Source organism: Mustela erminea, chromosome 3 (assembly GCF_009829155.1).
Source record: "Mustela erminea isolate mMusErm1 chromosome 3, mMusErm1.Pri, whole genome shotgun sequence".
In the NCBI taxonomy this organism is placed as follows: domain Eukaryota; kingdom Metazoa; phylum Chordata; class Mammalia; order Carnivora; family Mustelidae; genus Mustela; species Mustela erminea.
In genome coordinates, this window is record NC_045616.1 from 122308406 (window position 1) to 122532585 (window position 224180).

The following is a 224180-nucleotide window of genomic DNA, read 5'->3' on the forward strand; positions in this document are numbered from 1 at the left end:
ATCACTTCATACCCTCTCCACAATTACTGTCCTGGGCCAAATCACCAAAGTAGACTTACAGACCTACTGCAGTAGCATCCAAACGGTCTGGAAACCACCCTTCAATCAGTGTTCAACACAGCAGCCAGAATGAATAAAGCATTTTTCCACTTAGGCTTTTTAGCTTGCTGAAGAGCAAAGCAAATACAACTCCTTACAATGGCTGATGAGATCCTACATGATACGAAACCCACCCAACCACTGCCTCCCTGAGTTCATCTGTTACTTCCCCGTGCTCCATAAATCCCAGCCCCATGGGTCCCTGCTATTCTCGAGTCACCCCAGCAGGCGTCTTCTCAGGGCCTTTGCACTAGTTGTCCATCTGCTTAGAAAACTTCTCCCAGATACGTGTATAACTCACACCCTCATCGCAATCAAGCATTTGCCCAAACATTTCTTAGTGAGGCTTTCCCTGACCACCGTATTTAATGGTGTAAAAACGGCCATCCCCTAAACACATTCCCTGTTCTCCTTGGCTGTGTTTTTTTCTGTAGCACTAAACACCAGCATCACAAACACCTTATATTCTGACACATCACATGAGAACATAAGCTCTAGAGTGCAGGGATTTTATCTTTTTTTTTTTTTTTTAAGTTGCTGTATCTGCAGAGGCCAGAACACCTGACAAATGGTAGGCACGCGATAGTTTTTGAATAAATTAGTATCACCCTTTTCCTTACGTATGTAGCTGTTGATTTTTTAGCTTTTTTTTTCAAAGATTTTATTTATTTATTTATTTGACAGAGATCAGAGAGAGAGGAGGAAGCAGGCCCCCTGCCGAGCAGAAAGGCCGAAGCGGGGCTTGGGGCTTGATCCCAGGACCCTTGGATCATGACCTGAGGTGAAGGCAGAGGCTTTAACGTACTGAGCCACCCAGGCACCCCTAGCTTTATTTTTTTTTTTTTAAGGATTTTTTTTTTTTTTAATTTGAGAGAGAGAAAGCATAAGTAGGGTGAGGAGCAGAAGAAGCAGACTACCCTCTGAGGGAGGCTGATGTGGGGCTTGATCCTGGGACTCCCTGGCTCTCATGAACTGAGCCAAAGGCACATGCTTAACGAAGCCACCCAGGCACCTTTTTTCTTTCTTTCTTTCTTTCTTTTTTTAAATACACAGTCTCTTTTTGTCATAAGCCAAATATCCCACTTGCCTTGAGCTTTTTTGTTGCGGTGTTTCCTCTACCTAGAATATGCTTCATTCTTTGTGCACCTTCTCCAGAATTACTTTCCTGCTCTCCCTTCCTCCCATCTAGACATGACCTTGATTCACAGCCCTGTATCTCTTCAGTGCATTTACCCCTTCCTTCTTTGTGGGCCTTTGTATGTGTGTAGCCCAGTTACTGGATTGCAGACTTTCAGAGACAAATTCAGGCCCTTTGTCATCCGTCTGCCCTTTATTCCATTGAAAAAGCAGTCTGGACAAAGAAAAAAACCTCAGAGCTGAGTTGCTTCCTCAGTGGCAATACTTAACTTGTTTATCCTCATTTTTTGGCGATCAGGAACATACATAGTGAAATATATTTCACAGTGTGAGACATCTACACAAGATAATGACTTTAAGTATTAAATGAAAGTAACATTAAATAATACAGAATTAGCCAGTGAAAATACTTTCCTCATGCTTTTTAGCTGTTTCTGTTTAAGAAGGCATCAACACTCATGTTTGTAACATCTAACACTTCTTTTTCAACCTAGACGTCTAGTTCAGAGCCTTCCACAGACAAAAGAGTAGCTACTTACTAAAATACTGTTTCATTTTCACTGTACTTGTTTTTAAAGGGTATATCTGAACATGTGGTATTATTTTCCATTCCATTCCATTTCCATTCCATTCCATGAGGTCACTCAGGAGCTCTACTTCTGCCTGTGGTATAGGTATCTGGAAGGAGTGTCACGTCCCTCTCAAAAAGAAAAGGTGGATAGATGATAAAATCATACCTTTTACTGCATCTGTCAGCTAATGTGGCAGAGCAGCCGAATAGCCTGAATTTCAAGGAGGGACAGAGCCTTCCAAAGAGAGATCAGTCTTGTAGACTGGCTCACCTGTAGCCCAGCGTGAGTGGAAGAAGTGTTGACCATCATATGGCAAGTAAGAGGAAATCAATGTTAAAAAGGCCAAACTTGGACTAACATGACAGTATAAAATCCCTGGGAGCCCAAGACACCAAGGGAGCTGGCATGTACTCACAAGCTTTTCCCAAAACCTCTACCACTTATTCACGGGAAAGACCGCAGGGAGGGGAGGGTGCGGGAGCTCTAAAGAGCATCCTGGGTTTGGAGGTAGGTAGGAGAGATCTGCTGCTACTGTGGGAAAGGCAGGAGCGCTTGCCTCCTCCTGCCCAGGCTCTTCCCTCATAAGGAGCGAAAAAGACCCAAGCCACTCAGGGAGGAACAGAAAAGCTTGTCTTCCCAGGGCACAGGTAAAGACCCATTGGTAAGAATGGTAAGAAAAAAACTTCTCTTGGAGGCAGGGGACAAGATTCAGTCCTGAGCCCCTGGATTCCCTACCAACCAATACTATTAAAATTCTACTACTGCGGGAAGGACCGGAAACACTCCCCCACAAGGCCAGCTCCAAACACGAGTCATAGTTTTGATGCCACAGACAGAAGGGGCAAGAATGTGGAGAAAAACCATTCCTGAGGCCTGGCCACAAAGGACCTACTAAAGAGGCTGAACCAAAGCAAGGAACCCCCAACTCATTCCCAACTACCAACCTAGCAAGGAGCTAGTAACAACAGCTGGTGAGGGACAGGCAAGGCTGTAGAGACAACCACTGTGGTTCAGGTGTGCAGGACAGCTGACAGCTGAGGGTGACATATGAGGGCTTGAGAAAAGTACTTCAGCCCCATCCTAGAGCATAAAATAATGCTAGAGGATATGAAATCTGTAATGCACTGGAGGCAACCACAGCAACAACAAAATGCAAACCCAGCTCAGTTTCTGACTGGATTGATGAAATCCCACACAAATAGCCTGACAGAACAGATCTACCCATTTCCAGGTAATACTCGTCTACCTCAGTGTGTTACATAACAAGTGACTGTCATTCAGTAAAAAGTTTGAGTTACACAAGCAAGAAAAAACTCATTTTTCATAGACAAAACAAAAAGGCCATATACAGATATGACCGGATGTTGGAATCATCAGAGAGGGACTTGAATGGATTAATATGTTGAAAAATCTAGTCAAAAATATGATAAGTATGAACATTTCAGCAGAGAGGCAGAAACTATAAGAAAGGGACAAATTGAAATAAAAAAAACCACAGGATCAGAGATGAATATCCTCTGTGGTCTCATCGGTAGACTCATCATAGTTGAGGAAATAATCAGGAAACTTAGAGCTATGTCAATAGGAATAACCCAATCTGAGTCCCCCTCAGAAAGAGTGAAATCACACAGTATTCAAAACCTATGGAACGGGGGCGCCTGGGTGGCTCAGTGGGTTAAAGCCTCTGCCTTTGGCTCGGGTCCTGATCCCGGGGTCCTGGGATGGAGCCCCGCATTGGGCTCTCTGCTTGGCGGGCAGCCTGCTTCCCCATCTCTGTCTGCCTGCTGCTCTGCCTACTTGCGATCTCTGTCTGTCAAATAAATAAAAATTAAAAACAAAACCCCCCAAAAAACCTATGGAACGATATCTGACATGTATAATTGGAGTCCCAAATGGAGAAGAAACTACGCAGAAGAATAAAGAAATGATGTCTAAGAGTTTGCAAAATGAGTGCCTGGCTGGCTCAGTTGGAAGAGCATGCACCTCTTGATTTCGGGGTCGTGAGTTTGAGCTTCATGTAGAAGGTGGAGATTACTTAAATGAAAATTTTAAAAACTTAAAAGAATTTGTAAAACATAACAAAAGATAAATCGAAGGGTCACCTGGCTGTCTCGGTCAGTAGAGCACTTGACTCTTGATCTTGGGGTCCTGGGTTCGAGCCCCAGGCTGGACATAAAGTTTACTTAAAAATAAAAAATAAAAAAGGGGTGGCTGGGTGGCTCAGCTGGTTGAGCAACTGACTCTTCACTTCAGATCAGGTCTGGATCTCGGGATTGTGAGACAGAGCCCTGTGTCTGGCTTTGCGCTGGGCATGGAGCTTGCTTAAGATTCTCTCTTCCTCTACCCCTACCCCACCCCAACTAGGAAAAAATAAAATAAAAAAATTTTTAAAAAGACAACAAACTTTAGATTCAAGCTTAGGTAACTCCAAGAACTTTCTCACATGGGAAAATATATACTTACCATTTGATCAAGTAATTACATTCCTTTGTATTTACAAATGAAAACGTATGTCCGTACAACATATATGTAATGTTTATAATGGTTTTATTTATATTCACTGAAATTCGTAACAACTCAAATGCCTATCAACTGACATATGGATTTTTTTAAAAATCCCCCGATACATTTATATATTAGAATTCTCAGCAATAGAAAGGAACAAATTACTGATATTATGTAACTATGGATTTGTGGTTTCATCATTTATTAGCTACAGGACCATAAGAAGTAAGTTACCTAATTCTAAATTCTAAACTTCAGCTTCCTTTTCTATTTAAAAAAAAAAAAAAAAAAAAAAAAAAAGGACAACCATACCTGCCTAGAGAGTAGTGGTTGCCAGATAAAATACAGAACATCCAGCTAAACTGGACTTTCAGATAAACGAATCACTTTTTAGAATAAATACGTCCCAAACATATTTATACTAAAATATGGTTTGTTGTTTATAACTTCAACTTTAACTAGACGTTCTGTGTTTTTGCTTGCTAAAGCTGGCAACCTTACAAAGAAATTGTGATTATTAAGATAGTGTCACAGCCCAGCTCGCCCAGCATTAGGCATAATAAGCGCTCCATGGGAGCTAAGGCGGTTTTAGTCCCAACCCCTCTTTCCTTGCTTGTTCCCTTATTTTTTCGCTCCATTTTAGAAATAAATCAACTGTACTCGTGGCCCTTCTTCCAACCAGTGACCAACTCCAAGAGAGCACCGGATTGCAAGCCCCTAGCACTCCAATTGTTAAGCGAAGACACCCTGGGTGACGTCATGACGCACAAGGGCCGCCCCCAAGGGCGCCCAAGACGCATAAATAAGACGTCAACGGGCCGGGAGCCAGCCTCAGGGCCTGACGGGATTGTGGCGGTCCTCTTTCCCAACTAGGAAGCCTCCGCTACCTCCAGACGCTCTCAAGATGGCGACCTCTCTGGGTTCCAACACCTACAACAGGCAGAACTGGGAGGATGCGGTGAGTATGCCTGCCGGAGGAGGACAGAGAGAGGCGGCGGAGCCGGGCCTCTTTCGGGCAGGCAGGGCCGTCGCGGTGGAGCGGCCGAGGGAATTCCGGGCAGGAGCCAGCGCTGCGGCCTAGCTCGGCCAGAGCGGGAGACTGGAGGGCGGCCCTCCTCCTCGGGGCTTAGAAGGAGCGCGCTTAGCCAGGGTCCTGGACCAGCCCGCTTCACACCCTTGCCCTCTCCACGCACTTCGCGCTGGTCTTTTCTCCCGCCACCTGCCGGAAGTGCAGACAGCGCCCCCTCCCGCGACCTGGCCCGTGCTAGACCTGGGGTTCCTGCCCCACCGTGTCCCCCACCCTCGCTTCTCGCCTCCCCTCCCCCCGTCCCCGTGAGTGTGGCTGAGATGGTAGGGTCTTCGGAGCCTGGCTCTCAACCAGATTTCCCATTTTCACCAGGACTTCCCCATTCTGTGCCAGACGTGTCTCGGAGAAAATCCGTATATCCGAATGGTGAGTGATCGCGTGTGAAACGGAAGTTATTCAGGTTCTGCCAGTGTTGTGGTGTTCGCACGCTGTCCATGAAATGCTTCTCTTAGCCACGCCAGAGAACTGATGCTCCCTTACTCACCCAAAGCATAGGACGATTTGCAAAGGACTGTCATGCTTGTTCTGTCTTTGGAACTCAGTAGCAGTCCTGAGGTTTAGGAGTGATAACATAACAGCTAATATTTGTTGAGCGTTTATTTACCTAGCAGTTAGGTCTGTTAACCCGAGGCAGAGACAGTTATGTCTTTTCAATATGGCAGGTAAGGTGTGGAGCTTGGATTTAAATTCAGATATGTTGACTCCAGGAACCTTAGCAAGGTAGAAGGAGAATCAGGACTAGATAGTAGGTGTCCTGACTCCTAATCACATACCTTTTGGCCACTGCCCCTTGTAGTTTCTTTAGTGTAAGGTAACCCCATCCTTATAAATGAGGGTAAAATAATCAGTAATTAACATTTAATGATTAGAATAACACTGTGTTGTGATCAATCTCAGAGATCTTGATTGACTGTATGTATACAGAGTATCTGCACAGCGTGGGTCTATACGAGTTACCCCTGACTAACCTTTATAAAATGGACTGGCCAAAGCTATGTCCTCTGTGATTTGGGGACTGTGGGAACTGTTAGGAATTTTAATACTTAGGAGAGAACTTGGGAGTCAGAAATGAGCCTAAGAATTGTGTCAGTGGAAAGATACATAATTGCCTTAGATTCTAAGATTCTTAAGAGATTGTGATTCATAGTAGCTGGTTAGAGTACCTCTGCTCTCCCACACCTCCAGTAGGTGGTCCCTCACCACCACCTTTTAGGAGGCCAGGGATCTCCAGACACATTTCTTAGGTTGTCTTCAGGGAAGGAGCAGACATCTAATTTTTGTCTTTCTGTAAACTTGCTCTTTTCTATTTTTTTCTGTTTCAGACCAAAGAGAAGTATGGGAAGGAATGTAAAGTAAGTATGTCTGTTTAAGAATAATGATTTAATTTTATTTTCCTTTTCTTTCCAACTTGCTGGGCTTCTCCAGTAAAAGCCAGTGCTACATAGACTTTCATATTATCATTTATATACTCATTGACTGTTAACTGTTTTGTGTGAGAGGTAGGAAAGTGAGCCCTTTAATGTAAAGGTTCTTTTTTTTTTTTTTTAAGATTTTATTTATTTGACAGAGAGAGAGACCACAAGTAGGCAGAGAAGCAGGCAGAGAGAGGGAGGAGGAAGCAGACTCCCCACTGAGCAGAGAACTTGATGCGGGGCTGATCCCAGGATCCTGGGATCAGAACCTGAGCTGAAGGCAGAGGCTTTAAGCCACTCAGACACCCAGGCTCCCCTAATGTAAAGGTTCTTAACCTGGTATCTGTGGATGGGCTCTGAACCCTCTGAGATGATATACTGAGTGTTGTCTGACAATACGCATAAGGGTTTTAGCAGAGGAGGAAGGTCATAGCTGTCATAAGATTCTTAAAGGAGTGTATAGCACTCCCCATTGCCCTGCCCAAAAGGATTAATGGTCCTGTTATTAGTAGTGGTTATCTCTGGTGTGGGGAGGACTTTGACTTTTGCATATTTCATTTCTGTACTATGTGAATTTTTTCACTCCTGGGGAAGGGTGTTGTAACTGGGATTGAAACATCAGATGGTATTTAGACTACATGGTTGCTAGGGTCTCCTTTAAACCATAGAGTCAAAGATCTTTCCTTTCAGTCTCCCATTGTTATTAAGTCTCATGGCCTTATTGTCCAGATCAGCACCATTAGCACTCTGGCTCTCATTTTGCTTTTCAGATCTGTGCCAGGCCATTCACAGTGTTTCGCTGGTGCCCCGGGGTCCGCATGCGTTTCAAGAAAACTGAAGTGTGCCAGACCTGCAGTAAATTGAAGAATGTCTGTCAGACCTGCCTCTTGGATCTGGAATATGGTATGTCTGCGCAGTGTAACAGATCTGAAAGCATGTAGATGCAGGTGTCCTAGAGGACAAAACGATCTTTTTGTTTCCCATTTCTCACCCCCCTCTCTGCTTCTGACCCCACTTTGATGTGCCCGCTGTGCTCTACTTTTCCTAGAAGAGGAGAGTCATACTAGGCCGTTCTAGAGCCCTTCTGAACAATAGGAGGAATTTAAGGAAAAGTTGGGAATTGATCAGAATTGGCCCAAATCTCTCTCATGTACATCTGTATAGCCAAAGTGAAAGGAAGACATCTTTCCTGTGCTTTGTATTTTCTTTGCCTTGGGCTTCTTTGAAGATTCAAAGCTCTTTCCCACAATCCTTACCAGAAGCAATGGCTAATTGTGCTTTAGGTTTTTGTCTCAACTGTGTTTTTAGGACTGATAGATTGTGACTGCTTCTATTTTAAGAGTAACTGCTTTTGAGGGTTGTTTTTTTGTTTGTTTGTTTGTTTTACCTACAGGTGACTTTTTGTTCATGGAAAAAATACTTTTTTTTTTTTAAAGATTTTATTTATTTGACAGAGAGAGATCACAAGTAGGCAGAGAGGCAGGCAGAGAGAGAGAGAGGAGGAAGCAGGCTCCCCGCTGAGCAGAGAGCCTGATGCGGGACTCGATCCCAGGACCCCGAGATCATGACCTGAGCCGAAGGCAGCGGCTTAACCCACTGAGCCACCCAGGCGCCCGAAAAAATACTTTTTCAATAAGAGTTGCTAGTATACAATAAAATAAAATGGAAAAATAGGTTTATATATATGTTAAGTTCAGAAAGATAGCTGCTAATCGAAGTCCTGGTCACATACTGTTTAATATTATTTATATATTTGTTAAAAGTGTTCTGGTTCTGGGATACTGTGATACTTACATGCGTGTGACTATCTAGAGGATCTGTAAGACAGGCTTAAAAGTCACTCACTTTGGGGGCACCTGGGTGGCTCAGTTGGTTAAGCTTCTGCCTTTGCCTCAGGTCATGAACCCAGGGTCTTGGGATTGAGCTTCCATGGAGCTGCTTCTCCCTCTCCCTCTGCCTTCCTCCCCCGCTGCCTGTGCACGGGTGTATGCGCGCACTTCCTCTCTCTGTCAAATAAATAGATAAATCGTAAAAAACAACAACAACAACAATGTACTTTTTACATTTATTTTAAACACTGTTGTAATAAAAGCTATTGTTTATTATATAAGCTATTACTTATTCACTACAGGTCAAGTCTGACCGTAACCAAATATTACTCATCTAAAATATGTTCTAAAACATTGATTTCAAATTTCATGACAGCTCAGGAATTTGGACATTTTCATAGAATGCTCTGTGGTAGTTTTGGCCTGATAGCAATAAAGATTTTGAATAAAAATAAAGCCTGTGATACCTAGGAAGCTGGAGAGGAGAGTAATGACGTTTTATTCCATGAGCAGTTGAGTATGGATTTGTTTTTAAATGTATCTTGAGGGTTTTTCCTCTTTTCCTTTGTGCTAGGCCTGCCCATCCAGGTCCGTGACGCGGGATTATCTTTTAAGGATGACATGCCAAAGTCAGATGTTAACAAAGAGTACTACACGCAGAATATGGAGAGAGAAGTATGCTGCCACTTTCTTCATGTAAATTTATATTTGGTAGAATCCTAGTGGTTTGACACAGTCTATACAATTTATCTTTTGAACTTGTCATCCCTCTATAGATTTCTAACTCTGATGGAACGCGGCCAGTTGGCATGTTGGGGAAAGCCACCTCCACCAGTGATATGTTGCTCAAGCTGGCCCGGACCACACCCTACTACAAGAGGAATCGACCCCACATTTGCTCCTTCTGGGTAAAAGGAGAATGTAAAAGAGGAGAGGAGTGCCCATACAGGCAAGAGCTGAATTGCACTTTCATTATTGGCTTGCAGATACTTAGTCATTTAAGAAATGACTATTTCTGATTTAAAATCTATAGGTTTATACAACTAGTATGATAAATGTCACATCTTAGGGCTATTACATTTAGAAGAGCTTGTTGAAATTACTGTTTTTATTTGTAATGGGACTTCTACTCATAACCAGGCCTTGGGAAGCTAAGTTGTTATGCCATATGTTGACTCTAAAAGTTTCTACCTAAGAGCTAGGTCATCACTGTCATGGGGTACGTGTGTAGTTGATAATCCAGTGAAGGCCAGGCCTCTCAAAGGTATGTGAGTATGTTTCAGTCAAGCCTGCCAAGCATCTGGCCTAGGAATTCTTGATTTGGGGTTGGTTCACCTTATACCCATGAAAATAATTATCTGTACTTTTTTCTGGGCCTGGTCCATAGCTTGAATGAGACTGTCAGTGGTATGCAAGACCTCAGGTACATTAAGAACCACTGATCTAGAGAAGGGTAACCATATTTTAGTTACTTTTTGTTTTGAAGTGGATTGTGCCAATTTCTTAATTAACTCTGTTAACTTAGATGGCCATTTAAATGGCTTTTAGGAGGCTGGCAAGTCTTTGTGTAATACAGTAATTCCTTTGGTATTAGCTCTGTCGTAGTAATTATGTTTTGGGATGACTGTAGTTTCTAGTTCAAAAGACATTTCTGGGTATGTGTATGTAGCTACTATTGGGTGATACCTGTAAATTCTTTTCCTTTGTTTCACCTTAATGCATTGTTCTTTACTGAACCATAGACATGAGAAGCCAACAGATCCAGATGACCCCCTTGCTGATCAGAACATTAAAGACCGATATTATGGAATCAATGATCCTGTGGCAGATAAGCTTCTAAAGAGGGCTTCAACAATGCCTCGCCTGGACCCACCAGAGGACAAGACTATCACCACGTTATATGTTGGTGGCCTGGGCGATACCATTACTGAGACTGATCTAAGGTTTGTAGATAAAATTTCATGAGCTCTTTCTGCTTTTAACTGCCCTGGAATACTTTTTTGGCAAAAACACAGGCAAGCATGATAATTTGGTACGAAGTACATTTTTCTAATTTAGCCACTCTATAGTTAGTATCATGCTGACTAGAATCTTTATAAAATTATCCTTTCTGATGTCAGAGTAGTAATGTTCATCAGCTAACAGTGCTTACTTGATCCTTGATCCTTGCATATAGTAATGATTACATGAGATTTTTTTTTTTTTTTTTTTTTTTTTGAGAGCCTGTGAGCGGTAACCAGGGGAATGAGGAGCAGAGAGGGAGAGAGAGAGAGAAACTTATCCACATGCAGCATGTCGCTGACATGGGGCTTGATCTTACAACCTAGAGATCATGACTTGATCCTAAATCAAGAGTCGGATACTTAACTGACTGAGCCACCCAGGTGCCCCTCCATGATATTCTGTTTGACCTAATAGCCAGTTAGAATTTCTAAACTACAGCACGTATCCAAGTGTGATTAATTATGTCAAGGAGGGAGAACTTGGCAATTACAAAACTCGTACAGTTTAAATTGTTAACTTTTTAGAGAGATTTGTATTTGATGTATTTGTATTATCCTTGGCTTGTATTTTGATTGGCTGGATGGGACTTCTGGATAGATAGTGATGGAAATTACCTCTTGCAAAGAGATAAATGAGGAAGAATCTCCTATAAGTGTGTAACACGCCCTCTGTGGCCTTCTCCATTAAACCTGGTCTGTGTGAGCTAGGCCATCCCTGCAGTGGCAGACATTTCCCTGCTCCTCCTCCCTGTTGTTTCATTGTCATCATCATTGTCACTGTCGTTATTTTACAACCTTAATATAACTTTTAAATGTTCCTGGTTCATGAGCCATGGGGGCTGTAGTTTGCCAGACCCTTACGTCGGGTTTAGGTCCCTAAGGAACCCACTGGGGCCCTTTTTCCTCCAGGCAAAAAACCTCTGAGATATTAGTAAACCATGTCTTACTCATTTTTTTTTTTTTAAACTCTCAGTGAGTAGCACCCACAGTAGGGTAGGGTACTGGGGGGACTGCCTGCAGGTGGTTAGACAGATAACCATGGGGCCACCTGCTTCATGAGTCAGCGGAAGAGTGAAAAATCCATCACCACCACCTGGGAGTACATCCATTAACTCTCCTGTTTCTCTGCCTGTGTCCCTTCAGAAATCACTTCTACCAGTTTGGGGAAATCCGGACGATCACTGTCGTGCAGAGACAGCAGTGTGCGTTCATCCAGTTTGCCACGAGGCAGGCTGCAGAGGTGGCTGCCGAGAAGTCCTTTAATAAGTTGATTGTCAATGGCCGCAGACTCAACGTGAAATGGGGAAGGTGAGAGTTAGACTCCTTTAAAGTATCTTTGTTGAGATTTTCAAGAAAGTGTTCCATTATCTGGAGACTAGTATGTTTCTGGTGAATAGATTTAAGTCAGTAGGACTGTTAAAAAGAATTTTTCATTTTCTAACACCTCAATCTTGTGACATTGGGAAAGTCCTGCTTTGGAAATTCATTCAGGGTTTTGATGTAGTAATCTACTCCTTTGAAGGTTCATGTTTTTTATGACCAGCTATTACAGTTCTAATGTGATGCCAGGATATGAAAAGTGGATTTGAGGGTTTACAGATGCATTAGACCTAGAGTCCGCCCTCCAGAGGCCAGTTGTCCAGTGGAGAAGAAAAGCTAATTCCAGTTTGAAAGTGATGATTGTGAAAGAGAGACTCCGGTGAAAGGCCCTGGAGGTTCAGAGGGAGGACAGGTTTCTGACTTTGAAGCAGAAAGGGGATCTCGAAGAGCAGCAGCACCCCCAGACCAAGTGCTTCCGGTGTGCTAAGTCAGCACTGTGCCAAGCACACAGAGGTCGCCTCTTCTCATCCATACGTTCCCTGCAGATTTTGAGTCCAGGTCTTTCTGGCATTAAAACAGTTGCTTTTACCACTCTGCACTGTGGCCTTTATGGGGAAGGAGTGTTTGCCGAAGAGGAGGCAAGGATGAAGGATCTCTGCTTGACCAAGAAACCTGAGAAGCAGAGGTATGAGAGAAGGTGGGACCTAGTGCTGACGTTGTGTGTCTTCCAGGTCCCAAGCAGCCAGAGGAAAAGAAAAAGAGAAGGACGGAACCACAGACTCTGGAATCAAGCTTGAGCCTGTTCCAGGACTGCCAGGAGGTGAGTGCAGACTTTGTGCCCGCCCCATGGCTTGCTCACGTCAGGTGCTCACACTGCCCTCACGTTCCTCAGTGCAAGGAGAGGCCTGCGGGCTGGTTTCTGGCTCTTGCAGCCGCCCTTTTCTCCCAGCAGCAGCCCAGGATTTTACAGGAGTGGGAAATGATGTTGCACAATCATCTTCTCTCTGACTGTTGCCTCTTTTCTGTTCTGCAGCTCTTCCTCCTCCTCCTGCAGCAGAAGAAGAAGCTTCTGCCAACTACTTCAACCTCCCCCCCAGTGGACCTCCAGCTGTAGTGAACATCGCACTGCCCCCGCCTCCTGGTATTGCCCCACCCCCTCCCCCAGGTAATGTCCACAGTCCTTGTCAGTAAGTAGGTCTAACTTAGCCTAGGAAAATCCTTGTGAGAGTCTGTCTTCACACCTCACTATCATGTCTAAATACTTTGAGTTTGCCCCATAGAAATCTGCAAGTAAACCTGATTTGTTAGGGTCCCTGATCTTTGATTTCTGTTTTCCTGGCCTGCCAACGAGGGGAAAGTTGCCAGTGTTCTAAAGATCTCAGTGTATGTATATCAGAGTGGGAGTTACTAGATTACACTGATCTATCATCAGTGTGTCCCCTGTTTTAAACTAAATCCTAACTGATGTCCTAGAGTGCCATTGCCTAGAGTGGATGTATGTGTCATTGTATAAAGCATTCATTACCTGTCTCTAAGATAGAGAGCTTGTGCCAGGATATAAATTCAGTAAGTCTTTACAAAAAATGTGTCACATGAACTAAACAGTGTCCTTGGTCTTGTAATTAAGTTAAATTTTGGATCGTTACATATGGCTTTATCTTTAGCGGGTGGGGAGGGGACAGTAATAAATGGTTCCAGTATCGCGCTGCTCTAGAAGCTGCCAGTGACCATGTGAAGGGTGTAAGTAAATCATAAGTGCCTGGTTCTCCTGTGGCAGAGTCGCCATCCTCTTTAATGAAGTCCTGCTTTCTGAATACCCTCCATTTGAGGATAAAGCATTGTTGGTGGTGGTGACAGGGTCTTGCCTCCACCTGATTTCTTCCTCCTCTCCCAAATCCTGATTGGATCCTGTCCAGTAGGGGTGGCATGTTCGATAGATACCAAAGGTTCAGATGACATATTAGCAGATACCTTGAGTCCTGTGGAGTTTTCTTTTGACCTGGTGTGAGGGAGCAGGTTTTCTAAAACCAGGGAGGTATTACAGATATACATACGTTCCTAAGCAGTTCTGTGACTGACATGTTCTGAAGCCCTTTGTCAGTATGGTTTCTGTGTAGGTGGTTTTGACCTTAGAAGGATTCAGAGGTTTGAAAGGTTGTTAAGGAAACTGCAAGCCTAACAAATTTGTCCTCTCCCATCTGCAGGTTTTGGGCCACACATGTTCCACCCAATGGGACCACCCCCTCCTTTCATGAGGGCTCCAGGACCAATCCACTATCCTTCTCAGGACCCTCAGAGGATGGGAGCTCATGCCGGGAAACACAGCAGTCCCTAGCACATTATCACCACTCGGGCTTTATAGAAGAAAGGGCGCTGAAAAAATCCCAGTACATGAATCTTGGAATAAATATATTTTTCCTTCCTTTGTAGTTTCCATGGTAGCTGAATGTGTTCAGATGTGGGCAGTCAGAGAACGACAGCCATGCTTCCCTACACGTATTCCAAGGATTGATGGACCTCAAATAAGCTGCCATTAACACATCTGGTTACTGCTATAACATTACTAATCAAACTTACTTCTATGGCAAACAAGCAACTGGGTGAATTGGAATGTCTAACGGAGTTACCATCCCAACTAGATGTTCATTTTGTATCTTCTTTGGGGGGAGAAAAATTGACCTGCAGTAAAATCTTTTTGACCATTTTTATGTCCATTGGGTATTTTTCCTTTTTATCATCTGCAAAAAGATTACTATTACTAATCATTGTAGTGGCATGAGTGTGATTTAACACTTCAGAAGTCAACATGAAAGAGACAAGTAGAAACCAGCACCCAGCACAGCCCAGATCTTTTCTTACCTCTCCTTTCCTCATTTATTACTAAAGGAATCTGGCGGATAGTTTTACCTCTGTGCGCTACCAAAACAAGACAAAAACAAAAATTGCTTTTTATTCCCGTCAATTGGATGGAAACACAAATGTGGAGCTGTGTATCATTGAAGAAATCTGGTGTCTGGGATGAAATTGAAAGAGCTTCCTGTAAAACACGTGAACAAACTGTGAGCCAAAAGGCGCCTGTGCGTGTTGGAAGACCTGTGACCTGCAGCTGGGACTCACCTCTAGCCTTCACCTTTGTGTGTCTTCAGCGTCTCGTCCTCAGCCCCTGCTTCTGGCCAGGGGACTCTGTTTGGTCTTAGAATGTTTGGATATAACTGAATTGTAGATGGTAAAAATAATTGGATGTTGTGTTGTGGTTTTTTTGTTTTTAAAAAATTAAAACGGGTCAATTTTCCAAACGTTGTCATAGGCTTATTTCTAGATTTTTGTTTTCCTTATCCTTTGGTAGCTCACCTTGAGGTCAGTAGAAGAAAACCGGTAAATTTTTGGCTTGAGACTGTTTTGATTTTTATTCCTGTATCCATTTTATGATGGGAAAAGGCCCTGGCCTTTTTAGTAAGTACTTACGGGTATGAGGTTGAAATAAGATAATGCATAGAGGGCACTCAGCACAGAACCTGCCATGTGGTGGTAGCTTTAAAAAGTCATTGCCATATTATACCAGTCATTTTAAAGGGAAACAAAAGTTATCTGAAATTCCATCTTTCTGGAAGTCAATTGCATGTCGTTTACCTAAAATAAATACTTAATGGGATGGATATAACCCATACAATACCCATTTTTAGGTTCTCTGGAGAATTTTTTTTTTCCTCTAGAGGGATTCATCTTGGCTTTTTTTTCTTGCTTTTTATTAAGTTTTTTTTTTAAGTTTAAAAATCTGGAAGGACTTAGAAAATTTGATTTACTTTCTAGTAATACTGATTGTGAATCAATGAGGGTACTTCCAACTATTTTGACACCATTTTGGATGGGGTTGGGTTTGTTTTTGTTTTTAGTCTACTTTCTAACATGTAAAAGATTTTAAGCCAACTTGTGAATAAGATGTGGATTACATATAGTGTTTTAATAATTGCCAAGTTTATTTATATCTGTACATATATACACATATATATGACTCCTTATTGTATATTCTTGACTTTTTGAGAAAGAGGAGGTTCTAAATTTTGTGCAATGTCTGGCTATGGATAGATATGTTTTGAAAAGCATAATATGCCAGCATAAATTGAAGTATAGAAATGATGCTCAATCTTCCTTGAGTAAATCAGAATTAAGAGCAATTAGATTTTGACAAAAACTCTTAGGTACTTAACCAACTCCATTTCCTTTTCCTCTAGGGCACACAGCTGGGGGCACACTTGGTGAAAAGTAACCTTTGCCATTCCCAGAACAGGTCTGTAAAAACATCTTACACTTAATCCTATGAGCTCTTTCCCTGTCTGACTAGACACACCAGAGTGTGCTGAAGATGGGAGAGCCTGGGTTCTCTATCACTGCCTTGAGAGAGAACATTGGGATGGGAGGAATTTTTGTTACAGTGAGCTGTCGAGACCTGGGGATTTATCTGTTACAGCAGCTAGTGTTAACTCTAGTAACAGAAACGTAGTTGACTCTCAACACACGAAAAGAAAAACCCCATTTTTGTTTACAGCAGGTAATGGTTTCAACAGACTCTGGAGCCAGATTATTGTGTTCAGATTCTCACTTGAGCACCTCCCAGCTGTGTACCCTGGGGCACAGTACTTAACCTCTGCCTACTAGTCATAATGCTTCAGCCTCTAACCCTTCTCACTGCCTGTAGTATTTTGAGGTCCTCCCCTCCTGGAGAAGGCTCAAAAGGTAGCATCATGACAGCTGAACTAAGGCAGCTCATAGGGCAAAGAGTGATGTGACAGATGTTTTAGAAGCCAAGTCAGTGACCCACTGTATTGTCACCTGAAATAAATGGAAGGGAAAGAGGGGTCTAGGATGACCACCCCCTGGCCCACCAGCTCTCTGGTTTGCTCACATGGGTGGAAGTTCCCTGACAGAATGTTGGATAGGGTTGGAGAGTGAGATTGGAAAGTAGGGATAGGAAAATGAGTCCAACGTGGGGTTTGGTAAGTTTAAGTCACCTGTGAGACCAGTGGCAGTTCCCTGCCCAAGAGGAATTGGAGCTTAAGAAAGATCAAGATTGGGAGTTGGTGATGAAGTAGCATTTGAAGCTCTGGGTGTGGAGTGAAATCCTGCAGGATAGGGATCTAGAACATTAGTTCTTAAACGTCAGTAGGTTAGGTCCTTCCATGGGTCTAAGTAAGTGGGTGAGGCAAAGACCACCCTCTGAGAAACACTGATATAGTACAAAACAGCTTTAGAAAAAGTTACCCTCCATAGAGATCCTCTAGTCTTTGAATTCTTTGAACATTTTATTATGAAAATTTTCGAACATACAGGAAGGTTGAATGAATTTTAATGGGAGCAATCCTATATCTACTCACTAGATCCACAATTAACATTTGGCCATATTTGCTTCACCATAGATCTGTATTCCTTTATGCACCCCTCAATCTATTTTTTTGCATTTCAGAGTAAATTGAAGACAGCAGTATACTTCACCTGAAGCACTTAAGCATTTATATAATTAACCAGAGTTCAATATTTGTGGATTTTCTAGGTAAAATTTACATATATTGAAATGCACAGATCCTGAATATGTTATTCAGGAATTTTAACATTGTATCCATCTATGTGACCCAAATCCCTGGCAAGATGTTGAACGTCACCATCATTCCAGAAAAATTTCCCCTGTTCTCCCCAGTCAACACCTACCCCTCAGCAATCTCCAATACCATCTAGTCGCATTAACATCAGACAAGGGGACTTCCTGGCAAAAAGTATTATTTTGATAAAGAGGATCCTTACATAATGATAAACCCATAGTCATAGTGTTTCCACATCTGATTGAAATCTTATGGTATTTGTCTTTCTCTGATACACTGATTGATTTCTAAATGTCAAAACAACGTTGCAGTTCTGGGATAAGCCTAACTTAGTCATAATTTAATTTTCTTAGATTTTTTAATTTTATTTTTTCCACTCTTATTGAGATGTAAATGGCACATAACATTGTATCAGCTTACGGTGTACCATGTAATTTGATACTTGTACATATAGCAAAACAATTACCAAAATAAGTCTAGTTCCCATCCATCACCTCACATAGTTACATTTTTTCTTGTGTTGAGAACTTTTAAGATCTATTCTCTTAACAACTTTCAAATATGCCCTATGGTATTATTAACTACAGTCACCATGCTGTCCATTACATCCCTAGAACTTACTTGTCTTACAACAAGAAAGTTGTGCCTTTTGACTACCTTCACCTTCATCTGAAGCCCTATGACTGTCACAATGTATTTTATATATGTATTTATATATCATATATCTCTATATTTATGAATTACATATATAGATATATATTACACATATATATAAATATATAAATATATAAACACATATATATGTAATATATAAATGTATACAATTATGTATATATAATATACATATGCACACATATATATCACTTGATTTTTCTGTGTTTATGTTCGTGAGAAATTCTGATCTTGAATTTTCTGTAATGTCTTTGTCAGGTTCCTTCTGGCTTTATCAAATACCTTTGGAAATGTTACCTCTTCCTCTATATTCTGAAAGAGTTTATGTAACATTGCTATTATTTTTTCCTTAAAAATTTGATGCAATTCACCTGTGAAGCCCTCTGGCCCTGGAGATTTCTTTGTGGGGATATTTTTTTCTTTAGTTTTAAAAATTTATTTTGGAATAACTTGAGATTCACAGAAAAGTTGCAAAGGTGTGCAGAGAGTTGTTACTGTTCACCCAGCTTCCCCGGATGTGAACGACTAACATAGCCATAGTATTTTTGTCAAAATTAGGAAGTTAACATTCATATAATACTATTAATTAAATAGTCTTTATTTGAATTTCACCATTTTTCCCCCTCTAATATCCCTTTTCTGTTCCAGAATCCAACGTAGTCTACCACATTACCCAAGAGTACTGGTGAGCTATTTTATAGATTGTCTCTCAGCTTGGATTTATCTGAGGTTTTCTCATGATTAGCGTGGGATTATGGATTTGAGGGATAATATCTCAAGGGGAAGTGCCCTTCTTACCATGTTATATCAGGGATTTCAATAGCATCAGTGATGTTAACTTGATCACTGGGTTAAGGTGATGTCTTCCGGCTTTTTCCTTCATAAATTTACCGTTTTTCCTTTCCTATGTTCTATTTTTTTAAAGCAAGTCGGTAAGGCCAATCTATAATCAGTAGGATGGGAATTACATTTCATCTTCTGAAGAGGAAGTTTCTACATACATTATTTGGAAGTCTTTTGTGAGGAAGAAAGAAGGTTTGTCTCTTCTCCCCTGTTTGTTTATTTATTCAATAATTTATTTATATCACTGTGAATTCATGGATATTTACTTTATTCTTTGAGTTATAATCTTTTATTCTGTGGATTATCTTTTCACTGTCTTGATCTTACACTGTTGGTAGGAAGGCAAGCTGGTACAGCCACTGTGGAAAAGCAGTATGGCCATTCCTCAAGACTTTAAAAATAGAGCTACCCTATGACCCAGCAACTGCACTACTGGGTATTTACCCCAAAGCTACAAACATAGTGAAAAGAAGGGGCACCTGCACCCCAATGTTCATAGCAGCAATGTCCACAATAGCCAAACTGTGGAAGGAGCCAAGATGCCCTTCAACAGATGAATGGATAAAGAAGATGTGGTTCATATATACAATGGAGTATTATTCAGCCATCAGAAAGGATGAATACCCACCATTTACATCGATATGGATGGAACTGGAGGGGATTATGCTGAGTGAAATAAGTTAAGCAGAGAAAGACCATTATTGTATGGTTTCACTCATATGTGGAACATAAGGAATAGCGTGGAGGACCACAGGGGAAGGGGGGAAAACTGAAGGGGAAGAAATGAGAGAGGGAGACAAACCATGAGACTCTGGACTCCAGGAAACAAACAGGGGTGGGAGGAGGGGTAACAGGGTGATGGGTATTAAGAAGGACATGTGTGGTGAGGAGCACTGGGTGTTATACGCAACTTGTGAATTGTTGAACACTACATCAAAAACTAATGATGTTGGCTAGTTGAACATTAAAAAAAAAAAGGATCCTTTGATGCACAAAAGTTTTAAATTTTGTATGTTCATTTTATGAAGTGTTTCATAGTAGTTGAAAATAATGAATATTCTCTAATTTGGTGGTGCGGATTCCGTATTTTCATCTTATTGTACAAATTTCCTATATCCTTAATCTGTCTCATCAATTATTGAAAGAACTGTGTTAAATCTTCCGCTATGACTATGGGCTTTTCATTATGTAAGGATCCTCTTTATCACAATAAAGTCCCCTTGGAAGGAAGTCCCTTTGCCAGGAAGTACCCTTGTCTGATGTTAATGCGACTAGATTATATTTCTTCGGGACAACATCTAACTCTTTATCTTTTTCCATTTCTTTAGTTTACCTCGATGTCGTATTTTTAGGAGTGCTATTTGTGAAAAAGCAGAGAGCTGAAATTACTTTTTATCCAAATTGGAGAGTCTTTAAATTGCTGAGTTGTATACATTTACATTTTTTATGATAACTGAGATATTTAAATGTACTTATACTTTAATTTGTGTCCCTTTAATTGCTTCTTGTTCCATCATTCCTGCTGTCTATAGAATTGATCTCTGTGCTCACCATTGCTTCTTAGATTCTACACTTTTTTTCTGGATCCTTCCTAAAGCATGTTCTTTTGTTCTTTCAGCAGTTAGTGGAAAATTCTCACACTATTTATTTGTCTGAAAATGAATTTATTTTTCTCTCACCTCTTGAAGATATTTTGAAGATATTTTTCTATTATTGCTGTCATTTGAAATGTCGTTCTTTTGTAGGTGATCTAGCTTCTTCATCTGGGTAATTTGTAGGTAATTTCAACGTTCTTGAAATTTCTCTGTGACTTTGGAGTTCTGCAATTTCAATACAGTGGGTTTTTTTTGTTTTTTGTTTTTTTTTTAAGATAGTATTTGAGAGAAAGAGAAAGAGAACATGAGGACTAACACAAGTGGGGAAGTGGGAGAGGGAGAGGGAGACGCAGACTCCCCACTGAGCAGGGAGCCCTTGGGGTTTGATCCCAGGCCCCTGAGATCAGAACCCGAGCTGAAGGCCGAGGCGCATCTGCTCAATGAACTGAGTCATCCAGGCGTTCCTCAAAAAAGTGGTTCTTAAGTGTGGATTTAATATCCCTTTTCATGACAAGGTGGGGATGGTGTGAATTTGTGCCTTTTACCAAATCTGGAGAAAACGCAGTCATCCTAAAGCATCTTCTGGAATTCCTGTCAGTACTGTCAGACGCTTTCATTTTATTCTCCACGTCTTTTGATTTCTCTCTCATACTCTTAGTTTCCTCACCTCTCCGTGAAACATTGTAGGCACTTCTAGTTCACTAATTCTTTTATCAGATACATCTGATCTATTACTGATTTGTCCATTCACTTTTTAAAAGGTGGGATTGTTTTGGTAAAATATAACACCTGTATAGAATAAGCGCATAAAATACAGATGCACAACTAAATTTAATACTCTAGAGTGAACACCCATGTAACTATCACCCGAATCCAGCAACAGAAATTGTCCAGCTTTCCCCAGGAACACTTTATCCCTTCACAATCACCCCCCTTTCTTTCCTCCCAAAGTTAACCCCATCCTGACTTTTATGTGAACACTTCCCTGCAACACACACATACGTGTTTGTATCCACCTTCCCGTGTATGCCAATTTGTGCCTGCGCTGCGCCTGCGCTGTTACACGAAACCCAGCTCCCCTCCACTCGTCGCTGCCGTAGTGCGTGTCCGCTTTCTCAACATCCTTACTGGTTCAGTCCTTTACACTTCCGTATCACCATACAACTTCATTTAGGTAAGGAACAGATTAGGCAAAAGCATAGAATTTTATATGAACAGGCAAAGAACAGGATTTTATATGAAGGGCTCGCTAGGCCCACAAATTACATGAAAGGTTAATGCTCTGCTTTTTCAGGACCCATGTTTCACTTGTTGTTGAATAAAGATGCGAAATACAGAATGGTACAAAAGGTATGATCTCATTAAACAAAGAAGTAGTTTTGCACCTCTGCACCTTTACGCACTACATATTTAATCGAGGCTTCTTAGAAGTCTAGAAGCTCCAAACTATCACCCTTGGTTACCTCCAGTATATGGAGACCAGGTTGAATGCAGAAGGCTGGGAAAGTCTATGAACACAGGAGAAGCTATGTGGTCCAATCCTTCCACGTTTTACTTATTTGTTTATTTAGATAATAAGCATTCCCTTTTTTTTTTTTTTTTTCCTTTAAGCAACTTCAGCAAAAGTCACATTATCAGAAGAAATAATGTGGATTTGCTTTCAGGTGCAGCAGGCTCTCCTATCCTGTAGCTGGTGGTGGCCATCACCGTCCAGAACACAGCATAGCCAGTCCAAGGGGGTCCAGATCCTCTCTTCTATGGGTCAGACCCTTTCACAGTTGGTTTTCAGCTCATGCGGATTTGGCTTTCAACAGTACCCCCGCCCCCAATTCAAGACAACACATCAATGGCAGGCAAGTCTAATAGGCTGCTGGGCCCTGGAGATGGTGTGGGGTGCAGTGAAAGTCCAGAACCAAAGGAAAATGTAACCACTACCCCAGGCATTCTAGAACTAGCTGAATTTCTCACCACCTCATCTCCCCAAGAGAGGGAGCCAGGGAGAAAGCAGAGGGAGGTAATTCCACGTCCACGTCCACAGGGAGCCCAACAGTAATCAGAGGCTTTCCTTCTGGCTTAAGCTTTGCTGACCCCACTGACATCTTGCAGCCAGCTTTTAAGAACAGGAACATCTTTCCCAGGCAAGAGCAGGAGCTGCATGAAACCTAATAACGACTGATGGCTTCTTAGGTATGCGTCCATCATTGTGCTCACCACTGCCCTATCCAGAGGCTTCTGGCCTTGTCCTCATCTTACAGGTAGAGGGATGGACGCCTCCCAATGAGAAATGACTTGCTCAAGCTCACATGGCTAGCAGTAGAAGTTAGAGCCCACCCCATCCAGCCTAACTTCCCAACCTGCACTTTCACTTCAAAGCCCCGAGGCAAAACACTTTGCTTAGATGGTTCCAGAGTGTATGGACATTGGCCTGGCCACCCATTGTGGTGAAAAGGGAGAGCCACTGGAACTAGACATTCCCATGTTGTCTCTGGCCCTGAACAAGCCACTTCTTTTGAGCCCAGATATGCACGTCCTGTAAAATGGGACAATAACTTTCCCTCAGGGTTGAACTGAAAATAAGAAATAGGATATGTGGGACCCTACTACCAGCCCAAGCACTGAGGCACCCAATAAAAAGCAGCCACCACTGCCAGCATTGTTATTGTCCTCTTCCTCATCAGCTGAACTAAGAGGCATTCCTTTCTCTCCTTTCCTAGTAACCGGATCTAGTCCTGAACTAGCCCCGGCAGAGACCAGGATGAGATTTACCCTGAGGCTTGCACAAGATGGTGAGTGGAAGAGGAAAAGAAATAAGGGGGCCTTACATGTACCCCACATTGCAGCTGACCGATAAGGTGCCCAGAGGGATGAGGGGTGCCCCTTCTTTCCATCCCCACGGCCATCACCCAAATCTAGACCTTGTTTCCTGCAGACTTCCTGGCCTCTGGTCTTAGTCCTGCCCAATCTTGCCACATAGCAAGACCCATCACTCCCCAGCTTAAAACCTGCCCCCATCTCCTTAGTAAAGAAACCCCAAAGCTGGCCCTCACTGACCCTCTAACACAGCCCCTCCTTTCTCCAGAACATAACCTCCTCCTCCTGGGCGCAATTCCACACTTTGCACATGCTAGTCCACTGGGCACGAATGCCCTCCCCGTGACCCCCTTTGCCCTCAGTGGCTCTCACTCCTCTGGGGTCCTACTCAAAGTCTCTGAGAAGGTTCCAGGAATCCTATCCCATCCCCAGGGGGCACATCCCCCCGACCATGGCACTTTCTTCCTCTGTTGGCAGCGTGCTGTCAGGGAAACGAACACTAACTACTGCTTACGAATCTGCCTTCCTGACTGCCCTCTCTCCTCTAGGTCAGGCCCAGGCGTACTCACCACACACTCCCCCGGGCTGGCAGGGTGTCCAGCACACAGTAGGTACTTAGCAAATGTTTAGACCTGCATCTCAATGCAAGGGAATCTTTCTGATTATCAGAGTTCTGCATAGGTTAACCAGCCACTAGCAAGCTGCCTGTCGGGGGAGTATAAGCTGGTGTCCATGGCAGGAAGGAGGGGAGGCGTGGATGTGAATTCACTGGTGGCTCGGATGCCGAAAGACACAGACCATGAACAAGTTTCACTGGAATCATCTGGGAGTGTGGTTACTAATAGAAACTCCCCAGCTCAGGAGATTTGAATGCTGCAAGTCTAGGGCAGGCCAGAAATCTGTACGCAAACCATCATCTCCAGGAAATTCTGAAACACACCCCATCTGGGGACTACTAAACTTCGTGGCCGCGGAGGCCATTTGTAATAAGGTTTTGTGTGTGAAGAGCCCCTTCATAAACTGGGAAGTGCCATCCAGAAGTCTTGACTCCAAGATGTTACCCAAACACCAAGACAGGGGCATTGAATTTTTGGGCTGGGGCTACAGCTCCTCGGACTCAGGGAGGCTGCGGACCCAGCCCTGGGCCACTCTGTTGAAGCTGGGTCTGAGGCGAAGGAGTTCCAAGCCACTGATGAGCTCCGGGGCAAAGGGGGTGCCTGCTCTGGGAATAGTCTCCCCCACCAGGGGTCCTCCAAAGGGCACCGGGGTCCTGGGGAGAGAAAAGCAGCAGGGGAAGTAGGCTGTGTGGGAGAGCACTGGAGAGCAGACTGCTGACATGCAGGTCACCATGTGGGGGCCCCTCCCTACCTCCCTCCAGGTCTCAGTTCCCCACCTATATACGGCAAGACTTTGTATTATCTTTAACAGGTTTCTGCAGCTCCGCCCGTTCCTTAGCCTGTCTCTAGTGGGGATGGCTTGATGCTTGGGAATAGGCATGAAATTTTCAAAGATAGAATTGGCTAGTCCCAGGCAAAACTCTAGTTTCCCCTTAAGTAAGTTCTGGAAGGCAGTAGAGCTGGAATGGGGTTTTCCTTCCTCCGCTCATCTCCCCTCAGGACAATATACACCCAGGCCAGAGAGGGAAGAGAGGGTTAGAAAGAGCACTGAGAATCCAGAGATGGACATGATAACAGACACACTATTCTCACCTGCAAGACTAGTGAGAAGAAATAATTTGATAATGCGGCAAATTTGGTGAGATGGTGGGCAAAGTTTCACTCAGATACCGCTGGTTAGAGGGTAAATTAGTGCTCCTACCTTGGACAACTTGCAGGATCTTTTCAATCTAAAAAATGTGCGAACTCTGTTAACCAGCAATTGTACCTGTAGGCACAGGGCCTAGGGAAGCACGTGCACACACAGCAAAAAGAAACGGGCACGAGCAGCGCGTGGCTGAAAACCAGAAACCGCCCGGATGTCCACAGGCAGAACACTGACAAGATAGACGTGTGTTCGCATGGCGGAATACCATACAGACACTTAAAGGGAATGAAAAGATCTGTGCGTGTTGAGTAGGATAGATTTCAAAATATCAAAAAAGCAAGCAAGTTACAGAATGAGATACAAAGTATTAAAACGCACACATTCACATAAAACAATGCCATTCACTATAGGACTGAAACTGCTGGGAGAAAATGACCTGAAAACAGATGCAGCAACCTGACCACAGTGTTACCTTTGGGAATTTGGGAAGGGAACTGGGACTGGAGGATGGTGAACAGAGGACCCTCTCTTTATTTGTAGTTGCCTGTGTGTGCGCGTTCGTGTGTGTGTGCGCGCGCGCGGGTGTGTGTGTGTGTGTAAGAGAATATAAGGATGTTATTTTTAAACTATTTTGTCATCTTAAAAAAACTTAAAAAGCATTGCTCATGTAGTGTTTTCCTTGAAGCCTGGGAGCAGTGGGAATGGAGGAGTGCTTGCCCCTGGGGTAGAAAGGCAGGCCTCAGGCCAGGGCCTGGGCTCCAGCCAGGAGAGTGGGGCTGCCCGGACCACCCCGGCTGTGGCGGCAACAGCCAGGCCCTTCGAGAACAGGCTGGGCAGTTTCCAAGCTGCACAGGCCTCACGATCCAGCCCTTGTCTGGAAGCCCAGAGCCCTGGATCCTTAACGCAGCTTGGCCACTTACACTATTGCTTACCCCCGTCTTGGCCTCAGTTGGCTCTTCTGTCTCAAAGGGGGCCTGAGCTGAGGACATTCTAAAGCCCTCTTCCTGCTGATGGGAATGTGTTTCCTCTTGTCCTAGTTGCAGCCTGAGAAGCATGGGGCCAGCCCGGAACCCAGCACCCAGGACTCAATGTCTTTTGAGGGTACATAGCCTCACAGGTAGGGGCTGAGGGCCCCAGGGGGAAAGAGAACACAGTTTGGCCTGGCAGAACCCCAGAATGCATGCCAATGGCTCGTGGCTCTCATGGTGCCTGTTGGGCACAGTTCTTCCCATGGGGGCCCTCCCTGGCTACCAGCTGTTTGAGGGGATCCCCTCCCTTCTGAGCAGTCTCTTCTCAGGGCTGATCACCCCCGGGTGTCCGACAGTCTCACATGTGGTCTGAGCAGGTGCCAGAAAAGCTGGACCACGGCCGCCTCCTGCGGGCCCTCCTCTTTCTCATTTAATGCCACCCAGACCAGAGAACATTTCTCAGAAATAGCATCAGCTCAAGAATGACAACTGCAGGTGAAATGCATCCCCCAGCCCAAAGCCTTCCTCCAGTGCCAGGCTCCTGTCTTGACTCCTAGGATTTCTTTTTGGGCCTCTGGGGCAGAACACCAAATTTATCCCTTTCTAGTTCTCCCTATTAGCTTTTCTTTTCTTTCTTTTCTTTTCTTTTTTTTAAGATTTTATTTATTTATTTGACAGAGAGAGATCACAAGTAGGCAGAGAGGCAGGCAGAGAGAGAGGGGGAAGCAGGCTCCCTGCTGAGCACAGAGCCTGATGCGGGACTCGATCCCAGGACCCTGAGATCATCACCTGAGCCAAAGGCAGAGGCTTAACCCACTGAGCCACCCAGGCACCCACTCCCTATTAGCTTTTCCAACCATTATTTCAGCCTGTAACTAATACCAATACTAATACTAATAGCTACTGTTTATTGAGAGCTCATTACTTGGTAAAAACTTTGCCTATGGCTTCTCATGCCATCCTCATGACAGTCTTACAAAGTAGATACTGTAACGGTCTCCTGTTACAGATGGGGAAGTAGAGGCTCAGAGCGGTTAAGTCACTTGCTCAAGGTCACACAGTGAGGCGAGGAGTCCTCGCCTGTAAGCATGTAAGCCCACATGAGATAAGCATGTAATGCATGTAAGCCCACATTGAGACCCCCTGCTCTAAATAGTACAGCTGCTCCTCTGCGGCTCTCACATCTGGCGGCCAAAGTTTCACCACTGCCCCACTTTGATACACTTCAAAGCCATCTCTAGACCTTTGAGGAAAGTGAGGAGAAGGCTGAGCTGATCGAGGACTGGTGAGATAGGGGCACCACGCAGAGGAACATGCACCAAAGAGAGGGCACACAACAGGGAGGAAATAAGAAACTGGGCTCTGGAGTCAGACAAAGACAGACTTGGACCCCGCACCTGCCACCTCCTTGTTTCGTGACTTTGGGCAGGTTGCTGTTGGTCCTGAGTGGGTCCCTTCACTGGCAGAATGGGAAAAAAACTGCAGCATTTCCCTGCCCTGCTGTGTGGAGAAACCAACAAGATGTGTGGCACATTCACCCATTCATTGCCTGTACATTTCTTGAGCACCTACTATGTTCTGAGGTAAGCATTCGATTGAGTTCTAGCAAGTGCTCAATCCATGCGAAAGTGTTCCAATAGAGCTTGGCATGTGAAAGGGCTCAGGAAATGCAGCCCCTGCCATGCTGTGATGGGTACCTGCACAGCCTAGCCATTTATCCCCAAGCTGCACCCCTCGCCTTACTTGTTGAAATTTCGATACTGGGCAAGGCTGGGGGTGTGACTTCTGCCATCGCTCTGGTAGTCCCTGTAGCTGATGAACTCCTGCCAAGGACAGCGGTAGCCCTTGGGGATGGCCGTGTGGTTGAACTTCTCTGGCGGGACACCCTTCAGTGGCTCAGCATAGCCTGGAAATGGAGCAGGGCTCATGGGGGGCAGGTGGCGGCGGGGGGAGGGGGCTGAGTTCTTTTTTCCCCTCATCCCCCACTCCTGTCCACCCCACGGATACGGTTGGGGGAGGGAAGCCTGGAGCTGGGATGCGGGCAGGGGGAATAAAACACCAAAGTTGCTCCGGCAAAGTGCACCAATCCTTCCCCATCCCTAGAAGCAAGGAGGACTGGAGCAGGGGAATTTCAAGTTGGGGTGTAGACTCTGGCCTGTGTGTGACCTTGGGCACATTGCTGCGCCTCTCCGGGCTTGTGTTAGGTCTGCGGAGGGGTGTGGGGGTCCATGCGGGAGGTACTAGATGCTCTTTGGGCACTGGTTCCTGCCCCATGGTGGAGCACTGCCGGGATCGGGATCTGGTCCCGCAGCCCCCGTCCCAGGACTGGGGGAGGCCCTCACCTGGTGCCAGGGCGCTGGGACTGCAGGCGCGCTCCGTGGGAAAAGCTGCGGACTGGGTATCCTCGGGGCCCTGGGATGAGGCTGGGAAGATGTGGAGCTCAGAGCGGCAGTTCTGCCCCTCAGGGCCGTTGGCAACCTGGGCACAGGGGCGGGTGCTCAGAAGCCAAGGTCTGCTGCACAGAGCTGCCTGGTCCCTTCCCCCAACTTCCCCTCTTATGGGGGCTCCCCTCCCTGTATACTCACCGTCCCCAGCTCCGCTGATCCTGTCACCTTCGACCCCATCATCTTCCCCTTGGCACTTCCGTCCACGATCTGTGGGGGCAAATAGACCGCAGGGAGGCTCAGTGAGGGAAAGAACCACCAAAAAAGGCGGGGGAGGTGCATCATCTCAGTGCCCACATCTCGGGGATGGCGAGGGGATGAATTAATAACATAGGGTGCTAATCCCAGTGCCTGGAACAGAGAAATGCTCTCTGTATGTTAGTTGCTATACTAATATTGACCTTGGGCACATAAACTTCTTGAGTGTCAGTTTCCTTATCTATGAAATGGGATTAGTATTGATACTATCTAGCTTATAGGGCTGTATGAGCCTTAAAGGCGATGATACATGATACACACGAATTGCGTGGCTTGCAAGTAGGTGTTTTATTGTCTTTACTGTTCTGCATTCTGCCACATCGTCCTTTCTCAGGCACCCTCTGTTGAGTCCAAAAACTGAGTGGAGTGTGAATTCATTCCAAGTAACTGAAACAGCCCGCTGACTTTTTGAAGCCAGAGGATAAGCCATTCTTGTCACTACTGGCAGACGGTTTTCTGGCCTTTTCCTTCTGCTAGGGTCATGAAGAGAAAGAGTTTTGTGTTTTCTCCCTAAGGGCAAGCTCAAGTCTCATCTAAATCCTGCTCACTGCAAATTCAGCCCAGAGCTCTTTTGATAGGAGCCAGAATCCCTTCCTTCCCACAGCATGCCCTGCCCCTTCCACTTCATGTTTTGTATCTGGGGGGTGATACTGCTTTTCTAGAATCACACAGCAAGTCAGGGGCTCAATCTGATAGGAACATCACAGCCTTTCCAGCTGGAGCTGGAGCTGGAGGGACTCCCCAGGGGCCAGATGTCCTCATCTGGCTCCTTGATTGGCTTTAGGCTAACCACTGGCCCTCTTTGGGCCTTAGTTCCCTTAGAAGCCCAATGGGATGAACTCACCATCCTTGGGCTGGCTGCAAACTCAAAGGTGAATCTCTGTACCCGGCGCTGTCTCTTCTGGAAGAGGAGGGATCCTTTGTTGTTGCATAGTGAGAGCTCTTCCATCATCAAGTCCTGGGGCACGCTCAGCTTCTTGCCCAGGTCCAGCAGAGGGGCTGCCAGAGAGGCCAGAGTGAGCTCTTACCGCCAATCCCTCAGGGCCCTCGGGGCTGCCTGCCTCTGAGGGCATCGGCCTCCGAGCGCTTGCTAGAGTGTATGAGAATGCCGGTTCCTCCCCACATTTGCTGACACTGGGAGTCACCGTTCTGGGGACTCTGCCTACCTGGTGGGCAGAAATGACACCTCAGAGCTTCATTTGCATGCGTTTGACACTCAGTGAAACTGAGCTCCATTTCAGATAGACGTTCTTTGGCCATTTGTATTTATTCCATGAATTTCCTCTGCAGTTCTTTGCCCACAGTGATTGGAGTCGTGGGAAATGGTCAGATTTTAGAGACTTTTCTAAAGGTAAGCCAGGGGAGCGAGCTCTGCTGCGGAAGGGGGCCGGGGGTTTCTGGCCTGATCCAGTCTGTCCTCATCTTGGGGGCAGCCACTCCCTAAGATGGGGAGGGCCGGAGGAGGTTGAGATGGGGAAAGAGCAGGAGCTCATGGTTCCACGTGTGTTCTTTCCATTTTAAAATAGCCTTTTATTATTATAAAAATAACATGTGTGTGTATATATATATATATACACATTGAAGGAAGTTAGAAAATACAGATATAAGGGGAAAAGAGAAAAATACCATTTCTATCTCCCAGAGGTTGCTACTTTTAACACCTTAGTGTATATCCATTCATATCTTTTTCAAAGACTATATATTCATATGTGAGGGGCGCCTGCGTGTCTGGGTGTCTGATGCTTGATTTCAGTTCAGATCATGATCTCAGGGTCCTGGGATAGAGCCCCACCTGAGATCCATGCCCAGCTGGGAGTCTGCTTAAGGATTCTCTCTCCTTCTATCCCTCCCCCTCACATGCTTTCTCTCTCGCTCGCTCTCAAATAAAATAAATAATTTTTAAATCAAATTAAATTTATTTATTTGAGAGAGAGAGCATGAGAGGGGAGAAGGCCAGAGGGAAAAGCAGACTCCCCACTGAGCAGGGAGCCGACGCGGGACTCGATCCCAGGACTCCAGAATCATGACCCGAGCTGAAGGCAGTTGCCGAACCGACTGAGCCACCCAGGCGCTCCAAAATAAATAAGTTTTATCAGAAAAAGACTATATAGCCATGTATGAGTTTTCAGCCAAAATGAAGTCATAGTTATACATGCTTTATAACTTGCTTTTATCAGTTAAAGATATCCACCTGGGCAAGTAGACACATTTTTTTTTGTTTCATTTTATACAATGCCTAATCCATATTCAGATTCCCTCATCGCCTGCAGAATTGGGCATAGAAGGTTTGAAGAGCCTCGCAGATGCCGAAGCAGAGAAGCAGAGACAGAGGGAGCCCGATATGGGAGCCTCGTGCTCACGGGAGAGACTGACCTGAGGTAAAAACTGGGGCATGGTGAGCTTACAAATGGTATTTGTTGTTGTTGTTTAATGAAGACCATTACATTTCTTTCTTTTCTCAGAGTGAGGACTCATTATGATAACCACATAGAGGGTTTCCAGGACTGATGGCTGTTCTTAGTAGGTTTGGAACCCATCCATATCCTTTGTGTCCGCCCCCCGCTGTCAATACACCCACTTTGACACACTTCCCAACAAGGGGAGGCTCTGGGAGGAAAGGGGTGACAGAGGGTGAGGATACCGGTAGGAAAAGGATACGTGTGGACAGCATGGCCAGAGCTGTCCACCTCTAAAATCGGAAACACTGAGGTTGGTGTTCCAGCTCTATAAATGGTGTTTAGGGTCGGGAGCCTGGATGAGATCACCGGGGATGTGAGGGAGAAAGAGATCTGAAGCCTGAGCCCTGGGGCTCCGGTGCCCAGACCCAGGAGGTGAGGAACCAGCCATGGAGCCTGGGAAGGGGCACCCAGTGAGGCAGGAGTAAAGCCAGAGTGTGGTGCCCTGGAAACCAAGTGATAAAAGCATTTCGGGGAAGATGGGGGGCTCACAGAGTCAGAAAACTAACCGTCCTCCGTAGTGTCAGGACCTTATTATGGGTCATCTTCGCAAAAGTAGTTTCTATGGAGTATTTGGGTGTGAAAATCTTCTTGGAAAGTGTTAAGAGAAAATGGACAGAAGGACATTCTAACCACACCTCGAGAAAGCAGTGAACCAAATCTAGAATGTGAAGTATTTTGTAGGGTAGCTGGCCTGGGTTCTTTAAAGGAATAAATGACCTGGGAAAAAAAAGAAAAAAAAAGTGGGGGGCGGGCGGGTTGGGGGCATGTATGGGACTTACAGATTCAAGGAGATTGAAGAGACCCGGCCACCAGATCAACAGTGGTCCTTCTTGGAGTCTCATTAACACAAACTAGAAAATTGGAGAAAGTTGACTGTGGGACTGGTCATTAGCTGGTATTAAATCGAAATTGCTACTTTTGTTCAGTGTGCTAACATCTTCGAGGTATGTAAGGAAACGTCCTCTTCATTATTCTCGGTGCCTCCTGAAGTGTCGAGGGGATGAAACGACAAGCTCTTTGGGTTTCGCTTTGGGCTCCAGGAGCGAAAGGAGGACCATGGGGATTTGCAGTCTCTATTTTTGTGTGTTTGGAAGTGAGCTTAAAAAAATGTTAGGGAGAGAGAGGAGGCGAGAAAGCGTAGACAACAGTTTTGAGGAGTTGCGCTCCATGGGACCGAGGCAGCGGGAGAATCAAGAGGTGTTTGTTTTTAAGAGGGAGAAATAAAAGCATGTTTTTTAGCTGATGGGAAATTTTGACAATGCAATAGAGAGAGGGCAGACTCCAGGACTGGAAGACTGTCCTGGAGCGGGACAGAGGCGAAGAAAGGGGAGGGGAGGGTGTGGACCGGGAGAGGTCATCCTCCTCACGGGGAAGGGGATGAGAAAGCCAGGCGGGGAGGAGGGAGCTTGCACGGGACTCTTTTGGTCCCTTCACTCTTCTCAGTGCAATAGGAAACAAGGTCATCTGCTGAGAAGGAGGACGGGGGAGGAGGCATCGGGAGTTTGGGGACAGAGATCGCCACCATCCTCTAAGCAAGTCATATGGGACAAGGAGATGGACGGGGCTGCCAGGCAGCATTGCGGGGAGGGGGGGTCATGCTAGTCCTGTGGTTCAGTCCAGTCAATGGAATCCAAACAGGCTTTTAAAAAAGGAGGCTGATGAATGTTTTATTCTTTCAGCAAATAGAGAGGACCTCCTGCACGGTAGGGACAGGAGGAGACCCATTGTAGGTTAAGAGGGGAAAAAAGTTAAGTTTCAGAGAATCTGTATTCTAAGATCCCACCCATTTATTTAGAAAAACAAGTACTATATGTTTATGCATGCTTTGAAAAATCTGCACAGAGATATGCTGAATATCAGTAATGACTATTTACGGGACGTAGGAAGAGGAGGGCTGGAAATTGCACTTTTTTTTTTTAACAATGAAAGATACTGCCTACTAAAAGCATGAAAGACTATATTTAAATACATAATAAAAAGTCCCCTAGCATCATATTGTCAGATACTACCAGATGAATTGAGCTCAATAAAAAAAAAAAAATGTTATAGATAAAATCTATCTGATAAAACAGTTCTATTTCTAGGCATTTATTCTTAGGGAGAAAAGTCGAATAAACATGCCTGAAGATAGAGACAGTTGTTGATAGCCCTGAGGGTTCAGCTTGTGAAAACCACACCACCGTGTTGTGGGGATGCTGCCCAGATGCCCTTCATCCGCAGCTCAGGGTCCCAAGTGCCCCCTTCTGTGAGCACTGCCCCACTGAGCAGAAGGGCTTACCGTTGCTCAGGACGGGATGAATTCTGCAGAGCCACTCAGGCTCTGGAGCCCCTGCGGGATCAGGCCGAACCTGGGCCAGCAGCTGAGCCCACATCCTTGCTGAGCCATTTCCCCTGCCCTATCCTGCTTCCATCATTTCCCTCTTCCTGAGGGCGTGACCTCAGTAAGTCACTCGTGTGAGAATGCTCAGCTCTGTTCCTCTGGGTCCAACCCGAGATGAGCCTGCGTGACCGCCAGGAGGGGGTGTGTATCAGTATATTTAACAGGATGCATGCTGCGGGGGGCAGGGGTGGGAGAGAGACAGCATACCAGCATGGGAGGGAGTCCCTACTAGGCTGCTAAGTGAAGGAAAAGGTGAGCTGCAGAGCACGCGTATAGTAGTCAGCCCACGTGCACATGCATTTGTATAAATGCGTTTATATATGATCGGAAGACGGAGTTACACAGATGTACTAACCGTGGTTATCTCCAGATGGTCCCGTTATGAGGGACTTTCACTTTCAAAGTCATTCACATCTGTTTTGTCTGAATATCTTATGAAAGGGATGTATTATTTTGCACCACCGTGCAGTCAAGAAGCCACTCTGGAGACAGAGATCTAGAATCCAATCTCAGCTCTAGCAACTGTTAGATATGGGATGGCCCAGCTACCCTGAACCTTGGCATTCTCGTCATCAAAATCGGGACAACAATAGCTAACGTACAGCGTTGTTGTGAGGGTTATATAACAGGAAGCAGGGAAGCTCTTAGCACAGGATCTGACCCAGAGGAAGTACATAATCACGGTGTCTGTGTTATTTTTTTTTTTTTTTTTTTTTTTAAAGATTTTATTTATTTATTTGACAGAGAGAGATCACAAGTAGGCAGAGAGAGAGAGAGGAGGAAACAGGCTCCCCGCTGAGCAGAGAGCCCGATGTGGGACTCGATCCCAACACCCTGAGATCATGACCTGAGCCGAAGGCAGCGGCTTAACCCACTGAGCCACCCAGGCGCCCGGTGTCTGTGTTATTATTACCTTACAGAGGCTGTCTTGTCATGGTACTTTAGTTTCAAAATTGTCTTGAGTTAATACCCTAGCAACAGCCAACAATGGATGCATTTCCAGTCTGGCATAGATGATATGTGTCCACACTTGGGGGAATGTAATTAATTAGTTACTTAGCCAAGGGAAAAGAGAACACATTGCCTGCTTCTTCTAGTTAGAGCATCAATACCTCACAAAATTGGCTTATGTTAGCACCCAAAATCATGAAATTTAAAAAAAGGAAACTTGATGCCCACAAAAGGAGGCAAGAACACGTGAAATAGGTTAGGACCACTCCCATATGAAGTCATACAAGAGGATGAAATACTTAGAAGCTGCATGGGGCAGAACAGCAGTGGTGTCCTTACAGCACAGTCTGTCGGAGCTCGGGGCATGGTCCATGTGCTCCAGAACCCCCCTGGGCACTTGTCTCAAAGGCACATGTCCCGCCCCCTCCCCAGGTCCACTGAATCGGGATCCTGGGGGTAGATGCTGGAAATCTGCATTTTTAGCCAACAGCAGCGTTCACTATCATTTGCACTGTAGGGTGAGAGCTCTGACCTAGTTGAATTTATTTTTAAAATACTTGAAATCCCCATTTCAAGCCTGCGTGGCTCAGGCAGTAAAGCGTCTGCCTTCCACTCAGGTCAGGTCCCGGGATCGAGCCCCCGGTCAGTCTCCCTGTTCTGCTTCTCCCTCGCCCTCTGTGTGCACACTCACTCTATCACCCTCCCAAATAAATAAGTAAAATCTTCTAAACAATTCTTTGAAAATAAGATACTTGCAATGCTCTGAAGTAGGCCAAATCAACGGACTCCAAAATTATGCTGGGAGTTGCAGAGGGGGTCTCATATGGTGATAAACATGTATTTTAACTGATTTCTTCATTGGGTGAGCCAACTTTCAAGTGAAATGGTCTGAGTCACACTGGGGAACCTGCTTTGGCCAGCCTGTCCCCATTCTCCCTCGACAATTATCTCCTGCCACGGGGGCTCCCGGAGACCCACAGTGACAGGAAGCAGGGGCACTTGTGGTGGTGGGGAGCGGGGGGGCTTGGGACCACAGTTAGGGCTGGAACTGGGACCAGAGCCCTCATGCTCAATTTGGGGCGGAGGTAAGGACTTTGTTAGGCCCAGGGCCCAGTGTAAGGCATTCAGTTTCAGCCTCTGGGTGTGTGGGCATCAGGCAAGGCCCCTCCCAATACTTTGGGAAGCTTCCCAACCCAAGTGGCAGATTCCACAACACTCTCTCGGGGCTGACCTGGAACTCACACCTGTTTGCCCAGGCCTCAGGCCAACAGGCCCGAGTGGCTACACTTTGAGACCAGGAAAGGGTGGGGTCTGAAGAACGCACAAGGGCAGAGTCCGCCTTACCTGGTCCAGCGAGGTCCCCCATGGCAGCCATCACAGGGCCCTTCTGCTCCTTAGGGATCATCCTGTGGAAGAGAGATGCTTGCGAATGGGCGAGCCCTTCTCCACCCCTCCCCGGATGTCCTCCCAGTCCCTGGGACACGCAGCCTCAGCTCTGAACTGCCTTGCACCCCTACCCCCAGTCTTGAGGAAGGGCTGTCTGAGCTGGACAGGGCTTTGGGGGTCTCTGTGTACAGAAGAGGAGACTGAGGTCCAGGGAAGGCAAGAGGAGGTGCCAGAGGCCACACAAATCTGCTTCCCATGTTGCCAGGGAGGCACTCTTTCTTCAGGGGGCAATCTCAGGGGAGATGAGGGGTAGGGGAGATGGGGGGTCTCAGACAACTGTCACCCGCTGAGGCAGATGAGCTCTAATCAGAGGCTGAGGTTGAAATCAGGGAGGGAAAGAAAGGATGGGGTTGTTAGGCTGGGGCTGTGCTAGGGTCTACAAGACTGGTCCTGTCCTTCTGTCCCCATTACTTGGCTCTGAGGCGTGAGGGCATAGATTGGTCCAAGAAAGCCAAGAGACCCATCACCCCTTTCCCTACGCCCCATCCCTCAGCTGACCTACAGGGTGCTCTCACTCACCTCTACTCTGTCTCCTCCTCCATCTCCCCTCCCCCATTTGTACCTCATGACACTTTCCAGAGACCTTGGAGGAGATTTACAAACAGAATGAGGTCCAGAGCCCCAGAGAACCCCTGCAGGTCCCAAATCCAGATTCCCTAACTTGCCCCAAGGAGAGAAGCCAGAGCTCTTGAGTCTCCCGACAGACTACCCCTGTGCTTTGCTTCCAGGTTTTTCTACATTCCTTCCTTTAGAAAGAAACAGTCTGTCTCCATCCGTGTGTGTCACCCACACATGGCCCCAGGGCAGCAGGCACTCAGTTGGGCAACCTGGAGTCTAATCCGTGTCCCTGACCTCCTCTGCGACTATGAGGAAGCCGCTCCCCAGGTTTGTGCCTCAATTCCTCACGTGTCTCTGTAGCATAAGAAGTTTGGCCTAGATCATGGGATCCACAGATGGGCTTCAGGGCACCCACAATCCCCCACCCCGCAAACCATATCGGATCTGAGCAGGTCTGCAGGCATCTGGGGTGAGGGCCATGAACTGAACTCCGACTGTGACCACTCAGGAGGCCAGAGTGCACGGGTCTGTTTCTTGATAAACACTCCCCTTACAGACATGCGCAGACCCTGGGAAGGGCCCTTATCCCACTGTCAGGGGCCCCGCTTCCCTCTGCAGCCTTAAGACCTTGAAGTCCCACCCAGAGCAATTACCTCTGCCCACCTTGAATCCAAGCCATCCCTTCCCATTTAATCTAGAACGACCTAGAGCTTAAATCCCGCCGCTCCCAAACCAGGCACCGGGCTTCCTGGAGGCCCCAAGCTCCCAGACCCTTGGCAGGGCCCTTCCTCTGCTTGGGGGCTGGGGCTCTGACAGCTGGCTCATCACCTCTGCCCACACCCCATAGCTCCTCGAGCTCCCCTAGGATCCTGGTACCTGAGTGGCGGGACCACAGTGTGCAGGAGGGAATGTCAGGCACTCAAGATTAACACCTCTGTCGGGAAGCTGAGAGCTGAGTGGTCGTGTAGGTGCTGGTGGTCCTTGGTCCAGTCTGAGTGGGGCACGCCTTTGCAGCCAGCTCTGGCCTCAGCAGACGAGAATCAAGAATCGGTCCTTTCTTGTTGTGGCTCACAGCCTTATTTCGGGCTGCAACAGGATCCAGGGACAGATGCTAAAAGCACCAAGCCCTGGGGAAGACAGGTGCCCCGGCAGCAGGCCCTTGCAGACGGAAGGGCTTGCACACACGCACGCACACACACACGCACACACCAGAGTCACCTGGGAATGGTGAGTCAGTTGCCAGTCACTTGAGCTTGCTAATTGTATCCTTAATACCTAGAATGGGGCCTGATAGGAATTCAACCGCTATTTGTTGAATGAATGAATGGATGGATGCATGAATCAATGAATTTCCCCCTGATAGCCTTGCTTGACTTGTTCATTTCTTCTTTCCTGTTTTCTTTCCTGCCTTTCTTTCTTCCTTCCACTCCCTCCTTTTCTCTCTCCCTCCACCTTCTTGCACTGAGTCCCGATGGACGGAAGATAAATAAGGCAGGGCTCTGTCCTCAAGGAGCTCCACCAGGCCCAAGTCAGACCCAAAAATAAGCCTTTGCGATGCATGATGGGAAATGCTCTAGGAGTACCCAGGGGAGGGTGCCACCAGCTCTGCCTTTGGGGGTGGGGGGATGGGGAAGGTGCTTCCCAGAGGAGATATTTGATCTGGGCCTGGGAGGCTAGTTAGTGGGAGGGAGTTCAGTGGGCAGAGGGGCCCAGGCCTTGTGGGCAGAGGCCGTGTTGTGTGGAATAATGTCAGGGGTCCACAAGCAGAGCCAGAACTTGCCCCAGAGCTGAGACATGGGTCAGAGCTGAGAGTTGAGGCCGGACAGGTGGGCCAGAATCACAGCAGGCTTTGCCAAAGGCAAGTGTGCTTTAGAAAGGACTGCTGACGAGTTTAAAGCAGTGGAACGGAGCAGTCAGGCTGGCATTTTCTGAATATATCTCTGGGCTTCCAGGTGAAAAATGAGTTGGAGGGGGCCAGTCTGGAGGCAGGAAGATGTGACTGTGGTCAGGTGGGAGAAGGGGAGGCTGCAGGGGACAGGGACAGAGGCCATGGAGAAGAGGAGGAGGACCTGAGGGGTAGCTGGGGAATCAGCAGGTCCTGCTCCGAGATGAGATGTAGGGACTGAGGGAAAGGCCAGGCTAGCTTGAGTGACCGAGGAAGGTGAGGGGGCACAGCTTGGGCTGGTGGTGGCTTCTCAGTTCAGTTTGGGATGAACTTGATTTGAGGTGTCAGGGTTGGGAATCGCCAGTAGGCAGGGCGGTGTTGTGCTCGGGGAGGGGATGGTTCTGGCTGAAGATAAAGACTGGGTCACTTGCAGGGAAGCGTGGGCTGGCAAGGGTGCGCTCAGTCCCAGACGGGCAGCACCTGTCCCCGTGTGCCAGGACTGACTGTCCAAGGCTGTATTTCTGACATGCCCTTAGGAAGAACCCGGGGCTCTGAGGACTCCAGGAGCTCCACGCTCTGCCCCTTCGGTTCCTGTGTCCCGCCTCTGCTGGGCCTGAGCTTTTAGAGAGGAAGGCGAGGGATGTTCCCAGGGCAGGCTTGGCCTCACAGTGGAGTCACAGTCCCCTTCTCGGGACAAAGGACACCCCCATCAGGTGAGGAGCATTCCAGATAGTCTGGGTTCCGGCCTTACTTTGGTTACCTGGACTCAGGTGGGACCTCTTGTAGGGACTTCTCCTCCTGCATGGAGCCCCAACCTGCCAGAAGGAACCTGCCGCACAGCATTGGACCCTGACCCAGCTTGGCCCTGCCTGCTCCAGTGACAGTGGCTTGTAGGGAGGACCAGGGCAATACCACCTCACCCAGCTCACCCTGCACAGATAGGGAAGCTGAGGCTGGCTACACAGCGGGCTTGCTCAGGGTCACCCAATTAGTAGAAGACAGGATCAGGATTTCAACCCCGGGAACCCATCTACAGCCTGGCGCCCATTCGCCCTGTGTCAAACATTCCCATCCCTGCAGAATCCTTCAGACAATCCCATGGGGAGAAGGAGGGGTTTTAGACGCAGCTGAAAATGACACAAGAGGCGGAAAGATGCAGGAAGCATTTATTGAGGGCCAGAGATGAATTCTACAGGAGGCAAGAGACAGAACACAGGCAGTCTCTAGTGGGCTAGAGGGGAGGATGGGGGTGGGGGTGGGGGGTTGGGGTGGGGAAGGCGATGACAGGGAAACCAGCCAGGCAGAACTGCAGCTTTCCAGGGCTGCCTCCTGCTGGCTCTTTAGGGAAATGCAGGCAGAAGTGGATTTTCTATGCCCCTCTATTAACCAGTGGCCTGATAGGGTCTCTTCTGTTAAAGCGGCCCTTAGTCCCAGTCTCCCGTGCTACTAGGAACCCTGAAGCAGATGGGGACTTCAATATGGTCACTCATCATCAACCAAGCGGGAACACTCTCTTATCTTCCCACTGTCAGGATCTGTGTTCCCAAGCCTTAGGCCCTAGGCACCCTCTGGGATCACTCCTTAATTCTAAAGACCCCCCACCCAACTTTCTCCCACCCTGAAGCCAACTTTCCCTAGTCTTACATAGGAGCTCTAGGACTAGCATCACCTGATAGGTGGGTAAGTCTACCCCTATACCCAAATCTCACTTGGTCCCTCACTGTTAGCAACATCCTGGTATCCTTTCTCCCACATCTCTTTGATCCTCAGCCAAGTCCAGTGGCCCACCCCCACCCTCCTCTGCACTTAGTACCCTGAAGCTGATATTCTGAACCTCTAGAGGGCACCACCAGCCAACTCTGGAAACTATAGAATTTAGCCGCATTCCTCCCATGTCCCTCCTGGGGACTGGAACGAGAACCACCCAGGTCTAACGGACAGACCAGTCTGCAGCCAGGCTCCTCAGGGTCGCTGGGCCCGAGGCACAAGCTAGGCCAGAGTGTAACAGGAAAGAGATGGGACAGAACAGTGTCCAGCCATCTGGGCATGGTATGGATACTGGAGCCTAACTTGAGCATGGGGTATTTCCTAAGAAACAAAAAACACAGGTAGACCCTAGTCTAACCCCTCACTCACCCACCCCTGCCCATCTGCCCCCAAATTCTGCCCAACCAATCCTCCACCACCATCTGCCTCCCTCCCTAATATCATGCAATGCATTTCAAGACTGGAAGAACCCTCAGAGGTCATCTGAGCCAATCCATTTCCTACTAGAATCTCCTCTATGCATCCTGGCTCCTGCTTGAATATCTCCCGTAAGAAGGAACTTTTGCCTCCCCCTTTCCAAGTGGGCAACCTCAAACTCAGGGCCACCGGTTAAAGTCATAGGAGAGCAGATAGCTCCCTATCAACTCTTCTCTCCCCAGCTCAGCGTTGAGCCTGGAATCTGCCATGAAAGGGCCCAGGAGAGATAGGTAGGTTGGAGGCACCTATAGCATTCCTGGAGGCCCAAGTCCTGGGCCCAGGGATGTCAGCCATTACCTTCCTGCTCTCCCCCTCTGGCGGCACATAAGAGGCCCCAACAGTCTGAGCTGGGGGCTGAAAAAGCACGAGAAGGATCTGGGAAGAGGAATCTTTCCACCTCTTATCTCCCAAGGGGCCACCAGGGCACCTTGAGCTGGCCTGGAAGACCTCTCTAAAGGTCATCATGGTAAAAATAGAGCTTGTCTGGGAACGGGTGGAAAACAGCTGCTCCTGCCTGGGACTTGGTGCCAGGCAGGCGGATGGTCAAGCCAGGGCCTGGATAGGGAACTTAGGCTTAGGATCTTGTGAGCACCCCTCATTTGCCAGACTCAGGACAGCAGAGCCAGGAAGGGAGGGAGGAGTATGGAACCCTGAACTGCAGCGAGTCTAGGGGTCCATATATACCACACCCTGACTCTTTAGAGGCAGGTGTGTGTGCGTGTCTGTATGTGTATTGATGGGAGGGGAGGGGGAATTTAGACCTGTGCAGATGGTTTTGGCCAAAGTTCCATTAAACAGATAGGAAAGCTGAGGGTCGGACAGAGGAGAGGTCTTACCCAGGGTCATACAATGCCTGAATGACAGAATAAGGGCTACACCCAAGTTTGGATCACTACCCCAGCCCCAAGCCCGGAGCACTCCTTCCCTGACCCCTCGTCCAAAGCGGCCAGACCTTACCCTCCATCCTCCCCCTACGCCCACCGCCCCCCCAACCCGCCCCTCGCACGGGATGCTGGAATCTACCAAGCCCCACAACTCTTCTTCTGGCCCAGCCCTCCCGGGATGCGGATGGAACCGGAGCGGGGGAGGCTTTAGGTGGTGCAGGAGGCCTCGGTGGGGAGGCTGCCACGCTTGAGCCTCAGGCTGCCGTTCCACCCGCGAGGACAGATGTTGTAGCCAAGGATGCCGGGCGACTTAGCCCCGGAGTCCTCGGAGTCGAGGGACAGGTCGGAGTCCGTGGGCGAGCGGCGGTAGGGGAAAGGCCGGGGCGTCGCGGGCAGCGGGCTCCGGGGGCTGGCGCAGGGCGAGGGCCCGGCGGGCAGCGGGCTCCGCGGGATTGGGGAGAACGTGGCCCCGGGGGCGGCGGCGACGGGGGGACCGGGCCGGGTGGGCTGCGGCGAGCGCAGGCGCGGCGGTGGCGGCGGCGGCGGCCGCGGTGGCTGCGCCTGCGCCCCGGGCGGCGAGAAGGGCCGCAGGCTCTCGGCGCCCGCCGGCCGCGGGGAGGCGCTCTTGCGCCGGGCGGCGTTGATGATGTTTCGCGCCAGGAGGGCCTGCAGCTGGCGGCTGGGAGGCCGCGCCTCTGCCTCGGGTCGCAGCGGGGATACCGAGCGCTCGCTCCACGAGGGCGACATGGGCGGCGGCGGCGGGAGCGGCGGGGGGCTGCTCATGCTGCTCCCCCGGCCGGGTTCCCACGGCCCCGGGCTCACCCAGCCGTCCAGGCTGCTGGGGGGCCGGGAGGCGCCCGGCGTCCAGGGCGGGGAGGTGGGCAGGCTCTCCCGGCGGTCCTGGGGAGAGAGCAGAGGGCGGGGCAGGCGTTAGTGCTGGGCTCCTCCAGACCCGGGATTCGGGAGCGACTGCGTCTACTTTGTTACTGTAGAGTCGGGAGGGCAGCGACCCAAGCCAGGAAAGAAGTGCCTGCAGTAAAACGCGGGGTGCCGCAGCTGTCAGCACCTGCTCCTGCGCTTAACCCGGAGGCAGGGGACGCGTGGTTAAGAACGTTGACTTCCGAGACAGGCCCTTCTGCTTGCGGAATGAACGCGGGCAGGTTGTTACAGCAGCAGAAGCAATTGGAAGCCTCTGGGCTTCAGTTTCCTCCTCTGTGAAATGGGGGTATAATATCAGCACCTACACTTTGGGGGCTGTTGTGAGGATTAAATGGCATAATTCATGTAGAAGAATATGATATGTCTTGAAAGATTCCATGGAGGAGAGTCAGTGCTCTCAGTAGATGTTAGTTACCGTAAAGAAACACTGGACGGCTACACATGAAACTAACCAGTGGGCCTCTGTTAGGACATGGGGCCAACAGGGCAAGGTATGCAGCCACAGGAGTGGGAATAAAGGTTTCATGTATTACTTTTTATATTAGTTTAGGTTCTTGAAAGCTATGGATGTATTATCTATTCTAAAATTTTTAAACGAGGGGCACCTCGGTGGCTCCCTCCGTTAAGCATCTGTCTTCCGCTCAGGTCATGATCCCGGGGTCCTGGGATCCAGCCCCCATCCCCACCCCTCAGGTCTCCCTGCTCAGGAGGGAACCTACTTCTCCCTGTCCCTCTGCCACTCCCCCTGCTTGTGCTCTCTTTCTCTCAAATACATAAATGAAATCTTTAAAAATAAATACGAATTTAAAGCGAAAATATTGACCATTATTACTAAGGACTTAGGGAAAGGCCCTCTTTGCCCCAACCCCCTTGCCATGTTGCCATGGTCACCTCCTAATTTTTCCTTGTAGGCCTTGAGCAGAGAGGAAGTTCCCACTGACAGATGGGAACAAAAAAGGAAGTTGGGTCCTCGAGCGCTAGGCAGCACGCTCTCCTGACTGGACTTCTTGCCAGCATGGGGTAGAGAGTGAGGAGTCGGTGAAGCCGAGTTGGTGAACATCTTCGAGGAGATAAAGCACTACTCTGCTATACACGACTGCACCTGTTTCCTACCTCTTTAGGGACTTTCCAGTCTACAAGTTTCCATGTCATCCTTTCTCCCCCATTAGATCCTCACAGCATGCTGATGTGGTGGCTGGCATTATTACACCCATTTTACAAGGATGAAAATGAAGTTCAGAGGTGTAAATAACAGTCTGGTGTGTTTTGCCCCATGAGGATGTGTGCATGTGTGTGTGTGACTGTGTGACTACCTTCTGCTCAAAGGCCACACCATGCTAAAGCAGTTTGAAGAACTGGTTTGAAAGTGCAGGGCTTGGGAATCATGTCCAGCTTGTATCTGCTAAACCTTCCAACTCTTAATCCAATCAGATTACAGCAGTAAACCAGTCCACTCAGCCTTCGATCCAATCCAGATTCACCAGCAGTCATTTCTCCGAGTCCAGACCTAGACAGTCCCTTCAATGTCTTCTGCCCAATCAAAATCTAGAACCATTCATGGATCCATTCTTTCATCCAATCAGTAATCAGCCACAGTCAAGCCTGTCAGTCTCTCATCCAATCAGAATCTGATTTCTCCCAATCAAAAGAAAGTAGTGAAGTATGTTTTCTCCCTACAATGCAGCAACTACTAGATGACCTGACTCAGAATGGGGTCCCTTAAACAGCAGTTCCTATAGGAGATTTTTCATGGGATAGTAATGCTGGAGGGACCTTTAGGGACCTCCTGGGGACAACCAAGACCCCAATCATCAATTTGAAAAGGTAAAAAGCTCAGCATAGGATCCACCCCTTTCATTCCCAGGATCAAAGCTGTGTCTGTGTGAGCCAGAGACACTGGGACCTTCTCTGTCTGTGACACATCCCAGGAAGCTTTCAATCAGCCCAGCTATGGGAAATGCGGCCAAGAGTAATTGATCCCAGCCTGTCCACAAGTCTGGGGGTACAAGGACCAGGGCTCTGCAGCTAGAAAAAGGGCAGGCTGGGGCAGGAAGAGTTATACCTGTCTGAAATCTCTAAGTGTTATCTCTGCCTTCGGTGGCCACGAGGGGATGGCTAGGCCAGGCAGTGGAAGGAAGAAGCAGCAGAACTGACTTCCCAAGCCTGGGGTGGACTATTGGACAATGGTAAGCAGTTCCGCATCATTTGGAGGTGGGCCAGAGCCTGACCTCATCGGAACTGCCATGTCTGGGTACTGACTGTGTGTGTGCAGCGCAGGAGGTGGGGTGCACAGTACAGAAAAGCTGTGAGAAATCAGGACTGTTCACTTTCTGACAAAGCCCTCAATGTCTTATATAAGCCAAAACTCCCTGGAAATGCACATGGGTGAAAACTCAGAAACAGCGCCCACTTAACCCAGCACCAGCCCCACTGCAGGACATGTGTGTGGGGCGAAAGCTTAGGCAGAGCAGTCAGACAGGAACTATCAAAGACCAAATGGAACTAGCTCCCAGATTGCCTTCTGCAGCCCCTTTCCTTGGAGGGAAGGGAAACTGAGGCCCAGGGTTGAGAAGGGGTTGTCTAAGGACAACCCCTTGTGTCCCCACCTGACACAAGGAGTCAGGTGGGGACTACAACCCTCTTCTGACTCTTGATGCCAGCTTGCTCCTCTCCACCAGGGGCAGAAACCGTTTTCAGGAGCTCAGAGGTGATGAATATGGGAAACTGCCAGATTAAGATAACACGGAGACGGGGGAGGGGGCATGAGGGAACCAGAAAGTATATGCTCTGGCTAAAGGCATTTACATTCCACTTTCAAAGAATTCAAACAAACCTGGGCTGTAAAGGGCTGTGGGTTTTCCCCCATGCTCTATAAGCTTTTTGGCCAAACTCTGGAGGAAGGAGAAAACAAAAGAATTTCCACAGGATTATGGTTCCCTACGTCCTGACCCAGGGAAGAGAGAGGGCAGCCCTGGCTTCCAAGCCACCACACATCCATACCCACAGCAGAACCAGAGTCACAAACAGCCCATGGAGACACGCCACATGCTCACACACAGGAACGGAGTCGTCCAACTCCCCCTTCCCAGGCCAGAATCAGGGAGGAACGGGGGAGAACCCAGACCACCAGCCAGGGAGCGCGGAAAAAAGAAAGAAGCAAGACAGATTTGAGGCTGAGTGTATTGAGAACAGGAGAGAAAACAAAGTTAGGGGAAGAGCTCGGCCAGCCTGGCCGCGGGAGCTGCAGGATGGAGGGTGGGCTCTTCCACTGCTGGCCCTCAGGGGTAGAAAGGATCAGGGGTCTGGGGTAGGGGCTTCACTCTGTCCTGGGAGGGTGCTGGTATGAAGAAGCTGAGCTCACTTACGACTCCCCCACGCATGCCCCCCAGTTCCAGGCAGAATGAACTCACTAGGAAGTCACCCCCCTGTTCCCATGGAGACGAGCCCAGAGCTCACGAAAACTGCAGGCTCGGCCCAGCACGGGCACCGCCTCCACCACCCTTCGCCCCGCTGGGGAGCCCAGAAATAGGGCCGGGGAAGAGGGAGTGGGTGGTGCTCGGCCCCCAGCCTTGGGAGGCTTCCATCTGAATTCTGCCTCTTTCGTCTGTATTCTCACACCATCCCCCCCACCCCGCCCCGCCAACAGAGTCTGGTTTCAGGGCTGGCTCACCTCAAACATGTCAGAGGTGGTGAAGCTCTCACCCTGCCTGACTCAGTATCCTCACTCTATGGGGAAACTGAGACTCAAGGATACACATGGAATTAATCTGGTAGAATCCAGATCTCTTAAATCCCAGCCTTTTCCTCAAAACCTTAAGGTCTCCCCCTCGGTCCCACCACGAGGCTGTGCTCCTGCCCTGGCTTCCTATGCTTCTACTGTCTCCAGGCTGTCCCAGCCTGGGCTTCTGGTTCCCTGGCCTCCTGCAGCGGCTTCCTCCAGCAGTACCCTCCCCGGGACGCCCTCACAGACCTCTCATCTCCAGCCCTTCTACGGCCAACAGCCCATTGCCTCCTCCTCTTTTCCCCAGAGGACTGTCTTATCACTTACAAGCCCTTTCTCCCAAAGCACCAGCCTATTCTCTCAATCCTCACAGACAATCACAGCCGGAAGGGCACAGACTGGGTAAATAAGAAAACTGAGGCCCAGAAAGGGAAAGTGACTTGGCTGGACTCACAGAGCAAAGGGGAGGCTAGGATGGGACCAGACCCTCCCCTCCAGCCTCTCTCCGCGGCGCCCACCACTACGCAGAGATAGTAGCTTTTAGTGGGCCAGATCTCGGCTGAGGTTGAAGCCCGACTAGCCAATGAGTACGCTGCCAGGGGCCGCTCTCACTGCACGCCCACACCTGCACGTCCTTCTCTGGGGGACTCCCTGGGACCTCGCACACCCCAGCACACAGAGGGCCAGCCAGGTGGCACCGGGACCAAGGTCTCATCCCCAGCGCAGAGCCGGGTGTCTGGAGAGGACAGGGAGGCAGGGGAGCAGAGGGTCGGGACGGAAAGCATCAGACAGCAGTGGCAGGCTAAGTCCTCATCCAGCAGAAGAACCCCCGAGAGGAGAAAACGTGGCGGCCAGGACAGAGCTCTCTGAAGCAGCGGAGAGGAAACGGCGTCCAGAAGGCAGAGGTGGAGGAGACAGGCCAGTGCAGGTAAGAAGCCAGCGACAGGCAGAAGGATGCCAGGAGCTGGGGCAGCTGAGGAGGCGGACCCATGGCTGGCTGGCTGCACGGAGGTACTGGCCGGCTGTTTGTTCCGGAAGCCCACAGGAGGGTCCCCTTCTAGGCCATTCCCCAGCAAGACGCTGGCATCCCCACAGCTCACAAAGGCCTGAGGGAGCCCCCAGCCTCACTGCGGCCTGCCAGGGGAGCTCCCTCTTCGTTGCCCTCCCCCCGACCCGGTATGGGACGGCGGGTCCCTCAGACATGGAGTCTAATGACCCTTGCGGCAGCTGCAGCCCAGAGAGTAGAGGCGACCTGCCCAGAGTCACAAAGCTAGCTGGTGGCAGCATCGACCTTTGAGCCCCGAGGCCCCATACTCTTGACCCTCAGCTCAGTGCCACTTTCAGCCACATCTGCTCTCCATCCAGCCCTCTGAGAGGGGGTCCTGCCAGGCAGTGGGATCCCTGTGGGGTCCTCTACTTGAAGCAGAAGGAAGGCTTCCACACCTGAGCCTCGATCCCAGCATTCCGGGTGGAGAAGGAGGGCCTGGGGGCCTGCTTGGCGCGGGGAGACCACGCCCTGGAGGGCGACACGGGGGAGATATCACTGCTGTAGGTCGGGCTCACGGCTGTGGGCTGGAGGCCGTCCTGGCCGGGGGAGCTGTAGAGGCCCGGTGAGGAGCGGGAGGCCCGAGGCAAGGCTGGGGACGCCGGGAGGGCGCCCTTGGGGAGGCTGGGCACCAGGTCCAGGGAGCTCGGCTTGGCAGGAGAGGTGGCTCTCGGCGAGGCCTTGACAGGCTCCTTGATGGGCGAGAGGACGAAGAGCGAGGGCCGCAGCTGGTAGGCTGGCTGCTTAGTGGGCTCGGGGCGCAGGACCCCATTCTCGGGCAGGTAGCCATGGTAGAGGGAGGCGGGCGGGGTCCGAGCTGGGCTCCGGGATGCCACTCGGAAGCCGCCAGGAGCATTGGTGGAATATTTCCAGGATGAAGGCAGGGACATGGTGGGCGAAGGGCAGCGGGCCAGTTCGGTGTGGCCCGAGGACTCGATGACGTACTTCTCCATCCGGGACTGGCGGCGGGCGTAGAGCTCAGCCCCCTTCCCGGAGGCCTCGGACAGGTTCTGGTTGGGTTTGGGCTTCGGCTTGGCCTGGATGCGCGGGGACTTGAGGCATGAGGCCCACTCGGGGAGGACCTCCTCGGCCGCCGCAGGGCTAGCTCTGTCCCGGGGCGCTGACTCCTGCTGAAAGTTGGAGGCCTCGGCCCCCAGTGCAAAGGGCTCCTCCTCCACGCCTGCCTCCCCCTGGTCCCTCTGCCTCCGCTTCTCATCAGCCGTCTGTACAAGATCCAGCAGGTCCGGGTTCGGGGTCACCTTGGGCTTCTCCACGAAGGTGAACATGGATTTCCGGCTGCCCCTGCGGGCCATTGACTCCTCCAATATGCCTGTCTTGCTGGCAGGAACGGCCTGGCCCTTCAGAGGAGAAGGCTTGGGGTCAGAGCTGGGGTAAAGGGCAGAGTAGGAAGGGGGAGACCTAACCCGGGAAGCCGGGGGGGCCGTGGACAAGGTCTCAGCATAGGTTGGGGGTGGGGTGAAGTTCCCCAAAGGGCGTCTCTCCAAGGCTGGGCTTCGCTGTGCCACAGACCTCCTTTCCACCATGGGGCTATGGGACATCATGTGTCTCTGTGGCCGAGGGCTCCTGTCTGCCATGCTGGGGGGCTGGGGAGTCAGGACCTTCTCTCCGAGATGTCGTCTCTCTACCATGGGGCTCCGCTCTATCTGGCTGGTGCTTCCTGAACCCTGGATCCCGAAGGGTCTGGCGGTCCTGTTGACCACTGATGGGGGCTTGGCCAGCGTGAAGTGGACCTCACTGTAGAGCTTGGCGGGAGTGGCCGTGGCTGCCCACACAGACGTCTCTTGTTCCACTGACGCTGCTGGGGCACTGGGCCGTAAATCGATGAGCAGGGAGCTGGACATGAAATCTGGGGCCGGGGTCCCGGAGCTGGAGAGGGGAGTTGTTTGTCTGGAGAAGGTGTTGGTGGTGGTAGGTGGCACTGACACCTTATCAATCAGGAGTGTGCTAGGTCTCACCTCCACAGCCGGCTCTGGCGGCTGCCCGCCGGAACACAGGGTGCCGGGTTTGGAATCGGACACTGTGCCATTGGGAGGGAGCTGAGACTCCGAGGGCTGTGGGCTGCTTGAGAGCGGCGGGCTCTGTGGGGTGACAGGGCCCGGCGGGTTCTGGTTGATGTCTGCAGCCGGCAGGCTGTGGTTGCTGTTCGAGGTCGGTGTGATAAGGGTGCCACTGAGTGAGGACAGGTTCTGGTTGACGTCTGCAGCCGGGCTGTGGACCTCCGCCGTCGGCGGGCTTGCTGGGCTCTGCTGGGCTTCTCGGTTCTGGGACAGGTGCAGCCCATTGGCCGTCAGCAGGGCGGCATTCTCCTTCAAATAAACCACCAGCGGTACCTCCTCCTCCTCGCTGGCCACCTTCTCCAGGTGCCGCAGCAAATTGGCCTTCTCCGAGCATCCCTCCATGCTATGAACAGGGACCCCTACGTCGGGGCTCTGGCTGCTGGTGTTCCTTGGAGGGCCTGGTTCAGGCAGTGAGGTGGGACTCAAGCTGAGCCCTGAGGCATAGCCTGCGGGGCTGTCAGGGGGCGCTTGGAGGGACTCCTGGCTGGGCTTCTGTCCCCTCCGGCTGTGGTTCTCCAAGGTGAACTCGTTCACCCTCTGCCGGCGCCTGTTGAAGAGCTGGACGCCACGGGAGTTGGAGCTGGGAGGGGTGGTGAGCTGGGCTGCGATCTGCTGGCTGCGGGCCTTGGCCTCTTTCAGATCTCTCTCAGTGAGGCTAGTGCTCAGGCCCAGTGCTGCAGAGAGAGACAGAGGTCCAGTTAGCACATGGGAATGCGAGCCACTGGGGTACAGAGACAGACAGATGGCCACCGTGTCCCTCCTACTGATGATCTTTTCCTCTGGAATCTGATCTTTACTCACTGTTTTCTGGAATCCCCTCTCCTCATGACGATCCCTGCCCCAATAATCATGGCCCAACTCAAACACTAACACCTGTGTAAAACCTCCCCTGATTACCCCTTCAGCATGACCCGGCCCCTCATTTGGCTTTCCCCTGAAGGCTGTTGATACTGCACTTTATCAGACTCAGCAAGAACACATCACCCTCACAGTAGAGGCCCACTCCATCCCTGACTCATCCCCTACCACCCTTTGCTCACTAGGCTCTTTCAATTCCTTGAAAATGTCAAGTTTGCTCCTGCCCCAGGACCTTTGCACTTGCTCTTTTCTCTGCTTGGAATGATCTTTTCCCAGGTGGCATTCTATGTTGGTTTCTTCTTGCCACACAGGATTTGCTTGAATGTTCCCTCTCTGGAGGATTCTTGCTCTATAATCAGTCCTCTCCCCTCCTATCCCATCTCTTTATTTTCTTCAAGGCATTCACCATCATTTGGAATCACTGTTTCCTTGTTTATCATCAGACACCTTACCTAGAATATAAGCTCTAACAGGGCAATGACCTTGTTATCATCGTTTGGTCCCCTGCCCTTAGAATACTGCCTGGCATAAAGGGGGCCCTTAGTAGGCATTACCAAATGCATGAATGAACCCCCAGAACATTTTCTATGTGCCTGTCTTAGGGTCCTTTTCACTTTCAAACTCATAGTATAATCATTTGCAAACACTAACAGTAATACATTCCCTTTTTAGAGTAGGGAATGCATTCACATGGTCTAAAAATTCAAAAATTTAAAAAACCAAAAAGTCTCCTCCACCCCTGAGTACCCCCACCACAAATCAGTAAAAACTGTGACCAGTTCCTTCTTACAGAGTTTCTTCTTTTATTTAAATAGTTGTTTTAAAATTCTCATATTTTAATATCACGAGAGTAGGGTATTTGGCTAATTTCAGCAGCAACTATACTAGAACACTGCATTACTTGATTTTGTCCACACAAGAACACTGGAAGACAAACGTTACCTGCCCTTGTTTTACAGAAGCAGAAAATGAGGTCCCGATGCTTTGTAAGTAACTCACCCATGGTCACATGGCAAAGAGCAGCAAGGCTGGGCTCAAAACCAGTTCTTACTGGGTTCACAACCCATGCTCGAGTTGCCCATTTGTCCCAATAGGTCCCTTTGGGATATACAGCAGGCAGAGTCAGTGGTTGGGGACGGGCTCAGTCTAGGGCTGTGGAGTCTGGGGCCTGAGGTTGGTGATCAGGCTATCAGGCTGGGGTCCCCTGTTAATCCGTAAGCTCACTGCAGGCAACCACTTCTCTCTATATCCCCAGTGCCCAGCTGGCACACCGTTGGTGCTCAATTTATGCTTATGGAACAATGAATGAACAAAAGGACCAGTGGACAGATGGACGAGATAGCCTGTGGCCATGGTCAACAGCTGTCAGTGGCTGGGAAAACTCCTCCCTCTGTCATCCTCCCCCTCCCCCTCCTTACTGTGGGAAGCTAATTAGTTCTTGAGGAATCTGACCCTGCCCTCCCTCCTACCATGCCCTCATTAGCACTGGCCGTGACATGCTGAATGGGTCTCCAGGGACAGTCTTTCTAGGCATCCTGCCAGTGAGGCTCAGAATTCATGGGCTCCCAGAGCTGGAAGGGCCCTTACAGAGGAGCTATTTGACCACTACCCCCATTACATAGATGAGAAAACTGAGGCCCAGAGCGTCACACTAGGGTCACAGGGAAGCCCACACAGAAGAGAGGCTCTCTGGTCCCTACCTCCTTCTCCCCTCCTCCCATCAGGATCTGGCTCCCCACCCACACATTCCTGTGCCCACTTGTCCAGAAAAGCCTACCCTGTGCACCCCGACACCTGCTCCCTCCTGGTAGGACTCCTCTCCTGCCTGGGTTGCCCCATCTCTAAAAGATGAAGGATTTGCGGGTTTGGCCAGGCTGCCGCCCGGGGGTGGGGTCTTGAGTGGGGGCACACAGGCCACACAGGAGGGCCCTGAGCGGTTGCTGGGTTCAAGCAGTGTTCACCTCCTCTGCTCTGCCGAGAAACCAGGACTCCTGGCCCGAATCCGGGCTCCGCTGTTTGCTACTTGTGCGACCTTGGCAAGTCCCCACACCTCTCAGAGCCAGTTTCCTTAACTGAGGAGCAGTGATAAAAGCTCTGACGTTAGGGTTGCAAGGCTGCAATGAGTTCATGAATGCCAGCAGTACTCATTGTCATCAAGCCTGGGGGGACAGGGCAGAGGGTGCATGCTACCCCCGGAGAAGCTGCTCTGTGGTGACCATACTCTACTCCCTGGAAGGGGTCAGAAATTTTTCTGGTAAAGGAGGTTCATCCCTAAGATCAGGATCCTGAGAAGGGATGTGACTCTCTTAAGGTCACACCTGCAGGGGATTTCAGCATTATGGAGAGGCAGGGATTACTGCCCCAAACCACGGAGCCTCAGGGTCTTGGGAATGGCCACCACTGGGTCTAACTACCCTCATAATTCCTGTGTCCCTAAGACCACACCCCTGAGTTACAAGTCTCTGTTTACACACTCCACTGATGGGGAGCTCACTACCCTAAAGAGCTGCCTTCTACTAATGCGTACACATTTGCTATAAAGTCACTCTTTATGTGAACTCCCAACCTCTACTGCCACATAGATGAAAAGCTTTTTCTTTCCAACCTGAGAGCCCTGTAGAGATTCAGAGACACAATTCCCCTCCCCATGGGGCATGGTCAGGATACACATCCGTCGTCATCCCGCTAGTGTTTCCTATGACACAACTACTAACATTGATTATACATATTATCTTATTTAATTCACACAACAATGCTATGAAGCATTAACTATTATTATCCACTTTGTAGTAATGAGAAAACCAAGGCTTGGAGAGGTAAAGTGAGTTGCCTGAGGTCACAGAGCCAGAAAGTAGCGGAGCTGGCTCACCTCGGCTCTGTGTGACTCCGGAGAGCACCAGGCCTTCTGGCTAACTCGTTCCCACAGCCTGAGGCTCCTAGAAAGTGCTTCAGGGTTTGAATAATCCAGACCTCCCAATATGCCCGCACTTGCCTGTTTTTCTCCTTGCTTCTCTGCTTCCATCCTGTCCCCAGACTTGTTCTAAAGGCCATGGGTTTCGAAAATGCTCAAAATGTCAGAGCATGAAGGGCCCTTGGGGGCTAAGCAGGCCTGGGAGGCTGAGAGAGGGAAAGGGTGGCAGAGTAGGCCTCGGGCCAGGACCCTGTCTGCTGACCCCCAGCTGGGCTTGGAACTCCGCCCAGTCCCCCTGCTGCTGTTCTGGGACAAGAGGAGGGCAGCAGAAAAGGCCAAGGGGTGAGAGAGCCCTGCCTCCAAGAGAGCTCCCGGGCCCCCACCCCAGCCTGCGGTGACTCCACGGAAAAGGAATCCGGCAGGAGGCTTGGGCAAGACCCTGCCAGCGATCCAGCCGATTTCTGCCACCCTGCACAAAGCTGAGAGAAGCGGGGCTGGGCTAGCCACAGGCACCCCAGAGTCCCACACTTCAGGGCACCAGGGGAGGGGGGCCCCTAAGTCCCCCAGAGCAGGAACTGGTGCCCCTGGCCATGCCCCAGCCAGCCAGGACCTAGATGGGGCTCCCCAAAGCTGGAGAAGCAGGAGGCGGCCAAGGACCATGGGGGGATATGTATCTCGACTGAGCCCCCATTTGCACAGCTGCGGCCTGTGCCTGTGTCAGCCACGACGCCCCCTCTTCTCAGGACGGGGTGCTGGCCCTTGAAAGACCCATTCTGGACAGTGGATCAGGAGTTCTGAAGACAGGCCTTCGGGAGAGGAAGGGGTGAGGGCAGACACAAGGAAGAGCTGCCCAGGGTAAGGACACCTGGGTCCCACAAGGGTAACTCCCTAAGTGTAGGGGAGACAAGAAGCCCCAAGGACAGTTGTCAGAATGAGGACCACAATGGCCATCATGCAGCCCCTGCCACTGACCAGGGGCCGCACTGCATACTTTACACCCATCCTCCTTCTCAATTCTTGCCCCAAACTCGAGAGGCCAGCCCTCTCATTCTCCCGAGTTGGCAGATGAACCTGCAGCTCAGAAAGACCTATCCAAGTCCATACAACTTGCAAGTAGCTGAGCTGACTTTCAAAATTCTAAGTCTGGTTGCTGAGTCTCATTCCTTAACCGTTCAGCCTTCTAGACCCAGACTTTGGAGGGAAGGACACCAAGAGAGGCTCCAGAGCGCTTGGACAAGGCTCTGCAGGACGGCCTGTTTCTCCGCCTCACGGTCCGTGTCCCCAGCAGTGCCCTCTCCCCTCTCAGCTGCCTAGAACAAGCCATGCTCTCTCCCTTTTTTCTCGCAGGAGAAGAGCTGATAGAACTCATTCTTACTAAGGTAGAAATGACTGCTAGGAAATGAGAGACCAGTAGAGTGGAGAGAGCATAGTATCGGGAGTCAGGAGACCTGAGTTCCAGTTGTGCTTAGGCAGAGATAAGCCCTTTCTCCGAGCCTGATCACCCCTGTAGGCAGTTGCCTGGTCTGCTGACCATCAGGCCTGTCTGGAGGGAGGATCTGAAGGAAGGAGGTGGGGCAGGGGAAGGGAGGCCAGAGCAGATGGTCAGGACAGGGAGAGAATTCAAGGAAATGCTTCTTCACACGGCTACAGTCAATGGGAGTACCCAGGCCCCAAAGAGGGTGGAGTGGGACAGGGAGCCAGAGGAGGGAATAGAGACTGGCTGGAGGCAGCCCATTGTGGTCGCCTGGGAGTCTTGGCAATGGGACAGGTGAGCAGGCTGGGTAAACCGCCCCCCTGCCGGGGTCAGGAAGGAACCAATGGCTGGCCGCTACACAACCTCTGGCTCAGCTAGGGGCAGGAAGATGAACTGGGCCTGAGTAATGGCCTGGCCACCTTGCCAGCCCCTACCCCATCTTCTCCCGGCCACAGGAGGAAATGACACAGCCTCTGTTCCCTAGGGAGTGCTCCAACCATGCCAAAGTCCCAGGGAGTGCAACCTGACTGAATCTCAGCAGGCTGCCAGCCATCCTCTCAGGAGGAGAGTAATTCATACTAAGGTTAGGAGGACTGCCAGGCATGGGAGATGCGTAAGAACAGAAACAGGGAGCCCCAGACCCAGCTCCAGCCTTGCCACTAACAGGCTGGCAGAAGTCATCCATACCTCTTTTCTTGATGCCCAGAGGGGAGCTGAGACCAGAGAGGGAGGCCAGAGGCCCTAAGTCACACACCCCAAACCACAAAGGCACTGCCGTGTGCTCCTCTTACTCACTCCAGCTGGGTCCTCCCTGCAGCCCAGCTTCCCCCTGGATGCTGAGCCGGCCTCGGTTCTCAAAGCCTCCGGGAAAGGCAGCCAATTGCCCCGCTGACAAAGAGAGGAAAATCCCACTTCGAAGGCAGTGCGGGAGCTGGATGTGACTTCTCTCCTCCACAGATGACTCAGCCCAGCTCTTTATCAGGAAAACCGATTTTGCAACAGCTTTTTAAATGGCCTCTCCGCCCCCCCAGTCTCTCCTCCGCCAATCTACCCGCCCTGTGATGCCAGATTCATCTTCCTCTGCCTGGCTTCGCTCATTTCTCTCTCCTGCCTCCCCAGGATGTGGAGGATCAAACAGCAAGTCCTCATCACAGCATTCAGGGCCCCGGCAGCCAGAGCCTGCCTAAGGGCTTACTAACCTGCTCTCTGTGCCCTCCCAGCGGCCACAGAGAACCCAAGGGCTCCCATGCGCCCCCTGGCAGTTCCCGCCTCCCCTGTGTGGTCTGCACCTGATCAGGGGTCCCAAAGTCTTCCCTTCTGTATTCTCCCCTGTCCCCCCCCCCCACCTTCTAGGTGTGCTCGCAGAACAACAATAAAGCCAATGAAGACAACAATAACCATCATGCGAGGAGCACCAGCCGCTGCTAAGCAAAGGGGTGAGCCTGTATTTTCTCAATGAAACCTCACACCAACTCATAGGGGAGGCTTCCCAACCTGTGTTGTGGAAAAAGAGACCCACAGAATTAGAGAGCTCACCCCGGGTCCCACAGCCAGCAAGGGGCAGGCAGAGCAGAGTTGGAGCTGGGAGTCCGGTGCCAACCAAGCCTGGGCCCCCTCGTTCTGAAGAGCTCATTTTCCCCATCCCCCATCCAGGCTCAGCCCAGCTGCTGCTGCTTCCAGGAAGCCCTCATGGATCCATCCAGACTCCTGAGATCAGTGCTCCACCCCTAGCTCAAGCCGGCCCCAGGGCCTCAGAGCAGGCTGAGAAAGTTTAGGAGCCAAGGCCTGAGGGGAAGCAGGCCTAGCCCAACTCCTGGCATCTCTAGCTGGAAGTGGGTTGGGATCAGGCAGGAAGAATGGGTGGGTTGGGGGGAAACTAAGAAGAAGGTTGTCAGGTGGGTGTGGGCCTTAGCTGGCAGCAATCCCTTTAGGCCACAAGCATTGCTCATTGCTGGGCCTGTGCTGTAGGGTCCTTTTCTGCCAAGGACCAGGAGCCACAACCCCTCTCCTATCTGCTCTACTGGCCTAAACATCAATCTACAATTACATTTTCAGGGACTTGAACATGGTGACCTAGAGAGAGGCAGGCTTAGCCCCAGGTGCACAGCAAACTGGAAAGGACTGGTTCACAGAGATCCAAGCTCAGACTCGGGCCCCCAGTTCCTACTCGAGCCCAGGTAAGCCAGGCCTGTCCAGCCAAGTCCTCTCCTGTTGCACCAGCCTCCATCACCCCAGCCCTGGGAGCCTCCAGAATACGGAAAGAACTGCCACACCCTGCCCTTCCAGACAGAATGTTTCATCCAGGAGACAAAAAGGCAGTGAGCCAGTCTGGGGAGAGATGACTTCCCCCAAACTGCCTCTGCCAGGGGTGTGGTGGGCCTAGTCCATCTCTGGGTCTCCAGCACCCAGCCCAGGGCCTGGCACACTGGGCCCTCCACAAAGATGCAGCCCTTTCTCTTGGCCTGTAGCATCCTGGGGCCAGAGTAGGTCTTCATCTGTTCTCAATGCCCCCACACTCAGCAGAGGCTGGCACTCATTCAGGTGTGGAGGAAATTAATGACTGAAGGATGAGCCCTCCCCAAATCCAAATCCACCTTCACAGTTTGCCCCACCAATGGGAGCCAATCTCTAGAAACCTCTAGATCTCAGATTCATCTAGATTCTAGATCAGAGCTCTAGAGGGTACTTCCTGGAAGAAGTGGGGAGAAGGAAGGAGAGAGGGAGCAACATGTCTATGGGAGGAGAGGGAGACGAAACCTCAAATCACAGGGTTTGACCTAAGAGGTAGAATAGTCCATTAAGTACTGAGAGAATTAATTAGGAAGAAGGAATCCCAGAAGGCTTCCTGGAGGCGGAGGCATATATATATGCTCTAGGTCTTGAAAGATGGTGCTGTGGAGGCTTTCCAAGCAATAGTGCCAGCCCAGCGGAAGCTGGAAGGCTCAAGGAAATCCCCACCCTACTCCCCTCCACCACGCCTACCCCAAATCAAGACCAGCTGGAGAGGAAGGCACCTTTGAGAGGAACACAGCCCGACGTTGGGCTTGCCCGTAGTCTGAGAGTGAATGGGGTATTCCAGGGGGAGTTCCACCGAAGCTGTGTACATTACATGGCACATTCCCCCAGGGGACCAGCGGCACCGTGGTACCTGGGCCTCCAGGTGGGTTACACAACTGCCTACCGTCCAGGCCGCAGATTCAGCCTGACCCTGCTCTGCGTCCGCCTCGGCCTCCTCAGCCATCTGTCTGGGCCGCTTCCCTCTTACAGAAGAGGCTGCTGCAGCGAAAGTGAAGGCCAGCACCCTGTGGTAAATTCCCCACATTCCTTCCTCACAGAAAAATAAATAGCCCGGGAGAAAGAACGCGGGAGGAATGATAATGACGGCCTGGCCCCGGCTTAGAGGAGTCCTGGCAGCAGGGTAAAGAGCGCAGGGAGCCTGAGCGCCTGGAGGAGCCCCCGGCCACAGTGGACCCGGTGCCTGTCCCCTGGAGGCTGCCGGGCCCCGGGCTCCTGGAGGCTCCCTAGGCCATGCCAAATCTCTGAGGTCTCAAGCTTGCTCACATCTGCCCAAGAAGGCTCTGGGAATCCCTTGGTCAGGGCAGGTGACTGCGGAGGGCAAACTTGTCGGGGCGGGACACACTTGACTTTTATCACTCAAGCTGCTGTTTGCTGGGAATTTCTTAAGTTCCAGACATTCGGTTTAAGTAGTATCATTAGGTTATTATGTTGTTTCATTTTCTCTTTGCAGGCTATGGCCTGGGGATGCCATTATACCCATTTGAGAGAGGAGAAAACAGGCTCAGAAAGGTTTTTGGGCTTTGCTAAGGTTATCTGGCCGGTTAGTGGTATGCGGTCTCCACTCCCGCCTCTCTCTCCCACGTCTGTTCAGCCTGCCTGCCCTTTCCAGAAAGCCTTCCTCGACCACGTCCAGCCGGAGGCGCGGCCTGTTCTCCTCCTATGCCCTGTTCAAGCAGGCGTCCTGTAACACTCGCAGGCTGCCTTCCGTAGATTGCCTCACCTCTCTGGGTCTCGACTCCCTCAACAGTGAAACAGAGATCATAATATCTGCTTTGCAGAGTCGCTGCTGCGTAAAGGAGATGCAGAAATGCTTCCTGTGGTATGAAATTTTGTACTCGCCTGAGGGGGACCGAACTCAGCTGTTTGCACAAAGCCCCCTCTGCATAACTCTGCAAGGCCCAGGCTCTGTCTGTCTGTCTCTCTTCCTCCCTTCTCGGGCCCTCTCTGGGTCTGGTCTTGCTCTTCTGCTCACAGTCAGGCACAGCCCAACTGCCCCGCACTCTCAGATCCCTCCCTCCCCCAGCATCCTCTCGGCAAAGGCACACCAGCATCCATCTCGAGCCAACATGTTGTAGCAGAGAGAACCAGGTTTGAATCCCAGGTATGCCCCTTGCTAGACGTGAGTGCCCAGGCCCTTTGGGAGTGCCCCAGCTACAAGAGTCCCAGGAGGGAAGGCGCAGCCATGGCTGGCTTCCACCTCCCAGTGCACTGCCCTACAGCCTGGAGGGCACCGTGGCCCAGGGCATGCGGGAGGCTGCCGACCCTGCCATGCGCTCATGCCATCCCTCAGTGACCAGGCCTGTCTGGCTCACCTCCAGCAGGAGGAGTCCGCTGCCAGAGGACAGGCTGGACCACCCAGCCCTTGCCTGCTCCTTGTCCCTCAAACTGCAAAAAAAAACAGAAGACTAGAGGCCAAGAGATTTGGCCCCAGGATCTGTCCTGTCACAGTTTGGGTGAGACACTGGACTATTTCCTGACCATCTTTGGGCTTCAGTTTGTCCATGTGTCCAAAGAGAGGATCAGACTGGAACAATGATTCCTAGAGTATGGTGTCCCACGCCTCTAGCGGAAGCCAAAGGATCTAAGTGGGACCCCGAGACCTGAAATCATACTAGGTAGGTAGGTTTCACGTGGGTAGTGACAGAGGAGTGTAACGAACACGTCAAACCTGTGAAGGGCATATTCCTGCTTGGGGAAAAGTAGGTATTTCGGTAATGAAAGTTAGACACTTTAAAGGAAAAAAGGAAGTAGAGGTGGTGAGGGACTCATTCCCTCCCCCGATATTTACTGTACCCCAGCCAAGGGCATGGCACTGTTCACAGCCATGAAGAGTGACGGACAAAGGTCCCTGCTTGCATTCTGGTAGGGGAGCAAGATGACACCTACACGAGTTAACGACACCAGTAGGTCAGAAGGCAAATGTTACAGAAAGAGATAAAGCAGGGACGAGACATATACTGACTGCATGGGGGAGGGGGAGGGTCTGCAAAGAGAAATACAGTAGCTGAAGCCCCTGAGAAGTCACACCTGCGTGAAGAAGTAAGCAGGTGAGGGAGTGAGGCCTGCGTGTGTAGGAAAAGAGAGAGATCAGGCGGAGGGAACAGGGAGTGTTAAGGTCCTGAGGCAGGCTCGCACCTGGCAGGTCTGAGGATGGGGCCCGTAAGGTGGATGTGGGGATGGATGCGGGGACGGGGTGCCTGGGTGGCTCGGAGGGTTAAGCCTCTGCCTTCAGCCAGGGTCATGATCTCGAGGTCCTGGGATCGAGCTCTGCATTGGGCTCTCTGCTCGGTGGGGAGCCTGCTTCCCCCGCTCTCTCTCTGCCTGCCTCTCTGCCTACTTGTGATCTCTTTCTCTCTCTCTGTCAAATAAATAAATAAAATTTTAAAAAAAGAAAAAAGAGAAGAAAAGAAACCAAGTTCTCTAATGGTTCATCAGGATCTGAGGGATCCCCCTGCTTGGCAGCCATTTGTGCACGCACGCGTGCATGTACACACACACGCGTGCGGGCACACACGCATGCACGCACACACCCTGCAACATGCATTCTCGGTAGCTTCTCAGTTCTGGCGACAGCCTACCCTGCAGCAGCACCTCCGCCTCTGCGCTCTCGCCAACACGCACAGGCGCTGCCTGTTTCACGCCTGCAGTACACGGAGGCCTGCCGGCACCCCCTCAGAGGGGGCAGAACCTACACGCGAGTGTGTATGCACTGAGCACCTGCACGTGTGCCAGCAAGACACACGGCTCCCCGGGTGGCCGACTGGCCCAGATGCACCTGCCGCAGGCGGAGGGCCCATGCAGCCCTCTCCCGCCAGCTTGCCCAGTCCACCCATGGGGAGCTGAGCTGCCACACGGCCCCTGCCTGGAGGGCACACGCTACTGTAAAAGGTTAAGTGCACGGCGAGTGTGACTTCAAATTCTCCTCTCCAGCCTCTCTGCCCTTCGGTCCTGGTCTCCACTTTCCAGCAATACGTAAGAATCTACCCCCGATACTCAAATGTGCCAGTGGGTTTTGTCCTTGCGGAAAGTGTCCCCTTTTCTACCCATGCTGCAATTAAACAGAAAAGCCATGTAAAATGCCTCGCAGGGCACTGTAAATGTTACCAGCTGCCACCAGCATTACCACATGTCACCATCCCCGTCCCTGGCTTTGTGCCTTCAGGTTGTGGGGTTGGGGGGTGCGGGTATACAGAGCAGCTGATGAGCAGAGAGGCTGTTCCCTCTCTGGCCCAGAGCAGAAACCTGCAGGTGCTCAAGGATCCCTCAGGAAGTATGTCCCAAAGGCACATTCCTGGGATCCACCCCAGCCCTGGACCACAGATTGTCCACCTTAACAGTCCCCCTGAGGGGTTCTGAAACACTGCCAAGTTGGGGACCCACTCGGCTTTACAACGCATGCTTTTATTAACGTGTTTATAAGTGAATTAACATACGAGGAAATGGCTGGAACATAGTTTGATACATAGGGAGACCCCATAATGTTAACGAAAAATACACTTAAGAAAATACATGTATTTACGTAATATGCCATCCCTTGGCTGTGCGCCCTTTTCTCGTTTTACCAGCCCCTTCGCATCTGTCAGAGACAGAAGCTGAGCAGGGATTGTTACACTATTTTCTAGACCAAACGACTGAGGCAGAGAGCGACCAAGGGGCCTGGCCAGAATCTCCCAGAATGCAGCTCTCCCTCGGCTCAACATCATGAGGCCCCAGGGCCTTATCGCCCCATCCCCAATCGCTCTGACTTTTGGCCCAGTGTACCTGTCCTTTCCCTACGGGCTTGCGAAGCCTCCAGACACACATGACTTCTCCAGTAACTCCAGGTTCGCCAAGAACAGGACAACCACAAACAGGTCGGTTCCTTCTAGCCATAATGTCCCTCTCGCCGGGCAGTGCAGGGGCTCCCCCAATTCCCTCAATGGTACCTTACATGCTACCATTTGATCCCAAGTGGTCCTTCTGTTCCCAGCACCCCCAGTTCAAATGCCAGCTGAGCAGATCACTACCTTGAGCGCGTCCTATAAATGCTACGCCCAGCTTTCCCCCTTGTAAAGGGCTCCCCTCATCCCTACCCCGCAGCGTGGTTGTGCGGACTAGATCTCAGATGTGCCAAGCACCTAGCATCAGGCCTAGCACGGGTACTCCTGGGAGGACACAGCCCCGTGGACTCACAGGCTCAAGCGGAAGCTTCTGGAAGGCAGGGATTCTGTTTCATTCACCTGTGTACCCACACCTACCGAGTATAATGTGTGCTCAATAAACATGTGTTGAATGAACACAGAAATAAAATGATATCTCCAAACAACTCTGTCCTAGTCCTTGCTTCCCCTTCTATTTCATGACCCATTTCCCAGCTTAGGGGCTGGAGGCTCCGAGCAGGAATGGTCAGGGCCAAGAAGGGATGGGTGACGGGTTCATGGGAAGTGACAATGACGGCCATCCGGGGAGGGTGGTGTTCTTCGAGCTCTGAATGTAATCCTGTTGACTCAGAGGCATAAATAATGCACTAGCATGTTCTCTCCTCACTATCCTGTCATGCTAAGAATAGCACCGGCTACCCTTTCAGGAATTCCACAGGGAAGAGAACAGGACACCAAGATGGAGACAGGCAGGGAAGAAGGTCTTGCCAGGCTGTGGATGGTCAAGCGCCCTCCCTCCAAGCCCAGCTTTCCAAGCCCGTGAAGACAAAGGACCCTGCACATCAGAACTGAAAGGGCTCTTCCAGGCACCTGGTCAGGGGCTCTCCAGGGGAAAGGAAGAAGCCAGAGAAGATGGGACACCACCCCACCCTCTTCCTGTTATCTTCTCCTCCTCGCTTCCGATGCCCCTCCTAGATGCCCCTCCTAATACGCCCAGGCCTCAACTACCCCACCACACTCCTCCCCGTCCCTGTTCGTGCGATGCATAAATACAGAGTGGGTGGTTCCCCTCTTATGTGTTTCATATGTAAAACTTCAGAAAGACAGGAAGATTCTGTAGCTTTCAATTAAAAAAAAAAATGTTTAAGTTTAAAAACGACCCACCTAGAACAGGGCCTCTCAAACTCCAATGTACACTCAATGTAATTGTTCAGGGATGTTGTTAAAATGCAGATTCGGAATCAGGAGGCGGAGGGTGAGGCCTGAGAGTCTCTTTCTAAGAAGTTCCAGGTGATGCTGATCGTGTATCCATAGGCCATATACTGAACACAGGAAACAGTATTTGCCTACGATACAGACGGAGAGGGCACCTGGGTGGCTCAGTAGGTTAAGTCTCTGCCTTAGGTCATGAGCCTCAGGCTCAGATCATGATCTCAGGGTCCTGGGATCTAGACGGCATCGGGCTCTCTGCTCAGCAGGGAGCCTGCTTCCCCCGGCTCTCTACCTGCCTCTCTGCCTACTTGTGATCTCTCTCTCTCTCTGTCAAATAAATAAATAAAGTCTTAAAAAACACACAAACAATACAGATGGAGAGGCTTAGGCCCAGAGAGCAGAAGGGAGGTACCCAAGAGCACACAGCAGACCTAGGCTCAGAACACAGTCCCCCAACTCCTCCTAGGATTTGCCGGGACAGACTTTGGAGTTGAATAGTGCTGCTTGGAGTGGGGCAGGGGACAGGAGGCAATGACAGGCAGTGGCCAGAGATCCAGGGGCAGGCCTTCATTCAGCCACGCCAAACCTCCTTGTGGCCACAGGCTCTCACAGGAATAAAAGAAAGTAAGAATTCTCCTGAACAGAGGCACTCAGCCGAGTAGGTAGCTAAGAACATGCCCTCACCAGCCTGCATTTGAGGCCTGATAGACCACCAGAACCTCCTGGAAGGCAGGTGCGTCTGATGGCCATGAGGCTGCAAAGAAGATCTGGACATTGGGTAAGGAGCCTAGGGAAATGTGGAAGGACCCTGGGACAGCTCTCTCAGGGTGCAGCTCCAAGGGAAAGGAGAGAGAAGGCAGGACCAGCCTCCCACACCAGCGCTGGCAGTCACTCCTCCTTCCCAGGATGGGCCTCAAACCCCTTCCCAGGCTCTAGGCCCTGCATAACCAGCCCCGCTGCCCGTGAGCCCCCTGTTGCAGCCTCCCCCCAAAAGGAGCGTATCTTCCTGTCATACTGCCCCTCCTTCAAGCGCTCAGAGAGGGCCCAAGCACCTCCTCACCCCAGAGCCTTGGCATCAGCTGCTACTTAGAAAGCCTAGAATGCTTTCTTCCTTACCCCCTGGGTTGTCCCTTTCTGACCACACTTCTCACCCTTCAGGTCTGTTTCTGGGTCTCAGGGAGGGCTGCCTGCCCTCAGAGGTCACATTCCTCTGCCTCTCCTCCAAACTCTCATTAGATCTGTAATTCCATCATATTTTTCTGAGCGTCAGTCTGCCCTGACTGACGACAGTTAGCAGCCCTGAAGGGCAGGGGCCTTGGCTGTCCTTCCTCTGCTCTGCCCCTGCATTGCTGGGGCTCCGTAAACTTTTGTCAACTGAGGGAAGGAAACGATGGATAAAAACATGGCTCACATCACTACTGCAAAAACCTCCGTGGTTTCTGGCCCTGCTCACCCTGAAGAAGTTTTACAAGACTGGGGTTCGCAAGATTCCCTCGGTCCAGTCCTCTGCTCTGCTGGTCTCCAGCCCAGTGGGCTTCACAGGGCACCTCGCTCCCTGAGATGGGTCTCTAGCATGGTCTGCTGGGTTGAAATGAGAGATGGAGTCTGGCAAAGACTTGGGAAGCTGTCAAGAGCTTTCACTGCTAGCACCACTCTGGTGTGTCTGAGGCCCAGAGAGGGAAAGAGCCCCAGTCAAGGCCACACAGCCAGCAGGTGCTGACGAGAGATCCCAGGCGCACAGCTTAAGCCTACGGCTGAGCTTCAGACCCACCCAGGCTCAGTGAGAGCGCCATCTGCCTGGAGGCTGGGCAGGGCTAGGGGAGGGAGAGCATTCAGCCTCAGGCCCAGAGCCAGGGTGGGGTGGGCGGAGCCCCCAGCGGGAGCCCTGAGTGGGGCCTGGCAGCTGGGCCTGGGGGAGCCAACTGGCGCCCGCTGGGTGATGGCATGCTGACTCCCCATGCGCGTGACAGTCTATTTTTTAATCAGCGCCCTCCCCCCAACTCCATGTACCCTCCCAAAGGGCCCAGTATCAGGAATCATGTCCTGGCTGAGACCAGAGCCACCTTGGAGACTAGGAGGAGGATCCCCAAGTCCCATCGCTTCAGGGAGCCCACGAGTACTAAACATCAGGGCAGGAGGGTTGGCAAGGAAGAGCACCTCCCACCTGTGTGACCTTGGGTGGGTCCCTGGACCCTCTGACCTCAGTTTCCCCATCCGTATAGTGAGGGAAGGCATGCCAGACTCCACAGGAGGTCACTTCAACTCAAATTCTTGGGATCATGACACTAATGACACCCACTCGCCAGGCCCTGGCAGAGCCTCTGGGCCCACAGCCCTCCCAGGGTACACTTGATCCTCTCTGACCTACTCCCAGGGGACAAGGGGGTTGGGGAGAAAAGAGGCTGAGCTGCCTCAAGGGCCAACCCCAGAACCCCAGATCCCAGACCTCAGGTTCCTCTTTCCAGGACCTGAGGGACAGAGATGAGGAGGATCAAAAGGAATGCTGTGTGTTCTTAAGCAGGTGGCCTGGCCTCTCTGAGCCTCTGGCACACCATCTAGTAGAAGAGTTTGTACAGAAGCTATCTTCTGTACAGAAGCAAAACTGCCTGGGTTAGAATCTGGCCGCTTACCAGCTGTGTGACTTTGGGAAGTTCACTTAACCTCTCTGTGCTTCAGTTTCCCATCTGTAAAACACTGATAATAACAGCACTTACTTCATGAAGCTGATGACATGTAAAGACCTTAGGATGCCCTTGGCACACAGTTAAGTAACCATAAACATTAACTTCTTTTTTTCAAGAACTTTGGTTTTTATCTATCGAACACTCTTAGTCTCCAAGAGATTTTATTCCAGAAGATTAGATGTGTGAGTCTCCGGTCAGCCTCCTCTCTGTCTGTGGGACTCATTCAGCCCGCCCTTCCTAGCCTCTCCTGCTGGCTCCATGTTCTTAATGTCCGCCGAGCTCTTTCTCGCCCATGATCCCCTCACATCTTTTCTACCCCATTTCATCACAGCTCAGAACCGGAGCCTGAGCCCCAGAGGAAACGAATGATTTGCCCAAGACCACCAACCAGTTAGCTAAGACCAGAGGTTCAAGTATTTGTTCCCGAAGTGCAGTCCAGGCTCTTTTCCACTGCACTGTACCCATCCTCTGGCCATCAAAACCTGTTTCTGGCTAAACATCAAAAAGCCACTTATCCCAAGGGCGCATGGGTGGCTCAGTGGGTTAAAGCCTCTGCTTTTGGCTCAGGTCATGATCCAGGGGTCCTAGGATGGAGCCCTGCATTAGGCTCTCTGCTCAGCAGGGAGCCTGCTTCCCTTCCTCTCTCTCTCTCTCTGCCTACCTATGATCTCTGTCTGTCAAATAAATAAATAAAATCTTTAAAAAAAAAGCCACTTATCCTGATATGAATCTTGAGCTAGTATCCATCTCCTCAAAGGCTTGCTATTTTCACAGAGATCAAAACATGACAATACTATCTAAGAAGGAATAGTTATCTTTTTTAGCATTTATCATCATTTAATTTCAAGACAACAGTAAAGATAGGGTTTATTATTATTTCTATTTATAGATGAGGAAATGCAAGCCCAGAAAGGTTATAGAATGTGCTTCCGATCTCCCAGCTAGCCAGGAGGAGAACCCAGGGGTCCAGCCACCGAATCTGCATGTTAGCCATACAGGAAACTGGTCACACAGGAGTAAGGCTGAATTTTGCTTCACCTGCAGTGGCCCTGGGAGGCTGGGCAGGGGAGGAGAGGGTTGCTACAGCTCTACACTATACCGCCTCAACTAGTGGAAAAGATGAAGCCAGGATGGTGGAATTTCAGGCAGTGGCCAGTTGGTAAAGATTTCATTCTGGAGAGAGAGGGCTTTTGTAAGCCTCTGGAATTACAGGGCCTGGAGGCTGTCCCCACATTGATTCCTCTGGCCACACTGGGTAGCGACTGAGCCCCAGGGTCCAGGGACAGTTCACAAAGAACTATGAGCTCACACATACACAGGCCTAACTCAAAAGAGCCCAGCCACCCCTCTGACCAGATCACAGGCCAGGGGCTCCTTTGGGTCTGCAGCCTGAAGCCATGAGGGATGAAGGCATTTTCATAATCTGCAGCCAATGGTTGCCCCCAGCCGTACCCCAACCCCAGCTTCTGGTTTAAACCATTTATTGTCCTTTGAAATGCCCTTCCTCCCAACCAAATCCCTCCCCTTCTTCTAGATCCAGGTCCTGGACATGTCTCCTCCATGAAGCCAGCCATGACCACTCCTCCAGATAATAGTCAGGTCTCCACTCCAGTGGAGTGAGAGAGGCCTTCCCTAACCACCAACACAAAGTAGCCCCTTCAAACTGTCCTCCATCTCAGTAGCATGGCTTTTATACATATATATATCTTTTTATCAGATAGATAAATTATATATGTATATAATTATATATATGTATATATAATGTATATATATAATTATATATAATTATATATATAATTTATCTATCTGAAATATAGAAATATCTGAAATATAATCATAATTATATACATATATAATTTATCTGTCTGAAAATGTCTTATTTCTTTGCCATCCATTTTCTGGTCTATCTCTCTGATCAAAATGTGAGCTCTTTGAGGACGGGGACCCATCTGTCTTGTTCACCACTGTAACCCTAGTGCCTAAGGACCCACCTCATCCTGTAGCTAGCCAGGGACACTGAAGTCCATAAAAAGAAAGGGATTCATCCAAGGTCACACAGCAAGCAAGCACAGATATCGGCTTAATACCCAGCTCCCTGATCTGCAGCCTAGGGCACTTGGCCATCCCCCCCCGCCGCCCCCCCGTGACCCTCTGCTGGCCTATCTAGTCCCTGCCTCCACACAACACTGGGGGCCAGAGCCTAAAAACCCTCCACAATGGAGGCACCCAACCCAAGCTGGGCAGCCCTGCCTGCTTCCCCCCTCGGTCCCGCCCTTCCTGGCATCAACAGCTCTGATGAGCTCATGTCTGGAAGGCTGGGAGCTGCCCTGAAGGAAAAGGTGCCTCTCAGGCCAGGCCCCTAGACCTGCAGGTGTGTAGAGCCCATGCAACGTCAGCACCGGCAGGTGGAAGGAGTGTGCTGACCCCGGTCTACCTTCTAGGCTCAGGGTGACATGTGACAACCATGGCGAGAGGGCACGACCAGGGGGAAAAGAACATTCAGAGAAGTTTCTTCCTGTGCTTCTCCCATCTCTATAGATCTTCCTGTGTCACTTGCCCGCCTCCCTTATCAAGGAGCTGCTGTCCTAAGGAAAGTGGCTCTGCTGCCTTCTACTCACAGAACTGCCCTGGGCCGATCTCATCCCATCCCCAGACTCAGTCTCCCCAACTCTAGAATGGGGAGCTTAGATAAAATGCTGACCGAAGAGGCTGAGGATTCTCTATGAAGTGGGCACCTGAATACTACAGGGTTTTGTCCTTTTTCTCACCTTAGGGGAAGGGCAACAGCCAACAAGAGAGGGAAGGGGGTAAAGGTTTTATTTTAACCATAAATGATGATTCCAACCACAGCTTAATTTGGGTGCTAGTTTGGGATGTGGGGGGAGCTAGTCCACAACCTGCAAAGTGGGGGCCACCCTGAAAAAAGTGGGAGCTGGGGGCAGCACGGCAGCAAAATCTTGTCTTTCAGAAGTTCTCTGAATATCAAACTACCGTGATTCTGGGGCATTCCCCTTGTACAGATGGGGAAACTGAAGACCAGAGAGAAGAGCCAAACCAAGGTTTCATATAGAGACAGAGGCCGGGGACCCCACTCCAAATGGCATTTTCAACTCTCTGGAGGAGCCCCATCCCACTGCCTGAGGTAATACAGAGGTTGGTCTGTGGCTCTGTCCCCCAGCACAGGATGGGGTCAGGCGTGGGGGTGGTGACAGGCTGGTGGGCACCACGACTTCCAGTCCCTCCCAGCATACCCTAGTCCCTCTGATCAGCATCTGATCTCATCCCACCCTTGCAACATGACAGGGGTGGGGCACCCTGGAACTGCCCTTTCACCCATCTGGTCCCTGCTGTCTCCAAGGCAGTTGTCCCCTCAGGGGTCACTCTACTCACTCTCTCATGGGGAGCCAGAGAGGACAGGGCTTGTCTCCAGATCGCACAGCAAGTTGGTTTATTCCAGAGCCACTTGTCACTCAGGATAGAGTGGGAGTGGGGTGTCTGGCTCTTCCCTGCTCACTCTTGCTCCTTGTAGACAACCCAGACGCGGAATACAGGGGGTCCCTGTCCCAATCCAGGGTAAGCCCATAACTGGGGGTGGGGGGAGGGAGAAAGGGAGACCCTTTCCCCAGAGCCCTCAGAGAAGCCTTCTCAGGGGCTCTTTGGAGCCGCTGATTCCCCGTTGTAGGCGCTCGGTAGGAGCCCCACCCTCCCCTCACTTCACCTCCATGGCCCCTCACCTCGGAGTAGTGGTCCGGGAGTTGTGCGAATCTGAGATAGAGCCCTTAAGACAGTTCCTTCTCTGCCCCCTAGGCGCTCAGGAAGGGCCTCGATTTCCCCAGAGCGCTCGGCCGGTGGTCCCCGCGGTCGCAAGGTCCCGCGTCCTGCAAGCCTCGCCCTCGCCCTCGCCCTCGCCGCCGGAGCCCGGCGCCGCCGCCCCGCCCGCGGGAAAGGGGACCCGAGGCCAGCACACGCCGTTCTGCTACCCCACGGGCGCCCATGTTGGTCAACCCGGCGCGAGCCCGGCCGGCCTTTCCCGGAGCCGGCTAGGGGCCGCAGACCCCTCCGACCGGTGCCCACCCGTCAGCCCTGGCTGTCCCGGTCCCCGAGGTGCTTGCGGGTTGGGACTCGAGGGCCGGAGCCCCCGCGCAGCCCCGAGAAGTAGCTTCCCCGCGTCGGGGCGTCTTTCCGCTCCGGGGCTGCTCCAGAGATTCCCGATTTTTCAGACTACCCCCCCCACGCCCCGGCCCCCCGCCACGGTACAGATGGGAAAACTGAGGTCCACAGTGTAGCAGCGACTCGGCCAAGGTCACCCTGCGCGCGGGCACTGGAGCCCAGATGTGCCACCTCCACCTGCGCGGCGCGGGGAACAGCACAGGTGGGAAGGGGCGAGGCTCGCCGGGCGCCGGCACCCCTGCCCCGCCAGCGCCCCTCACTCACCTCCTGCCGCCGCGCGCTGTCCCCGGGCTTACCGGCGCCGCCGCCGCCACCGCGCACCTGGCCGCGTCCGTCAGTGCGCCCCGCCCCCGAGACCCCCGCCGTCTCCGCTCCGCCCCGGGCGCCCCCTCCGCGTCGTTGCCGCCGCCGCCGCCGCCGCCACCACCTAGCGGGCTGCTCCGGGACCCGGAGCCGGGAGCCGGGAGGGCTGGGCGGGCGGGCGAGACGCGCTCCTGCCTCTCGCTCCCCGGGGCCCTAGCGCCGCCCCGCCCGCCGCCCCGCCCAGCCCCCCCCCCCCCCGGAGGGGCGACTCCCTCAACCCCACCCGCGGGCTCGGCCCGGGGATCCCGGCTCCTTTCCTCCCGCTTTCCTCCCTTGTGCCACACGCGAATGTCTCTCCGTTGCCTCCTCCTTTTTTGTTTCTCCAGGTCGGTCCCTAAATCTTCTGCTTTCATTTCACCCAGTTCTTCCTGTCTCCCCATCTTTTCTCAATCCCACCAACCACCCCTCTCTTAAATGGGTCTTTGTGATTCTTTCCCCATAACTGAACCACCCCCACCTCCCCAGACCCTTTCCTTTCATACCCAGATGCTGTACCCCTCAGGGCCATCTTCCCTCCCCCTTCTCAGCCCTGGTGACTAGAATAACTGTCTACCTCGGTAGGACTCAGGCAAATGGGGACTGAGGAAGGTTGCCACCTCCCCTCTGGCCTGGGGCCATTCCAGGGCTTAACGGGTAGGTCAGCAACAGTAGGGGGTAGGGAGGCTGTGTGGCTCCTGCGTTTCAGTTCCCCATCTTTTCGTTGAACTAAACACCACTCAGATTGAGCTCAGCAGAGCCCCAGGACAGTGGTCAGTGTGCATCAGAATCAAGGGGATGCTGTTACAAGTCAAGACGCCCACCTTCTATCACACCCTCCCAGTGGTGAGGAGGCCGTGGGCTCGGAACAGTTCTGATAACAAGCACCCTTTACACTCCCACCAATTTTGAAACAAAACTACGCTTGGAAGAATGTTGACCTGGGTTTTCACCAGTTTCCCTAGGTCCCAAGTACCCCACCTCTCCAACCAGGGTGGTTCCACTTTCATTTGTCTTTCATATCAAGGTTCTGTGTTTAGATTTCTGCTAGAGGAAGTTAGAAGTGTGCTGACAGGAGCCCACCCTACCAGAGGTCCTGTGAAACCCAGAGCTGCAGGTGGCCTGGGTTTGGGGGACATCCCCTCTCCCCAGTGGGGACAGCATGCAGGAGGTCAGGTGACAGAGGGGCAAACCCTCCCTGGCTGCTCCCATCCCTCCGGTGGGCCTCAGGGTCTGCAGAGAATTCTTCTGGCCCCGTGGCAGCCTTAGCGCTGGGGCTGTCCCAAGTGGAGGTGGGAAGCATGGAGGGGGTCCTGGGGATTGGCACCGGGTAAGCTACTTCCTGCCTGATGAGTACATGTGCTAGAAAAGTGGCTATAGCCCAGCCTGTGGGAAACCAGGAAACAAACTGTGTGGGTGAGAGAGAGAGAGAGAGAGAGAGAGAGAGGGAGAGGGGAGAAGCTAGAATTACTGTGTGGGTGGGTATGAAAGAGACAGGGATGGGGAAGAGGAAGGAGGACAGAAAGTGGTTCAGTCTGTACGTAGGTGTGTGACAGTGGGTGTGCAAGAGTGGATATGCCTGTAGGAGAGAATGTGTGCATTCAGGAGAGATTTTAAAGTATAGGTATGTGAGCAAAAGAAAATGGAGAGAAGAACATTCTTTTAACCTGTATGTAAGGAAGGGAATATATGTGCTTGGATATTTCCAGGTGGGACTGTAGTTCTGTGTACAAATCTGTGTATTCTGTGTGCACATGTATCCACATGTGAAAGGTAGGCATGCCTGAGTGAGGGATGTGTGTGTGTGTACTAGTGTATGCCTCATGCATGGGTATGTAGGTGTCTGAGGGCATGCACATGTGTACACGTCTGTGCAGATGTGTAATTATATGTGTGTGCCTATTGGCATAAGAACTGCATAGATGCACCTGTTGGGCGGGGGTGTGAGCGTGTGAGCATATGCAAGGTACATGTGAGCCTGTGCGCCTTGCTCCCACACCATTGCCCTTCTCCTCTGGTCACTGTGGAATGTGGAAGTGAGAGGGGGCATGGATGGTATCCTGCCCGGTCTCTGCTCCGTCCTCTCTCCCACAGACCTAAAGAGCAGGGGCCTTGTCTTTGGCCCAATGATCAAGGTCGGCTCTTATCATGGCCAGGGGCTCCTCTGCCCCAACAGTATAGACACGGCCAGGGGCAGGGGGTATCTGACAAGCCAGATCCACACCCTCATCCCCGCCTTAGAGGCTCAGAGCAGTGTCCGGTAAGAGTTGGAAAGGCCACCGAGTCCTTAGATAGATACTCTGGGTCCCCAATAATGAATGGCCTAGAAAAGAGGGAAGGTGGCTCTCCCCAAGCCATAGATACAGGAGGGCTGCATCAGCAGTGGGTCCCAGGTTTCCCTAAGTGTATTCGGTGTGTGTCGGGGGGGTGAGGGTGAACCATGGCTTGGCAGAATCTTCCACCATCCTCCAGAGCTTGAACAACCTTTTTCCAGCCCTAGGTGGGTGGAAGAACACAGCCTGCTGCCTCGTTTCCATGGAGACAAGGCAGCACAGAAGGTGGTTGAAAGCAGGGGCCCAGACCTCCTGGGGTTCAAATCTCTGCTCCTCCACCCACAGGCCTGAGACTGGGACAAGTCACTTAAATTCACTGTGCCTTAGTTTCCTCATCTGTGTAGCAGGGATAAGAAAAATATGAACTTCATCCAACTTGTTTAGAGGATGAAATGAAGTAACCTATACAAAGCATTTAGGATGGCGTGTGGCAACAGAACTGGGGCGGGGGGGGGGGGGAGGTGGGGGAGATGGCAAAAGCCCTGGGTTCTAGCTTTAGCTTGGCACCAACGTACTGTATGACCTTGGACAGGCTGCTTGCCATCTCTGGGCTTCAGGGTCGCCACAAGATTATTTCCAGAATGATGTCAACCAGCCCTGCCCAGTAATGAGCAGCTGAGATGTTGCAGTGAGGGCAGCAGCTCTGGGCTCTCTTGATGAGCTGTGGACCAGCGACTGCTGGCGGAGGCCCAGCCGTGAGCCCTACCCAACACATTCCTGCCCCTATATATTCTCTCCTGATGGCAGGAAACTTAAGCTGCGGGCTGCTACCCACCTCATCTCACTGAACTCTTTGCCCCTTGAGCCTTCAAGGACCCAGTTCTGCCCCACTCAGCTAGTACTCAGGCTCTAGAGAAATGGCACCAGTACCCACCCACCCCAGGTGGTGGGTGCCCAAGGCAGAAGATGCCATGACCCATCCTGCAAACTGCCAGGGGGCACTCAAGAGAGGCAGGTATAATTGCGGTAGGACGGGTGTAATTGTCTGAAGATGCTTATAATCCCTTGGCGGTACTGGGAGGAAGCTTTAAAAGGAAGCCCTAATCCGCTAATAACCTGGCAGCCGCACAGGCCTCTTCCCTCCGGATCTCCAGGCAGAGAGAAGGGACTCTGGCCGCTCCCTTTCCCGAGGGAGCAGAAAGGCCAGAGTGGGCTCTGACCCAAGACCACCCGGATTTCTACTCTCCCGTAAGACCTAGCTTCCTTCCAGTCTCCGCCTCCAAGAAGACTTCCCTGAGACACATCGTCCTAAGGTCACTCCTGTCTCCTCCACCCCTAGAATTGTTCAGGACAGAACTGGAGGCCATCTGGCTGGACATTAAAGGAAGAAATGAACCAGACTTCGAGGAAGAAGAACATGATCATAGTCTCAGCTCCCACACTATGTGACTTGGGCAAGGGACTTAGGTATCTGAGCCTCAGCCGTGTCTCCTGTAAAATGCGGAGATTTTGCTTTAGAAGGCTGCCTTAGAAGACTGTATAGTGAGAGGGTTGAGAATGGGATACTACAAAATGACCAAGCTCTGTGTAAGGAGCCAATAGGAACATGAAAGGTGGCCCCTCTCCACCCTTCATCCATGGTCTCTTCCACTCCAGGAGGTCACAGACAACACTCTCCCCCTGTAACTCCGGGATATGGTGGTGGCTAAGAACAAAGTCCCGTACTCAAAAAGCCATGGTTGAATCATGGCATAGAGGTTTACTAGTCAGGAGTCTTAGACAAGTCACTTATGTTCTTTGAGCCTCAGTCTTCTCATCCATGTAATGGACATAATCATAGTATGTCCCTCATGGAGATTGCTCTGAGGTTCAGTGAAATGATATATGTAAAGCACAGTGGGCTTACTTAACGAATAATAGCTTTCGTACTGTTGAGTCGGTGATGATCATTTTAATTATTATTAATGTCCATCATGTGATCACTCTAAAATTTCCAAAACACTACCCCAATCTAAGATCACTGCAACCTCACAATGGCTCTGTGAGGTAGAGGGGGCTCATATTTAATTTTGTTTTCACGAATGAGGAAACCAAGGGAAACTCACCAGAGGAATACAATTTGCTGGGGTTTGGCCAGTTGGTATCAGGTCTAGAACCAGCACCCATGGCTCCCCACACTCGGCCAGTGTCTATGAGGGGAAAGGGAGCAGGTACTGGGGCTTGCAGGCTCTTGGGGACTTGAGTTTGGGCTGACTCTGGTATGAGGGCCCATCTCCAAGTTCAAGGCTGCAGAGCCCTCCTGGGTCCTCCTTCTTCTTGCCCTTGATGCATCGAAGGCATCTGCTGGATCCTGCCCAGCCTCCTGTGTGACCCAAGCGTAGGGGAGTGGGGAGATGGGTGGGGGCGATGGTGGCCATGGGTGGTGGTCAGAGCCTGGCAGGAATTATTTCGGAAAAGAGAGTGGGCGGGATGGTCGATGGGCTGTCAGCCAGGGGATCAGCCATGCCTGCAGAGAAACGACGTGTTCCTCCAGTTTTCTGACACATTAACCCTCCCAGGCCTGGGTCCCTCACATGCCCAGTGCCCCCAGCATCTGCTGGCTGTGGCTCCTGCTTCAGCAAGCATGGCTGGGCTCATGTCCTCTCCATCTGGGCCCACGTCAGGGTTTCCATGGACCCAGGCAATGAAGGTGATTCAGTGTGGGTTTCCCTGTCCCGCCCTGCTCTGCTGTCTCCTTAGCCTGCGGGGGTAGGGGGGCAGTGAGGGGAGTTGGGGGGGAAATGCTCTCTCTCCCTCCTTTCCTCCCTCCTTCCTTTCCTCCATTTCCCCCTCCCTCCCTGACTCCCTTCCTTCCAGGCAGTGCACTGTGAGCTCTTCCCTATACACTGTCTTTGGGTCTTCGCCCAGGCGATACGGATGGATCGGACCATGCCTCTGTCCTCTCTAACAGATGGGAAACTGGGGTGGGGAGAATGTGGCCCAGCTCAGCCACCAATAGGCCACCCAGAGCAGTGTCTTCCTCACTCCGGGCCCGTTTTTCCACCTGTAAAATCAGGAGGTCCAATCGGATCAGAGATTTCAGCCTCGACCTCGAAAACTGCACGAGGGCAACAGCCTCATGGGCTTTGCCCAGTGCTGCGTCCCCAGCACCCTCGGGCAGCCGGCACACGATGTGTTCAGTGAGGCGGTCCTGCCCTGTCATGGCCTGGAATCCAAGGCCATTTGTTGCCATGGATGATTAAGGGGGGGACGAGAGTGAGGGATGGACTTCTGTTGGCCAAGCCCGATCACAGGGCTTTCTCTCGTGGACTTCTCACGTGCCCTCTTTGACAGAGGAAAGAGTGGGCATAGATGGGGCCCAGCTGGATCTGCACAGAACTCCCAGCCCCCCATCTCCTCACAGCTATTAATTGGGGTGTGTCCAGGGGACTGTGAGGGACCCCGGTGGGCTCTGGCAGCCTAGGAGAAAAGGTCATGAGCTTACCTGGTTTCTGGGCAATCCTGGGTCCCGTGCTGGGGCGGGGGGTGGCTATCACCACCTGCTGAGCCTTCACCGTGTCCCAGTCCTTGCTGGCACTGTTATCATGCTGGGGACACCCTTGGGCTTCCCTGGAGCAGCTGGGTGGCTGGATGCCCAGGGCATTGGGCAGGTCTGGTGCCCCTTGGGTGGCTCTGCAGGTCAAGTTGTCCCCATTCCTGCTGGCCACCCTGTCCTCCTCTAAGTTCATGAGCCCTGCCTCTCCCTGCAGGCCCTCCTCGCCACCGCTGTTCTCCTCAGCCTCCAAGGCCAGACACCTGTAGCTGCCATCAGGGATCCGGAAGGTGGAGGGGGTAGAGCTGTCTTCGCTGAGTCCATGGGGTGGAGGTGGGAGGTGGGGACCCAGCATGGTACGGCTTCTCCTCAGGGAGGCGGAGAAGCCAGGGCCAGGCTGGCCGCCTGGGTGAGCACCGGTCCTTTCTCCTCTTGGTGTCTCCTCTCTGGCTCGCTGAAGCTTTGTCTTCCTCAGCCAAGTCCCAGAGCTGGGGCAAGGTCCAACTGTGGGGCCCTCCTGGGCTGGGTGGGGTGGTAGGCCCTCAAGCCTTCCTCTCAGCCTGTGTCTGGACTGTGAGGCCCTCCTTCAAGGTGATCTACCTGCCCAGAGAGAAAAGAAGCAGCACGTGAGACAGTCTGCTGGGTGTTTTGGGCTGAGTTTCTGAGACCTGTCCATCTTAACGGGGCCGTGAGAATGGGCTGGGGTTTGGGGTACAGGTCTCACACACCCATGGGAAAAATCCCAAGCTTCAGCCACTCAGCATCCCAAATTTTCACCATCTCCTTATGCCACATGACCCCTTGTTTGCTTACTATTTTGCCATAAATCAACTTTAAATAACTTACTTCTATTACTTCAGACTTATCTTAAGTACGAATGGCAGGAAAACCACAAGTATGTTGTGCTAAGTCGTTTCCCCCCTAATACACGTTAAATAAATATCTAGTTATTTAAAGATACTTAACTGGGCACCGCCTAGAAAGAATTCTCTCACATGCCAGCAAAGGTACATACACCACAGGAATCCTGGGGACAATGGGGCGGAGGACATAAGGCGGGGCCCAGGGACTCCTTGAGGAGGCTGTGCACCAGGCCGGGGACAGTGGCAGTGATGTGTTTTTGTGCCAGGCTTTGAGCTAGACCCCCAGCCCTGCCACCTGTGGAGCTGGCAGCAAGTCCCATGGCCTCTCTGCACCTCAGCTTCCCCATCTGTAAAATAGGAATGTTAATATCTCCAATGTGGTGTTGCATGGAGGATTAAGTGAGAAAAGGCATGCAGAGGACTCCGTTTGGGTTCTGAGATGTAATCGAATACACGTTGGCTGTTCTTTTATTGCACAAAAATGTCTTGAGCTTTTATTGCATGGCAGACTCCGTACAAGCCAGAGTACAATGGTGGAAAAAAGAAGATATGGTACTCTAGCTTCACGAAGCCTTAAAATCTGGTCGGGGGAGCTGTGAATGATCACAAGAACCATAATAATAACAGTGTGATTATTTATAAATGTTAACAATGAAGATGATCTCAGAGAGCGGGGACAAGTCTTCCCATAGGGTGTACGGGATGCGGGGAGGGATGCGTGGGAGAGGAGCTTGGGCGGAAGAGCCGGCTGGGCTGGGCGGCAGATGGAGAGTGGGTGTAGAGGAAGAGGGAGGAGCCCAGGCTGCAGGCAGGTTTGTCGCTCTGGTGACAGGGAGACTTTGTTCACAGAGATCAGGAGTACATGGGAAGGAGCAGGTGTCCAGAGGAGTCGGGAGATGAGTTTGATTTGGCTTCCGCAGGAGGGGAGTGTGTGTCAGCTCCATGCAGGGGGCTGGAGAGCGGAGGAGAGCTCCAGGCTGGAGAGAAAGGCTTGAAAATCATTTGTGGAGGCACAGGGAGGGGGTAGACAAGATGCCCCGGACAGGCAAATAGAGCTTAAGACAGGGCCAGTGGCCATGGACACTGGCCGGAAACCCTGGCATTTACAGATCTTGGCTAGCAGAGTCCATCACTGCTTAGCTGTGTAATGCAGGCAAGTGTGCACCCTCTGAATCTCATCCTATCGGGAAATGGAGAGAGAAGAACCACCCCCCCCCCCCCCCACACACACACAGGCTGGCCATGAACTGTGAGAATCCTGAGATGTGACGCAAGTCCGGGGACACTGGCAACCTCAGGGCTTACGCTGACCTCATCTGCTGTGGTACTTGAACTGGAGGTCACTCCTCCGCACCGCCCCCGCCCCCACCAGGTGGGGTCAGGCCTCCCCACCCCCAACCCCAGCAAGCTGGCCCAAGGCCTCAGCCTCCGGTTGGCTGGCGCTGGGCCAGTGTTTTGTGGTAGGCAAGAGGAAAGATAAGGGCATTACCAGGCCCTGGGGCAAATCAGTGCCAACCAGGGAAAGGCAAACAAGCGTCAGGATCAGAAAGATAACAGGCACCTGTTACAGCAGCCTCGGCGGCAGTGAAATGAGCACAAAGGAGCCAACCTTCTCCCGGAGAAGAACTGAACACCTGTTCCACGCCGGGTTATTCATGGAGGGTGTTGAAATAAATCACCAAGAAACGCTTTGAGAGAAGTACTGCTGTTAGACCATTTCAGAAGTGAGGAAACTGAGGCTCAGACAGGTGAAGTGACTTGGGCCTACGTCACACAGCTAGTAAGCGGCAGGGCGCCATCTGGACACAGCTCTGGCACCTTGACCGTGAGGATGGGGTGGATACACAGAGACATGGGAGGGATGGCTCCTGAACCTCTCTCCTCTCTGGACTTTTTCTCACTCCCCAGCTGCTGCCAGATTTCCACACTAGAGTGTCACACAGAATCTTAGACTCTCATGAAGAGCCAGTAGAATTCTGGAAAAAACCTAACTGGCCATGTGACCTTGGGCAGGTGCCTTCTGTACTCCTAGTCCGTTTGCCCCAAGGCACGATGGCGGGGTTGAGCCAGATGGGGGCAGGTCTCATTGCAGGATGCCATGATTCTAAGCCCTTGGAGCACCGCTCCCCGCCCTCAGCCACTGCCACGGCCACCCACGCCATGACAGAGCCAGATGGCAAGAGGCAGAAGTGGGCGTGTGGGGGCAGGGCTCCCTCTGATACCCCACGGGAGCCTCGCCTCCCTCTATCTCTGCTTCTGTTTTGCTGTATTTGACGGTGGCCACGGTTTCCAGGAAAGAAGAGAGAGGCGGAAGAGTTAACTTTCCGCCACCCACACAAATATTTTTGGCCGGCTTTGTCTTTGGGCTGCCAAGCCAGGAGGGAGGGGTTGGCAGGAGCACTCCAATGCAAGTCTGCCTCCCAAAGAGGGAGGACTCCCAAGCCAGCTGGGGGGCCTGGGCAGGCCCCTCAAGGCCCGAGTTCTGGAACACCCACTGAGCTCGGGAGCCCCGTGCAGGGACAGGTGGTCAGGACCCACAACAGGAATGACAGCTGCCCCTTACTGAGCATCCCCTAGTGCGTGGCCACACCTTGCACCCAACACTCCTGGATGGCAGGTGTGCAGGTGCTGTCTACAGATGAGGAAACTGAGGCAAGCAGAGATAAATTCCAAATCCAGAAGCACACCATGGCTGAGTGGTAGAGCGGGACATGTGTCCAGATGCTGGGCTCTGTGCTCTTATCCTCTGCTCTCAGTGACTGCAGACTAACTCCAGGACCCCCCACAGAGGGCCTGCCTGTGTGGAAACATCTCCAAGGTGGACAGGAGAGAGCCTGCTCTAGTCTCAGCAGAAACGGGTGGGGAGGGGTCTTCTAATTTTGGCTCCCTCAGACCCACATCCCTCGTCATGACCACAGGCACCAAGGGCATGGAGCCTCAGCAGGCAGGGGTGACACAGAAGGCCCAAATCTGTTGTCCTCTTATCAGGGAGGTCAACTCTCAGCCCAGAGCCACGGAGATCTCCCCCAGGTTGTCCAGCAAGTCAGATGCCAGGTCGGCACTAGGACCCAGGCGCCCAGGCACCTGCCTCCAGCTAAGCCCAGCTCCACCCTAAGGGAGCTTTCCCTGCTCCCTCCCCTGACCTCAGGGAGCCCAAACAGGGTACCCAGCTGAGCTGATGGTCAGATGCTCTACAGTCCCTGTCCAGGAAGTCTGAGGGCCTGCCCAGATCTCCCGAGGGTAGGCCCAGGGAAGATGGCCTTGGCAGCCTCATGTTCTTTCTGCTGTTCACTTTGTGATGGGAGGGAAAGGGCACTGCCTTTGGAATCAGATCTGGGTTCCAATTCTGACTCTACTATTCAGTGGCTGCCTGACCCTGGGCAAGTCTCTTCATGTATTCGAGCTTCAGCTTCCCCAGCTGCAAAATGGGTTAAAGTAGGGCCGACTTCAAAGGGTTGATGCAGGGATTTATTGAAAAAACACAGGCTCATTCCTTTCCTCCGCAGGAAATGAGGGAGCACCGTTGTGTGCAGCTCAGCAGCTGGGCGCTGGGGGTGAACGTTAGCACAGTCTGGCCTCCCCAGGTTCCCCATCCACAGTGCCCACAGCCTGCTGCAGGGGAAGGTGGAGGGAGTGAGGAATGGTGAGGGTTGGGCTTAAGTGGGTACATTGCAGGGGTCAGGGCACGGGGTCCCAGTTTTGAGTCTCCCACTGACTTGGTGAGTCATGTTGGGGGAAAATCACAGGCTCTGATTCCACAGTGCAGAGACGGAACTAGGTAGGAGGGGGGAAGCAGTCCAGAAAGATGAGACCCTCTTTCCTCTGAAGGCCCTTTTGCCCCAGAAGTCTTCATACCTGGCCTCCCCACCTGCAGTCTTCCTGTCTCCACCCTCTCCTGGGTCTACTCCATTCTTCTAAAGTGCAGCCTTGAAATGTGCTCACTTGCTCTAGGACACTCCATGGCTCCTTGTTTCCCACAGAATAAAAGAAAACAAACAAAACAAAACCAAAAAACCCCAGTTGCCAACAAAGGGAAATGCAGATTCAAAGGCAGATCTCATGATTCTTGGCTGAAGGCAAGGAAGGGGGGCTTCCTGGGGGTGATGTTTCAGTTGGATTTGAAGGACCTTGACAGGAAGTGCTCGGCATTCTGATGGATGGAAGGTACTCCATCCACCAAGGCCCAGTGAAGGCAAAAAGGCAGGACCGTTTGGGGAGGAATCTGGAGAAATGTGATGGCCTGGATAGGCTGAGGCTAGGTCATGTGTGGCAGGGCTGCAGGAGGTAAGGCTGGAAGACAAAATCCCCAGGCTTCCGCTGCCTGGACGCTCGTTCCTGCTGGCTCGAGAGGTGATGCAGGGGCAGCCCGATGGGATGTGGGGAGCCACTGCAAGGCCCAGTTCTTGGGGGGTTGGGCTGGGAGGAAAAGGTGGGAGCCTGAAACCAGGGCTGGCGTGCAGGGATTCCTGCCAGAGGAACGCCTCAACGCCTGGCTCAGCGCCAGGCACATAATAACAAAAACAATGATAATAGCTGATGTTTATGAAGTGTTTACTATGTCAGGTGCTGTTCCAGACACTTAGTGTGCAGTAACCCATCCTATCTTCATCACAACCCTATAAGGAAGGTACTATTATTATCCCATTTTGCAGATGAGGAAGTTGTCACTCAACTAGTAAGTGGCTGAGTCAGGGTTCATATCCTGATGGTCTAGCTCCAAATAGCACTCTTATCCATAAGACTATACTGCCTCAGTAGTATGATTGTTACTGAATGAATGAATGAATGAATGAATGGGAAGGAAGGATAGGAGGAGGGAAAGTTGGAAGGGAGAGAGGCAGGAGATTATTTCCAACACCTGGTACATTGCCTGGCACATAGTAATCACTCAATAAATATTTATCAAGTAGAGTAATGAGGGCAGGGGACTGAGGCATTAACTGTGTGCATAGCCTAGGGGCAAAAATGGAGTTCCCATGGGGAAAGGAGTCGGTCAGAACTCGTCCAGATGGCTCAGGGTACCTCTGCTCACCCCACCCTTGCCTGACAGCCCCTCAGCATCAGGAGTGGGTGGGGGGTATAGTGTCCAGCCTGTCTGGAGCCGAGTTCCTCCTGTCACTGGAAAGAGAGCTTCTATTGTCCTCAAGAATCTGAGCTGAGAGTACGTGTCTGCCTTAGCATTTCTCTCCCAATGAAGTGATGGGAACCAAGGTCGGGGGGTCCAAAGGGGAAATCCCAAGCACCCCCAACCTCTGGAATAGGTGAGCATGAGAAAGCCCAGCATTCACAATTACCCTGCTGTATGTTCTCAGAAGAGTCACTTCCTTACAGTGGGCCTCAGTTTCCCCAGCTGAAAAAGGCCTTGGGCAGAATGGTTGGTGGGGGTAGGAGCTGCCAAGATCGAAACTATCCCCGAATCCTCCCTGAACTGGCCCTGTGCCTGCATTTTCTGGTGAGTGAAGTCAGTTCTAGAAGGATATGCAAGCGTGACCACACATTACTGACCCTTCCCTTCAGTGCTGCAGGACAGATGGACCAATCCTGCCTTCCTTTCTTCCTTCCCCAGCCTCCAGCCATCACTGCCTCGCTGCACAGCCTGCTCTGACCTCTCCTCCTGCCTCCCTACTTCCCTCCATTCCTCCGTTCCCGTCTACCTCCTGGCACGGAAGGAGCCAGTGGCGATGGGGAGGGGGTATCCTGTGAAGGTGGGGAGCTCTGGAGGCATCAGGAAACCATCCCTTGGTGAGAAGGAAGAAGGGGCTGGGAAGAGCCCCCCAAGCTGGGCACGCTGGGTGGTCCCAGGAGGGATGAGTGTCAGCCAGACCTCAGTTCAGCCTTCCTATAGCTGGGTAACAGCACCAGTCACATCATCTCACCGGATTTCAGTTGGTTTTTTTTGCTAGAATGGCGACTCAGTCATTCATTTGTTCCTTCATTCATTCAACACGTACTCACGAATGCCAGCTATGTACCACTGGCTATTTTAAGCACTGGTGGTACACAGTGAACAGAAAAGAGAAAAGCTCTGCCCACGGGACGCTCACATGTTAGTTGGGGTGGATGGGTAACAAGTAAATAAGAAAGCATGTCAGATGGTGATAAGTACAATGGAAAAATAATTAAGCAGGAAAGGGAAGCAGGGACTGCTCTGTATTAGGAGGACAGAGAAAACAGTGATACTAATATGAAAAACCTTGACAGATGCCATTCTGTGTTTTTATGGCATATGTATTTCAAGTTCACAATTATGTTAAATTCTCATATGCAATTATAAATACATAAAATCAACATTAGGTGGCAAACTCAGGAACAGAAGCCTTGCAAACCTCTGGGAGATTTATTTCTTATGCTAATATTTTGATTATGCAATTGTTCATTTCATCTTCCACTACGAACAAACCTACCGTTTAGGATTGAGTATTTTTATAATCCTGGATATAAAAATATGACTTTGCGTATTAGCATTATCTCTTTGAAAACATTCTTTTCCAAGTTCATTAAATTGAGAGTGTCTCCTCCATGTAAAACACGAACTTGAGGATAACAATATTGATGTCACAGTGTTGTGAAGATTTAATCAGGTAATGTGTGTAAGTACTTGATAAGATGCAACTATTGGAATCATTATTATTTCTGTTGGGGGGTGACTGCGGACATAATCAGAACAAAAAAGCTACCATTTATTGCGTATTGACTATGTACTGGGCACTGAATTCATACATTATATCAATTATGATCTTATTTATTCCCCCCAATAACTTTATGAGGCAGGTACCTACTATTATCCCCATTTAACAGAGGAGGGTAATGGAGGCCAGGAAGATGAGTCTGCCGGTGGTCCCAGAGCAGAAAAACCACTAGCCAGGACTTGAGGCTGCCTGGGACCTGAGCTGGCCACTGGGGGGCTCCCTGAGGGTCAGTGAAAAGAACCCCTCATTCTGCCTCCTGCCACGCCCTGTGTGACCTGGGCCACATCCCTCCACTCCGGGGCCTCGGTGACCCCCTCCAACCACACAGTTGCAGGGCTGAGCTTGGGGGCTCCAAGTGGCTCTCCTGCTGCAGACTGCCCATGGGTCCCAGCACCCAGGATGCTGGAGGACTCAAACCCGTTCCAAATGGATGCCTCAAATCCAGCCTGCTCACAAAATCAGCCAAATCCCATGCACGTCACATCTATTTCTGCCCTGCTGGGTTTATAAATATGTGGGCCAGGGAACCAGCTTGGGCAGAACCAGAGGGACTGAAGTCATGGCTATAAATACAGGGCCAAGGCTGGCTGGGGTCAGGAGGGGGATGCCGCAAGGTCAAGGCCGGCCTGGAAAACCACACCCCGGGGTGTCCTGTGTGCAATCCAGTGTCCTGGAAATGCAAGAGAACAGAGGCCCCAGGGATAGGGACTTGCCCAAGGCCACATGGACAGTGAGGGTCTGAGGTGGGTGGGCTTGGAGTACAAGGCTCCAGGCTCTGAGTAGAGCGCCACCTACTGTCCTCACTCGTAAATACCCCTCACCCCGCCCTGCAACTCTCCCCGGTTCAATAAACCCCTTATATTAAGATTTAAGCTTCCGTTTAAAATAAGCAGAAAATAAAATAAAATAAGCTTCTGCTAATAACATACTTCTTTTTATGTATGATATATTGGGGTTCTCAAAAATTTCAGTTGAGAAAGAGTTCTGTGACTAAAAACTCAGGAAATGACTAACCGTAGCTACCTCCCTTTCCATCCGACTCTTCCCACGCAGCGTGGCCTAGTCCTGCACTGAAGCAGGCCATACCGACCCAACAGCCAACCTGTAATTTCCTCCCTAGTCTGCACTTGGCGACATAACTTTGATAATTCGAAAATGGCTGCGGGGTGAGTTGTCACACCATAGAGATAGGCAGATGCTACAGATCAGGCTTTTTTTTTCCCCCTGGAGAGCCAGTTGTCAACATTTATCAGTCCACCACTGCTTACAACCATGACTAGTGAATCCCTGCTCTGCCTGTTTCCTGGCTGGCTGACCTCGGGCCAGTTCTCCATCGGAACTCTGCCAGCCTCCATTTTTTCCATCTGCAAAGTGGGAACAATAACCACACCGACAGCATAGCGACTGTCAGGCTAAATAAGCTTGTACCCCTAAGGGTCAGCACAGCGGTTTCCAAACCTGTCTGCATGTTCGAATCCCCGGAGGACTTTTTACACACGCCAAAGCCCCGGTCATCCCCCGAGCCAACTCAGTTACAGCCTAGAGAGGTAGGATGGGGGCACCCATGTATTTGGAAATTCCCTGGGTGATTCCAACATGCAGATGAGGTTGGGAACTGCTGGCTCACATTGCCTGCCTCTTGGCAAGCACTCAGCAGCTGTCCAGGAACTAGGAAAGAGAAGGGGGCAGTAGTGGGGAGTCTTGCTTGTTTGTTTGTTCTATTTCAAGTCTGCCTAAAATATGCAGGAGATGCTGCCTCCAGGGACCACGGAAGGAGGGTCTTGGCCCTCTCCTTTCCAGATGTGCTCTTGGACACCCCTCCACGCTCCAGAGCAGATGGGCACAAGCCTATAGACCCCAAGGAGGCCTCACTCCATGTGTTACTCAGCTGGCCAGCTGGGAGATGAACAGGCCTCAGCCAGGCCTCTCCCTCCCCTCCTAGAGAGGATGAGCCTAGCTCTTCTCAACCCACAAGCCAAGGATCCATGAAGTTTGGCTTAGCCTGGGAGACAGCGAGCTGCCGATTTGGAAGACTCAAATTAAGAATAGAGATATTCAGCTTATGCCAAGGGCTTGGGGCCTCAGCCCAGCTTTGCCCTGGACCACTGAAAATGAAAGCAGTAGTAAAATGAAAATCAGTAGTAAAAATATCCTGGTCAGTATGTACTGGATTCGTCCTATGCACTAGGACGTACCGCATCAGGTCCTTGACAGACAGTCTGGTATGGAGCTATGCTCTCCGATCCCGTGGCCATGCGCCGCCTGCGTTACCGAGCCCTTGGGATGCGGTGAGTTTACCCTGAGTTGTACTGTCAAGGAAGGATACCGCAAAGGTTTTGTGTACCCAAGGAAGAATGTAAGATGTCTCACTGATAACTTTCTAAGGATTTATTACATGATGAAATGATGCTATCGTGGACTTCAATAAATGTGTATTATTAAAATAAATCCCCTGAGTTCTTTTTTCCCCACCTGTTGCTTTTTACTTGGGTAGCGTGGCTGCTAGAAAATTTACAGTTACATAAGTACTTGCATTATTTCAATAAACAGTGCTGGCATGGAGGTCAGGAGGACATACTCTCCAATGCCATGGTCCTGGGCTTTGAGTCCTATCCTGTACTCTGACACTTACCAGCTGGGAGGCCTTGAGCAAGTTATATAACTGTGCCTCGGTTTCCTTATCTGTCAAATGAGGATAATAATCGTAATTACCTCTTGTGACTTTGGTGTGGATTTAGCGTCCTGGCGCGGACAAGGAATCCATTAAAAATCAGCAATCAGGGGACCATCTGGCACTTGGCTAAGTGACTTCCTTGGATTATCATGCCTCATTAGATGCCGAGCTCCCTGTCACTGGCGGTGACCAAGCAGAAGCTGGGAAACTCCTTGGCAGGCTGCTCTAGAAGTGGCCAGAAAATTGAATGTGGGTGGGGGAGGCACTGTGAGATGATCTTTGAAGATGACTCCCGGCTCTGACGCTGCCTCGCTCCACCATATCCTTCCCTTTCCCAAATTTTCATTCAACCCCACTAAATATAATAGACTTACAGGTGCCTCTGGGGGCCAGAGTCCTGCAGGACACTATGGGGGAAAAAGAAGGTAAAACAGACATGGTTTTGCCTACAAGCAGTCCAGTGTGGACAGATGGCCTGAGGCAGCCGGGCTATCACAAGGGCTTCCACAAAAGTTGTCAGTTTTGCTCACCGTTTGTTCATTCATTCATTCACTCACTCATTCATTCAGCAAGCCAGCAATTTTGGAGCACGTGCTGGAAGCCAGGGCTGCTCTGTGAGTGGTGAGCACAGCCAAGACAAGTCACTCCCCTGGACATGGAAATGTTGAGAGCAGGGAGGACAGGGAAGACAAATGATACACGAGGAGACAATTAAATAAGCCAGGTAATCACAGATTGTGAGGGGCGCTCTGTAAACGATAGAAGAAAGAGCACCGCTTCTGCTCTAATGTGGCAGCTATCGTCCCCAGGGCCACAGGCCTGGCACCCAGTAGGGGCTCCCGCAATGCCTGCTGCGCAGATCTCAAACAAGAGACACTGTGGGGTGTGGAAAAGGGATGGATTGGTTCCGCCTGGAAACTTTCTCTGACACGGGGAATCAGACTGTCAGTCCATCAGTGGCCTGACGAGGCAGGGAAGCAGGTACCTGGGTCTGGAGACCCGGGTACAAGCCAGAGTTATGATCTGCCATCTCCTAGGAGCCACTGACCTCAGGCAAGCTCTTTCTCCTCTCTTGCCTCGGTTTATCCCTCCCCAAAGTGAGGAGGCTGGACAAGATGCTTGCCAAGAGTTCTTTCAACTCTGGTAAGTCTGTGGGTCTTCCTTATCCAAGATTTTGTGCCTTGATCCCAGAGGGCAGTGGGTCGGGGAGGGTGGGGGCTGTGTGGCATGGACACAGCTGGCTGCGGGAACATACCCAACCCCCTCTGGGGACCCCTCAGCTTCAGCATCCCCTGTGGGAGGAGCCAAAGTCATGAGACACTGGTGCACAGTGGCCAAATATTGCGACTGGAAAGAGCTAAAGCCCCCATCTGATTCTTGGATTCCCTTTCCTTCAGGGCCCTCAGCCTCGGCTTGTTCACCTCCAGGGTCAGGGGCCTTGCTTTCCCTAGGGGAAGTTCATTCATTCCATCCCGAGTGCCCCTTTTCTGTTGAGGCGAAATCTCTCTTCCGGCAGTCCCTTTCAGCCCACCCCACTGATCATAATCCCATCGTCTGAGCGTGATGGAACCACTTCGGCCCTCTTTTCTAAACTTCCTTCAAGCTAAACCTCAGTCCCGTCAAACACTCCACCAGGAACGAGTTTTCTGAGCCCTTCCCATCCCGTTCACCCTCCTCTACCATCAGCCCAGTCTATCAGATTCTCAGAAGTGAACTGACCCCAGTATTCCAGGAAAACCAAACCGGTACAGACCATCACCACCTTTACTTCGGGCATTCCATCATCACCAACGCGGCCGAGCACATTAGCCTTTTTTCCCTTTCTTTCCATAGCCGTATCTCTACTGCATCACATTGTCCCCATAGATCACAAAGATCTCACTCTACAACTGCTACTTTCATGCCACATCGCCCATAGCGTGGACCTGCGCTGGGCCATTGCGAGCCTAGTGGCGGATTCTGATCTGTATTTTGGCAAGTTTGACCATCCGTGGAAAGGTTTCTCTGTGAGTGGTGGAGTCAAGTTAAAAGAAAATAATAATCACCACCAACAACCCACCCCACCCCCCAGCCGCCAGCACATACATGCACATACAGGATAAAATAAAATAATGGAAGGGAAACATGTTTTGTCAACAGTTATCCAAAACTGTTATTAAGGAAACTCAGAACACGCTTATCGAGGCAATGGCTGGCTGGCTGAACAAGCGGGAGGTGTGGGGGCCCCGGACGTATAGATCTAGGGCAATAGGGTGACAGTCTCAGGGGTCGGGGTAGGTGGCAGAAAGGGAGCTGTGACAGACGATGCGGAAGGAGGAGGCCGGAGGTGCTGAGTCTGACTTCTGCAGATGCGGTGGTCTGTCCCTCCCTGAACCCCCGCTTCTCCTGGCCCCTGAAGCCTCTGCTCAGCTCACACCAAGTCATCCAGCCCCGCACCTTCCACTCTCTGTGACCAAGGGCAGGGCCCTTCCCTTCCCTGGGCCTGAGAAAACGGGCCACCTCTGCTTGCTGCTTCACATGGCGAGGGCAGAGGGGGCCAAAGTATTGAACACAGTGCCTGGCCCAGAGCCACAGCCTAGCACCTCCCAGAGACAGTGGGGGGTAGCGCTCAGCCAACGGGCCCCATGTGCTGGGGGTCTGCTTTGTGGGGGCTGGGGGTCGCTGGAAAAACTGCGCAACGTTGTCTGAATCAGTTTGCCTCTCGCATCTGTTTTCCCATAGGCAAACCAGGACTAATTACAGTGCCCCCACCTCAATGGGCTGCTGTGAGGATTGAAACCAGTTCGTATAAGTAAAGGGCTTCGAGCTCACCAGTAAGTACACGGTATGTGTTATTGCGGCTGCCGCGAAGGGCTGAGTCAGAGGTTCCAGAAACTCTCTATCTCAGCACCTGCCCTCCAGCTCAGAGCTGCCGCACCACGTGTGCGTGTGTGCGTGGATCTGTCTCGTGTGCATGTGTGCATGTCTCTCCAAGTGACTATATGCAGGGGTGAGTCTCCATGTGTCTCTCTGTGCATGCCTGGTCTGCATGCCTGTGTGCAGCTGTGTATGTGTCTGTCTGCGTGTGTGTGTGCATGTGTGTGCATGTGTGTGGGGCGGCTGGGGAGACCGTGTGCAATGCTGCTGGGAGTGGCCTAGGAGGTAGCTCCGCCAGACCAAACAACCCCAGTGCTCCAAGCTCCAGGTTTTTCTCCGACTCTATTTGCTTTCTCTCTCTCCTTTCCGGTTCCCTTTAGCCGGTTCCTGCTTCCAGGGAGCAGAGCTGGAGGGAGGCCCTGGCAGGGTAGGTACAGGGCGCTCCCCTCTCCCTCCTCACAAGGTTTTCTAGCCCCTGCTTTGCTGCTACAACCCCGCACAGGCCCCTTCCCTCTCTGAAGGGGTTCTCAGTCTTCCTGTTCCCTCCTGGAGGAGGGCACCCCACGATCCTGCTGGCCATGCTACGGAAGAGCACGGCTAGCCCTGCCACTGCCCCGGATGGGACACAGCGTTTCCCCAGGAGGGGTTTTTGGTAGTGTCTGTGGCTAGATCCAAGGCCAGTCCCCAAGCAGAAGCCATCCTCGGGCCTCCCCAAGCTTCCGGCCACCCACTATACTACCTGTAAAGGCTGTGGCCCCGCCCCGGGACCAGAGGGACTGTTTGGGGGCATTCTGAGGGGCAAGGGCCCCTGAGACCAGCCAGGCCCCAGCCCCAGGGCTCCAGGTCGGATTCAGCCAGGGCGGTAGTTGCTGAGCCCTTACTACCTGCTGGGTTGGCTCGCTGAACCCCCACAGACATCCGGCAAGGCAGGTGCTGTCACTGCCCCAATTTTACAGATGAGGAAACTCAGACTCAGAGAGGTCAGGAGGCTGCTTGAAGTTACAGAGTGGGTACAGACAGGGCTGGGCCTGGAGCCCAAGGCTCCGAAAGAGTGAGTACTCTCTCCTCTCCTCCCAGGGGAATCACTCCCGGTCCCGTTCTCCCCTTCCTGAGGTGGTGGTGACGCCCTCTTGGAGTCATTGATGGGCCCGACGACCCTGGCTTCTGCATCGTCAGCTCAGGTTCCTGACAACCCATTTCACAGATCAGGAAAGCAGAGCTGAGAAAGGAGCAGCGACCCGGCCAGGTCCCTCAGCCACAGCAGGAGCAGAGCGCAGGCCCCCCTGACCGCTTTTCTTCCTTCGCTTTTCTCCTAACCGCACAGCAAATGCTTGCTTTTCCCTCTGCCTGAAGCTGTGTCATCACCGGTTGACCTGGGCGCAACTCTGCTGGGAAGGAGCCTTGCTGTCACACAAACTCTGCCCCCAGAAATCAAGATGAAGTCTAAGGAAGTGGAGTGCTCAGGGCCTCCCTGTGGCTCGGCAAGGGTTATGTGTCTGACTGGACGATGGTCGCATGAACAGTTTCGTCTTCTAAATGGCAATGTTACTTTAGGAAGTGTTGTTGAAAGCCCATTGCTCCCAACGCAGCAGGCCCCACCTCCCGCTCCCTGGCCAGGCAGATCTCTATAACGACGCACAGAAAGCTGCCCAGTGCCTCATAAAGTAGGCTTCTGTTTGTCCTTGGCCTTGGGTGTAGCTGTTGGTAGTTCCGCAGGACCCACAAGGCCACTGAAGGCCGCCTGGGAAATGTGATAAGTTCTGAAAGCAAGGTCTGTGCCCCTGACCCTGGCCGGCTGCTTGTCCAGGATTTGAAACAGCTGGTCCAGGCCCCAAGCAAACCTGGTCCAAAGGAATGCGGACAACTCCATGTGGCCCACCCCTGCTCCAGGGAGCCCAGCCCTAAACCTCCCAACCTTCCAAAGAAACAAGAACCCCCTAGAAGTAGATGGAGGTCGCCCCATACTCAGGCAGAGCTAGGGAACGACTGCAGCCTTGCTGGGAGCAATGTCTCCGGAGGCTGGTGTGGATACTGGGGCCCTGGGAGTGCAAGGAACTTGCCCTGGGCTCCTTCCTCTGCACCTGCTGTCTCCCCAAGAAGGGCTCCTGAATCCATCCCCACCCACAGATGCTGTCCACGTCCTGGAGCCAATCTGTGGGGCCCTCTGCCTGTTGCAGGATGAGACCAGAAAGGACAGTCTCAGAAGCTGTGCCTCCTGCAGCCAGGCAGGGTCATGCTTGCCTAGAGTTACTGCTGAGACCCATCACCAGTGAAGCTCCATGGACAGATAGTCTTTGCCATGAGTAACAGTGAGAGCATCAGCCAGCCACACAGAAAGGAGGGGATATGCAGGGGCACATCCTTACTGGCACTAGCTCTAAGCACCCCAGCCTGGAGAAGTGATCAGGGGCTCCACCCACAGGCTCCCCATGTGCCCTGCATCCTCCCAGGGCACCTCCCCCCTCCCAGGGCAGTCCTGGATTGGCACATAAAACACAGCTAAGTAGCCAGGGTGTCAAGGCTGAATAGCAGGAAGGCTAAAGCCAGGGTGGCCCCTCGCCTACCCGCCCAACCCTATGATTCAAAGCAAGGCTGAGGCCAGATAAAGCCCTTGAAAATGTCAGTCAGGGAACAATCTCTTTCCCAAACTCTCCGCCTTTGACCTTGGGCACCCAGCCCTGACCTTGGGATGGGCTGATCTTTTTCCCAGGTCTGGCGTTCCATCCCCTGTCCCTTCTCACACACACACACACACACACACACACACACACAGTATGTGACAATTGGGCTTTTCACTCTTATCACAGAATTATAAAACTGCTAGTTTGTGGGGGCCAAAGAATGGTTTATAAACAGATCACACTGGGTCCTAGACACCCTGACCAAACATTCTTCTGGGGATTTAAAATGAAAGAAGCACCAAGAGAGCTGTTGCCAAAATGAACAGGACCCCAGGAACCTTCCCCTGTCTTCGTTCACCTGAGTAGTTCATACTTTCATCTACTATGTTTTTATGTATTTTTCCCTCGTGTAGGTGGGAAATAACACACAAGCCTTGTGAAAACCAAAATTAGCGGTCCACGTGGCACTATCCACATTCCACACTTGGGGAAATACTGTCTTGGCCCAAATCCGCCATTGTAAGGACGGGGAAACTGAGGCCCAAGGAAGGGAGGAGACCTGTCCAGCCTCCACAGCAAGGTTGTGCGGGGCCACTACCAGAATCTGGAGCCCTGCTTCCAGCAAGTCTCACTCTTTAGGGAGAGAGGATCCAGGACTCAGGTCCCTGGTGCCCCCAGTGCCCTTGTTTGCCACAGCATCTGAGGGCAGCCCCCAGCCTCTTCCCCGAGGCCTGGCCCTTGTCCCGGTTTTTTTCCTCTGACCCCTTCTGGAGCTGCCAGCCTCCACTACTCTCTCCCTGATGCTGCTGGAAAGCTGTCCCCTCTCTTGGACTGGATTTCCTCACCTTCCTTGGCTACAGGGAGGATGCCACGTGGCTGGAACGGAGCCCTCTGGAAAAGAGGACCACAGACGTGGGCGAAGAGGCCGTTATCAGCCCCTTGCTCTGTGCCTCAGTCTTTGTCTCTGGCAAACAGGCAGAGGTTTGCGGGTGTGAGGAAGGCCGAACTGGGTAGGAGGAAAAGAAAAGAAGGAAGATGGCAGTCACGGGGTGCCCACCCCCCCAGAAGGACCAGCACCAACTCAGCTGGAGGGTCTCCTCACCCCGGGGCACCCCTCCAGGGGGCAGCGAGCAGGCTCCCCAGTGCTGGGAGATAGGTAGGAGTCTGCCCAGGACTCTGGCCACAGCAGGCCAAGAGGGAGGCCAGTCTGGCCCTGTGAACAGGGCCGCACTGACCTACAGACATGCTCGCACACACATACTCAGCCATGCAACAGGCACACACACACAGAACTCAGACATTCACACACATTTCTTGCCATGCCCTCATTTGTACAGATGCAAATGACCCCAACCCTTCCTACCCCACCGCCCACCCTGGGCACACAGCGGGGCCAGTCTGCCTCTTTCCTCCCGCCCCCAGTCCCCAGCCCCAGGCTTGGCGGCGTCTCTGTCCCGCTGCCTGGGAGACACATGTGGTTTCAGTTAGCAGCAGAGCGGGCATTTCCGTCCCAGACAGCCGGGCCCTGCCAGGGCCCCGGCCCCACAGGCGCCCACAAGAAGGGCCCACCTCGGCCCCCGCTCCTCCACTGGCCATCCCGGGGACCCCAGAGGGCCCTTTTCCCTGGAAGACCCCTGATCTCCTCTCCCACAGTCTCCCCCTCACCTGGAGCCAGAATCTGCACCCACTCGCGCAGGCACTAGCTGTGCCCGGGGCCTCCGGCCACGACTGCCCGCCTGCCTCTTCGCTCTCGCTCTGTCTCGGAGCAGGCTGAGCGGGATGGAAGGAGGGCAGGGTGTCAGGGGGGCGGGCGGGAGGGAGGGGAGGGGGCGTGTGGAAATGAAACTTTAATAACAGAGCCCCTTTTGTTTCCGAGCATATGGGATATTTCATACATACTGAAGACATTAGCCGTCTATATTTTTAAGGGCTCCCGCTAAAGGATGAATAAATACAGCCCATATTCCACTCGGCAAACATGCACATGCCAAGTGCCGACTTCTGGAGCATTTCAAAACCCAAAGAGAAAGCCCCCAGTGACACCGGACACTTAAAAGTAAATATGTTTCCAAAACCTCAGGCTCGCCTTGCCCTTCTTATAACCACCTGGAGGCCTTGAGGCTCCTTTTCTCCCCCGACCCTCCCTGCATCCCGCTACCTTCCACTTCAGAGCAGGGAAACAAGCCGCTGGAATCCAGCCTCCATCCCAGTTCTCTTTCCCAGGAAGCTCCCGCCCCCCTCCCCCCACTTCCCTCAACTCCCAGCAAGACCCCAGAGTGTCCAAGTTCCAAAAAACCTTAGAAATCTTTGCCTTGTCATTTCTGAGAAAGGGCACCAAGGCCCAGAAAGGGGCAGGGACTTGCCTGAGGTCACACAGCAAATCAGGATCTTGAGCACAGGGGCAGTGCCTTCTTCTTTCGAGAGAAGGGACCCCCCACTTCCCTACCTCGGGTTGGGGGTGGGGAGACCCCAGGACCCCAGAAGGAGGGCCAAGGTATGGGCTGGGAGCGTGCCCGCCTGCCTTTCCCACTGGAGCGCTGCTCTGGGCAACCCCCCCAACTCTGGGCATGCATCCAGTGGAGACGTCAGCAGGGCTGGGAACTGGGCCGGCCCCAGGAAATCCCCTTCAGGTCGGCAGATCCCAACAGGCCTGGAGACCTCAGGTGAGGGAGACTCCCTCCCTGACAGCTCAGCTCTCAGTCCCTTGTGCCCTCCATCTGTTCTCCCCGAGGGAAAAACGGAGGCCTCGTGAGGGCTGGGCCTTGGCCAGAGTCACATGGCAAGATGACAGCCGAGTGGGAAATTGAACGGGCCTTGAACGGGGCTTTCAGACCCTGTGCTTGCTGGCATGCTTTGCTGCTGGGCTGTTCCCCAGCTCCTTCAAGTCAGGGGCCCCTTCCTCCTGTTTTGCAGTCACCCTGACTGATGTTTCTTCGCCCCCAGCGGTGGCCTCTGCTCCCCGCTCCTGTTATGCTCAGTCCCTTCTCACCAATGGTCTCACCAGCCATTTAACTGAATACTTTACACAGAGCAAGTGCCCATAACAAACGTGAATGATCCATTATGATGACATTGACTGGGTTTCTATGGGGCTCCGAGCCCCCTGCCAGGTGTGGGGGCTATGACATTTACTGAGAGACGGGTCCACTCCCTCCCAGGGCCCATGGAAGAGAAAGAGCAGCTCTGGACCGAAGGGAAGCTGCGGTCCAGAGAGGTTCAGATGTTTCTCCAGGCCACACAGCCAGTAAGTAACGGGGCTGAGCCTCCAGCCAGGATTCCCTGGTTCCAGAGTTAGTGCCTGTAACCCTCTAGGGCCTCGCTCATCACCCAGACCCCACCCTGGTCCCAAGACTGCAGAGCTCAGCTGTTCTCGAAAGCCTCTACATTTAATAAGCTTAGGCAGACAGAGCTCCCTCGAACCGTCCATGAGAAAGGGGCATTGACGCAGGAGCTAGAGGCCTGGGTTCTTGGCCTCACTGCACCACTAACACCTAGACAAAGTCCCTTCTCTAGGGACATGACTTTTCTCCTCTGCAAAGTGAAGAGAACCATTTCGCTGAATTATGAAGATCACAGGATATAAAGGATGGGGTGGGGGGGGCTTTGCCAAGTACGTGGTGATTTTCCTGTCTGGAATTTCATGCTGTGGATGGATCCTGGCATTAAATCCTGTCTGGGTTCCAACGGGCCCTGACTGGCTTCTTTGTCAGCCAGTGCCCCCTCTCCGTACCCTGCGTTAGCCCCCAGAGTCAGCTTCCTGAAGAAGGCCTTGCGTCTTGCCACCCCCCACAGTGACCCCTCAGCAGTTCCCACTGGCCCAGGGCAGCCAATGAGTTAAGACTCCTGGGAACCTGGTCCTCACCTCTGCCTCCTGACTCTTTCCCAACCCAGACCCATGTCAGCCTGGCACCCTCAGGCCTCGGGAAGCTTTCCTGCCCCAAGTGAACTGAACTAGTACCGCCCTCACTTCCACCATCACTTACTGGGGAGAAAGGCCCCTGGGCTTTGGTGCAAATACTTGCTACTCTACTGGCAACAGCTCAGTGAACTTTTTTTTTTTTTTTTTTTAAGATTTTATTTATTTGGGAGAGAGAGAGAACACAAACAGGGGGAGGGACAGAGGGAGAAGCAGACTCCCCACTGAGCCAGGAACCCAATGTGGGACTCGATCCCAGGACCCCGGGATCATGACCTGAGCCAAAGGCAGATGCTTAACCAACTGAGCCACCCAGGCACCCCTCAGAGGCCTTTTTAGAAAGGAAGCTTTCTATGGGTTCTTGGCTGGGCTCTGGGAAGTAGGAGGGTTTCCAGGTAAGTGAGAGGTACTTGTCGAAATGCTAATTGTTTCATCGGGTGATAATAAAGTGGCCATGCATGGAGCACTTTACTCTGGGTCAGGTACCACGCTGGGGCTTACCATGCATTGCCTGCTTGTTCCTGACAATCAGACAACAGTTTGAGGCTGGTAGGGAGGCTGAGCTGTTTGCCTGAAGCCCTCCTCACGGCCCCCAACCCCGGCCGTGGCAGAGCTGGTATTCAAGCCTGGCCTGCCCGGCTCCAGCTTCTGTTCATAACTGGCTCTCAAGTCAATGTTTTCTATCCCCATCAACGGTGGAAGCTCCTGGGGGAGGGATATTTGGCCTCAGACAGCAGAGCTGAGCACAGGGCTATGTTCTTAACGGACATTAGTGATATTTGCTTTCTTGAACACTGGAGCGGTCCTGGTGAGATTCAGTGATGCATGGAGGTGGGGCGTGGATGTGTGCACGTGTATGTACTCCCCCCTGAGCCTGGCAAGCCCAGCCCAGCTCATGCGGAGCCCATGACCATGGTAGGTCACCTGGAGCGCAGGAGGCACTCATAGGCGCGATTCCGCTGCTGATACTCGTGACTCGCTCTGTTTCCAATCCTTCGGGCAATCTGGTGGCCCCCAACTCGCGGCTGTTACTAAACTGATAGGTGTAGCTCATTTCATCCCAGAACTCTAGGGCTCAGTGACCCCTCTGTGTACGTGGATGGTGAGGGCTGGGGAGGTTTGATGTCCAGGAACACAGTTCACTAGCAAGGGGATCAGCACAGGAGGTTTTAAATGCAGACTTGAAGAAAGAGGAAACCCCAAAGCCCATTGCTTCCCACTTGCCAGCTTAGCAGAAGCTGCAGGAAGACAGCAGGGATCACCTGAATTTCCCAAGGTGGGCATCCTGGGACACAGCACTCCATCCCTGACCCTCACTGCCACAGCCTCACAAGTAAACACCAGCCTTTACCATCCAGGCTCCCTGCTAGGGATGGGAACGTGAGGAGAAGCCATATGGGTTAACACACTCGCGGATTCCACAGCTGCACACGGAGCCAGACCAATTGGTCTAAAATTCAAACCCCATCTTCCTTCACCTTCCAGCCTCTATGTGCTGACTCACGTCTTGAATGGACAGGGGGCCTGATCCAGAGCGGGACGTGGCAGCCCCTTCTATGTCCCCAACGCCCTGTTCAGCAGGACACTGCTCCCTAGGCCCTGTCCTCCTATGGGCCCAGGCGGGCACCCCAGCTGTGAGAAGGGTGGGCCACAGGTCCAGGAGCCCTCATTTCTGGCAGACCAACCTTCACCAGGGCCCCCTCTGACACATGAGACGTCCTGATCAGATCTCCGGTAATTGAGTTGCTTTGGGGGGTAAATTCCATCCAGATGTGGAGGGCGGGGTGGACTTCCTGAGCAAAGCAGGGGCGGGGTACTGAGACATGGGGGCCATGCAGCCAACTTGCCAAGCACCCAGGGGGCCTGGGCTAGAACATTGTTTTATGATAAAGCCAGAAGGAGAATTTCAGTGCCAGGACACGAATCTAACCCCCTCCCTTAGTGGGTAGATGGGGAAACTGAGGTGTGAAGATCCTAGAGAGGAGAAGAGACTGGTCCAACATTGGCTGGTTGGTCTCACATCTCCTATCTAGCCAGATTTCTTAAGTCTGGGAGTTTTTATGGATGGAAGGAGGCAGAGTTGCCTCTTCCCCAGAGTTTCCCATCGGCCCTTGGATTAGAAGGTCAGGAACTGGGGTCATGGAGTAGGGAATCTGCAGGTGGGGGAAACTCTAATCACCTCCAGCTTAAATCCCCAACCAGAAAGTTCTGTGTTTCATTTGCAGGGATTGGGGGGAGGGGAGGGCAGGAAGGGAGAAGGCTCCAAGGACAAGCCTGTAAACAACATGTCCCCTGCACCCCACCTGGCCCTTACTGGTGGTGGGAGAGCCTGGGCCTCTTTTCCCAGGGGAAGCCCCTCCGTACTTCTGTCCTTTCCTCCGGGCCACATACCTTCCTGGCTCCTTTGGGCTGGCTTACTGGAAAGCAGGAAGAGGCCAGCCAGGCGGGTGGGTTGGGTTGGGGGGGGCATGAGAACTTGCAGAGAATGAGAGGAAACAAGGGGGGGGTTAATGGGCTGGGGGAGGACAGATTAAGAAGGGAATTTTTTTCCTCCTGCCTCATGTTTTGGCTGCCTTAGTGTGAACATGTCTAGGCGCCTTATCACAAAGGCCGGCATGGTCTGCACGAGAAAGAAAATAGCGTACAGTGGGAAAAATGACATCTTGATAAAATATCCCTGTGGAATGGCATTGTGGGTCTCTTATCAGCAGGCGGCTGGACCCCAAATACCTCTTGTCTGACGGTCCCCAGGCCCCTAGACCCCTCTTCTTCTTCCCCTTCCCTGGCCCTCTACCCCACTGGCTCTCCAGAGTGGCCTGTGCTGAAACTGGGACAAGTCAGGAGACCTGAGTTCTATTCCCGTCTCTGCCACTGAGGCTGGGTGAGCTGGGCCAAATCCCTTCCTCTTCCTGGGCCTTGGTGTCCCTTCAGTAAAGTGTAGGGAGGCATGGATGGACCAGATAGTTTCTGAATATTCTTCCACCATGAATGCTTCCTGATACTACCACCTTCACACTTTGCCGTTCTATGCGTTGTGACAATGCCCAATTCCCACCCAAACACCGTCACACATTAAATGTTTCTGATGAAACAAAAACAAAAACAAAAACCGCAGGGAAGTGGGTGGGGGGACGGGGTAACTGGGTGATGGGCATTTGGGGGCACTTGATGGAAGGAGAACTGGGTGTTCTATGCGACTGATGAATCTCCGAATTCTACCTCTGAAACTAGTCCTACACTAGATGTTCATTTAATTGGATTAAACTAAAAAGTTTTTTAAAAGTGCAAATCCCCTTCATTTCCATTAGACCTGGGAAGCTCTTGCCTGAACCCCAAGTAAAGCTATGCAGCTGAGAAAGAGGGTTCTTTTCAATTCTCACCCCGAGGAGTCCAAGGAGAGCATAAGGCTTTCATTTCTCTTTGGATGCAAATATTGTCCCCACAAAGTACTTCCTACATAAAAGTCCTTGTAGAAAACAGGTAAGGGAAACGATGGATGGATCGTGTCTTCTCGGACCCATGCCCTCATCCTCATCCCCCCTCCCCCCACACCAGGAGTGTGCAAAACTCCAGGGTGGTAGCTGGAGGTCTGGATGCAGCCACGGGAGCCTGGCTCACCACTACCTCCTGGTGTGAACTTGGAGGACCCCTTCCTCTCTGCAAGCCTCCGCCTCCGTTTTGTCATCTGAAAAAAATTGGAGGGGGAGCGCCTACCACGCCCACCTCACTAGCCACAGGCTATTGGGAGGTAAACTAAGCAGGAAATAGGAAAGTGCTCTGCCTGCCAACTGTAAGAGCTTCTTATCAATGTGGGACCTGGAGGACTCAGAGGGACCATCTAGCCAGGTCCTTCCTCACGCGGCTGGAGAAACAGAGGCCCAGAGAGATGCGCAGGGACAAAGTCACACAGCGAGATAGCAGCAGAAACAGGGGCCAGAGGAGAGAGCCGGGGAGGTGGCAGGACCCTCTTCTCTGACCATCTGCCCTCTCTGAGGATGGCCTGTCCCAAGGCCAGGGGGCGGACTTGTGGGTTTTTGGAGACCCTGCCTGGCTTGAAGATTCAATATGAGCCCTCTGAGCTTTCCCTTCACACAGCCTCCCAGCCCTGAAGGGACTGGGAGAAAGCCCCTTTGTGTAGCCGCTGGGCCCCAGCTCTGACCGTGGTTTTGTTTCCTGAAGACCTTCCCCACCACCCCCCTTCACAGAGAAGCCCCATCTGCACCCCAGCTCCGCCCAGCCAGTCCCCCTCCCCCGCTGCCTTCTACAGCAGCCTCTGGCCTGTGAGTCTTGGCCTGCGCACAGCACTCCACAGAGCACCTCTGTCCTCTGGCTGTCTGGGTGGCAGGGTGTGGGCCAACACCCTGTGCAAGTGTGCAGGCTGGACCAACGCGGGCCGGGGCCAGCTTACCCGCACAGGGTGCCTCCTTGCTCCCAGCAGGGACAGCCCCTCCCCCATATCTGACTTCACAGATCACCTTGTTTTGTCCTGCTTTGTGACTCCAGAGCAGAGTCCCAAACAATCTGAACAGCCACAAGCGTTTTCACCTATAAGAATAGATCTAGCGGCTCCAGGTGCATAGAGCAGAGGAAAGGCCCAGAAAGGAGAGGAGGCTGGCCTGAAGCCACACAGTGAACTAGAGGCTGAGCAGAGACAGACCCCAGGTGTCCAGGGATGGCAAGCTGGGCCTCTGCAGGGAAGACACTTCCCTCCCTTCCGGGTTCTGTCCCCACCTCTGCTCCCAGCATTGCCCACGGGCAACCTCTTCCCTGATCCCTGACTATAGATAGTGTACAAGTCAGGGCCACCCCAGGCAGTGTCCCCATCCCAGGTCCTAAGCCCTGCCCTGCAAATGAGGAAGCCAAAAATCAAGCTGTCAGATGTAGAGTTCAAAGAAATGGGAAAAGGGTCTGAACAGACTCGGAGGGCTTACCCTCATGACTGACAGATCTCTGAAGGACTGTCCTGGCCAAGAGCGGAGCACTTTGTTCAGAGGGCAAAGGTGAATCTACAGAAACCCAGCAGAAGGTCAGATTTCTGTTCAGGCTAAAGAAGGGCTTTCTGCCACCAACACTGCCCAAAGATGGAAAGAGATGTCTTAGGAGGTAGTGAGCATCCCGTCACTGGAGAAGTGCAAGTGAGTTTCAGATTCCCACATGGGGCAGGCAGGGGCTAGGGGAGGTATTGGAGAAGACTCCCTCAAAAGCCCTTTTGTGTCCTGAGATGGTGTGATTTGAGCAAACACATACAGTCACTCATGCTCACAAGCCACAACTACTCAAACACATGCCTGTTTGTGGGCTACAAGCAGGGTTAAGACTGCACCCCTGTGGAGTGTCCTCTGTCCTCCCAGCCCTGGGGGTCACGGGGGATGGGGGTGCAGAACTGCATTCACTGGTCCCTGGCTAGGACCCAGGCACCACACCCTCTCGCTCAAGGAACCTTCCAGAATTTCCCCCAAGGGCATTACTCTTCCCCACCTCCAAATCCCCATGCCGGTATGCTTGTTGCTTGCCCTCATTCCACCTGGAATCAGGACAGCTTTTCTCAAGATTATTTTTGGTGGCGTGGGGACACTGCATGGAAACAGCTAATCTCCCAGCAGTGAGAAAATTATTCCTTCAAAAGCTGTCTTTCATTCATCAAGGAGAGGGTTGCCAAATTTAGCAAATAAAAATACAGGATTCCCCGGGCGCCTGGGTGGCTCAGTGGGTTAAGCCGCTGCCTTCGGCTCAGGTCATGATCTCGGGGTCCTGGGATCGAGTCCCGCATCGGGCTCTCTGCTCAGCAGAGGGCCTGCTTCCCTCTCTCTCTCTCTCTCTGCCTGCCTCTCTGTCTACTTGTGATCTCCCTCTGTCAAATAAATAAAAATAAAATCTTTAAAAAAAAAAATACAGGATTCCCCATTAAACTTGAATTTCAGATCAAAACCAAATTTCTTTAAGTATGACTATAGTCTATGCAACATTTAGGATATACTTATATGAAAATATTATTTCACTGTTTATCTGCAATTTAATTTTAACTGGACACTTTGTATTTCTTCTGACAGCTCTAATCAAGGAGGCAGTCTTAGCTGGGTGCTAGCCTGTCTTTCTCTCACATTGGCTCATCTCGTTTGTTTTTATCAAAGAGAGAGCAAGTCTCAGGCTAACTAGAATTGAACAAGATTGTTTTGCTTTTATTTTATTCGACCTTGTCACTCTGAGGGGCAAGGGACGGGAGTTTTGCCTTTGCAACAGCAGGACAAAGTTCTTTTCTAAAGAAATGTATTCAGATTTTTAAAAGGAGACGATTTAAAGAAAAATGTTAGATAATTGGAATCACAGGCTAAACACAGATATGACAAAAACCAGGAAGGCAGAGCCCAAGGGACTAGCTAAGAAGATGTTGACCCTCTTCCCCATCTGTGAGCTCCTAGGCAGGGTCCCTTCCTCCCTGCCTTGGTCCCCTGTGCCCTATGCCCTGTGCCCTAGAAGTCTCCAGCCCCCGGGGCAGGCCCTCAGGAGACATAGAGGCTCAGTGGCCTGGGCCATGTGTTGCAATTCTTGGGGCGAGCCTTCAGCCTGTCCTCCATCGCTGAGGTCCCCCGAGCCCCTTTATATAAAACAGCCTCCCCAGCCTGGGCTCGACTTCAGAGAGGCTGTTTCTGAGGAGGCAGCCGCCAGGGACTTCTCAATGTGTTTCCAAGTCAAATCCAAAGCTTTTCAGCTTTGCCAGGAAACCAACCCCCCCTTTCCCACCCTGGCTGCCTCCGGGAGGGAGGGCTGCAAGGCCACATCCTCTCAGACACGGCTCCCCTGCCTCTTGAGCCTCCTGGCCCAGACCCCATCGGGGCCCCACCCCATGCCTGGCACGGTGTTTCCATCCGCCCCCACACCCTCCAGCAGAGGCTGGAGTCCGAGGTGGGGAACGAGGGGAGGAGCCTAGGAGGATCTCATTCCCCGGAGGCGGTGATGGCCGAGGTCCTTGCTTTGAGCCCACTGGACAGTGGTAGGGCCCTGTGTCAGCAAGGCTACTCCTCACGAGCCCCTCCGCACAGAAACCCCTTCCCCCACCCCATCACCAACAACAACCAGGATAGGAGCTGTTCTTTCTGAGACTCTGCATCAAACACGATGCTAAGTGCTTGCAGGAATCTTCTCGGTTCCCCTCACAGGGACCGTCGGGGGTGGGAATGTCATCACCCTGTTTTACAGAGGAGAAAGCTGAAGCTGGGAGGTGTTAAGTAACTTGATCGAGGTCACACAGCTCAAAGGGACAGAGCCCAGGATTTGAACCCTCCCAGAGGAACTGCCCCTCCTGCCTCAGTTGCCAACAACATGTTGGCCCCAGGAGGGTTCTGGGAGGCAAGGTGGGGAAGCTGAGGGACCAACATGGCCGCCACGTTCAGTCAGTCACAGGAGAAATCCCCTTCGTGGCCTCTGGACAGCATCTGAGAGGGGGCACGTCACCAATTTTGTGTGCAGCCTGGGGTAGCCCCTTGCCCCCCTCTGGGTCCCCTCCCACCACAGGGGCCTGGGCCAGGCAGCGATGGTCTTTGCACTCTCCCTCCGGGAGCCTGTGGTCCCAGCACGCGTGCAGCTGGGGGAGCACGTCAGGTGGGCAAGGCCTGGGGACCATCGCAGCTTGACTCCCCTCTTGATCCTCAGCAAAGATGCTTCTCCCCGAGGCAGAGCCGGCTCGGCCCAGACATCAAAGGGCCTGCACGGCTGGTGCTTTGATGGGAGTCTTGTAAAGTAATAGGAAACATGAGGATGACACTGCCCCAGCCCAAAGCACAAGACTTGGAGAAATGAAAAGAAGAAACTCTTGGCAGCCCTCCGCACGGGTTTTGGCTGAACTCGGGCCCCTCACAGCTGCCGACAGCCTGTCCTCTCTCCACTAGGCTGCTTGTGGCCCGTGCAGGATTGCGAATCCTGGGCCTGGCGGTGGGCCTGGCGGCCGCCCCCAGAGCAAAGGAACACATTCACTGGGGGCCCCTTCCTCCCAGGCTCCCTTAGGCATTGCTGGGAGCCCCAGTGCCCGGAGCTCACAGGGGCTTCTGAGGAACTCTCCCTTGAGGATCTTCTAGCCCTGCCTCGACCTTGAGACTGTGTGGCTCCTAACCGCATAGCCTGCTCTTTCCACCCCTTCCCTCAGAAACAATTGACCTGAGTTTAGAAACCTGTCACCCCCTGTTCAAAACTGGCCGGGGGCAGCTTGGTGCTGCCGTCGGAGTGCCGAGGGCTGGTTTCTCCGACCCAGCACAACCACCTCTGGGAATGTAGGCGGCTTGTACCGGCCCACATGCTCAAAGGTGGACGTAGGAGGATCTGTTCATCCCAGGATTGTTTGTGGAACCAAAGGCCTGGAAAAATTGTCAGTGTTAATTAGGAGGGACTGGGTAATGAAGAGCAGTGTCCACACGGCACAGCAGCGCTGGGCAGGAACGACCTGCAACGCGTATTTTGCAACAAAATGGTGTGTCCCATAGGCTTCCATTGTGTCAAAAGGAGGGGTGGATCCCTTAAATAAATGTAGCAGAGACTATCTCTGGGAGGATCTAGAAGACTTAACAATAAGGGTCACTTCTAGGGAGGGAACTTAGGGGAGCATTGAGTTGTATCAGTTGCTTTTTTTTTTTTAAAAAGGTATATGCAATAGGAATTTTTTTAAGATAAAAAAAAAAAAAATGGGAAAGCCTTAACAAAAAGTTTTCCTACTTTCTAGAGGATAAAGTCCAGAGGCTTCAGTCTGACTTTATGGCCCCAGGAGTCCCTGTGACTGCTAGTCCAGCTTCCTCTTCTGTCCTTTGCCCCCTTCCTGCACCCCACCCCATACCTGTGCCATCGGGCTGTTGCCTGACTCCATCTCTGGCCTTTGATAAACACACACACACACACACACCAGACTCCCCTCCTCTTCTGATTCCCATGGTCGGATGTCCAGTGCCTCTGAGTACACTTAACCCCCGCTTTCTTCCAGGGCCACCGCAAAGCCCCCTTTCTTGCCAACATGTAGAACCCATTTTCCTTGAGGCTGGGATCAAACCAGCCCAAGTCTGCCTCTGAGAGGCTTCTCCCCGACTAAACCTACCCCTCCCCAGCTTCAGGAGTTGGGATTATAGGTGTCCAGGCGGGTGTAAACGTTCTAGCCAAGGGATGAGGAGCCAGAAACTCGGCCCTACAGCCTCTTCCCTGGGGAACCCCAAGAGTGCTAAATCGGGCCCAGAGGTAGAGCTGAGGGCCAGCTGGCTCATGAGGGAGGTGGAGGTTGGTCTTCCCACTCCAGATCTGGAGCCTTACCTACCCTCCACCCCAGCGGCCTGGCGTCCACTCTGACAGCTCCAATAGGCTTTGAGAAAGGTGTGGGAGGGTATCTGTACCCAAATCTGACCTTCCCAAGAGCACAAAAAAAAACCCCTAGATTTTAAACCTTTTCTTCTAAAGAGGAACTGGAGGCCCAATGACTTGTCCTGCGTCACATAGAAACAATGGGAAAGACCGGACTAGAACTCGGGACTTTGACCCCTCCCCAGAGGCTGTTTTGCACAGTGTTTAGGAAACAGGGATCGGGCATCACCTGATTTGCTGTGTGGTCTTGGACAAATCGACATCACTTTTCTAAGTTCGTCTGCTCATCGCTCATAAGAGGGAGCTGAGCTCTGTAGCTGCCCCTTCTAATCATGATGCTGAGCTCTTCTATTCTAACAGGATAATGCAATTTTTAAAAGTAGGACTTCAGCAACCTGGAGTTTTATGATTATTAATATTTTTAGAGTCTAACACTCCAAACTTCTACCCAGCCATCCTTTCACGTGCACCTCTGTCCCTCGACCCATCCACCCACCTACTGACCCATTCAGGAACACCTTCCACACACTCCCCCTTCTACTCACCTACCCATCTGCCCCATTGCACACAAGCGCGCGCACACACACACACGCACCACCTGCCCACTCACTCATTTTTTTTAAAAACATTTTTATTTATTTATCAGAGAGAGAGAGGGAGAGAGCACAGGCAGACAGAATGGCAGGCAGAGGCAGAGGGAGAAGCAGGCTCCCTGCTGAGCAAGGAGCCCGATGTGGGACTCGATCCCAGGTTGCTGGGATCATGATCTGAGCCGAAGGCAGCTGCTTAACCAACTGAGCCACCCCGGCGTCCCCACCACTCACTCATTTGTTCCACAAATAGCTCTTACTATACGCCGGGCCTGTGGACCCTGATGAATGGGAATGACTCATCTCCCGCCCTTTCGGAGCTCGCAGCTAGAAGGGGCCCAGTAGCCATCACATAATCCCACAAATGAGAACATAATTACAAACAACGCTAGGCAAGGCCCCAGGTCTAGAAGGGCCGTTCTGAAGGAGTTCCATCAAACCTCCAGTGTGCGGTAGGAGCTGGAGGGGAAATACTGAGCAGCTTCCCCAAAGAGGGGTTACCAGAGCTGGGAATGGCAGGAGGAGGTGGCGGTGAACCAGAAAGCAGGGTGGAAAGGGAAGGCTTGGGTGTTCGGAGGTTCCTGACGTAATCGCTCCCCGTTCCTGCCACAGCGCGCTGGATTCTAACGCCTATGATTTGGGAATTCGACTGAGCGCCTGAGACAGGGCTGGTCTCAGCTGCCCTGCCTACCCTAGACAGAGACGAGTGGCACAAGTGGAGCTCCCCTTCTCCCTGCTCCGTCTGCCAGCCTCTGGCACTCACCTCCGCCAGCCTGGTGTCTTGGGCTGCAGTTGCCCCATGTGTCAGGGAGCTTGATGTCCACGGGTCCCGAGGACCTTTGGGGTCTGGTTCCTGCTCCTGTCCTGCCAGTGTCCCTCTCCAGGGATGGCACAGTCACTAGGGGCCTCTTGGCTCCTCCTTCCACAGCACCTGGTTGATGAGAACTTTGCCCAGCTCAAGGTTTCCTGGGGCTTCTCTGGGGCCAATCCTGTACAGTTCTTAAGAGCACTCCAGACCAGAGCACCAGGGCCAAGTTCATGCATCAGACCCTCCTTCAGGAAGGGACCAGAGGGATTTCAAGAGCTTGTCTGGTTCCCCTCAGAATGGTCTGTTCCCTTGTTGGTGCCGGGGCTCACAGGTATCTTGGCTTTAAGCTGTACCCACAGGATGCTTGCCTCTCTCCTCCCATCCTTTTAAAAGTCTGCTTGGACCCCAGCTTGCCAAAGCCTTCACATGTTGGCTGACACAATCCCTTCTTCATCCAAGGCTGTATGGCCTCATGACAGAGCTTGGGTTTTGGAGGAAAAGGCCTGGGTTTGAGTTCTGACTAGCTGTGCGTCTTGGTTTCCTTCCCTGTAAACGGGGGAAAGATAAGAGTACCTATCTTCTTGGGTCATCAGGAGGAGTAAAAAAGAGAAAGCATACAAAATGCCTGGAGCCCACGGCATCAACGGTAACCCAGTGGCGCGACAGTTCCTGTTCACGCTGCTCTGTAGGAGGTCCACGTCTGAGCCCCGTATCAGGGGTATGGACAACCATTAGCTCTCGTGGTTGGGCCCGAGCTTGTCTCCCCAAGCAAAGCCCTGACCTTGGCTTAGGAGATTTGGCTGTTAGGCCTGGCTCTGCCACCCACTCCTGGGGTGACCTTGAGCAAGGCTATCCTCGCGGCCTCATAGGTCCCTCGATGATGGGAGCCTAGACTACTCTCCCCGCCGAGGCCCAGTGTTAACCTCAGTGCCAGGCACACGGAAGTAAGGCCTCAAGGCTGGCTTGAGAGGGCAAAGGAGGAGAAAGAGGGGAGATGAAGGGGGGGTGGGTCAAGGAAGGGACGGTGCCACCCCTTCCCTTCAGAAGCTCTGGTCCGGGGAAAGTGCTTGTTCTCCCTGAGAAACCAACACAGTGGTTAGCAGCTTGGATTTACTGTGTCTCTGGCTGCCTGAGTCTGGACAAGCCTGGTCTGTTCAGCTGTGTACCAAGGGCTGGGTGAGGAGGCTTAGAGGGACTCAGGCGGCTAGCGCTCCCTCCTTGGCCCCCAGCAGCCTGGGCAGGAATGCAGCGGTGGGGAGCCAGAGGGGGTCAGGGTGTGTACCTGTGGGAGTGTGAGTGCAGGAGAGGGGCCCCCTGTGTGCCCAGGGTGGGGCTCTTCTTCTTACCACCTCTGTGACCTTAGGCAAGTGACCTCACCTCGTCTAGGCCATGAGGGGGCCTGTTCCTGGGGGCATTAAATGGTGTATGGAAAAAGCCCAGGACCTATGAAATGCTCAATAAATATGCTCTTACAATAATTGTTATTGTGTGGATGCTTGGGTGGCTCAGTGGATTAAGCTTCTGCCTTTGGCTCAGGTCATGATCTCAGGGTCCTGGGATCAAGTCCCGCATTGGGCTCTCTGCTCAGCAAGGAGCCTGCTTCCCTCTCTCTCTCTCTCTGCCTGCCCTACTTGTGATCTCTCTCTGCCAAATAAATAAATAAAATCTTTAAAAAAAAATTGTTATCGTGTTGTTAGTACTGCGTATCTGAGTGTGACCAAGTGTGTGTGAGGCCAAGTGCAAGATTCAGTTTGGGGAGAGAGGGGGTGTGTGAAAGGGAAGAGAATGCTGAAACGTTGTCGGGACTAGCTGATGGTCGGGTTTGCGTGTGAAATTGAACAAGTGCGTACACGTGAATACCACAAAGGGTGCTGGTCCCGAGCAGTTCACAGGATTCTCGGGTGCCAGGAACCGTTGAGAGGCCACCTCCAAATCCATTCCTCTCCATCAACGCTTCCCGCAGAGGTCACAACTCGGGCTGTGTGGTCACGCATCCTTCTCCCCAGGGATCCCAGGAGGGAGGCCTCTGAGGCCCCAGGGCTAACTGTAACCCCTAACCCCAGCCGGGTCTTCTGGCGGCTGCCCAGTGGCAAGCAGGCCTGTCCCTGCACAGAACTGTACCTGCCGCAGTCCCCACGCCAGTTGTGAAAGTCTGTGCCACCAGGTGGGATTATAGAAGATGCGCTATCGTTCATGGTCTCTATGTCCCTGTGAACCGGAGAGAACCAGGGTGCTGGCTCCCCCAGTTTGCAGACGGGCAAAGTGAGGACCAGACAGGATTTATCCATGTTCTCCTCCGTTCCCAGCCAGGACTCCCCCACTCTTTGGGGTCTGCCAGAGAACATCAGGGAAAGATATGTCCCTGGGCCCGTGGTACCAGCCAGGTATCCCTGTGGGGACCAAACACCTCCTCCAAAGGTGGGGCCGGGGCAGGGTGGCCACGGAAGGCAGCCTCCAGGGTGAAGTGCACGAGCGGCGCTGGGGAGGGGGAGGGCTCACGTGTGCGAGTTCAATTGTTCAGCTCTCACTGGGTCAGCTGGGACACATGTCTCTCAAAGCCCCCACACAACATACTCTTCAACCCACTGATTTTACTTCTTGGAAGGTATCCTAAGGAAATCATCTATATGTGTATGAAGGTAGAGAGGTAGAGATTCGGTGCTGAGTTGTCCATTTTAGGGGAATTCTGAAAATTACCTAAAAGGCAAACAGCCACAGGGCAGCTGTGTAATGAAGAGTTGCCAGCAAGGTTGATGGGGACCTACGTTTCTGAACGCGGGCAGATGTTCACAGCGTGCTGCCGTGTGGAGGAAGGCAGGTTACAAAGCCAGACGTGCATGGTGAGCCCACTTATTTGAACAAGAAGCATACATAAATATTTATTTCCACAGATTCAGAATACCAGTAAAGACGAATTTACACCATGTTAGCAGTCAACCCATCATATACAGCGAATCTTGGGGTAATGTTTAGTTCTCTCTTTTTTAGTTGTTCCTTGTATGTTGTTTTTCTTGTTTTCTTTTCTTTTTTTTTTTTTTTAAAGATTTTATTTATTTATTTGACAGAGAGAGAGATTACAAGTAGGCAGAGAGGCAGGCAGAGAGAGAGAGGAGGAAGCAGGCTCCCCGCCGAGCAGAGAGCCCGACGCGGGACTCGATCCCAGGACCCTGAGATCATGACCTGAGCCGAAGGCAGCGGCTTAACCCACTGAGCCACCCAGGCGCCCTCTTGTTTTCTTTTAATTATTATGTATTTAATATGAAAAGCATTAGAAGACCTGAGATGAGGCTGTGCTCTTTGTTGCAATCATGGTTCCTTTTTTTATTTTATTTTTTTTAAGATCTTATTTATTTGACAGGAAGAGATCACAAGCAGGCCGAGAGGCAGGCAGAGAGAGGGGGGAGAAGTAGGCTACCCGCTGAGCAGAGAGCCTGATTCGGGGCTTCGATCCCAGGACCCTGAGATCATGACCTGAGCTGAAGGCAGAGGCTTAACTCACAGAGCCATGCCCCGCAATCATGGTCCTTAAGAGGATTCTATGGGGCAATAAGCCTTGGGTAGATCTTAGCACCTGCAGGTGGAGAACCGCCTTCTCGCCCAGAATCTGTCTTCAGATCTACTCCCTGAACCACAGATCCGGGGACCTCTCTTGGATCTTCCCACAGAAGGTCTGGGCCCTGATCCCATCTCTGTCTGTGGCTCTGGCCAGAATAACACAAGAGCCTTAGGCAGGTGAGATACTTTCCTCTCTGGAGCTTAAAGCTATTTTCTGGGCAGCTATGTGCCTCATCCAGTAGGACAGGGTGGGTGAGGACCGCCATCCCCAACTCTGAACTGAGTCAAGGCCCAGGGACACACTGGCCAAAGGTCAAACAATGGAACCAAAGCCACCTGAGCCCAGCTGTGGAGGAAAAGAAGGTAGAGGCTCAACATCTGGGCTGCTGCCCCTGGCCCACTGCTGGTCTTCCCTGCCCCCCTCCCAGCTCCCCAAAGGCCAAGAACATCTGGCTGCTGGCCTTCTTCCAGGAGGGGTGAGTGGCGGTGGAGGGGCCTCCTTCCGCCAGGGCTTGCTGCTGTGGTGCAAGGCACATCAATCAAGGCTGCAGGGCTGGCTGGTGCTAGGAGGGGAGCTGATTCCCTCCCCACCCCCTCCCCAGACATTCCTGCATAATGGAATCTCCTTTCCTGTCTATTTATTACCAACCCACAGAGCTCCGCCAAGCTCAGTCTACAGATTGAAACCCCACCAGCCCTGACTTTTCTTGGGGAAAGGGGTACCCCACGGGGGACCTGAGAAGAGCACCAGAGCCTAACCCTCACCGGTATGTCCCACCCTGCTCTTCCATCCTGCCCATGGGTTTGCACAAGGGGCCAGATCTGAGTTAAGCACATCATGTAGTGGTTTTGTGTTTCCAGAGCTGGGAAATGAGCACTTTCTCATTATCCTCATCTTAACAAATGAAAAAACTCAGGCTCAGAGAAGTCAACTCACTTGCACGGAGTCACACAGCAAGTCAGAGTGCATCTGATCTCCAAATGCAAGCTCTTTCCTGGCTCTATATAGTATCTTCCTGCTGAAAATACTTATTCTTTCTCCATTAAATGACCTTGGCACTGTTGGTGAAAATCAGTTGACTAGGGGCGCCTGGGTGGCTCAGTGGGTTAAGCCGCTGCCTTCGGCTCAGGTCATGATCTCAGGGTCCTGGGATCGAGTCCCGCATCGGGCTCTCTGCTTAGCAGGGAGCCTGCTTCCTTCTCTCTCTCTCTGCCTGCCTCTCAGTGTACTTGTAATTTCTCTCTGTCAAATAAATAAATAAAATCTTTAAAAAAAAAAAATCAGTTGACTACAGAGACATGGGTTTAATTCTGGAGTCTCTGTTCCTTTCCACTGATCTAAATGTTTAGCCTTGTGCTGGTGCCACACTATCTTGCTCACTGTTGCTCTACAGTGAGTTCTGAAACTGGGAAATGTGAGTCCTCCTACTCTAGTCTTCTTTTTCAGGGTTGTTTGGTTTCTTCTGGATCCCTTGAAATTCCATATAAGCTTTGGAATCAGCTTGTCAATTTGTACAAAGAAGTCATTTGGGGTTTTGATAGAGATTGCGTTGAATCTGTAGATCAGTTTAGGGAGTTCCATCATCTTAAGAATATTACTGGAGTTGGGGCGCCTGGGTGGCTCGTTGTTTAAGCATCTGCCTTTGGCTCATGTCATGATCCCAAGGATCCTGGGATCAAGCCCTGTGCCAGGCTCCCTGCTCAGCGGGAAGCCTGTTTCTCCCTCTGCCTGCCGCTCCCCCTGCTTGTGCTTTCTCTCTTGCTGTATCTCTCTCTCTGTCAAATAAATAAATAAAATCTTTAAAAATAATAATAGTAATACTATTACTGGAGTCTTCCAATTCATGAATATATGATATCTTTCCATTTATTTAGATCTCCCCCAGTCTATTTCAATAATGTGTTGTAGTTTTCAGACAGAAGTTTTGCACTTCTTTTGATAAATTTATTTGTGTGTATTTTGTTCTTTTTGGTGCTGTTGTGAAATAATTGCTTTCTTAAATTCCTTTTTGGAGTGCTCATTGAAAATGTATAGAAACACAACTGATTTTTTAATATGGCTCTTATGTCCTGCGACCTTGATGAACTCATTTATTAGGTCTAATAGTTTTTTAGTAGGTTCCTTAGGGTTTCCTGTGTATGAGGTCATATCACCTGGAAATAAAGATTAGTTTTACTTCTCCCTTTCCAATCTGGATGCCTTTTTTGGTTCTTTTGCCTTGCAATTCTGACTAGAATCTCCATAACAATGTTGAGAGAAGAAGTAAGAGCAGACCCTTCTCTTCTTCCTGGGCTACATCTTACCCCTTCCTTTCTCATGCTTCCTTTTCCTCATCTCCCATCCTAAACAGTGGGTGAGGGTAGGGGCTATCAGGAGAGAAATATATACAAGGAAAATGGCAAGAATAATATGAGAAAGAAGGAAATCAATGTGTTGGATATCTGAAAGCTCAAGAAATAGACCTTGAGCCCCATGATAGAACTGAGAAAACTGAGACCCCCCCCAAAAAAAGATGTAACGATTAACATTTATAGAGCACCCACGAGGTACCAGAGACCCAGGATAAATAGATGAAACAGACACTGAAGGGTTAAAGATGGAACTCAAACTGAGATCGAGACCTTGGGATCATGACCTGAGCAGAAGGCAGACGCTTAATGACTGAGCTGCCCAGGCACCCCTAAAACTCTTTTTTTCTAGAAGAAAATGACTTGGGGTGCCTGGGTAGCACAGTTGGCTGAGCTCCTGACTCTTGGTTGCAGCTCTGGTAGGGATCTCCGGGTCATGAGATCGAGCCCTGCGTCGGGCTTTGCTTGAGATTCTCTCCGTCACCCTCTGCCCCTCCCACGCATGCTGTCTCTTATTTAAAATAATAAATAAATAAATCTTAAAAAAAAAAAAAGAAGAAGAGAGCAAGAGAGAGAAGAAAGAAAGAAAGCTACACTCCCAAGGTCACACAACAGAGAGGGAAGGAGCTGGGGTTTGGAGCCGGGTACCTCCCAGCAAAGGCTCTTCACTGCCCAACCCCTGCCCCCCCCCACCCCCCGCCCCGCTCAGGGACGCCCGGTTCTGCGTCACTACCTGATCACCCTTAGCCCTCACATGGCCCTCTCTGGGCTTCTTCTTGCTCCTTTAGAAGGAGATGGAGGCTCACAGAGGGCAGATGACCACCCTGGTCAATCAGCCAGGAAGTGAAGGACGGTACCACCTCTGCTCAGACTGCGCTCCTCAAACAGCCGCCTTCTCACTGCCCTTACCTCAGCTGTCCACCCCCAGGGAAAACGCTGACCTTCTGAATGCTCTGTGTCTCAGGCACCTTCTTCCTCCAGGTTTTGGCATTGTCCTGTGTAAGGAGGGGCAAGGCTCTTTTGGGTTTGACGTTGAAGGGTCTGGACGCCTTGTAACGCAGGGTGGAGCCCAGCCAGGGACGCCTATCTCCAGGGAGCTCCTAATCTAGGGCTAGTCCCACCCATGGGGATCCCCCAAGGCCATCCTGTGGGAGACATCCCGCCATGACCAATTGCCCTCAGAGTATCTCTGTCAGCAGCCTCAGGCTGGACAAGGCCTGAGCTGCCCAGTAGAAAGTACATTCCTTGGGAAACCAGAGTGCCTTCTGAGACACCAGGCCCCTAAAGGGTTCTGGCCCAGCCAAGACTGTGGTCAGTGCTGGCCACAGCCTGGCCTGCACAGCCCTTCCTGTGGGGGCCTGAGTGCCAGGGAGGCGGCCCTGTGAACAATGGACAGCTCTGTTCTGGGCCTGGGAGGCGGTGGTTAGTTCAGTCACACCTCACACCAGCTGGGGATCCAACGCTCCCCTGCTCACCTCTACTAACTGGAGCCTTCAGGCCTCAGAGGAAACACAGACACCCCACACTTAGCTCCCTCCCAGCTCCCAGACAGGCCACGACTCCGAGGTCAGGAGTTAGGACCAGAATGACTTTGGGAATCCTAGAGAGGGCAACTCAGCCGAACCAGCCACGAACCCCTAAAACCCCACCCAACCGATGTCTTTGCTCAGATCCTCTGACCAGGCCTCAGTCCTCATTTGGTGAATGAGAAGGGCTCCAAGAGGCTAAGCAGTCTGCCTCGGGTCACCCCGCTAGGAAGCAGTGGAAATGGAACTCAAACCCAGATCCACGAGCCTCCAGAGCCTACGGTCTTCAACACTGCCCCAAACTGCCCTTTAAAAATCCCCAAGTGACAATGAGTCTCAGGGTTCAGGGTGACCTGCATAGATTTCAGCACACAGAAACACACACATGTACACACGTGTGCCCACACACATGTGGAAACACACACACACACACACACACACGCACCTTTCTTACCAGACAACCCTGCCAAGGACAGCCTGGGAAAGGCCCCGGAGACTGTCCAGGCTCAGTCCCCGCCCCGCCCCCCCTACCCCCCCACCCCACCTGGAAGGGGCCTCTCTTCTTCCCCAGTCCCCGGTATGGGCCCAGTGGTCAGGGTCCCCTTGGTGTGTCATCAGTGGGGCAGGAGGTCAGTCCTGCCCTGGAGCTCCCCTCAGCCCAGCAGGCCTGGAGGTTGGTGGGACCTCCTCCCCCAATCCTCCCAGGGCCCACAGGCCCTGGGCCAGGCCTGGCTTCCGGAGCTGCCGCCACCTTGGCCGGCTGCACCACACATGGTTTCAATCAGCAGCCTGCGGGATGAATGGTGCCTTGTGAGAGCTCCGCAGGGCTCACCTAGCACAGGGCAGCCAGGTGGGACAGGCTTGGGGAGGCAGGAGTGCAAGGGGACCTGGGGATGGGGGGCATGAGCTAGGGGCGCGGGCCTGCGTTCACACAGAAAAGAGTGGGGTCCCGGCCCTGCCACCCACAACTCACGAGTCATTTCCAGGCCCCCTTCAAGGGAGTGCAAGGATGCCGGGAGATGGTGCCCAGTGCTCAGAAAGGACCTGGCACCCACTAGGCACTTTGTTACCTGGAGTCCAGCCTAGCCTGTCAGGGAACCCCGGGTGCGGGAGGCTCACCAGATCTACTTAATGGCTAAGGGAGAGGACCCCCTCAACCCCCCACCCACCGCCTTAGAGCAGGCAACTTCATTTGCAAAGGGAGAAGGCTGGCACCAACTGCTTCCCCCAGCTCCCTCTGCACCTTGAAGGGGCCTTGCAAAGGGAGCTTGAGAAGTGGGCCTCAGTTCCACGAGAGGGGGCAGAGCCGTCTTATTCGTCCGTCCTCCGTCTCCCTCTATTAATGCTTCCATTTCACACATAATTTAACTATGACTCAGAAAGGGAAAGCAACCAGGCTGCAGCCACACAGCCGGGGAGAAGGCAAGCTGGAGTGCGAGGCTGCGAGATGCTGCCCCAGAGCCCCGGCTCTTGCCTTCTCCCCTACCTGCTGCCTGGGTGGCCGGCCTGGGGCACCCATCCACAGAGCTGAGAGCTCCTTTCCTGAAGGTCTCCAGCAGACAGGCCTGGTGGGGGCAGCACTCCCTGGTGACCCTGCTTGGCCTTTTTCCCCACCCACAGAGCTTCCAGAGACCTAGTCCAAAGGGCCCAAGGACCCACGTCCTCCTCCCCACCTCTCTCCCACCAACAGCTGAGCCTGGCATAGAGAAGAGGCCTCTGGGCATTTAAGAACGAAGGGGAGGGAGGAAGGGAGGGAGGAAATGTCAGGGAGGGGCAAAAAATTCATCGTGTTTCTTTGTACTGAACCAGGATGCGGGTCCTGTCACCTGACAGTCACGTGCAGTCTCCTTAATCCTGGGACAAAGGCCCATGGACCCTGCAAAAGCCTCTGCCCTCATCACCCTTCCTTCCTTAACCAGCGCCCCCCCAACCCCACCAACTCTCCACTCTCCAGGCTGAGGCCCCTCAGGTGCTCGGTAGCCCTTAGCTCTCCATCCCTCCCCTCCAGGCTTTGCCCATAATTTCACCTGCCAGGAACCCTCTCGTCCCTGGTCCTGGCTAGCTAGTCTTCCAAAACCCTTCCAAGCCCTCTATGCACCAGGGTGCCCAGTCCTCTGGGCTCCAGAACATCCTCCCAGGTGTTTCTGGGAGCACAGCCCTAGGGCCTCATGGACTTTCTCTGGAATTGGCCCCAAATTCAGAATCTATCTCTGCGGAAGAAGGAGATGCTTCCTCTCCTCTCCGTTGGAGATAGGACACCACCTTTTCGGCCTGGTTTTCTCTTGTTTTCAACTGTCTGTGAAATCAAGGGAGATGCACTCATGCAGCTATGTGTGGGACTTTTAGTGGTTCCACTGAGAAACCAACTCTGGAGCACAGTTTTAAGAACAAGCCCTTCCTGCTGTCTTCTGTGTGGACAGAGTGTCCCTCCTAGGCAGCACCAGCTTACCCAGGAGCTGGGTGTGCATGTCTCCCTGGGCGCCCCTTGTCCTGCCATTCTCAACCTCTTGCCCTTCGGTGTGATGGGTCAGGGAGGGCCTCTGGGGAAAGCAGTCCCGTGGAAGTAACTATGGACATCTTTAGGGTTAAGAGACAAATGTGTTCAGCATGGCTTTGTTTAGGAGACTAAAAATCTAAAATAATGCTTCTTTCAACTATTAAATAAAGTGTGGTATGTTCACAAGCTAAACCCCATGAAGAAGAATTTTTAATGACTCCAGAAGATGGTCATCATTGATTACTAGAGGAAAAAAAAAAAGCAGATTATGAAACATTATGCTGGAAGAGGAAACCCAGCCTCCAGGCAGATATGTAAATGAAGGAGGGATATAGGGTAAGACACAGACTTGGAAACTAGAAGTCCTGGGTCCAAAGGCAGACTTCGGCACCCTGTAGCCAGGAGACGACAGATGAGTCTCGAAACCTAAAAGCTGGCCTTGCAGCGTGTGTCAAGTGGGAAGGACACTGGCCCTCTGGTACATGGCACTGAGGGTACTGAGACTGGGACAGACCAAGCACCTAATAAACATGAGCTTTAATGAGTACTTACAGCGCTGCTCATTGCTACGCTGAGATATTTTCATTTTTCTTAGGTTGGCCTATTTGTCTTTTTAAAAAATGTCTGCAACAAATGTGAATGACTTGTATTAAATAAGAAATATAAACAAACATGACTATATAAGGAAGCGGCCCCACGGAACTCATGCCTGAGTTTTCCAGCATGTTCCTGAGGACGTCCCTCACTGTGAAGCACGGATGAGATTTTCTGGAGAAACTGATCTGCTAGTGGTATCCGAAGGTTTCCCGGAACACACTGGCTGCCTGTGGGCTTCAAGCCACGGCGATGTGCTCACCCTCAGTGTCCAGGGAGAGGGGGTCATTTACATAAACTACGACCCAGGTTCTGTCGCGTGCATAGGACAGTGTGTGAAGGAGTCCCACCAAAGAGTCAGAAGCGTTACCCCGGGGACCAGACCAAGAGTGACACTCAGGCTTCAGAGTTTCTGCACCTCACTGGTGATGTCAATTCTTTCGCAACAATCTCATGTCACAATAAAAATGGAAACGGCATCATTCGATGTAGCAGAAAAATGTTTAATAACACGTAAACGTGTTGACAACTTATTATGATAAAAAGAGGTTTGCAAAACAGAATGTTGGAATATTGTCATGTCTACAAAAACAACTTTACGCATCCGACAGAAGGGCAAAGTCCTAAGATATGAGCAGCGGTGGGATACATTTCAAAAATTTTCCTCTCATTTGTCTGGATGTTCTCAATTTTCCACAATGGACAGCTATCACTTTTGTGATTTTTTTTTTTGAAGTGTGTTTTCTTAAAAGGAAGGATTTGGCCCCAAATGTTGCCAGCATTTCTTAGCCTTTGTCTTGCCTCCACTTTCTCCCCTCCCCCACGAGCCTGTTCTCTTACCTGATTTTAATTGACGCCATTTTGCTGTCCCTTCTGTGTCCTTGAAAAAGGCCTGAAATCCTAGTTGGAGTGAGGGCAAGGCAGAAGCCAGGGCACAGGTCCAGCCCGCTGCTCCCCGTCAGTGGTCCCCCACCACCGCGCGCCGCCTTCTGGAATATTGTTCTAATTAGCAGGGACGCAAAGCAGACCCAAAGGCGGAACTATAAACACTAGAGGCAAAGACCCATAAACAGCTGGTAACTGACTCCAGCTTGTGCAGATGGCCCTGGCCCTCTTTCGCACTAGGGGCTGGACGGGGGCTGGGCTGGCCACTGAGGACTCCCCTCTGCCTCCCCTCCTTAGACCACAAGCTGCTATGAGCCAGGTAGTTAGAAATTTGGGAGGACTGACATGGGGGAGCTTATAGCTACATGAACAGGCAGTATGGGGACAAAGGGTCTTCAAGATCATGAGAGCCCCATTACCTGCCCCGGGGCCTCAATTTACCTATCTGTAAAATAGGGAAGAGAAGAGCCAAGAGACTAAGTGAGTCTTCTTCTTCTTTTAATTTAATTAATTTATTTACTTGAGAGAGAGGAGAGCATGAGCAGGGGAGGAGCAGACGAGAGGGACAAGCTCACTCCATGCTGAGTATGAAACCCAGCATGGGGCTCAATGTAGAGCTCGACATGGGGCTCAATCCCACAACCCTGAGATCATGACCTGAGCCTAAATCAAGAGTCAGATGCTCAACCGAGCCTCCCAGGTGCTCCCTAAATGGGCCTTCTTAGCTCTACTACATCAGGCTTAAAAATACGCCTTGGGACTAAATGCCTATCATCTACCTGATAGTATAATAGTATAATAACAATATATACCATTTGATAACATAAACATCCACTATAATAAAATTATCTGCAATATAACCCATACATCATACTATGTATTATTGTGTGATACTCTTTAATATTTCCTTTTTTTTAGAATGACCATCTGATCAATATCTGTGGTCAGAGGCAAGCCAGGAAGACTTCCTGTATGAAGAGAGATTTAAGGGCTGCAGATTTGACAGACAGAGGGAATAAGCCTCCAAAAATGTCATAATGGAGGGGAAGGGAGAGTCTTGAGGGAGAGGGAATTTACGGTGCTTCTTGGGAGGATGTCTGAGGCTGGGATCCACACCGATGTTCTCCCCAGAAGCACGCAGACTAGTGCTGTAGAGGGCAGGAAGAAAACACACTGGAGGGGCACGTGGGTGGCTCAGTCCTTAAGCATCTGCCCTTGCCTCAGGTCATCATTCCAGGGTCCTGGGATCCTGCTTGGTGGGAAGCCTGTTTCTCCCTCTCCCACTTCCCCTGCTTGTGTTCTCTCTCTCACTGTGTCTCTCTCTGTCAAATAAATAAATAAAATCTTTTAAAAAAGAAAAAAAGAAAAGAAAACATGCTGGATTGAAGTGACCGAGACTTGTCAGCCTCTGGTCACGCAACATAATACCTAGGGAACTCATTAAAATACAGGTTCCTGGGCCCTTCCCGGAGTTTCTGCAGCAGAATCTGGAGCAACATGGCCAGGTAATTTTAAAAATCCACTCAGTTGATTCTGAGTCAAGAAGTGTCCATGTTTGGCACAGGTGGGTGTTCGGGAGCCCAGGGTCCAGAGTTCCCGGTGGCTAGAGATAGAATGTGGGGGAGGGTAGAGTCTCCTCTCCTGCCCCATGCCCAGTCACCAGCACAGTATAGCCCAGGGGGTTTCCGGCTGTGGAGTCTCGCAGACCAAGGACTCCAGATGTGTGATTCTGGCAGAATGACTTTACCTTTACTTTACCTTTCTGAACCTCAGATCCCTTATGTATATAATAGGAATGATACTAATACTTAACCTCAGAGAGTTGTTGCAAGGATCAAAAGAAGTAGTCCTTGACAAGCAGAAGGCCTGTCTGAGAAGTGAGAAACGCTTTTTAGTATTCATATAATTTAACTGATTGATATTATTAATTTGTAATATTATTACCCCTCCACCAGCGACCCCCAGCTGCTGTGGAGGTGTTCTGTGGAGAGGTTCTCAGGGACCCTAGCTGTGAGAAGCTGAGGTCACACTGCCCCTTGCTGGACAAGTTATAGACTGCATCGAATAAGCCTAAATTCAAGCTCCATTTTTCTCCCTTTTACCCAAAAATACTTCAGTGTGCACCTAAGAAAAATTCTATTATTCTTAAATAACAGTACAATCATTAAAATGAGGAAATTTCACACTGATACAACACTATATCCAATCGACACGGTCCGCATCCGCATTTTGCCAGTGGTCCCTCTGGTGTCCTTTATAGCTGATTGTTTCCCGGCCCAAGACCCCTCCCAGGGTCACAGGGGACATGCAATTGCCAGATGTCTTCGCTTCCCTTTAATTCAGAACCATTTCTCAGCCTTTGTTTTTCCATGACCGCGACATTTTTAGAGTTCAGGCCAGTTATTTTGCAAACTGTCTCTCAGCAGAGATGTACCCGCTGGCTAGATTCACGTTACACTTTTGTCAGAAACTTCACAGGCGTTTGGCGGGGTCTGTCTCACACCGTGTCAAGTTGTCCAATTCCGATGATGTGGGCTCTAACTCCCCCAGCTGTTAGCATGTGGGAGTTGGGCTCTGCAGACCAGACAGGGAGGGGAGACTTGCCTCCGGTCTCACATCAGTCTGGATCCTCGGCTCGGAATCTTGACGACAGCTCAGGATAACTGTGGCAAGGCAAGAACCGCCCCCAAGCCCCACGGCCCCGAGCTCTGATGGGAGCCTAAGGGCTGGGCCAAGGACACCTGTGCTGCCTTCATGGCATCATCCCTACACCAGTCTGGGCGCCTGGAGCTCCCTTTCTGCATCACCCATTTCTATGTATTTTTTTATGAAGACTCATTCCTCAAGTGATGCACAAATATCTGTCTTTGTTTTTTAAAAAGTGTTGCAGCAAAAGCTTAAACCCCCTTTGAACCTTTGCCCTCTTCCCGGTCTCTTCTCTCTCCTCCAGTAGTAACCAGTTACCAGTTTGGGGTGAGAGGGATGTTATCTACACTCCTAGGAAAAACACACACTATGTAGCATTCCTTTAAAAAATGGTCACACTGTAGGTCGATCTCATAGAAATTTCCCTGGCAGGACTTGAAGACTGAGTTAGTTATTTTCATTATCACATACCAATGTGTGGCTACACTAGTAGCTATGTAGCTGATCCCCCATGGATGGACATCTAGGTTGCTTCCAGCATTTTGCTATTATGGAACACACTGCCCTAGGCACACGATCCATGGCTTCTGAGGGAGATGCCTACTTCTGGGAGCCTAGACTGCTCTTGGAATACCAGATTCCTTGAGTGGACTCCTCAGTTTTTTATGACTGCCTTTATTCACTTAACCTATTAGAAATGCAGACTCTTGGGGCACCTGGGTGGCTCAGTGGGTTAAAGCCTCTGTCTTCGGCTCAGGTCATGATCTCAGGGTCCTGGGATCCAGCCCCACATCGGGCTCTCTGCTCAGCGGGAAGCCTGCTTCCCCCTCTCTCTCTGCCTGCCTCTCTGCCTACTTGTGATCTCTGTCAAATAAATAAATAAAATCTTAAAAAGAAAGAAAGAAAGAAAGAAAGAAAGAAAGAAAGAAAGAAAGAAAAAGACAGACTCTTGGCACGCCTAGGTGGCTCAATCATTGAGCATCTGCCTTCGGCTCAGGTCATGACCCCGGGGTCCTAGGACTGAGCCCCCCCTCAGCTCCCTGCTCAGCGGGAGGCCTGCCTCTCCTTCTCCCACTCCCCCTGGTTGGATTCCCTCTCTCTCTGTGTCTCTATCAAATAAATTTTTAAAAATCTTTAAAAAAGAAAGAAAAGGAAAGGAAGGAAGAAATGCAGACTCTTGGGGTGCCTGGGTGGCTCAGTCAGTTAATGTCTGCCTTCACCTCAGGTCATGATCCCAGGGTCTTGGGATCAAGTCCTGCTTTGGGCTCACTGCTCAGGGGGGAGTCTGCTTCTCCCTCTGCCTTTCCCCTTGGTTTGCACTCTCTCTCTCTCTCAAATAAATGAAATATTAAAAAAGAAGAAGAAGAAATGCAGACTCTTGGGACCTCTGAGAACATCTGGGCTGGATTTTCACACTGTGTTTCAAGGATTTGGGGGTTCTGAGATAATATGGGGGACCAAAAGGAGGAATTAGCTGGTGAGAGCCCAGACCCTGACCCCATTCCAACAGGAGTACTCCTGCCTTTACCCGGTTTTCAATGTTTCTTTTTGAAAAACAAATACCGGCTATTTTAAAATTCAAGAATCTCTGATGTGGCCAGACCCCCTAACTGGCATGGGAATGCTTCTGTATTGTGCCTTCTGGAGCTGCTCCCATTACTGTAGCCTCCAGCCACGTAGGCCGTCCCAGGCTCCCGGCTGACGACCCGTGAGGTCTCCACCAGTGCTGCTCCCGTGCACCGGGGCTGGCGTGTTGGTGTTCCCAGCTGTGTCCTCGCATGCCCCCCAGCAGCTGTCCACACTCCTCTGGCCCTTCTCTGCCTTGCAGAGTGGCAGTGCCTTGCCTCAGTGGCCCGGGTCAGTGTTCCCAAATCTTCCCGTGCATCAGGGACTTGGTTAAAAAGCACTTAGCTGGGCGCCTGGGTGGCTCAGTGGGTTAAAGCCTCTGCCTTCAGCTCAGGTCATGATCTCAGGGTCCTGGGATCGAGTCCCACATCGGGCTCTCTGCTCAGCAGGTAGCCTGCTTCCTTCTCTCTCTCTCTCTCTCTCTCTCTCTCGCTCTCTGCCTGTCTCTCTGCCTACTTGTAAAATAAATAAAATATTAAAAAAAAAAAAAAAAGCACTTAGCTGGGTCCCACTCCCAGAAGTTCTGAAAGAGCACATTCTGGGGAGTCCAGGGAGGTACATTATTTTAGAGCTTCGCAGAGGGTCCTGAGGGTTTCCCAAAGTGTGGTGCCTCGGCGTGGAGAGGTTAAAATGCAGACGGCTGGGCCCTACCTCACATCTGCCAATGATGACTCTCTGGGCATGCAGCCTGGGGATCTGCATTTCCACCAAGTTCTCCAGGAACAGCTACTGCGTCCAACTTCCTCCACACCCCTCAAGGACGAGGGAAACAGGGGATCAAAGAGTAAAAGGACATCCCCACCATACACAGGGGCGGCCAGATTGGCTGTGGTGTGAACCTCCCTATGGCCGCCTTCCCTACAGGCCTTTCTTAAAGTTCAAAGACACACAGACATGACCAGTGCATACAAATAGAACCCCACTTTATTAGCAGTTAGTTCGAGATTGTACATTAATGGAGGAAGGTTCCCACTTTTAACACAACCCAAAACGGCTGGTTCGAGAGCCCTGATCAGGTGAGCTGGGCAGCACCCCCTCTCCCCCCTCTCCCAACCCCCACAAGGGAAGGAAACCTGTCTGCTCCCCTAGCGTGCCCCCCCACCCTCTCCAGTCAGCCCTCTCCTCTCCCCAGGAAATGACATGAATTTCATGCAAATTACAAAAGGAGCCCTCTTGCTGATAATAAAAGCTAGCACAGTCATAGAAAGCCCTCTCCCCTCCTTCATTCTCCTCAAGGGCCAGAGAGAGGGAGAAGAGAGGGAAGGATGAACTTATTAGGATAAAACACAACCAGAGTCTCCCCAGAACCTTGACACTGACCCCTCACAAAGCCCACGCCCCTTCCAAAAATCTCTGGCTGGCCGAGCTGACAAAGACGAGCCCTGGGGGGCAGCTGGCCCAGGGTTGCACACCAGGCACCCAGCATTGCCTCGAGGGCAGGGGTCTGGGCCCTCCACCCTCACTTCCACTAGAGCAGACCTGCTTTCTTCTTGGACATTTGAAAACCCCTGTTATAGCCCCATCTGCACATCTTATAAATGGGGAAGTTGAGGCCCTGGAGGGGAAACCGTGACGTAGCTACTAAACGTACCCAGTTGGGACGAAATTTCACATCTCCTGCCTCTGGCCCCGGGCCCTCCTCCTCACACTACAGCTTGGGGGAGGCAGTTCCCCGCTTAGGCCCTTCCCTGGTGCATCCCAGGGGCCTGGCTCTGTTCCAGTGCACACAGACCACGGGCCTCCAGGGAGTAAAAACCGGGAGGCCACAAAACAGAGAGACAGACAGACAGACAGACAGACATGCTATTCGTTGCCCTGTGGCCCATCGCCAGGATCAGAGCAGGCAGCACAGGCTCTTCTGGGCCGGAGGCATCTCCTTCCCAGCAGGCCCAGCTGCAAGGGTTGCCTCCCTTGCCCTCCCCTGAGCTCCCGGGGCTCCACTGAGCCCTGCTGCTGGTTTGGCACTTGGTACAGGGGACAAGAGAGAGGCATCTCAGGCTGGAGTGAAGATGTCAAGTCAGCACAGAAGGTGGAAATCCATGCAGCCTAAATCACCCTGAACAAGACAGGGGCTAAAGGAGCACATTCTGTGACACCATGAAGAAATGATCACACAGATCCAGATGCGGGACTTCAATAGGACGGGGGCCTGCTCTCCTCAGAAATAACATCATTTAAAGAACCAAAGCAACCAGAGAGGGGAGAGACTGAACAAAAACCGCAGTTACAAGATGTCATGTATGCAACTTGAGCGGATCCTGATTCTAAAACCAGGCGTAAAAGTTATGGGGGTGGGGGAGCAAACATGGATTCAATAGCAGATGTTTTTAGGAAATCACTGTTGTCTCGGGTGTGATACCGGCCAAGACATAGCATGATGTCTTAACTCTCCGGGGATGCGGGCCGAGGCATTTTGGTCCAGTCTCGTGATATCTGCAACTCACTTTAAAACTAGTTTGGAAAAAAATTCATACATACAGAGAGAGAGAAATAAAATGTGGCAGAATGTTCATTTTAACTCTAGATGGAGGATAGTAGGTGTTCATAATAAAATAATTGGTACGTGTTTTCACTTGCTCTTTCCCTCACAAACCGGTGGGGACCATTCCCTCCTAAGGGCACCCATCTCTGTGGGTCAGCCTAGTTATCCTTCATGGGGAACAGATGGCTGCTCCCTCAGCGGGGCCTCAGGCCCCGGCTGCTTCTCCTCATGGGCCTGGAAGAGGCCCATCTTGAAACCTCAGACTCCTCCACACGCAAGATGTGCACTATGGGCGGTTCTAGAACCCCAAGTGGCTGAGGCAGTCACAGGGGACATCCCACCTGCGCCTGCCCCAAGCAAAGGCTCTCGAGAGGGATGAGAGAATGGTCGGCAGTGTCCACCTCCATGATTTAAGCTGTTTCTCTCTCTCTGGCCAAACACATTGCATTAGAGGACACTGAGGATGCAGAGATGCCGTACCTACTGCCCTCTGGTTTGCCCTCTTGTGAGGAAGATCTGTGTGCTCAGTAGCTGGGGGCCCCTAGAGGGATTTGTCTGTCCCCTTCCTCAGTAGCTACAGTTTCTGGCAGCGGGTCCACGAGCAAGATTCATGAGTGGGAAGGGAAGAAGTAGCAGGGACCAGACAGACTCAGAACATGTGGCAAGTCAAGTGCCCAGCCTTCCAGAAGGACCTAGACAACATTCCCCACCACTTCCTCTGCTCCCACAGGGGTCCGCCAGGGCCTCCAACCCGCCTGCTCCCTCCTCGGGCCAGAGGCAGAGAGAAATGGAGCTGCTAGTGCACCGGCCATTCCGAACTCCCAGAGAGGGGGGCAGGTGTCCAGACACAGAGGGTAGATCTCAGCAGTGGGAGCTATAAAGGTCTAGCACAGGCCACGGAGCCCAAGCCCCTCACCGCAAGATGGGATGTGAGGCCTGGGGTCCGCACTGTGGAAGATGCTGCTTCCTTCTGTGAGGGTCAGGTTCCATGGCACTGGCAAGTCTTCACAAGCATACAAGCAGGCGTGCCACCCTGTCCCCAGACACTGTTCCTCATCCCCTGCGGGCTTGACGCTGGGTTCCCAGCCTCGAAGGCCCCAATGAGAAGCATGGTGGGAAGGCTTCTCTCGGAAGACAGTGAACCCACACGCAGCCGTCCCGCTGAGTATCCCCCTTTCTTCTCCACTGCCGGCGAAGAACTTGAGAAAAGGGCTTGGGTTCAGAGGTCAGACAGACCCGGGCCCCACCCCCACCCCCAAAGATCGGGGGAGGACCTCTCAGAGAGAGCAAGGCAGGACTGCATGTGCAGACCAGGAACGGAGAAGGCTCAAAGGCACCCTGGCTGGGAAGGAGTGGTTTGTCCCCTATCCTGGATGACCACGGGTGTGACTGAGGGAGGGACAGGAAGCTGGCACAGAGTAGGGTCCCCAGGATGGGCTCAGAGGCAGTGTGGCATTGAAAGAAGAGCACTGGACCCAGAATCAGGAGTCTCAGGTTTAATTCTCCTCCCTGCTCTCACCCAGTTCTGAGACGTCGGCCAAGGAGGCCGCCTCGCCTTTCTGTTTCCATACCCGTCAAAGACCCTTCCAGCCCCAAGATGCTAGAGTCTTCCCAACAGGACAAGGCTCTCCAGAAAGGGTTTTCTGGATGTTGGCTGGAAGCTGACGGGCAGTGGGAGGGGCCGGGGAGAGGCACCCAGCCTTAGTCACTTCACATTGTTAAAGAGGCGGGTGGGAGCCGACCCTAACCGGAAAACAGCCCCGAGATCCCGAGGTCTGCAGGGGGCCTGGAGACAGTTCTGTGGGTCCTGGCGGGCAGCCCAGCTCCCAGGGCGGCTCCCAACCTAGCACCATGTGACAAGGAGGGGACAGGCCGGCCTTCAGCCCCCTGGCCTCCCGCCCCAGCCCTGCTGTCTCCTTTGGCCAAAATTCCTCCAGGGTCACTGAGCTTCATGAGACCAGCTGTCCTGGAGAGAGCGGGTCTTCCCTGGGCGCTTCACTGCCTCTGTTCAGCTGCAGTAGCCCCAGGGCAGCCGCGACACTTGGGAAGGGAACAGACACCTCTCCAAGAGGCACCTCCACAGTGTCTCCCCAAGTCCCAGACACACGAGGACACGCCCTCCCCTCCCTTCCATCTCATTCTTTAGCACTGAGATAGGACACTGGGGCTTGCCACCATTTTGTATGACTGAATTAAAAACAAACCCAACCAAAAAAAATATAATATATATATATACACATTATATATATATATATATATATATATAAAAACACAGTGCGACCCCAGCACCCAGGGTATAAACTCTGGCACCAAGAAAAAAAAAAAAAAAAAATTAAAATACTTTAGCTTCTTAGTATTTGGGGCTGCGGGTTAAGGGGGTCTAGGAGCCCTTGGCCGCAGGTAGCTGGGACAAAGCCATGGATGGCAGTCTCACCCACGCTGCCCAGGGTCTGCCCAGGGGCCAAGGTTGGGGGTGGGCATGGGGACAACATATGTACATTGGGACATGTATACTGGCAGACTCCTGAACCGCCTCAGTCTTTTACCACAGGAAATACCACACGTCATATCCCAGGATGAGGAACAGGGTAGGGGGGCCTGGGCCTCTGGGTCCTAATGGCATGGCAGTGCCCCGGGGTCCCGAAGGAGACCCTGAGGACTGGGTGGATACTGTAGGAATCAGCAGTTCTTTCCCCAGAAGGGAAAGTGAGATGTGAAGGTATTAACCGGAATGCGTGTAGAGGTGCAGAGTTCTCTTGAAGGCCCCCCACCACATCCAGCCCAGTGACTTTGGGCACCCAGCTGGCCCCTCCGAAGTGCCTGGCTCAAAACAGTCAGGGAGGCATCCAGTCTCTCTCCCTAGTTTGGCAAAAGGCCCAGCTGGGCTCCTCTCCCTGTAGTCTGGAGGACAGGGCAAACATGGCAGCTAATACTGAGGGGAGACCCCGCTGGCGCAGGGAGTGATGGGATGAAGGGGAGGGCATGGTTGGTAGGACACAGTGAGGGACAGAAAAGGGAGTCTCACGGACTCCCTCTAACCAGGAAGTGGCCTTCCACCAACAGGGGGTGGCCTCCCCACAGAAGGCCATGCACAGAACGGACCTCTGGTGGCGAGGGAGGTCCCGGAGGCCACAGACCCAGCGCTGGATGCTCCGAGGCGCTTGTGGACCCGCCTGGGCTCTTCTCCTGGCCCTGCCTGGGCCTCAGCTGAGTATTGCTTGGAAGTGCCCGGCCAGCCCAGGCCCAGCTCCCCACTCTGCGGGTCAGTCTGGCTCAGCATGCGGCAGGCCATCCAGGCCGTCACAAACGTTCAGTCTGGCTGTGGTGGCCGCGGCTACCTGGTGTTCTGGAGGTCCTCCCGCAGCCAGGTGGGCAGCGTCTGGCCCATCTTGTACAGCAGCTTGGAGAGCTCGATGTTGTGGTCCCGATAATAGTCCTTCAGGAAGGCGCGGGACTGGAACAGGAGGAAGAGTTCAGATCTCAGGGAAGTGCTGATTCTAGAGGGACCTCTCCCCTCTGGAAATCTACCACTGTCAGCGTCAACCCACACACCTATCATTTATTCACCACCATCCTCAAAATGGCAGCCTCCGAAACAAAGCGAGATGGCAGGACACCAAAGCATAGTCCACAAGGTCAAAATTCTTGTGATTGGGAGAAAAGAAGGAATTCGTTAAAATCAGGACTGAAAGGCAGGGTGTGTGACCTTTGACCTACGTCCTTTGGACATGCCATTCTCTCCCGCAAGAAGGCTTATCCCCCTATCCATCCATACCTCGGGCCACACGCTGTCCACCCCTCTGCAGGCCCAGCTCCGAGCCCCTCCCACTCTGGTCCCCCTCCCAGCTTCAAGTGCCATCTCTGGTTGGAAATCCGCTAGCACTCGCATGCAGCTCTCTAACTGCAGGAAGCACGTCCTGCCTTATATTCTTCCTGGTGTGTCTGACTTATTTCCACCCCCCAGCCCCTACCCAGTGAAGGCAAAGACACATCTGATCCATCCTCAAAGTCCACGGCATTCAGCCCTAGGCAGAAGGTCATAAATGGTCCCTAGACTAAATCTTTTCTAACCCACCATGTCCCAGCTTCCATTCCCTCCTTGTAAGAACATCATCCAAGAAAGGCCAAGGCCGTTAAGGTACTCAGTGCAGGGTCAAGAGGAGAGAGGATCCCCGCTGCTCAGGGACACTCCCCGCCCCTGGGATCCAGCTGCCACAGGTGGTGTGTGCACTTACATCCAGGTCCATCTCTGGGTATTTCCGGCCCTTGCTTTTGCCCAGACACTTGGTTTTTCCTCCTTCGAGCAGCTGGCACCAAAATCCTTTCTTTGGATCAAACCTGCAGAGGTGGGGAAAGCCTATGGATGGGAGCCAGCCCAGCCCATCCCCTTCCCACCTTAAGGCCAAGTTCACAGACTCCAGGAGTGGCAGAGCCTGGACCACAACCCACTCCCCTAAGCACACTCTGGAACCCACAGATAGATAGATAGATGTATGGGGGCTGGGGTTTGCTGCTGCTGGCCCTGGGATACACTAAACACGCCTGCCCGCTTCTTCCCAGCAGAAAGCAGCTCACGTGCTGAGTTGCTCTCATCCTGGTGAGGCAACCCGAGTCCCTCCAGCAAGCAACCCGGAAGAAGAACATCTGCCATTCATCCTTCGGGATTCGAGGAAACCTTCCCTGAGCGCTCTCCCACTCGGGGCCAAGCACCTTTTTTCACCCAAGAACCCAAGAGGGAAGCAAAGCTTAGTGGCATTGTGGTGGGTGTGTGTTCTAATAAACCGTTGATTTTTCAAGAAATGCAATGTCTGCACTAGTACTTAAGCATAGCCATCACTGAGAAGTTCTGGCTTTTAGAGTAAACTTCAGAAATGACAGAGCCAGACTGCCTTCAGGATGCAAAGTCATGCTGGGCCTTCAAAGGTTTTTTCTGAAGGGAGGGAGGAGACGAGATCTGAAGCTGCCAAGGGGAGGGGAGGCACACTGGCATCAGAACTCAGCCCCAGATCAGGGCTGAATGCTTCCAGCATGAGGACAGCGGGAAAGCAGAATTCGCATTTGGCAGGTGTAGGAGACAGGGAATTCTGACTGGGTCACAGGGCAGGCATAAAGGAGGAAGATGAGGATGATGAAGACTTAAATGATCTCTGAGCATCAGTACATGCCAGGCACGGAGCTAAGAGCTCCACATGCATGCCTCATGCAATACAGGGGCCCTTGGGAAGCAGGAGTCATCACCTTTATCTCCAATGTACAGATGAGGAAAGTGAGGCTTGAAGGCCCTAAGACACTTGTCCAAGGTCACACAGCTAAAGACATAATGGGTCTCCTAACCCAGGCATCTCTGATGCCAACAGCCCCACACCCTTAGCTGCTGCTCCTGTCTGCCTCGAGGTAAAGGATTGCTTCTCTTCTTCCCCTTCTACCTCCAAGACAGTGAAAAGGGGACATTCTTGCTGCATGACTTTCCCAGGAAGGTAACCAGGGAAGGTGATTTTATTCCTCCCTCTCTTGAGACCACCTCCTCACCCCATACAGCTGTGTGAGCCACTTGTCTGTAACATGGTTAACACATAACTCCCTAGCCCTGAGCTCCTGCCACACAGGCTGGCCTCTACCCGTCTTGGGAGGGCATTCTCAGTGCACCTGTACCAGGTTCTGCGTGAGTGCTATTATAATCCATCAACAATTATCTGTAGCTTCCTTTTCCTGAAATTATATTTAAATCATGACCTAATGCTAAGAAGCCCTTGTGGGAACTAGGGTGCCTAATATTAGTTTAAGTTAGTTTAATAAAAGATTCTAGAAATGTTCAGCACAGACTGAAAAGAAAATCCCAGTGGTGGGACTGACCAGAGTGGAACATATTTACCACCTCCCTTTTTTTATTGAGTTGATACCTTTATTAATATGACCCAAATCATATTAATATTAGCTTTTCCACTAAATAGCCATCGGGAATATGCACACTTTCTAATTTATCTGTGTCTCCTCCATAATTATTCAGGCCTTTTGCTTTTGGGTCCAGGTGCCTGCTCAGAAAATCACCCCATTGAAAAGCCAAGACACTCACGCCAAGGTTTTGTGGTAGTCAATAGTGTTGGTCACCCCAAGGAACTTTTGCACTGTGTCCATCACTTTGGCAGGTTCTGTTCGCAGCAGTTTGCCATCCAAGACCAGAATCTGGAGAAAAGAGAGAAGAGACAGGATGAACTGAACCTGTATTTACTACAAGGGCAAACAGGTTCCCGGTCTTCTGGTCAGCAGCCATGGTTACAAACTGGGGACTCTTCACTCCATAGTCTCTGCCTCCTCTCCCACTCCTGCATGGCAGGTGTCCCTACACCTCAGGCTTCTGCAGTCCAACTCTCTGCTCTCTGCCGGCTTCCCTCTCCTGGAGAGGAAGCTATCACTCCACTCCTTCCTGCCTGTCACAACCCTACCATATCCCTCTCTGCCTCTCTCTAAGCCTCTGGCCCAATGTCACTCTCCTGCCTCAACCCTCCAAGAGGTTCCCTAAAATGCCTCATGTGATCTAGCCCTGCTTACCTCTCCACTCAGGCTCTCCACATCACCACACCCCTCTCAGGAAGGCAGCCTACCCCAGGGCTTTTGGGGTCCCCTCAGGGACAGAGAGCCTGGTGACAGGACATGGGCTCAGGGAATTGTCACACATTAGCCCTGGGATGAACAAGAACGAAACTTTCAAAGACCCCAAAGATCTAGCTCGCCAATGAGGACATTTCGGACCCCATGACAAAAGAGATTTGAGGCTCTCTGCCAGCTTCCACAAGACAGAACTGTTGAGTGACCCCCCCAAGGGCCAGGGATAGGCAGCTACCTGGTTGGCGTGAAAGGCGCTGAGCCAGCGCTCAATGTGGGTGGCGTACCAGCCGGGGACCAGGCAGCGGCTCTGGAGGGCCCGCAGCTTCAAGGACGCATCAGGCCCAGCCGTGATCACTTCGTGGAAGGTATACTTCAGGGCCACTGGGTCATCATGGGCTCGCTGGTGCTGCAGGTAAGGGAAAGAGGGTCAGTGTGTCACATGGGGGCACAAAACAAGAGGCTCTCTTCAGCAGCCACGAAGGGGCCTGAAGACCCTGCCCGGAACCAGCAGCCCTGGGTTCAAGTCCCGGATCTGCCTCTCACTACACTTTGACTTTGGGGAGTCATGACCTCTCAGAGCCCTAGTTTTTCCATCTTTGCAAGACAGGAGTAGAACTAGATCAGAGTTTCCACATGTTGACTGTCTTCCCGTCTCCTCTCTGATGTCTCCCATATCCACAAGCCACCTGTGTGCGCCGAGGTCCACATACTTTGATTCCCACTGACTCATCTTTCTTATTCACATAAAACTATTTCAAAATAAAACTCACTACTGCCTCCATAAATAGAAGACCAGACTCAGCTGTCACATAAAGAAGGTGATCATTCATACATACAATAAAAATAAAGCAATGTTCGCAAATGCCAGCCAGTTACAAATAAATGTGCTACAGGTCCTGAGTCCAAAGCTTGCACTCTTTTTGTTGTAAACAGAGCTTAGCAACATTAGAAAGTACTTAAAAGCCATTTATACTAAACTGAGAATTTGTCCTCTGTAGAAATTAGAAGGTGTTATTATTTAATGTATGTGTCCCCTCCCCAAAATTCCTGCGTTGAAGCCCTACCCCACAGTATGATGGGTTTTGGATATGGAGCCTTGGGGAGGTACCTGGCGGGGAGATGAGTTCATGAGGGTGGGGCCACCACGATGAGGTTAGTGCCCTTGTAAGAAGTGACACCAGAGGGAGTGCGTGCTCCCGCTCTTGCTCTCGCTCTCTCCCTCTCTGCCTTGTGAGGACACAGTAGGAAGGCAACTGTTTAAAGCCAGGAAGAGGGCGCCTGGGTGGCTCAGTGGGTTAAGCCGCTGCCTTCTGCTCAGGTCATGATTCCAGGATCCTGGGATCGAGTCCCGCATCGGGCTCTCTGCTCAGCAGGGAGCCTGCTTCCCCCTCTCTCTCTCTGCCTACCTCTCTGCCTGCTTGTGATCTCTTTCTCTGTCAAATAAATAAATAAATTCTTAAAATAAATAAATAAATAAATAAATCCAGGAAGAGTGATCTCATCTGGAACCAAATCTGCCAGCATCTTGAACCTGTCCTTGGAGACTCCAGCACCGTAAGAAACAAACTCCTGTTATTTAAGCCCGGTCCATGATACTGTAATTATGGCTGCTTGAACAGACTAAGACAGGATAGGAAAGGAATCAGAAAATGCCATGTTTGAGCCACCTGATAATGCCATGGGCTGGTCCCATCCGGAGACCAGGAGCCTGCCCTCCAGGGGTCACACTGTTAGGCCTCCCCACTGCACCGAGGCTCACACATCCCTCAGGGTGGGCAGTCTGTGGGGAGCAGAGAGCAAGTAGGATCTGCACCCGGCCTGCCACCAGGATGGCAGATGCAGTGAGGCCCCAGAGAGGAAGGGACAGGCTCAGAGGGCTACAGGGTGCTGCTGAAAGTGGCCAGGCCCGAGGAGGCCTTCCTGGACCAGCAGGTGGATGAGCTACTCACCCCCCACATCCTGGACCTGGACCAGAATCCCAGGAAGACTGGCAGGCAGGGGAGGAAACCTCCCAAAAGGCCTGATCCTAGGCTTTCTTGTAAGCCTAGTGGAATGGGTGCTCAGAAGAAATTAAGTCAGGTCACTGAAATTAAAGAAAGTTCTAGTTCTTACATTGTCGAGTGGGGATGAGGAGTCATTACCTTCTCTAGCTCAGACAACAGTCAGGTAACTTTGTTACCTGATCAGGTGTCTGCATCCCCTACTATGAATGCAGAGACCTAAGCCTTATCTCCCTCTGAATCCTCACCCCCACCCCACCCCGTGCCTAGCGAGGAGGCCAGTTAGTAAGATCACTGTTCACCCAATCTCACTTTCATCAAAGTGGAACCAGCCTCCACCCCTTGTTGGTGTCAGAATCAGAGGCAGGACCCCAGTGAAGCTAGCAGGGTGGGCAGGTGGGCTTAGTAAGTACCTGTCGAATGAATGTATGAGTAGCTGAGTGGTGGACAGAGCCCCATGCCCCTACCCAGGGCTCCACCCCAGCCCCAGCTCACCTGGTACCAGGAATAGGCCCGGTCCGCTGGGTTGATGAGGATGGTCAAGACCTTGGCCTTGGGTAGCAGAGCAGCCGCCCGCCGGGGCGCCACTTCCGAATCGAAGTAGTTGGCGCTCTTCTCAAAGTAAAAGTCAGAGGTGGTGTTGGAGGGGATGGGGAAGAACTCCATGTACCTGCAGGAAGCCCAGAGGGAAGAGGTCACAGGCAAGACTCGTGAGAAAGGGGCCGGAGGAATGTGGCAGGAGAGGTCACTGGGGTGGGAGTTCAGAAAGCCAGCAGGCACACTGATCCCAGGGACCTGCTCCTGGTAGGGATTCTAGATGGTTGGCCACTGGGAAGTTCCCCCTTTGTGGAATCCATTCCTTTTTGGGGGACCTTGGAGTCAGGAGGATAGGAAGACTTACGAAGTGATACGGGTTGTAAGGCATGGGATGGTGCATGGTATGTTTGACTCTTGAATGAGGTATTCCCAGTTAAAATGACCAGGGCTTAACCCACTGCTCTAAGGGCGAAACTGGGACACCTCTGACCCCAGGAAGAGCCTGAAGGGTCCCAAGAGATGCCCCCTCCTGCTCTGCCCCATCCCGAGTACAGGGTTTCTTTACTGGCCAAGAATATCACTTTCTAGGCTGTCACTGCAGACCAGGAGACAAAGCCAGGGGGAGTGTGTCACCTTCTGCCAGTCACACCCCTCCCTGGCCTCACGTAGGTCAGTCTGACTGCTTCCAGAGGAACCTTCCATATCCCAGCCCAAGGGATGCCCATTCCAGCCCTTTGGGACCAGCTCTGCAGGACCCCTCAGGAAGCTAAATGAACACTCCAGAGCCTTCCAGGGGCTCCTACTCATACAGAATAGAGGGACAACTTCAGGGCTTCATGGGAACCAAAGCCCACAGGCCCATGTTAGGTAAGGGTGTAGGATCCCTATTGGATCCTGGGAGACAGGGTTACTCCAGAAACCCCTTCGTCAGAACCGCCCTGGGGCTTCTGAGGTTCCTCACCCCGCCCTACACCTACCTACAAAACCAAAATCTTGGGAATGAGGCTGAGGAACTGCTAGCTCTCTCCTATTTCTGAATTTTATTTATTTTTTAAATTCTAATTACAACATACAGCGTTCTGTTAGTTTCAATTTTGAATTTTCTTTATGAAATAGCGTCTGTACACCCACAGTCCATTGTCTGAACACGGAAATTGAGAAAGCTCTGAAAACAGAAGCGTTTTCCCTCAAGTTTAGAGCAAAGCCATTTGGCAGCAAAACCGGACCTATTAATCTTAGTGTAAATAGTCACGGTCTTTGCTAGAAACGTGTTCGTGCGTGTATGTGCTGCTGGGGTGCTTGCTGATGGGGCGCTGCCCCAGGCCCTGCTGAGGTTAAATGTACGGTGTTGTACCATGTCACCTCCCTAAAATCTGACAGAGGGCGACATTCAGGGACCCCAGAGATAGTCCACGTGTTAGAGACAGAGACAGGTAGGCAGCTAGGCAGGCAGACGATAGACAAAAAAGAAAGAGAAAAAGTACAGAAACCAACAGAAGAAGGGCCATAATCTTTCCACCCAGGCAAACCACTGACACAAAAATAATAAGAGTAATACACGGATAGGGTAAGAAAAGGCGAACAGTCGAGAAAGATGCAAACTGAAATGACTGGAGCGTAAAACTATCCCCACGTGCCCCACCCCCACCCCGAATGCCATAACCTCTGGAGACAGGTTCTGGAAAGAAGCTGCGATTGCTACCACCTCCCACCTCCCCAGGCAACTCCCCATAGGCTGGCAAGCCGCCTCTGACGGGCTCACAAGAACACCACCTGCTCCACGGTGAGGCAAGCAAATTTTGGCCAGCTCTCAGGGTCAGAACATTTGGATTTTAGCCCCTGCCCTGTCCCCAGCTCTTGGGACCTTGGGCAAGTCACTGTCCTCCTCTGGGATTCAGGTTGTTTTCCCATAAGCAAGGGAGGTGCTGGCTCCTACCTCCAGCAGCCTCTGACCCCAGGCGGTGATGGAAAGGGGCAAAGGGCTTCCTCATCAAATGTCCCGCCCGTGACAAGGCTCCAGCATCATGACTCAAGGGTCACTGAGCTTTGTCCCTGTTTACAGGAACTTCAGCTGTGTGTGAGCAAGGGCCAGCTGCTTCCTGCCATGAGCACGGCAGACCTCCTCCGGGGCAGACGTCATAGCAGCCAAGCTCCCATCCAGCCCTGGACGGACAGGGCCACTCACCAGTCGATGCCTTTGTGATAGTTGTGGCCGTTAAAAAACTGGATCTCCTCAAAGGTCTCTGAGCTGGGGTAGTTGCTGCTGAGGTCCGGGTGCATGCCCAGAAACAGGTAGAGGGCCGTGGTGCCTGCAGGGATGGAAGAGAGCTGAGACCAGGGCTCTGTCCCCCCAACAAACACGGAGTCGGGATCATGGATTCTGACTCCAGCTCTCCATGACTCATGGAGAGATCCTGGAAAAGTCCCTTGCCTTCTCTGGGGCTTAGTTTCTACACCTGTGCAATCCAAATTAACTTCACGAAAGCCAGGACAGCAAATACAGGGCATGCACGAGGGAACCGCAACTCTTGCATCCACTGTAGACATCACTAATTCATCACGGCATCCTAAACACTAACCAAGAACTTGGTCTCAGAATCCTTCCAATCCCTCTACTCCAGGAGCCATGCCCAGTTCATTAGGGTCGTCTCATAATCCCAGAACTAGAAGATTTTCAGGTCTGGGCCTCTGTCCTCTGACACATGGGAGTAGCTCAGAGAAAAGGGAGCTCTAGACCCTGCAGTCTGTTGACGGGAAATTCATGAAGGGCTAAGAGATCTGGCTCAAATGGCTTCTCCTTCTGGGGGCCTTCCCTCATTCACACTGTCTGTCCTACTCGACAGTACAGGACCTACCCCTTCCTTCAGAGAGTTCATTCCTTTCCTATGCTGAGTCTATGGTTTGTAGGCTATAATAAGATATCTTGGAGGAGAAGGAAACTCTAGAGTTTAGTTTCTTTTAGAGTATAAGCTTGGCGGGGGGGAGGTCAGAGAGATAAGGGTTCAAGACCTAGATCTGTCACTGCCTAACTGAGTGTGTCAGGGGAGGTCACTTCACTTCTCTGAGCCCTAAGTTATTTTATCTGTAAAATGGGCATAGCCAGTCGTGCTTTACAGTATGTGTGGATGGCAAACACTCAGCGAGCAGATCATTGCTCCTCCCCCTTATACCTCTGGCAGACATGACTAATTGATTGCCGTCCTCTTTGCCCTGAACCAGTTTTGCCTGGCACTGCTCAAACGTGTGGAACAGCTGATCTGGGCGTCTCTGCCTAGATTCAGAGATGCCCAGGAAGAGAGCTCCCTGAGGCTGTGGTTCAGGGCTGATAAGCAAATTCTACGCCCGTCCTCCACCCTCTCCCCCCTTTCACACTGACAGGCGGTTCACGTTCATCCCAACAATTCATATTCATCCCAACTTCATTCTCAGTTCCTGGGAAAGAGGGGGGGGCAGATTATCGGGGCCTGGAACCAGGGCAAGGTGGTCCCGAAATTCTGTGGCTGAGACAGCAGGTGGCGAGGGACCCTGGCCAAGAACAGAGAGACCTGCCTGTTTTCTGGGGGCCAATGATGAGGAGCTTTGGGAAGCGGTCACATGTCTTCTCCTTGGACCAGATGTCTTTGTGACGTTTGTCCTCACAGGGGTCCTAAAACAACAATGGAAGGAATGTGACGGGGGAGGCCCAAACCCAATGAACGGACTCTCGCTGCACACAGATATGTGGCTCTTACAGCGCTGGCAGGTAGGGTAACTATGTGTGTCTTTGTCACACCCCACCTCAGGACACTGAGCTGCTCGCAGGCAGGGACCACTTCCGGTGAGTCCTAGCAAAACACTCAGCCCAGTGCTTGGCATGCAACAGCAGCTCACGAACATCTGCTGAGTTTAACTGGGTGAGCTGCATCTGAACCAGGGGTCAGCAAACTTCTTCTGCAGAGGTTAGTAAATCTTGGGTAAGTGTTTAGTAACTACTTTAGGCTCAAGTACTACCTGGTCTCTGTCCCAACTACTCAATTCCGTTGTTGTAGCATGAAAGCAGCCCTATACAATAAGTATGAGAATGAGTGTGGATGGGTTTCAATAAAACCTCACTTACAAAAACAGACTGCAGGCCCCATCTGGCCCATGAGCCCTGGCCTGCAGACCCCTGGTCTGAGCTATGAGATGGCTTCCATTCCAGCTTAGCTTCTCTTTCCAGATTTTGACAGTCCCCGGGGCAGACCCCCCCAAACCCTCCCATCAGTCAGTCCCCTTTCCCGTTGTACAGAGCCTTCAGCATGCGAAGGGACATAAAGGACTGAGTCTAACCAGGCCAGGCAAGTGCTTTGATCTGCCCTTGATCTACACTCTGCTCCTTTACAGCCTTATCAAGCTTTTTCAGAAGGTGTGTGTGAGTGTGCACACATGCATGTCTGTGGGGGTGTGTGTACATACCTGCGTGTGAGAACATGCGAGTGTGACCATGTAAGAGTGCACCTGAGTTTGCACTCAAGAGTGACTGAGAGTGTGGGGCCAAGCCCACGCCTGGCGTGTGTGCCTGGCACTGGTGAGCATTCCATCTCTGGGACAAGACACCCAGGTGACCCCCCGCACCCAGGCACCCACCCACCTGCCAGAGCGGGTCCTTCTCCTCGGAGAAGATCTGGAAGTACTTCTGTGCCAGCTGCACGGGGGGCAGCGTCTGCAGCCGCAGGTTGGTCCAGGAGTGCAGGAAGCGCACCAGGTGCTTGAAGGTGTACAGGCCCAGGCGGTCGTTCCCATAGTTGGACAGGTGCGTCATGAAGATGCTGATCTGCTCCGGGGGAGGGGAGGGCAGGGCCAGTCAGCATCTGAGCCCCCTCCACCCCACTTTTGACTCTTCTGGTCAGGCCACAGCTTGCAGAAGTCACTCTATGACTATTCTGAGGCTCCCTGGGGCCTTTAGCAAACTCGCTGAGTGACCTTGGCCTAGGCACAGCCAGGTGAACCCAGGTCTGGCTGACTGACCACCAACTAGCACAACCCTGAAATGGGAAGCTGACCTATTGTGCAGTCATATGCGTGTTCTGTATTTTTTTCAGTGGAGTGTTCACAGAAGACAAGGAGGGCTCAGTTATCCCATAAAGCTGAGTAACACCACTGCTTAGTATCTACTTAATGGTATTAAAGCATGGATGATTATTTCCATTTTACAGTTAAGGAAAGAGAGAGCCAGAAAGCTCAGATGAATAGTTTAAAATATATGTACTTCAAAATAAATGTATATATACAGATATAGTTTATGGATTAATGACTTACTATTTTTGTTAGTACCTAACATCCATACATTTATACACACACGCAAAGACTAGAAAAAGAACACAGACAAAAACACTCACACTACTGCACTAAAGTACAAGACTCTGGAAGGAAAAAGGAAAGACAACTCGGATTCTCTTCCCAAGGTCACACAGCAGAGCAGGGCGAGAGCCAGGGGTGTAGGGCAGATATCCCTACTCCCGGCCCTTGTACTGGCTGCAGCCCCCTCCTCCCCAGGCCCAGGAAAGCCAGCCCCGGCTGCAGACAGGCTGTCCAGCAGTGGCCCCTCACCCCCAGCCAAGGGCTATGAGCACTCACAGGATTGAGGAGCACGGTGAGGAAGAGCTCGCCCCCGTTGATGATCTTGTCCAGCTCGCTGGAGCCACCAGGGTACTCATTGTAGAAGATGGTGTGTGTGAAGAGGCCGCAGGTCTGTCGCGGGAGGACCTGGGGATGGGGCAGGGGAGAGCTCTGACCCTCTTATGTGACTACACAGCCCCCACTCTTGGGGGCCCTCTCCTCCAGTGACCTTCTGCAGCCTGCAACATTCCTTCAAGTGAGCCCGGGGGCCCTTGCCATTTTACGAACTTCACCGCTACTCTCTGTTAACAAAATGAGCAGGCCCCAAAGTAACAGAGATAGGCAAGTGAGAACACTTGCCCAGCAAGGGTCCCTGACCTTCTGCAAAGCAGTCCTCCCGGTCACTCTCATAAGTCCATCACAGCAATAGAACCTGCCCAGGGATGCTCCCAGTCACTGGCTGGCTTAACTGTCGATTCTGCCTCCTCTCTTAAAACGGCACCTCACGAGAGCAGAGAATTTGCTTGTCTGGTCACCACCTCCTCCCCAGAGAGAATATGAATGCCTTGTATTGAGGAGGCCAGTGGAGGAAGGGAAAGAGAGAGGGGTGGATGGACAGACAGACAGATGGACAGATGGGCAGATGAAAGCATGGGCCTTCCCACACATGCCCCATCTGGACTGTCAACAATTCATCTTTCCAGTGGCTCAGGCCCAAAACCCTGGAGTCATCCTGACTCATCTCTCTCCCCCACACCCTACCTCCAATTTATTAGCAGATCCCGTTGGCTCAACCTTCTGATTAAGTCCAGAATCTGATCACGCCTCAACCCTGCACCCTAATGGAACCACCACTCTCTGATCTGGAAGACTAAAGGGGCCCCCCCAACTGGTCTCCCTGTTTCCCACTTTGTCCCCTGCGGTCTCTGCAACTCAAGGCAGCCAGAACAAGGGAAACCTTTATAAAAGTATGAGCCCGATCATAATAGCACTGCATGCAAAAACTTCCCATCTCACATGTCCATCCAATGGCCTCATGTAGCCCTACATCATGTGGCTGGCCCATCACCCCTCTAACCTCCTTTCCCCCGCCCCATACTCCCCTCCAGCCATACTGGCCTCCTAGTTGGCCCTCAAATACACCTAGCACAGAGCCTGCCTACCTCAGGGGCTTAGCCCTTGTTCTGCCTTGAAAGCTTTTCCTCATATAGCAGCATCGCTCATTCCTAGGAAGGCCCTTCCTGTTCCCCTTATTTAAAATGACTTCTCCTCTTCCCTGGCACTCCCCTTCCCCGCCTGACTCTTCTCCATGGCTCCATCACCAACTGGCCTCACATTAGGCATGTCACATATCTGTGAGTGCACTATCTCCTGCCACTAGGACGTCAGGTCCACAAGGGCAGGGACCTTCACTGGTTCTGTACACTTCTGCATCTCCAGTGCCTTGAACATTGCAGAAGCTCATTAAAAGTGTTGAAGTGGGCGCCTGGGTGGCTCAGTGGGTTAAAGCCTCTGCCTGCAGCTCAGGTCATGATCTCAGGGTCCTGGGATCGAGTCCCGCATCGGGCTCTCTGCTCTGCAGAGAAGAGAGCCTGCTTCCTCCACCTCTCTCTCTCTCTGCCTGCCTCTCTGCCTACTTGTGATCTCTGTCTGTCAAGTAAATAAATAAAATCTTTAAAAAAAAAAAAAAAAAAAAAGGAGGATTGCCGGAGTTAGGGACACAGTTATAAATTCCAAATCTTAAAAAAAAAAAAAAAAAAAAAAAAGTGTTGAAGTAAGCAAACGAACGAGACAGAGACCTGTTCCCAATCCTCACCAGAGGCCCTTTTGGAAAGTGTTCAGCTCCCAATGCCCTGTCACAAAAGCTAAAAAGGAGCTCAGGAAAGGGCCAACCCTGCAGCCGATCCTCCCTGAGATGGAGAACCTTCCTTGGATGCCCGAGGGGACAGCAGAGCCTGGCCTGCGACCCTAACCCGAGCACGTAGGCCATACTTCCCCAGATGGGCGGCGGGGGCCCACTTACCATGATGCCATTATGGATGAAGCCGCGGCGGTAGCGGGCCGGCTTCAGGTGGGGGTACTCCTCCGTGCTGGTCACGCGGATGCTCCACACCTGTTTCCAGGCCTCATACAGCTGCACGTGCACGGGGTACACACCCGAGTGGTGGGGGGCCACCGCATAGCCCATGTCTGTGGGGATGCCGTGCTCCTGGGGAGAGGAGGCCCAGGCCAAGGTGAGCATGGGGCTCCTTCCCCACCAGGTCTCATTTCCCCTTTGTAGCATGGGAGAGAGAAATCAGAGGCTAGAATGGTAGGGCAATGGGTTCACGCCCTCGTGGTACAGATGGGAAAGCTGAGGCCCACGGAAGGAAAAGGACTGGGCCCCGAGTCTCGGAGTGAGGGACTGACCAAGCTGGGGAAGTCTTAACTCTCAGCCCCGTGTTCATGCCCTCCAGCACCCCGGTGTGAGGAGCAAGGACAGGGGCTCTTCCTGCCTGTCAGCGCGGCCTCTGACTGGCTGGTGGGCCGGGCTGAGCCCGAAACTGGGCCTCATTCCCTCCTCCCCGAGTACCAGCTCCAGCTTCCCTGAACCTCCCACTCTGGCCTGAAGACAGAGCTTGGGCTCAGGAAAGAAATTGGCCTGGCTTTAAGCCCTGCGGGCCCTCCTCTCAGCTGCTGGGGGTCCCCGCGCTTTTTGGTGTTTTAGCTCAAAGGGACAGTATCGATAATCGCCTCTCGGGGTCTGTGCGAGGCTTTAGAGAGACAGGGGCTGCAAAGACCCTGACGAAATGCTATGCGATGGAGCTGCAGGACAGCGGCGAGAGGCCAGTGGTCGGGACCCCCAGCCCCCAGCCCACCCCATCAGCTCCGCCCCGTGGGGAATCTTACTCACGACAGCGAACTTCTTGTTCAGAGCCATCTGCTCGGCCAACACCGACTGGTTGTGGAAAAGGTGTGGCTGCATGTGGCTCCACATGTGGGGGAACCACCAGAACTCCTTCACGTACGACAGCAGCAGGTCGTCCCCGGCATCCTCGGCGTCGGTACCTGCAGCCAGAGCGCCGGCCGCTCAGCTCAGCCCGGCCTCCGGGAGGCTGCGGCCCAGTCCTTCTCCTCTCTGGGCCCTGGGGCCCCCTGCGTGCCATCCGCGATCCCAGCGCTTTCTCCCAGCTCTGGGAGGCCTGCTCTGATCCGCTTCCTGTCTGCCTACTGGGCTGTTTGTCATCTGTCTTCTACGTCATGATCTGAGCCGCTCTGTATACAGACAGGACGTCTAGTCCTGTCTCATACTATGACCCAAACTACCTCTGAAATGCTGAGGACCAAGAATCCAAAAAATGCGCAGTATTGCTATGAGGCTTTGGGAGCCTGTTGCTGAATTCCCCCCACCACCACCCCCAGAATTGCAAAGTATTAGGGTTTTTCCTAGAATTGCAGAGAGGCTCTCCACACTGTGGCCCAAGCGGAAGGCAGTCTGGCCTAGGGATGACAATCTTTCCCTCCTGCTCAGACAAGAAGGGCAGCATTTGAGGAACTTAGGAGAGCCCGAAAGAAGAGGGAAGGCATGAACCTTGCCACCTGCACCCTCAACCTCAACCCTCAAGACTCTACAGTGAAACGGCAGTGGCCATCTCTGGGGCGGCAACAATTATACAGCACTCTCACTGTCCATGCGATGTATTTCTGCGGTGTTCTTAAAACTCACCTCATTACCTTTTTAAGCAGGCATAGTACAAATAATTTTTAAAGGTGGAGGAGAGGGGGATACAAGAGGGAGAAGATGCCCCCAAAGACAGCACAGGCTGAAGGCAGGGAGGGGTAAGTGAGGGCTTACGTTGTCTTATTGCTGCCCCCAAATGCCCTCTGCCGGGGCTGTGACTGTCTGTGGGCTGTCGGATCAGGGGGAGGTCACCAGGGTCAAATGTGGCCCTAACATGAGCCCATCAGCCCCCCAGGCACAGTTCTCCATGGATCCAGATGCTGAAGGGCCCTGGAAGTTGCTCCTGGGTACACAGCCAGGCCCGCTTACCTGTGTGGAAGAATTTCCCTGAGTAGCCCAGGTTGAAGGTGAAGTTTGGGATGTGCGTGCGTAGTTCATTCTGTGTATCAAACAGGGCCTAGGATAGGCAGAGGAGGAAGAAGAGGGTGAGGTGAAAGCCAGGGGCTCTGTTCTTCCCACTGAGGGCCCAGAAAGATCCTACTGTTGTAGGACCAGCTGCAGAGTCTGCAGGGCCCAGCAAAAAATGAAAATGTGGGACCCAAAATCGTTTCAAATATCAAGGCCAGGGCAGAGCACTAACCTTGTACAGGCCCCTTCTGTGTGCGGGGGTCCCATACCCATGAAGCCAGCCCTGAGCTGCCACCTGCCTCAGGCCTCCAGCCAGAGAAGAACTGTCGCTAGCCCAGCTCTACTATGTGCCCCTAAGAAAGCTTCGTGACTACTCTAGGCCTCAGTTTCCCCAAGTATGAAATGAAGGTAATAATTCCTCTTGGGCTGATTGAATGAGACCCTGCGTGTCAAACTGCCTGACATTTTAGTCAGCAACGTAAAATGGTGTCATGGCTATGTCTTTGGTCATGGCCACTGTAAGCCTCGGATCCTCGTCCACCAAACGTGGAGGGTCTCTCCTGATGACCGCCAAGACTGATGTCACAGGATCATGACTTTCCAAAGACATATGGTGTCCCCAGCCATGCGATGTCCCCAAGTATGGTGCACCCCACGCTGGGCAAGTCCACAAAGGGAGGCTGACGCTTGCAGAACACACACACACTTGTACTCTGGAGTCAGGACTCCAAAAGTCCCCACACTGCACAAAGCACACGAGGCTGCTAAGACACCTGCGAGAGCGTGCTGTCAGACCATTCTGCGACGGACAGTCTTGGGGCCCCCACTAGCATTTCACCAAGGCCAGGCACTGACTTACAGACACGCATGCTCTAGCCGTGTGGCCCTGGGCAAGTTAAGTCACCTCTCTGAGTCTCAGTGGTCTCGTCTGCGAAATGGGACTTAGGATGATACCCGCCTCAAGGGGCTGCTATGAGGATCCGCTGTGGCCATATACAGAAAGGGCTAAGTGCAGAGCTTGGACTGGCCAAGTCCTGCATAAGCAGCTGCTGTCTGTGTGATTTAACCCACACCGTACAGCCAGCACTGTCCAAGTTAACCGGGCGACGCTCATGTCTCTGGAAGAAAGGCTGAGTTGTTGCCTGTGCTTGGGATTAAGGGACAGGGCGAAGAAGGAAACCTCTGCCCCTTCAGACTCGAAAGGATGTTTAAAGCAAGTGGGACCCTGGCTGGTGAAGCAATCAGCAGTGTGCTCGGAGCTGAGCGCACAGAAGAGGGTGTCGCTATTAGTATCCTGGGACAGATAGAGCTTCGACCCGCTCTCTTCCCTCACTGCCAAAGTGGGGAAAAGAAGCAAGCAGGGCAGCCTCAGGGCTCGTGGGGGACGCCGTGAGCCTGGCAGCCTGGTTTCCTCATGGGATCAATGCTGAACCAGTCTCAAGGACTCACCTGGACAGCAGTAAACACTAAGGGTACAGGAGGAGAAAGCAGAAGAGCGCCCTAAGCAGCAAACAGAGCGATCTACTTTGAGAGGTCGGCAATGGCACCGCATGAAGCCTCAGAGCCGGAAAGCCTCAACAGGCATCACCTCAACACTTGCTTTCAACAGGACAGCCCTTGAGAAGGTGAACTCCCAGGAGCAGACACAATGTGCAAAGCAGATCAGAGCAACACAGCCCCGTCCCATTGAGATGCGAGCTGGGAGGGCCCCTCTGTAAACTAATACCCCCCCACCCCTGGTGGGGAAACAGCCTGAAAACTTCCTATCTGCCCCTCTTGGGAGTTCCCCACTGAGGCTCAGACATGGGAAGGGACTTGCCCATGAGTTCCAGCCATTCAGGGTCCAATGGGTCTTGACTCCCCACACAGTGCCTGCCTCCCAACACCATTTGCTGTTCTCCTCTGGAGGTGTAAGAAAGAGTAGAGCGTTCACTCCTGCCCCTCTGCCTTCCTCCCAGGCCCCAGGGCCAACCCTATTTGTGACTTCAGGAGGACAGAGAACACAGTGCCCACAACAGGGCTCACTTGGGAGGAGAGCACTAAGTCTCTTTTGCCCCCTGAACATCAAAGCGAGGTCTGGATTTGGTGCTAATATGTTCTAACGCCTGCTAATCTCCTAAGGGAGGAAAGGGTCATCAGGCAGCAGTATCTCTGTAGAATTGAATCCCCTGGCTTTGTTTTCCTTGGATCTGCTGTTGTGCCTGCCCTCTATTTATGGCAACCAGTACTGATTTCTAGTGATGCCGTTCTCTTTGCAAAGAACTCTGAGTAAAATAGAGGCTAGATGAAAGTGCACTTTCAAGCTTGCTTAATGGTCTTCATTTGTAGGCTTCTCTTCAGCAGTGATGTGTGTGTGTAAAATTTCGAGGTCTGCAAAATGCTTTTACATACAGTTTAGTTGGGTAAACACTTTTTGAAATAAACACATCCAATCTGCTATTTATACAGACCTCGGTTAGAATATGCCTGTGTACGATTCAAGCTCTAATTCTTGTTTAAAAAGTTTTGTGGGAACTCTAGGACTGACATAAACATTTTTGAGAATGAAACATCGCATCTGGATTAAAAGGCAGATACATAACCCTGCAGAGCTCCCACCCCTTGGCTTCAAGAGTGGAATCTCTCCCACTGCGGATACCTTCCTGAGCTCCACACCCCAAAATTCAAGGCTTCAATATAATTTCCAGTGACACTTTTGTCTAATCGCTAAAGCCGGCTGGCCGAGGAAGGGGGACGCACATAGCATGGGGAGAGGCAGACCGCGAAGTAACAACGGGGAACCCCAAGGGTCGAAGGTGGCGAGGCCCCACCCGACCTGTCTGGCAGCCCCCCCCCGCCAATACCTTCACGTCCTCCACCTTCATGCGTGTGCCCTCCTTGCCCACAAAGATGTCATCGATGTCCACCAGGATGTAGCGGTCCAGAGGCAGCGAGAGACGCTTGCCTGTGAGGAAGGCCACGGCGTCGACGAAGACGAGCTTGTGCAGCCAGAAGTTGAGGTTGTTGCCAAACAGCACGCGCTGGATGCCGTCGTGGAGGCCCAGGTCCTGGACCACGGTGGCGTGCAGCGCAGCGTGCAGGCCAGCGTCCGCGCCCAGGTGTGGGATGGACTCGGACGAGCGCGTCTTGGCCAGCAGCACCGGCTCGTAGGTGGAGTGGTTGGACTGGAACACGGTCCAGTCCTCACCGGGCAGCACGCCTTTCTCCACCTCGCTGGGCCGCGTCACGTAGAGCAGCGGGGACTTGGGGTTGATGCTGCAGTCCTTCAGGCCCAGGTTGGAGTGCAGGAACAGGGGGAAACCTTTGAGCTGCGCACTCAGCAGGCTGTTCTCGTTGGCCTGTAGCCGGGGCGGAGGGCAGGGAGAGGGCAGCAGAGCCGTCAGATCCAGAAGCCCCCAGGGAATGCACAGTCTCAGGTGGGGACTGGTCACAGTAGGGTCAATGGTATTCTCGGACATTCAGGGAGGTCTTATCGCATCCCTGGCCCTGTGCTAACCTAGCTGCACAGACCCAGCTCTGTTGGTCCCAGCAATATACCAGCAAACATGCACCACGTACTTCCCAAAGCCAGAAACCCGGGTCACGCCACTTGGCACGCAGGGATGCTGTTAATCATCACAGTGACCCCACAACAGAGGCATCTCTGTCATTCCCATCTTACAGGTGAGGAAACAAAGGCCCAGAGAGGTTATGTAACTTACCCAAAATCACACAGTGGAAAGTCTAGCAGCTCTGAGCCTAGACTCTGCCCCCAGACTGCCTGGCCTCGGGCAAGTTATGTACCCTCTCTGTGCCTCTGTTTCCTCTGCTGTAAAATGTTCCTCATGGGATGCTAGAGGGTGATGAGTGTTCATCCTGGCAAAGTGCTTGGGTCCGGGCTGGCAGCACCACAGTTGCTCCTCTGGTCCCCATACCAGCCTCAGGACATGGTGCCTGTGTTATTGCACTTCATGGGGGCGGAAGCTGAGGCTACCCTCGGACGCATGGGGCCAGGAGGCGCCCCAGTGACCAGCCAGACCATCTGCCTCTGGAGCCCACACGCCCAGCCACCAGGTCCCTCTGCCTGGCTCTCCCTACACCATCCTGGCTCTTGCTACACCATCCTCTCCTTGGGAGAAATCTTAGGTGGATGCCAATGTAGAAGAGATCAGAGAGGAGGCATCTGCTCGGGGTGACCCATAGCATCCCCAATCCTCCATATGTACCCAGCACCCCCAAGGCCACCACCTCACAGGAGCCCAGCTCCCTGCACTTCCCTTCTCCTCTGGGTGCTGCCCAGCTATGTGGGCACTGTCTGCAGGTCTGCATCTGTGACAGTGCCCACAGCACCCCTTCTCCTGTTCCCTAGACTCACAGCCCCCGTCCTTCATACCAACCCCTGACCCTTCCTAGCCACCTGCTCCTGGATATGGTAAAACTGGCCTTTGTCCCTGTGCCAGTTTCACTGTTTCCTTCACCTGACAAACTCCTGTTCGTCCTTCAAAACCCAGTGCCAAAAACCCTCCTTTGCACCGGCCTCCCTGGAACCAGGTTAGAGCCTCATCCACAGTACTTTTCACCTTGGCCGCTGCATTATCTGTTCAGGGTCTCTCTCCCACCAGTCTGCTCTCTCGAAGGCAGGTGCTATATCATTTCTACCTTTGGAACCAGGTGCCCCTAAACAGGCTTGATACCCAGAAGAAGCAAACACATTTGATGAGCAAACTGGATTTTTATTTTATTTTTTTTTAATTTTTATTATTTTTTTAAGATTTTATTTATTTATTTGACAGAGAGAGATCACAAGTAGATGGAGAAGCAGGCAGAGAGAGAGAGAGAGGGAAGCAGGCTCCCCGCTGAGCAGAAAGCCCCATGCGGGACTCGATCCCAGGACCCTGAGATCATGACCTGAGCCGAAGGCAGCGGCCTAACCCACTGAGCCACCCAGGCACCCTGGATTTTTATTTTTATTTATTTTGTTGGGGTGCAGTAAGGGAGAGGGGTAGAAGTAGAGGAAAAGAGGGAGAGAAAGGCAAGGCAAGACTCGATCTCATAACCCTGAGATCATGACCTGAGTGGAAATCAAGAGTTGGATGCCTAACGGACTGAGCCATGACTTAACTGGATTTTTTAAAAGAATAGAAAGGGACAGACAGATCCTTAGTACCTGGCCCCTGACAGTTGTTCAATAATGGGTTTCATTTGTTGATTCCACAACTATTACTATGTTTCGTGCCAGGGATACAGCGAGGGAAAACAGATACAGCTCCTGACCTCATGAACCTTAAAGTCAAGCAGGGAAGAGAGAAAGCAATCCAAATCACAGAAATAAATACAAAACTTCAATGAGGCACATGCTACACAGAGCAAGTTCAAAGTTCTAGAACAGTCAATAACTGGCCACAGCTGGCTCAAGGAAGGCTTTCCAGAGAAGGGACTTTCAAACTAAGGTTTAAAGAATGCTTAAGTAACAACTAGGGAAAAGTAGGGGCCACATTCAAAGGACAGCAAGTGCAAAGGCCCTGAGGAAGGAGAGAGCTCAAGGAATAGAAAGAGGCCAGCAGAGTGATCAAGAGGCAGAGGAGGAGATGAGGCAGGAAGGTCAGCTGGGACCAGACCTGGGATCCTGGAGGCTTCAAGGGGCAGCAGGAAGCCATCAAAAAAACACTATCAAAAGGTTTCAAAGACGGATGACAGGTTCCAATTGGCATTTTTAAAAGATCCATCTGGCTGCCGTGTGGAGAATGAGTGGGGCAGGGAAACACAAAGGGCACCACATGAGGGCCCCCAATGAGTCTGGAGAGGAAGTTAGGAGGGTAACCCAGGGCCACCCAGGAGAGCTGGCCAGGTGAGCACTGCACAGGACACTCAGCTGAAGACAGAGCCGCGTGCCCCAAGTGGAGCCGTCTGTGCACAGAGGATGTCTTTTGCTAAGAGCCCTCACAGAGGAGTGCTTGTTTCTAATTCCCACAAAGGCTCTGCAGGGCTCTGGCCTCATACAATGCAGTTAAGGGACCTGCATGCACTTCTCCACATACCAGTACCTGCCAAGGCCCCCCCGTCCTCAACTAGCCTCGAGAGTCGAGACCCAATGCAGAGAACAAGCCCGAGAGGCCGCTCCACTCAGCCCCGAGGTCCATGGGACCCCTAAGCCAGCACTGGCCAAGGATAGGAACTACTTGGGCTACGTGGGGGCAAAAGCAGGGGGGCCTAGTGACATTCCGGGCCCTGTCCCTCACCTGCTGTGGCCTGGGAGGCCACGCTGGCCGGCAGGCACTGGGGGATCCCATTTCAAAGCCCCATTCCTGAGCTGACTGCCAGGCCCTGGCAGCTCAGCCAGCGGCCCAGCTGGGGAACGTGGAGGAAGGCAGAAAGCCAGTCAGCAATGCAAAGGAGCCAGTTGGGGAAGGGAATGGAGAGCAAGACTCAGCATTGCAGAGAATGACCCTACCTGTAGGCCTCAGCCCACCGGAGGGGACCCCCTCCTGTCCCTCAGCACTGAGGACCCACTCAGGAGACACCAAATCTCCCAACGGAGTCATGCAGGTAGAGGGAGGAAGGGCCCTGACCCGGGAATCAGGAGGCCCAATACAGACTCTGTTAGTAACCAGATGGATGACCTTGGGACACCCCCCAAAGGGGTCTTCTGTGGGTATCAGTCCCCCAGTCCGTCTGTCTGTTTGCACTGACATGCCCGTGCGTGGCTGGGTTGGAAGGCAGGAGTGTGGTGGTCTAACCTCGGCCCTGACTTACTGGCCATGTTACTGCAAACAGCTACTCTGCTTGGAGCCTCAGTTTACTCCTGAAAATAAAATGTCTCCTTCACAGGGTGGTCACGAGACTTACCCAGGATAAGGCCCACAAAGCAATGCATTCAGCATCTGGCACATAGTAAGTGTGCGATAAAAGAGGTTGGGCAGCCCTTGTCAGTCCCCTGCTAGGATGTGGTCAGCTCCAGGGCCTCTGGAGTCATGAGGCTGAGATACAATGATGTCAGGAACCAAGGCTATCGATGAAGATCAGCCCTGACCCCCCAGGACCTCCCAGAGGCGCGTGCCCATCAGAGCCACGAGACAGACAGAGGCGACCGACTGCCAGCTGTATTTGCTGAACACGGTGATGACAAAGCAAGACTAGCTGCCATTTAATGGGTGGCTCAGGGTGCCACCCACTGTCATCTTCAGCACGGCCCCACTTCACAGATGGGTTGAAGATCCTGCCCCGGGTCCCTCTGCTTATAAATGACAGAAAGATATGAACGAGGGTCCGGACTCTTCAGCCCCTGCTCTAACACTGATCTGGGAATCCAGCACCTGGGAAATTTGGCAAGCGAGTGTCTCCAGACCTCTGGAGTGCAGAGACCCTTTGGGTTTGACAGGTCCAACACACAGCACCAACTCAAGCCTTGTGCAAAGAGCCAAAAGATGGAGCCTGACCACCAGAGGGCTCTGTTTGAGCAGAAAGTCACAGGTCCCGGCTCAAGACCAAGCAGCAGTCTTGTCTCACGCAATATGGTAGAAGAGCATGGAAACTGGAACTTCCACAGACTGCGCCGCCCCCCCTCCCCGACCCCGAGAGACAGTGAGCCTGTCCCTCTGCTCCCTGGGGCCCCATGTCCACCTTCTGTAGAGCCAAAAACTGGGGCTAGACAGGACCCAAGCTCTGGTACACCAACTGTGCCCCCGGCCTAGTCCCTGGAGACTACAGGAGTTCTGTGCTCAGATGCAAATTCTACTCCAAAAGGGGCATCTGAGGCCCTGGATTCATCACATGGTGGTTATGACTAAAGCCTCTGCAGCCAGACTGCCTGGGTTCAAATCCTGGATCTGTGCTTGTTAGAGAGAGGAGTGGAAGCACATCTCTTCACCCCTCTTTGCCTCAGTTTCCTTTTCTCTTAAAATCAGGACGATATCTACCTCCCCTAGAGGATGGCTGGCGGGTGATGGGTGAGTTCATTCTTCACACGAAGCACACGGACAGTGCACTGGGCTGGGGCAGCACTCGGTAAGTACCAGCCATTGTGATGTTCTTCAGGGCTGGGGCTCTGGATCAAACTTAATGAAGTTCATGGCAGGGAACGGAAGAGTCCACGAGAAAAGAAAAAACAGACAGCAGAGGCAGTCTGAGGTTCTGGCAGATGAAAAGCCATAAACCAGGCCAGCGTTTCCCAGAGGATGCTCTGTGAAATAAAGGCCTCTGTGATCAAGCCAGCTGGGGAACAAATCTCACCAGGTTTGCTCCACTGCAGGACTTCTAAGGGCCTTCAATTTCTTGGCCCATAAAACCTTCTTTTACTCTCAGAGCATCCTGCTGCACTCATGTGGGAAAGGACACACCGTGGGAACCTCCTCTGGACCAGGCTCCGCCCCACATCGAGCCCAGGGTCCAGGGCACAGGGGTGCTCACGAACGCCTGGGGACAGAGGGTGCGCTGCTGGCAGACACGCGCCCCTTCTGACCCACTCCCGCTCCTCTCCCGGCTCATGCCAACAAAGAACCTGCTTCAGGACCTGCATACTTACTAACGTCACCTCGGCCTGGAGGGCCCTTTGTGCCGAGAACTATGTGACTCCTTGTCTCCCCTCCTTCCAGCCTCTTTGTCAAAGTGGCCCTTCTATCAAAAACAGTGTCAACTGCCCATACCCATTACTTCCCTGTGCCCTTTCCCGGCTTTATTCCTTCTCGTACTTATCGCCATTTGCCACATGGTGTGTTTACTTGTTCATTGCCTGTCACTGACCCCACCCCACTGCACTGAAATGTCAGCTCCGTGACAGCAGTGACTCTGCCTACTTCAATTACTCCCATGTCCCCAGTGCCTAGCAAAGGACCTGGAACACAGTCAGCATGCAGTAATATTTGCTGAATGTCCCCAAGCACCTACCTAGAGTCCCTACTGCCCATCTTGAAGCCAGAGCCTCTAGATTCCCCCAACCAGCTGCTCCCCATGGACAGCTTCTTCACAACACTTTCAGCAAAGACTCTGATCCCAGCAGTTGTTCTGGGTGCCCCCATGGAGCCCAGAGCAACTTACCTGCCTGTTGGGATTTCTTTTTCCTCTTTCCTCCAATGCAAAATGGCTCTATTCAGGAGGTGCGTAAATGCCACAGCCCACCAGAGCCAAGAGGAAAGAGCACAGGATCCAGAGCCCAGACCACCTAAATTGGAGTTCAAATTCTGGCTCTCCTACTTCCAGGCTACCTAGCCTCAGATACATAACCTTCCCACACCTTGGTCTGCCTATCTGCAAAATGAGGGCACACCTCGTCCCTTGGGAAGACTGCCATGATGTTCACGGCAGCAAGCCTCTCCCACCTCACAACTGTTCCGGGGGCTTCCTTTAGGCAAGTCCCTGCTGTGTGCTGGGCAATCCCCCTGCCATGTGCTCCTAATAAAAGCTAACATATTTTTTAAAGATTTTATTTGAAAGAGTCAGAGAGTGCAAGCGTGAGCTTGCACAAGCTGGGGGGAGGGGCAGAGGGAGAAGTAGACTCCCTGCTGAGTACGGAGCCCAATGTGGGGCTCCATCCCAGGACCCTGAGATCGTGTGACCTGAGCTGAAGGCAGACACTTACCCAACTGAGCCACCCAGGCACCCCGAAAAGCTAGTTTTTAAAAGGCACTTAGTAGACAGCAGGCACTGTGTGCTCCAAGTGCTTTACAGATCCTCACCCACTTCTCCTTCATGACAATCCTAGGAGGTAGGCGCTACCATTATATACCCATTTTACAGATGAGAAAAGTCAGACACTCAGCTACCGAGTACAGATCGAAATGGGGACCCAAACTCAGCCAGACCTATGAACTGCTCGGGGACCCCCCCCCAGCCCCGCATACCTTGAAGAAGCCGATGATGCCCACACCGTAGGCCACACAGTACTTGTCCAGCAGCTCCCGGTTCCAGGCGTCCAGGTTGACATATTTAAGGATGTTCTCGTAAATGATGAGGGCAAAGCGGCCACGGCCCTTGTCGGTGAGTGTGGGCATGTCCCCCTTGCCCGGTGCGATCTCCGTGCGGTACTTGAAGCGGCTAGACTCCAGGATGGCCACGACCTCCTGGCCCAGCTGGGAGTAGAGGCTCTCCACAAACACCAGCACCAGTGGGTCCGTGCGGGAGGGCGTGGCTGCCTGTATGGGTTTGAGTGGCAGCAGGCGGCTGGGGGCCACAGGGGGCGGGTCCCCACAGTCTGGCTCAGGGGCGTCCGCAGAGGGCTCCAGGCCCCGCTTCCAGCCATACAGGTAGTAGGCTGAGACAAAAACGCTGAACAGGCAGAAGACGAACAGCAGGAAGAGGACAGCCTGCGGGGACACGTGCCGACACAGCCTCCGGAGGCGCGCCAGGGCAGGCATCCTGGCCCCCGAGACCTCGGCCGCCGGAGGCCCACCTGCCCTGGCCACCCCCAGGCCCCACGCAGGAGGAGACACCAGAGTTGTCCACTGAGCAACAGTTTCACAGACACTGAGCAAGCGCAGCCCTCGGTGGGCAGCAGGAGTGGAGGGTCTGGGCCCCCGGCCCTTCCTCCCAGCCAGGGGCACAGTCCGCAGGCCGGTCGCGCTCCTTCCTTCCTCTGTGCCCCTTTATGTCACCATGGCAAACCCCCACGTGGTCCTGTGCACAGGAGAAGTGCCCCCAGGGCGTCAGGGCCTCCTGGGGGGGCTGCGCAGTGGGCCGAAGGACGCTGGGCCAGCCCGGGACGGCCACATGTCGTTCGCTCTGTGGGGCCCCCGGGGCCAAGGCTGTGGAGAGGTGAGGAGAGCCGGGGGTGAAAAGTCAGAGAGTGGGCTCTCGGGGGTCTGCTGACTGCGGACACACAGGACCGGACCTCGGTGGGCCCACACTCAAGCACTGTGGCCCAACCTGGCTGCACAATGTCATACAAGCCTCGTAATCTCTCTGAGCCTCAGTTTCCCTACTTGTGAAACTGGGCTGACAACAGTACCTGCCTCACAAGAGGCTCAGCGTGTAAGCCCCCTGTCCTAATGTGCATAATGGGGACAAAACGGTGTCTGCGATGGTGGTTGCTATTCATTGTAATTACAGAGACCAAGACCAGACCAAGAGACCCCCAGAAGCAGGAAGGACAAGGTGAAACAAACATCCGAAGGCCTGGGAGTCGGAGGCGGAATTCTAAATCACGGCTGAACACGCCATCCTCACCATCTCCTCCTCACCCACAGTGCCCCTCACCCATTTCTCTCTCTGAATGGGCTCAGCCGCCTCATCAGGCAGCCAGAACTTGGGGTTCCTGGGTCCCCTTCAGCTCTATCCTCTGCCCAGAGCAGGCCACCCGTATTGGTCTCACTGGAAAGTCAATGGAGACCACACACCCAAACCCAGTCCCCCTTGCACATGAGTGGAAGCAGCTGCTGAAAGCCAGCAGGAGAGAGATGGGGACAAAAGGTGTGAGGGTCTGGGTGGGCACAGCCAGGGAGTGACTAGAAGCCTCAGGCCCAGACTAGGGGGTGAAGATGTTGAAAACCCCTCCCAGGCCCAAGAGACTATCTGGTGTGCTGAGTGTTGGCCCCAGCAAACCGGAGACCCAACAAAAGCAGTTCTAGGAACTTATGATCGCAGGGGTTGTAACTGTAGGCATGTGTGATGATTTCCCCACAAGAATCTGAATCCCCATGCTGCTTGTAATAGCAAATGCCCAGCAACAGGGGACTGTCCTTAGCAACTATGATGCAAGCATCAGACAGAATCCCAGGCAGCCACTTACCACTTCTACAAGATGTGAAAGAAGGACATTTACTGACACAAAAATATAATTGCCACACATGTTGTTAAAGAGGAAAACGCTTATAAAAACAGTCTGCGTGGTCACATTTCTGTTAAAAATTGTTATGTGTAAGCCAGAAACTCGTACCAAATCCCAACAACAACAACAAAAAGCCCAAAATGTTAACGATGATTATGTCCGAATAATTTTTATTTTCTTCTTTTTGTTTCCTAAATTTTCTACAATCATCATTTGCCACGTTTGTGAAAATTTAAAAAAAAAATGTTTTTAGAAGATGTGCTCAGAAGCATGAGGCAGGAGTGGGAAATGAGAATATGTCCCAGACACCCGTGCCACTCCCAGTTCTGCCAATGACGTGCTGTGTGACTCAGAGCACACCCCTACCCCTCTCTGGGCCTCCTGCCTGTCAGAGAGGAGCTTGGGTCATTCTCAGAGGGGCTCTTCCTCCTCCCATATTCTGCAATTCAGTCCCTACTATATGCCAGCACCATGGGGAACCCAAGGTAGCCAAGAAAACAGACACCTACAATGCAGGGGAGGAGTGTGGTAGTGGGAGAAGGGCATTTGAGAGAACTCAGGGGGACTTAACTCTTCAGGAGGAGCAGGATCAAGGAAGGCTTCCTGGAGGAAGTGGTACCTGAACTGACCAGGAGAACAAGTTGGGGGGAGTGGGGCTGCGGGTGGAATAGGGAGAGGCACATGCCTCAGCTTGGAGATAAGAGACCCAGCCGAGCTTTCCGGGGACTCCTTGTCACTCTAGCTGAGAGCAAAGCAAGAGGGAACAGGTTTCCTGGAACAGCTGGAGGGCTGGGGTGATAGTCCTGTTTATTCCCATTTTGCAACTGCATCCCATTTCCCACTGATAAGGGCAGCCCTCTGCCCTGTGGTCACAGCGAGCCCCACCTCTCGGCCTTGGGTCCAGGACCACAGCACAGTGGGTGGAGAGGTACAGCGCCTGGCTGGTGCCCTGCCAGCCTACCACGCCTGAGGATATCTAGCCACTCCAGCCACCCAACCGTGCTTCCCCTGCAGGCCTGGATGCTATGATCACTGGCCCTTGGTCGATTGCATGAACAGACTTCCAGTGTCCCCGTTAATGATGCAACCAGCAGTCTCAGGCATCTGGGGGTCCTAGACCCCTATGGGAATCTGACAACATTTTCCCATAAAGAATACACATATATGCTTCAAAATCCTGTAACAATTACAAGGAATCCAGACCCCTACCCTCAAACCCACCGGAGGACCTAAAGTGCTACTGTAAGAAAGCCTCGCGGTTACATGCAGACTGGAAGCAGCCAGCTTCATTCACACTCACGCAGCCTCCCAGCAGCCGTGTGACTTTGGGCAAGTTATTTAACTTGTCGGTGCTCCCAGTTTCCTAATCTGTAAAACAGCAAAGTCTGACATGCTCCCAGAGCTGTGAAAATTAAGTGAGTTGACACATAAAAAGCACACAGACCGTGCTGGGCACACAGCACCAAATTGGGGTCAGCCCCTCTCCCTGTGCACATTGGCTGCTTGGTGAATGGAGGCCCAGTGTGGACAAGAACTGAGCCCACAAAGCTCGGTCAAGTCAGCTCCATGCTCTCTCAAGCCTCTGACAGTCAGTCCTCAGAAGCCCAAATCCCCATTTTCAGAGCCTGTGGCCTTTCCCTGGAGCCACACGGATGGGCAAAGGTCAGATGTGGTAAGAGGCCAGGAGGCCAGGGAGGAAGCCATGACGAAGCCCAGGCTCAGGAGAGGGTAAAGGGAGAAAGAAAGTGGGTCGACTAGCCCGTCCCCAGAGAAGCCAAATACTCTGAAGTGGGGGGCGGGGGAGCATGAGACGCTGCGAGCAAGAGGAGCCTCCAGCACTGCCCCCCACCACTGCAACCCCCATGAGGGCCTGGAGCCAGTCATTCGAGACCCTCCATATGCGCCTGCATTCCAGGGCCCCTGTGGTTCAAGGATGGGGAACCGGGGGGCTTCTAATCCCCTTGGAGCCACCAAGTCCTCCAGGACAGCTGGAGGCTGAGGTCTCGGTGCCCTCCCTCCCCTGCTGCCCTGGCCCTGCCTGGGTCTTGCCGGCAACATGGCCAGCGGTTTTCTTGAACTCCAGCCTCGCCCAGCCAGTCACCAGTCTTGGTCATGCATCTAAGCCTGTGCTCACCAAGTTCCCATTGCCGGAATGCCTTCCCATCCCCCTTGGGATACTTACTCATCCTTCAAGACCCCAGTTCCAATGTCATCACCTCTCTGAAGCCATCCCCATGCACCACCCCCTTTCCTGCCCCCAAGTCCCATTCCTCAGGCTTCTGCCTGGCCCCATCCCCTCTCCACAGAGTGGAACTGGAAAGCCAGGCCCCGCAGGCCAAAACAGGATGCAAATGTGCATTCTTTGGCTAGCACAGCATTTTTCTTAAATTTGAGATTCATTATCAATATTTCAAAATCAGGAGATTTCACATATAAGTTAGAACTTCTAACTTTTCTTTAAAAAGAGCATGTTCTGCTGACACTGGGCACTCATCCCCAGAGGCCATACAGTCCCACAGCCGACCTCCTCCTTCCCTCATTTGACTTCCTGCCCCGTCCCTGGGTGCACCTGGGTGTAAGGTCCACACAGAGTGGACTCGAGGTGTTTCCATATACAACTCTGCGACCTGGAGCCACCAGATCCTGGAGCAGGAGGAGGACTTACTGACCTATGCTGGGGCAGGCCCTGCCAGGCATCTGGCAGCTGGCACATGGAGGGCCCCCTACAAATACTAATTTCATTTCTCCTCTTTCCCCACACGCCTGGGTGCCCTGAAGGGCAGGGACAAGTCTGATTCATTACAGCAACCCCCACCGCTCTCCCCAGGCATAGGTTCTAATTAAGTATTCAAGGTATGAATGAGGCATAATGAGCTGTTATTACTCCCAATTTACAGATAAGGAGACTGAGGCTCCAAAGCGAAACGACTTGCTGTTACACAGAAAACCGCTAAATCTTGACTCAAATGGGTTTCCTCCCTAACTTCAAATTTGGTCTTCCATTCCTCCATGCGGAGTCTCCCTAAGGGCCTTTTATAATAAAAATAATAACAACGGTGATAACGTCACAATCATCATCATTGTTATTTTTACTGCTACATGTTTCAAGCACTTACCACAAGCCTGGGCACTATGTTTAGCGCTTTTACACACCTAACCTCATCTAAGCCTTGTAATTACTAGTATCATTTACATTTACCGTCAAGGAGAATGAGGCTCAGAGCGGTTAAGTCACTTGCCCAAAATCACACAGCTAGTCCCTGACAGAGCTGAAATTTGAACCCAGACCCCGGGAGACAGAAGCAGCCGGCTCCAGATCCTGGCAGGGACACCTTGCCTGCAACAGGGAAGAGTGGGAGGGGGCCTCAGTGACCGAGACCTCGAGCCCTGAGCCAGGCTCCCACTGTGCTCTCCCAGCCCTAGGCCCAGCTCTCTCTGCCAAGGTGCTGGGGATAATGAATGAGATGCTCTGGTCGTCATGGAGATGCCATGGCAACGGTGCACTTTCGGGAAATACCACGGTAACTGTGGCCACTGCTCTGGAGTTGAAAGTCACTCCTTACCCCTCACCCCCCCCAACTCCAAAATGCTCTGCTTCCCCCATAATCCTCTCCAGGTCCTGGAGAGAAAGGAGGCAGAGGCCAAGGGCCTTCCAGAGACCAAGCTATCGAGAAATTAGGGTCTGGCTCTGCCCTAGATGGTCAGGTAGACTCCAGGAGCTCTCTGAGAACGCGAGCTCTCTGAGGCTCAGCTTCCTGTGCCTTTCCTAGGGCGGGCACACCTAATAAGCAGCCTTCACAGACGTCTACTGTGTGCACCCAACCTCCTGGGAAGGGCAGCCCCTGTCATTCCCTGTTGCATCCCACCCATCGGGAGAGGTGGCAGTGTGCTAGCTGCGGGCCTTATGGTGAAGGGCTCCAACTGGAGCCAGCCTCCCTGGGCTTGAACCTTGCCTCCGTTATTTACCAGCCTTGGGATCTTTGAGCAAATCCCTCAACCTCTCTGAGCCTTGGTTTCCCCAGGTGGAAAGCAGGCTTCATACCAATTACTATCTCACAGGGCTGCTGCCAAAACTAACAGAGACAATGTGTGTCAAACAGCTCAGGGCCTGGCGCAGGGTGATATGGCTTAATACAATAACTAGCCATTTCACAGATTTGGAAACTGAGGCTTGGGAAGCACCTGGTCCAAGGCCACAGATCAAATCCACAGTGGATCCAGGCGGAGAAGAAAGGAGGTCAGGTTTGGGAGCACACTGAAAAGTGGGGACAAGCAAAAAGCCCAGTCCCACCCCCTCTTTTCTGTACTTATTAAGCGGCACGAGGCACCAAGCGTGGCACTGGACACTGAAGATGTAGGCTTTTTTGGGGGCCCCGAGGTTTTGTGTCTCTGGTGTGCTGCTGCTGCTGCTGGGCAGACGCAGGAAGGTCCCTGCAGCCCCGCATATTCACCGAGCCCCGATTTTATTTCCTGCCTCGGGAATTCCCAACACTGCCCCATACCCCCATACTCACACGCACACGAATGCACAGACTCACAGGGTGCCGGTATGTTCAAGCGGTGTCATCTCAGCCATCTGGGCCACAGGCGCCAAGTGTGGGGTGGGAAGCAAACAGCTTCAAAAGTCTGTGAATGGGCACCCGGGCTTGGGGAGGAGGGGTGGCTGCCGGCCCAGGCTCCGGGAGCCCCACAGGCAATCCCAGGGCCACTCCCCACAGTTGACCCCGCCCCTCCCAGCCTGTCACACCCCCAGCACAATCACACCACCACCCACCACCCGGCCACACCCCATAGCCGCCCAGCTCCACCAGCCACCCAGTCTCGGCCTGCCCCACCCACCACATACAGCGCAGAGAAAATCCTCCACATTTGCTTCCCAGCTGTGCCGGAGTCTCTCCAGCCCAATGACACCCCTGGGAGGCCGAACCAGAAGCAAATCCCTTCCTCTGCTGGAATTCACCGCACACCCCATCCCCCACAGGCCCGCAGTGCCGCCTGGCTGCGGGCCAAGCTGCTGCCCATCAGTCACCCTGGAGTCCAGGGCTGCCACCCAGGGACTGTCAGCAGTCTGGCTCCTAGTCTCGGGGTTACAGAGTGTGCAGCCCACCCTGCTGTGAACACGCAGGGACACAGAGACCCCCCCACCCCCAGAGAGTAAAGGACCCCCGCCACCACCCCCACCTACCCAGACTCATTTTCTTGTTCATTAAAACCCTGCCCATCCTCCTCCACGGCCAGCCTCAGCCGCGGAGCTGGACTCCGCCGGCTGTATTTCAAAGTCCTAGGTGAGCTACCCCGCTCTGTGTCCCACCATGCAATGCCGGACGCATGCTGCCAGATGCCGGCTGCTCCCCGACTACAACACAGGTCCCCCGACTTCACCAAAGGCTCTCCAAAGCAGAAGTGCTCTCCTACCCACGGCGGGTGCTCAAGAGAAATGGGCCCCTGCCAGTTCCCTTCCCCTTTTTGGATCTGCCATGAGCTATCTCCAAGCTAAATGGCATTAATAATATGAACTTTCATTTATTAGACACAAATACGCCTGTGCTCTATGCTATTAACCCGTACCACAGCACCCCGACCTACCTTCCCCTCACATTACAGACGAGGACAGTGAGGCCTGGAGGGGGCCTGGGACTTGCCCCAGCTCACAGAGCTAACGAGTGGGTGACTGGGATCCCACACAGGCCGCCCGGCTCCAGAGCCCAGGCCCGTCCTGCACGGGTTCCCCTGGCACGGCTCTCACCATTACCCCGCACGTCCCACTCTCTGCTCCCTTTGCATGGTGCTTTCTGTTTTTGTTTCCATCCATTTTATGTGTGTTTTAACATCAAAAGCAGCCTCTCCTGATCCGTCTTGGAAGAAGACTCACAAATCATCCATCAATCAACAACCGAACAAAGCATAAAGTGCTGGTTCCCTCCCCAGTTCCCAGCCTGGGATTTGTTCTGAGTTCCCCACAGCACGGAATGCGCAACAAAAAAGACCTCAGGAACTCAGATCCCACTTGTTGAGAATTTGTCTTTCCACCAACAAAGCCTGAGCTGGGAGTTTACCTTTGTACTGGCTCTGAAGAAAGAAAAGGGTTTACCAAGCGAACAAACCAACCAGCTTGTGGGGAGGGGCGGAGTGAGGAGTGAGACAGGTCAGGACCCACTGGCCTCCAGTCCCTGCTGAAGCTCCTAACACAGACCGGGGTGGGCAGGCCATCACAGGGCACGCTCCCCCCAAGAAGCTTCCCCAAATAGGGCTCTCTCCCCTCAACCCCCAAATCCATCTGTGACAGCGCCAAATCCATTCCCATTTTTCTTAGGCTCAGATCATAGGCACTCAAAAGAAATGGAATGATATTTCCTTGCAAATATCATAACCTCCCTCGCTGACAGCAGCCAGTTCTGGCTGAGCTCCTGGTAACTCACTGGGACTGTGCTGAGAGCTTCCCCTGATCTGTTATACCCAACCCTCACACCCTGAGAGGTGGGGTCACTGATACACAAACTTTATAGACGGGGAAACTTAGGCTCAGAGAGGCTAAGCAACTGACTGAAGGTCCCACAGCTGGGCAGCGATTAGGATGACCCCAAGCCAGCTCACCTTGGGGCCCCTGTTTGTAGCCCCTCTACAGTCCTCATGCCCAGCATTCCACACCATTCTTAACCCAGGTCTGAGGCCTCCCGCAAATCACCAGCCCCAGCTGTGTAAACACAGGCTGACCCAATTTCTCCAGGGATGGGAAAGCCTTCACTGGCCAGGAAGGACACCACAGACTCCCAGAAAGGCAAGAAGACCTCAGCCAGAGGGCCTTCACCTTCCCTTGTCCCCGGGGGCCTCTGTCATCTCTGACAAGCAGGTGTCTACATGAGAAAGGGGGCTGCCCCAATACCCAAGGCAAAGGTCTCATGTGAAGGAAGAAGAGAGAGAGGCAGGAGTGAGAGTCAGAAGCAGGAGATGTCAACTTGGAGAGCGAGCTCAGAGGACAACAGTGACCATCTCGCTTCACAGGTCTGGTGCACACCAGGTACTATCATGACCTCATTTACTCACCATTTCTTCCCAGTGAAGTAGAAACAAGTTTTTCATGCCTCATACACATGCCCCACCCTGCCTGCCACCCCAGCAGGAGAGCTGGGAAATGCCAGGCGGCCCCAGCCTCCGTCCTTCCGTGTGCCCACCCCAGGTCACCGGATGCCCCCTGAGAGATTCCAAGAAACAGGCAATGTCGGTGGGGGGCGAGGGTGGTCTTCCATCTCACAGACGCAAAAGCCAAAATCCACGTGGTTCCTGGAGTCCACACCGGCATCCCAAGCCCTCCACGTGCTTCCCCATGCACCTCTGGACAAGACCCTTCCCTACTTCTAGCCCCTGCTTCCTCTACTGGACAATGAGGGATGTGGACTGGAACAGACATCTGTGACATCCTGGAGTTACAGAACCCTCTGAGAATCTGTAACAACTCTTCATGAGCTCCCCCTACACAGAGACCATACCATGTTCCAAACAAATCAGGATGGCTGTGACTGTCACCCACCACACAACAAAACAAGGACATGGGAACTTTCTCGGGGGTCCTTCTGGCTTTGACATGCCGTGGTTTGCACAGTGCGGACAGGACCAAAGTCACGAATGTGACTTCCTGAGCCCCCTGGGACCTCACTGTTTCAGCTACGCCCCCACGGCCCTGCAGTCAGCCGTTACCTCTCAGACCTACTGGCTTCCAGGGGGCCCACGGACTTGCCCCGCTCCAGTGAAGCTACAAGGTAAAAGCTAAATAAAGATAAACGGAGTCCTTCCTTCCCACCACATCCTTCTACTCCATCAGGAACCCACCCCGTCGGCCCTGAACCATCTCTCTGGGGCGGTCCCGGGGGGCTGGGACACTTGAGGAAGCTGCTCCGGTCCTAAACCCAGGCAGGGTCCAGTGTCCGGCCTGGAGGCCAAGCGGCCCCCTCCCGTGTGGCTGTGAACATGCAGGCGCACACACGTCCTGACAGACCTGGGAAGACTGGACAGGAGGGAGGGGGCGAGGGGCCCCGGTCAGAGGGTATAGGAAGGCCGGGGAGAGAATGACGAGACCCACCAGATGTCCAGGCAGCAGCGCTGGGCTCCGCTTCTCTTCAGTGCGCCCTCTTAATGGCCACACACTCCTCACTTAACACCGCCGCACCTAATCCCTGAGCTAGGACAAATGGCATTACTCTCGGCCCAGCCCTCGCCCTGGGAGGGAGAGAGGGAGGGGTGGCCCTGGGGCGCCCTGAGCCCAGCCACCAATGGAGATCCCCGCCATCCCTGCCAGAAGCCTCCAGGCCCCTCACTAACCAGTTCCTTGCTGGAGGCCACCAACCCCCTTCCCTCCTGGACTTCAGGAAGAGGACGTCCTGCCCAATTCTGCCCCACACCCAGGCAGAGCCGCCCTCTCCCCAAGAAAGGCGCCTTACATGGAAGGGGAGAAGGCACGTCCCTGGCCCTCGGGCTGATGAGCCCTCCAGACGCTCTCAAGAAAGGCAGCAGCCAACACCCGAAGAGACTGCGACGGTGCAGCTCTGCCGGGCTTCCAACGTGATCCAAACAAGGCCCTTCCCCCTTCAGACCTCAGTTTCCCCACGCATCCTGAGAAGGAGAGGAAGAAGGCCTGATACAGTCTACTGGCACCAGCTGGCGGTCAAAGCATTTGTGACCCCAGCTTCTGGGCCTGGCCCCCATGCCAACTCAGCTGGCGGGTTCTTCCTACTGCCCCGGCCAGCAGAGGAAGAAGCAGGGTACTGCCAGGTTATAGAAGGCCTAGAACCCACACCAGCATGTTGAGGTGTGGGGTAAAAAGGGCCTGACATAGCCCAGAGAGGAGAAGCAACTAGGCCACGGTCACACACGCAGCTGCAAAGGGGCTAGGCTAGCCTGGCTTTGTTCGGCAGCAGCAAACATGTGAGGCTGCCCACCTGTGAGGGAACCTGCCTTGTTAGAGGACACCAAGGAAAGCACAAGGCTATTTGCTAACAGCAGCATTTCAGGCCCTTTTTCCAGTAGGGAAAAAGATGGAGTGTTTTATGTGTGGGCCTGGGATGGAGGCTGGGCTGATTATCCAGGTGCCCCCATGTCACCTCACAACGGTGGCCCAGGACCCTTCCAGCCCTGCATGAAAACTGAGAACCCCTGCAGGGAGCAGAGGCCTTGACTACCTCTTCATGGCTGCCCAAGGCCCAGCCAACAGGCCCAGCAGAGGTGATGGAGAAACTGCCCCCCATGGGGAGCATGGACTAGGCTGCCCACAAGACAAGAAAGCCTTAGGGAAACCGAAAAGGCTCCAGGCCCTGTGGCCAGAGCCGAGGGCAGCTGGATGTGTTGCGGGCAATAAAGAGGAAAGGAAAGCTCTGAGTCACTTAGCGCGGCACATGCTCCCTGGTCACCTGGAGGCCTGGTGGGCACAGCGCAGGCCTGCTGAGACCCGGGAGGCTTCACTCGGGACACACATGGAAGTGGCCTCGTCCCTCTAGACTTGCTGGGGCTTGTCACCACGACAGGAGTCCCCCACCCACATGCTTCCATGGAGGCACAGCTGGTAGGGAAGGGGAAGGGAGGGGAGCCAGGTGGGAGGGCCTCACTTTCTCTGGAGCCCAGAAACCAGAGAGCACGGACTGAGTGAAAGCGCCCGGTGACCTACTTATTGCAGATTCCTTTTAAAGGGGCCCAGGGGGACTCAGTGAGCCACTTGGAAGGTGCCTTACAGGTGTCCCCGCACTTCCAAGGCTCGGGAATCAGTTCCTGGTATCAGGAGACTGGAGGTGCAGTCCTAGCCCTGGATACAGCGAGGCTGGTGAGGCAGCAGGCATGGACGGGCAGGTGGCACCCATTCTCAGATGTTGCTGTGCACCTGCCCAGGGCTGAGCGTGAGCACCAGCTCCCAGGGGCTCCTGAGAGTGAGGGCTCCCTACGGTGTGCCTCTAGGTGTCTCACTTGCCTGACCCCAGGCCCAGCTCCCCTCTAACCCACCAGTGACCCCAGCAAGCACCTGCTCCTTTCCAGGACTTGCCCCAATCACCTGCAAAATGGACAGTTCCAGCTGGCTCCAAAGGCCCTCCTGGCTCCAAGCTAGGCCACTGACCTCTGCAGCTCATCCCCAGAGGTGGGCACAGCGGCCCCCACTTCCCACCATCCATAAACCCGTGAGTCCATAAACTCCAGGCAGAAAACACATTATACAAACCCCTCCCCCGAACCGAATATAACCACATGCTGGTCCTCTGCTGGATGCTTGGCCTCTACTTCATTAGCGCCTCCTCTCACAAGTATGGAAACTGAGGATCACGGAAGTTAAGCATTGCTAAGGCTCCCAGTGCTTTGCTGAGATTCGAACCAGTGTCTGGCTATAATCCTGCATTCCATGGCATCAGCCACAGAGAACCCAAAACCCAAGGGCCTGGAAGATGCCAGCGGGTCTTTGCACCTCCCACACCTCTAACTGTGCAGCAATGAGGCTACTGTGAAAGGCAGGCTGGTGGGGGCCGGGAGCAGGCAGGCAGGGAAGGGAAGCCTGCGTGGGCACTGAGCATTTGCAGACTGACTAGTCTCCGGCCCAGCCAGTTGTCCACCACCATCGCTGCAGTGTCTTCGTCACTGACAGCACACTGTGGCCCCTGCCAGGCCATTTTGAAATCATTATACACATGCAAAGCTTTCTCACAGCCATTGCTTTAGTGTCACAGGACAACCTCGTAAAAACAGAGGTGATCTCTTCCGTCTTTCCCCAATGAGGAAAATGGGGTTCCCGGGGGAGGGGTGATGTCCCCACACGCACATTGCGAGGCAGTGTTTGAGAGTGAACTTGGAGCCCACCTCTTGTGCCCCCCGGTCCAGAGCTTTGTCGACTCCTCCATGACCTTGACTTTCAGTTCAACCAGCACTTACAACAGTGACCATTTCTGAGATTTCACTCCATTTATATCCGGCGTTTCACATACTATCTCATTTAACCATCCTCATAAATGAAGTACTACTGGTTTCACTTCACAGAGTTGCTGGGGCTCTGAACATGGGCACCTTGCCCAGGTCACCATGCTACAAGGGGGCAGCACTGGCTCTGGGGTCTAAACTCAGAACCTCCACCTTGCACTGCTCTGTCTGGGACCCAAGGGGAGAGGTCACCAGACACAAACAGCTTGTGTGCCTGGCAGGTTAAGGCAAGAGTATGAGAATAGGAAGACAAACAAAGCTCTCAGAAGAGCCCACAAGACAGAGGCTGTTACAAACATCCGGGCAGGAGGCCAGGAGTCTCAGCAAAGGACATGGGAACAGAGGGAGGTGACAGATAGTAGGGAGGCGGCCCTGTGAGACCTTGGTCAAGTGCCTTGCTTTCTCTGGATCTCAATTTACCCGCTGTAAGCAAAGTCCCTGGAGTATCTCCAGAGCTCCCCTCCAGCCCTAAAATCACTCGGACCCTGGGAAAACAAGCAATGCCTGGTGACAGCCTGGCTGTGAGCCCTGGGGTCTCTGAAATGTCCTTGGCTGTCCTGGCATGGCTCAGCTGCCGAGAAACAGGCTTGCAAAAGCCCAGGGCTCAGCCGGCATGCCTGGGCACCAGTGAAGTGTGGGTCTTGAGGGGCCGCATTCCTCCACCCGCTGTCAACCTCTCCACGGCTCCACTGGAGCAAAGCACCACCCAGCCTGGACCCAGACCAGGAACTGAGGGCACAGTCAAGTGCCCCGCGGAATGCCACTCCCAGCCTTCCCTGTCCCCACTGGCCCTGTCCAGAGCACTCCGTGTAACTCAAGTCCCCTTAATGTCACCCACCCCTCAAAGCCCCACATTCGTATTCCCTTGAGTCAGCCACTGGGAAGTACACACAAGGGGTCCTGCAGGAGAACTTGAGAGAAATAATCATCCTGTCCCCGCGTGACCTATGCAAGGCGGAGGCTGTTCATGCCGTCCGTGAGGACCCTCAGCTGGGGAAGGGCAAGCAAGTCCAGTGGGCCTGGCCCTCAGTTCTCACTCTGGCAGGCAGGAGGAGTCAGGGACTTAGCAAGAGGACTCAGGCCAAGTCCCCACACTCACGGCTTCCCTAAAACCACACACGTCGCATGCTCCTACTCCATAACCTTCCATGGCTCCTACTGCCACTGGGCAAAACCCTTTAACCTGACCCACCACCCAGGTCAATGGGACTAAAAGCCTGTGTTTAACAGAGTTTGGGATATCCAGAGCCTTAGCTAAGAGTTTTGTGTGGATTTTCCCATTTAACTCTCACGGCAACACCGACAAGTTACTGCAGTTTCACAGATAAGGAAACTAAGACTCAGAGAGGTTCTATCACTGGCCCAGAGTCTCACAGCCAAGTGGCAGAACAAGGATTCCCACCCGTTATCTGGACTCCAAGCCTGAATTCTAAGGTGCCGTGCAATCCGGCCTCCTCAAGAACACCCTGCCACCCTCAGATGCCCAGCTCAACCCTTCTGTGTAGAAGAGGGGAAACCAAGGCACAGAGTGAAAGCTCTCTCTACTGGCAGCAGAGCCTGGTCAAGGCCTGAGGCCTCCAGAGCTCCCGTCCACCGCCCCCTACAAGAGGCACACTGGGCAGAAAGGCTAGGACCACCATGACAATGAATCCTCAGAAACTGCCTTCTTCCTCAGAAGGGAAAAGCAGGAGCAGATTTGCAAAGAGCGAAAAGAACATGAAGGGCCCAGAACATTTGTTCTTGAGAGATTTTCAGAGTCTGGGAGGGCACCCCCCCACGCCCATGCAGGGATCACTGGTGTAGGCACCAGCCACGTGCCCCACCACTCCAGCCAGGGCTCCAACTTAATACATCTGACCTGAAATCTCCATTTCTCTCCCCAAACCTGTTTGTCCCCTGCAGCCTTCCCGGTCTTGGTAAATGACAACACTATCCCTCCAGTCCTTTAGGCCAGAGTCTTTGCTGTAGACACCCTCTTCCTCTCACACCCCACACCTAATCCATCAACTTATCCTATAAAATCCATCCAGAATCTGACCTCTGGTGGCCTTTGCCCAGTGGTCACCCCGAGCCCTTCTTCATCCGTGTGACTACAGAAGCCTCTCGGCCAGGTACCCTGCTTCTTCTCAGGCTGTGGCCCAGTCGATCCTTCCCCGATGTGTGCTGAAGGGAGTATGACCCTAGTCCCAAGTCCTCGGCAGCTTTCCCTTTCCTCACACAGAACAGCAAAGACCTCTGGAGGGGCCAGAGGTCCCAGCAGTCTGCCCCTCCACACTCCCTCAGGCCCCATCTCCTGCCAGGATGGCTCTTCCTTCCGTCCCAGGCACACCAGCTCCTTCCTGTGCCTCGAAGCCTTTGCGTGGCTGTTCCCTGTGCCTGAAATGCTCTTCCCCAGAAATACCGTGGCTTCCCCCACCCTCGTGGAGCCTGTCCCTCTCTCTGGGGACCTTCCGCTACCACCCAACACAGCAGAGTCACTTGCTCAAATCACTCTTTCTACCCCCAAACCAAGCTTTATTTCTCCTCCTGGGGCCTCTTGCCACCTGACAAATAGCGAGTACTGAACCAGTGTTTGTTGCTTTGCTGATTCTACCTCACCGCCAGAAATGTCAGCCCTGAGTCCCAAACACAGACTTGGTCTGTTTTGTTCACTGCCATGTCCCAGGATAAGAAAAAACTGCCTGAACAAAGTCAATGCTTGAAAAAAAAATTGTTGGATGAGGGATTACTGCCTCCCTCATCTGCACATCTCTTTTGGCTTCTGCAGCCCCTGGAGACCAATGTCACTTGGAGGCTGATCACCTGTGTCAGCTGAAACCCTGACGGTTGTCACAGGAACAGCTCCTGGCCAGACCTCCATCCTGTGCTGGGACAACTGACTGCCTGGACCAGAGCAGGGCTTTACTTTGATTCCTGTCTGGTACATTTGCCCACCCTTTTGGCCACTGGGGGAGAACTTCTGGGCTTAATGGCGGGGCCCATGGGGTGGATCCCTGCTCTCCCAGCCCCCCAGTGCTGCCGGGTCCCAGGTCCAACATCTGACAAAACCCCATGATCCCAGTAAGAGGAGGCGGAGGAGGGCCTCCCAGTGCCACGCCTGCCCTTTCCCTGTCCCAGCGGGAGGGCCATCAGAAGGAAGCTTTGTTTTCAGAATAAAGAGCATGAAGCCCGGTGCCAGGCGGAAACGGGCACCAAGGGGGCCGGCCCATCAGAGACAGCTTAAGGAAGAAAAAAATGAAATGGAGAATATATGAGGGATAATTTGCACATCCAACCGGTTTCATGCCTCTGGGGTGGCTGTGACGGTGGTGGCTTCACTTCTCCAGGCCCTACCGTGGAGGTCAACACAGACAATCAGACTATTATCCCGCTCGGTGATCTGGCATTGACCCTGCAGAGGGAGGTGGGGACACAGGAGTGTAGCCTTGCCTGGGAGTCAGATCACCTGAATCTGGGCCCGACTTTCTATGCTCTCATGTGCGACACTGATAGAGTCCCTTCTTCTATGTACCTCAGTTTACCCACCTGTAAATGGCTTATCGAGGCCTGAACTTGAAGCCCTGGGTTGCCTGTCACAGGACCACACACTGGGGCACCCCTCAGCCTGTGCCAGTTCACTGGGCCACTCAGGCTAGACCTCCAACTTCCCTGCGCTCGGGCCTCCCTGTGGGGCCTGACAGCCAGAGCACAGGCCCTGTCCACTCTGGCCCTGGCTTCTAGCCTCCCTCTTCCCATGATTACCTGAGATATGTGAACGCTCTCTGGGCCTGGCCCAGTGACGGGGGCCCTCATCCCCACCCAGACACTGGCTCCTATGCTGATCCCTGCTGTCATCTTCTCCAAGGATGGCTCATAAGGCTCTTTCAGCCATGACAACTGAAAGGAGCCCAGTATGTTAGCACACAGAGGGCAGAGGAGAAGCCCAGAGACGGAAAGGAGCATGCTGACATGAAGCACAGCTGCCTTCCCGGCGTCCTCCCTACCAGCCTGGGGCTTTAAGAATTAAGACAAGGTCCTCAAAACCTGGCTACAGAGCCCCATGTCTGTGCCTTCTGGGGAGAGGGAGGCTGTACCTTTGACTGAAGGAACCAAAGACGGGGGACTGAAATCTACATGCAATTTTTTAAAGTTCCGCGCTTTTTCTTGTACCCAGAACAATTACAACCCCTCAGCCAAGAGCTCATCCAAAGGGAGACAGCTTAGCTGGCCTCGGGGCTGGTCAGGATTTCAAATGAAAAGAGTGAAATGAACCTTGGACAGACAGACAGCTGGACAAAGGAGCTGATGGATAACACATGGACTTGAGCAGCAGAATAAAGCAGAAAAAGGCTCGGAAGAGGGCCCGGCTGGTAAACACCCGAACGGATGCCCCGCCTTCCCTCTTCTCGTCCCCCCAGGACACAGAAGTCTGCACTTGGTGCCATCGGAGGGCTGCTGATCCCTACCTCCCTGTCCCCCGAAACTCCTCCAAGTCCCCCGGGGGAGTGAAGCGTGGGACGGTTGCAGGTGAGATGGTCCTCCCCGTGGCTGCACAGCGTGGGGACAACAGTTCCAGCGACACTGTTCATCCACAGCTTAAGAAGCCACCCGGGTCAGTGGCTAAGCAGCACGGCTTATCTGGGAGGAGGATTCGAGGGCCACAGGCCAGGCTGATCCGGAGGCCTCGATTAAATGGAACCTTTGCAGCTGGCAGGGAGCACCACTGCCACACCTTCGCTCAGAGAGGAAACACTTAATTTGCTCCTGCTGTGTACAGGGCCCTGAGCCTTAGCACGATGCTCTGAGCAGAAAGGAGCCAGCCCCCCATCCTCCGCCACTCTTAAAGAGCTCACAAAGCAGAGAGACGAGGAGCCACACCATATAGCACAGGAGAGAAAGCAGTCCACACCGTCAGGATAGGGTTACAAACTCAGACACCTGGATGGCCAGAAAGACCAGGTGTGTGTGCAAAGAACTCAGGCTCGAGGGGTTCTGATCTTCCAAATTTGTGAAGTAAAGCCAGAAATCGGGACTTTTAGGTAAAATCTCCTCTCGGCAATCGGTTCAATTTTCATCATGGGCTGAGCAGAACTTGCCCATGGGGAAGATGTGGCCTGCCAGCCTGTGGCCTCTGTTTTCTGGAATGTGACATACTGTGCCACAGAACATGCTGTGAAGCTCAGTAGAAGCCAACTTCCCCATAGCGGAGGGGCCCAGGAAGGCTTCCGGGGAGAGAAGGAGGGGTGTGGGCTGCAGGACAGATCCTGCAAGAGAATCCTAGGGAGAGGTAGGCACACCCACTGGAAACACATGGGCCATGGATCAAGGGGCCCCTAGCCTATGGCCTTTCTTTGCCCCCAAAGCAGGCAAGAGGCATCAGCTCCCTCTGTCCCCAGGTGGCAGGGGGAGAGGCCCCCATGCCCAGCAAACCTCCAGATTAAATCAATGGGCAGCAGCAGAGCACAGGTTCAATTTCATCCCTGTAGCGTGAGGAACGGGTCAGCTAATGCAACAGCTCCATCGGAGGCAGAGACAATGGAGGACAAAACGAGGTTAAGAATCGTGTCCTATCTGGCCAGGCCTGGCTGGTTACATAAGCCTGCCTCAGGACAAAGCCATGTTCAAGGCACCAAGCGAGGGCCTGGGCCAGAGAGTCCCAGAAATACAGAGAGGGTTCTCCCTCCCTCCCTGTCTACCCTCTACTCTCCCACCTTGCCTTGCAGCTCCTGGAAAGCCCAACACAAAGTACAGAGCCACAGGTGGGGACTAAGACCCCCACGGTAAGGCACTTAACAGGATCACGGAGCTGGGACTAATAACAACAGCACCCTTTTACCAAGTGATTACTTTGTATCAGGCACCGGGATAAGTCCTTCCCCTGGATTACCTTATTTTAAAAGCCAGGGATACCACGAGATAACTATTATTATTCTTCCCCTTTGACAGAGAGGGAAACTGAGGCGCAACCCCAGCCACTTCCCGAAGGTCACACAGCTCCTAAGCGAAGGATTTAGAACCCTACACTGGCCTCCGAGGCCACACTCTGAACCTCCGTGCTCTGCGGCCAGAGGGCTACCGTCAACCTCAGGGCCTCATCAGCACCCTGCTCGCTGTAGTGCAGGCCCATGGCCTCCCGCCCTCCTGTCAGCACCTGGGGGGACACTGGGGCCTCTGACAACCTGATGAAACCTCCAGACTCTCTCTGCAGAGAAAGAATGCAGAGGAATGCCGACAGAATGTTGTGCGTGATCTCAGGGGCACACAGACTCCTGCATTGGTGAGAACAGATGAGTCAAGATCATAGGATCCGCAGGATTGAGAGACAGGAGGTGGCAGAGGAAGAGGACTCCCCCAAGCCCTTCGAGACGCCTCGTATCTGTAAACATGAAGCCTAAACTCACAGCTGCTTAAGTTCCTAGGCGTGGGCATGATTCGGGGCTCAGGGCCTAGTCATCCCTTCAGGGCTAGAACAGAAGAAATCACGACATACAATAGCCCTCGCCTCTGCACCCACTGGGTGTGACTCAGCTCCCAGCTGCTGGGCAGACGGTGCACAGCTGGGCCGTGGCATCTGGACGGGGGTGGCATCACTAAGCACACCATCCCAGCCTTCTGCCTGCCCCACAAGTCAGCACCGAGGGAGCCCACCTCGATAGAAACCAGCCCTGGATCTGCCCTTTCTCCACGGCTCTGAGTGTTTCCCAAGGGGGCTCCTATGTAGCCACTGCCCAGCTTCCATGCCAGCCGGGGCCCAAGGAGTAGTAAGTCAAGACGACAGCCCCCTTGCAAGGCACCAGAAGACCCCGGCTCCAGGGCCCAGTCTTCGGCTATCTCACTGCATGACCTCCAATAGGCCCCTCCCACCTCTCAGAGCCTCAGTTCCACCAACTGTAAAAGGGGAGACCACCCTATCAAGCGCTTCCCACTCAAAGTCCCGAGTATATAAACAGCAGCATGACAAACTCCACGGAGCCCTGGAAGCTTGCTTTCAGGAAGTTACATAAACATCCTTCAGAGAAACAAAAGTCAAACCTAAAGACCACTTTTTTTTTTTTTAAAGGATATCAAGAAGCCCTTTTTATAGTCCAGCTTCCCCCATCCTACTTCCATTGTTCCACATATCCTCTCAGGACCTAGAAAACACACTTGGTTTCCGTCTGGGGTTTGGGCTTCTTGGTGTTCTTCCCTTGGACGCTGCCCTGCCTCTCTTTGGCAGCTTTCTCCCCAGGACACACCCGTCTCTGCCCCCAGCAGCGCTCTGGGCCACCCTGAGGGTGATGGCTACCCAGACTGCCTGAAATGGGGTCAGGGATGGTGTTTGGGAAACAAACCCTTCCCTGGTCAGAACGGAGATAGCTCTGGGTTCTGGTCCCAATCATGATACCGTGTGTGGCCCTGTGCGGGCAAGTCCCTGCTCCTTGGTTCCCCGCTGGGAAAAATGAAGAGGCTGCCACACTGTGTCAGGAAAGCCCTCCAGCTCCTGGGCTCCTTGGGGACACCAAGGCAGAAAAGAACAGCAGGCTAGACAGTAGGCTCTGATCCTGACCCCCATCCCCAGTCCTCCTGCTAGAACCAGAGACCCACTCTTCTCTCTCTGATTTTCTCCCTTGCCCTAGCTGTGGGATCCTGTACGCAGCGCTGAGTGAGTCTGTGTGCCCCAAATGGTCATCCAGACAACAGTAAGAATGACAGCGTCTGCAGTGGAGGCCCAATGGGGAGGCCTCAGCCCGAATCACCCCAATGCAATCCCATCACCCCTGCCAAAACCTAATTCATTCATCTGATAGTATGTATGTTTCTGCATCTTTAAAAAACCAGTCTAAGCTGTGGCCTGCTAAACAAACACGCCAAGACCATTCCCACCTCCCATCTTCCAAGGAGATCGTGCTTCTAAGCACCCCTACAGAATTCTATGGAATTCCTACATCTACCACCTTATGGCTGTATAGCCTCAGTATTTTCATCTAAGAAAATGGGGACAATAATAGTGCCTGCCTTATAGGATTATGCCCAGTAAGCACTGATAAGCCCTCAAAAAATGCTGACTGGCAATTATATGATCATCAGTAAAATTATTGAGATGCTTAACACCACTGGGCTGGTGACAGCTAGGACGCCTCCGCCCTCTCCCACCACATCTGACCACGGTCCTCGCACACCCATGCACACACCTTCAGCCCGCAGCACACACGCTTCTCTGAAGCAGAACCCACACTCTCCACCTGACTCCAGCCCCAGAACATGGCTGGCTTGTTCCTGGCCCCCACTCGTGCCACCCACAAAGCTCCCCACCCTTCAAGCCCCCTGATCCTGCCTTCCTGCAGTGGCCCCAGCACTGTCTCCTATATCTGTGTTGGGGTTCTACTGAACCTCATTACTGTGTCACAAGGTTGCTTCCTGGAGATGGAAGGCTCTTACGAGATGGTGTCTCTTTGAAGCCAGGGTAGAAAGAAACAGGGATTTTCTCTGGGTCTTCCACATATATTGTGTATCCGAGTATGCTGAGAGCCCAAGGAGAGAAGCATCTTCTTTTTTTTTAATTATCTAACCAAGTGTTTCTTGAACTTTAGCAAGCACCTGAATCCCTTGGAAGCTTCTTCAGACTGCTGGATCCCTCCTTCCGCCCTGATCCCAGCTTCTGATTCAGTAGGCCTGGGGTGGGCCACATAATTGGCATCTCCAGCAAGGTCCCAGGTAATGCCGACGCCTCTAGTCCAGATACTGACTTTGAGGACCACTGACTTAACCCGCAGGGGAATCGGGAAGAGCTCTCTCGAGTACGTGATGCTGAGACTCCTGTAAAAAGCATGAGCAGGAGCGGCCTTGATGTAAGGACAAGAGGAAGGGAATCTGGGCAGAGAGGGAGGTATGAGCTCAGGCACTGAGATGATGACACCCATTTCCCCTCACCTGGCCTCTGCCTGGGCAGGCAGCGCAGACCAGAGGTGGCTGCCACAGAGCAGTTACAAGCGGACCTCCGCCGCTGGAGTGCCACCACAGACCTGTCCAGACAGGTGGCTCCCCCACCGCCGGCCAGGGGGGGTGAGGACGATCCCAGCCCTGCTGCATGCAGCCAGACCTCAGGTGTGAATGAGGCAAGAGTCTCCGTGCCGGGATGCTGTGCCACACCTCCGGACATCTTGGCTGGCTCTAAGTGCTGCCTCTCTTCCCGGGTCTCACAGAACGGGTCAGCTTCAGCTGGCCAGAATAGCTCCTCAGACACCAGCCAACCATGATGGTCACCCCCCAAGTCTGCACCTCCCCAGGCTGCGCCATCTGCTCCGCCAAGCCCTAGATGCCACACCTGCTTATGGGGGGCACAGGGGCGGGGCGGGGGGATACTAGTGCCTGTCTCCTACAGCAGTTGGGAGGACTACATGAGCTCTGTGGTCAACAACAATGTCGCCAATTACAATAACAATTACAACAACAACTACAATAATAACAACGTTGCCAATGACAACAACTAACATGGACTGAACTTCAAGCTAAGCATGTTTCCTGCATTATCTTTCTAGACACTGAAGAGCTTGCCTGAGATCCCACCAGTGGGAGACAGCCCAGCAAGGATCTGAACTGCCAGAGCCTAGCTTCCAGCCTCTGCTCTGTCTGTGTTCTACTCAGCAGCTTCAAGACCTACCCCGGAGTCACCACTCCCTGCTGTCATCCTGTCCCCATTCCCAAGGCACAGGGAGGCTAGGCGGGAGGCCTCTGGGGGCTCCAGCCCACGGTGTGCACAGCCTAGGGTGTGGGTCCCTCATCCTGAGGATGGCCACAGGACCTGCCAGCCAGGCCAACTTATTAGACACAAGTTTCAGACACCATACCACATGGCCACCAGAGAGGAAACTGGGCCTATAGAGCTTGAGCACCTCAACCTTGATGAAAGGAGAGAAGAGGAAAAACAGGTGTAACAAAGAGAAGAAATCCTGTCAGGCTTCCCGGATGAGAATGCCAGCACCCACACCCCATACAAATTGCCCCGAGTCTCTGGGCCTGTTTCCTCTTCTGCACACACACTTGATCTTAGCCAAAAGGCCGAGAAGTCCTCTTCTGAACCAGCCTTCTCAGGCTATTAGACAGAAAGGTCAGGAACTCAAACCCCAAGGATTCCTCCCTCCCTCCATCTCTGAAAGGACAGACCACCCCCCAGATATAAACAACAGTAATACCCACTGTTATCTCTAAAGAGTTCCTACAGTCTGGGCTCTTACCCAGGGAAAGGCATAGAACTCCCCTAGCAAAACAGGGCAATTATTACCTCATTTTGCAGCTGAGAAAACCAATGCCCAAAATTAAGATTTAGGTAATTTGCCCCAGATCCCACAGCTAATGGTAGCAGAGTTGGGATTTGAACCCACAACTTTTGACTCCACTGTACAATGCCACCCACTCCCACCAGTGTAGAAATGACCCACAGGCAGCACCCACCTCCAAAGCATGGAGCCTAGAAGAAATGAGATGTGTCCTTAAGAGATCTGAATTCCAAGCCAGGTGTGTGAAGGGCCAGGTGAGGGGGCCATGTCACAGGCTCTGGCCATGCAAATGCAGGGTGCAGGCCATGCCAGCTCTGTGGCATGAGGACTGACTGTATGGAAGTTGTAGCACTGGAGCTGGGCCCTGGTTGGGGAGACCTAGTGGGGGGCCGGTGAGGGGAAGTGACTGGCGTGCAGCTCCTTCACTAGATGCAGAGATGACCACGGCGGCAGGGAAGGCTGCACACAGGCAGGGGCAAGAGGCAGGTTCTGCTTGAGGGTTGATGGGGAATGGGAGATGGGGCATAGAGTCACACAGTGGGCTACTCCCCAGACCTAGCCCACAAATAAATAAATGCTCATTTGCAACATAGATTTTTTTAATTAGATTAATCCAGTCCCTATCAAAAAATAGAACAGGGAGAAATACGAAGGGCTAGGAGGCAAGTTAATATAAACTCTCTCCATCTAGAAAAGAGCTTTGGTCCCCTCTGTGACTCCTCTGGGGGCACACTGGCTCTTGGCAAGAGGCCACACAGTCCTAGACGTCCATGTCCTTTCCTTCTACCAAGCTCCAAGCCTCCAAGCTGAAGCGGATGGGCAGCACTTTCTAAGCCCCACAGGCAGGAGAAAGCTGGTGACGCCCCCTCTCCGGGACCAGGAGACCCTGCTTTAACCTTTACTGCAAAGAAGGAGAGGAACAGCCCTGCCCCTACCCCAGCCTTCCCACTCCTCACTTTCTAACTCACAAGCCCTTTCCTGCAGCTCCTCCTGATTCAGATGATTCATGATTCAGCCTTCTTTCCACACATTTTGAAAAAAGAGAGACTGAACCCATTTCACAGACTGGAAAATGGAAGCAGAAGGCTCCAGTCCTCTGGGAAACCACAGTCCACAGCCGTTCGGGCTCTGGCAGCTGATCCAGATGTCCCGAGGGGCCCCTGGAAGGCCAGCCGTGCTGAGTGTGTTCCACAGGGTAAGGACTCTCTCAGGCAGAGCACTGCAGGCCAGGCAAGTATGGGGAACTTCCAAGAACCATAGGAAGGGGCAGCTCAGAAGAGCTGTGAGAAAAACAGGGGGCGGAAGTGGGCCGAGCACCACCCCAACTGCTGAGATTCTCGAGAGAAAAGGGAACTGAGAGAAGTCCCCCAGACCTGACCCTGCCAGCACGCACCCTCTGCATGCTCTCCCCCATACCTTTAACAATGCTCACCGCATATCTTCAGCAATGGAGACCCTGCCTCCTCCCCAGGCACCCTAGTCCCCTGTTAGCCTCCTGTTCCCTTGGTGCTTTCTCTGCCCTCGGCAGGCACCAGACAAGGCTATGTCCTCTGCCCACAGATAGCCCTGCAGGAATTCAAAAGTGGTGGCACTGACACTTAAGGGTCCTAAACCTTAGGTCACCTGCAATGATCCTGATCCCCAAAGCAGCTACCAAGTCCTGTGGACTCCTCCTCCTTTCCTCAGCCCCATGGCCTGAGTCAGGCTTTGGTCAGCTCTCTGCTGGACCACAATTAGCATCATTTCTGAGTAGGTCTCAACGCCACCAGTTTTGCCATCATCTTTGGCCAAACGACTTCTGGGAGGAACAGCCACTAGGGCAGACACAATTCTGGCCCGTGTTCCAATACAGTTCTGTAAGTGACTCAAGCCATCTGAGTCTCCACTGCCCCATTTGATCAGAGCAGGAAGAGAGGCTTCTGGGAGAATCAACAGGTGAAGGGATGGAGGTGGGGGTCCCAGCGGCAGAAGCTACTTTGCAGGGGTGCTGTGAGATTTCAGCGGAGCGTCCGAGGGAGCCTGGCACGAGACAGTAACAGGCATCGACTCAACGAGCTGCTTACAACCCTCCGTCCTCTACAGTATACAGAATAAAATCCCAACTCTGGAGCAAGACGCTGCAAACAGCCCACAACCGAATCTTGCCTCCCACTGCCCCCCTTCCCCTAGGCTGCATCCTCGAAAACACTTCCTCCCCCAGGAAGCCCTGCCGACGTTCACAACTGAAAGAGCTTTTCCCCTCTACTGACCTTCCAAAGCCCATCTCTCACTGACCACGTCCTGCCTCTTTACCATCAATGATCCTCGTCTTCCCTCCCCCATCAGACCAGCAGCCTTTCCGCTGAGAAACAAGCACCACCTCACCCTATTTCATATCCCCATCACCCCACTCCGCAGACACTTTCCATACATATTTAGCAAATTACCCTAATGTTCCATTTCACGTAAAGCACGTCCAAGTCCTCCAAACAGTCCAGATATTTCAAGCCATACCCAAAACCAAATTCCAAGCCAGCAGAAGTCTGCCCAATCTCTAGGGACTTGCAGGCCTGGCTTTGGTCCCAAAGTATGGAAGACAGGTCGAGTAGGCCCAAAGCAGAGGGCAGTCAGAGCTCAGGGCTGCTAAGACTAGAGCCTGTTTCTATGTTTCTCAGATGCAGATCTCTCCGCTGGCCTCTGGGCCAACCCCCCATCTGCGATTCGATTCCGTATTTGACCGCATCCTCAGCTTCTGATTTCAAACTGTTTCTCGCATGCCTCTTGCCATCCTGTCTTGCTTGCTGGCTCCATCCCTTCACCTGTTGATTCTCCCAGAGGCCTCTCTTCCTGCTCTGATCTGGATGGTAAGGACCATCTAGCCACATGCCAAGGGTTGTCCCCATCCCTCAGAACTCCTTTCAGCCCTCCAGCCCCTCCCCTCTCTGCCCTGCATTTCCGAGTGGAACAAGAGTGGAATTTCCACTCTTGTTCCTACAGGCTAACAAATCTGTCCGCCCAGGAAGATCCCCTATTCGTGCAGTCTAGCAAAGGCCTACAGACCCTCAAATCCCAGATCTAGAGTTGGCACAGCCCTCAGAGCAGCTAGAAAAGTAATGCACAAACTTGCCTCTCCTAAGAACTTTCATTACCTACCGCACTCCATTGTTTTAAGACGTCATGTGTTAATTAGCAAGCTGTTTTCCATTTGAAAGAGATTACTCAAGGCTCCCAATCAGAGCCCAATCAGCAGTCATGAGATGGTACCCCCACTAAAAGATTGGGCCAGCACAGGTCATTGAAGCCCATGGAAGTCTGGGTCACCCCATACATTGACTCACGGGCCCACTCTGTGTCCCAGGCTCAGAAAACCCATATACACATGCATTTTCCAACAGTTTTCTGTAATCCTGACACTGGCTCAAAGTCCACCCACCATTATTGTCCTCAGGGACCTTTGTGCCTGGAGCATCTAGGACAGCCCATTAGCTCAGCAATAAGGACCATGCCACTGATTCACACAAGAGGACACCTAGGCATAAATCTCTTGGCCTTACGTCTCTTGTCACCCCAAGGGCTCCACTTCTTGGCCCTACCTCTGCCCTCTGCGGATCTGAAAGTGACCTGGTCTGCATGGAGATGAAAGGCTCTGCCGTCCCCTGGGTGCTGGGGAGAGGCCTGTTGACAAAGCCACCAGCTGTCCCTAGCTGGAGCCAGGGAGACCGGCTCCTCCCTGCACCACCCGCACTGGGAGAGCATTCCGGCCACGGGCCCAGCCAGCAACAGAAGTTGGACCATCACTGGACTCCAGTGGACGTCCCTTCTGCTCCAGCTGCCCACAATAACAAGAGCCAGGACACCAGACCTCACGCTGCACCAGCACCAGGCAGAAGGAGCATCACCTAGGGATAAGGGTAATGGGGAAATGGGACAAGTGTCCTCATAATTTGAACTGAAAATAACATGAACTCATAGTCACAGCAGGACCTTATAGAGCTCTGAGGCTGGGGGAGGAGAGTTAAAGCCAGCTCCTCCGCATCCCACCTATGTGACCTTCACCATCCTGGGCCTCAGTTGCCCCCTTAGCGAAATGCAGCTAACAGTCAAGTGGGAGAACTGAATAAAATAATATATGTAGAACAATTAGCCCAGTGCCTGGCACATAGTAAACATGCAGTAAATACTTGTTGAATATAAACATGCCACTGTTTACTGACATACCACAGGCTCTCATTTCATCCTTATTCTAGAAGATACTATATTTTTCCCATTGTACAGGTAAGGAAACTGAGGTGAAGGGAAGGGAAGGAACCAGCCCAAGGTCACAGGGCTGGGAAGCGACAGACACCAGGTCAGTCTGCACCTCAGACCAGGGGGCAGTACTGCCAGAGGCCGTTCTGAATGACTTGGGGCTGGCGAAGAGGAGTACAGGGCCGGGGCTAGACTGGAGATGGGGTTCTGAATCCCCTGGGCCTGGCGTGGCTCCTGGCTGACCCGTGTGCTCGAATCCGGGAAAGCCGAGCCAGGAGGCCAGTCCCCAGATTCCCGGCCTGTCCCAGGGCCCAAGCGTCCACCCGCGCCCCCTCCTCACCCCGTCCCAGAGCGCTCAAGAGCAGCGTTCAACGCGGAGGCTCCTGGCTCCATGAAGCTGGGGGAGGAAGGGAGTTAGAGACCAGGCCGCGCACAGTCCCGAGAAAACCGGTCCGGCTGCCTCTACCCTGCCCGGAGCAGGGACCCGGCCTCTAACCCCCCTCCCTCGCCAGACAAAAGTTTCCCCTGTTCGGGAGGAGGGGAGGGGGAGGGGGCATTCCTCGTGAGTGACATTATCCGTGACCTACAGCTGCCGCGCTGCCCTCGCCCGCACCCTGGCCTGCCCCCGGCCCCCGCTTGGGCCCCCACCCCTTTGTCCTCCACCCGGGTGCGCCGGGCCCCGGCAGACTCGGCTCGCCCGCCCGGCGCCCGCCCGCACTAAACTTGCGCCGGCGGCCGCCTGGGCCCCGCGCGGCCTGCACGCCCGGCTCGGGCCCCGCCGGCCGGGCGACAGGGGACTGGCTGGCCCCGGCCCTCCCAGCGTCTTACCTGCCCAGGCTGGGGCGCCCCCCGGGGGAGGAGGCGCTCCCGGAGAGCCGCGGGACGCCTGGGTTCTCCCCCGGCCGTGCAGGCGCCGCGGGGCTCTGGCCCCGGCCGGGGTTAACCCCTCGCCCGCCGCCTCCCGCCGCTCCCACCCCCGCTCCACGCCGCAGCCGCCGCCACCACCCGCTCCGCCTCCCGCTCGCTGTCCCCCTCCCCCTCCCGCCCGGTGCCCAGCCCCCAGTCCCGGCCCCCTGCACAGCGCTGGGGCAGCTCGCAGTCCCTCCCCGCGCCCCCCACCCCGCCCCGCGGTCCCGCGGCGAGGAGGTGGGGGTCTCCCCGAAGACTGGCAGTTGGGGCGCGTTACCATGCGCCCCGCAGCCCGTGGGGCACAGAGGGGCGAGCCCGCGCGCCCAGGGCCCCCGGCGCGTCTCCCCTTCCCCTCGCCCGCCGCGGTGCCTACCTCCCCGAATCGCGGCCGTGGGAGCGGGGTTCGATCTCGTGATGGAGCGTGGGTGCCGGCCGGAGATCTGCTCCGGAGGCCCGGCGGCCGGCGGGCGTGCGGCGAGCGCCCCGGGGCGGGGGCCGGGGCGGGACCGGGCGCTGCTATCGAGGCTGGATTTCTCGGCTTCCACCCGGATTCTCCCTCGGCTCTCCCGGCCGATTCGGTGCTGCTCGGCGACCACGTGACGCGGGCTGCCTTTGACCCCTGTCTCCGAGCGGGTAGGGGGCGGGGGCCGGAGGGGGTGTCAGATGCGGGACCCACGAGGGCCCCGGCAGCTGCCCGGCGTCCCGGAGGCGGTGACCCCCGGGGAAACAAAGCCCGGGGGAAGCCAACAAGTTATTCGAGGTCAAAGAGGGAATAGCGCTGTGGGTCGGAGAGGCTTCGAAGAAAATGAGGGAGACAAAGACCCGCGCCCGCCGCGCCTCCGGGGCCCCCGGGGAGCGCCCTGGCCGGGGCCGAGGGGGGCCTCCGGACTCTGACGCCGCTGGTCTTATGACAACCCTCCAGGACCTCCCCAGACGGCTCCCCCCGACAACCCCGTCTCTGACTGAGTGACCCCTCCTGCGCTCCTAGGCAGGCCTCCCCCCCACCACTCCACCCCACCTTTGCCCCGACTCTTGAAAACCCCTTTATCATGATTATCTGGTTCATTTACTGGTCTCATTGTTTACGAGGAAGTCATCTCCCCCAACAAGTTGTTCCCAGCTGAATCCCCAGCGCCTGGCCTCGAACTAGCAGATGAAGGGGTGGATGACCTTTAACAGATTTCTTCTTCCACTAAGCCTCAGTTTCCCATCCTCAGTGTCATTTCAACCATCTCAAGGACCCTGCAAGTTTCGCAAGACTATAGTGGCCATCCTCATTAAATGGATGGGGACAATGAGGCCCAGAGAGATGGCATGATTTCTGGGAGTTTCAGAGAGAGCTGAGTGGAGTCTGTGTTCAGATCTGACTGCTCTAAGCAGAAGGGCTTTTTGCCCTCTGTGAACCAACCAGAACAAGGAGAGATGGGGTGGGGGAAGGGGCGATTTGATTAGTGAGCCTTGAGGATCTCCTCATGTTGGGGGTCACTAGGCCCCTTACCTGGAGATCCTGTCTCTGTGGACCTTGGGCGAGGCTGGGGCAAATTTGGAAAACAATACATCCGTAGTTTCCTAAGGACCTTCTGAGTTTCAAGACTGACTGCAGGAACAAAGGTGAAAAAGCATATAAGCAACCAGAGCAAAGCCAAGAGAGGTAGAAAGGCCGAGCTGCCCATATGACAGTAGGAGAGACTTGTCCCCATTTCCCTAAAGAGTAACTTTGTCCTGGAGGAAACAGGTTTTCAGCCAACCCACCTATGTCAGGGAAGGGGGTGGGTGCTGAGGCCTGAACAAGAAGCTGTGCTCAAGTAACAGCTTTGCAAGGAGTACCATCGGAGAGGAATGAGCCTATAGTGGTGGTCCCAGGCCCCAACTGCCGGCCATTGCAAAGAGATGCTTGTGCACACTCCAGTCCTGCCACCAGTCTGGCCAGGGAAATCAGCATCCACCAGCAAATTATCCTGTAGAGTCTATATTTCTGTCTTCAATGATCTAAAAGTCCTTGAATATGCTCTGAGTCTTAGGCAGGTTAAACAAGCCCCCTAGTACCTTACTCATGCTAATCTCTGCTTTAGAAGAGATTTCCATTTAGAAGAGATTTCCATCCACATGAGGTCCTGTGAGCATCTTGTCTGTGCCAGGCACTGAGGTCCTAGTAAGGGAGAAGCAGGTTTGAAAGAGACATGGGTCTACACTCAAGAGGGATATAGACATGTTTGGAGGTGATCAGCGTGCCCCTCCCTGTGTCCAGGAGCTGGCTACACTGAGTGCCTGCTGGAGAGGCCCAGGGCAAGAAGTGCAATGCCTTACCAGTAAGAGGGGAGCAGAAAGAGGGAGCTTTGGGGAGAGGCAGTGTTGGAGCAGGGTCGGGAGGAATGGGTGGGATCAGGGTGGGGAGAGTTAATGCTCTGCACAAGGAACAGCCTGTGCAAAGGCCCCATGGAAAGTGCTGGGGGAAAGCTGAGTGTTGTGTGGGTTGGAGGTAGGGGGCAAGAGGAGGAGGGCAGAGGTAGCAAGAAGGACAGAACGAGCAAGAAAACTGGAGAGGTGGGTTAGGAGCAGATTATAGGTGACCTCTTGGGAAAAGCTCCACAGATCCGACATTCTCTTGAGAGCCTTGTGGACCAAGAAGGCTCTTAAGAAGGTGAAGGAGGTGATACCCAGGCTGTGGGAGGCCCAGGGGAAGGGAGGCGAGTCAGGTCGCAGTCCTCATCCTGCTGCCCAGACTGACTGAGATCTGGCATCTCATCAGTGGAATAAAGCATTTGGGAGGCAGCAGCGAGCTGGGGTAACTCCCCATCACTGATAGCTACGTCTTCCTACTCTTGTCATGTCTTCAGAGTTGCTGTTGACCAAGATGGCCTCAAGGCCCTCTGGCTCAGCGTCACCCAGAAAGCCTGCGAGGAGGCAAGGCCCAGGCCCCACCCAGAGAATTTACCTCCACGGGACCATGGACTACGAGAAGCTGACCTGCATTTCTAACCACACCCAGGAAGACTGTCAAGATGCCGGTTCCTCCATCCCCTCAGGATCCACTCACATCTCTCAGAGCTTCCAGGATTTTCTCTGCCCTGACAACTCCCCCTGCCCAGATCCTCTCCTCAGCCCCAGGTAACTTCTCCCCTGCCCACTTGATATGTTCTCTGGTTGTCCCAAGGTTACCTTTATCCGATTCCACAAGTCAGAGGCTAAACTCATTTCTTCCACCCAGACCTGCTTCTCCCCCTTCTCCTGTGGCCCCAGCTCACATTTCCAGTCCAGAAATCTGACACCAGCCCCTTGTCCCCGCATCCCATCCGAGAGTCAGTCCCTTGGTTCTGCCTCCAGATTCTTTTTTTTTTTTTAATCTAATGCAACCCCATTTCTTCTTCTTCCCCATTGCCGCCCTAGTCCAAGCTGCCATCTTGTCTCCGCCATCTTCCATGTTCACGGTCTCTTTATCATTCTCTCTCCCTCCCTCCCACTTTGCTCCCTCTGATGCAACCTCCTCATTCTCATTTCCCACTTAAAGCACGGCTTACCATTAATCTTAGGATAAATTCCCTGCCCCGATGTCCAGCCTCACCTCTCATCCGGAATGGTACGCCCTATCTTCCCCTTGACCTGACTAATTCCTTGATAAGAGCGCGGACTCAGCCCGACTGCCGGCTTTGAATGCTGCCCTTTCCACTTACAAGCTGTGTGACCTTGGGCCTGTTTGTCAAAGTTTCTGTGCTCAGCTTCCTTATCTCTAAAATAGGGACAATAATAGTATTGTAGTTGGGGGGGGGCATTAAATGAGTTAAATATGTCAAGCCCTCAGGATTGTCTGTGTTCCAGGATGACCGGCATATACAAGTGTTTAAGTGTTAATTGTGATCTTTTAGATTTCAGGCTAAATTTCCTTTCTTCTGGGGCTTTCCCTACACCTGTAATCGGGACCTGGTCTACATGCCACATCCCCTCTTCATCCCCTTAGCTACTTGTCCCCTGCCCATCCCTCCCCCTAGAGTATAAGCTCTGTGTGGGCGGGTCCTTGTTTGTCTCACACCGCTGAGCCCCATGGCTCTGCTCAGCCCAAGGCACAGCGTAGGCAACTCACACACATTGGCGAACAAAGCAGAGGAAATGAAATTCAGCAGATATAGCACCAGATACATACTGTCCACCTACAAAATGCTCATCAATGGTACTTTATTCATTTATTTATTTGACTTTTTTTTTAAGGGGTAGAGGGAAGTGGGGAGGGAGGAGTGTAGAAAAGGAGCAAAGGGAGAGGGAGAGAATCTCAAGCAGACTCCAGGAGCCAGAGGCAGGACTTGCTGTCAGCACCTTGAGATCAAGACCTGAGCAGAAATCAAGAGTCAGATGCCTAACCGCTTAACCAACTGAGCCACGCAGGCGCCTCTATTTGACATTTTTTTAGTACCTCTCCTGCAGTCTTCCTCATCCCATTCTTAGGGGGGAGGACAAGCAGAGGGATATAGAGATGAACAAGACAGAGGTGGCTCCTGCCCAGGAGGAATGCACAGTCCACTACAGAGAGGACATGTCAATACAATAGTCATGTGTTGTTACACGAGCCCGTAACAATTTTGTTCCCCTCCCCCTACCAGAGCTCTTTGAAACAACAAAAAGTGAAAAGTAACTAAAAACAGACACAGTTGCTGATTGTAACCAACATCCCAGTTGGGAGCAGGGCTGTCTTCAGAGTGGGAAGGGTAGGTAGGTCCTGTCCTAAGGGCATTCAGGCCTCCCCTCCTCTTCCTCTGTCCAGAGAGGTCTTACTCTGCCTTCAAGGCTCCTCTTAAGCAGCAGCTCCCCCAGGAAGTCTTCCTGTTCCTGCACGGGTTCTTTACCGGCCCCCATGATGGCTTTAGTGATTTTCTAGGACTGTAGTGGGATTTGTCAAGGACAATCCAAATTCCATGTCATTTGCTTCTTTAAAAAAATAAAAGGTGATTCAATGAATGTGTAACTACATGTGATTTCATGTTTGGACTTCAGTGGAGGCAGAAAATAGCCTCTGTCCGACCACGTGACCTGATTTGTGGTTTGGAGAATACAGTCACCGTAATTACAGCATTGACCACATGGTGTAACAGTTTCCTCCCTCTCCCTCCTCTCTCTCTCTCTCTCTCTCTCTCTCTCACACACACACACACACATACACACACATGTGCGCGCGCGCGCACACACACGCATAGTTGAGTTCTTCCTGGCAGATCCCGATAATCTCTTAAACAAATAATGGAGAAAATCTGTGAAATGGGCAGATTATCCATGCTTCAGATGGGCGATGGACATAAAATGTTCTGGAAACCAAGCAAAGATTGTCTGAGGTGGGGGGATAGGAGCAATTAATTACTCGTTCTGGTGCATGCCACCCGCTTTCTGTTTGTTACTCAGCAACCCAGACAGCCTGAAGCTCAGAAAGGTGAAGCACCTTCCCCTGAGGTCACCCGGACAGGAGTGGCAGAGATTTCCAATCCAGGGCCATCCAACCAAAGACTGAGTGTCCCTAACCACCCCACCTCGCAGGTGCCATGAGCCCCCACATTGTCCATGACCGCCTAGGTTCTGTGCTGCCTCCCCTCACTTCCAGGCGTTAAACTCCCATCCTTCCCCTGCTGTAAACCCTCTTTCATCGCAGCTGCTGGTGCTGTGCTGCTGCTGCTGTTTGAAGAGTACTTGCAGCTGGTTTCCAGAGCACTCCCTCCTCCAGGGCCAGGTTTCTTTCCTGTTTCAAGCAGAACTTAAAGACACGTGTCACGCCTTCCCCAGACCATCCCTCAGTCTCTAGAGCAAACACTAGCCCAGGGCTCACCTAGCACAGTCCCTTTCAAACGAAGTACTTTTCCTTTGTTTGGGAGACATTCTGAAAACCGAGTCCTGGGGATCACGCAGTAGTCCTGGGAGGTAGACATGGTAGAGATTATTCACCCCCATTTTGTAGACGAGAAAATGGAGATTTCGCTAACCTGGAGGAGATGTCCACAGGGGGCAAAAAGGCCCAGCGGTGGCTACACAGGACCTGCAGACCACCTGCCCGCAGGCTTCCAAGTCCCTGGAGGGTTCGTCTGGCTCGTAGAACAGATAGAACAACCCAGTAGGGTGAACAAACACTTTCACAATGCCCACACCAGGCGGTAATGGCTTCTGCAAACAAATGTAAATCGCTTAATTTCCCTTTTCACTGTGTTCGTTGTGATGCACCAATTACAACCTGGTGAAAGAAAAACACGCAAAGACTTGTGGTCTCTAAATGATGTCACTGCAAAGGCTCAAAGTCCCCTGAGGGCAGGGCAGGGTCCCTCGCTGAGTTCATGCCCTGCCAGCCGAGTGCAAGGCTCAGCTACCATCAAGATGGCAGGTGCCAAGGGCCTGGAGGGACTGTTCTTTCCCAGACTTCTCTGCTGCTGGTCAGAGGTGCTCTGCCTGGCCTTGCCCTTACCCCGAGGCCCCATTTCTCATCCACTCCTCCACTATCTGGCCTCCTCATTCTTCAGTTCTCTTCACTTGATCCCCTGGAGCTAAATACTTCTAACATCACTCAAATCAAAATATTGCTTTAATCAAAAGTGGGGAGGGGGAGCATTTCTCCACAAGATTCCCAACAATTATCTTAATTTATTCTCACCACCCCCGGGGGGTAGGGCTAAGCATTACCATGGCCACTCTTTAGTTGAAGAAACTGAGGCTCAGGGTCCCAGTAGCTGCTCCCTGCAACCCTGCAGCTGGGCCACCCGGTTTGGAGGCTGCCGTCTCATTTTCCTCGGTCCCCACCACTCCATACACACGCCCAGCCCACTTTGTTCATTTGCATTATGGGCCCCTTTGACATTGTAGTTTAGGATCCTGAGCCAATCTGATATGCCTCCTTCCAGAAATAGAGAAACTGAGGCCAAGGGAGGAGCAGTGACGTAGTAGAGCTAGGACCTCCTGGGGAAGACCCGGCCCTGCATCCTTCCCCATTGTCCCACTCTATGTGCAGGAGAAACAGGAAGGGGCACCAGCAAGGCAAGGTCTCCCTGGATCGAGTGTAGCTACCATTCTCCGGCCCTTGCAAACGTGCCGGCATGGAGGGGGTGGGGGGCTGGAAGTTGGCTCGATGCCTGGCATGGAGGTCAGGGTCATGGTCTTGTCTGGGGCTGTCTGCACCAACAAGTGTAGAAGGTGTATCCTTCCGAGGCCCCTCTTCACACCCACCTGCCTGGGCTGGGTCTGTTCTGAAAGGCAGCCGGGGGTAGAGAGGCAAGAGTGAGGGAGATGCAGGGATACCTTCCCCCACATCCCCCCACTGCGCACACTGCGCACACTGCACACAGTCCCACTCATTCACAATCATGACCTGTGCCCCTCTGCCCCAGGTACCCCCACCCACCACCCTCCTTCCGGTGCTGAAGAGCTTCGGAGCCAGACTGTCCTGTGTTGGAATCGCAGGTCAGCCTCCTCTCACTGTCATTTAACTAGCCTCCCATTGTTTATTTGTAGAACGGGGATAGTTATATTGACCTCATAGGGTAAATGAGGTATCAGGAAGCTGCCGCACCAGGCCGTGTGCAGCTAAGGTTGTTTCTGTGACTTTCTGCAACGTTCGCCTATGGCTCTTCGGAGTTGCTTTGCTCTCTGTGGTATACACATGTCCCCAGAGACTGACTCACAGGCTGCCCTTGGCCCTCGGACGCATCGCCCTCCCACCTCTGATCCCTCTGCTCCAGGCAGCCTGGGCCCCTCAAGGCCTGAGCACAAGCCATGTCTGCCCAGCATCCCTCTGCCCAGAATGCCCTCACCTCTATCTCTTCACAACTCCAACTCCCACCTCTTCCTTTAAGTCCCACCTCCTCCAGGAAGCCTTCCCTGACTGACCTCTGCTCTTCTTCTTCTTCTATATTGACGAGGGCATCTGAGTCACTGGCACTTAGTCCTGCCTTGGAATTCCTGATTCTATTGGGGGGTGGGGGGGGGGCGAAGCTCTTCCTTCCTCCTCTAAGAGTCCCTTAAGTTTGAAAGCAATTTCCAAGCGTATTTGGGGCACTCTAAATCAACCCCCTGATTCTTGTGCCGTCCCATGTCCCCATACCTGTTTCCCACCTACCTGGAGCTGGAAATAGGGCAGATGGAGACCATAAGCTACAGGCCAGTTATCCAGGTGGACAGACAGGGTAATCTACAAATTGGGGTAGGCTGGAAGGACTCCCCCTCCTCTGTTATTGGGGCCCCAGGACCAGTTCTGCTGAGGGGTGGGGAAACAGAGAGGGTCATCTGGAGCTGAGGGTCCCCGCCTGGGGGTGTTTGAAGCCCACCTTTAGGAACAGCTGTCAGGGTAAGCCCTACAGCCTAGAGGGCAGCAGCCTGGGAAGGGGGAGGGACAGGACCCGGAATCCCAACCTTTCATGGGGACCTGACCAGCAGGCCCTGGAAGATGCTCTGGGAACCGATCTCAAGGATGGAGAAAAGGGCAGGAGGTAGATTCCATCCAACATGAAGAAACTGAGCATTCAAGAAGCCCAGCAGCTTTAGCTCCAGTGAACTTTCTGCCAGGGAAGGGGTAGGCAGAAGCATGTCAGCACCACTCAGGGTAGGATAGAAGCATCCCTATATTAGGTGGGAGAAAAACCAGGATTCTTCTCAGATTCTTCAAGGCTCTGAGAGGTACTAAGAGTCAAAATCCATGATATAAAGATCTGGAAATCTGGTTCTAAAATTCTATCACTTTAAGGTTCTGAAATGTCACAATTTCATGATTCTGAGATTTTAGAAAAGATCTTATTCATTCATTCATTCATTCATTCATTCATTCATTCATAGAACATGTGAGCAAGGGCAGGGAGGGGCAGAGGGAGACCAGGAGAATCTCAAGCAGACGCCTTGTTGACCACAGAGCTGGGTGTGGGACTTGAACCCACGACCCTGAGATTGTGACCTAAGCTGAAATCAAGAGTTGGATGCTTAACTGACTGAGCCTCCCAGGCACCCCAGATTCTGAAATTTTTTTAATGTGATTCTTAGGTTCTAGAACAGCTCTATTAGACATATAATGCAAGCCACTCACTGAATTTTAAATTTTCTACTAGCCGCATTTTAAAAAAATACAAAGAAACAAGTGAAATTAATTTCAGCAACATATCTTATTTAGCTCAATATACCCAAACTATTAACATTTTGGCATGCAGCTAATATAAAGCAACTATCAATGAGATATTTTAAATTCTTTTTTTTGTATGAAATCTTCAAAATCCATAGTTAGTTTACATTGACAAAATATTTCAGTTCGGACTAGTCATATTTCAAGCACTCACTAGCTGCACATGACTAGTGGTTACAGTATCAGACAGCAGTTTAGAGACCCAAAATCTATGCATTTTTCTAAAACTCCAGGATGCTATGCATCCAAGATTCTAGAATTCTGCAGTATACTATGGTTCTATAATGTTACAATAGTGATTCCACCAGATTGAAATGTTTCCCCAAGTTTTGTGGATAAGGCTTCCTCCCTACATGTGTGGAAAGAAATGCAGGCCCCTGCAGAGTCCCAGGAGGTGGGAGCCAAGGAGCCCTCCCCTCGGCTGCCCCTCCATCTGGCCCAGCCCGTGGAAGAGGGGAGTGGACGTGCCCGTGTGCCCAGGGAGCTGGCCGCTCTGTGCGGAGCTGCCTCACCCGCCATCTCTCGGGCTCATCACCTCTCCATCCATGCGCACAAGCCTGGAAGTGAACCTCCTGCCTTTGAATCTTCTACGGGAGGGGGCATGCCCCTGCCTCCCTCCCTTCGCTTCTGTCCACTCTGGAGAGCATCTGGGGACTACTGGAGCAGATGGAGCTAAAAGTGTGGTTGAAATCCCAGATGGAGGCCAGTGAGGGTGGAACTGGTCTCCATTTGCTGGAGGCTGAAGCTGGGAGCCCCGTGGAGGGCAGAAGTCAGAAACCTACTATCTAGGGTTAGGAGACCCAAGAGGGCTCTCTGAGGTCATGTGATATATGCCTTAAATTGTGCAGATGGGGAAACTGAAGAAGGAGAGCAGAAAGGGTTTCCTAATCTAGGCATAGCGCAAGTGATGTGCTCTGCCAGGAGGATGTCTTCTGGTTAGCCACAGGGTTCCTCTTACTCCCAAATTCCCTTTCCTGTCTCCACTTGTGGGGAAAGTCCAGGTGGAAAGCTGGCATGGCAAGAGGCAGAGGGAGAGGGAGAAGCAGATTCCCCACTAAGCAGGGAACCCTACGCGGGGCTGGATCCCAGCACCCTGGGATCACGACCTGAACCAAAGGCAGACACTTAACCAACTGAGCCACCCAGGTGCCCCTACTGTTCCATTTTCTATAGGTGGGGAAACTGAGGCCCAAAGTGAAGCCATGATCTGTCTCAGGCAGCAGAGCCAGAGAGGGACAGGGTCTCGGCCACTGGGGAATCATTGGTTCAACACCCATCCAGGCAGCCTCCCACCTTGTTCCGCCCACACACACACCCCCACCCCCCCACCCCCCCCACCCCGCGCCCCGGCACCCAGCCGCTCTGTGGAGACAAACAGTAGGAGTCACCCACAGCCACATTTTCCATGGGCTGCTTCCAGACCGGGTTTCCCCTCTGAGGAAAGTCCCAAGGTTGTTCTGCCTGGTCAGGAGAACCAGGGAGGAAATGACAAAGATCCTCCTGCAGAGGGTGACAGAAAACAGCCCAGCCTTTGGCCCCTAGGGATGCGGCTTTGCCAAAGCGGGGGCAGGGCCAGGTGTTGAGGGGAGGGCCAGCAGGAAGGTAGACCTGGAATCTAGATTTGGAAAAGCACAAACTTTAGAGTGCAATGAGCTGGGGTTTGAATCCCAGTGCTGCCGCGTGACCTTGAGTCTGTGATTCTCTCTCCGCTATCCGCTGGCGAAGACCCATCTCCGGGCTCACAGCAATCTGAGTGCACAGAAACTGTGCCCATGTTTCCTGCTGAATAAATGTTAGTTCTCACTCAAATGCCCCTCCAGGAACCAATCAGTCCCAGGTACCCCCCCCCCACCGGCATCTGCTACTGTTTGCTGCCATAACTAGCTCCATAAATACTTACTGAGTAAACAAATGAATGAAGGATGGTTACCAAAATACAGCAGAATATAGAGGAGGGCTTTGAATTAGTCTATCAGGATATCTGACAGATGGTCACAACTTCCTGGGTGGCCTCACATTTTAGGGAATATAACAGCCAATGTGGCTCAAGTACTCACTGTGCGTCAGGTTTGGCTGAGGACCTTAGAGCACTCAGTTCTCCCAGCAGCACTGAGAAGGTGTGATGTGTTCTAGATGGGGAAACTGAGGCACGGAGCAGCTAAATAGTCCCAAGGTCAACTTGCTGGTTGGTGGCCACCCCTAGGCATGGACCCAGAGCTCACAGTCTTTACTCAGGAATGGCCAAGGGTTCTTTCACTCTCTTTTCCAGGTTCCCCTGACCAGGACTCCTCTGGAGGAGGGACTCTCTTTCCTGGCTGGTGCTGGTGCTGCTCAGGGCACCCCATGAGTTTTGGAGGCCTCTGCAAATCGGCTGCTGGGAGTGTATGTGGGAGATGAAGTGGGGGTTGGCTCACCCCAAAACTGTTCCCCAGGCCCTTTGTCAGAGACAAATTCTCATAGCTTCCCAGTGGGCTTGCTGCCCAGAGGGAGGCAGGAAGCAAGGCCATGGGGTTTGGGCTCCACCTCCTTTGTCCTGCCTCAGCTCATCCTCCCCCACCACTGCTGCTGCTTTGTGACCTTCCTCTTCTTTGCCCAATATGGACCTTGAACTTGAGGTTCACTGTCAGGCAGACTTTCCAGCATGAACTCAGTAACTCTGGTCTGGGAGTCCAGGGACGGAGTTTTACATGCTGCCAAAAACCCAGGGGTGCGTGTCTCTCCAGGTGAGCAGGTTTGTACAAAACCTGCCCCCAAATGGGTCGGGAATGGGCCAACATGCACACATGCACACATTGGTATACAGAGAAGCTTCACGATGATCACGTGGTTCCGTCCTGACCTCTGTGCTTAAAGATGAGTTAGATGGTCATCACTCCTATTTAAGAGAGGAGGAAACTGAGGCCCAGGAGGATTAGGTGCCCATCCATGATTACGCAGACATATAGAGGCAGAGGCAAATGTTTACCCAAGGCTCCAGAAGCTGTATGGTAATAATAACTACTATTGCCAGTGTTTAACAAGCTGACTCAGCCAAGAGCTCTTCTCTTATAATCTCCTCAACACTTTCAAGTAGTGACCCTCATTTTACAGATGAAGAAACTGAGGCTCAGAGAAGCACATTGCCTGCTCAAAGTTCAGTTATTGGCCACCACTAGACAGAGTGTCGAAGTCACACTTGAACTCATGTCTGTCTGGCTCCAAAGTCTCAAAGCTGGCAGGCGAGACAGGGCTGCCTCCACCGGAAGTAGAGGAGACATCCTGTTTCCCAAAGTGGGGCTGGGGCCGAGCCCGGCCTCACTCCCTGTACATGGTGCTGCTTCAGGCCTGGGACACTCAGCTCCTGGGAGCCCCTTGGAGGACAGGTTCTGGGAAATGTAGCAGGTGCCTCGGGACATCGGAGCATGCTGGGGCCACACCTACGTGTGAGCCCTCCACATGTAACAGGACCCCTGATCTCAGCCACTGTGGCCCTAGGACAGCCTCACAGATGAGCTCCCATGTGTGTGCACACAGATTCCTTCCTTCCTTCCTCCCTTCCTCCCCGCCTTCCTCCCTCTCTTCTCTTCTTTGTTTCCTTCACCAAACACCACCCAAGTGGCCTTTATCTTTCTACACACAGACACATACTTATTTTGCCGACCTCCCCAACCAGGAATAGCTACACAATTGATGGGGCCAGTGCAAAATGAAGATGCAGAACCTCTTGTTCAGAAATTAAGAATTTCAAGACGGTGACAGTGGAGCTTTCAAGCAGGGGTGGGGCCTGGTGTGCATGCACAGGGGGTGTGAGTGTACAGAGGGCAAGCCCACGTGCCCACCCCCCCAGCTCAGCTCACCCCCCTACTCCAGCTGCCTGCTCCTGACACAAGGCCACTTTACCCTCCTATCTCAGCCCAGAACGTTCCAAGCTCTTTCCCACCTCAAGACTTTTATAAAGCCCATTCTCCCTGCTGTAGACCCTTTTCCCGATCTTGTCTCATGACTGAGTCCTTCTCACCGATCAGGTCTCAGCCCGAATGCCACCTCCCTGGTCCGTCTGTGTATCCCTTCCCAGTGTGTGTCATAATCTGTGACCTCACACATACTTCTCAGTTCACTGTTTATTGTCCCTCTTCCCCCCTCAGATGTTGGCTCCATGGGCAGGACCCAAGTCTGTCCTGTTCAGCATTGAATCCCTGGGGCCCAATCCAGTGCCTGGCACCTGGGGCCCAATCCAGTGCCTGGCCTGGCCCAAGAGTAGGTATTCAATAACTATTTGTAAAACAGTGAATGAATGGACATAGACACCCTAATACACACACACACACACACACACACATACCCCTTCTCCCACCCTCCTTCTGCAACCCAGACAAGCACAAGGATGCTCCCCAAATATCCTGGTGCCCCAGACATCCTAACACAAAGATCCAATGAGACCCAGAGGGGCAGGATCCTGAGACCTGGAAACAAGGACACATAGAATTGCCAAGGCCTGGAAAAAAAGAGAAAGAGAAAGAGGGAGAGGGAGGAAAAGAGGAAAGAACAGAGACAGAGAGCCAGAGGAAGGAGAGAGAGGTAGACAAAGAGGAGAGAACAAGTTAGGCTTGGTGATAATCCTGTTTCTTCTCTTTATTAGTGAAACTAATAATTACTATTAATACCTGGCCCCTCCCTGGCCCTTTCATCCAGGCTGGTGGGGAGGTTTTGAAGATGAAAGTCCGGGGGTGGGGGTGGGGTGCCCTCAGATGCAGTTTCCAAGGCCTCACAACCACTAATTAAACTTGGCAGACCCCTCCAATTACCCCTCCCCACGTCCCCCATGCTGTGCCACCTGACTCAATGCCTTTCCAGGTGGGAAGCAAGCTGAGGAGCTGTCGCTGGGGAGGAGGGACTGGCCGCAGAGCCAGGTGTGGGGAGGTGACAGAAAGAGGAACCTCAAACCAGGTGGCCCTGAAATCGAGAAATCCTGCCCCCAGCTGAAATTACAGCTCATCCCTGAGGCTGGCCTCCCCACCCCCACCCCCACCCCAGGGTCTCATCTCTGAGCCCTGCCAGATGGCGGGGTGGGGGTGGGCGGTGCCACCGAGGAGACTCTAACTGGACAAAGAGAGTGTCCATGCATCCAGCTCCTCCACAAGGCTCAGGGCCACCCGGTCCTGGTCTCGGACATCCTCAGAGAGGCCTCCCCTTTCCCGCAGCTGTGACTGACCTCAGCCGGGCTCCCCTGCGCATCTACAGCTACCTTCCGTGCCAGAGCCACCTGGACTGTGGGCTGGGTGACCTCCCCCAATCCCTCGACATTAAAACAATCTAGAAGCAGCAACGCTGACCTTTCTAGTGAGCCTCAGCTGCCTGCCTCTTCTTTCTGCTGGGAGGTCCTACGGCTAGCTCCAAAAATAACAGGGCCTGAGCTTCCCACCCTCCACTCAGATCATGACCTCTCCCAGGCTCCACCACGGTGATAAACGGCCCCACTATCCACCCACTGCTCCAAATCCTACAGATGCTACTTCCAAAGTATCTCTCAAATCTGGATTTGGTCCTCCCATCCCCACAGCTTGAGCTTCCATCTCTCACCTGCATGACCACCTCCACCTGATTCTCCAACAAAACCAGAGTGAACTTTGAAATACACAAATCAGAACATGCCACGCCCTGCTTCAGGCTCCTCACTGCCTTTCCAGGGCATCCACCCTCCATGGCCCACCAGGCTCCTGGCCTTCTGGATGTTCTTTTCTGCAGTCTTTGCCTGCCCCCTCCTCCAGGCAGTCCCTCAGGCTCTTCTCTGCTTGGGCAGCCCTTGCACTAGCTATACCCTCTGGCTGTTTGCCTTTTCTTTCAGGTCTGAGAGTCTGGTCCCCACCCCCCTCCAAGAGAATGAGCCCAGCCCTGTGGCCTTCTCGAGTCTGAGTCAGCCTGTTTCCTTCACAGCACTGGGCCAGTATATTCATGCATCATCAGGCTGGTTTCACTCCTAGATTCCGCCTTTGAGTCTGCAATATCCATTGCCTTATGGTCCCCCAATGTCTGGCACAGAGCCTGGCACGTAGTAGGCACTCCACAAGCATCTTGAATGGGTAAATGCCCCAGAATCTGTGTCCTGCTACCACCACCCCATTGGGCCTTGTTCTTCTCAGAGGACCTACGAACCTGAGCAGATTCTCTGGAAGCCGGTCCTGCAGCATGGGGACGGGCAGAAGCCCAGATTCAGATCTGGGAGGCCTGGTGGCCACCTCACCTCGGGCATGTCCCTGGCCTTCTCCAGTCTTGGCTTCCTCTCTGGAAAGTAAGGATAAAAATCTGATCTCTTGGGGGTGAGAGGAGGCACAAAGAGAGAATGTATGCCAAAGCCACCTCACAACCATGTCCCAGGGGGATGTCCTGACTGAAGGGCACACACACAGACTCACACTCACGCTCCCCAGCCAACTTCTGGGCTCAGAAACTGCAGAGCAGGTCCCCAGCACAAGAGCATCCGGTGCCCACCCCTATGGCTCCGCCAGCCTCAGCCAGGGCCTGGCCTCCCCCCACAGTGTGGGGATCAGGCGCCATCTAGTGGGGATCACGGGTGGGAGCAGGCATTCTCAGCCCCTGTTCCCATCTCTGCCTTGATCTCCCTCTGAGGGCAGAGCAGGACCTAGGAACAAACCCAGGGGCTGCCCGTCCAGGTCCTTAGCTTCTCATCTCGGATCTGGGAGCCCACGTCCCACTATTACCTCCAGCCGCACAGAACTTCTCCATGAATGATCCTTTTTCTACAGACTCAAGACCTTCCCACAAGCTCTTTTCTCAGCCTGGGAATTCTCCCCCACCCTCTTCTCCCTGTCCTGGCAGATCCTGAGCCCCTACTTACACCCCTGGCCCAGCTAGGTCAGCCCTCTGTTGCCCCCCAGGCACCCTCCAATCCTATTACTAAGCCTAGTCCGCATATATACACCAGGCTTCTTGCCCAGATCCCTCCTTCAGCAAAGACCTTGGCAGAGGCCCTGTCATGCTTCTCTCTGCAGGGTAAGGGTTCAGAGGGACCCATACACTCAAGCTGTGAGTAAGTTCTAGGAGCCTCAGAAGCAAGTGGCTCACAGCCTGTGGAGGGTGGACATTGGGGGTTTCCAGGAAGGACTCAGGGTGCTGCTTCAGGCCAGGCCCCACCTCCAATCCTAGTGCCCACTGGGCCTCCGTTGGTCTCTGACTCGTGGCTGTGTGTCTGTGGTGAACTCACTCACCCTCTCTGGGCCACAGCTTCGTCTTCCCATGTTTCCCTTGCTCCCCTTCACAAAACTTGCCTCCAAGAGGAGCAGAGGATGGAAGCCATCAGCAAGTTAAGGTCTGACCTACTGCTGAACGTGGGAAGTTTGGGCATTCCAGCCTGGGCTTGAGGGCCCAGCAAAGGGCTGGGTGGGGCTTTGTCAGATGAATTCCCTGTTCTTCACTTACCCACCCAACAGATGTTTAGAAAACCCCTAGATCTGAGATTTGAAATGTGGTCTTCTGGAGTCAGATCACCTGGGCTTGCGACCCTGCACCACCCTGGACGGCTGCTGACTGCTTACTTGTTTGCTCAGTTGTAAATGAGGGGACTAAAACAGTTCTGCCTCCTAGGGTGATGGCAAGGACTCCACGAGGAGACACCTGCACCTGGCTTGGGACAGGGTCTGGCGTGCTGTAAGTGTTCCAATAACACAGGAGTTTGCGCCACTGCTGTTGTTCACTGGCAGCTGCTGGGCTCAGTTATGAAGCTCTGCCGCCTTGACCACCCGCCCCACACTCAGGCCTCCCTTGTCTCTGGCACTCCAGTCCCCGGTGCGGCCCTGGCAGCCCCTCCACAGTTCCCAGCCTTCGATTCCCCTTCAGTTCCTTAAAGCCTTCTGGAAGTCTGCCCTCGGGAATTCCAGGCCATCATCAATGGAACTTCCCTCTCTCTCCATCTCTTCTCTGGACTTTCCCATCCTAAGAAATCCGCCCCCCCCTCCAACATCTCCCCGCGTGCCTCCCCGTGGCTTCCCCTTTTGCTTCCTCAGCCTAGGGGTGGGGGTGAGGGAGGGTAGGAACCACAGGGTCTGGGCATGTTGTCCTCCTACTCCTCATTGTTATTTCCAGGCCATTCTCCACCTCCCCCCAACATGCACACAAAGGACCCCAGTTTTTAATTTTGTCACGTATAGCTAACATGCCTTACTTCACCTCAATGAAGACATCTCCAACCCCTGGGTCCCCTCACCCTTAAGGCCTTTCCCCTGGGCTCGGTATCCCTCTCCATCTGTCTATCCCTGTTTTAGTTCTTGGTTCTCTCAGGATTCCCACAGAGGATGCTGCCACCATGCTGGCCTCTGGTCCCTTGATCTGCTCCTCTCTGCGAAGAGCCATTCACTCCCATGGTCACTACCAATGCCTGCAACTCCTCTTTCCACCAGCGTCTCAATCCCCTGCCCCTCAGCCCCTGACCTCCAGCCCAAGGTATTAGCCGGTAACTGACTACAGCTGTCCCCTTGCCCCATTGGGACTGCTGACCTGTTGCCCCCCCAGTCTTTATGATGTCCCTTAGCCCCCTGATGCTCTCATGATGTCAGTCATCCAGCTTCAATGTCATGCTCTGTCATGATCCTTGCTCCTGTGCTCTCACCCCCATTCTCCTGCCCCTCTTTTAAGTTCTCTTCCCTTGACAAAACCATGGCTCTGGTGTAATCCAAAACTCTGTTATTCCATGGCTGCACCCATGCAGCTGATCATGGCTATGGAAAACACCAACCACCAAACTCAAGTGTGCCCTTCGTGCTGCCACAGAATTACCCTCTAGTGCTCTAGATCTCGGTGACCACTTCAAGACTTCTCTCGCCTCCAACCTTCCCTATCCCCCAACCCGTCCCCAGCCTCGTGCTACTCCCCTCACGAGACTACTCTGGAGCTCACCCCTGCATGTGCTTACCCTGCATACCTCCCTTCTCCCCCATTTACACAGATGCGCTACCCACACCCCTACCTCAAGTCAATTCCTCCCTGCGGGCACTAAAGCCCACCAAATCTCGTCTGCTCAAAGACATAGTGCCTTCATCAAATTTTCATGGTATTAGACCATTCCCATAAGTGTCCACACATCTGTTACTGATACAACCTTTAAAAAGAAAAAACAATAGAACCTCTAGTTCTCATTTCCTCATTCTCTCATCCTGTCCTTTTCACACATTACCTTCATGTCTGTCTTAAATTGACTCCGTTCAAGCTTTCCCCGATACACACACACCCTGAAATGCTCTTGTCCACGTCCCCAGTGCCCTCCATGTTGCTGCCTCTGTGCACATTCTAGCTTCCCTTACATCTGCCTTTGGGTGCCTCAGCATAGCGGCCCGCTCCCTTTCTTTGTTTGGCTTCCTGGACTCACTCCTCTTGGTTTTCCAACCATCTCACTGTTCCCATCTTCTTTTCCCCTGGCTATCTCTTTCTCTTACCCCCATGCTCCAGTGCTCAGTCCCTGGACCTCTTCTCCAATTGCACTAGCCCCTCAATGGTCACCAAGAGACTCATGATTTCAAATACCGTCTAGATGCTGAAGACCCCTCTCCTCGATTCCAGACTCATCTATCCCTAAAACCTCCTTGGTGTCTCCACTTGGATGTTCACTAAACACCTTAAACTCAGACCTACGACTGAACATCTGATCTTCACCCCAAAGTCTCCTTCATTTCCGGCCTTCTCCATCCTAGCTCATGGCAATGCCATCTTTCCAGTTCCTCCAGCCAGAAATGCTGGAATCATCTTTGACCACTCTCTTTCTCATGTGCCTCATGTCTAATCTATCAAGAAATCCTGTTAGATCTACTTCGGAGACATAGTCAAATTTTGATCGCTTCTTTTTGCCCTCACCGAAGCCCCCTGGGTCTCAGCTACCAGTATCTCTCCCCTTTAAACTGAAACCCCTCCTTCTTTTTTTTTTTAAGATTTTATTTATTTTATTTGACAGACAGAGATTACAGGTAGGCAGAGAGGCAGGCAGAGAGAGAGGGGAGGAAGCAGGCTCCCTGCGGATCATGACCTGAGCCAAAGGCAGAGGCTTTAACCCACTGAGCCACCCAGGCACCCCTGAAACCCCTCCTTCTATGTTAGCCCCTCACCCTCACTCTCACTGAGAATCTATTCCCCACAGAGCATCTGCATAATCTTATTGAAACATAAGTCAGGGGCGCCTGGGTGGCTCAGTGGGTTAAGCCTCTGCCTTCAGCTCGAGTCGTGGTCTCAGGGTCCTGGGATCGAGCCCTGCGTTGGGTTCTCTGCTTGGTAGAGATCCTGCTTCCCCCCTCCCTCTGCCTGCCTCTCTGCCTACTTGTGATCTCTCTCTCTCTGTGTCAAATAAATATAGTAGTAGTAAAAACATAAGTCAGATTCTGTCACTCCTTTGCTCAAAACCCTCTCATGGCTCCATTCAGAGTAAAAGCCAAAGTCCCTCCAAGACCTAAAAGCCTACATGATCTGCCCACACCAGCCATTAGCTCCCATCACCGCATCTTCTTGTGTCTCTCCCAATTTCTCCCCCTCACTCTACTCCAGCCACACTGGCCTCCTTACTGTTCCTGGAATATGCCAGTTGTACTCCCACCTGTGGGCCTTTGCACATGCTCTTCCCTCTGCTTGTTATAATCTTTCCTTAGATATTGGCAATACTTGCTCCTTTTTCTGCCTCCCACTTCTGCTCAAATCTCTCAACAAGACTACCTTGTGCTCTCAGTTTAATTTTGTCACATGCCCCACCCCTTCTCCGGGAAGCCCCCAGACCCGCAATATCCTTTATCCCACTCAACTTTTTCTTCTTTCCATAGTAACTGATCAATTACCTTCTAACATAATAGAAATTTATTAAATAATATTACGTCTGCCCTTCTGCCAGAATATAAACCCCAAGAAGGTAAGGATCATTTTCTATTTTGATCAGAAATGTACCCCAAGTATCTAGAACAGTGTGAGACACATACTAAAGGCTCAATAAGAAATGAATGAATAAAGTATGAGAAGTCATGGAAAACATACTCCCTGTGTTTACAGTGTTGATGGTGCATGGTGTGGGGTATGATGGGGAAAGCAGGCAAGGCAACAGAGAGGTAAGACACAGCAGGAAGTGGCTCCCGCCATTCCTCCCATGGTCTCCCATCCCTCTTCCCTCGCACAATACCGCAAACATACTGGCCATGTTTTTAATCCCTTGAACACTCCAAGTGCCTTCCCACCTCAGGCCCTTTGCATAAACTGTTCTCCCTGTCCAGATCATTCTTCCCACCTTCATTTAACTAACTCCTGCTTTGTTTTTAAGTCTTAGCTTAAATGTCATATTATCATATCTCAGAGTTCGGCACAAAGCAAGTGCCTAGTGGGGACACATGTTTCAATATGCATGTTTAAAAATAGTTATTACCTTATTTTATAGGTGAGAAAACTAGAGTGCAAAGAGATTACAATTTTTGTCCAGGGATTCACAACTAATAAGTCTTTGTAGGAATAATAAATATGTTGACTAAATAATCGAATTAGAGTTTGAAAGCAGTGACTACTGATTTCTGATATGAAAATAAGACTTCCTGGGGCACCTGGGTGGCTCAGTGGGTTAAAGCCTCTGCCTTCAGCTCAGGTCATGATCTCAGGGTCCTGGGATCAAGCTCCACATTGGGCTCTCTGCTCAGTCGGGAGCCCGCTTCCTCCTCTCTCTCTGCCCACCTCTCTGCCTACTTGTGATCTCTGTCAAATAAATAAATAAAATCTTTAAAAATAAATAAATAAAATAAAATAAAAATAAATTTTGTAAATTATTTAAAAAAAAAAAGAAAGTAAGACTTCCCTATAAAAAATGTTCTTTTTAAAATATGTGCCTTATTTTATTTATTTTTTTTTATTATTTTTTTTAAAGATTTTATTTATTTATTTGACAGAGAGAGATCACAAGTAGGCAGAGAGGCAGGCAGAGAGAGAGAGAGAGAGGAGGAAGCAGGCTCCCTGCTGAGCAGAGAGCCCGATGCGGGACTCGATCCCAGGACCCTGAGATCATGACCTGAGTCGAAGGCAGCGGCCTAACCCACTGAGCCACCCAGGCGCCCCGATTTTTTTAAGTAAGCTTTATGCCCAGCATGGGGCTTAGAACTCATGACCCTGAGATTAAGAGTTCCATGCTCTACTGACTGAGCCAGCCAGGTGCCTGTAAAAAAAATATGTTCTGAGGTGACTGTATAGATTACCTTCAGTTGTAAGACCAAGCCACGCTCCCTTCATGAAATCTTCCCTCACTGAGGTCTGTGTGTTTAAAAAAGTTCTTACCCAAAGCAAGAACTTACTCCACAATGCTTCAGTCTCTACTATCATACCTCTTCTTCTTTTCTCTTTTTTTTGAGGTAAAGTATGCAAACATTTGCTGAGATTCATAACTACATAGATGTTAAAATAATTAAATACAATACTGTCAAATATTTTATGCAAATAATTTTGAAATTCATAAAAAGAAAGAAAAATTTTTTAATTTAAATTCAATCAATTAAGTGACTCATCAGTCTTATAGAATACCCAGTGCTCATCATATCCCATGCCTTCCTTAATGCCCATCCCCCAGTTACCCCCTCTCCCCAATCTCCTCCCTTCTAGAACCTGAGGGTTGCTATCATACCTCTTCTATTGAGGAACTCACTACTAGACAACTAAAAAGCCCTTCCTTTTGAGGAAAACTGACAGAAATTATGCAAATGTTCAAAACAAACCATAAAGAGATATCTCACCTTCCTAACATGGAAGAAATACAAGGAGACATATTTAGTCTCTCAGTTGAGGAAAAGTGGAAATTGATAAGAACTTCCTGAGGGGCAGTTTAGCAAAATGTATCAAAATTCCAAATATATATTCTTTTTGACTTCTGGCAATCTACCCTGAGGGGAAAAAAATAGCACAAATGTGTGTACATTTATAAATTCTGTTCCCGACGACAGAGAACTGACTAAATAAATAAGGGATCATCTTTACAAAGGAATATCCTATAGTAGTTAAAAATGATACAATACAGCTATTCCTGGTTGCTTGCAAGGAAAAGGATTGGGTTGCTGGGGTCAGAATTGAGAGGACTTTCTTTGTACATACTTTTTTCATATCTGTAGTTTTTATTTTTCTGAATGCATTTAATATTCAAAATAACAAATGAAATTAAAAATATTTGTGGGGGCCACCTGGGTGGCTCAGTGGGTTAAGCCTCTGCCTTCGGCTCAGGTCGTGGTCTCAGGGTCCTGGGATCGAGCCCCACATCAGGCTCTCTGCTCAGCAGGGAGCCTGCTTCCCCTTCTCTCTCTCTCTCTGCCTGCCTCTCTGCCTACTTGTGATCTCTGTCTGTCAAATAAACAAATAAAAATCTTTGAAAAAAAATATTTGTGAAGAAGGCACCTGGGTGACTCAGTCGGTTAAGTGTCTGCCTTTGGCTCAGGTCATGATCTTAGGGTCCTGGGATTGAGCCCCACATAAGGCTTCCTGCTCAACAGAGAGCCTGCTTCTCTCTCCCAGTCTGCTGCTCCCCCTGCTTGTGCTTTCTCTCCCTGTCAAATAAATAAATAAAATCTTTAAAATAAATAAATAAAATAAAATATTTGTAAAGAAATGTTGAAGATCCCTACTAGTTGTTATGGGAAGATGTCCACAATGTTGAATAAAAGATAGTTACCAAATGACAAACGGAATACAATTTTATTTACCTAAGGCTGTGTATTATACAATAAAAATATAGGCGTAGATAATAGAAATTTTTTCTGGAATGATGTTCCACCTCAATAATGATAATTTGATAATTATGGTATCATTAGAGGAAAGAATGTAGAGATGATTTTTACTTTTTTCTACAAGTTTTCCTTTGTTGTGTAGATTGTTTATATTGAGCACGGATTTTTTTTTAAAGCATCAAGGAAAGGGTGCCTGGGTGGCTCAGTGCGTTAAGCCTCTGCCTTTGGCTCAGGTCATGATCTCAGGGTCCTGGGATCGAGTCCCGCATCGGGCTCTCTGCTTGGCAGGGAGCCTGCTTCCTCCTCTCTCTCTCTGCTTGCCTCTCTGCCTACTTGTGATCTCTCTCTATCAAATAAATAAATAAAATCTTTTTTTAAAAAAAGCATCAAGGAAAGATATTATAAAGTTATTCTCTTTTCTTAAAAAAAAGATAAAAGGGGGTGCCTGGGTGGCTCAGTGGGTTAAGCCGCTGCCTTCGGCTCAGGTCATGATCTCAGGGTCCTGGGATCGAGTCCCACATCGGGCTCTCTGCTCAGCAGGGAGCCTGCTTCCCTCTCTCTCTCTCTGCCTGCCTCTCCGTCTACTTGTGATTTCTCTCTGTCAAATAAATAAACAAAATCTTTAAAAAAAAAAAAAAAAGATAAAAGGAAGTGCCTCTTCTGAATGTATTTGCATAGATTATGTTTGGAAAGGACATATACCAAGATGTTAATTGTGGGGGGTAAGACTGTCATTTCTTTTTTCTCCTTTATGAATGTTTCTATTTTATGGGTTTTCTGTAATTAATTACTTTTGTAAAAGGAAAAAGGAGCAGTACTTTTCAAAAAAGTTATTCCCTAAATTGAGCTAAATCTATTCAAGTGGCACCAATACTAGAGAAGAAAGGGATCTGTTATTCTGTATAATCGCTCATCTTGTTAAAAAAAACTTTCATACATATATGCAATATATACAGTCCACTACATGGGCTTTATATACAAATCTATGTACACACACACACACACACACACACGACCTACTTCTCAGCTGGTCCCCACATCTCCATCTATACACTATCTCAACACTTCAAGGTCCTTCAGTATTAGAGGGATATATGGAAGTGGCTCTTAAACGGATAGATTATGAAGTAAAAATTCCAAATCAGCCACAAACGTGTGATTTCAGTTAACATCCCCTATCTGTAAAAAGGGAAATCAAACCAGTTATCTATTTGATAATTTTGTGAGGATTAAATTAATCAACGTCTATAAATTGCTCAGTCCAAGCTGGTGTGTAATAAATATTGAATAATTTATTCGTATTTTACCCAGTACATAGTAGACCAAAATCTGTGATGATCGCTGTTGTTGTTGTCATTGCCCTCCGCGCCGCCAGGAGCGCTGCCACCTCCAGGCGGACCAGGCCCGGGGTCAGGCTACAGGAAGTCCATCTAGCCGAGGCCGCCGCCATCTTTGCACATTGGCCCGCCTCACTGAGTAGATGTAGCTGTTTCGTGCAGTCTCAGAGGCAGACTCACTCGCGGCGACACCCTGACCTTGTCTCCTTTGGTGCTCTCTTAAGTAAACCGCCTTTGCCGAGGGTGATTCTTCAACTCCTTGGAAACACTAAAGCCGGCATCTTCCGGGTGCCGGCCTCGCTCCGTGACCTCGGGCGTACACTTCCGGGGACGCGAACGTGTCCCGTCGCCCCGCCTGCTCCCGCTCTCTCTTTCCGGTAGCGGAGTCTGGAGAAGACGCGCAGGTAGGAGGCCTGGGCGAGAACAATCGAGCGGCATCCTGCGGCAGGGGTCACCCGTCGGGGTCGGGGACGCGGGACTGGGGTGTTTCGTTGGAAGCCGAGTCAGTTGTGGGCGAGGGGCGCGGCCGGTCGACCCCAGAGTCAGGGGCGTGCCTTGTCTCGCAAGGTGGCGGTCTTCCCCGAGGAGGAGCCTGTGAAATGGGGCCGAGTGCGGTCGCAGCCCTGAAGGCTCTGCCTCCGCGCTGCCGCCACCGCCACATGTAAGGGACCGCACGGCTTGGTTGAGAAGGAGCGGGGCCGAGCGTGATGTGGCCTCGCCTCTTCTCCGCCAGGCTCTTGGGGCGTCGCGGGCCCGGCCTCTAATCCCCAGTTGGTTTCCTGATTTGGGAAATGGGATTACCTGTCGCTCCGATCCCACAGGGTTGTGTGAGGATTCACGGAGAGAATCAGGAGAAACGGCCCTCTGTTGGGTGCTGCCTAAGTCTGGGTGATTGCTAAACCTGGCACGTTGCGAATACTGGGCGCTTAGGACGCGCCGCGCGAACCCGGAGTCGGGGCGGGGGAGTGTGCATCCGTGTTTGCTGAGCACCTTTGCTGTGCGTTTATAATCTGTTCTCCAGGGACCATTGTCATCACTTAGGGCGACACGACACGGGGTGGGGAAACGGCACGTGGGCATTTGTTGAGGGACCGGTCGCCGCAGGCATCGGTGTTCGTGCTTCTTAGTTCAGATCTGCCGGAGTCTTTCTGGGCTTCATCAGGCAGAACTTAAACTTCTCTTCTGTGAGCTCCCCTGGCGACGTCCTTACAGTTCTTACTCTGTGGGACCTAATCTGAGTTCAGGAGCAGTTAACTTCATACACCCAAGGCCTACACTTGTGCGCGCATTGGGGAGATCCAGGGACCGGGAGACGTGGACTTCTCCGGGTGTGGAATTGTGGTTATTCGTGGAATAGAGGCATCTCGACGCAGGCCAGAGAGTGCTGGGCCGGAGGTTGGGACACTGGTTTTTAGGTTTGGTTTTGCCACTCTTTACAAACCTAGGCAACACTGTGTTTTGTCTTCATCTGGAAGGGTACAGCCGAAGTCATCGGAGCCCTCGTTATCTTTAGTGTCTTCTGAAGGTGTTGGGAAGCTGTTCTGATTCTTGAGTCTCAGCAGGGCCGGAAGGCCTGGGGCTTTGGTCAGAAAGGAGGTCCTCTTCTTACTTAGTCTTCGCATTATTATCCTCACCTGCTTTCCTCCTGTTAGCGTCTCCCTCCCCTGGAGTCTGTGAGTGTGTAATCGCACTTCCATTATATGCTGTGTCAGATAAGAGTTACCTGCTTTCACTAACATTGAGTTTTTGGGATGGGGCTTTTCTCTTAGCCTTCCAAGAGGAGATGTTTTATTGCCTTTAATGCTTGATTCTAGTAAAAATTTGAAGAATTTGGTTTTAATGAGTTGTGGAAGGATAGCAGGAGATCATATTGGCTTTTGGAAGGATCTGGTAGAGCACAGGATATGTAGTGAGAGATGAAGCTAGAGGGATATGTGGGAAGGGACCCTTGAGTTGTTTTTTTGTTTTTTAAGAATTTAATTATTTGAGAGAGAGAGACTGTGAGCAGGGGGAAAGGGAGAGGGAGAAGTAGACTCCCCGCTTGAGCAGGGAGTCCAACATGGGCCTCAATCATGACCTGAACTGAAGGCTTAGCCAGCTGAGCCACCCAGGTGCCCCAAGGTACCTTTGAATTCTAAGCCAAGAAATTGGTGCAGAGTTCAGGCAGCAGGTGCCTTCCATAAAGGGTCTTCAGGTGTCACCAGTTCATAAGTAGGTTGTTGGCCTTAACTGCCTACTAACCCTTTTGGATGTGATCTTAAAGTCTTTGAGCCTAACCTGTAAATGGTACTAGGGGGCCAGGAGACCAGAAACACTTCCTGGCACTGGAAGTATTGTGAGATGTAGACAGGGAATCTCTATTATTATTAACATGTAATGTAGTATTTGCCCCAGGGGTACAGGTCTGTGTATCATCTTCACCATAACACATACCCTCCCCTATGTCCATAAAACAGGGCATCTCTTAACTTGGTTTTCCACTCTGCTCTGCAACTGACTTGTTGTGTCATCCTAAACAGATCATTAGAAATTCCTCAGGATATGTATTGGCATCAGTAAAGCCCAGGGATAATGGCTTTGCCCAGGTTTGCAGAGTGGTCAGTTGAACTTGGAGGTCTCCAGAGACCTAAGCCAGTGTGTGTTTCAAGTTTTTGAGTCCACTTGGTAAAAATTTGAGGGATACTTACGATCTGCTTAGAACTCTAGGCTCCTTTCCTATAAGTGCTAGAGCTGTGCTTTCGGTGGATTCAGGAAAAAGGTTATCTCAAGGTACTTTGCTTTTTTACCCATCAATCAAAAGCCCCTAAATGCAGGGAGAAAAGAGTTTTAGGCAGAGATGAGATCTCACAGACTAGATAGAGGAAAACAGGACATAGAAGAGCAAAACTTGGGAGAATTCCTTCAATTGCTGGGAAGAAGGGGCTGGGGAAACCTTGTCCATTGCTAATATTGGATTCTTTTCCTTCTTTTAGAAATGGCACCTCGCAAGGGGAAGGAAAAGAAGGAAGAACAGGTCATCAGCCTTGGACCTCAAGTAGCAGAAGGAGAAAATGTATTTGGTGTATGCCACATCTTTGCTTCCTTCAATGACACTTTTGTCCATGTCACCGACCTTTCTGGCAAGTGAGTACTTGGGTGAAGAGGCACAGGCCAAACTGGTAAGGTCTGGAGGAAGAAATGCCCATGGAACTGGGTGGCAGTTTAAAGAGTCTTGAAAGAATTAAAAAGAATGTTCAGATAAGAAAATGTATTTGGTTGTTCAGCCACAAATACTGGGATTTCCCAAGCACTTTGGTTAGAAAGAGACACATTTTGTGCCCTTAATGACCTTAAAGTATAATCCTTGAATCTTCAGTCTTGGTATTTTGTAGGAGTGGGGGTGGGCAGGAAGTCCTCTCTGTGTACAGGTTCTGGCTGCCGTTAGCCAGTTTTTTTGTGACACGTGAAATCACTCAAATTCGAAGCTTTGGTTTTCTCATAATATTTGTGGTGAGGTTAATTGTGCCTGCCCCCTGGAACAGTTGGGAGGATTAAGTGCAAAAGTAAATTTATATTGTTAATACAGTGTTCGGTTACTTTGGGTCTTCATGCCCCATCAGGTGGACCTTCATCCTCTGCCATACCTGACTGGTACCATTTACTCAGTAAGAATGCGATAAGCATTCACAGTCCTTGGTGGATAAGAGAAATCACTGAGCTTTTGTTCCCAGGGAAACCATCTGCCGTGTGACTGGTGGAATGAAGGTGAAGGCTGATCGAGATGAGTCCTCTCCCTACGCTGCTATGTTGGCTGCCCAGGATGTAGCCCAGAGATGCAAGGAGCTGGGCATCACTGCCCTCCACATCAAACTACGGGCCACAGGAGGAAATAGGTACATGAGGCAGGGGCTGGGTGGTAAAATCCCTGGGCTTGGGAGCCAGAGCACTTAGATTTGAGGCTTGGTTTTTCTCTTGTGACTTTGTGCAAGATTCACGAGTGTGTTCAGATTCAGTAGTTGACTGCTGCAGCACTGTTTCTACTCGCCCCCCACCCACCAAGCTTACTGTTCATTGAGCACTCAGCTGCATACAAGGTTTTGTGTTCTAGGTGCTAGGAAAGAAGGATGGAAAAGGATAGCTATACCCTCTTCTCGTCCTGTGTAGAGGTGCCTAGACTGGTAGGACAGTCTGACTTTATTTTTTGTTATTATTTTTAAAGATTTTATTTATTTATTTGACAGAGACCACAAGTAGGCAGAGAGAGAGGAGGAAGCAGGCTCCCCGCTGAGCAGAGAGCCCGATGCGGGGCTCCATCCCAGGACCCTGAGATCATGACCTGAGCCGAAGGCATGTGCCCCAAGACAGTCTGTCTTTAAACAGCCTAAGTAGGGGTTCCTGTGCTTTCCATTTGTGGCAAGTGCTGGGAAGCAAGTACAGTGTGAGGGATGGGAGTTAGTGATAAAGTTTAATTTCATCTAAGACCTAAATACGCCAGGAGTTGGTCCAGTGAAGGAAGGGCAGAGGGGAGAATATTCCAGCCAGTTACAACTGCAGGGAAAAGGTCTTGAACGGGAATGAATTTGGCACATCTGTGGGAAAGAGTTGCATGTGGTATGATCAGAGAGATAGGCAGGAGCAAGTTCCTGCTAGGTATTAGGGGAAGCATAAGGATTTAGACTTTAGCCAAAGTGGGGTGGGGGCATAGGAACTTTTTAATAGTAATGACTTGATGAAATTGGGGTTTTGTTTTGATGAGAGAATGTGAGTGCAGAGGTGGGCGGGGGTGAAGCAGTATAGAGGGAGAGAGAATCTTAAGCAGACTCCATTGCTTAGTACGACCCTGAGATCATGACCTGAGCTGAAATTGAGTTGGATGTGTAATTGACGGAGCCACCCAGGTACTCCAGAGATGGGGGTTTTTTTCTGTTTGTTTGTTTTTTAAGATAACTCCTGCTTCAGGGCACCTGGCTGGCTTAGTTGATAGAGCACAAAACTCTTAACCTCAGTCATGAGTTCAAGCCTCACACTGGGCATATAGCTTATATTAAAAAAAAACAACAACAACAACCTATGCTGGGGCGCCTGGGTGGCTCGGTGGGTTAAAGCCTCTGCCTTCAGCTCAGGTCATGATCTCCGTGTCCTGGGATTGAGCCCCGCATCGGGGCTCTCTGCTCAGCGGGGACCCTGCTTCCGTCTTCCCTCTCTCTGCTTGCCTCTCTGCCTAGTTGTGACCTCTGTCAAATAAATAAATAATTAAAATCTTTTTTAAAAAAAACCTGTGCTTTGTGAGCAGCAGACCAAAGTGGTCCTCTGGAGAGATACTAGTGTTTTGGTTTTGGGTCGGGGAGCCGCTGGAAATGGACAGATTGCCCCCCAAAAATTACAGCCTTGGCAAGGACAGTCCGCTGCAGGCAAGAACAGAGCTTGAACTCTGATGCATGGGCCAGAAGTATGCAACAAAAACCATATGTAGCCCACTAAGCCTTAAATATTTATTTTTTGGTCCTTTCTGAAAAGTTGCAGATTCCTGAACTATAGAGGGTTGTGGAATCTAGAAAGAACCCCTAATGAGTTGGACAAAGCTTTTCTTAATGTAGGTCCTCATTTCCCTAGAACCAAGACCCCTGGACCTGGGGCCCAGTCAGCCCTCAGAGCCCTTGCCCGCTCAGGAATGAAGATCGGGCGGATTGGTAAGTGCATCCCTCTAGCTACCACTTGGATTTGCTTTGAGTCATTGACCCTAGAAAACTTGTGTTGTACCCAGTAGGATACAGAGCCTGGTCCGGGGCCTATTGGCAGTTAGGGTGCCAGAGGTAGTGGGGGTTGCAAGAGGCATCATATGACAGAATTTCTTCCAGAGCACCCCTGTCACCTTGATGTGAATGTTGACCGCGCAATTTCATTTCTGAACCTTTGCCCCACACTGCCTGGTGTGCAGGGCCTGAGACTGGCTTATGGAACTGATGGGAGATAATTGTCTGTCCTTTTCAGTGTTTCTTAAGGGAGTTGGCATTTTGTGTGGTCTGTCCCCTGAATTGTAAGACTGTCCGCATACTTGGTTTTTTCCTACTAAGTATTAGAGTGTGCTAGTCATTGTAACGATGAAAAATGAATGCAGGGAGCAGCAACTCCCGTGGCTGAGAATCGTGGCGAGTCCCCTACATCTGCCTAGTGTCTGCCCCCTCACACCCATGATCTCCTGGCCCCTTACTCCTAAGAAGGTATTAGTTCTTCCCTGTTTTTCTGCATGTAATAGCATCATATACTAACCCCCTGGTCTAGTTAACGGTTTATCTTTTTACCTTTTGAAAAGGAGGTAGTGTTCAGTTGCCCCTGTTTAGAATAATCTTTCCGCTAGAGAGTCCATGGGCTAGATGTCAGAAATTGGATATCTCCCCTCTTTGATCGTGTAAGTTGAGTGTCTTTTCTGAACCCTGGTTTTGCCTTCAGAAAAGTGAGTTCAGACCACCTCAGAAATGTTGAGGAAGCAGCAGATGGGGCAGTCCATGTCCATGTGTTACATACTGAGGATTCACATGGGGAGCAGCGGGATTCACTGTTGGTCTGTTTTCCACTGGTTTAGGGAGGCTTGGACTCTTTCCCATCCATCTCTAGGCAATGATGTTTTTTCTTCCTCCCTACAGAGGATGTCACCCCCATCCCCTCCGATAGCACCCGCAGGAAGGGGGGTCGCCGTGGTCGCCGTCTGTGAACAGGATTCCTCAAATTACTGTTTTCTGTTAATAAATTGCCTTTGTGTAAGCTATTTCGACTCTAGTCTTCTCTTTCAGGAATATTAGATTCTTTCTTCCTAGCTACATTTCACCAGGGTGGGAGACTCACTGGTGGTCACAGGTGCAGGACAGAGGAGGCATTTAGTAGATACGCAGCTTCAGAGGATATAGATAACTTGCCAAACAGGAACACAGGAGGGATTGGTTAGGCCCCTGATCTGTGACAGGGTGAGCCTGTGTTCTGTGAAGTGACTTCCTGGGAGGAGTCACCTAAGGAGAGGTGAGATGCCTGTGCTACAGGTGGGTCTCTTCCACACAGCTTGTTGTGGCCACCATCTAAAGCAGGCCAAGGCCTTAGAGACCTTGTTTTGAAAGCGGAGATGTTGGTTCCAAAAATGGACTAATTCTTAAAGAGCTGGAGCAGAGTGGAAACTGTTGAGCCAAGTGTAGTCTGAGCAGAAGAGGAGCCTTCCAGACTTGAGCCATATATAAACACATGTGGGTGTGTACTCGCCCCCCACACCTTCTGTGCAGAATTGGGAGCGCACTCTGCTGCGTCTTGCTTGTTCTCACTTGGCAGATCTTGGAGATTGTTCCACATCAGTACATAAAGTACATAGAGATTTGGTCACCCTACAAATACACACCAAGCCCTATTTTCATCAGTGATTAAAAAAAGTTTTTGCTCTCCGGAAGCTTGCATCCACCTCCAAGGACCCAGTGGCACCAGATGGTATGGAGTGTTCTGTGAGAGATTAGCATAGGGCCCAGTGATGGTGGCTGCTACGAAGTTGGGTGGTTAATAAAGTAAGCTGGGGAGAAGAAAATGTTATTAACGTAAGGAGGAGAAAAAACATGTACTTCCCTGTATTTTAAAAATCCACATGGGTTGAATTGCCCATGCAGTTCAAATATGTTGTTCAAGGTTTCAGCTATAGTCATTCAAGGAGAGGGGAGCATTTCAACTCTGTAATACTGTTTAAAAACCCATAACCTAGTTGGAGGACATTCTACAAAATACCAGTGCTTAAGTTGTCAAAAGTGATGAAAAACAAGGACAGAAGACCAGAAGAGATTATGGAGACAGAACTAAATACGGCGCTGGATCCTGAACCAGAAAGAGGGCGTTAGTGTGAAAACATAAAATCCAAGTAAGACCTGAAGTTCAATTAGTAATGTACCAACATTCGTTTCTTAATTTTGACAAATGTTTTGTGGTCGTGTAAGATGTTAACATTAGGGAAAGCTAGATGAGTGGTATATAGAAAAGCCATATATAATCTTTGCAACTTTTTGGCAAATCTAAAATTAATCCAAAGTAAAAATGTGAAGGGGGGAAAAAACGAGGGTACTACTTACGGTCAGCCTGGTTTCTGAGGCAAGGTATGTATAGACCCTCGAGTGGTAAACAGTCCTGGGCAAAAATAACCCAGTACCCCCAGCTTCAGACTCTAGTTTCGGCAAATGACGACTCAGCCACTGAGTGAAAATTTCTGTGATAATGGCTGCTTCATAGGGTATCCTAAGAAATAAGATTCAAGTGTTCAGCACAGTGCCTGGCTCTGAAGAAGCTACTGCTATTCTTATGCCTGTTGAGTTCTTATGCCAAGGAGCATGAATGACAGCTGGCTGGAATCCTGGTGGAAAAATGCTGGCAGTTGCTAGAGCATTCTTTTTATTTCCTGTGATGGGACTTTGCAACTTGTCCTGCTGTTTCCTGGTAACCAGGGATGCAATCAGGCAGGTCTTTGAAAGCAGTTTCTTCAGTGGTTTGGAAGGAGAGCCAATTTGCACAGCTTGGTTTGGAACAGAGTAGTCTGTTGGGCACAGGCACGCAGGGCAGGAGGACTGGATGAGCCGTTGCCTACCTGTGACTCGGACCGTGGGAGCCCAGCTTTGGCAGGTGAGCCTGATGACATGGGCTACAGCTACAACCCCGACCAAGCCCCTAGAAATGGTCTCTTCTGCCCTCCTGCCTCCTTTATCTGACCTGAGCCCCTGGAAGCCTCCTAAACACGCCTCCCTGTCTCCGCTGTGGCCCCTGCCCAGCCCTAGACCACAGGTTTTGTTACTGGTCCTGCCACACACTTCACCCTCTCCTGCCCAAGCCAAACCTACTTCCTTTCACTTTTCAGTTCTCCAAGGCTTCAGTCTCCTGCTCATGTTCCCTCCTGGCTTGGCTCCTTCAGCATCTTCTCTCCCTCACTTCACCTCACTATCTTCTCATCTGTTAGAATCAGTTCTTCATCCCCCTCAAAGTCACCCTCCTGGGTGCCCCTCAAACGTGCTTCACTGAATTCCCACGGCACCCTTCCCGTGCGCCACCACTGTCCCCTGTAACATTCTAACTTTGCCTACTAATCTGTGAGCTCTGAGAGGGCCAAGTGGGTCTTGTTCAGTGTCTTCCACCCCAGCCCAGTCTCCCAAGTATGGGCTCAGTAATTAATGAATCACTGAAAGAATAGGTGAATGGGCTTCCTCCCTCTGGAAACCAAATAGGTTCTATAAACTAGATTTTTTTTTTTTTCATAAAATTTTTTTGAAGATGTTTATTTTTTTTCCAGAGTGTGCATGGGCAAGCGGGGGAGGAGCGGAGAGATTCTCAAGCAGACTGTATACTGAGTATGGAGCCTCGTGGGGCTTGATCCCGTGACCCTTAGATGACCTCAGCTGAAACCAAGAGTCAGACGCTTAACTGATTGAGTCACCCAGATCCCCCTAAACTAGATCGTTTAAAGAGCCTTGTAGATCCTTGATAAATTAAAACAAACATGCGTTCCTGTGCTTCAAAGAGATAAAGGAACTCCCCAAGGGCACTCAGAAATGAGGGGGGATAGTTCAAGATGAAATGGATTAGGGAACACAGCTGTAGGCAGAGAGAGTTGGGGTAGCCCATCTGGCAAATACCAAATCAGTGCCAGGAAGTTAAGTCTAGGCTATGCCCTTACCTCTCACTTCAGGCCCAAAGTGAGGAAGCTGAGCCTGACTTTCACAATAAGCCAGAAGGGCTCAGATTTCTGGGCTAGTATATTCCTAATAGGGCTGTTCTGGGTTCTTGGCAAAAGCAAATCCTCTGGAAAGAACAATTGAGGCCCTCTGGTTTCCTACAGATAAGGTTCAATTGAGTAGGACCCTCCCCCCCAACCAAAATACCGAGACATGAAAATAGGCACCAAATGAGAGTCAACAAAGTTTTTAACATATCCCAAGGACTCCATATTAGAATTTTTTAAAGATTTTACTTATTTACAGAGAGGGAACATAGAGGGAGTGGGAGAGGGAGAAGCAGGCTTCCCGCAGAGCAGGGAGCCCAATGTGGGACTCTATCCCAGGACTCTGGGATCATGACCTGAGCCAAAGGTAGGCACCTAACGGCTGAGCCACCCAGGGACCCCAACTCCATATTAGAATTAACAAAATATAACCTCATAGGAAATGTTTAAAGAAACAATGGAACAAAAGACTCAGCAAAATATGAATAATCGGATGCCTTTGAAAAGGAAGCAAAGAAAACAGTACAATAGTTATTGAAATTAAATACTCAGTGGATGGGTTCAATGGCAGATGAGAGCCAACAGAAGAAAGAATTACTTAACTCCAAAGTAAAGAAATTACAAAATTTAAAGAAATTACAAAACCGAAAAGTCCAGTGGGATTGGAACTGAATGTAGTCCTGGATTGCTCCCTTCCCATTCTGCCTGAGTGAGGACACCAGCCTTCCAGTTAATCTTCATTGACCTGGGTGATGATGTGGCTCCCTGTCATCTAGTTTACTTTGAAGGTCATTTTTAATCTCTAAATGCAGAATCAGGAAAACTTCCCAAGACATGACTTCAGGGAAGCCATTGATCTTAGTAGTGCAAAGAGAAGATGGGTTAGGAACTTAAAATTGGTCAATTCTGTCTTGGAGAGAAAGGGGGCAAGCAGTCTTGTTGCGTGTAGTCCTGAGGTGGTAGGATTTGGCCATTGGATGGAGTTGGGAAGAGGTAGACTTGAGTTACCAAAGAGTTTTCTAAAAGAGCTGCTCGAAGAAGGAATACAGCTGCTTCATAAGCTAGAAATCTCCCCATCATTGGAGGCATACAAGTATGAACCAGACCCCCAAAGCTAGTTACATCAGAATCTCTTAGTGTGGCAGAGGTCACTGTTTCCCAATATGCCTTTTCTTCATTTTCTGTTATAAAAAGGAGTCTCAATTTTTAGCTAGATGTATGGTTGATCAGAATAAAGACTCAGTGGCACCTGGATGGCTCAGTTGGTTAGACATCTGACTTGATCTTGGGGTTGTGAGTTCAAACACTGTACTGGGCTCCATGCTGGGCATGGAATCTACTTGGAAAAAAAAAAGGGGGGGTGCCTGGGTGGCTCAGTGGATTAAGCCTCTGACTTCAGCACAGGTCATGATCTCAGGGTCCTGGGATCGATCCCCTCATCAGTCTCTCTGCTCGGCGGGGAGCCTGCTTCCCCAACTCTCTCTGCCTGCCTCTCTGCCTACTTGTGATCTCTCTGTCAAATAAATAAAATCTTAAAAAAAAAAAATTAAAAAAAAAATTCTTCAGGCAGCTCATTGTGGTCCATATGACTTAAGTTGTGGTCATTGACATGTAAGGATAATTTGTGTATGCAATTTGCAGGAAGTATCTTGGAATTATTAACTATAGTCACCTACATTATATCCCCAAGACTTACTATAAGTATAGGAAGTGTCTTATAGGGGAAGAGGCATACCATTTTAACATTTCCTTTATATAATTGCTTTCACATCCCTACTGGAACCTTTCACCTTAACAGACAGGCTCTCCCTGACCATCACAGATGAATTAGTGTTCCCCACCTATCCCCCCACCTAGCCATTATTTTCAAGATATTTAGCCATTTACTTGCCATATTCATAGCACTTAACTCCACCTGATATATACATCTAAGTGTGTGTGTGTGTGTGTGTATATATATATATATTTGTGTGTCTAAGTCTGATGGTCTTCCAACTCTGAGCGTGCATCAGATTCAGGAGGTCTGGAATGGAGGCCTAAAGATTTGCATTTCAAACAAGATGGTAGGTGCTGCTGCTGTCAATGGTCTAAAGACCACAATTTGAGAACCACTGGACATGGCTTTTTAGGTTCACTGCTCTATCCCGGTAGCAGGAACAGTGCATAAGTGGTGGTCCTTTGTAGATATTTGTTGACTCAAATTCCTGGCATTACCTCATTTAATCGCTTTGAGGTAAGTACTGTTATTATCCACATTTTACATATAGGGAAACCAAGGGTCAGAGATAAGTAGCTTGTGCAGGGGCAGAGCTGGGATTTAATGCTGCGCTTGTCTGTAACCCCAGATAGTGCCCTTTAATCACTACACTGTCACACGGGCAGGTGGGGGCTCCTGGGGCTCCTGGGCAGGTGGGGGCACAGTCTGACTGGCAAGGAGGTACCTGTCCTCACTTCTGCAAAAGACAGGGAAGTAGATGGCAGCAGTCCTGCTCCTTTTTTTTTTTTTTTTTAAAGATTTTATTTATTTGACAGAGACACAGTGAAAGAGAGAACACAAGCAGGAGGAATGGGAGAGGGAGAAGCAGGCTTTTCACCAAGCAGGGAGCCCCGACAGGATCATGACCTGAGCCGAAGCAGGCACAACCTAACGACTGAGCCACCCAGGTGCCCCCAGAGCCTTGCTCCTAAGGGAGCCTAGCAGCTGCCCTTACTTGTGGCACTCACTTATGGGTGAGCACTAGGTGGCAGCATCATTCTGATAGGAAGCTGCCTACTTGGGATGGTGATGGTGTCTGGGTTCTGATCTGAGTTCTTGCCACCATTAGTTCTCCCGTCCTAGGCATATCCCATGGGCCTGTGGGTAGGTCTCAGATTCCCCATTTTTACAGAGAAGAGATCAGATCTCCTTCATCTCCAAAGCACCCTTGCAGCTCAAATACCACCTCAAAGAGACAGGTACAGGCACAAATATTCAAACGCCCCAAAACTAGTTGTACTATTGTTTTCTCCCCCACTGGAAAAAAAAGCGCAACCACCATCACCCCCAAAAAACTACAAAAGTCCCGCTATAACAGTAATGTTTAAAAGAAATATAAACCACAAAACTGAGCCACATGTAATTTCAAATTTCCTAGACCCATTAATAGAGTAGAAAATAATATAAATTGTAATGTATTTTATTTAATGCAATATATCCAAAATATTTTCATTTCAACATAGTAATATGAAAATTATCAAGGATTTTACATTCTTCTCTTATTGTAAGTGTTTGAAATCCAGCACATCTCAATTAGACTAGCCATGTTTAAGACTTCAACTGCCACATGTGGCTAGTGACTGCCCTATTAGGCAGCACAGTCCTAGAATATTCATGGCAAATGTTTGTTGAGGTAGGAACTGTGCTGAGTGTTTTATATGCATTATCTTAGTCCTCACAACACCCAATGAAGTAAGCAAGGTTATTATCCTCTCATTTTTGCAGATGAAGAAACTGAGCCTCCATGACACTGAGTGTCTTAGGCAAGATCACATACTGCAAGTAAGCAGAAGAGTCTAGATTTGAGCTTGGCTCTGTCTGTCTCCGGGAAATGGGCTCTTCGTCATGATATAATCTAGCCCTGCTGGTAGATACTCAGTCCTGGGGTCCCACTGACAGGGTTCCAAATCCAGGGAGTGCAAAAGCCTGGAGCCAACAAGAGGGCCTGTGAGGGTAGGAGGCGAGGCCTTAAGCTGTCATTCTCCTACCCTAGTTGTGTATTTGGCAACGTTGAGCTTGGCTGGCAAACCACCAGTGACTCCGTCAAGGAGAAATCATGATCTTAGGAAAATCATGTTTGCATGATGAGTAACTGAGCTTACCAAAAAAAAAAAAAAAAAAAAAAAAACCCTTGCATCGGGAGCAAATGAAAATTGAGAACTGCAGAACAATAGGATTAAACTACAGGTGAGTGCAGAAGAGGGTAAATTCCAAGGCCCAATGGGTAGACGTTGTAATAAGTAAGTGGTAGGTTTCCCTCAGGAAAAATAGTGATGATGTTAATAACCAAAATTTATTATGTACTTACCAAGCAACTTAAATGTAGCATCTTACTAATCCTCATAATCACACTAGGAAATAGGTACAACTCTCATTACCATGTTACAGATGAGGAAACTGAGGCACAGGACTCTCTAGTTAGCAGAGTTGAGATTCAGCCACAGTAACTCGGTCTGGAGTGTGTGTTTTGGATTGCTGTGCTTTCCTACTGCCTAGAACAGTCTGCTTCTATCTCTGGAGGCATGCAAATAGATTATCAGGGATGTGAGGAAATGCTCAGAAAAGGTCGTTCCTGGGTAGGACAGGAGCCTGGTGAACCGATACTAAGCTTGTCTGGAGAGTGAGTGTGGAAATTGCCCACCTGAGACAAAGATAGGGAAACAACCACATCTGCCTTTCAAATCTCTCCCACGGGAATTAGGAGTACAGGAGGCCTGGCCAAAGTGTCTCTTTGGAGGCAGCATGGCATGGTAGTTAAGAGAGTAGAATCTGCAGACAGCTCAGACCTGCATTCAAATCCCAGCTTTGACACTTACTAGTGTCCTTAGCTTGTACTTATCTCATTAATCTCCCTGAGGCTCCTAGGGCTGTTTTGACAATGAAATGAGAAACCGTGTTATGGGAATCCGTTATACTCACTCACAGAGGTGAGACACCAGTGGGGAACAAAAGCCAGGAATGAAGGCCTTGGTGTACTTCGGGAAGTTTCACTTTTTCCTCAAATCCAGTAGACGGTGCTGTCAGTGGCAGCCTTTGCACAACGAGCTGCCATGCTGAGGCAGGAGGGCTGAGTCCTGAGGAACAGAACGGAGGTGTCGTGGCACTTGTTTGGCTGCCATGGAGGGGAGACCCTGGGGAGGAGGCTGTGTGACAGAGTAACCTTGCTTGGGGGGCAGCTTCTGCAGTAGACCCTCATTGTGCAGGAGCTGGGCAGGACACTTCTCAGCCCCGTCCGTCCCCATTCCCTGTTGAGTCATTCCCATCCACAAACCTGCCCCAAAGCCATGACCTGAGTCCTCTTCCGGCTGCTGCCCCCATCCCCCACCCCCACCCCCCACCGCCCCGTGCTGCCCCTTGCACACTGGCGCCATTTCTCCCAGTCACCTTCCGACCCAATTCACTGATCTCGTGTCTCCATCTCCCACGGCCTCCATGTGGCCATGCCTAGGGACCTTCTCCTCCACCTTGTCCTCAGCACAATCTGCCACAGTTAATACTCCTCCACTCCTTTACTGGGATCTGTGAGCACACCCTCTCCTGGCTTTCCTTCTCTCTGACGGCTCCTCTATGCTGGTCAGGGTTACTCCTCCATCCAGTCTCTAAATGTGGAGGGTCCCTAGAGTGCAGCCCTAGTCCCAGGGTTGTAAATTCCATCTGCAAGTTGATCATTTACAAAAGTCTGTGTTCACTCTTTTTTTAAGTTTCAGTCTGGTACCATCAGACATCTACTTGATGTCTGTGTGGGGGTGTAACACAGAATACAGCCAAAACCAAACTCTGAAGTCTGCCTGTTCCAGAATGTGCTCTTCCATCTTTCCCATCTTGAATGCCACCATCTATTGTGCCCCAAACCCCGGCACCATCTTTGATCTCATTCCCAAAGCAGATGCTGACATCTCTCGCTTCAAAACAGCTGTGGATTCCATCCACTCTCCCAGTCTCCACCACTACCGGAAATCACCACCATCTCTCATCTAAGCCACTTCACGCCTAGCTGGTCTCCAGGCTCCCACTCCTGCTCCCCTTAAATCTGCACGCCACACATCATTTTTAAAACATTAACCAAACCCAGCCCCTTCCTGTCTCACACCCTCTGCTAGCTTCCCATTGTTTTGAAATAATACCCACTAGCACCCAGGCCTGCATGATCTGGCCCCTGCCTAGCCCATCAACAACATCTGAAACCACTCTCTCCCTTGCTCAAAATGCTCAGACGTGGGGCGCCTGGGTGGCTCAGTGGATTAAGCCGCTGCCTTCGGCTCAGGTCATGATCCCAGGGTCCTGGGATCGAGCCCCGCATCAGGCTCTCTGCTCAGCAGGGAGCCTGCTTCCCCCTCTCTCTCTCTGCCTGCCTCTCTGCCTACTTGTGATCTCTCTATCAAATAAATAAATAAAATCTTAAAAAAAAAATGCTCAGACGTATGGCATTTCTTTCTGTTCCTCAAATGTGCCAACGACTTCCTATTTCTGTGAATGACATCATCTTCTCTGTCACCCAAGCAGGAATGCTCCGCAGCATCTTGGTCCCATTCCTTTTTCCAGAAAGGCCCAAGTCCAGTCTGGCCCAAGTCCTGTGGACTTTCCTCCTGACCTTTTTACTCTTCGTCCCCATTCCTCAATGTCCCAGCCACAGGCTCCATCAGGCCTTGCCTCTCCAGCTTGACTTGTCACGACAGTCTTCTAACTGGTCTCTCTGCCTCCAGATCGATCCCTGACCCCTAAGCTTAACCCCAGTCCCTGGTAGCCTGGTATCTGATTGATATCTGACTCCTGCTCCACCCTCTGGAGGCTGGGGCTCAGTCCTCGCAGGGTGTCTTCACATGCCCCTGTATCCTAGTGCCTGGTATAGAACTGGTGCTTGGTACATATGTGTTGGATGAATGAGTCATGGGGAGGACTACTCAGTCTGTCCTGCTCAGAGGCACTAGCTGAGATCACAAGTCGAAAGGCTATTTACCTGCCTGCCAGATGGCACCTGGGAGAAGAGTCTGGGAGTTCCAGATCCCAAATTGGTTGTAGAACATCTGACCTTGGGCAAATCAGATTCTTTTTTTGCTCAATTATCCCTTCGATGAGATGGGAAGAAACAGAATAGCTAGTCTCTTTTTCCCAGAGGCATTGTACCGTATTCAGGGCCTTTTGTTACTAAGTGCTTTTCGTCCAGGCTCTCCTTAGACCTTCCCAGCAGTCCCATGAGGCAGTGGGGATTGTCTGTCCCTATCGTACAGATTGTCAAGGAAGCAGCCGGAGGCACTGTGTTAAAAACTCAATCAGATAACAGCACTCCTCTGCTCAAAGGCTTCTTCCCAGAGCTCTGATTTCACTCAGGGGAAAGGCCAAAGTCCCGAACATAAACACAGGGTCTGGCTGCATACGTCACTGATCTCCTGTCCATTTACTCTGCAGCTCAGTGACTCCACTCCAGCCACACTAGCCTCCTTCCTATTCCTCAACCAAGCCAAGCACATCCCCACCATGGGGCCTTTGCTCTTCCTGTTCCTTCTGCTGAGGACACTTCCTCAGACATGGGCTTGATAAACCACCTCACCTCCTTCAAGCCTACCCTCAAATCTGGTCTTGCCAGTGAGGCCCATTCTAATACCCTACGAAGTGCTGCAGCCTGCCCCCATCCGCCTGCCCCAGCAACGCCTTCCCTTTTTCCCAGCTCGCTCATCTCTCTCCCACAGAATAGTTTACTTGTCTCCCTCTAGCATGTGTTCCATAAGGGCAGAGATGGTTATCTGCTTTGTTCATTGAGGTAGCCCAAGTACCCAGGACAGTACCTGGCACAAAGCAGATGTGCAATCAGTAACTGTTGAATGAGTGGAAGAAGTAAAGCAAGTGACTTGCCTGGGGCAGGTGTAGCAGATATGAGACTGGAGCCCAGACCTGCTCCTTCCCCACGAAGGGCTCGGTATTCATGGCCCAAGTATACTAGGATCCACGGAGGCCCCATGCCAGGCCATGCGGGGTGTGGACAGAGCTGGACATGAACAGCCTGCCTGTCACCTGGGGTAGCTCTTCCTTCTCCAGGACTTAAGGGACTAAGGAGAAGAACAGGGCATGCCTGAGGCCCTGGGCGACTCACGTCCTGGCCCACCCAAGTGAACTGGCAGGAACTCACACCCCTGGAGCCTGGAGTATCCAGGCCAAGGAAGGGCAGGCATTGCAACGGACCAGCTCAAAGGGTACAGTATGAGACTCCCAGGAAGGCCCTGGGTGGGAGGATACACATGCTCGAACAGACAGGCTTGCTGCTCCCTTTTGTTGAGCAGCTCCAAATCTCTGGACACGGTCAGGGTCCCTGATTCAGATTTAGCAAGTTTACAGGAAAAATCACATTGAGCTACCAAAATTTTATTGCATAGTTAGTCTCTATGTTAGGCATGTATATGCTAGCTCATTCAATTCTCCCAGCAACCCAGTAAGATGGGTTCTGTTGTGTGTCTATTAGATTCTATTGTGTGCCTATTTTACAGATGAGGAAATGGAGGCAAAAGGGAATTAAGTAATCTACTTAAAATCGCATATCTAGTAAGTGGTAGAGCTGGAATTTTTTCCTATCAAAACAGACAAACAAACAAACAAACAACTTTTGATAATTACTGAGAAAGTCCAAAAAAAAAGCACACATTATGTGTCTATGCTGTGAAAGAGCCCACTGTTCTCTCAAGTGTCAGTGTTAACAGTGATGGGAATGTAGTGTCTTCTTAGCAGCCAGCACAGTGCCTGTATAGGATTTGTATACAATTGCCTTTTTTCCCAGGACCCTGGGATCATGACTTGAGCTGAAGGTAGGTGCTTAATGACCGAGCCACTCGGGAGCCCCTAAAAGTGATCATTCCTAAACCTATAACAATAGTCAACTATTGTTAATTTTATCTAATATCTCTCTGTATCTTTCTTCTGAACCATTTGAAAATATGATGCAAACATCATGTCATGTCACCTCCAAGTATTTCATTTAGCCTTCAGCACCTAAAAGGAAATATTCACTTAATGGCCAAAAATTCTATTATCCCACCTAAGAAAAACTGTAATTCCCAAATAGCCTCTAATATTCTATCCAGATTCACATTTCCTCAGT

The 224180-nt window shown here is 51.9% G+C and overlaps 5 protein-coding genes and 1 long non-coding RNA gene across 19 annotated transcripts; 3 read left to right on the forward strand and 3 right to left on the reverse strand.

The window, feature by feature from the left end:
• The first annotated feature begins 5109 nt into the window (after positions 1-5109).
• Positions 5110-15260, forward strand: RBM22 (RNA binding motif protein 22). Of its 2 annotated transcripts, none has more exons than XM_032337295.1 (11): positions 5110-5271; positions 5713-5766; positions 6723-6752; positions 7583-7715; positions 9216-9316; positions 9418-9590; positions 10384-10584; positions 11788-11952; positions 12696-12784; positions 12998-13129; positions 14395-15260. In XM_032337295.1, the coding sequence occupies exons 1-11, from the start codon at positions 5218-5220 to the stop codon at positions 14499-14501; spliced, it is 1239 nt and encodes a 412-aa protein (XP_032193186.1). In that variant the 5' UTR covers positions 5110-5217; the 3' UTR covers positions 14502-15260. The 2 variants fall into 2 exon arrangements, with proteins under 2 accessions (XP_032193186.1, XP_032193185.1); XM_032337294.1 differs by having other exon boundaries at positions 5111-5271; positions 14169-14547.
• Positions 15261-21052: 5792 nt separating this feature from the next.
• On the reverse strand, positions 21053-38234 carry MYOZ3 (myozenin 3). 4 transcript variants are annotated; one of them, XM_032337302.1, is made up of 8 exons: positions 37926-38234; positions 37584-37727; positions 36048-36109; positions 29758-29912; positions 28797-28865; positions 28554-28689; positions 27955-28117; positions 21053-24749 (listed from the first exon to the last, which is right to left on the reverse strand). In XM_032337302.1, exons 3-8 carry the CDS (start codon positions 36106-36108, stop codon positions 24581-24583), a joined length of 753 nt encoding a protein of 250 aa, XP_032193193.1. In that variant the 5' UTR covers position 36109; positions 37584-37727; positions 37926-38234; the 3' UTR covers positions 21053-24580. The 4 variants fall into 4 exon arrangements, with proteins under 4 accessions (XP_032193193.1, XP_032193195.1, XP_032193194.1 ...); XM_032337304.1 differs by lacking the exons at positions 37584-37727; positions 37926-38234 and adding an exon at positions 37002-37296; XM_032337303.1 differs by lacking the exons at positions 37584-37727; positions 37926-38234 and adding an exon at positions 36977-37296.
• Positions 38235-39738: 1504 nt separating this feature from the next.
• On the reverse strand, positions 39739-93575 carry SYNPO (synaptopodin). 4 transcript variants are annotated; one of them, XM_032337296.1, is made up of 4 exons: positions 93482-93575; positions 76066-76713; positions 47824-50177; positions 39739-42620 (listed from the first exon to the last, which is right to left on the reverse strand). In XM_032337296.1, the coding sequence occupies exons 2-4, from the start codon at positions 76466-76468 to the stop codon at positions 41928-41930; spliced, it is 3450 nt and encodes a 1149-aa protein (XP_032193187.1). In that variant the 5' UTR covers positions 76469-76713; positions 93482-93575; the 3' UTR covers positions 39739-41927. The 4 variants fall into 4 exon arrangements, with proteins under 4 accessions (XP_032193187.1, XP_032193188.1, XP_032193190.1 ...); XM_032337297.1 differs by lacking the exons at positions 76066-76713; positions 93482-93575 and adding an exon at positions 69534-69853; XM_032337299.1 differs by lacking the exons at positions 76066-76713; positions 93482-93575 and adding an exon at positions 55542-55725.
• Positions 93576-94959: 1384 nt separating this feature from the next.
• LOC116586846 lies at positions 94960-129409 on the forward strand. Its single transcript, XR_004284171.1, has 3 exons — positions 94960-95060; positions 109355-109425; positions 129187-129409. It is a non-coding gene; the product is annotated as an uncharacterized LOC116586846 (long non-coding RNA).
• Positions 123048-182058, reverse strand: NDST1 (N-deacetylase and N-sulfotransferase 1). Of its 7 annotated transcripts, none has more exons than XM_032337306.1 (15): positions 181838-182058; positions 153228-154127; positions 146256-146750; positions 143374-143461; positions 142237-142391; positions 141367-141552; positions 139362-139490; positions 138376-138558; positions 137316-137412; positions 135952-136075; positions 133725-133899; positions 131465-131635; positions 130697-130806; positions 128859-128961; positions 127958-128077 (listed from the first exon to the last, which is right to left on the reverse strand). In XM_032337306.1, the coding sequence occupies exons 2-15, from the start codon at positions 153738-153740 to the stop codon at positions 127958-127960; spliced, it is 2649 nt and encodes an 882-aa protein (XP_032193197.1). In that variant the 5' UTR covers positions 153741-154127; positions 181838-182058. The 7 variants fall into 7 exon arrangements, with proteins under 7 accessions (XP_032193203.1, XP_032193197.1, XP_032193198.1 ...); XM_032337307.1 differs by lacking the exon at positions 181838-182058 and adding an exon at positions 181384-181562; XM_032337305.1 differs by lacking the exon at positions 181838-182058 and adding an exon at positions 163227-163554.
• A 23570-nt stretch (positions 182059-205628) lies between these two features.
• Positions 205629-212376, forward strand: RPS14 (ribosomal protein S14). The gene is given in 6 exon segments (XM_032337313.1): positions 205629-205919; positions 205921-206035; positions 208604-208754; positions 209342-209503; positions 211224-211300; positions 212255-212376. Coding segments are annotated over 6 exon segments (864 nt in total). The 3' UTR covers positions 212323-212376.
• Positions 212377-224180: the final 11804 nt, after the last annotated feature.

What these genes read in the sequence shown, in the direction of transcription:
- MYOZ3 (XM_032337301.1), bottom strand. Translation starts at nt 36,583, where the DNA reads ATGCCCTCACGCCTCAGAGCCAA. An exon ending in GGGGGACCTCGCTGGACCAG is followed by an intron (nt 29,913 to 36,047) that starts GTAAGGCGGACT and finishes CCTCTCTGGCAG; the next exon opens with CCCCTCTGCTGGACCTGGGC. An exon ending in GATCAGCGGAGCTGGGGACG is followed by an intron (nt 28,690 to 28,796) that starts GTGAGTATACAG and finishes CCCTGTGCCCAG; the next exon opens with GTTGCCAACGGCCCTGAGGG.
- SYNPO (XM_032337296.1), bottom strand. Translation starts at nt 76,468, where the DNA reads ATGCTGGGTCCCCACCTCCCACCTCCACCCCATGGACTCAGCGAAGAC. An exon ending in CAGGATTGCCCAGAAACCAG is followed by an intron (nt 50,178 to 76,065) that starts GTAAGCTCATGA and finishes CTCTCTCTGCAG; the next exon opens with CACTGGGCCTGAGCACTAGC. An exon ending in ATGCTGGGATCGAGGCTCAG is followed by an intron (nt 42,621 to 47,823) that starts GTGTGGAAGCCT and finishes CTCTCTCCCCAG; the next exon opens with GACCGCCGGGAGAGCCTGCC.
- RBM22 (XM_032337294.1), top strand. Translation starts at nt 5,218, where the DNA reads ATGGCGACCTCTCTGGGTTCCAACACCTACAACAGGCAGAACTGGGAG. An exon ending in ATTACTGAGACTGATCTAAG is followed by an intron (nt 10,585 to 11,787) that starts GTTTGTAGATAA and finishes GTGTCCCTTCAG; the next exon opens with AAATCACTTCTACCAGTTTG. An exon ending in TGTTCCAGGACTGCCAGGAG is followed by an intron (nt 12,785 to 12,997) that starts GTGAGTGCAGAC and finishes TCTGTTCTGCAG; the next exon opens with CTCTTCCTCCTCCTCCTGCA.
- NDST1 (XM_032337312.1), bottom strand. Translation starts at nt 153,740, where the DNA reads ATGCCTGCCCTGGCGCGCCTCCGGAGGCTGTGTCGGCACGTGTCCCCG. An exon ending in TGAACAAGAAGTTCGCTGTC is followed by an intron (nt 141,553 to 142,236) that starts GTGAGTAAGATT and finishes TCCTCTCCCCAG; the next exon opens with GAGCACGGCATCCCCACAGA. An exon ending in GACTACCACAAAACCTTGGC is followed by an intron (nt 128,962 to 130,696) that starts GTGAGTGTCTTG and finishes CCACCTCTGCAG; the next exon opens with GTTTGATCCAAAGAAAGGAT.